Raw genomic sequence first — 288358 nt, 5'->3', positions numbered from 1 at the left:
GGGGGTCTTTACCCAAAGTCCACAACCCTCCAAACCCCCGGTCAGCAGAAAGAGCATTGCGCACCAGGGAATCTGAAAGACGCTGCTTTTCTTTGGAGGAGGGTGGGGGTGATCTACATGCGCATTGGTCCGCGCTCCTCCACTCACCCACCAATTTAAAGCACTGATCATGACGAATGAACACAGATGGAAAATTATGCGCTGCCACACAACTTTTCCCCCCCCTTTGTGTTTATGTTGTACAGCATCCGTAATGTGACATGAACAAAAAGCACTGGCCGACTCATTAGGTCTCAAAGGCCAGACATATTGGCTTTGTAGTGGTTGTTAAACTTTCTTGAGAGTAGGTCTATACAAAAAAGTAAATCTTTTGGCTAGCTTCGTAAAATTGACAAGTTTTGTATTTAATGAAATTTGTGAAATTTTGCAACATTTCGCATTCTGGTAATTTTTTATCCAAGAGAGATTGTTCACGTAGACCTTTTTTCATTGAGAGACACATTTTGACTGTTCAAGTCTCTGGCTGCATTGTAATTGGATTTATGTAGCGCTTACTATCCCTGACAATGGCTGAAACCCCATTCTGTTTCTTGGGCACATTAACCCCTTCCCGGCGGGGCTAATTCCCTGCGGGGTGGGGGGGGGGGTGGAGAGGGGCCACACGCGGTGCTCGTGACAAACTCAGCTCGTCATGCTGCACAGTGGAGCTGTGCTCACGACTCCGCCCACTCAGTGGAAAGCCCCACACAGGAGGGGAATTATCCCCGCATGGGCGTTCCGAAGCGGTTATGACAAGCTGAGCTCGTCAAGCTGCTCGCCACCCTGCTGTTGTAGAATAGTTTTTCCAGTGTCTCAGTTCCCATTGTGTTGAGGACACTTTATTTAATTGAATGCACAATTCATTAATGTGAGATAGTAAAACTGCATTATAATGCGTTGGCAGGCAGGTGATGTGCCTCGCAGGACTGTCGCCCAGAAACTCAATAATCATCACACAGTACCCTCGATTTGGCTGATGCGACTCAAATCCCTAGTCTTGGGGGCTAGAACAATAGGACTAACCCAGCCCAACGCAGTCTCTGACTTAACGATGACAACTGTTATCAAGGCATCAAGGGTATAATCATTTTTTATTTTAAGATATCGCTGCAAGAAAATGAAAAATTTGTTGTTCTGAATGCTAAGGGGGTCATTAAGATGGCAGGCGGATCGCCACCGCCCAGCCGGTGGTGGCGTTCCGCCCGCCATCACAACACAATTTACCCTCTGCCATATTACTATGGCGGCGGGGTACCGCGGTGGACGGAAAGTCCGTCTGCCACTTTTTCGCCGGTCGCCAATCCGCACGATTGCCGGCCGGGCGGAAAAAGCCCACAATATGGTGGTGGTGCCTTGCAGGCACCGCCATCCATATTTTGATGGCTGCTGTGGGTATGCCTTTCAATGGCAGAGACTACGGGAAATTACTTTGGGGCCTGTTGCAGGCCCCCAGAGGAGTGGGGGGCTGCACTGGGGGGTACCTATGATACCCCCTTCGTTGCCATGCACAAGGTGCCTGTCACGTTGTACATGGCAATGCACGACATGCCTCTTTGGCATTGCGGCGGATGCTGCTTACAGCACCGCCCACCGCAATGTCAAAGATGCGGGATGCGACCGCCAGCGTGGTGGTCACATCCTAATTGGCGGTGTGGGACCGCCGCACCCCTGGCAGCAGGTCCCAGCATCACTAGGGTGGTGGGCGGACTTTAGTCCTCCCGCCATCCTAATGGGGCCCTAAATGTTTGTGCATTATTCTTGATGAATATCCCCGTATTTAGCAGACCTTGGCGTGAAATTCCACTCCGCTCATAGAGTTTACAGAGATTTTCCCAAACTGTGCAGCGCACAGAGTTTGAAAAACTCAGCAGAGCAGAGTTTTTTCCTCGCTCACCAATGTTAAGTTGGCGAGCGCGAGCTAGGAAAATCTTACTCAAGATCACCTTCCGGCAAGATTTCTTAACGCGGGTGGTTGCGGATGGTCGCTACCGCTCACATTGAGAAACCTTCCATTCGCGTTGAGGAAGCTGCCGCTCAAGTAAAACATCTACTCGAGCGGCGTAAAGAAACAGCACCCTCTTGGTGACATTCGTGATGATTTTACAGACAAACACAAACACCCAGCACTAAATATCAGCGCGAATGTTGCAACATAACGTACTCCGCTGCTTGCGGAACTCCTCTAGGTTTTTTGATCACTTCACGGAGCTCCACATAGTGGAACTCCTCAAACTCCGTCGAGGCCTAATATTTAGCTAATAAATGGGCTAAATGCCTTGGCTTAAAATCCCAATTGAAAACAAGTTATTCCATGTGTGTCATTTGTTTTAGTACTGGATAAGACAGGCAAACACAGCAGGCTATAAGTGGTTATTGCCACCCTCCTAAGCATGCAGCCCCATAGGCAGTTGCATGCTACACACTTGATAATATGTTTCAACGCCCACCAATGGGGTAAGAAGGGCTATCCAACAGAAATGTACAATTAAAACTGTCCATGTCCATGCAGACAATCTGAAAACCCAAAATATGCTCTTCATGCAAATGTCAGGGAACTACCCAATAAAAAAAAACTGAATTCTAGAGTAATCTACTAGAATGTAACATGCTGCTATGAAATATTACTAGATTTGTCAATATCTCTTCGATATGTTTCAATTTGCTGATTGTAATCCTTGATCTCTGACTGAATGTGAGTCTCAATGTCATGTGCACTTTGTTTTGGGGAAGCCAAATTGCTGACCCAGCTTCATGCTTCAACACTACACTGAACACGCTTTCGAATATTGCATCCACTTTTGAAACTCTTGTCGTATCCATCGGAGCAACTGGTCAGAAGATACCTGCAAACAATCTGCTCTGATATGACCTGGGCATTGCCTCTTCTCTCACAACCTACACATTCAACGTACATCTCAGACTGACAGATCCAGGCAATAGTGGGCCTTTGTTGGACCCACAGTAGTGGCACATCCTGAATCTTTAGGAGGATGTTAAGGTCAGTAATGTTGCTCGGAAGCCGCTGAAAGTGGACTAACATAATCCATGTGTCAGACAAAACCACCAGATCACTGAAGTGGGCCAGCAGCTTGGCATCCCCAAAAGAAATGATGCATGACACAACACAACATAACATAACATAACATAGTATAACGTGACATAACATAGCATACCCAGTAGCGTGGCCAACGTGTCATTGACCCTAGTTCAAAGATGGAAATGGGTCCCTTAGTTGCCTTTTTTAACTGTAAAATACAGCAATAATCAGGGTTGTATGGGTCTCTCAGGCCTCTGGACCATAGTGCCACTGCACCTGCTGCACCAATGGATGCTAGGGCCCTTAACATAATATAAGTAACAAATTCTATTTGTATTTTTGATCATTTGCACAGGAACGTCTTTTATTGCACAGAATATTTACTATGTAGCTCATCGACTGCAACAGCAGGTTTTATACAAAACTATATAACATTTTATATTGATCTTATGGTGAAGAATTATGATGATTGATATTCTTACATTGCATTACACATAAGGAACGTAATAATTGTTACTACTAACATATAATAATCTATCAATACTAATGCAACTAGTAAGATAAATCTTAAAGGGATAGATTGCAGGGGCGTACTCACACTTATGGTTGCTCAGTGTATTAAAGATAGTGTCGTACTGGGTCAGGAAATATGCCTGGACACTAAAATAAATGCGGCGTCCATTAGCGAATCAGGTAGCCAAAAAAGTGGGCAGTGTTTGCAAATTGGGACAGTTTTGAAAATTGTAAAGACAAGCTATTTAGGTAGTGAGTGAGGTCAGAGTTGGCTTTAGGGTAGTGCGACCAGTTCAGCTGCACTGGGCACTGAACAGTGGTGGGGGCACTGCCCTCAGGGGGCGTGCTGTGTTTTGCAGAGTTCTTTGTGCGTCCAGCTGTGAGACCGCAATAAAAATGTCAAGATAACTCTTTTGATTAATATTGACTACAAAAATATTGACTATCTATACTCAAAAAAGGTAAGTACGAAAATATTGAAAAAATATATTGTTTACTATAATATAGTTGTATTAAATATCGATTTTTAAATATATATATGTACATTTTAAAAATTAAATATATTAAATGCTAACATTAATTTAATGGGAAAAAAATATTTAATATATTTTAACAAAAATAACAAATAAACGTACTTTCAAAAAGTTGAACGCATATATATATAGTTTTCCTTCCACTGTGCTGTCACTTGCACGAAATAAACGGCTCTTCTTAATGGGGTAACTCAAGATTTTTGTATATATATATATATATATATTTATATATATATATATATATATACAAAAACACCGTTCACCAGCCACCGCTCCTCGTTGTTGCGGGTGCGTCCTCTGCGCGCGGTGAAACGCGCCAATTAATTCCATAACTCTCGTCTCTCAATCCAAAAGAAACATTTCCAAAAGAGTGCACTCCTGAGCCATATATGATTTTCAAAGCGAAAGATAAAATTTATTCAGCCGTTTTACAGCAAAAATTGACAGACGCGTTTCAGCGTTGCCGCCTTCGTCAGTGTCAATGTGCACTTTACTCAACAGTGTTTAAATAAAAAAAGAGAATATTCATTTCATAGACCTAGAAAGTGTCCGTGTGAATCATAAAAAGCATAAAGGGACTTATGGTCGTCAGCCATCTTGGAATGGTGTTTTGAGGTTACATATACAACAATCATGTTACACCATATTTCACCAGTATTTACATGTGATCAATTCTCAATGCATATAACGGTTAGCATATGGACTTTCAACTTTGTAATTTCATCATTGCTGTGTGCTAAGCGTTGCATTATCATTCAATAATTTTTCATAATAGAATTCTATGACGATGATGTTATTTTATTCGCATTTTATGGCCCGTGCCTCACAATTGAGCCCTGAATGGGCTTATAGCTTAAGTGCAGCTGAATTATAATGTTTCAAAAGGGAACAGACTCTACAGTGTGAAATTCGACATGCAATTCGACCTTACAGTACATTTCAATGCATATTTTTACAGAAAGCGTTTTCTAATTGTCTCCAAAAAAAACAACAAATATGATCTGCGGGATTTAGCCTACATGAACCCACATTTCTTCCTCATTATTGAGTCCCATAGGTATCTTTGTTTGTAATTTGATAATGTACCTGGACTCAAGTGTGCGGAGTTTCCTTACATTGTCGCCCCCTCTTTCTGACTTGATAATCTGATCTAAACAGAAAAATTTTAGGAGGCTACTGTTGCTGTCATGTTTCTCCTCAAAGTGACGGGCTACAGGGTAATTATGGTCTTTATTGTTTATTGCCCGTAGATGTTCTAGGATTCTATTTTTGGTTGGTTTAATCGTGCTCCCTACATATTTTTTATTGCAAGGGCAGCTCAGGCAATATACGGTGTAATCTGAATTACAGTTCAATAATTTAGTAATTGGCACCTTCGCCTTTTTCCCTGGAACATGGTAGTCTTTAACTTTATGGCTAAACCTGCAGGCCTTACATTTCATGCAAGGAAAAAATCCAGTTATTATCGAGGATTTTGTCTTTTTTTGCTGATAGTGACTATTAACCAGATGATCTCCTACGGAATTACCTTTCCTGTATGTGATTAAAGGATGTTCTGTAACAATTTCCCTATAACATTGTCAGATTTTATGACCTTCCAGTTCTTATTTAAGATACTGTGGATTTCTGAAGATTTTTCTGTGTAGTTTGTTATTAATCTCACTTTTTGATCTGTCTTCTTGACTTTCTCTGTCAATAAGAGACTTCTTTCTGTATTTTTGCATTTTGCTTCTGCTTTCTTAATCAGGCCTGGGCTGTATCCTCTTTGTTGAAATCTTTGTTTAGCCTGAGATATTGCTAATTCAAAATCCGGTGTAGTGGAACAATTGCGTTTCATTCTTAAAAACTCGCCTATAGGAATGTTACTTATCACTCTCTTGGGGTGACAGCTTTCCGCATGGAGGATTGTGTTCCCCGCTGTTGTTTTTCTGTGTAGTGCGGTTTGAATCCCGTTTTTGTCAATGTATACCCTCAGGTCAAGGTAGATTACCTCTTTTTGGCTGATGCAACCCATGAATTTCAAATTTAGCTCATTTTGATTTAGAGCTGCCACGAATTGCTCAGCCTCGCTCTTCGGACCGCGCCACAAGATGAAGAGATCATCAATGTATCGCGTCCAAAGAGCGATATTTTCCATCCACCTCTCATTAGTGCCCGCCCAGGCCACGTGCTTCTTCCACCAGCCAACTAATAGATTCGCATAGCTGGGGGCGAAGCACGTGCCCATTGCAGTCCCCTGTTGTTGCACATATATTTGTCCTGAAAATAAGAAGATGTTATTATACAGACAGAATTTCGCTAGTTCCAATAGCATCTCATTGTGTTTTCGAAATTTCAAAGGTCTTGTATCTAAAAAAGATTTCATGGCAAAGAGTCCTTTTTCATGATCAATTGACGTATAAAGACTTGTTCTGTCTAATGTTATTAAAAGCCTATCTGGTTCCCAACCTATTCCTTCAATGAGGCACAAAAAGTCTTTAGTATCACGAAGATATGAGTTCAGATCTTTCACCATAGGTTGGATGAAGTGGTCACTATAGATTGAAGTGTTTTCCAATAGACTATTTTTGGAGGAGACGATAGGTCTCCCTGGAGGCCATACTTTGCTCTTATGTATTTTTGGCAGATGGTAAAATGTTGCCAGTTCAGGATAATCACATTTCAAAAAGCACCAATCATCCTGGTCTAGTGTTCCTTCATCTCTCCATTTATTGATTAATATTTCAAAGTTAGAGATACTTTCCAAAAATCTCAGTTTGTTGATTGGTAAATAATGTTCCTTTTTGTTCAACTGCGACAACGCCTCATCTTCATATTGTGTTTTGTTTAAAATTACTACATTTCCTCCTTTGCCACTTGGTTTGATGATCACAGAATCATCTTCCTTCAAAGTCTTTATTGCTTCCCATTGCTTTTTTGATAAGTTTTTTTCTGATTCCTTGAATTTCTTTGTTTTTAATCATTTCAAATCCTCTATGATTAATTCTTGAAAAGTATCAATTGCATCATAGGGTATATATATATATATTAACATCAAGCAGTTAATCTCGGCAGCCGCCGAGAACGCCATGACCCCGCCTCTTATGACGGCGGTCCGTGGTAAAGGGGGCAAACCTCTTAATTAATCCAAACAACACTGTGCACCTCTCCAGGAAACTGGAAAAACAGCCACCACGAACTCTCAAATGCACTAAAGCAGTATTTTATTTTGCAAATATACCGGCAAACTCACTCGACGCGTTTCGAGACCTGGGGGCACTATCGGAAATCGGGGCCACCCGCCCTAAGGGCGATGGTCCCGCACGCACCATTAGGATGTGCCTGCCACAGTGGCGGGCACATCCTGTATCTATAGTATTGTGGCGGGCGGAGCTTTCTGCTCCACCCGCCACAATACTAAAAATGCTTTGCATCATTTACATGATCAAAGCGGCAGGCATGTGCCACCCGCTTGGGCCTTCACTCTGGGGGCCCACAGGGGGCCCACAGAGTGAACACCGCCTGCCTTTCCGTGGCGGCATTAACGCTGCGGAAAGGCATTGCACTCTTGCCATTGTAATATGGCTGGCGGTGTCTCATAGACACCGCCACCATATTAATCATTTTCCGCCCGGCCGCAATGCGACCGGGGCGGAAAAGTGGCGGGTGATGTTTTGGTCCGCCGTGGTCCCCCCCGCCATTCAAATATGGCGGGGGGGAATACAGGGAAGGATGGTGGGCGGATTGCCCCCGCTAGGCTGGCAGTGGCTACCGCCAGCCTGGCGGGGGCAATCCGCCCGCCATCCTAATGGACCCCCTAGTCTCTTGGTCACGAGTGCCATCAGTGGGAATTCATTGGTTTAAATAAACATGTGATTCTTTAACAACAAACAATAAACAGTGAAGACAGACTTCTGTTTACAGGCATAATCCAAAGTGAAAGAGGTATTATTCCAAACTCCGTGATTAAATGGATTACAATCTTAAAAATACATTTAAGTCCTTATGTTTTTCCCGCATATCAATATTGCTTATGAACACAAATAATTGAATGATAATATTATTAGTTTAAAATCTCACTCATATCAAGGATGTCTCACACATTGGCCATCTCAAATAAATGTAAAACACAACCTATTCATTGCAGGAGTACAGGAATACCTTCAATATTGCCCACATGGGCTTTTTGAAAACTTTATCAGTTATGAACAGCAGTCAGTACAATCTGCTTAAAGCCTCCTGTTGTGCTGCTGACTGTGATCGGGATCTATACTCAGCCCGATATCTTAAATAACCTATTTAAATCATAACTTGCACAGGCTTTAAGCAGATTGTACTGACTGCTGTTCATAACTGTAAAGTTTTCAAAAAGCCCACTTGGGCAATATTGAAGGTATTCCTGTACTCCTGCTGTGAATAGGTTGTGTTTTACATATAACATAAACAGGCTTATTTTTATGTCGGGCGGAATTGCTTCTGCCTGTCTGCCTGTCTGCCTGACACCGACTCGGTCCTGGGAATCATCTCAATGCGACCGAACACTGTTTGGTCACATGCTTCCTGTCCTTAATGGGAGCTCATGTTACATCCATAAACTGGCCCTATCACAAGCTCCCATTGAGTTCATCCCTGCACCCCGTGGCAGGCGCCACAAGGTGCTTGCCACAAGGTGCAGGGAGCAACAGGGGGCACCATAAGGGCCCCCTCGGCCTCAAACCAGAGGCCGTGCACCACAGGGGCCCTGGTGGAGGGTCCCAAACACGCTTCCTGACATGGTTTTCATGTCGAACACGCTGACATGGAAACCATGTCGGAAAACGTGCATCGTAATCTCAAGGACAGAAAGGCCTGCCCTTGAGATTACTGGCTGGCTTTTGACTGACAGACGTTCTCTCCGAGCTAGTTGGAAGCCAGCCGGAATGACCGACCAGTTTACTTTCCTACCACCTCCATCATAATGAGGCGGTCTAAAAGTAAACCGAGCAGCCCATTATGATGAGGCCACTTTAATTAAAATTAAAAAGTAAACATCATAAATTTTTTACAATTTAATAAAAATGATTTAAAAAAAAAAAATACCTTATTACGATGTTGGACGGACGTCTGCCCAACACCGTATTGGTGCTGGAAACGACCGACCGTAGGTAGGTGGTTCCGATCACCTAATTACAATGCAAATGAACACGGTGCAGTCGCAAACTACCCTTTCTCTGTGGGAACTTGACCCTTGCCTGCCACACGGTGCAGAGATTTACGGGGGGACCATGGGTGCCCCCCAGGCCCCAAACCGGAGGCCACAGAGACTGGCTTTTCATGTCAGAAAACCCGACATGAAAATCCTGTGGGAAACGAACATCATAATCCCAACAGCGGAAATGCCGTCCTTAAGGGATACGTGCCGGTTCCGACCGGCCCACAGGCTCCTTGAGCCCGTCAGAAGCCAGCCAGAATGACCACCGGATTTCACTTCTGACCACCATCATTGCAATATGGCAGTCGAAAGTGAAACAGAAGATGTCAATCAGAAAGCCTCCAACCACAGGTCGGATGATTTCTGACCGACATCAAAATGAGAGTCTAAAATTATAAATATTCTTCTTCTAAATAAATAAAAACATAATTATATTAAAATTAAAATTAATACATATGCATTTTCCACTACTATTGAAACAAAAATGGACACATTCTTATACTAATAATGTATAAAATGTACTACTCCCACTTCACACAACACAGCAGTAATAAAATTGTTACATCACAGAAAAGTAAAATGTACTACTCTCACTACCATAAATACAAAATTAGATTAAATATTATATTGCAGAATACCAAAATGTACTATTACCACTACAATTAATACAACACTAGTGAAAATGTTTTTTCCAGAGAAATAAAATTTAACATTCCTACTCCAATAACTGCAACAGTAGGGAAAGAGTTGGCTTGCAGAGGGGTAAAATTGATTCCCACTCCAGTCACTGAAACAGTAGAGAAAGTGTTTGATTGCGAAGGGGTAACATGTAATATTCACACTCCAGTCAGTGCAACAGCAGGGAAAGCATTGGATTGCAGAAGGGTAACATTTTATATTCCCACTCCACTGAGTGCAACTGGAGGGAAAGTGTTTGATTACGGAGTGGTAAAATTTACTTGTCACACTCCAGTCAGTGCAACAATAGGGAAAGTGTTGAATTGTGGAAGGCTAAAAGGTACTATTCCCACTCCAGGAAAGTGTTGAATTGCGGAAGAAAAACAATTATTATTCCCACTGCAGTCAATACTACATTAAAAACAAACAAATTCTCTACAAATTATAAAATAATTTCAAACAGAGAATAATAGATTAAAATATAAATATTAAAAAAGCAAATATATTTCATATAAACATTTTTTTAAATAAATACATATGATAAATGAAAAAGAATATCATAAATAATTAGAAACAATATTACAAAGTATGTCCAAAAATAATTGTCGTATAAAAAATATTTTTAGTTAAACATTATTTACTAACAAAAATATTTTAAATCATACATTTTATTTTGTCTACCTCCCGCCATATATCCCTACAAAACTTACAACCAACACCTAGAACTTAACTTTCAAAGCTAATTATTTACACTATTAACATAAATATTTATAAAAAAACACTAAGGGGTCTATTACGATGGACAAAGTCCGCCCGCCATCGCCCCAGGAAATGGGACCGCCCACTATGTGTGTGGCAGTCCCGCATGTGCAATTAGGATGCGCCCGTCACACTGGCAGACGCATCACGCAATTTTTGCATTGCGCTGGGCGGTGCTGTCAGCAGCTCCCGCCACAATCCCAAAAAAGGCACTTGTGCATTAGCATGCACAACGTGGCAGGCACCACTCGGTGCCTGCCACGTCAGCCATGCAAATGCAGGGGGGTACCATAGGTATCCCCCATGTGCTCCCCCCAGCCTCCAACTGAGTAATCCACATGCCTTTCCATGGCGGCACCGCCGCCACGGAAAGATTGCTTCCCGCTGACATTGTAATATGGATGGTGGTGTGTAGCAGACACCGCCACCATATTCAACCGGTACCCCCCGCCATAATATGGCCGGGGGAAATGGGAGGCAGGCGGGGGATGATGTTGGGCGGATTGCCAGCACCATGCGGGCTGTGGCTATCCGCCCAACATCATAACTGACCCCTAAGTATCAATAATTAAAATGTAATTATTATTTAAATGAATAAATTTTAGTTTCCACAATATACCCCCACGCTCCTAAAATGGAGAACACACATTAATAAAAATATAAACATAATTAATTATAAATTAAATAATCATTATAACATTTTTTGTAAATATTTATTACTTACATTTGCTTCCAACCAGGGCCGGACTGGTAACGGAAACCGGCCCTGGCAAACTGCTAAGCCGGCCCCCCTGGGGCGGCTGAGGGGATGCGGCCGAGCTGTTTGCACTGGCTGGTTCGGGCCAATTGTGTTACCAGGGGCCGATATTGCAGGCCCAAGGTAACAAAAACGGCCCCCAGGGGCCGAAAACTGGCCCCCACCCTGGCTGCCCCTCAGGAAAATGCCCTGTGCCCGCTATGGCCAGTCCGGCCCTGCTTCCAACCCTATAACCATATGAACAACACTACCCACAACTAAAATTAATTATTTATATTAATTAACAATGAATTACAATTAAATTACTTGCAAACCCATACCCCTATAAACCCCACAACCCACATATAATATTTACATAAAAAACAATTATTTACATAAATAATTTAATAATGAATAATAATGAATAATCAATTATTCATTATTAAATAATTAAAATTAAATTAAATCCCGTCCTAAACCCCTATAAACCCCACAACCCACACATGAAATTTTAATTTTTAAAAATGAGTTACACTAGTAATATAATTAATTATGAATTAAATAATTATTACTAACCCACACCCTTTGTTACTAAAAATAACAAAAACAACTTAAAATAAATGTAATAACTACAATTGTTTTACAAATACATAAAAAAACATGAACAACAATTATACAAAAAAATTATATACATTGTAAATATATACCAAAATACATAACAATATTTAAAAATCAATATTATAAACAACTGTATTATGGTAATTGATATTAATAACCTTGATATTTTAAGGATCAATATTACTTCCTTCAAAATCGATATTCTTGACAACGATAATCTTGCTGACGATATTTCAATGTCACGATATTGTCGACTCGATATTTTTGCAAGTCGATATTTACAACCCAATACTTTGTCTCATCACCATTTCTGACTCACCTTAAGGTAGCTCAGAAATTAATATGCCTGCTTCAAAGAACAGATCTGTATTTTATGTGGATAGCTGAGTGGATTAGTAATTCCAACATTTACCAGAGCATGAAAACAAATGAAATGTATGTGAGAGAGGGACGCTGGTGAGATGAGGGACAGCTTTGCAGGTGGTAGTGAGGGAATCCAAGGCGGAGGTCATGAGCAGGGAGGACACCAAAAAAGATAATTCGCCAGGTGCCACTAGCGCTAAAGCAGGCCTGTGTAAGGTATTGGAGACTTGGCGGCACACTAGGATGGCAGGCGGACTTTGTCCGCCCGCCATTCCGTCGTACAAACGGACTGCCCACCATAAGGGCGGGTATCCGTGGCTGCCATTAGGATGTGCCCGCCACAGTGGCGGGCGCATCCTGCATTCCTAACATTGTGGCGGGCGGTGCACTCAGCACCGCCCGCCACAATGCCAGAAAGGCATGTTGTGCACTTCCATGCACAACATGGCAGGCACCACACTGCTCCCCCCCGCCCGGAGTCCCTAGGGGCCGGCAAAGGGCCCCCCAAGCAGACTCCGCATGCCTTTCTGTGGCGGCAATGCCGCCACGGAAAGGCATTTCAAACCCCACATCCTAATATGGCTGGCGGTGGGGGGCGTGGCTTAACCAAAATGGCCGGCTAAACGTATTTCAGCCCAGCTCCTGCCCTAACAAAATAAATCCTTTACTATTCTGGCACATTCAGCAAACAACACGGTGCTCCCGAGGTGAGAAGCCCCCCCAGACCTGAAAGGCAGCAGTTTGAGAATCACCGCTTCACCGGAGGAGGCAGGCAACCCGACGGCCGGCCGCGGACCTGCTCGCGCTGACGGCAAATGGCGGCCACCTCGACCTGAGGTCATCAGAGCCGGGAGTTCCACTGGCGCGGCACAGCATCCCTCGCTGAGGCTAGAGGTGCGGTGGGGGTGCCCAAGCAAGAAATGAAGTAACCAGAGCGTTGCGGTGCTCCTGAGGTGAGGAGCCCCCCCGGACCTGGTGGGGGCGGGGGACCCGACGGCCCGCCACAGACCTGCCCGCACTACCGGCAAAAGGCGGCCGCCCCGATCTGAGGTCGCGGGATCCAGGAGACCTGCCGGTGCGGCTGGGTGCCCCTCGCTGGGGCTTGGGGGGGGGGGGCGCGTGGCCCAGGCAGACAGCACAGCTGCCGGAGCGCTCCAGAGGCCTGCGGTGCGGCGGTGTCAGGTGCCGCCTTGGACCCTGCCGCGTAATCCCCGACATACGGAGCACTCCTCAGCCCCCAGGTACCATCAGAGGGGGAGAGGGGCTGGGGAGGGACCTGCAGACACTCAGGGGGGGTCTCTCCCCCCCGGTCCGGCGGCAAATTTGAACGGGGAGCACCGGTGAGGCGAACCGGCCTACCAGGAATGGCCCGGGGCCTCGTGGAGGTGCTGTGTGGACTGCCGCGATCCTCTGGGATCCCAGGAGGTAAACAATAAGCGGAGCGAAATGGGTGGCGGAGGCCGCGCAGTGACCCTGGCGACGGACCTAAAAGTAAGAGCGGCCAAGGCGGGGAGGCCCCGGTACCCACTGAGGGCCCTGCGGTCGGTCGTCTTGGGGTGTTCGAGGAGTCTGGGCTCCCTGGGGGTGTTTCCCCCCCCTCCCCCACGTCCTGATTGGGGCCCATGAACTTGGTTGGTGCACCTGCGGTGGAAAAGACTGGGCCGAGGGTGGATTCCGTGCAGTAACGCCGGAACGCGAGGAGAGGGCGGCCGCGATGGTGAGGCCCCCCATAACGGTCGCCGGGCCCTGGACCACTGAAAAGACGGCCGACGGAGGGGGTGACTACAGAGATCGGGCCCCCTCGGGGCAAACCTGATTTTCCCTCCCCCGCCCCTGTCCTGATTGGGGTCCAAGAGTGCTGCTCACGCTCCAGCGGTGGTGAGGACTGGGCGGCACCCCACAGGGAGAAGCCCGACGGACTACCCTCGGAGTACACAGTATTATGGGGAAGGACCGGCCGACAACGAGGGGTGCGCAGGCTAACAAGATCGTCCAGTATACAGTCCTGGGGCCCACTGCGGCGGAACGCCCTGGAATAGATCAGAGGATGGAGGCCCGCACTGAGGCGGTGGCACGAGACAAAGCAGATATCCTGGCGGCGATCCGCGACTCCAGGGTAGCACTAGAGAACAAGATGGATGGAATGGCTATGGACATCAACCACCTGTGCCTGGACCATAGAAAGGTGGCGGACAGGCTCACGACCACAGAGGGAGATCTAACGGTACTCCAAACCGAGGGCCAACAGTTAAAGGACACGATCGCAGCCCTCCAGGACCATACGGCCCGGTTAGAGGAACGGGCAGAGGATGCAGAAGGGCGGTCCCGGAGGAACAATCTCCGTTTTTTAGGTTTCCCGGAGCGGGCAGAACACCCGGCGGCAGACCTGTTTCTTGAGGACTGGATAGGCAAAGTCTTCCCGAACCTGCGCTTATCCAAGCTATTCACAATCGAGAGAGCCCATAGAACCCTGGGACCGCCACCGAAACCGGGCTCTCCACCTAGGGCCATAATAGCCCGGTTCTTTAATTTCAGGGACCGTGATCTGATTCTTCAACATATACGCAGGACTGGCCCAACCAGGTTCGAAAACCATGACATTCACATCTTCCCAGACTATACTAAGAAGGTACAGGACCTCCGAAATGACTTTTTGTTGGTCAAAAGACGATTGCGAGCCCACACCGTCAAGTACTGTCTGCTTTTCCCAGGCCGGCTCCGAGTGCAACACGATGATAGGACATACTTCTTCGACCTCCCTTCGGACGCGGAGGGGTGGATGGACGCACTGGTACTGGCGGGCCACGACCACACACAGGGGTGGCAGGAACAGCGACGACGAAGTGCACGACGGCAGAGCCAGCGACGCGGTGAGAGCAATCAACCCCCGAGGGCACAAGCCATCGCAGAAAGTGGACGCATCACGGTGGGACCGGATGACACCCTTCAGACGGAACTACCGGTGATCCCAACCCAGAACCAATTTTCCCCATTATGCCTGGTACAGGAAACCCAGTCGGACTCAGGGGGAGCAACGAGTCCAGCAGTTGAACATGCGCAGAACGATTGACTGGTACATCAGGTGATCCAAATGTAAGGCAGGGGGTTTTGGACTCTGTGAGTATTTTCCTATCTTAATCTGGAGGGGAGGCTGCAGTCTGACAGAGTGGCGCGGAGGCGATTTTATGAAGTGATGGGAGGGGAAGGATGGGGGGACGGGGGCGATAAACCTGTTCCTATACAGCGACTTTAATATTGTGCCAACTTCCACTTACGTGGCCTATTGTAGTGTGCCACAATGACCAGCTAGGCCTCGGCCGGGCAGGGCTGCGTGGTACCAGGCAGTCGGCTCAAGATCCAACTACAAGGGAAAGGGACACTTCAGTACTATTAAGTACACAATTATTGTGATAACCTTGTTTAATTCACTAATTTCAAGTTGAAGGGGGGATCTGAGGGAGGGTATTTCTTTGGGGCGGGGTTCGAGGTTTCCCGACCGGTTCCAGATTGGGAGATGCGATGCTACTGCCTGAGGGTGGGTGTTGCTGAAGTTTCATGTTGTAAGTTTGGGAGGAGTGCTACCGAGACCTTTTATGATCCTGTTTTCCAATGTCAGGGATGTTTACCTAACGGAGGGTCGAGTGCTCTGAAATGCCTAAAAGGTTCAACTACTATGGGGTCATGCCGTACTGTGGTAGGGGCTCAGAGGACCTCCCGCTGGGGGTCGTTCTGTCAAACACTCAGCTATCATGACAGGGGACGCATGTAGATATAAGCTCATCATATGGAATGTCAGAGGGCTCAATAATACGATCAAGCAAATCAGGGTGGCCACCTATCTTCGCCATTATAGTGTCAGTATTGCTTTCCTTCAGGAAATGCACCTCTGGGGGGACTGCCTTAAATATGTCCAGCGTAGGTGGTGGGGTCAGTTGCTACTTCTTACTCCGGGTTCGCCAGGGGGGCCCTTATTTGGGTAGCTCTGGGGGTCCCTTTTAAAGCTGTTCGCTCAAAGATAGACCCAGAGGGCAGATTTGTTATAGTGGTGGGCACTCTGGATGACCGTAATGTATGCCTGGTGAATGTGTATGCCCCCGAATGTGGATGATGGTGAGTTCTTAGGTCGAGTGTTGGGACAGTTGGATGTTGACCCTGACATGGAGCTCCTTATAGCTGGAGATTTTAATTGTGCACTGGATGGTGATTTAGATAGGTGCCCCCCCCAAACTAGACGCGAAGCCTACAATGAGAGAAGCACTGACCCAGATGCTCCATAGCTATGACCTGTTAGATGTTTGGAGGCATCGTAACCCGGTTAGGCGGGTATACTCGTGCTACACGCCTGCTGCCAACACCCACAGTAGACTGGACTATTTCTTCCTCCAGGGCATGGTCACCGGTCGGGTGGAGGACATTCACTCTTTGGCGCGCTACCTATCGGACCACTATCCACTTTTGCTTACATACCTGGTGGGTGGTCCCCGGCCCAAGGTCCCGCTCTGGAGGCTTAATATTGAGGCTTTAGCTGATCCCATATACAGGGAGGCTATCTTTCAAGGACTCGAGGTATATTTAGATGTGAACTGGGGGTCGGCCAGTACTAGGGCGATTGAATGGGACGCCATGAGGTGGTTGTTCAGGGTATTTGCGGGTCAAGCGGGTATTAGAAAGGGAGCTTAGGCGACACGAGGACTGTCTGGCAGAACTAGAGAGAAAATTCCCCACTGATAAGGAGCAAAGGCCGGAATGGACGGCCACACGACAACACCTAGGAGACACTTGGGCCTCCCTTGGCAAATTTAACAAGACTGCCAGTAGGAAACGTTGGTACACAAAGGGCGAACAGGGCTGGGAGATTACTGGCAGGTTTGATTCGAGCAGAAACTCAACCTCAACCGATTTTGGCGTTGAGAGATGACCTGGGCCAGTTAGTATACACTCAGCAGGCGATCAATGAGGTGTTCCGATCCCATCTATCTAGAACGTACTCGGAATCACAGCCCCTAGCGGGCATAGAGGACATGGAACTATATCTGGAGGGGGTACAACTACCAGGTATCGATGCTGAGAGTCAGAAGGACTTAGGTGGGCCACTCCGAGAGGAGGAAATACGTGCAGCGATAGCCCATCTACAGACGGCTAAACCCCCAGGGTTGGACGGCCTCGCAGCTGAACTCTATAAAGATTTCAATAACGTTTTGGTCCCGAAGCTCCTGGAGGTGGCATCGGAGGCATACGATCAGGGCTTGCTCCCGGACTCCATGCGTGCAGCAACGATAGTTATGATCCCCAAACCGGGGAAGGATCCCCTCCTCCCAGGATCCTATAGACCCATATCCATGTTAAATGTGGATTTAAAAATAATCAGTCAGGTCTTCGCCTATAGACTCCTTCAATATCTTCGACGCCTGGTCAATGATGAGCAATCTGGGTTTATTCCGGGCCGAAACACCTTGCGGAACATCTGCCGCTTGGCCCACGTTATGCAGACCTTGGAGGGTCAGGCTGGGCAGAGTACACTGGTTTTCCTGGACATCGAACAAGCATTTGATTCGGTTCGTTGGCCCTATTTATGGAAGGTGCTTTTAAAACTGGGATTGGTAGAAGGATTCGTAAGGTGGGTTTAACTGCTCTATACCAGACCGGTGGGGCAGATGTGTCTCGGATGAGATACCCATTTTGAGGGGTACTCGCCAGGGATGCCCTCTCTCACCCCTGCTCTTTGCCCTGGCAATGGAGCCGCTGGCATGTCACCTCCGTTCGGTACTTAGAGACCAGGACATTCGAGTAGGGGCAATGGAACATGGGGTGTCCCTATATGCGGATGACGCATTAATCTACCTACTTACTGCCGTTCCTGATGGCCGCACTAACGCAGTTTACAGCCGCCTCCGACTTGGCAGTCAACAAAGCAAAATCACAGTTGTATGCAATTGGGGAGCAGGCAGAGCGGGAAGGGGTTCAGAGCCCAGAAATGGGACTCCCGTGGGTGGATGACACATTGCGCTACCTGGGGGTATGGATAAGCCGAAATTCAGCCACTTTTTTCCAACATAACATGGGACGGATAATCCGAGGTCTAAAGGGAAGCATCGCCTTCTGGAACACCCTTAAGCTTTCCCTGATGGGAAAGATAGCTCTAATTAAAATGGTGATCCTCCCACGTTGTCTATACACTATGCAGCGGTCCTTCTATGAGATACCACATCGGGTTTTTCGAGAGCTGGACTCTCTCCTCGTCCTACTATTATGGAATGGGAAGAGATGCAGGGTGAGTTTGGAGGTCCTAAAACGCAGATGGGGAGCTGGTGGTTTAGAAGTTCCCGACCTCGAGATGTATTATTTTGCCTCACAACTACCACACGCGATCGCATGGCTGGATACGGACCCCTGGTGGGAACGATCCTTAATGGAGGGGACGTATGGAAATGAGCAACTGGGGACAATGCTTTGGCGGTTGGGGGGACAGCGGGATCATGCCCCCCACTGGCACGGTTGATGGCTGCAGTCTGGGATCAGGTGACTCAACGCCTCCTCCACAGCAAACCCTTTGCCCCGGACTTAGATCTGTGGCTATTGCCACCCTTTGCCCGGATTGCGCGGGTCATGTCCATAGATAAATGGACAGGGGCAGGGTGCCTGATGCTAGCGGACCTGTATCCGAATGACCAATTTATAACCTATCAGGAGGCAGTTACCTCCTTTGAGCTTGGCCCAGGACAATTCCTCCAATACGCAAAAATAGCGGCGACCGCGCGGCACCTTTGGCCAACATTCCCGGAGGTCCCGGCGCACACCCGTATACTGGTCACAATGTTGGCGATAGCAGGGGGTCGGAAGTTGGTAACTCATCTTTATAGGGCCTTAAGGGAGGATAAAAAATTGCGGCCCTTGACAATAGAGGACAGGTGGCAGCGGGCGTGTTCACAAGAGATCACTCCCCGTGAATGGGAAAAAATTCATGAAAGAGTGAGGAAAGTGTCAGTTAGCAACCGATTCAAATTAATTCAGTACAATATTATACATATGACCTACCTTTACCCTAGGCGCCTCCAGACCATAGACAACACCAGGGATGCGCACTGCCCGATATGCCGCAGCCCAATGGCAGACTTTGTGCATATGGTATGGGTGTGTCCAGTTCTCCAAACATACTGGGTGTCGGTCCTGGAGGTTTTGGTGAAGGTGTCGGGATGGGTAGTAGAGTTGGACCCCCGCCCCTGCCTCCTGGGCTTAATCCCTCGGGACCCCAAACGAAAGGTGAGCAGGCGGTTTTTGGCATTGGGCCTGGTTACGGCTCGACGCCGCATTGCAATACACTGGTTGTCCCCACAGGGTCCGATGCTGCAGAAATGGAAGACTGACTTGAGGGAATGGGCGCTAGCAGAAGAAGACCATATAAGAAGCACAAGGAGGGATGGGAAGCTGCCTGAGGTTCTCCAGGCCTGGGGGGTCATGATCCAAGAGCTGGTGGGATTGGATACCCCTCTGACGCAAAATAGCCCGGAACTGGTAGATTTGGGACGAGAAGAGATTCGACCCCAAGACATCCCGACACCAGGTGACCCACTATGAGGAACTAGGTGCAGAGACCTGATGTTAACAGTTTTTTTATTATTCCTGTTGAATCGAACGTAAGGAACACAGACCACATGGGGAGGGTTTAAATCTCGGCAGGGGGGGGATAGGGACAGGGTGAAGTTGAAGGTTAGGGTGGGGGGATGGGAGGGGGTTCAGGGAGTTTAATGGAGTTCAATAAAGCTTATGCGGCAGGCAACGACACAGTGACTACACAAGGGACTGTTGGGGACCATATTATCCTCATAACTATTATGCAATTGGCTGTATGATAATATTGCTGTGATGATTTTTTATGACAAGAGCACTTACAATGTAAGATTGTACCTTGTTGGATTTACTGTGCTGGAGCTGAAACCTGTAAAACTTGTTAAATAAAGTTTTAGAAAACAAATAAATAAATAAAATATGGCTGGCGGTGTCTTCCAGACACCGCCACCATATAGAACCCTTTTCCGCCCGGTCGACATGTCGACCAGGCGGTAAAGCGGTGGACGGTCTTTCCATCCTAATGGGGCCCTTAGACCTTTCAACTCACACAGTGACACACGATATTCTCTCCCTTCACACGGTCTCCCAGTAAAGACCCAATATCATACAGTGGCACAGAAGATGAGCAGGAAACGCCTTTACAGAGTGGTTTTCCAGCGCGTACTTGGATGCTCTGAATAGCCAATGTCTGTTGTGAGTGTGAAATCAGTACATTGGCGGCAGGGTTACAAGTTATTATTATTATTTTTTTTTTAATGGAGAGGTTCAGGGTCGGTTAACGTGCCTCCACTAAGCTCTGCCCGTCCAAAGCCCTACCACTCATCACACAGAATTACATTTTTTTATTAGTTGGCAGGTCTTGAGACTGCATGCATTTGTACGTGCTGCAGGCAATGTTTGTGGTAATATCAGAGAAATCAAATTGGCCCATAAACAGCCAGAAAACGGCCCACACAGTGACCTGTCAGACCAGCTCGTCTGCCCCTGCCAGATTGCCCTACAGAGCAGTCCGTCTTTGATTAAACAAACACCTGCAGGTCACAGTTCTGAATCCACGGCCCACTTTGTCTATCATCCTTTCACGATTGAAAGTTATCAGTCTTTGATATGGATTAAAATAATGTTAATCTCTGTGCCAAGGAGTGCCACATACATCTTACATTATCTTATTTCTTCCTTAACCAGCAGGCTCTGCCGCCACCCTAACAGACCCATGACCCATACTGACAAATACAAAATAAAAATATAAAATAGATTTAACCCGCGGGGGACAACTCAACAAGGAAGTGACCCATAGGTTGCCCTGCTGTCTGTCTCTTTACACAGACAGCAAAAGCAATTAAACTGTAGAGTCAGCTCGTCTCTGCCTGTTAAAGCGTAAGATGTTTCTCGTCGCCACTGCTGTACCCGCTGTAGGTCAAGTGCTCTGCGATCCAGCTCACGTGTTCATACATAATGATAGTTTGCTCAGTTGTCATAGGCAGTAACCATAGGTTTTCAGCTAAGAGTGCGAGGAGCCCTTCTGGAAATGCAAGCCCTAGACAGGAGTGGATGAACAGATTCTAAAGGAAGCCGCATATTTAACAGCTGTCCCGATTACAAGAAGCCTCGCCTTTGTTCCTCTTCTTGTGGGGGACATTCAATTACTGTCTCCCATCAATCAAGGAAATAAACCCCCAACCTGCCACAAGAGGGCTCAGGTCATGATTGAAGCCGGCACTGGAAAGTGCTTTAATCAAGTAATAATCACTCCAAATTACCTGCAGAAAAATCCCTGCAGCTACTTAGATTAAAGTGTCATCACTCAAAGAAATGGAGAGAGCCCTGAGATATCCACCTCTCAGCTTCCGCGCGTGAGAAGCGGCACCTGGAAATTGGATTCCAATAACGCGCTGCTGCTTTGTACTATACCCAGTCAAATGGACAGGCAGTGGCAAGGATTGGCAGGGCACTGGGGACCATTTCACATGTGGGCTTGACATAGCGGTGTTGATGGTGAGTTTGGGGCTTGGACTTCCCGGGGAGCAAGTCCCCCGATGATCAGTACATCGTGTGGTCCTGGCCAATTTACTTGCTCCTCTTGCTTCTTTAACTTTAGACCACTGAGCCATGTATTACTATAGTGTTCTTGGGCATCACATCTGATGGAGTTTGCAGATTGCCATTGGAAAAGATGCAAAAGATGCAAGTCTTCCTGCAATCAATGGACCTGCACCTCGACTTGAAGAAGGTTACACTCTATGACCTTCAGATTTTACTTGGATCCTTGAGTTTTCCCTAAGAATCATACCCACGGGTTATCCATTACCCATATCAATTGCGTGAGCTATGGCTGGGATGAAGGAGAAGCCACATCACACAAGGCCTACTGCAGACCTTAGGTAGGATTTGAGAATTTAGTGTACCTTACTACAGCAGATCAATAAATGAATGAATGAATGAATGTGAGACTTTTAGAGCGCAGACTTAGCCCAAACACGTCAAGGCGCTAAAACAGATCAACATGCAAGCAAAACCGATTCCCACTCAAACCCGTCTCTCAGGGAATAACCATGTCTTCAGAGCTTTATGAAAGATTGAGTGTACTCGTTACCCGGAGAGAAAGTCCGGGGGAGAGTTCCAAACATGGGCAGCCGCAAAGGAAAAGGCCCTCCCGCCCCATCTCATCTTTTTAACCCTAGGAACAACAATGAGGTTCTTTTTTGGTGACCTCAGGTTCCTGGAGGGCACATACTGTTGTGATATCAGCAGTGATATGACCTACATCTCCAGTCACTAACAACGTGATAGGTTAATTTACTGACTCTGCAGTAAGCCTTGGATTTGGGCCATGTCGGTGCAGAATGGGGCACAGATGAGCACGCTGATGTGTACAGCAAGTCGGGTGAGTGTAACTATAATGGGAAACAGTTTTAAAAAAGCAACGTCTTAACCATTAAGACGTTGCTTTTTTAAAACTGTTTCCCATTATAGTTGCACTCACCACGTTGACATGGCATTTTAGGGATAGGAGTGTGATATGTTTGTCGTACAACATGCTGTGGCTGAGGAGATAATTAGACAGATCCACCTTGCAGAACTGCTCCTCAGGTTGTTGGCGCAGCTGGTATTACTATGTCTGAAAGCAATTTTTTTATTTGATCACAGCACTATTCCGGGCATGTTGAATAATGCTGCTGAAGCATTTGTTCATTGTAATTTGCAGTAGTTCAGAAATGCTCTTTCTGGTGGACACTCTATCTAACTGCAGATTCCTCTCCTTTTAAATTGTCCCCAGGTCCCAGAATTGATCTGGAATTTTGTTATCCAGCAATTTCTCCCGTGTGCCAATAGGCGGTGCCATCAGACTTTGTGGCAGCCTCAGCCTGCCTCCATGGGTGATGGCTTGGAGATGTATATACATGTAACCTCTGAACGCTGACATCACATTAAATGAGAACTTTTCCATTCCCTTAGAAGCAGTGTCAGAAACAGATTCAAAACAGCAACAGTGTACGGAATTTAACATGGGGCTCATTAACACATTCAAGTCCACTCCACATCATGGCGTGAAGGATAAGTAGTGTGGAATCTGCGGTTAGATAGCATATTCACCAGAAAAACTTTACTGAAGATAAGTATCTTGGGTAGAGGAGTGGGCCTAACGGCTAGGGCGGTCGACCTCGAATCTGGGGAACTGGGATTGAGTCTCAAGACGCTGTACATCTTAATATTCTGGGCAAATCACTTAATCTCACCGTGCCTAACAAAAAATGCACTCTGATACCCAATTCGCATCAAGTTCGCTCTATAAAAAACTCTGTAAGATAAATGTAAAAAATAAAAATAAATTGTGTTCTTTCTAAGCACGGAGCCCTCATGTTTTGAAAGGATACCAAATCAGTCCCTCTCAAAAGGCGGAGGAGCAGGCTTCACACCAGGAAATCTTGCAGGACACAGCAAGCACAATGGCAGTCACCTTGGGCCTGAGAGTAAAGACAGTAATGGTTGGTGAAGGTATGAATGGACTCACATGTGGCAGTCTGGCTGAAAACCAGTCCAGAAGACCCTGGCTATAGTGGTGGCCTTAGCACAGATGGAAGGAGCACAAAGGCCCTCGGGAATCTCCACTTTGGCGAAAACATAGCTCATTTTAGTACAGGAAATGATCCATCTGGATGAGCTACATTTTTGGACTACCTTTCCCTGCGATCAAAGTAGAGGCGCTAAACAAAAGGTGCATGAGCGACAAATATGTAAGCCCTTTTTTTTACAGAGTTTTGTATAGCGCGGACTTGACCCGGTATCAGGTATCAGAGCACTTTACATCGCACCAGTAGCGTTACATGAGGACACATTCATTTTTGTTGGGCACAAGGAGATTAAGTAATTTTCCCAGAATCACTGGATGTTCAGTGCCATTCCCGAGACTCAAACCCGGTTCCCCAGATTCGAGGTCGACCACCCTAGCCATTAGGCCCACTCCTCTCCCCAAGGAAAACACATCACAACAGGTGACTTAAATAAGGAGGACTGATCAGGCAAACGCAAAAGGCCAACAGCTCCGACAAACATCCTTTAACTGTGCCCATGGCCAACCACAGAACAAACAGCATTATGTCCGAAAGCTTTGACTGAAGCAGATTGACCCAGAGGTCATCGCATAAGGGCACAGACTTGGCCAAGCATCACCAAATAGATTGATTTTCTGGACAGACTAACAGCCAAGATGACATATAGCATATCCTGAGTTAAGTCAAAAACACTTCAGGGTCTATTACAAAAGTCCGCCCGCCACCGTAACGGTACACGGATGTATGACATTACAACGCATGCTTTTACCACGCATGCTTTTACGTCGCAGTTTTTACAACGCATACCATTACAACGCATAGCGCTTTGAGGGGCTGGATAGTGAATAGTTTAATTTACTATTCCAACTCCAGTCCCCGTGGATAGTAGGGAAGGTGTTGGATAGTAAATTAAATCTATTCCCTATCCTAGAGCGCCCCCCCAGTGCAATGCGTTGTAATGGTTTGCGTTGTAAAAGTTGCGATGTAAAAGCACTGCGAGGTAAAAGTTGCGTAGTAAAGGATGTTTCCCCGGTACACGGGACCGACCGCCAGACGTGCGGCGGTCCCACTATGGCAATTAGGATGCGACTGCCACCCTAGCGGTTGCATCCCACATATTTTACATTGTGGCGGGCGGTGCTGTCAGCAGCACCCGCCGCAATGCAAAATTTAGATGTTGTGCATTGGCACCGTGTGTATGCCAATGAAGAGGGGTACCCCCCCAAGTGCATCCCCCGCGGGGGCTCACAATGGGCCCCCAATGCCAATCTCCGCATGCCTTTCCATGGAAAGGCAAGGCATCATAATATGGATTGCAGTGCCTGCAAGGCACTGCTACCATATTGAGGGCCTTTTCCTCCCGGCCGGCAATCCGACTGGCAGAAAAGTGGCGGACGGTCTTTCCGTCCGCCGCGGTACCCCCGCCATTCTAATATGGCAGGGGGTAAATCAGGCATGGATGGTGGGTGGCTTCCACCCACCATCCTAATAGACCCCTTAGGGGCCAATTACATTGTCGGGGAGAAAGCTTCCTCCCGACAGTCGGAATCTCCTCGACCGAGCCCTTCTGACCGACTCGGTCGGTTTCCATTCTGACCACCCGATTACCATGTTCGTGGTCGGAAAGTAAACTGCGCAGTCAAACAAATCGCTTCTGAGTGACAAGCGGAATATTCGTGTTGGTCGGAACCGCATTGTAGACCCCTATGGACAGTGTTTCCGTCCTCAGGATTACGGAGTCACTTTCCAAGAGCCTTTCCGCATCGGCCCTCGCAGGGTCCCCTTGCCCTCACGGCCTATGGTTGATGGACGAGGCAGTACCTAATGGAACCCCCTGTAAAACCCTGCATTGGGTTGCCTGAGACTGGTTGCAGGATTTACTGCAAACACATAGGAGGTTGTGTTATGGCTAGTTGTTGGGCAGAACACGAGCTCCCGTAGGGAACAATGAACTCATCATTATTATTTTTTTTACAGAGTTTTATATAGCGCGAACTTGACCAGAATCGGGTATCAGAGCACTTTACATAGCACCAGTTGCATTACATGAGGACACATTCATTATCATAATCCAATGGTTGGAACCGCCAGCCACAAGTCGGTCTGACCCGATTCCGAATTGGGCGGATGCATTCAGCCCGACATCGTAATTGGCCCCTATGTTGGCTCTGCTCAATCTTCACACATGGAGGTGTAGATTGCAGGGCTGGGATGAAGAACCCTTTACTCGTACAGGGCCAGAACCTCCTCCCAAGACGAAGACAGAGCAGAGGATGGGCTGAGCAGTTTACTGTACCAGAACCTCAGAGCCCAGTCCAGGACTATCAGGATGATCTGAGCCTGTTGCTTCCGCATCTTCGTCAGAACTCGGGAAGCAGTAGTAGAGGTGGGAATGCATAAAAGAAATTAAAGTCACACAAGAGGTGAAACTCGTCTTCCAAGGAGCCTAAGGTGGAAACTCTACTGAACTCACTGAAGGCAGAGGTTCCATTGCAGATGGGCCAACAGACATGGGCTAACCGCAGAATCCATGAGGCATGGAAGCAACATGACTCAGAACTGTCCGGGCTGGAACAGAGGAACAAGTCTGAAACATCAGGATCATATCCTGAATTCTTCCTTATGTATTTATTTAGCAGTTTGATATGACCAACTGGTATGGATGATCTTTACATGGAAACAACAAAACTGAAACAAAGGTTGTACATTGGGGAGAGGTGTGGCGCCATGGCCAGGGCGACTGAAGCTGGACGCTAGGGATCACGGTTCGATTCCCGGCTCCCGCGGCAGGGGTCTGCCCAGCACCATGCGACTCGGGGCAATAGCTCGCTTAATCTTCCCAACGGCCCCCAGATTCTTCAGACCCCTTCGGGGGTGATTTGTGCGCTATAAAAGTACTCGATTTACATTGAACAAGAATAGAACCAATGAGAGGAGGAAAAGGGGAAAGAATAGAGGGACTGTGAGAAGATGGGCTGCAGTAGAAGTATGAATGGGAAGAAGGAGAGGGACAGTAATAGGGTGTGGCAGTAACAAGAGAAGAGAGGAGAATAGTGTGAGGGAATAGATGTCATGGAAGATAGGGTGTGGGACCATAAGGGAAGGAGAGGATAGATATTTTCTGATGGAGTGTTTAGTGAATCCATGCAAATTAGAAATTAGAGAGGAGCTGAAAATGGGTTGATCCAGATGTCTGGAGGAGGTGAGTTATGGGAGGAAGACAGAGGCAGGGGCACAGAGAGAGAGGAGGTGGAAGTGGATGAGGAGATGGGGTCAATGATGAGACAGTCGAAAGGGACGGTAAGAGGGACAGGAGCTGGGAAGGAGAGGGAGACAGTGGGAGAGGGTGCAGGCAAGCAAGAGTGCAGCAAGGGGTGAGGAAACATGCAATGAAATGGCTAACTTCTTTCAGAGTAAAATACAATTAATATACAGTGATCTTTTAAACTTGGCTACGGCTCCTTCGGTTAGCAACACCAGAATCACAGAAGTATGTACAGGACACTGCAGGCTCTCATGCTTTAGGGCACTCACTCAAGATGAGGTTCAAAATCTCATGCTATCAATAAAATCGGGCTCCCCAAACGATCCCTGCTCTTCAGCCATATTTCAATTAGCCCCCAAGACGATTAGTATGCATCTTACTCCGCTTCTTAACCAAGTCTTAGAAACCGGGAAATATCCCAATGCTTGGAAAAAGGCCTGTATTAGGCCAATCGTCAAGAAACCAGCCCTCGACCCTTTAGAGTCTAAAAACTACCGGCCAATTTCCAGGCTGCAATAACAGCAAAAATACTGGAAAAAGCCATAAATAAGGAGCTGATTGAATATCTGGAAGAAAACACCCTACTGGACCCGACACAGCATGGTTTCAGGCCCTGTCATTCGACGGATACGGCCTTAATACTAGCCACTGAGGGGATTCGGAAGATAGTGGATGGCGGGGGTAGAGCGTCCTCGTCCTCTTAGATCTCTCAACTGCATTTGATACCGTGAATCACACGGTGCTGGGACAGCGGCTGGGAGATGTGGGAATAGAGGATACCGCTCTGACCCTCCTCTCCTCCTTCCTAGAAAATAGGGAACAGAACATCCATTGGGAGAATTTACAGTCTGAGGTCTTTCAGCTCCCATATGGCGTCCCACATGGATCTGCCTTGTCACCAACCCTCTTCAACATATGTGGCTAGGCTGGCTAATCTTATCAGGAAACATTGCTTTTCATTGATCATGTGTGCTGATGACCCTCAGTTGATGATATCAATATCCAAACAACCAAAATTGGTGGCTACTAGATTTCATGCATGTCTGAAAGACATCATGATCTGGATGAACCAAAATTTCTTGAAAATAAACACGGATAAAACTAAGGCCCTGGAGTTTGGAAAGGGACCTTCTTTGTGGAATAACAGCTAGTGGCCAACGGAGGCAGGAGTGTGTCCTTGCCCGGTTAGCAAGGTCAGGAACCTGGGCGTGATCTTCGATCACCAACTCAATCTCTCGGCCCAACTCAATCAGTTAACTTCCTCCTGTTCTTTCCTTCTAAAAACTTTGAGGAAAAGTTTCCCTTTCATTGCCTACAAACTTCAAAAGACCGTTCTAGTGGCACTATTTCTTTCCAAACTAGACTACTTCAACGTGCTCTTTGTGGGAATTGATAAGGTGCAGATGAGGAAGTTGCAATCCTTGCAAAATGCGGCAGCAAGATTGCTTATGAATATCCCCAAGGGTCGCCATACCTCGAATGCCATTAGAGCATTACATTGGCTTACGGTCCAGCAAAGAGACGATTTTAAGTTTTTTTGTCTGGTACACAAAGCACTCCATGGAGGCATTTCGGGGGAGATTCAAAAGCTGTTTTCCAGGTATGCTCCTCCTAGAACACTGAGATCATCTATGCAGGGGCTCATTGGTATCCCGAAGATTTGTAAGGCAAGATGGGGGGCTGCACCCTATCATACCATGCGGCCAAGCTCTGGAATCAGATACCGTCCACACTAGGGATGGGCGGAATTTGCGACATTCACTTATACAAATGATCCCAAAAATGTCAAAAATCTCCGCAAACACGCGGAAATATCGCGAAGATCTCGGAAGTTTTTTTCCCTGCCTGTTCGCGATATTTTCTGCGTGATCGCGTTGAAAAATGTCTCGCCAACTTGCCCATGCGGGCGCCATCTTGTTTTCACTTGTCCCGCCTGCTCGCGATGCTTATTTTCTGTTCGGGGTCTCGAATGACGTGCTCGCATACTCACGCGGGATAGCGCGACCGGCTACCAACAATCCAACATAGGAAAACTCGTTGGCGAACTCAGGGACGCTAGCGGGCGAGTGAGAACGCATTTTTAAAGAGCGAGCAAGAAAAACCTTCCGTTTCGCAGCAGATTTTGACATTTTCGCGCTCTCCGCGGAACGCGAAAATGTCAAATTATCGCAATTTCCGCGAGCGGAACGAAATTTACCGCCCAGGCCTAAGCCACACTGTGCCTTCAACCAAATCTTCGGATTTTTAGGAAGGAGCTGAAAACCTGTATTTTCACCACAAACTAAGGTCTTCCTTCGTTGCTCCCAGCTCCATGTATCACAGTCAGCACCAAGATGCCACGGCATTTGTGCACCTAATAAGTAACATCGCAACTCAACTCATCTCAACTAGGAAAATGGGGAGATGAGAGGGAGGTGGTGTTAGCACAGCCTGTGGTGATTCGCAGTAGGGATGGAAAAGATTTGAACTCCTGTGTATCCAGGATGGCCCTATAAAGGGAATACTCTGTACAGGTTGAAGATGGGATTTCAGCTCACTGTAAGATAATTCCAGTGAGGATAGAGGTAGGGAGTATTCCAAATGTGGGCCGTGCTGACACCTACCATTAGTAGCCAGTTGTCGAGGTATGAGAGCACATGTACCCCCAGCCTGCAAAGATGAGCCACAACTACCATCATGAGCTTCGTAAATACCTAGTGTACTGAGATGAAGGCGAAAGTCAGAAAGGTGAACTGGAAGTGTTTCAACTGCACAATAAAGTAAAGAAAACAACTGTGGTATTACAGGACAGGCATTTGAAAGTGTGTGTCCTGCAAGCTCAAGGATACCATCCAATGCTCCATGTGCAGAGCGTCAGTATCTTGAATTTGTCTTTCTAAAGCCCTTCAGGAACTTAGGATCCAAAATTTGACTGAGCCAGCCATCTTTCTTGGTGAATTTATTTATATTTTTATTTATATTTATCTATTTAGTGTTTTATAGAGCACGAACCAGACCCTTGAGGGTATCAGAGCGCTTTACAGTAGTATCAGGTGGGACACAGAACAAATGGGGGAGAAGAGCCCAGGGCTACGGAAACATATAAAAACAATACATGGTAAAACAAACAGTCATAATATCCGACTACTATAAGGGATAGGAGCAAAAACAATGCAACAAACTAGAAAAGCAGTCTCATCACCTTGAAGGATTGTTCAAAGTACAGGGTGGGTAACATAGGGGAAGGCAGCCAAGGAATAGTGCAGTGACGATAGGTAAAGTCAGGTTGAGGGGGTGATTGTAGCCTGAGCTTTAGGAGCGGAATTTGCCCATTAGGAAAGTTTTGGTTTCCTTTTTGAAGTGGGCTAGAGACGGTATTCTTCTAATGGCGGGTGGGAGTGAGTTCTATATTCTTGGGGCGGCCCCAGAGAAAGCCCGATTGTATGTTCTTTTTTTCTTGAAGCGTGCCGGTTGGAGCAAAAGGGCTCTGGCGGACCAGGAGTTTCTGATTCCTCCGGATAACACAAGTTTCTGTGCGGGAAAGGCAGGGGACTTGAAATAGAGAGCCCTGTGGGTGATGCAAGCCAGATTGAATTGGATTCTGGCCTCAAGAGGAAGCCAGTTCAGAGCTTTACTGTGGGGCGAGATGTGGTCAAACTTCCTAGAGCCAGCTAAAAGTCTGGCGGTGGCATTGAAGCAGGCTTTCAAGGGTGCCATAGAGATCTTGGGTAGGCCTGCGAGGGTGGATCAACCATATTCCAGTCGAGAGATGACTAAGGACTGGATAGCTGATTTAAGATCAGGAGGGTCGAGGAAAGGTTTCAAGTTTTGCAGGTAGTTCAGGTGAAATCTGGCGGTTTTGGCAATCACGTTGATATGACCCGCATGTTCAGATAGGGGATAAGGTTGTTCCTTGGGGGACTCTAACTGTAATCGGAGAGGAGTCGGATAGGTTGCCGTTGATCAGGACTCTCTGCGAGCGGTTCTGGAGGAAGGATCGGAACCAAGCCAGCACGGTGCCATTCAGGCCCATCCTAAGTTTGAGGCGATTCAGTAGAATTTCGTGGTTAACCGTGTCAAATGCCGAGGATGGGTCAAGGAGGATCAAGAGACAGGGTTTGCCTTGGCCATCACCTTGAAGGGCATCATCAAAAAGTGGAGGAGTGTGGCTTCCATGCTGTGCCCAGGTCTGAAACCAGATTGCAAGTCATCTAGAAGGTGGAAGTTGGAGATGTGTTGGCTTAGCTGTTGCTGTACACATTTTTCCAGCACTTTAGCTAGGAGAGGGATGTTAGAGATAGGTATGTAATTGTCAGGAGAGGCAGAATTTAAGTGGTTTTTTTTAGAATGAGGACCACCTGGCCGGCTTTGAGAGAGTCAGGAATCGATCCCTGTAGGAGAGAGGAGTTGATTATAGTCGTCCAAGAAGGGATGATAGCCTCAGAACAGAGGCAAGGCAGTTTGAAGGGAGAGGATCGTTGAAGTGATTGTTGGGGCTTAAGGAGGTAAGAGTTTTTGAGATCGAGTGTTCATCATAGACTTTGAAGTTGGAAGTTGAAATACTGAGAGTAACAGGTCTTTACCCTCTTTGCCTAGGGGGCTCTCTCTATTACCCCTTTGGGCAGCAATGAATGAACCTCTCCAGAAAGGATTGAGGCATGATCTTCTGAAGTCTGAACAATAACAGGAAGAAAAGGGGGACGTAACCCTTCTGAACAACCTTCACAACCTATTGGCCTGAAGTAATCACATTCTAGCCAGGTAGATAACAAGTATACTGCCCCTAATGAACATTGGAGGGAGAATCAGAGCACCTTGGCAGCTGTTGCAGCCGGTGATGAGAAAGAGGAGATCTGACCTTGCTGGTGGCCATGGCCTCTGCCTCCACCATGTCCTCATGAGCCTCAGAAAGGAGGGGCAGGATGTTGCCCTAGCCGGAAGGGCAAGACCCTAGGAATAGCCTTGACATTTTCAGTACTGTTGATGAAACTGGTGGCGAGTATTAGCAAGCTTCCCAGGGAGCGGGCTGTACCACAGCTATCTTTGAAAATCTGGAAGCCTGACGCAGTCCACAAACAGCTTGGAGCCATCAAACAGCATGTTCATAAGATATACTTGCCCTAGCCATGGGCAAAATCTAAATTAAAACAGTTTAATTGATGTAATTTGGGGAAATTTTCAGTACACTTATGCAAAATTTCAGAAATTATGTCATTACACCACATCGCGTAACTACATCACAGTACATGACAATATTATAGCACAGATACAATGAGAACAACCAGAATGCAAGTGGCTGTTCATAGTGATTGTATTTTTGTGCTATTTTTCATGGCAATAGTTTTTTGTGTTTTTTTGCTCTAGATCTACATCAAAGATTTAAATGAGAACACATAGCACTAAATGATGGATTTACATTTCCTGCAATTATGGGTAATTTCATGTAATTTTCCTAAAATTGTATGCACTAACGGCAAAGCAAATTACATGAAAGGAAAAATCCCTTTTGACAAATGTGTCAACATGCTTTGATTCCCTGTCAGGTGAGGCAATAGGTAAGGTATTCAGATTCACTTTGCTGGCTGTGCCCTGAACCACAACGTTCCCTGTTGTTGGGTACTGCATCAAAACGTCCCGGTCCCTAGGGATGGACCTGTGAAGTCTCACAATGGTGTGAGCCATTACTGATGGTGCACATGTTTTCAACCATGCCGCAATCAAGGCCTCCATCAAGACTTCAATTAAGTGCTAGGCTGCAAGACTTCTATAAGTTGATTTGTCTTTGGGCCTTGATACGACTACAGCAGTCCATTGGGCCGTCGTAGTTATGGTGGCGGTCCTCTCGCCATATTTTGACTTTGGCAGTTGGACCACCACAGAACCACGATCCCTGGTGGTCTTGCAGCGGGGTGAGGCTGGCAATATGCTGGTGGTGCCGTTGCGGTACCCCCAAGCATATTACTAGTTTCCTCACCACTAGTTTTCATGGTGGTGCGGCCGCCATGACAAGTGTGGCGGTAAGGAAATTAAGGGGGCCCTACAGGGCCCCCTGTTACCTGTGCACAAGGGATTCATGCAGGGGGGCACATGGTGTGCCCCACAATCTGCATGCACCCCCAGTACTTAACAGGCCTTGCCGTGCAGGAACATATGAGCCTTAGCACAGCACTGCCATGGGCCAGCTATCGCAGGACCACCTGACCTGGACTCCAGTCGGAATCTGGCGGCCTATCACAATAAGGGTTTGGCAGTCTTCGAGCAGGGCGCTGGCGTGGTGGGCTGCTCCACGACTGCCAAACTCATAATAAGGCCCTTAGTCTTCAAAGTAGGTAACTGTGGTTCCATTATCTCCACAGCTCTGTGGACCACTACCCCAAAAAAGGAGTTTCTTCAGTTGGAGGTCCAATAGGATGTCCAATTGAATTTCAAGGAATGTATCATTGGCTACTGCCATTCTGGAGGTTCAAATTCAGGCCAGCATCAATATAGCGAGAAGGCAGTAAGTTGTCCACCTCCTCATCATCATCATTATGAATTCAAAACTGACTCTTCCTTTTGAGCTGATACCAGTGCTGAACTGGCCGGAACCAGCATGGCTTTTGGCAAAAGTGTGGAGACATGTTTTTTTTAAAGTCCAGGTCTGTGGGGCCTTAATGGTCTCCAGAGTATCACAATGTTGTCTGATAAAGCTTCACCATAACCTCATTGAAGGATTCAACCTGCTACAATGAATGCCCAGCTGGAGAATGGAGTGGGGGTTTGACAATTCAGACGAGGTCAGGCACTTGGAGTGCTGATTGCTTGATCTCTCTTGGGAGCCAAAGAGGATAGAGGGAAGGTCTCTTCTGGATTTCTTATACTTGCACCACAACTTGTTATTTGATTTTGTCTTGGTCTTACCCAAGGATGTTGACTTGGATCTGGACCGATACTTGGATTAGGAGCACGCCAGAAACTTGGGGTGCAAGTGGCCTTGTTTCTTGTGCTTGGTGACACACAACTTTGCCTCCCTCTGATAGCCTTCAGGTGCATTAGGGATTATTTGTTGTATGATTTTGAATCATGTTTAGATTCGAAGCACCAGAGGCAAATATTGCGTGTTTCCGTAAGCAATATCTGTTTCCTGTAGGTTTAAGATAGTTTGAAGCCTATGGTCTTCAGTGGAGAGATTCACTGTCAAAGAAAACCTCTTACGGGATAATTAAACCACTGACAAAGTTTGGGAGCAAAGCTATGGATCAATGGAAAAAAGGGGAGTAGAAGAGGAACTGATATCAGCAGCCTGGAGCCTGTACAATGCCTGGAGCCTTCAATTCCGGAGTCGGGACAAAATACTTAGCTGTGGAGTCTGATGGTGTCACCTACAGGTGCATAGAAGCAATTACTGGAAAAAGGTTTCATACACAGTCTAGGGCCTGGGAAGAATTCAAAAGGTGAGAAATCTGTGATTAGAAGTATTGATCAGAAGAATTAATCCACTGACAGCAGAATTCATGATGAGGTTCCCGGAAGAACTATGTAGGCTTTGTGCTATGCTATCCCAGAGTTCATTACTACTTCTTTAGCATCCAAAATCTGCAGGCATATGACAAAGCTTTTTAGTTGTACAGAGAATTCATGAATACATTTGGAGGATGATAACACTTTCTCGTTGAACTGTTGAGTGTCACACATAAGGAAGTTGCATGCTTAAGGAAAGACAGACAATTATGTTAAGTGTCACTTGTCAGCAGTGGGACTTTTTCATCAAACTATTCGGGACTCCTCACCATACATCCTATTTTCTCATACTCAAAGTTTTGGTGGGTTTGCCCAGGTTGGAAAGTACAAAGAGGGATTCCAGGTGACACACTTTGGCCATTTATGGGGCCTTTCCTGATGGGAGCTAATGGGAAACCCAAGAATTATTGCACAAGAAGGATTCATAGGTACGATGTGATTCACAGCAGTTGGCCCACAGTCATAAATCAATCGTTCAAAGATTAATGAGTAGGCAAGGGGCAATCAAGTTATGAGAAGGCCCCAGAAGCTCCTGCTGCCTGGTCTGGTGCCTTAGATATTACATCTCAGGGGTTCCCCTGTAAAAAGGGCAAAAAGGTCAGCTCGATTACCCCCTTTTCAAGGTTTGCCCGGCGATAGCCGCCTCTCATACCATTCAATATTACCAAACAAAGAGGCAGGCGCTGGAGACGGGAAGGCAGGAAACAGGAGTTTATTCAGACGGAGCAGAACACGTCAAATCAGACAACAGGGTATCTTCTCAAGGTGCTCTAACCGCATCTCTGAGGCCTGGCCTCTTATACACAGGTTTATGGCTTTATTACATACATTGCATCCGTAATGTTTCTTTGAAGGCCAGAAAAGACATCCTCGGAATCCCCGGTCAAGGCCCGTTCCCACACACATCTACAGTAGAGTTCCCACCCCGATCTCAGCATGTGGTGGTTATCGCGCAGCTGGACATTCCGCTGGGAACGGGAAAGTGGGCGATCGGTCGGATCTGGAGGTGTGAGGGTATTGATTAACCCCCACTCCTTTGATGTGGGGTGAGTTCCTACTGTAGGGGCAATAAACTGCAGCTGCAAGGCTAGGTGGTGGCCTGGGAACGGTTCAGACAATGGACGAGGAGGGAGAGTGAGAGAGATGAAAGGAGTGTGAGGGTTCCGCACGGGATGTGGCTCTGAGGCAGGGTCGCGCTGGAGGTGCATTTATGGCCCAGGCAGGAGAGATCAGGGGCTACCAGAGCGCGGGGATGTTTGCGAGGCCGGAGAGGGAGGGGGAGAGACGCGCTGGCTATCAGCAGTGGGCAGAGAGGCCATGGCAATCAAAACGGCTGCTGCTTACGCGCACATATAGATCTGAAAAGGACAAGATGGCACCGATAATGTTTATGCCACAATCTAGATTTTAACAGTCCTCCCTTTTCAACATATCTAGCCAGCTTGTCAATTTATGTCTATCGTATTTCGATATCATACAAAGCTTTCATGCGTTCAGCTTCGAAGTTCGGAGTCTTAGGGCAAATACAGTTAGCAAATAGTGAACACAGAGGTGGCAAGCATTGAATACCCAGGCAGAGTCCACATATTACGGACGATTGGTATCAGTACGATCATGAACAACCTCCATCCCCAGTCCTTTACAGCACTCCAGAACCAACTCCCAAGCGACCATCCTTCTTGTTCCTGATGAACTTCTGAGGAGAGTCTGTGGAGGTGTTCAATGGCCTTGTAGACTGAGGGTGAATTGTCTGGTATGTAGGTACAACAGCTGGACCCGATGATACGACATGCTCCTCCACGGTCCGCCAGAACCACATCTAGAACAAGGCGGTTTTGAAGAGCCACCAGACGGACCGCCTGAAGCTCGGCTGTATTGTTTGTGAGGATACCAGCTGTAATGTTCATCGTTGTCTCGACTGCCTGGGATAAATGTCGAATGGCACGACTGTTGCCATCGGACCCCAAAGTGGAACAAGTCCTTTCATTGCATCCAAGAATTGTGCTCCAGTGGAGTCGGCCTGCTCAATGTCCTTTGCTCGTCTCTGTCGGTGATGGTTTGCCGGAGCCACATAGGTTGGAGGAAGGATGAAGGCAATGTAGCAGGTACCTCCCCAGCCCTTTGGGAGCCAGGTGTAGGCTTTTGTACCACAGACGAAGTACATGTTTGGAGAGGTACATAGTTTCGCTGGAAGTGGCATTGTCTCTGTAGCTCTCTTGCAAGAGGATCAGCCAAGCAAGGCAGGAGCCATGAACAGAGAAAGGTGAAGGAATGAAGGGGATGGAATGTCCGGTGGCATGTGGTATCAACCTGCAGATCCAGCAATTCGTGGCATTGGCAGCAAGGTTGTGTTGGTGCAGCAACTGTACGAAGGAGTTGTTCCAGAACTCCTTACGCCTTTCTTGTATTTGAGGTGAAAGAGAGACCAGGTAATGTTCTTTCATGGTGGTAGGCCGTGCAGTCGTTAGAAATGTCTTATGAGCCGATGCGTTCTCTTCCATGAGCCAGAAGGTAGTCATGAGGAGGAGGCAAAAGAGAAGAGCGATAAGAAGAGCAATAGTCTTTGAGCTGTGCAACCTGTCAGTTTTCGGGTTTCTGTAGTGCGTCTTCGGATGTCTGGTTGCTTCCATCATCTTCGTATCGGGCGCTTCCATCATCTTCAAGGTGCTCGGTAGTGGGCAGAACCACAAACTTCGTTGGGCTTCTCTCCTGGCAGCCTTAGTAGTGTTAGGCCACCGGTCTGAGAATTGTAACTTAGTCAGTGGTCTGCTTAGCCGAAGCTCCCTTCTTTCGTCGCAGGTTATACCCTTCTCTGGATGGCACAGTAGGATCAGGGAATTTCGCCAATTCGAGTGTCTCTGTTTCAGGGTAGCAGCTCAGGGATGGTCGGTCTTTGTTCAGGAGCTCTTCTTGGGTGGTCACGTCTTCGGTCGACGTCAGGGTCGGAGAGATTTTCTTGCAATGATGTGCATGAAGCCAACTTCGCTTCCCCTCCACTCGAAGGGCTGTTCGGGTGGTGATCAAGACTTGCCAGGGGCCCGTCCAGCGGGGTTCCAGACTCTTCTCCCGCTGGAAGTTCCGAATTAGGACGAAATCTCCAGGCTAGATGGTATGTCCGGGCCCCTGGAAGCATCGGGGATGGCCTGCAGCACCTGATGATAAATAACAGACAGTGTTTTAGTTAGGTTATGCAGATAGTCAGACATTAGGACGTCCGGGACGTCGTGAATAGATGTCGGTTTGGGTGCAGACCAGATACTCATGGGCCGGCTGAAAACGACCTCGTAAGGGGTCAAGTGGTGTTTGGTGGGGGTGGAACGCATTGACAGCAATGCCAGGGGAAGAGCGTCTGGCCATTTTAGTCCTATGGTAGCCACTATTTTCGCCAGTTTTAGTTTCAATGTGGCATTGTGCCGCTCGACCAGTCCAGCAGGTTGGGGGTGAAAAACTGCGTGGAATTTCTGTCGTACCCCCAGTCCTTTCAGGATAAGCTGGATAACCTCGGCTATGAGATGGGGGCCATTGTCATTCCATAAAATACGGCAAAGGCCGTAGCGAGGGAAGAACTCTTTCAGTAGTACTTTTGCAGTGGCAATGGCAGTGTTGTCACGCGTCGGGTAGGCTTCCACCCATTTGCTAAAAGCGCATACAACAACAAGTAAATACTTCAGTTCTTGACATCTCTCTAACTGAATATAGTCCATCTGTAGGACTTCAAATGGGTGGTTGGGGACCCCAAATCCTCCTCGGGGTACGACAGTTCCTTTCCCAGGGTTGTGTTGCAGACAGACTAGGCATTGTTGGACAAGACGTTTGGCTGAATCTGTAATTTTGTCGTTATGCCAAACTCGGGAGACAAGTTCAGCCATAGGGGCTGCTCCTATGTGTGCAGGGGAGTGAGCCATGGTCAGTATAGGGATCAAGTATGAATTGGGTAGCAACCATTTGTTCGTGTCTTTTGTCCGCCAGCAGCCTTCATCGTCTTTCAGTCCCACCCATGCCCATTCAGTCAATTTGTGTGGTGCACTTGCTATCTGGATGTCCCTAATGGTCTCCCTAGCGTCCTTCCATTTTTCTGTTTGTGACCTGGTCACGTATATGCGTGTTGTCGTCCTATTCTCTGCTGTCGTCCGGGCGGTGATGTCAGCCAGTGCATTCCCCTATCCGACGATATCTGTCACCCTTTTGTGTGCCTGACATTTGATCACAGCAAGTCGTTTGGGAAGGAGAACTGCTTCAGTCAGAGCGGAGACTAGATCTCCATGTAGGATGGGGGTGCCGTGTGAGGTCAGGAATCCCCTTTCCTTCCACAGGAGCCCAAAATGATGAACCACCCTGAAGGCATACTGGCTGTCCGTGTAAATGTTTGCTGTCGTCCCTGCTGCTAGGATACACGCTCGTGTGAGGGCAATCAGTTCTGCTGCCTGTGCAGATTTCTGTGTGATGCGGGCGGTGGTAATCTGAATGATGAGGGTGTTGTTACTAAAGCACTTAAAAAGCCACTGACATATAGCTCCCGTTTAAGGGCCAGATTAGGGGACATCAGTCGTCTTACCTGTCCTTTCTTTCTCAGCCAATTGAGTTCCATCATTTTATAGAAAGGAGAGGTAGTAATATGGCAAGATACGATCGTTTTGTTTCTGTCATTTTGTTCAAACACTGTCGTGTTCAAAGCCAATTATACATGTACCGGCGAGGTACAGTGTAGTCATTTATTCAAAAGGGAGCAAGGGAGCCCTCAGAGGGAGAGAGAGCGTTGTGCGCACCAAATAGGCTATTAGTACACGTACAGCATAAAGAGAGAGAGAGAGAAAAAAACGTGTATAATAATAAGCTATTCAGTGCACACACACATAGGACAGTACGGGTCAGTTTTACGTGTAAAAACACAAGCTGAGGGAAAGCATAAATTCCTAGTTTACGTACACACAAATACCAGATAGGGCGCGACAGTACATACATCAAGTACGAAAACCTAAGACAAGACACAGAGCTATTTTGGGCAAAAGGACTTTGTCATGCATGTTGCGCATTCTCAGTATTCCCTTTAATTCATTTTGGGGGTCGAGCTCTTTTTATTCTCCTTCCTTCCTAATAGTAGACAATTTTTTTTGGTTGGTAACCTCGTTTCAAAAATACTTACTCCTTTTAATTGATCGGACACTAGTCCAGTCGTGCTTGTACTCACGGTGGGGTCTTCCAACATCTAGCAAATGATGATGATAATGGGACAATTCCGATTTTTCCTATGAGGATGGAAGAAGAAGGGGTAAATCTAAACATGACAATATCCCTAATTTCTGGACTGAGGGGGATTTTGGATGAACCCCGACCCGGGGTACTCTTAACTTCTCTTATTTAGTCAGGACATAAATTGACTCACTGGTGCGCGTTATTACGGATATATATTTGGGGTATCGGTTGGGGTCGGGTTCGTTGCACTGCAATAACCCTTCAAGTTTCTGGTGTAGGCCACTCTCCCATTTACTAGCTCCAGAGAGAGAGTCGTCTCTAATTAAGGAATGTGCTATATTCTTATTCGTTTTTCACATGCAGGTACCATGTTCTGGCTTAATTTTCCTATCCCATTAACCGTTCGATCAACAACTCAGTCATACAAAAAGCATTCTTTTGTCAACCCAGACGTGCGCCACACATAAGCATTCATACGGCACAAATCAGGGCCCATGCGCACATTCATACCATACAAATTTTTTTTCTTTCTGCGTGGAACACGGTGCATTTTAGGTCTTCTCCATACTTCAGCTGAAATTCCGATATTAACCTGCAGAAAAAGAAAAGAGGGGGGGGCAGCCTTCAAAGCACATCAGCGCGCATAAACACGAAAATGTTTTTACCTACCACGTACCTGACTTATCTCTTTGGGATGCAGTGCCTCGCAGTAAAAAGAGGTCTGGTCTACTGTCCTATTCATAGAGATATCTAAATATCGGGATCCTTACCTATTGCTTATGCTGCAGGAATGTAAAATACGACAGATCCTGACTATTCTTTTCGCATTATTTCTGGGTACTATGTCTTTTTAATTTTTCATAATCAAAATTGCTTCATTTTACTTGCCCTTTATTTATTTGAGGATAGTAGCCTTTAATCGAAAACCTACCAATCTAAGTGATTGTTATGAGGCCAGTTCCATATATTTAAAAAAAACTTTATTTGTGAAGATGTCAGTATTCAAATACGGGCCTCCAACCATATAGGCCGGTCACGGAGCAGACGGAAAACACATGAGGTAAGGAGAGATTACACTGTAGTATAGAAGCACGTAAAGGACGAGCCATTTTAATTGAAAAACTAAACGCGACTAACGGTTGCAGGACCAGTGAAGGTTTATTTTATAGTTGGAAGTATAACAGGATCAGTTACAATAAAATCGTCCATACGCACACCATGTGCGAATATCATGAGTAACATTACTTCGAAGCTATAATAATACAATAATCAATAATGAATGAAAACCACATCAATAGGGTTGTCCGCATGCCCAGTCAGTACCCTTCCCCGCCCGCCGTGTGCAACATCAAGGCCTAAGCAACTAGAACGACATAAGGAGTTGCAAGTCCCGTCTATACTGGCGCCATTTTGGTCGAGGCCGGGCGGGTCCAGAGTATAGTCCAAATGCCTTCAATACCTAGCGGTCGGACCAGAACCCCTTTCGGCAGTTCAAAAAAATTCCGTTAACGCCAACAGAAAGGACAGGCGGCATGAACCGTGACTTAAAGGTGAGGAAGGCAGAATCTTCCCTACCGGGCCACGCTGAGGTCCCACCGGGACTGATCGAGTTGGTAGTCTGCAGTATCTCTTAGTAATTTAGGACAAAAGCCGGCGTTAGCATGAGAGCACCGCCATCTTGTGACAACGTCGTGGCCACTCCGGAGAGCGGGACAGCGGGCGTATCCCTCCGTCGATGCACTGAATCATCCTCCCTCACGGCACCAGATGAGGATAAGGCGGCGGTTACCTGGGGCAGAGGCACATCAACGGGGGATGGTCGAGCAACAGTGGCGGTCGCCCCCACCGGAAGCCCGCGGGAGTCGGGGGCCAACGACTTCCGTAGAATCTCTAAAGCTGAGAGAACGTTTTCAAGAGTGGGGTTCATGCCCGAGCAGGCAAGCATCCGAGTCCCATGGTAGTCCAGAGCCATCTTAGTGGACCAGGCCCAAATCCGGGGAGCCGGCCGCCATCTTTGACAGTCCCACAGCAGCCGCCCTTCACCACGGCCACCGGAGCGGGCTCCTCCCCGGTCAGCCAGCCATGGGGGGGGGGGGTCCGCAAGTGGAACGCGAATGGCAATCTTGGTGCAGGAGAGGAACCTCCACCTGGAGGGGGAGGGGGCCGTCCGCGCCGCCTCTCCGCGGGCGCCCCACGCCATCTCCTGGCGTAGATATACAAAATGGCTGAACCAGGCAACAAAGGGGGGAGCCATCAGCAGGGCATCCCCCGCACACAACTTGCTGGACACCACCTCTGGACGATCTGGGGACGGGCCTCGGCGCGTTGTGTTGCCTCCGGCTTATTCGCACAACGGTCCCTTTTGGTCAGCCTCCATCCTCCACCCCGGGCCGCCATCGATGCCACCTCGCCGGCTGATGACTGCAGGCAAGGCCCCGGTCTCCACGTGCCGGAGGCCTCATTTTCCGGACGAGCGTAGCTGTGGATCTGCTGCACTCCGGAGCCCCCAGGACGGATGGTAGGTATAAGTTTGTCGTTATTGGGCAGGGTGGGCGGCAGGATAGACATGTTTGGGCAGCGGGGTCGGCGGAGCCGAGCTAACTTGCGGCCATCGCGGTGTCGAGCTCGGCTCCTCCCACTAGTTTCATATTTCTCATGGAGGGCTGTTCCTAGTGTTTCTATTTTGGCGGGGTAGAAAAAGAGATCCCATCAGTGGCCTACTGACTTCGCTCGATTCCTTTTGTTTTTCCTAGCGATTTTTATGTCATAGTTCGTTGCAAAGATACAGCGGCTAATCCACATTTTATATACATGTCCTTTTTATTAGGGGTGCCCTCCGGTGGAGCCGGATGATCTACCTCTAATATACGGTCCGGGCTGAACCAACTACTGAACAATGGGGAGAAGATAGGCATGACGGGTTACAATGGGGACAAAAGTCTGCACTACCTACCCTTCACTACTTTGCGGAGACTAGGCAGAATATTTCTATTCTACAGTATGCGCAAATAGGGAATACCCAAAGAGAGAACTAATTCCAAACAGTCAATGTTCGGACAAACAATCAATGAAATGAGGGATAAAAATAGGCACGACGGATTACAACGGGGGCAAAAGCCTGCGTTACCTATCCTTCACTATCTGCAAAGACTAAACAGAGTATTGCGACTCTGTGCTTGTTTGCAAATAGAGAATGATCCAAAGAGAACCAATTCCAAAACAGTAAATGCTTGGATAACAATCAATCAAATGGAGAGGGAAGCAGGCACGACGGATTACAACGGGGGCAAAGGCCTGCGTTACCTACCCTTCACTATCTGCAAAGAGAGAATACTCCTATTCTTCCCTGTTTGCAGACAGAGAATCTCTCAGAAACAATCAAATGAGTAATACTAGTATTTTCAAACAATCAAACAATCAATTCGCAATTCGTCGTGTTACACGACCTTACCCGGACCGCATGGACAGTTTCTCATCTTCCGCTTCCAGCGCCTGATCGTCCTCTATTCTCCGTAATTGCCGTGGCACTCCTGATGGTTCCCAGTCAGGACCGTAGATCACTCGAGAGAGAGGTCTGCTCTGAACCGGTGAAGTTCGGATGATCGGCTGCCAGACGAGGGTCTATCGGGCAGGTGCACTTCCTGATCGTTGCAGTCGTTCACTCTGTCGTTGGGACCTCTCCCACTGAATCCACGTGTCGCTGATGGGCCCCACGTTTGGGACGCCAATTGTAAAAAGGGCAAAAAGGTCAGCTCGATTACCCCCTTTTCAAGGTTTGCCCGGCGATAGCCGCCTCTCATACCATTCAATATTACCAAACAAAGAGGCAGGCGCTGGAGACGGGAAGGCAGGAAACAGGAGTTTATTCCGACGGAGCAGAACACGTCAAATCAGACAACAGGGTATCTTCTCGAGGTGCTCTAACCGCATCTCTGAGGCCTGGCCTCTTATACACAGGTTTATGGCTTTATTACATACATTGCATCCGTAATGTTTCTTTGAAGGCCAGAAAAGACATCCTCGGAATCCCCGGTCCAGGCCCGTTCCCACACACATCTACAGTAGAGTTCCCTCCCCGATCTCAGCATGTGGTGGTTATCGCGCAGCTGGACATTCCGCTGGGAACGGGAAAGTGGGCGATCGGTCGGATCTGGAGGTGTGAGGGTATTGATTAACCCCCGCTCCTTTGATGTGGGGTGAGTTCCTACTGTAGGGGCAATAAACTGCAGCTGCAAGGCTAGATGGTGGCCTGGGAACGGTTCAGACAATGGACGAGGAGGGAGAGTTTATCAAAAAGGCCCGCTCGCGTGAGAGAGATGAAAGGAGTGTGAGGGTTCCGCACGGGATGTGGCTCTGAGGCAGGGTCGCGCTGGAGGTGCGTTTATGGCCCAGGCAGGAGAGATCGGGGGCTATCAGAGCGCGGGGGATGTTTGCGAGGCCGGAGAGGGAGGGGGAGAGACGCGCTGGCTATCAGCAGTGGGCAGAGAGGCCATGGCAATCAAAACGGCTGCTGCTTACGCGCACATATAGATCTGAAAAGGACAAGATGGCGCCGATAATGTTTATGCCACAATCTAGATTTTAACACCCCTGCCCTGTCACCAGTGTTATTTGTACAAAGGGACTGGTTGTGATATATGTGTTTTGGCTTTTTTCCAAGCCTTGACAATGGCAGGTATCAACCCATCACATTTTTCACCCCATTTCTTCCCATTAGGTGCAGAGACTGCTACAGTTGTGCGAGTTGGTTCCAGTCAAGAGTCTGGGTCTTTGATCTTCAGGAGCCTATAAATTCTACCTGCAGCCTGAACTGCAATACAGATTGCTGTCTGTTTTTTGATGTTCCCGTTCTCGCCTGTCTGTTGTAGTGGAACTTTGCAAACTGTGCATGAGTATTTGACCATTCATTCACCTTAACATGGTACAGAATTGTTTATTGAGTCACTGCCAACCTTTGTGGGAGCTCTCCTAATACGGGGTGAACGCAAAGAACCCGGTGTTCCCGGATCGTCTATGTGGCCGAACTGGACTTCCGACAAAGAAAAGGACTACACTGACTTGATCTGGTTAGCATGAGGAGTTGTTTTGGAATATTTTCTCTCCCGGGTATATCTAGGGTAGGGGCATGAAGCTGAGACAGCCAATGGAAAGGGTAAAGGCAACAGGCACGGATCTGGCTACGAATCAGCACTCTGGGACCTCGTTAGGATCATGGCTTAGGATTGTCCCCCCAAAAAAGTAGATTTGGATGCTTGCACCTGTATGTGAAGGCTGAAGATACTGCTATAATGTACCCCGTAGTGCTGTGTGTCTGGTTCACTCTTCTCCAGTGTTTTTTTTTTGTGATTACCAAAAATATAGGTAACATCTTTTGTGTCATTGATTCATTTAAGTGGGGAGGGGGACTGATGTAGGAGCTTCACTACACATATTTTAACTCTCTACCACATTTATTACATCTCTCTTATGACCTCACTACTCTTGCACCATCAGTGCCTGCATCAATATTAGTGTCTCTCTACTCCATCTCTTTACCGTAACTCTCTTTCATCACCACTCTATATCTCCCATCCATCTACTTCATCTCATTCTCAACCTCATCTCTCTCTTAACCTCGCCTCTCTCTAAGCCATCTCTCTTCCCTCATGTGTATCCCTGCTTCATTTCTCTCTTTAGCTCACCTCTCTTCCTCATTACCTAACCACTCTGTTTACAACCCCTATCCTTTTGCTTCTTCAGCTCTCTATCTCTAGCTCTCTCTACCTCTGCTTCCTTTAACTTACCTCTGTTTCACTACCTTACTCCTCCTCCATACTCCTTTCTCTCTACCACTCTCTCTCTAAATCTAACTTTTTATCTCAAAAACGTCTAACCCCTCCTTCTCTATTTCAGCTCACCTTCACCACAACACTTCCCACTCTCTTTTTACACTTTGCTGTACTTTATCTTTCTGTTTATACCTCTCTTTCTAAGTCTGTATCAACCTCACATATTTCTCTACTTTACCAATATCTCTCCATTTCACCTCTTTTCCCTGTACACCATATCCTTTATCTACATGTCTTGCCTCTCGCTGCCTTTTGCTCTCCCTTACTACTCTCTTTACCTGACATGTCTTTCTATAACAGTTCTTATGTTGCTACTCTTCCTAACTTGTTTTGTCTATATTACAACTTTGGCATAATTTTACAAGGTTTGCTTTACCACCCCTGGGTAACACAAGTGAACTTAGGGCCTCATTACGATGTCGTGCGGCGTTTCCTCTGCCCAAAATCGTCTGGGTCAACGGACCAACTGACACCCAGTTGGCGGTCCCTACCGACACCAGGTCGGCGTTCCCTGCCTTCCGACCAGCCGGAATACATGCTCTCATTGTAAAATAGGAGGTGCAGTTCATCCCTGCACCCTGTGGCAGGCACATCGAGGTGCCTGCCAAGGGGTGCAGGGATCAACAGGGGGCACCTCGCCCGCTCTGTCTCCAACCGGAGGCAATGCTCCCATGGGGGTCATGGGACCCTTGACCCTGTCACCAGGCAGGTCGCTCCCCTCACCGCCGCACAGCCCCCCGTGTGCCCTGTGCCCCACCGCTGCTGCCACTCGTATCTGGAGTGTGCCTCTTTTTAGGTTTGTGCCTGCTTCCTCCTCTGCCATTACTGTGTAATCTGTGCTGTTTTTACTGTTTTCTTGTATTTTTTGCTGCCTTGCCCCCTTTATTTGTGTCTCTCTTGTGCTTTCTGTGACCCCCGCTCGCCCGCTCACCCCTCCGTGTTTATCCGGCAGCTGCGCCCCTGCGGCCCACCGCCTGTATTCCCATTGGCCACCCCGCTCCCGCCTCCCAGCTGCTCCTCCCTCCCACATCCCCTCATATGGAGGCCGCGCAGCGGTAGAGAGAGAAACCTTGACCCTGTCACCAAGCAGGTCGCTCCCCTCACCGCCGCACAGCCCCCCTGTGTGCCCTGTACCCCCCGCTGCTGCCGCTCGTATCTGGAGTGTGCCTCTTTTTAGGTTTGTGCCTGCTTCCTCCTCTGCCATTACCGTGTAATCTGTGCTGTTGTTACTGTTTTCTTGTATTTTTTGCTGCCTTGCCCCCTTTATTTGTGTGCCCCTTGTGCCTTCTGTGACCCTGCTTGCCCGCTCACCCCTCTGTGTTTATCCTACCGCTGCGCCCCCTGTGGCCTGCCCCCCTGTATTCTTATTGTCCCAGCCACCCAGCTGCTCCTCCCTCCCACATCCCCTCATATGGAGGCCGTGCAGCGGCTGCACCGCTGGGGCTCCAAAGGCACACCTAAGGCAAGCCCGTCTGCGCCTGTCCGCACCTAGACAGCGCCCAGCACCAGGACCCCTGGACCCCGGAGATGCCACGACGCTCGACTGCACTACGACACCAGCACCCTCCACGCACTCAACCCCGACCGAGGACACACCTGCTACCGGGCAACTCCAAAGCGCACCCAAGGACCCTTCACCTGCCTGAAGTGCAAATTCACCAGTATCCGGCCAGCCAAACCGCCCACCAAGGAACCCCACTACCTCAGATGCATCCTCCTCAACACCTGCTCCGCCCGCAAACACGCCTCTGAGCTCTGGGACCTCCTAGACTCTACCTCCCCTGACCTGACGTCGCCTCCCTGATGGTGACCTGGCTGAACCCTGCCTCCACACCCGACATCGCTATTGCCATCCCGGAAGGATACAAGATCACACACAGGGACCGCACCAAAGGAACAGGAGGAAGAATCACCATCGTCCACAGGAACACCCTCAGAGTATCGACCAACACCGACGACACCCTCAGCACCGCCGAACACATGCACTTCTAGATCCACACTGATCTCAACACCACCCTCAGAGGAACCCTCATCTACAGACCCCCCCGGACCCTGACCACAGTTCAGCGACTCCATCGCCGACTTCGTCAGCACGCACGCCCTCGCCTCCACGGACTACATCCTCCTAGGAGACCTGAACTTTCATCTCGAGAACAACAACGACACCAACTCCACTTCCGTGCTCGACAACCTCACCAACCTCAGACTCACACAGCTCGTGACAACACCTACTCACACCGCTGGCCACACGCTCGACCCCATCTTCAACGCAAGTCCCCACGTCTCCTTCAACCACTGTACCGAACCCCACTGGACCAACCACCACTGCATCCACTTCACCTTCAGGAAGCCCACCAAGCACCACGCACCACCGCACCCAATTGCTGCCCCGGCGATGCTGGAGCAAAGTCATCGAGGACCAGCTCACCACCACCCTCGCCCAGAACCCACCCGCCGACTCCAACGACCCCGACACCGCCGCCCGCAACCTCAGACAATGGATCGACGACTGCGCCAGCACCCTTGCCCCGCTGAAGACACCCTCCAACAGCCACACCAGCAAGAAAGCCACATGGTTCACTGAAGACCTCCAGGCCTCCAAAAGAATATGCCGAAAACTGGAGAAGAACTGGCTCCGCGAACGATCACCGGACAGCTACACAGCCCACAAGAACGCCACCCGCAGTCATTACCAACTCATCAGAGATGCCAAGAGGGCCTCATTCAAGGACCGCCTAGACAACAATGCACACAATAGCATGGAGCTCTTCAACATTGTGAAGGAACTCTCCAACCCCAGCTCCAACGCCAACGACATCCCGCCTTCGCAAGACCTATGCGACTCACTGGCTACCTTCTTCCACCGCATGATCACCGACATCCACAACAGCTTCAACGCCACGATCGCCCCGATGACCACCGCCCCACCACCACCACACGCACCAACCCTCTATTCTTCTAGACAAGCGTCAACGACAAGGACACCCGCGAGATCATGAAGACCATCCACACCGGCTCACCTCTAGACCCATGCCCCCACCACATCTTCAACAAAGCCAGCGCATCCATCGCACCCCATCTCAGCAAGGCCATCAACATCTCCTTCAAGACAGCAACCTTTCCGGAAAGCTGGAAAGACGCCGAGATCAAAGCCTTACTCAAGAAACCAAAAGCGGACCCCAAGGACCTCAAGAACTTCCGGACCATCTCCCTGCTCCCATTTCCGGCTAAGGTCACCGAGAAAATCGTCAACAAACAGTTGACTATCTACCTCGAAGACAACAACATCCTGGACCCATCCCACGTCCGGGTCCCGCAGCAACCACAGCACTGAAACCGCACTCATCGTCGCCACAGATGACATCAGGACCCTGCTAGACAACGGAGAAACAGCGGCCCTCATCCTCCTGGACCTGTCAGCCGCCTTCGACACGGTCTGCCACTGCACCCTACGCACAAGCCTACACGACGCCAGAATCCGAGGGAAGGCCCTGGACTGGACCACATCCTTCCTCTCCGGCAGAACTCAGAGCGTCGGCCTCCCCCCCCTTCTACTCCAATGCCACCGAGATCATCTGCAGCGTACCCCAGGGCTTGTCTCTCAGCCCAATGCTGTTCAATATCTACATGGCACCCCTCGCCCACGTCGCCCGTCAACACGACCTCAACATCATCTCCTATGCCGACGACACCCAGCTGATCATCTCCCTCACCAAAGTCCCCCACACAGCCAAAACCAACCTCCACAAAGGAATGAAGGCCGTTGCCGACAGGATGAGGAACAGCCGACTGAAACTGAACTTGGACAAGACGGAGGTCCTCATCATTGGGTCCACCCCTTCGGGCTGGGACGACTCCTGGTGGCCGACCACACTGAGAACTGCTCCGACACCCACAGACCACGCACGCAACCTAGGGGTCATCCTCGACTCTACCCTCACCATGACTAAGCAGGTCAACACCCTCTCCTCCTCCTGCTTCAACATCCTCCGAATGCTACGTAGGATCTTTAAATGGATCCCCACTGAAACAAGAAGAACAGTCACCCAGGCCCTCGTCACCAGCAGGCTGGACTACGGTAACGCCCTCTATGCAGGAGCATCGGCCAAGCTCCTCAGATGGCTGCAACGCATCCAGAACACCTCGGCACGCCTGATGCTCAACATCCCCCGCTGCAGTCACATCACTCCCCACCTGAGAGACCTAACAAGAGGATAACCTTCAAGCTCCTCATCCACGCACACAAAGCCCTCCATGACACCGGCCCAGCGTACCACAACAGACGACTCAGCTTCTACACCCCCACCAGCAAGCTCCGCTCTGCCGACCTCGCCCTTGCCACTGTCCCCCGCATCCGAAGAACGACAGCCGGAGGCAGATCCTTCTCCCACCTCGGCGCCAAGATCTCTAAGACCCTCCCCACCAACCGACTGGCCTTCAGAAGACTACTCAAGACCTGGCTCTTCGATCAGTAGCAGCTCCCCCCCCCCAGCGCCTTGAGATCCTCACGGGTATGTAGCGCGCTCTACAAGTGTCCTGATTGATTGATTGGTTGATTGATCCTGTGGGCCCCCAAACTCGAGTTCCAATAGCCTTTCTGTGTCGGAAAGGTCGGCACAGAAAAGCTGCAGAAATCTAACATTGTAATCCCTTGGGCGGGAAATGCCGCCCTTGAGATTACTGACAGCATTCGCACTTGGGGATGGGCTCTCTGAGCCAGTCGGAAGCCAGTCGGAATGACCAGACAGATTCCTCTCTGACGGCCTTTATTTTAATTAGGCGGGTGGAAAGGAATCCGACCGGCACATTATGATGCTGTCGGGAAGTCTTCGAATGATGGTCGGAGTCTTTTCCGACAGCATCGTAATCGGGCCCTTAGTTCAATGCACCAGCGATGAATGTGGAAGACAGGTTAGTGCAGCAACACAAAACTCTATTCAGTGTATTATTGAAGTAGAGTTATTGCTTTTGGGTTACTAAAAATCCCTATGAGGGGATCAGGGACATCATGGTAACAGAAACAAATCTATTCAGTTGTTCACAATATCACACACACAAACACACACACAGCACTAAGAAGTATAGACACTTTAAAACAATTTATTATGACAGGAATAACCTGTTTCTTAGCACGTCTAAAACAACTACATGGTATATCATTAAAACAACAACAAGGAATGTTGTAAGCAACAAGAATAAAATGAACATGTTTAGAATGTCATCTAAAACCTAGCAACTTAAAACCTTCTTCTATGCACTACACTTACAGTTGGCAGTAGCAGCCTTCTTCCAGGAATCAGCTTTATTAGCACTGGCAGTATTTAGCATCTATGAAGTGTGTTGGCAGTAGGTGAGACCGTCTTCGGGCAGAATCTCAGGCGATAATCTGGTTGAAGGACCTCTCCCCACGAGTGGTCAAAAGGCAGTCCTTATCTACTAAATCTTATCAGAGATTGGAATTTCTGACAGAAGACAACACTATTTTGACTAGATGGCTGTACTTGTTCTCATTTAACCATGATGTGGTGTTTGGTAGACATTTGAACCAGAGTGATGTTTCATCAGGTGTTCTATCTATGTCATCAGTTGAACGACCTGACACTTTCACAGTTCTTAGTAAGATACGATCAGATGACATCAGCGTCAAAAGGCAAACAAGACAATGATTCCATGATTTAAAATAGCAACCTCCATGTTCTAAAATAGCGAAGACCATTGTCTAAAATGGAGAGGGGACCTAACTAAAATGGAGTCAGATGAGTCAGACCTTAGGGTCTTTACGTCACTTGGATTTCTTTCATGATTTGAATCTGTGTACACTTGTCTCAGTACTTCACCTCTCTGCCCATCTACCGCTATCTATCTCTGCCCTACCTCTCTCTAACTCACCACTCTTTCTACCTTACCTCTCTCTTCCTCACCCATCGTGTATCACACCCACCTCTCTTTCTTTACATTAGATTCTCCTTATCTCTAGTTCCCTACCTCACTCTAAAATCTTATCTGTCTCATTATTTTTCTCTATCTACGTCTTTCTCTTTCCACCTTTCTGTATCCTGTTTCTTGTCTTCCTACTTCAAGTTTACCTCTTTAACTTATTGATTTCTCTACTTCATCTGTATCTCTATCTGTTTCATCTCTCTTGGTACACCATACTCTGTTCATCTCTTGTTAACAACCCTTTCCTATTTGAGGTCACTTTCTAGACAGAGTGCAGTACACAAATAAAGAGTGAAAGGACAAAGTAGAGCCAAGGAAGAAATTATCTGATTTAATCCAATGGAATGCTAAAAAGCCATGAAGTACTGCTTTGATTTTTTATATTTGAAAAAATAATGTCAATGGTGAAGGAAAATGGGTTAGGGGTTACAAATATCTGCTAATAAAGCTACATTTTCAAGTGCTATTTACATTTACTACTCAGTGGCAGTTGTCACCGGGTAGTTATAGTTAGGGCCAAGTTTAAATAGGAAATAGGTTTTTTTTGTTTCCTTATAATTTTTGAGCAGTTTGAAGAATGTTACAAATCTGTCCAAAAAAATGTTCATCCACCTCATCTTCTTCCGGGAACGTTTTGGAATGATCCATCAAGTGTGGGCTGAAGAAAAAGGGGGTTCACAAAACATGTTTTCTCCATGCAACTTTTCATTGGAAAATTGAGCAACAATACCGCAGAATTGGCTGAATGGAATTTCACTACATTTGGAAGAAAGCTAGATCTTGGTCTGGAAAGGGTGCTTTTTGTTATTTGGTGCAAATCCATTCAGTAGTTTTTATGAAATTAAGGTTTAAAATATATGTATATCTAGGGAAGTGAAGCTTCCACAGATCCAACAGATTAAAATATAACATCTGGTTGGCTGCCTCCACATCAACAATGAAGTAGCAGCAACCATTTTAGTACTCTGGATCTCAGTCTCCTGTCCTGTAAAAAGAACTAAAAAAAACAGGTAGAGAGCAGGGTAGGGATACTCTGCCCCCAAAGCCCGAGGGGGGAGGGGAGGTTGTTATGTTTTAAATTATGACAGGCTGGGAAGGCACCTCCCGAAGCCTACTGAAGGCCCCACCCCATCATCAGGGGCCAATTTAATTGTTTTGTTCAGGGAAGGTGTTGGGCCTACTCCCTAAGCTTTTTGAAGGACCTGGGGACCACATTTCCAGGGGCCGAGTGCTCTTTCTTTCGTTGCCCGGGCCATAGTATGGGAGATGGCCATTACAACGCTGTCTTTACACCGCACTACCATTATGACGCGGTCATCACAACGCAAGTCGTTACAACGTCTTGCGCTGGATGGCGCTATACACTAAGGAATAGTATGATTTACTATTCCAACACCTTCCCTACTGTTACGTGGGCTGGAGTTGGAATAGTAAATCATACTATTCCTAAGTACAACGCCTACAGCGCAAGTCGTTGTAACGACTTGCGTTGTGATAACTGCGTTGTAATGGTAGCGCGGGGTAAACACCGCATCGTAATGACATACATCCCATAGTATGGCCTGTGGACCTCAAACCTGTGCATTTAAGCATGGCTTCCACCAGGGGGAACCAAATATTTCCTTTTAATCCCTGCTGGCGAGTGCAGGCCGGGAAGAATGTTTGCTCCCGCTGTGGGAGCAGAGTTAAAATTTGCTCACATAGGGTGGGAGCATGCTTGTCGCCAGCTTTTGTCAACATCCAGGATGAGTGCTGGCTGGGGAGCTATCAGTGGCCGCGGGACAGCTATTTCCACTACTGCAAAAAGCCAATTATATTGACAGGAGAAAACTGTAAAGAGAAAAATCTTAAATCTGACACTGGGATACCTAAGGAGCAGCTCAAACCAAGGTACATGCTAAGCTATGGCAGTATAGAAAGGTACCCTTGCACTTGAGCTAACCTCAGGCAGTTACAGTCAATACAAGGTCATATTAAATTACTCCTGGTAATGCATCTGTTGCATTCATGCTCTTTCCAGAGGCCAGTGCTGAAATTGCTGGTGCAACCCAAAGCACCACATCTGCATTCCTGCCATTAACTTTGAAGGGTATCATACCAGCCTGTCTGGAATAAGGGAGAAACACAGACTCGGGATTCACTTCTGTGGCTGGTTACCATAAAATATGGTAGAGCGATCCAGGAAAATTGTGCAGGGCCAGTCTAAGGTGGTGTGGTGTCAAGATCATCACTGGTGGAGGCCAAGTGGTAGAACATCCAGTTCATGAATAGGAAAGTGGTAACTCTGCCAGTTTGTGTTCGCTCCTTTGCTCTCACTCAGTTCTTTCACCGTGTATCCATCCCTCACCTTTGTTGTTTTGTTCCCTTCTCAGTTCCCTGACCATCATGGCTGACCCATGACCTGTTTTCTGGATCATGATTTGGTACTATTTGCTGACTGGTTGCCTGAACTTTGACTTGACTCTTGGATTGAAGTGAGTTTGCTGAACTGTTGCCTAAACTCTTCCTTGCCTATGGATTGATATTGATTGCTGTGTTTGATTTTCTTCTTGCTCCCTGATTTCCAGGTTTGCTATTGACCTGGGAGTCCACTGTTGCTTTTATAGGGTTCCTTCATTTGTAGCTTAGGTTCCCAGTGCTCTGTCATTACAGAGCTGGTAGGCATGTTTACCAGTGCCTTTCTTCCTCAGAATATTTTAAAGTTTATGCAACATAGTAAAACTTTGCTTGTTTTACTTACCTTTAGTATACATTTTGTGAATCCCCTAAAGTACAAGAGATATGTGGATGATGAGACCAAGCTATTCAGGCTGTCTTTTGTTACCCTCATTCCCATTCCCCTCCAGGGTTTAGTTCGGTTGTACACGCTGGCTTACACATGACCGGAGCTATGTTCTAGGAAGGGGGGTTGAATGTTTACAGACGGTGTCGACTAAAAGCTGCGAATCCTGACAAAGTTAAGACAGACTTCCAAGTTTTTTGCCAATTTGTGACACATCCTTTATGTTATCATCACCATGCATCGCAAAGCATATGTTTCAAAGCACAAAATATTTCACTTTGCACGACACACCTCCTTTTTGTGTTGTGCTGAGTTGCACAATTTTGTAACTTTAGGGCTAAATTTCTCTCCATGCCTTCTACCAGTGTTGGGACAGAATATTGAAAAAAATATATTGTGATACAAAAAAATTGTGTCAAGAATATTTCGACATCAAAAATATAATCGACAGGAATATTAAAGGTAAAAATTTAGTTTTCTAGTATTGTAAAAAGATCGATGTAGAAAATATCATTGTATGTAATGACTGTTTGCAATTCCTAACTATTATGTAATTTATTTTACTGTGTTTTATCATCTCTGTCTATATTGTCTATATCCCTGTTTAAATAACTCTTGATGGAGCACAGAGTGATGTGCCTCATTCAAGCACTCCAGACAATGTGCAAGGATTTTCAGCATTGTAAGCAAAAAAGCATTTCGCCTCCCGGAGTGCTCCCCCAATATTACAAAAGGACAGTTTTAAATCTTTCTTAGTAAGTTGGTGTTGCCTCTAGGAGGCACTCTGAGGTTGTATTCCAGAGTCATGCAACATTGTAGGAAAAAGATCTTCCTCTGCCTCTTACCCTTCCGATTTTAGGAATGACTGCGAGGTGGAGATTGGCCGAACGAAGGCATTTTCCAGGGCGGTAGGACCTAATGAGAGAACTGTTGATAGCAGTGCCATTTCCCCATAAGGCCTTATGGGCTATACACAGAGCCTTACATTTTACTCTTTCCAAAACAGGTAGCCAGTGGAGCGTCAGTGGAGCGTCTGCAGGGCCGGTTTGGCCGACTTATTGTTAGGCACCCCCAGCAATAGTCTAGCAGCGCAGTTCTGTGCGACTTGGAGCTTCCTTATAGTTGCTTTGGGTGCTTCTAAGTAGAGGGAGTTTCCATAGTCCAGGCACGATAGGACCAAGGCCTGTATCAGAGTCCTCCTAGCACTCATCGGAAGGAGGGAAAGAACCTTCCGAAGAAGTCTGATGGTGCCAAAACAGGAACCTGTTCCTCTCACTGCTTGGTCTTCGAACTTAACCTCTTGGATGTTCATGACGAGCTCAGCTCATTGTGAGCGACGGCGCTCCGGTGCTCATGACGAGCTGAGCTCGTCATGACCGCGCCCGCTCTGTGGAACGCTCGCACGCTGGGCTGATTCCCCTGCTGTGCTGAACGTTCCATTGGAACGGGCGCGGTCATGACAAGCTCAGCTCGTCATGAGCACCGGAGCGCCGTGGCTCATGACGAGCTGACCTCGTCATGAGCATGGGGGCGCTGTACGCGCCCCCCGCCCCCCAGCACAGCGGGGTAATCCCCCCTAGCTGCAAAGGGGTTAAGGGAGTTATCTAGCTTGATGCCCAGGCTTTTGATCTTGGTCTTTGGAGTTGGTGCAGGGCCCAGGCAGGTGGGCCATATCTGTTTGAGATCCATGCTAGAGGTATTGCCCAGAATCATTAATTCTGTATTTCCTCAGTTTAATTTGAGCCAGGAGAGCTCCATCCAGGAGGATTCTTTCTCCAGCCAGATTTCAAAGTCAGAGAGGAAGTTTCAGGGCCCATTGAGGGTGATTACTAGCTGCGTGTCATCTGCATAGGTTACGATTTTTATCCCATGTGGCAGGATGATGTCCACCAGTGGCCTCATGTACACATTAAACAACGTGGGGATCAGGGAAGATCCCTGTGGGACACCGCAGCTCATCGCTAGGCTTCTAGAAGTCGACTCCTCTGAGAAGACCTGAAAAGTTCTACTGTCTAGGTAGGATTGGATCCAGGTAATCACCTCACCTGAGACACCTCTCCTCCTGAGTCTCTCCAGTAGGATGTTAAAATTAACTGTATCAAAAGTTGAACTCAGGTATAGGAGGATAATGTCCACTGCCCCTCCTTGATCGAGGATCAACTTAGATTCCTCCACCACTGCGAGCAAGGATGTTTCAGTTCTGTGTTGAGGACAGAAGCCTGTTTGGGTGGAATGCAGGAGGTCGTGAGTTTCTAGAAGGTCAGCGAGGGTTGAGTTCACATGCTTTTCCAGGGTCTTGATGATCGCTGGAAGCGATGAATAGGTGGTGATAGTTACCTAGATCATCAGGGTTCAAGCTAGGTTTCTTTAGTAAAGCCTTTACCATGGCATGTTTCCATGGTGCAGGGACTAAACCAGTGGCAATAGACAGATTTACATTTTCTAGCATGTAGTGGAGTATCACATTTCCTGCTTTACGTAGAACGTGGGGTGCAGCTGGATCCAGGGGGGGGCCTGATTTTATTTGAGAAAGAATTTCTGACAGTTTAGCCAGATTCAAGGTTGGAAATTGTTTTAATATATGTTCTGGATGGAGAGGGAGTTTATCCATTAAAAGGAGGTCACTAGGGTGGGATGAGCTAGGAAAAGCAGTGTATATGTTTTTGATTTTTCCTAAAAAGAAGTATGGCAGTTTGTTACACCGCTCTGGGGAGGCCTCAGGGGATGATCTTGATCTCGGTAGCTCTAGGAGGTCCCTTCGTATGCGGGAAATTTCCCTGGGAGTTTTAGCCGCAGAGTTGCTTATCTATTCATAATAAGACGCCTGTGCAATTTTTATTTCAGTGTGATAATGCTTTATAGATTCTCTATATTTCTGTTTACTCAGGTCATTGTAGTCTTTTCTTTATTTCCTCTCCAGTCTTTTACACACCTGTTTAAGTAATCGTAGTTTGGGGGAGTACCACGGTGACAGTTTCTCTCTCACTTCGGAAAACAAAACAAGCAATGGCAAAGCCAGGACATCTGTTTAGCATTTTGGGGTCATTAGGATGGCGGGCGGACTTAGTCCGCCCGCCATCCTATCGGATTATGGGACCGCCTGCCATAAGGGCGGGGGGCCCATGGGGGGTATTAGGATGCGCCCGCCACAGTGGCGGGCGCATACTGCATTTTTAACAGTGTGGCGGGCGGTGCTCTCAGCACCGCCTGCCACAATGCTAAAAATGCATGTGATGCATTTGCATACACAAAGCGGCAGGCGTGGTGCCTACCGCATTGTGTATGCAAATGCAGGGGGGTACCACGGGACCCCCGATGTGCACTCCCTACCTCGTCTTGACCATAACGTGAAGACCGCCTGCCTTTCCGTGGCGGCAATAGGCATTCCCCAAAGTCCATACTAATATGGCTGGCAGTGTCTGATAGACACCGCCACCATATTAAACCTTTTCCGCCCCAAGGCGACGCGGGCGGAAAAGTGGCGGACGGTCTTTCCATCCGCCGGGGTCCCCCCGCCATAGTAATATGGCAGGGGGGAAATGCGTGGCGGGCGGGTGGCGGGCAGACAAGGATGTAGGGCGGATCGCCACCGCCCGCATGGCAGTGGCGATCCACCCGACATTCTAATGGGCCCCTTTGTGTCCAGACTAAAATAAAAACAAAACAAATAACAATGGCTTTTTGTATATACTGCACCTGTAAGATAAATAATGTAATGTTTAACGATAAAGTGAGCTTTTGAGATACAAAATAGGCAGGGACACCTTAAGGATTTGGGGGGCCTTGGCCCAAACGTATTTTGGGGGCCCCTTTTTGGAGCAGCTTTCAATTTGTGATCCAATTTCAGCCTTTTCATGTTGCCTTTGGTTAGGTCACTGACACTGCACAGGCATACTAGTCCAAACTCTAAACGTGTTTCAATTTAATATTCAGAGCTAGTGATATGTGTTTTCAATATTGTAATATAGCAGCAGCGCACTAATGTTACTGCAAATAATCTCTGTGAGCCACTGCCATTTCTCAAATGTGGGTCCTGTTTCAATCTAAAATGAACTTTTTTAATGGATGCTGCATGGTATTGAAAAACATAAACACAACATTTCTCTGCATAATGTATGTAAAAGACTCCTGCACATCATCCGTATTAGAAGTAAATTAAAAGAAAGTGGCATTTAAGACAACCTATGTTTAAGAATCATTCAAGGTCATCAGGGCTGGCCTTTGTGGAGAACAGAGCTGGATTTATCAGAGGGCCCACCTAAAAGGCTGGGGCCCTGGGACAGAGCCCACTTTGCCCATGCCTTAAAACGCCTCTGAAAATAGGCCCTTATGGTTTGCAATCCAAGCACGTCCTAGGAGGCGAATAGATTAATGAAAAAGCCAAAAGTATAAGATGAGAACAAATAACCTCTCTGGTTGGAATCAAACTCCATTCAATGTATACATTAAAGAATTGGTAACAATGGGTCATGCAGGCAGATGTTCTGTCAAGCCAGTCTCAAAACAACACACATTCCCACTTGTCCAACTCATTATTGAGGTTTCAAGAGTGTAATTATAATTAAGGCTCCTGGTTTTCCGTTTTTACAGAAAGCAATGTGTTTTCTGTCTGCATTTATTTTTGAAAGTGGATAAATACAGAAAATTGTGCCTCTTTTAAGTGATTCGTGCTGTCTTTCATGAAATATAAGCCAACAGCTGAGCAGATGGACATCATGAAAATAAAAAAAACAGGATGCAATTTCATTAAATAATGCCATGTGTCAACATACATTTGTGGTATAATGCTAATATTTACCAGTGGATGTTTTTGTTATATAATATTTGGCCGCTGAAATAGCTAAAACAGACAGACATCAAAGTATGAGTGGACGTCTATCAGTTAAATAAATATGGAAATGTACAGTTTTACCACTTCATTTATCTGCAAAACACAAAATAAATATGGATAAATACAGATAAAGTGGGCAAAAAATAAATATGGAAAAATACAGATGGAGGTGCTAAGAAAAATAATACCATAAAACCGGGAGCCTTAATTATAATACACAATGGTTTGTTAAAATAAAACAAATCTAGTTGCTCGGATAAAGTTTTAGCCATTGTGTGAACATAAAGTCCGAAGTATATTCTTATTTAAAGGAATTCATTTATTGATGAATCTTAGAAAAAAGAAATCCAAGACTTCAAATGGGTATTAATGTCCAAAGTAATTTATAGCCAAAGAAAATCCAAGGTTTCAAACATCAATTGGTGTCCAAACCAGACTAGAGACAAAGTAGATCAAAGCCAAGACATGCTTCGCGACAATTACAGTTACAGCATGTCACACAGATCTCAGAAATTTTTATAAGGAATTAATTGATGTGATGAATTATGAATCATATTGCAGTACAGGATTGTGACAAGATTATTGTTGTGGATATCTAAATGTTTTAACTTAATGATTGTTTTTTGTACTGCTCCCTTTAACTATCTCTTTGTCTTTTTATCTTTTGAATCTTCTTTTCTCTCCACTTTCTCTACCATTACAAAGCTTGTGGATTCAACGAAGTAACTGGATTTTTGTTCATTCTACGCTTTGAATTACAAATTAATAATGTATAATTTGTTAGAAATTGAAGCTCTGAATATGTGACATACTGTAACTATAACAGTCGCGAAGCACGAGTTGACTTTGATCTGCCCTGGCTCTAGTCTGGTTTGGACACCAATTGATGTTTGAAACTTTGGATTTTCTTTGGCTAAGAAGTACTATGGACATTCATTCCTGGATTTCTTTTCTCATAGAATCCTTATTAGTTGAATTTGTTCATGTGCTTGGAGTCTTGGATTTCTTTTTGTTAGAATCCTTAATAATTTAATTCCTTCACGTATTTGGGGTGAATGACTCAGTTGCCCCGAAACCTTGGTAGTCAAAGAAGGACGGGCTACCATTGCCGACTGGTGCTACATAAGCACTCTGGGGCTCCCTCAGCACAAGACGCCTGTGGGACATGACCGGGAGCATGCCCAGGTGAAGGCTCGAGCAAGAGGTAGCCTGTCTGTGCCAATCCACAGTCGTACAAGTTTGGGCCGGGCCACATTTCTTTCTTCTTCTCTTCCGGTCTTAGGCGTCTCAAGGCGCTATGGGTAAGCAATAAAATCCTGTGCATGTTGTTGACTGTGAATTTGGAAACACGCAAAAGCTTCTCAATTTTCTCATTTTTAGCATCAGCTGTGGGAGTACTGACTGTTGAAATAACATCTGTGGAGGAAGAGCTTAGAATTGGTGCAAGATTTAGAGATACAGGTACACTGGGTAGAGAGGATGCGGTGTGTTGGAGGGAGTGATAAAAGCTGTACTTTGTCAAGTGATAAATGCTTTGGGAGTAGCAGATACCTGTGTTGTTTTCATTCCAACCTGATGGCCTCATTGTTGGCAGGTCTGTAGGCTGAAGTTGAGCTCCTAGTAAAGAACGGTCTGGAAACTATCAGCTCTAGTTCGTCTACAATTGAAAAGGCTGGTGTGGGTCTGACAGACTCTCTTCCTCCACACTACTAACGTTCCTCCAGACCATAGCCTACAAGTACCTACAAACAGAATGAACTTGCCTCCAGAAGATACCACTTACATTTTTATTCTGGCAAATATACCACCACTGAAGGGTGGGACCTCTGAAAACACCCGGCAGTTAATTAACAAGGTTGTACATGGGTGCAATGGTTGGGTTGGTGGAGGTTTATTTTTATTTCATCATATTAATGTGGCGTGACAAGTTGATTGGATTGAGGGGAATGTACGACCTGTGAGAGGGATTGTGTTGAGATCAACTTTGATAAACCAAAGATTGCAAGTAGATCGCTTTCGCAGCTCTTATGTGCCAATAATTTTAACTCGTCTACAGTAACGCCAGGTGTCAGGGAAAAGTGATGGGGCAGTGTGTGTGGGGGGGGGGGCAAGAGAATAACAACATTAAAAAAAGGACTTACCCACTACATCACCGCTCTTATGCTCCTCTGGTTTCATGGCAGCACAGGCTGAGGCTCCCAGACACCCCCTCCACTCTCATGCTGAAGCATCAGGATTGGACTGAGCGTGCTGGATTTGCACTCCCATGGGGCCTTGAAGCCGGTACCTGCTGTCTCCAACCCAGCAATGCAGCTCGGGCGGCAGACATCTCAATGCACATGTCCTAAGGCGGCGGTCCAAACCATCATGCGCACTTGCAGCAGTACCCATCACTTACCCTCGTGCTTGTCATCATGATGACCCCACCCCTAAGACTCTGCCCTGTGAAGAAAAATTAAATTATAGTAAACCTGTTTTATTATCATTTAATTTTTCAAGTTTTGCATCTGCTGGAGGGGGGGCGGGGGAAAGGGGTGACACTCCTCTGCCATAACGGAAGAGCCACGCTGCTCTCGTCTATACAGATTTGGCCACTTGAGTTTTTCACCCCCTTAGAGAGCCCCAACATTCTGCACCCATCCTACATCGGCTCCACAGCTCTCTCACATGATCACAGTAAATTTTAACTTTCCTAGCATAAATACCTATATGAGCGCCTCAGTTCTCTGAGCAATAATGGCTGAGTGGATGAAAGGTCTCAAATACCTGCAATGCCCTAGAACTTGATGGAGGTGGTGGTGGTGTTACAGTAGAACCCAGTGTGGTTTCCAACACATTGGAGTTTTTAAGCTGAAATATTTCTGATTTAGGCACTAGGAAAAAATATAATTCATGGCTTAATTTCTTTTGTTGCTTCAGAATTATTCCTTTGCAGGAAATGTGGGTTGCTTGCAATGCTGTTTTTTGCAGAAAGGTTAGATCCTTTTTTCTCCATGAATTTGCTCTATGCCAGGTAGCGTGAAGATGGCCTCAGTATACTGGTATTGTGGTTTTGCTGAAACTTAATTGAAACTCATCCTTGTATCACTCTGGCTCGAGCCATTTGTTAGCTCATCCTGGGCTTCTCGCCCTCCGCCTGGGACGACTCCTGGTGGCCCCCGCCCTGGGCACCGCACCCAAACCGACGGACCACGCACGCAACCTGGGCTTCATCCTGGACTCCTCCCTCTCCATGACCAGACAAGTCAACGCCGTCTCCTCGTCATGCTTCAACATCCTACGCATGCTACGGAAGATCTTCTGGTGGATCCCCACCGAGACCAGGAAGACAGTCACCCAGGCACTCGTCACTAGCCGACTGGACTACGGCAACGCCCTCTACGCCGGAACCACCGCCAAGCTCCAGAAGAGACTCCAGCGGATCCAGAACGCCTCAGCCAGACTCATCCTCGACATCCCACGAAACAGCCACATCTCCGGACATCTAAGAGACCTGCACTGGCTCCCCGTCAACAAAAGAATCACCTTCCGTCTCCTCACCCACGCGCACAAAGCCCTACACGACCAAGGCCCGAGCTACCTCAACAACCAAATCAACTTCTACACTCCCAAGCGCCACCTCAGATCAACCAGCCACGCCCTCGCCGCCGTACCCCGCATCCGAAGAGCGACAACAGGAGGAAGGTCCTTCTCCTACCTGGCCGCCAAGACCTGGAACTCACTCCCGACCGACCTGCGCCTGACCCAAGACCACCTCTCCTTCAGGAAGAAGCTCAAGACCTGGCTGTTCGAGCAGTAACGGCACCCCCCCCCCCCCACCTAGCGCCTTGAGACCCTACGGGTGAGTAGTGCGCTCTATAAATGACCTGATTGATTGATTGATTGATTAGCAGAGCTACTAAGTTTCTTAAAGAGGGAAAGGCCCTTGTTGCGCAATCTCTATGATTCTAACTCAATACAGAGGAGCTGAGAGCATTTTCTAGATTTGAGGGCCTTCTTAGAGCATTTTGGAGAGGAGCTTAGTTATTTTACTCCTTTGGTACGCTTAGGCGACTTTAACTTACATCTATGTGAGAGGTGGAGCTGTGGACATGAGATCTGCTGGGATTGAGAAGCTGCTAACTACAATTTTGAATTAATTTAATTTGGTTTCCTCCTTGAATGAGATAGGCTCTGATCATACCCAATAGAGTATTGCCTGCCTTTATTGGGGGAAGGTCATCAATGGTTATTGATTATGGGGCATATTTATCAGTATGAGACACAGTGCAGCGCTGCAAGCCCCCTTGCTGTGCTGTACTGCATGACAGGAAAGGGCAGGAATGCTTCATATTTAACATAATAAAGCACATACCTGCTTTTCTCCAGCGCTGGCACACAATGTGCTGTCTAGCGCCAACATAGGTGCTCTTGCACCATGCTACAAGGGTGCCTTTATTGTAAGCAGTTTCAAAAAGGGGGTGGTGATGGACAGAGTATCTGAGTTAATCAGAACACTCCTACCCATTCAACAGATCAGGGCTTGATCCATCACCGTTTTTTAGCACCATCCCAGTTCAGAACCTGGCTATATGCAAATTAGTCTGTCCCTGGCCCAGTGCATCATGGGAACAGGGCAGACCAAACTACCAAGCCAATTCTTCACTGGAAAGGAAACAAGCTTCCGGGGACCGGTTTCTGGCATTACAGCCGTCTTCGGCCCGGCTTGCTTGAATCCTGATGGTGCAGTGAGCAAGGGACTCATGTCTGAGCATACCCTTCCACACTCATGGTGGCCAAAATAATTTCAAAAAGGGGCTGGTGATGGACAGAGTATCTGAGTTAATCAGAACACTCCTACCCAGTCAACAGATCAGGGCTTGATCCATCACCGTTTTTTAGCTCACTGCACCATCCCAGTTCAGAACCTGGCTATATGCAAATTAGTCTGTCCCTGGCCCAGTGCATCATGGGAACAGGGCAGATCAAACTACCAAGCCAATTCTTCACTGGAAAGGAAACAAGCTGCCGGGGACCGGTTTCTGGCATTACAGCCGTCTTCGGCCCGGCTTGCTTGAATCCTGATGGTGCAGTGAGCCAGTAAAGAATTGGCTTGGTAGTTTGGTCTGCCCTGTTCCCATGATGCACTGGGCCAGGGTCAGACTAATTTGCATGTAGCCAGGTTCTGAACTGGGATGGTGCAGTGAGCTAAAAAACGGTGATGGATCAAGCCCTGATCTTTTGACTGGGTAGGAGTGTTCTGCTTAATTCAGATACTCTGTCCATCACCACCCCCTTTTGAATCATTTTATTGTAAGCAGGATTGTTTTTGTACAGGATGGGGCCAACCCCTAAGGCATTTTCCTCTTTCAGGAAAATTGTGAATTTTTAACAGTTTTATCCATTTTATTGTATATATCTTACAGTGCTTTTAAGGTTTTCTTCATAAAGCCGAATAAGGGAGTTGAGTGATGCTCACGCAATAGATAAAACTTGATCCGAGCAACTAGAATTTGTTTGTTTTTATCAAACCATGGTGTACCATGATGAAACTTTCGAGACCTCAAGTCTGTCTCTGACTTCTTAAGTTTAAGCCATGCTATAGAGTGAAAAATTGAAACTGTGTGGTCTGGTTTTGCTCACCTTTGAGCCTGTATCTCTCAACCAGAAACCGTCCCTCTTCCTGTAATCGTGACTAGTGATGTGCGTAATTTGCTTTCACGTAATTATGAGTGAAATTTTGGGAAATCAGGGCCATATTATCAAGAAAGGGGGATACATTATCGCCGCTTTTATCGGCAGGAAACTGCAGCTAAAGCGGCGATAGTGGGCTTGATAATATGCCCTTGTTAATTCCCATAGAAGCCCAGGTTCTGGTATTAACTTGGGCTTCTATGGGAATTCTCAAGGGAATATTATCAAGCCCATTATCGCCGCTTTGGCGGCAGTTTCCTGCCGATAAAAGAGGCCATAATGTATTGCCCTTTTTTGATAATATGGCCCTCAGTTTTTGATGCCAGGATGTGTTTTGTGCTAAAAATAGCACGGAAGAACAATTGCCCCGAACAACAGCCACTCACGCTCAGCTTGTTGGCATGGCTCCTGCACGATAAATGTGCCTTCAGCAGCAGCGTCATCACGTGATGTAGTGTAATTTCAGAAATTTTGTGCAACAAGTATAATGTGAATTTTTAAAAATTATGTGAATTACACATGAACTGGAATTTCTACCAACCCAAATTATGACTTATTTATGTTTTGCTGCTTCGAGTTATTCAATGTTTATTATCATGCTGTAATGAAAAGTACATCTCAAACCTAGTAGTCACATTTTTAATGTATCCTGTCTTAGATGTCCACTAGTCATTAGAAAATGTCATGGAGAACGATGTATATAAGCATGCAGTCATAGTGCAGTTAGTTGCTCGGAAGTCCTTTGTTGTGCATTTAGATAATCAAACAATGGCAAATGCCTACCTTCAAAATGGCAGCTGAGAGACAGAGGTGAGTTTCTAGCGGGGGCGCATCCAAAAAAAGTAGAGAGGCTAATTGAATATTAGGTTTCAGAAGCAAACCCCCAGGGCATGGCTTTAGTAGCTTAACCAATCACAAAGTCAGGAATTGCATTTATTGCATCACATCAAATATTCTTTCCATGTAGCTTTGGCTTGTGGATGCCACCATCAAGGCTCACTAAAGCCAGACCTAAAACATGTCCTTTTTCCATAATCCAGAGAGCTTGAATGCAGAACAGTTAAATTCTTCTCCGGTTGGACAGAGTGGGGGTGGAAACCGAATCACAACTTAAAAGCTGCAGTTATTTGGAGTTTGCAGCTCCTTTGCGACTCTTGGTGTGATCCTGGACAAATTTGTGTAAAGATATATATTGTGGGCCTCATTTATGGGGCCTTGCGTCAGTTTTGCGCTTCCGATGTGTCACTTTTTGTGACGCATCAGCGACGTAAAACATGCCTCCTGTTGCATACTATTTACAAATCCTTAGATGCGTCACTTTGTAAACCCCTGCGCTACATTATACCTGCATCAGGTATGTATGTTTTGCGCTTACAGATACTTCAGAAATACTGCAAACAAACACTGGAGCTGAGAGGGAAAATGGATCTAGGTCGCCCTCCACTCGATAAGTCACAACAACAACAATGACCTAGACCCAAGGCAATAGATTATTTGTAAGACTTGGGTATCTCGTGTCACACTCTTTTATAACAACCACCCATTTCTTAATGTACAGGGTTGGGGATACACCAGTCAATAGCCCATCTTAAAAAGCCTGTCTCCTTCTATACAACAATACAACTACCCACACCAACATGTGCTGAAAAAATGTGAACCAGCACGATAGCACCTCACGGGCGCACCACCAATGGGACCCCTGGTAGGTACTCACCAGGACGGCCCTATTATCATCATTGGTGCTATCGCGCTTAACGGAAACGTGTCCAACCAAAAATAACTGTGTTAACAGTGATGGGTGCAGTGGAAACAGTACAGACAACACAAACAATTAGTGAAGTAACACCACATATATAACATAAAACCGCATAAAGCACGAACAGTCAACTTTATTCTTGTTCTTGTATGCTATATGCTAACAATTAAAAAAGTGAATGTGGCTTCCCAAGTCTTACAAAAAATCTATTGCCTTGGGTCTAGGTCATTGTTGTAGTTGTGACATCAGAAATACTGACGTATCTGTAACTAATTGCGACATGATGTGTCATACATTAAATATGACGCATCAGGCATGTCGCAAGGAGGGCGCACTGAGAAGTGTCGCATCGTTGCTTTCACGCAGCGATGCGTCATTTCTCATAAAGGAGGCCCTGTGTTTATTCAGTCGTGCAACAGGCATAGCAAAAAAAACTATACCGTCTAATGAAGAGTTTGTGTGCATCTCATGCTACCTCTCTTCAGTCGGATTTCTGAGCCTGTGAGATTCTTTTGCTGACATGCCTGACACGCCTGACATGTATGGTCCTTGTCACCTGAAGAATAGTTCTGCTGTGTGAGTCCTGAACTTCTAAATTCGGTGCAAGTAACATCTTTGTAACCTGACGGATTGTTTTTGCTGTGTGATGGATGCTTCACCCTATATGTTCTGGCTCACCTGAGAGATAGCTCTGCTGTGTGAGGCTTGAGTTTATCACATCATTTTTCTGAGCTATAATTCTGCTGTTCATATTCAGTGCACCCTGTGAGGGAGCTACACCTGCCCTTGGGGACATACCTGAATCTCATCAACAGAGGGGCAAATCCTATGACGTGTGCCCCATTCACACCGCCTGTGGAAGAGGCCCACTGCCAGGTTGCAAAGGACCCCTCCGGTCCCTCGATTTCTTTTCTAAAAACGCAAAGTGACATTTCCAATCACTCTGCTAGCAGGTTTGCTCCAGAGCTTTGGACAGAAGAGAATAGCACAACATGAGAAACTGCTGGAGTGCAACAGCAGAACAATTACCCAAAACAACACGGAATGCCATTAGCAGAAAAGCAATCAGGGCCTGAAATAGAATGCAATTTTTCAAATTTCCACTGGGAATGTTACTCTGAAAACTCACATTTCTTGGACAAGACTAATATTTCCACTTTTCGGGCATGAACTGTGAAGCATGTTGGCGGGGTGCCATATATCATAAGAAATTCACTTGTTCATATGCCTGGCTTGAGCTATACATAGAACACTGAATAGGCCTCTTAGGGGGTGTGCACAAAAGGGGGGATTTTTGCATCTGACAAGCTGAGAGGGTGAATTAATGTTTTCGTTGATGCTTTTTTTAGGTATCTAGGAAATGAAGCTCTTGATTTGAGATGGAGGTGATTTTCTAAGAAGAGAAACAAAACATCTAAAGAAATGGAGTTGGTGGAGCTCAGAAATTGATGTGTAAATGTGCCCATTTGGATGTGGCTTAACCTGAGGCATCTTGGACAAGTGGACTCGGTAAGAATCTATGCATGGATAGCTTATAAGGTTCAGTTTGTTTACATCTCAGATTTCCTTCTTTCGAGTCTGCTAAAGTGTGACATTTCAACCCCGTCTGTTTTTCACTAGTAGAATATAGCATTTCACCCCTTCTAAAGAGGTAAATTACGGAAATTATCAATTTTGTGTAATATATATTAAGGTGAAAAGCTGCTTTCAAAATAGCACAGATAATTCAAAGTGCACTGAAGGCATGGGTTTGCTTGGCAGCGGTGTAACAGGTACTCACCCTCACGCACACAGACAGTAATGTGAGCTGGTACACACATTGACCGAGGTACAATCACACATCAGCTTTTGAATTCTACAGTTTTCAGGTCCCATCAGAGACAGAACATGCACTGTCACTTGACAGACATATTGTTAGCTTAAATAGGGTTTTGAGACAATCTATTGCTTACCATTGGTTGGCTTCAACATCACTCTCATTTTGTTGATTCTCTTTGGTCAGCCAGTGATTTGGGTTCAATGAATTAATGCATTTAGCAATTAAAGCCAATCAAAAAGTGAAATGCGGACTGTACTAAATGCAGCCTTGTCTTCGATCCAGTCCTATTTCTAACATTTAAGATAAAGAGTGATGTAGTTGTAAAGTAACCTGTTTTTGCAAGTTAATGTGAACACTCCCATGTCACATTCACACAGTCAATAGCATTAGATGAAAGATAGATACTCCTCTGGGCTGAACCAAGACATGAATGACAAACTCTCAAGCCAATGGCAGGAAGAGGCTGATCAAAGAAAGGCAATGGTTGAAAGAGGCAGACCCAAAGCACACTCTGTATATATTGCAAGCAATAGGTATGTTTCTGAGATACAGTGTAAACCCAGACATGAAAATTTGGTCTTGACGAGTTTCAGTCTGAGTCATCAGGAGTTCATCTAGACCATTGTCCAATGGTCAGCCTCATGCCATTAAGTTAACCAAGCAGAACACAATCTATGTGTCATCTGCATAGTTCTGAAAATCAACCAGCAGCTGGAGGATGAGTTCAACATAGATATTGAAAAGAACTGCCAAAGGGCAGGATTCCTGAGGTTCTCCAGAATGAATAGTGTGGTTTCAGAGCATTCATTATAAATCACCACTCTTTTTCTCCTACTGGATAAAATAAAGTCCAACCACTTAAATGAAGACAGTGACACCTTCGGTGCATCAATTAGTGGCTGACAAATAAAAGAGTAAGAGTATTGCCGGATTGCGGTGGTACATAATGTAGCCTTAGAGCCCGACATAGAGGGCACTACCGGCCATTAAAGGCCCTCTACAGCATTAAAGGCCCGAGCCGAATGTAAGGGCCTTTAACAAGGGAGAGTGGCTTTACTGGCTGGTAGAGCCCTCTATGGAGGGCTCTAAGGCTATATGAACATTCCGCCCCTAGAGGGCAGAATGTTCGAATTAGCAAAATAAATGGATGAAATCCCCTCGGGCTCCATGAGGCCTTTGTTCACAGCAACAACTGTGAATAAACATTAGAATGTGGTTCTTTCTCCAAGCTTCTACCAATCATTAGTGGCCCGGAGCACTCCATTGTCTTCAATGGAGTGATCAACATTCCAATGTTCCTAATATCCTGTAGGGGAGACTAAACAGACATGAAGACATGTTGTCTCATTGCTCCTGTGCAAATGGAACCAACACTTGTTATCATTAAAAAATGACTGGATTCAACTTACTCCTGCAAGTGAATCTTAGCTGCCTTTCCCAAAATGTTCAGCAACACAGGGCTGATGTAAATAGGAAGAAAGTTTTTTGAGTCCAATATATCAAATGTTTTTTTTTTCTAAACAATAAGTATACACCCATTCCTTCAAGATGGAAGCACTCATTGTCTTATTATAGGAGGCATTATTAATGCCCATTTTATAGGATCCTCTGTAGTGAAGACAGGGCCCTGCGTGCATACATTACTATGTTAGCATAAGCATATTAGAAGTTTAAACACCATTTTGCCACTTTGCAGCTTTTGCACACGACACTACATGTAACTGTTTTTGTAAGTTAGACTGCTTGGGTTCCTCGCATAATAACGGTCTGTTTTTTACATCCCTATACTTACACCGCGACCTTAGTCAGTACACAGCGTGCAGAAGCCTTCAAGGTCACCATAACAATGTATGCTGTTATTCAGGCTGATTGCCCCCCCGCTCTAGACACAACACGCACACAGCTGCAACCAACTGAAATTCTAGTGGCTTTAGTATTGCACTCATGCATGATTGGGACACTTTGGAGAAAAAACCTTTTCCAGTGATAGAGAGCTTTGCTGATCCTGTGATGTGATTCACCTCTGCTGATCTTGGAGGTATGGGGTTCCCCATTCAAGCCTAAGAGGCCTTCTTTTATTATAAAACTTAGTTCCTAGCAGGGGAGAGTTGTTCACGAGGCGCTATATGACCCATTTCCACTATCATTATAACATGATTTCTCCCTTTGTGTTTTATGGAATTGTAACAATGCTGATCGTATTTTTTCTAATCATATGCCTGCTTATGTTAGCCAAAATACTGCATCTTAGAGCACGTTGTTAAAATAAACATTTTCAACTTTTCCGTGAGTCTGATTACTCACTTTGTGGACTGGTATGAGAGTAAAAACAAAAGAGTGTTCTTGATTCCCACCATTCCTGAGAGTACCCTAAGTTACATGTTCTGGGTTGTCTAATCATTGGTAGCTTTGCAATAGGACGGAGAGCTAATGAGACACTGATGCTAGTTGGTTAGGGGTTCTGGGTACTAAGGTGAGTTTCTGGTACACCACAAGTCACTGAGGTCCTGTTCCTACACAGAATCTCCGTAACACCTCGTTTGCCACCTTTAGCGATGTTGATCTCCCTGTAGAATATTAGGTTGCTAGATGACATCTTGGAGATTGTCTCTTCAAGTCACATAACATAGCTTGAGTTTCTTTTTCTGTTTAAGGAATACCTGCTGTAACCTGGGTGATTTTGTATTGAAATATTTGTGGCCATTATTGCATAATTATTTTGGTATTTAGAAGAGATTTTAAAAATTTATGGTTTTCTATATCTTCTAATTCTTGAAGTTAAGAGTGATAGAGTGCAGGGCCGGACTGAGAACCACAACCGGCCCTGGCGAAGTGCTCGGCCGCCCCCCTCCCCACTCAGGGGGGTTGGACGTGCCGCCGAGCTCTTTGCCAGGGCCGGTTTTCGGTGATTTTGGTACAGGGACGATGCAAAAAACAGCCCTGTGACAAAAACGGCCCCCGGGGGCCAAAACCGACCCCCACCCGTGCGGCGCACTGGGGGATTGCCGGGTGCCCGCTATGGCCAGTCCGCCCCTGATAGAGTGAGGGGCTTATCTGACCTGTGCTCAAAAGCTTTCCTCGTTCTCTTTTTCTGAGGCTCCTTTTCACAACTTTCAGACCTCCTTCAATTCTCTTTATGGCTTCTTGGGGTCCGTCATCCAGACTTTTACCGATCTTCTAACATTTTGGTTTTTAAAAATTAATTAAACCATAAATTGGACTTTTTGGGCTAATTTCACATGGATGACTTTAATGGTTCCTTTGCAACCATGAACTCAAATAGAATGGCATAGTGGCAGAAGACCCTTTGCGCTGAGCTTCCTGCTTGCCTTTGTCCACAGTGTTCAATAGTTAACTTTTCCAGAAGAGTGAGTTTTTTTAAAATTACGATAAGTGGTAGGATAAGCCTTTCAATGTTTGTAAGTACTGTATGTGGGAACCAATTAGAACAACAGCATTGGCAAATACCATGAATCTGCTTACATTTTGGGGTCCTGATTACAACATTTAAAAAAGTCTAATTCAGTGGAAAGAAAAACAAATCAAAAGCAATATTTTTTTATACAATGCATGTATAAAATAAAGAACGATGGGCCCTATTATGATGTAGTTCGGAAAGCCTCTGGCCGCAGGTTAGAGGCTTTCCGACCAACATCCCTGATTTGACTTCCGACCTCCTCATTACAATGTAGGCGGTCGGAATTGAAACCGGACGATCATTCCGCGTAGAGCGGCGGAGTTTCTTTTTCACTTCACAGAGTTTTGCGTATCGCAACTCCGTGAACTCTGCTCAGGGTTACCACTGACAGTCCTTCTTAATGGCAGGGGGCACCTCCCCAGCCTTCTTCAAAAGGGTGACTGTGGTACATTATTTGCAAATGAGTTTGTAACTGACTGTCCTGTCCCTTAGTTTTAAGGATGAAGCTAGACTGTGAGTAGAGTGATTAGAATGTGGCTCATTATGGGCATACATAGGCCTGTATGGGAGTGTTGTACCTGAATCTTTTGGATTTGACCTCATGTTCCCGGCTTTGAGGAGAATGGTACGGCTGTGGTGTGCAGACCTGTGCAGACTTGGAGCACTTCCACCCATAGTGTTACATTCTTGGCAGGCCACAGGAACTACATAGCAACAGGGCTTCAATGAGACCCTATGTGAAGACAGGCCTCACAAACTGACTCAGCATGAACAAAAATGTGTTACAGACTAAAATTTCCACATTAGTGGTGTCAGGAAGCCTGATTACCAGACTGCAGAAGATTGTGAAATGGGAAAGCTTCCGCATTCTGTTAAGGGAGACCAGGTGTATTTTTTTTCCTATTGCACTCAATTTGCAGGTGCCCCTCGGAAAAGGCTGTATGACTAACCCTTCTGGGGAACAACATTGACACAACTCTCTAAGACGAGTGTCTGCTCCCTCGTTATCAGCCGGGCCACCAGAATAGAAGACACCTGAGGTAATCCAGGAAGGGCTATACAAGCAAGTCATTAACCCATTCGAACCCACTGTGCTACATTGTAACATCAAACTATTGTGGTACTCTTAAAGTAGGTCATTGCTGATGGTCTTCTCAGGAAAGCCAGGTGGTTAATCAAAAAAAAATGTATAAGTTAATCAATGTTCAGTTTAGGCTTTTACAGGATGTAGTCTTCTTCAGGAAGTAAAGAGGTGTCCCTGTTTTTTAAGTCTGCATTGAATGGCAAACATGTTGACTATGTTGAGCAAAGGTTTGAGAGCTTCTCTGGTATTGAAAATTACATGATGTCATCTTTGTACAAGCTGGCCTCTATGAGTGAGGGAGATTGGCAAGGTCAACTACAGAGAGGAACGGCCAGCAGCGCAGTCCTTCTTCAGTCCTCTCTCTGGTACAGATATGATCTGAGGTCTGGGGGCAAGGCATGCCACTTTTATGCCCAGAGAGTGCCCACAGGGGAGGCAGCAGTTACTAACCAATGGGCTACCTGGGTCCCTTCTGTCTGATGACAACTTCCTGTGAAGTGTGGCATCTAGCTATCCCAGAAAGCCGTGTTCCACCCATCCTCAAGATGGCAGAATATATCTCTCTGCTTGTGCCTAACTGTGGGACACATGCCCACAGGAAAACAGGTCTGACCAGTGTTCTCCCCTCGATGTTCCTGACGCTCTCCTGTCTACCTAAACAAAGAAGCAGCAGCCGCTCATCATGTATGCGTGCCATTTGACCTTCAAAGGCGGCTTCCCCTTTGAAGCTCGCCTCTCTGGCCCACACCCCATTTGGCTGTCTGCTAGGGAGGTGTAGCAACTCTTTCATTGGCAGGCCCCAAAATATTCTCCCTCCTGGGAGTCATTCACTCCTCTTCCCAGGAAGGCAGAAGGCTGTCTCATGGCCAGCATATGCAAATGGCAACTGGAAAACTTGGACAACAGAGCAGCAACTTTCTAAAAGTTACAGTTACTTAAAAGTGACATTAAATTTCAACTTGGGCATCTAGTTGGGTTTCATGCATTTATTAATGTGATGTCTTGACGTACACTTTTTAGTAGTCCCCTGCAAAAGTTAGCACAGCTGAGTTGTCAGGATGTAATTCTGTACTTGCCAATGGGGCCACCAGCCTTTCCACAGTAAAAACAACAATTGGGTTTTTAGTTGTTAGAATACAATACATGTTCTACCTAATTATATACAGTACCCAGCCTTAGGACTCAAGAGACCTACTGTAGGGCTGACATATACATTAAAAATGGAGGCTTGGACATTGACATTAGTTAAATGGGAAAGTCAAGCTAGCAGTTTTAAAGTTGCCCTGCTAATATGGAATGGCAGATTGGGAGACATGTTTTCACATTGTCACATCCAGGGTGGCCAAAAAGTGCTGCCTCCCTGTTGTGACACTTTGACTAACAAGCCCGGGGTACCCCTGTTACTATATTTTAGGGACTTATAATTAAGTAAGTAAAATTATACCAATTGGGTAAAAGGCAATTAAACATATGCCTTTAAGGGTCAGGGCACTGGCACTGTGGTCTGGTTAGCAGGCCTCAGAGTACTCTGAGTCAAAATAAACTACAGCATTAGTCTAAATCATTAGGGGCAAATAGTCAAGGTGAACCTGCAAAATGCCTGTTTCCTAACAGCCAACTTGGAACCTTATTGTGTACACTTCCTAGACACAATGTGGCAGCCATCTTGGAATAGTTTAACAATATATTGCAATATTATTTTGATTACTATTCCTTATGGCCGCCTCACTTCCAGTCCATTTCATAAATCCCGTACTTGGTCATGGTGGGGAGGAGGATATCTCAGTAAGACAGATATTCTATTTTTTTTAAACATTTTTATTCATGACTGCAGCAGGATTACATGGCATTGTAAGCATTACATCAGTTCTCAGTCTTTTCTTATTTTCTTAACATGTACTGTCCGTGACATTAAAGGGAAGTCTAATCATTTAACTTCATGTGTTTCAAGATACCAGTCGTATTACAGTAGGTAGTGTATGTATTTACATTGCACTATCATCTTGCAATAAATGTACATCCTTCATTTACATCACAGTATCAACTTATAGTAACCCCACGTCCCACCCACGTCTATCCCACCCTCCCGTCTCCTAGCTTACCCATCATATACACACTTTTTATCTAGGTCCCTAGCTCATGACTGGTTTAGAGAAATGTCAATCAATAGCTGGCTAATCCGTGAACGTGGCGTGTACATCCGCAATCCCCATTTCCCATGTTTCGCCCCTTTCCAGGTATGGTCATGGGGCGTTTCCCAGAGAAGGCTCCATGGTTACACTCTCTAATTCCATCAGCATTCGCTCCCAATCTTGCGCCACAGGGTGTTTACGGTCCCCTTCTCCTCCCTTCGTAGGGTCACGCCCTCTGCCTTGCCCCACTTTAACAAATCAGAACACCAGACTTCAACACTCGGTGGTCTGGCTGATTTCCATCTCATAGTGATAACCCTAAGGGCCAACAGGAGTGCCAGATCCAAAAATGTCAGTTGTGCCATGTGGGGGTCTTGGGTCTCTTCCTGTTCCCTATCAGATAGGGTAGTGCCCCCTCCGGGATCTGCAGGGCTGTGATATCGTGCACTGTGCACCTGACCTTCCCCCAATAAGTGCATAGTCTCTGGCATGTCCACAACATATGCAGGATACCCACTTCATCCTGCTGATATCTGGGGCAGTTGTGGGAGGAAGAAGGGTATATCTTATGGAGTTTATGGGGAGTGAGATACGCTCTGTGCAGTATCATAGCCTGTATGAATTTAAATTTAACATTTCTGGATACTCTTCGGTGATGCTCTAGGACAATCTTCCATTCCCCATCTGTCATGGCTTCTCCCGTGTCCTCAACCCAAATGTCTCTGAGTGTGGTAAGGGGTAGTGCAACATGTTCTCGAATGCCCCCATAGAGCCATCGCACTAAGTGTCCTCCCATCCCCATATAGTATAGGAGGTGTACCAGTTCATGTTGTGTCGGTTTGTTGCGTTGTGGGGCCCATGTACGTCGGACATATTGACTCACTGAGGCATGCAGCAGGTACAAACGTACTGGGGCGCCCGTGGCCTGTGCAAAGGAGGCGTGATCCATCAGCGTGTCGTCCCCGAACAGGTCTCCCACTCTATCTACTCCCGCCTCCGTCCAGGGCCGTAACCTACGCTGTGTCAAGTTTCCTTGCGGTGTAGGGAGTCCCAACAAGGGGATGTTATCCGCATAAGGTGCGGTCCCGGCCGTGTACGTCAGTGCCCTTCGCCAGCATCGCAAAGCAGTGCGCAGCAGGGGGTGGCAGTCCCAGGGAATCTTGGCTGCAGGTAGCAAAAGGGAGTGTAATTCCCCGCGTGCCAGTCGGTCTTGTGTAAACGCAATTTCATGTAGGTCCCTACCCGACGCGCATCTTGCCAGCCACTGTAGCTGGCTTGCGTAGTAATAACCTCGTAGGTCCGGTACTCCCAGGCCACCCCGCCTGGTGAAGACAGATAGTCTAAATGCAGAGATACATCATGAAATAGAGTATTTGTGAAGTACAAGTGTGTGAAAGTTGTACAAAGTTGAAATCTTGGAAACCTTAGTCAGTTTCAAACAAATGCTTCTGCAGTGGGTGAATTATTCAACATGAATGGGGCTTTGCAGAAGACATTTCCTCCAAACCCTGTTAACTTGCAGATTCGTTTTTTTTCAAAAGATATGTTTTGCGTAGTTTTTATTCACAAAAACTTGATTTTTGTGGTACTGTTTACATGTTTTTTTAACATTTTCCAAGTTCTCAAAGTTGGCAAAGTTCTAAAGAACAGTTTCAGAAGATGACACAAGTTTGTCGACTTTGTACACCCGAGAAAGCAGGGCCTGTGGTGGAACCAAACACAGGCTCAGTTTGAGTACACTCAAGTTTCATATTCAGAACCATCATTCTTCAGCTATGTGTCAAAATTCCCTTGTCTGCTTTTTGTGATTCTCTATGGGGCATATGTATGAGAGGCTTGCGCCTCGTTTGCACCACACAAAGTGGTACATGTGCGACGCAAGCCTCTAAGTCAGATTTATGAAGCCACGCAAAGCAACATTGCGTGGCACTGAATGGGTTAAAGAATCTGGAGTTAGACAATGCAGCACAAATCACTGCGTTGCCTTACTCTGTGCAAGGGAGGTGTTCCATGGATGCTGCAGTGAGTGTTCTGAGGCACCTCCCATGGATTGCGATGCCATAGCGGATTTACCAAAACTGGTAAACCTGGGATTGTGCCAAAAAGATATACCTCGACAGGTGAGGTGTAAAGAGGAGAAAAATGTTTATTTCTCCTCTTTTTTTCCTTTTTCTATGTGAGCTGCATTCTGAAGGACACATAGACTGAGGTAAATGCCTCTTGGGGTTGTTTTTGTGCAAGAAGGTGCCCCTTCCTGCACAAACACAATCCTGCCTACAACACAGGGCCTGTGTTGGCACTAGGCTGGTACAAATGGCATCAGCGCAGGAGGAAAGGACAGGAATGCACCATATTGGATACCTGCCCCTCGCTTTTGATGCAGGGCAGAGCAACAAGCTAACTTGATGCGCTGTCCTGCATCCCAATTCCCATAAGCATGTGTGGTAACAGCCTTAAGGAAGTTCAACGGTGGTCATTTTGGAAGGTGTCAGGGAAAGGCGGCCATAATACGTGCTTGCTTTCAAAACAAAGGCAGTGCACTCTGGTGGAAGCGAGGCAGCGTGTCCTTGCAGGAACCCAGTAATCCGTGTGCTGCAGAAATTCACAGAGTCGTGGGTATTTGACTAATCAGCTTGAAAACGGCCTCGCAAATTAAAGAGTGTCTTTAAGTTCCTTACTTGATTGATGCAACACAGCTAGGTATTAATCAGTCTCTGTTGGAAAGCTGACTACACCCCGGGCCTTCCACTTAAGTAGGGCACCTGCGCGAGATAGTCGAGCGTGAAGGAAATGAGTGAAAAAAATGCACCCGTGTACAGTCCCTTGATTTCCAGCACAGTGTAGTGCGGATCAGCCGACAACAAGGTCGTTTATTCTCATGAAAGCAGGGCCAGACTGGCTGCAGCGGGCACCGGGCATTTCCCCGGTGGGCTGCCAGAGTTGAGGGCCTGTTTGGGCCCCTCTGGCCCGATTTCGTTATAGAACCATTTTTGCAGCAAAGCTGCAATATCGGCCGCTGAAACAATATTGGCCGAAACCGGCCGTGGCAAAAGCTCGGCCACACCCCCAACCCGTACCACCCCCCCCCTCCTCCCCACCTCCTCCGGGGCCGGCCGAGCACTTTGCCAGGGCCGGTTTTGGTTCCCAGTCCGGCCCTGTATGAAAGCAACTTTTTTCTGGAGAACTGAGGTTGGAGGCTGCCCTGTTCTGAACCAGCGCTTAGGGGGCACATATATCATTGAATTGCTTCACCCTAGCACCACGCAAGGGGGTGCAAGGGTGATGCAACTTGTAAGTCAGATTAATCAAGCCACGCAAAACCACCTTGCTTGGCCCTGAGTGGCTTGACTAATCACGAGTAACGCTACGCAGCACAAATCGCTGCATTGCATTACTCTGCCCCAGGGAGGCGTTCCATGGGTGGAGCAATGCATTGCATTACTCTGCCCCAGGGAGGCGTTCCATGGGTGGAGCGTGGGTGTTCCCATGTATCCACCCATTGATTCTGGCGCTTTTCCAGTTTTAGCATTACTGGCCGACCTGGTAATGCGTCAAAATGCTATGCATCCTCAGAACAGGCATAACAAGGAGAAGTATCTTTATTTTGCCCCATTTCTTCCTCTTTCTACATTTGCTGCATTCTGTAGCACACAAAGAAAGAGAAAATGCCTCAAATTAATGTTTTTGTGCAGGAAGGTGCTCCTTCCTGCATAAAAACAATCCTTCTTGCAACTTAGGCAACCTTTCACTACAGTGCAAGGATGCCTGCGTTGGATCTAGGAAGCACATTGTACGCCAGCGCAACGAAAGGACAGAAATGTGCTATATAATGTTAACTACAGCGCATTCCTGCCCTTTCATGCAGCACAGTGCGGTGACTTGCTGTGTTGAGTTGTGTGAATTCTTTGATAAATCTGCCACTAAGTTCCAGAGTCCAAAGTTTTGCTCAGAACACCCGGCTGGCGATATTGAAGGTTGGGATGCCACATATCAACGTTGCGTAGAGTCATTCCACCTCATGCCTCTATAATCCAGCACCAGACACCTCCTGCATCTTGCATCATGATCCCACTATTGGAGGTTATTTTTTAATCACTTCTTTCTCCTTTTGGCCCTTTTTAAAAATTTTCTCTTTCTTCCTCTTTCCCCCTTTTGTGTTTTTCTCTCTCTTGCCGTGACTCAAAGTCAGTTAAGGAAAAATAAGTTCAGGAGGGTCCTACATGTATGAAACAAAAAGTGGCCCTAACACAGTCCCATTTCCTAGAAATGTACAAACAATCTTTATGTAAAGCTGGTGGTCAAAAGATTACAAAACACAATAGGAACAAATAATGCTACAATGTCAAAGAATTAACAATAAATCAATTAACAATAACAAATCATAAGTTAAAAAAGCAAGGTATTCCATACAATACATGTGTGTGCCTGTTACATAAAAACATTCATTTAAGACTCATTCAAAATGTGTCTAGAAAAACTGTCCTGAAGAACGTGTTAATTACAATACCGAAACACTGCGTCAACAACTGTTTTTCCGAATATTTTTAAATTAATGTTTTTATGTAACATGCACACAAATGTATTGTATGGAATAAATTGCTTTTTTTTAACTTATGATTTGTTAGTCGGTACGGAAGCCTGGAGGTCTGAGGCAAGAGGCGGAACTATTGCGGAAGATAGGTGATCTGGGAAAAGAGCTGGACCTTATTCTAAAGAAAGGACAGGTGGGGCCATAGATGAAGCTGGTTCCGAAGATAGGAGGGCTGGGGCAATATGTCGGCCTCATTCGGAAGACTTGCGGACAGGGCAAGAGGCTGAATGCACCATCAAAAACCAAGAGTGCTGGGGCAATAGTTGGACCTGAATTGAAAGACTGGAGGCAGGTGTGTAGCGGACACCCCGCACCCCTACTGTGCGGGGGCAGTTATCCAGACATAAAGGGGGGACCCCTCAGCTTGTCAGCTCGAATGGATATTGTGAGGAGTCTCACTATTCCTTGCAGGGGGACCCCCTAAGATTTCCTTACGCCACTGTCTGGATGGATGGATCGATAGGTGAGCCTGGTAGGAAAGAGTGTAGTGCAGCAGCAAAAGGTGGGCGTAGTTTGGAATATGGGAAAGGAGATGGAGTTAGTCCAGAAGACTTGGGGGTATATTAGCAAGAACCTCGATAAAATTATCGCCGTTTTAGCAGCAGGAAACTGCCGCTAAAATGGTGATCATGAGCTTGCTAATATGCGTTATAGAAATCCAATAGAAGCCCAGGTTAGATGTCCTGCACATCTAACCTGGGCTTCTATTGGAATTCTATAACGCATATTAGCAAGGCCATTATCGCCGTTTTAGCGGCAGTTTTCTGCCGCTAAAACGGCAATAATTTAAACGAGGTTCTTGCTAATATGTCCCTTGGTGTCTGAGGCAATAGGTAGACCAAGTTTGGAAGCCTGAAGGACTGGGGCAAGAGTTGGGCCTGATTCCTAAGAAAAGAGGGATGGGGCAAGAGATAGGCTTTGTTCAGAAGACTGGAGGGCTGGGACAAGAGTTTGAGCAAGTTAGATAAACTGGAGTGCTGGGATAATAGATCGCCTGGTTCCGAAAATGTAGGATTGAAACAACAGGTGTCCCTGGTTCAGATGCCTGTAGGGCAGGGCAATACACAGACCTGATTCATAAGACAGGAGTGCTGGGGCAAAAGGTGGACCTGGTTCAGACTACTGAAGGGCAGGGTCCAGAAGTGGAGCAGGTTCGGAAGTATGGAGAACTGGGGTAATAGGTGGTTGGAAGACTACAGAGACTGCAGAGCTGGGGCAATAGGCAGAGCTGGTTCAGATGAGTTGGGACCTGGAACAATAGGTGCACATATTTTGGTAGCTATGGGACTGTGGCAAGAGGTGGACCTGAGTGGAAGGCTGCCAACTATACAACGCGTGCTTACAAGGTCAAACTCGTCGATTTGGAAATGTGGGCCACTTTTTCTAGCTGTCTGGTTCACTAATAGGGGGCATTCTTCATTTGGCACCTGGGACTATTTTCTGTCCAAGTCCAACCTTAGAGGAAGATAAAGAACATGCAATGATGGTGAGAACTGAAAGCCAGGGGCCAGGATGTGAAGAAAAGAGAAGAAATAGGCAAGACAAATGTTAGGGTGAAGGACAAGGCAAGGGAGGAAAAAGCTTCAAGAGTGTGGGGGCTGGAGGTGAAAGAGGCAGAGGTGGTGCTACTGAAAAGTTATTTCTATTGAATTTTGGAGTTAAATAACAGGTATACTTCACATAATGAGACACAAAACATCAACAATGTGCAGGTGAATTGGTAACATTTCGATGGAAAGTAGGGATGATTCCTCAAAAAACAGCGCTGGTGTCACATCCTGAACAATTGGGAGTGAAAACATTGAGCAGTTCTTTAAATGGGTAGGTACTGTCCGGTACTGAGTATCTGCACTTCTTTCATTTGAAAGGGAGAGTACTTAAACTTCTCAGCACTGCTGAATTACATTTAAGGAGAGAGTATCAGCACTTCCCAGGAACACATAGGTACTGTAAAGAGTGAGTACTTGCTCTTCTGTATTTCCATTAAGCACTGTCAAGAAGCAAAAGCTAAAAAATCCTATTTATATTGATAAGATGCCTCTTTAACTTCTGCTCTTCTTTTACTGACTTTATGGGCACTGAAAACAAAAATAGCAAGTGCAGTGAGGGGGTACAAAAGGTTAACCCAACAATATCAATAGTTACCTGTGTCACCCTAATTGTCAGCCATGCAGGCATTCTCTGCTCCTCAAAAATAAAAAGTGGAGAGTTACAGAACAACCAAGGGATAGTTCTCTATCTCTGGTAGCAGTGTGTCTTGTCGTGGTATGGGTCAAGAATGGGGCATTCTCCTCCTGGTAACAAGGGAAAGATTGCAGAGTGGCCATGGGTGATGTAGAGTGTTCCAGTGCTTAATTTATAAAAATAAAAATAAGTGCCAAAGCCTGTCTTGGGAGGCTACTGCAGCCTGCATCACCCATTGCCCCTGTTAGCTCTGCCATTGAAGGTACCAACACAACTACTAGCCATCGCACTCCTACAAGTGTGACAGTTTAGAGCATTCTAGGCCACCCAAAGCTATAATAATGGCATGAGTGTGCGGATGTGGCCAACTGCCGTGCAAGATGGCCGTAGCTTGAAAGAGCTCCGGCTGTTCGCCACCAATTTCCCCAAATATATCCATCTAAGCATGCACTAGTTGCTACGCTAGTAGCTCGGAGGAGTTCTGCTATAGCCTGGAGAGACAGGCAGGGTCCCAGCAGGCTTCGGCGTAACAGCCATCCCCAGTGACCCAGGAGTCCCTAACCCTACAAGACATTATGGCTGCGATACAAGGCATCAAGACAGCCCTGGAGGGCAAATTAGAATCTATAATAGCAGAAGTGACGCTAATGCACACAGATCTGCGAAATGTAGGGGCTCATGTTAAAGATGCAGAAGACTCCATAATTACACTCCAAATGGACTTGAAGACACTACAGGCTCAAGTCAGGGAACTGAGAGACACTGTCGCAGTACTAGAAACGAGGATGGAAGATGCTGAAGGGCGGTCATGCCTCAAAAACATCAGATTAATTGGTGTCCCGGAATGAGTGGAGGGTCTTTTGGTAGATCTTTGTGGAGGAGTTAATACTGAAGCACATGCAGCCCAGGGGACTTTCCAATTACTTTTCGGTGGAGCGGGCCCGCCATGTCCCGAAGGCCCCCCAGAGGTCAGGTGCCCCTCCGCGTCCCATCATTGCATCTATAACTATTGGGATCAGACGTTATCCTGCAAACAGTGCGGAGTGTGCCACTGGCCCAGTGTGACAACAGCACCATCACTTTCTTCCCAGACTTCACCTTATGTGTTAGGCAAAACCAGTGTTCCTACCTCGAGGTCAAAGAGGTCCTGAGGGACTGAGAACTAAAATATGCAATGCTTTGCCCAGCTAGGCTATGTGTGGTGGCAGAGGACAAGATGTGGTTCTTTGATACTCCAGAGGAAGTGTGGAGCTGGCTGAATGGCTGGAGACCTGTCCAAAACAAAAGAGCCTGGACGAGGAGATTCAAGTGAGGGGGCTATCTAAAGACCAACGAGATGCAAGTTGTGGTACGTGCGAAGATTGGAGATGAAGCAGAGCTAACGAAGGTGCGCCCTAGATGCCCCTAACCAGGAGACAGAAGCTTATATGTGCTGTTTGGTGAGTAGATAAATGTAGACCGGGGGGGGGGGCACCTGGAGAAGATGGACCTACTTGACTGGGCCTGAAGTGTGAAAATTCTGAAAAAGTATGGTGAAAATTCAGGGATTGGCTGAGTAAACACTGATACAGTGGCAACTATAACAGAATGATTAGAGGGGGGCGGAGGTGGAGTGTGGATCCAGGTTCACACTTCCCACATGTTAAGTTGCAAGACTTGGATCAAAGGCACACTGCATAGTTGGGGGAGTGGGCAGTTTGAAGTCCATTGTGCAGGGAGGCGGGGTGTAATAACAGGGGCTTGTGTATTTTACGTATGTGTGGGGATTGTGTTTCAAGCAGTGATGATGCTCTTTACAGTGTGCATGGTCCAGCTGAGAGGTGTTGCCTCTCCCTGCCTGGTCAGGGTGACAGTAGATTTGACTAGGGGCCCTCTAGGTGTCTTCCCTATGGGTAGGATGAATGGCTTCCAGGGGGTCAAAAAAAGTTTTAAACCCCTCTCTTGGAATGTTAATGGGTTGGGGGATAAAATAAAGAAAGGAGTGGTCCTGCAATATCTGAAGAGGCACTCTCCAGACATGGTCCTGCTTCAAGAGACGCACCTCCAGGGCACAACTTATGGTGCTATGAACAGATGGGCATACAAGATGGTGGCACACACGAGATACACAAGAGGTTCTAGAGGGGAGGGGATTATCTTGCGGACCTCGTTCATATTTATAATCCAGCAAGTCACTCACAACACACATGAGCGCTATGTGGCGGTCAACTTAAGGGTCAATAGGAGGGTCAGTTATTCAACATACTCTCACTTTACATACCCCTGAGACTACATGCCCAGTTCCTCCAGTATCTGGGGGCGTTGCTCCTTCACCTCCATGAGGGCCAAATGCTGCAAAGCGGCCCTCTCTAACGAAACTGACTGGGGGCCTGCTTGGCCATGGGAACAACACAGCGCGATTCTAGCAGACTTCTTTTGGCACTATGCCTTGCAGATGTGTGGAAGGCCCACAACCCTTAGGCACACCAATACACCTTCGATTCGGGGGCACCCAGCAGTCTGTCCCATACAGATTATGTTTTCACTTTGACCCATCAGCTCCCCAATTTCCATGAGTCTCACCATCTTGCCCGGGGCATCTCAGACCACTCCCCTGTGTGTGTGACCTATGGACGTTGATCTCCAGGCCAGTGTCATATGAGAAGGATTAGCCCCAGGTATCTTAAAATACCCAGTGTCTGAGCAAATTTTCAGGAATCCACAGACCAATATATTACTGAGAATGAGGGGATGGTCGACTCCGCCAGCATGCTATGGGAGGCATTCAAAACGGTTATTAAGGGTCAAGGTATCTTACTGGTGGTGGGTCACAGAATGGAAAAAAGATCTAACTTAGAAACTTTGGAGCGAGAGATCCTAAATTTAGAGGCCCTCCCAATCTCGGAGGCTAATGAGTCAGTACGGCACTGCCTGACCCTTAATGGATTGAATTTAAAAAGGTGGCTGATGAAGTGGCCAAGGTCCGGTACTGGGCAACGCAACACCGCCTCGATGAGGTTAGAGATAGAGTAGGTAAGCTTCTAGACAAACGTGAAATGGCGTTGTGATGGATATTCGAAGTGAAGAGGGTGAATTGTGCCCGGGTGCGCGATAGACAGGGAAAAGCAGCCACATTTGTGGAGTATTATGAGCATCTATACGTCCCATCCTCCACAGTCACCATTGAGGAGGCGAGGGAAATGCTGGCTGACTTCTGGGTACCAGGTCTCACAGTTGAAGACAGAGACCTTCTTGACCAAGAACCACAGACTTCTGCACATACTTGACCTGTATCGTAACTACTCTGGATACACCATCAATTTCGAGAAATTGCTAATATATACTCTGGGGAAACCCTCCGCATCTCCCTAGGAATTGCGCATTAAGGGTGGTCTCAGAGGGTTTCCGCTATCTGGGGATTTACATAACCAAAGATCTAAAAGTCTTTATGATCGCAATTTAGAAACCCACTGCAGTGCTTGAGAAGTGACGCTCAACACTGGAGAGCCCTGCCGCTGTACCTTTTGGGAAGGTCATCTCTTTTAAGATGATGGCCTTACCCCGCTTCCTCTCTGTCCTCCAAAACACCCTGCATCTGGAACTGCCCACGTATTTTCAGTTGGTGGACGCAGTGGTTCGTTCACTCCTCTGGGAGGGGTGATCCCCAGGCTCTCTCTCCCGAAATTGACCAGAAGCTGGTATGACATGGGATAGCACTCCCAGCAATCAAAAAATACAACTGGGCGGCCCAACTCACTGTTATGTTATGTTATGTTATGTTATAGGGATATTTATAATGCGCACTGCTAGTCGAGACTGTCCTGGCGCGGGGAAGGATTCTGAATTACAGCTGAGAATAGAAGCAGATGGTCTACCAGGTTTGTCTGAAAAGGTGAGTTTTCAGATTTTTTTTGAAATATGTAAGGTTGGTTGTGTATCTTAGGGGGTCGGGAACCACAGCTGGGCAGCCCTCACCACCAGGGATTTACCCCCTTGGCGAGCTCGCTTAAATCTAGGGGTAAATAAATGTCGCAGAGTGGCCGATCTTAATTGGCGGGCAGGGCAATAGAACGCAAATCTGTCTCTTAAGTAGGATGAACTGGGGCCATGTAGGGCTTTAAAGGCCAGTGTCAGGATCTTAAAGAGAACTCTAAGGGCCACCGGGAGCCAGTGTAGCTCTGAGAGTTGCTTACGGACACTGAGGCTCCTGGGAATGTTAAACAGGAGACGCACTGTCGCATTCTGGACCACCTGCAATTCATAAAGCAAAAAATCAGGTGCGCCAACGTATAGAGCGTTGGCGTAATCCAGCCGCGACAGGATAAGTGCCCTGGCCACTGTTTCTTTGGCCTCCTGGGGGAGGAGGGGAAAGTACTTCCGGAGAGTGGTAAGGGTCCCGTAGCATGTCCCAGCCAGTCGAGAAATTTGATCTCGAAAGCAGAGGTCGGCTCCAAACCAGATCCCTAAGTTCTTTGCAACCCCACTATTCTCCGAGGGGCAGGGTAATTCCTTGGGCCAGATAGATTCCTTAAAGGTTGCTGGAAAGTTCCCGTACAAAAGGATTTCTGTCTTCTCCTCATTACACTTAAGACAGGCCCGAGCCAGCCAGGCAAATACTGAAGTCAGACACTGCTGGACTCCTTCTGTACTAAGGTTGTTCTTGTCCCAAGTGAAGAGAAGTTGGGTGTCGTCGGCATAAGCCATTGTTTTAGCACCCAATTTCTCAGCAAGATAGACGAGGGGGGTCAGATAAACATTAAAAAGTAAAGGGCTCAAAGTCGACCCTTGTGGAACTCCTGTGTCAACCCTTCTGTTCGAGGAGCAGTAAGGGGGAAGCCAGATTTGCTGGGACCTGTCTGTGAGAAAGGACTTGACCCAGCCAAGAGCCGCGCCTGTGATGCCTATGTCCTCTAACCTAGAAAGGAGCTGGACGTGGGGAACCGTGTCAAACGTGGCAGAGAGGTCCAATAAAATTAGAGCCGCTCTGCCGCCCCCGTCCAGACACTCCCTTATGGCCTCGTGACCTCCACGAGCGCGGTTTCCGTGCTGAATGAGGAGCGGAATCCAGACTGGGCAGGATGTAGGGCCCCTGTGGATTCCACCAATTCATCCAGCTGTCGGAAAGCAGCCTTCTCACAGACCTTGGCTAGGGCCGAGAGTAGGGAGATGGGCCTGTAATTAGAGGTAATCTGAGGGTCTGCTGAAGGTTTTTTGATCAGTGGGAGGAGTTTAGCTTGTTTCCACTGGGACGGTACAATACTAGTCTGTAAAGACTCGTTGACCAAATCGGTTACTGTGGAGGCAATAGCCTCCGCCACACCACTCAAAACTCTAGCGGGACAGGGATCCGCAGGCGATCCCGATTTCAGCGCTTTAAGGATGATCAAGACATCCTCCTCCTCGACTATTTTAAAAGAGCTCAAAGTATCTTTCTGTTTATTTTCAATTAATGAAGCAGAAAGTTGAAGAGGGTCATCCTGAGCTCGAGTCCCCTGATTATTTATGGGGCAACCAGAGTCGATGGGCCTCAGGCTCTCTTGAATCTTCTCAATTTTTTCTATAAAAAAGCTGGACAGTTTCTCACACCAACCTTCAGATAAAGAGGCCGTCTGAGTTTCTGCCACTGGAGATGGCAAACTTTTTACAATCGAGAAGATTTCTCTACTGTTATTTTTGGCCTTTTGAATCCTGTCTGCATAGTAGTCTCCCTTTGCTTTCTTAATTGCAGCATAATAGTCTCTTTGCATCTCTCGGAGTCTCGCCTTGGCAAGTAGGCAGTACTCTTGCCTCCATACTCGTTCCTGCCCCTTACAACCTATTTTTAAGATTTTCCATATACCAAGGGGCAGCAGGAACGGCTCTAGGCCGTATTGGCCTTTTTGGCTGTGGAAGCAAGCTAACCGAGGACCTGATCCAAGTCGAGAAATTCTCTACCACTTCTTCTAAGTTACTGGCCTTGTCCGGAAGAGTGTGAGTCAAGGATGCGGCTAATGCTGGGATACTGATTTTCTGGGGAAAAGGGGCCTGCTGTTTTTTTGCTACGGAGCAAGTTTTATCAATCTTCCAGGTAAAACCTACCAAATAGTGGTCTGACCATATAGGTGGACGGGGGTGTCAAATATCATACTAAAATTAGTGTAGACAAGATCAAGACAATGTCCTCTAGTATGAGTAGCGACCTGATCCTGAGTCCTAAGATGCGCTAAAGCGCATAGTTCACCCAGGTCTCTAGTCCCCGGGGCTGTGGCCACATCCATATGGATATTAAAGTCCCCCACGAGCAGGAACCTGGGGAATCTCAACGCTCTCTGGGCTACCAGCTCCTCCAGAGATTTAATGAAGGAGCCTAGGGGGCCCGGAGGGTGATAGATCAGCAGGCCGCCCAAGGTGAACTGAGCCGACAGAGCAATCGGGAATTCCAATGCTTCCCCATCCTCTATAGCATCAGAATGTTCCATTATCAGTGACCATTTATCCCTATAAATCACCGCTAGTCCTCTGCCTTTGCCCGAGCTGCGATCTAACCTACTTATCTTATAACCCCTAGGTATCGCCAGCTCTATCGTAGGTGCACAGAAGGTGCGAAGCCACGTCTCTGTGACAAATAAGAGGTTGAGCGAGTTGTCGATTATCAATTCGCGGACCTCCTCTGTATGCTTAACGAGGGAACGTGCATTAATGAGGGCAGCACGAATTCTAGAGTCAGTGTCACCTTTATCCGGCGGGATCGGGGTGGAGAAGGATGTACCCAATTGAAAATGACATGCAGGGCATGACCCCTCAAAGTAATGATGGGCTTCCCTTGGTCTGTCATAGCGGCACTGGTTGAGGGATAGAAGTCGATCTCTACTATATTTGATGGGGGATTGTCCCTGGTGGTGCCCTAAACGAGCAGTGCCTCTGGCCCTGTGCGCTGCCGGGGCGCGGACGGGCGCAGACGGGCTTACCTTTGGCGCACCTTCGGCGCGCGCCATCGACGCACCCGCTGCGCCCGTCCTCTGCGCTCCCGGAAACACATTTGCTTTTTATGCCCTGCCTCCCAAAAAGCGCTAGACAGATAACTCCGGTCAGGCTTTAGGGACCACTCTGCCCAAAATGGCGCCTCGCCCTCCACTCAAACAGCACAGTCAGCTGCGGTGGACCGGGGCGAGGGAGGCCACAGGAGGAACTGAAATGTGCACCAAATGCAGTGAGAAATACGAGGATTAAAAGCGGTGCTCAAACATGGTAAGTGATGTTTTTTTATAAATGATGAATTAGGCGCCAGCATCTAAATCATGCGTGCGCACACTGAGTCGCCTGACAAGCTTGTTGCTGTAAATGGCGAGCTCAAAGATGGGAAATCCGCTCACACTGTCACAGAATCCCACCAACAAACCCCAGGTGCTGCCACCAACCTGAGCGTTCGCCCACTGTGGTCAATCGTTCGGTCCATTCACCCCCCCCCGATGAGCTGGGATACAGAATGGACAACCACAACATGCAACTTGGAGGCTATCTCAGGGTGACATATGGAAGAGGTAGGAGCGGCTCGTTCCCCGCCCGACTTCAGTCACATTACAGGTCTGACAGGAGACATTGGCGGCCATGGACTGGCGGAATAGAGTCACATGGGCGTCCCCATTGGGGGATTCCGTGAAACTGGGTCTATTAGCAAGGCAGCAGGGCTTCAAGAAGTGGTACTTGATAGGCATCTCGAGGGTGGGGGACTTATAGGTGGGGGAAGGTGCTTCCCTTGTCTGACCTACAGAGGGACTACCAACTGGTGAACTATGAAGCCTTCTGATATCTCCTTGTCAGTCAGGCGTTGAGGACAGGCCGGGACTGGCCATAGCGGGCACCGGGCAATCCCCCGGTGCGCCGTACGAGTGGGGGCCGGTTTTGGGCCCATAGGGGCTGTTTTTGTTACAGGGCCGTTTTTGCAGCATAGCTGCAAAATCGTCCCTGTACCAAAATCGGCCGAAAACCGGCCCCGTCAAAGAGCTCGGCGGCACTCCCAACCCCCCGAGTGGGGAGGGGGGGCCGGCCGAGCACTTTGCCGGGGCCGGTTTTGTTTCCCAGTCCGGCCCTGGTTGAGGGGAGCACTGCCAAAAGGGGAGGAGCTCCCGGAATCTTTCCCCCTGGAGGACAGATTGCTAGATGACTATATGGAGCAGAAGGCCATATACCTCAAATACTGCAAAATCCTTAATAGCCCCCTGGAACTCTTGTCCACCCTCCAGGAGCACTAAGAAAATGACCTCTAACATCTGGAGGAGGATGAATGGCTATGGCCTCCACTAAAGAGGTGGCCTTTAGATCCCGCTTTAAATTGATGCAGCTCAAAATTTAAATCAGAACATACTTCTCCTGTACTACATTAGTCAAAATGGGGAGGTCTGAGTTGGCGCTATGCCCTTAGGGGTGCAAGCAGGAGGGCACCTTTTCTCACATGATATGGGGATGCCCGACACTTCAGAACTATTGGGAAAGCGCACTGTCCGGTATTCAGAATGTATGCAATATTACCATGTCCAAATAGCCAAAATGGTGTCTTTTGAATATTTGGGAAGAGACAGAGCTCAATAGCAAAGAGCGCCTCTGTGTGACATTAGGATTTATGATCACCAAAAGAAACATAGCCAAAATGTTGAGGGCCGCATTGATCCCCCACACTGAGTGAGTGACGGATGGATATGGACTGTGCATGCTGTCAGAGAGGGCAGTCTACGAGAGCTGGGGGTCTCCCGATAAGTGAAACAAAGTATGGTGGGAGTGGAATGAATACCCAGGGATGATCTGCATGACAGTTGCATGTGAAAGGCCTACAAAACGCTCTGGGGGGGGGGGGGAGGGGTCCGACTGGTAGAAGAAGACCTAGAGGCGGGGTGAGGCTAAGATATGTAGTGAATGTAATTGTTGTCTTAATTTGCCCAAGATGGGACTACGGATCCAATGTCATGTCATGTAATGGATTGTCATCGCACTGCTATGTTTACTTTCTGTAATAAAAATATTTAAAAAAAATAAAATAATGGCATGAGTGGCAGGCATTGTTTTTTTAATGTATGTTGACTTATTAAACTCTGTTGTTGTGCTCATCTCAAATTAGACAGACATCGCCATCATGTGGTGGACTGTCGCTAGAGCCAGTGCTGACAATTTAGTGCCAGTGCCGAGCACCAGAAACCCCTGGCTCAAATTAAGCACTGGAGTGATCTGTTTTCACTAGAGAGTTATTGGAAGGGTTGAGTCATGGTTTGATCTAGGGAAATTCACGTTCGTCAAGTGGTGAAGGGAGCTTGTGGAGAAGAGTGTGCCCTTGGGTTATTTTGGACCTTCACAGCTACCCTTTGGGCCAACAGCAGCAGTGTGGTCCACCATCTTGTCCTTGGCTCGCTAGTGGCTGTGTTAACGAGCCCCGGCGAAGCTTAGAAGACAATGTACTTTCTCTGGTGACTGATGAAGCAAGGAGCTGCATTTGAGCTAGGATGTGATGTGACCCTCTCAATAGTTATTGACAGGCTGCTTATCATGGACAATCAGAGCACAATAAAGATGGGAGGTCAACCCACTAACTATTTAAAGATGAGTGATCAGGGGTGCACTGCTCTGGAAGGCAGGCTTCACAGGAGCTGCTGTGTAGATACATCAGATCTCTGACAAGAAGGAGTTGCAAAGGAGAGAATGAGAGTGGATTTGGAAATTGAATAAGGTGCAACAAACTGCACAAGAGGTCTCGCACAAGAATGTTAATGTTTGCAGCTGATGTTTTGTCACAGCCCAGATTTCAGTGCCTTGTTCCCTGCTGACCTTTATCCCTGAAATTGTCCACAGTATTGGTCTTTTGTTTGGCTGAGGGTCTGTCAAACATCTCTTAATTCCCTTTACACTTCTGCAGAGGGACCCATGTGCAGCTCGCTCAAATGATGTCTAAAGTGGCAAAGCGTTCAGCAGTGTGTCAAACAGTCAACACTCTGTCTATGAGATGTCTCTGATTGCTATTGAAATAGTGAATTCAGACTGAAAGCATCGTTAACAGTGGAAACTCAACTTTTTTAATGTATCTTATGGCAAGCAAAATTGCAATAGCAGTGCCTTGAAATACTTTCTAACGCATGTTATTCATGGAAAAATATTTTATAAGTATTATGAGTCTATAATATATGGGATAAAGTACCCCCTGCCATAAGTTATAAGGATATTGCAAGTCACCAAGGTATTCCATGACCATATAGAGGAACGAGGCCAAAGGCTGAAGTTCTTTATAAGGTTATGGAACTCCAAGGTGACTTGCAATATCCTTATTATGTATGGTGGTGTTTAGACATAATATCTGAAACATAAATATTGTGGGCCAAAATAGTGTGTCAAGAATACAGAGGACAAAAATATTGTGAAGGTAAGTTTCTATAGGTAAGCAACGTTTTACTGTATATAACTCCACATCTATGTACCTTGACCATATCTGTATGGTCAATGTACGTAGATGTGGAGTTACGAATAGTAAATCTATGCTTACCTATTTGCACTTACCTTCTTGATATTTTGGTCCTTGATATTTTTGGACACAATATTATGTCCACATAATATTTCTTTTTTTTTTTTTAAATTCAAATCATTTTTATTGAGAAAAAGAACAGAAATATAATACAATAAGGCTTCTAATACAGAGATTGAATCAAATGTGCCGCTCGACGACAATACAAAACTGAAAGAAAATCAAAGTCACAGTCGTCTGGTGATGCCCGGAACAGGTCTACATGTGGATAAGTACACAAAAGAAATAAAGAAAGAGATAAATAGAGAAAAGTAGTTACATGAAGATCAAGGCTATCAGCAATTAGGTCAGGCACCGGACTACGCAATGTACAGGCGCGCCATGGATAAATACAGCATTCAGTGGTACATCATCACGGGGGATCAAAATGAAATGAAGACATATCAAGTGATTTCCAGAGTCTCTTATTAGACGATCGCCAGGCAGCAGATTGCAACGCCGGATTATCCGCTCCCCTCAGAAACTAACTTCTGACGTGTTTTTCCATTTACATAAAATCACCTTACATGCCAGTGTAAGCATCAAGTCTAAAAGTTGGCGGTCCTGTGCATTTGGCAAGCGTGGTTCAAGAGCCCCCAATATGACATATACAAATTCCCTCACCGGGTGTAGATGAAAAACATGGTGTATGCAATCGAAGATCTTCCCCCAATATGTCTGTAGGGAGGGGCAGTGAAAGAGCATATGTGCTAGATCGCCATTCCCAGACTGGCAATTCCAGCAAGTGGGAGTTTCTCTCAAATGGCACTTGAAAAGTCTATCTGGGGTCCAGAACGTCCTTTTCAGTAACATGTATTTCGTCTGGGAGAGGATTGGCGATACCTTATTGGATAAAGCGGTTCTGTGGATTATGTCCCAGTCCAACGTAATACCTGTGGAATTGAACTCCGTTTCCCATTTGAGTTCAACTTGTCTGTGTGATTTCCTGGGCACAGGAAGTAGTAGCTTATATACTTTAGATACGAAGTGGCCGGCGGTCATGAGACGTGGTAAGTGGGTCACGAGCCAAGGTGTGCAAGGATTAAGACCACGAGCAGATATTATGGCTTTCAATTTCAAGAATTCGTAGTAGTCCATGGATGTTAAATCATGTGTTGTCTGCAGTGTAGAGAAAGGGAGGGGTTGCGTACCGTCATAAAGGTCTGTTACCATATTAATGCCTTTCTTGGACCAAGATTCCCAATATAGGGTTTTACTGTCAGAGTTAAAGTAAGGGTTCCTCCATAAGGTCATGAACGTGAACTTTCTGATTGTTAGGTTAGTTTTGTGGGCCTGGTCGAGTCTTAACAGAGCACGTCTGGTATTCAACATAATGTATTTGGAATGAGGCAGGTGAGATAGGTCCATGGTGAGCAGGGCCGGAAGTGGTGAGTGTGCATTGATAGATTTCTCAATAGTTAACCACATTGGGACATAAGAGGGGTTGTCGACCAGCCATTGCGCCCCCTGCTTGCAGAGGAACGCTGTCTGGTAGTTCCTAAAGGAGGGAAGGCCCAGGCCGCCCGTTTCTTTTGCTAGTTGCAGCTTTCTCAGTGATATCCTGGCTCTCTTACCCTGCCACAGGAAACCACCAAACAATTTGTCCACCTTAATTATGAAGTCATCAGTGAATGTCATAGGGAGCATGCTGGCCAGGTAATTTATCAACGGGGTGGCCATCATTTTAAGGGTTTCCGTCCTGCCCCACCAGGAAAGAAACTTGGGTGACCATCCATCCAGTAATGCGGATATCTTTTTAAGGGTTAACGTTTCATTGATTTTTAAAGTGGAGAGTAGATCTCTATCAAAATCCAGACCCAGATACTTAAAACAGTGCGGCTGCCAGGTGGGACCCGAGTCTCCAAGGATATCTCTACTGCCTATATGATTAAGTAGTTTAAACTCGGTCTTCTCTTGTCCTTGTTCAGTTTATACCCCGAGACCCGGGAGAACTCGTCGATAGTTGCCATGAGTGCGGGAATGGCCTCACCTGCTCTCTCTGACATTATTAGTACGTCATCCGCATACGCGGTGAGTTTTATATTACAATCCTGAAATGGGATACCAGCAATCGCGTTGTTATTCCTTATATGATAGAGAAATGGCTCGATTGCCAGCAAAAACAAAGAGGGCGATAGTGGGCACCCTTGTCTCGTCCCCTGCTGTAAGCGTAGCGAGGAGGAGAAAGAGCCACCTGCTCTAACCTTTGCCGTGGGACAGGAGTAAAGGGACATTACTAGTTTCGTGAATGTTACCCCCAGATTGAATTTATGTAAGACTGCTTCTATGAAGGCCCAGTCGACTTTGTCGAAAGCCTTTTCGGCGTCTAGGGTTATTGCCGCCATGGGTGTGTCTAGGAGTTTCGCTTTTTCCAGAACATGCGCTAATACCCTGGTGTTGTCGCTGGACAGTCTGTTTTTTAAGAACACTGCTTGCGAAGGATGAATTAGTTGAGGGAGTACTTGCTGGAGGCAAGCAGAGAGGATCATGGCTAAAATTTTACAATCGAGATTAATGAGGGAAATGGGCCTATAGTTTTTTGGGAGAGAAGGATCTTTACCATCTTTTGGGAGGACTGCAAATATGGCTTCAGACAATGTTCCTTTAACTTCCCCTGTGTCGTTTATTTCCCAAAAGAGGTGGTGGAGAGGTTCCACCAACAGAGAGGAAAAGGTTTTATAATATTTAGCCGTGAACCCATCGGGGCTGGGGGCCTTACCGCATTTTAACGATTTAATGGCCTGCTCTATCTCGGATGTCTCGATCAGTGCATTGAGGGTTAGTTGCTCTTCTGATGGGAGCCTTGGGAGGTCACATTCATTTAAATAGTCCTGAATCTTGTTCTCCTCTACCGAAACATTCTTGGCATATAAAGCTTCATAAAAGTCTTTAAATACCTCCGCTATTTTATCCGGTTCCGAATGGGCAACCCCTGAGGCATCTTAAATGATATTAATTGCGTTCTTCTGCACTTTAAATTTTAAGTATGCTGCCAGGCTCCTACCCGCTTTATTTGATTCGCAGAGTTTAAACCTCCGTCTCCTATCTAACCACACTCCAGCTCTTTCGCTCACTATTTTATGATATTCATACTTCTTGTTAGCCATTGCATTCACGTTGCGCCATCCCCGTCTCTCTGATGTCTGCTTTCTAGGTGCAATATTTCACGTTCTAAGGTTTCTAATTTTTTATTGTGATCCTTGTTCGTCGCTGAACGAATCCTAATGCACACCCCCCGAATAGTGCTTTTAAGGGCTTCCCACCGAATGACTTCGGAAGTATCTCCCCTCTTATTAAGGTCCAAATATGATTCAATGGCAGACTGTATAGCAGCCCGGTGTTGCTCCTTATTTCACATTGGTGAGTGATAGGGAGATGCATGAGTGGTCAGACATAACTCTTGGCTCTAGTGACGTATCATCTATTCTTGGTACCCCATTTTGTGTTATAAGAAGATAGTCGATCCGAGAATAAGAATCATGCGGGGAAGAATAGAATGTGTAGTCCCTGCTCGTGGGATTTTGTAGTCTCCACGAATCAACAAGATGGAAACGGCTGCATAACTTAATAAAGACTTTGTGGGATTTGTTTGGCCTAAAGGGGCATCGCGAATCTCTATCGAGGGTTGGGTCCATGGGGGGATTAAAGTCCCCAGCCACTAGGTGTACGGCTGAGTCTGGAATGGTTTCAATTTGTTTAGCTAGCTCCGTCCAGAATTTTAGGTCGCTACTGTTTGGGGCATAAATGTTGGTGACATGTGTTGTCTTTGGTTAGCCTAGCTGTAACCCACCATCCCTTATCATCTGCAGTGGTTGAGAGCAGTTCAACCTTTGATTTTTTCGCTATTAACACTAGCACCCCATTCTTCTTCCCCACTGCTTCAGCCCCCACAACCCGGAGTAGTATTTATTCCTTAACGTGTAAAACTGTTTAGCGTCAAGTTTAGTTTCTTGCAACAGGACAATATCCCCTTTCCGTCTGCGCAAATAGTCTAGTATCTTTTGTCTCTTGACAGGTTGGTTCAAGCCTTTTACATTCAGGGAAAGTATTTTTAATTTGTCCACAGTGGACACGCCAAGCGGTGTATTAATTGGGGAATGCACCATCTGGAAATATCACCATCATTACATAATTCACACGTCCCCTGGTTAGGCATACGTGTGCCAAGAGCCTCAACAACCCAAGCCACTGCTCAAGCCCACAATGGATCCCCAGGCCCCAAGCCGCTATTCGTGCCCACTGTGGTATGAATGCAACCCCTTGTGTATTGGAAGTGATGTACCCAAGAGTGTTGCCAAGCACAGCACCAGACCAGCCTAGATGGCAAATAGTCGCATCATTTTGTGAACATGACATGTAACTGTCGCTCACTATCAGAACAAAAAGTAAAAGAAGAAAAAGACACAATCCATACATACCCCCTCCCAACCCCTCTTTCCCCCCACCCTGCCCTCCCCAAAAGTAAGCAATGGGCAACGTGACTTGAGAAAAATCGCAGCATTTTCTTCCCGTGGTACCATAGCATCATTATATACATTGGAACTGTAGCATAAAGTAAACTTTGGTAACTATAACAAGAGATGCATACCAACATCATAATTTCAGACACATGAAAATTGAGGCAGAAGCCCCTCTATTTAACGAGCATGAGGCGAACTTTGTGCTTCGGGCCAGTGCCTCACTTTAACGTACCTATTCGGACAAACCGTTATCAGGAGCAAGCTTTATGTAACGAGTAACACAGTAATAGGACGGATCAATATGGTGTAGTGAGGCAAACTCGACACAAGGTATGTATAGGCAACAATATGTATATAACATGGTGACTATTACACCGATTTGACTAGTGAAGAGATGTCAGCAAACCACCAACAGGTACTCGGTAGATTATCAATAGCATCGTTATGCCATGTAAGGCACAGTACAATTGTCAACATTTATAAGTATAAGAAGACTTATCAATGACCAGTGCGTAACAGAATATGAGAGAATGTCATTAGTCAAACAGCTTGTAAGCAAGAATACTCATTTGTAGCCGGATGCAGAGGCCGCCATATTGCCAGGACCATTGGTGTCCATATCATGTTCCTCGGGCCCATCCAGCAACCTTTTGAGCTTTGTAGGGTCTGAGAATATATGCGGGGATCCCTGAATGATCACTCTGTATTTCGCTGGACCTATGAAACCATACTGATATCCCATTGACTTAAGCCGAGGACAAAGCGCTAGAAATGCCTTCCTTACATCTACCGTTTCCTTGCTGTAGTCCTGCGAAATATATATTTTGGCGTTTTTCCATAAAATGTGGTTGTGTTTCCGAACAAAGGCAAGGATCTGTTCCACGTGCTGATAACGTAATGGTTTGCAAACGATGGGTCTAGGGCCTTTCTGGGTGTTGGTAATCCTACCCGGCACTCTGTGAGCCCTGTCGAATTCCAAGGGTTGGTGGAAGGTCATGTTGGTGGCTTGTGCGAACCATGATTCTAGGAACAGCACACAGGAGCCCTGTGAAAATTCGGACCCCTCCGGTATGCCGAAAATACAGAGATTCCCCCTCCGATTTCTGTCCTCCAATTCGGCCAACCTCCTTGTTGTTTGGTCTGAGGCTATGGTTAGACATTTGAGAGCGCCACAGGTCTTGATTTCTGTATCCTCCAGTCGACTAATTCTTGATTCCGTTTCAGCCAGCCTTGCGTTGGTATCACGTATATCCTGTCTAATTGCCACCACCTCCTCCTCAGTCGATTTGGCCAAGTCTTTTACCTCGTCAAGCCTGCTTAGTATCATTTCTATTGCTTCATTAGTGTCTTTCTTGCCCTTGATGGGTGAGCCTGGGTTCGAGTGGTCAGATTTGACCCTTTTCAGGTTTTTTGCTTGATCCTTGTTCTCCATAATTACTGCTTTCAATCCTTAACGCCTACAAGTGGCACAGTTGAGCAACAATCACAGCAGGTACGTGAGGCAACGAGAACTGATTTATGTGCCAATTCCTTGATGGCGCTTAGATGAAGTACACGTGGATAGCCAGCCATCAGTGATTTAGAGGCAAGTTCACAGTCTATAGCAGAGCACCAGCGTGGCGTACTTACGCGAGGTGGGGACAGTTCAGAGTGTTGCAGGTACGGTGCAGTGGTTAGCGACCCTCAGAAAACATTCGCAGTGATTAATCAAGTGTGAGACATCTGGTTATTGTGGTCCCTGTCACTAGCCTTCATTTGTTTTAGGTCATCCCAGATGGAGTAATTGTCCGCTTCACAGAATCGGCATTGACAATATTGCAGAAGGTATTTGGATCCCTTATTAGAGGTGGGCACCCCTGATTGACGTTGGTACGCTCGCTCCTGCCTTCAGTTTATTGGGCTGGTTTACAGTGCACATTGGAGATAAATTGCAGTTTGCTCGCTCTGCTTATTATGAGAACTCGTGTCCGCCATTATATGGACGCTCCCCTCCCTCTATTGTAATCCAGATCAGATAGCGGTGTGTCACGCATGGACAACAACTGTGCAATGACACATAGCGGTGCGTCACGCATGGACAACAACTGTGCAATGACACATGGACACATGGACAACAACCGCGCAATGAACAGGACTTATGGTAGTGAAGCTGTGGCTTTAGTGGTGACGAGCCCTGATATGGTGTTCAAATGCGCGCGACCCAAATATTCATCAGGAGCCGCTAGGCCTTCGTATACATCCGGCGGATCACTGACATAATATCGACTTACCAAAATATCGAGGTAAAAATATAGAATGCCAAAATATTGATTTCCTATCTACAAACAGGTAAGTACAAAAATATTGACTCCAAAATATCGATAGGAAAAAATATAGACAGTCAAAATATCGATTTTTTAAAATATCTTAAAAGTAATTTTAAAATACTATAATAATAATTATAATTAATTTAAACATCCTTAAAATACTTAAATAAACTTAAAATTAATAAATAATTATTGTAATTAAAAAATATGGTGTGTATCACTTACAACGCAACTTTTACGTCGTAATGCTGTTACAACGCAGCTATTACAACGCAGGATCCATTACAACGCATGGCATTACAACGCATGGCATTACATCGCAGATGCTATTACAACGCATACCATTACATCGTAAGTATTGGTAAGTATATAATTTATTTTAATTTTATTTAATATTATATAAATGATTTAATTAATATTAATTATAAATAAAAATAAATAAAAATATTTATTTATGTTTTTAAATATTATAAATTAAATTTATTAATGTAAGTAATTTTTTAAATAAATATGAGTATAGGAGTATATGTATTGGTGTACTGAGGTTTTAGGGCAGGGTTTGGGTTTTGGGGTACAGGGGTGTTTTTAGGTTTCAGGTTTGGGTTTTGGGGTACAGGGGTGTTTTTAGGTTTCAGGGTAGGGTTTGGGTTTTGGGGTACAGGGGTGTTTTTAGGTTTCAGGGTAGGGTTTGTGTTTTGGGGTACAGGGCTGTTTTTAGGTTTCAGGTTTGGGTTTTGGGGTACAGGGGTGTTTTTAGGTTTCAGGGTAGGGTTTGGGTTTTGGGGTACAGGGGTGTTTTTAGGTTTCAGGGTAGGGTTTGTGTTTTGGGGTACAGGGGTGTTTTTAGGTTTCAGGGTAGGGTTTGGGTTTTGGGGTACAGGGGTGTTTTTAGGTTTCAGGGTAGGGTTTGGTTTTTGGGGTACAGGGGTGTTTTTAGGTTTCAGGGTAGGGTTTGGGTTTTGGGGTACAGGGGTGTTTTTAGGTTTCAGGGTAGGGTTTGGGTTTTGGGGTACAGGGGTGTTTTTAGGTTTCAGGGTAGGGTTTGGGTTTTGGGGTACAGGGGTGTTTTTAGGTTTCAGGGCAGGGTTTGGGTTTTGGGGTACAGGGGTGTTTTTAGGTTTCAGGGCAGGGTTTGGGTTTTGGGGTACAGGGGTGTTTTTAGGTTTAAGGGCAGGGTTTGGGTTTTGGGGTACAGGGGTGTTTTTAAGTTAAATAAAATTCATTATATTATATTAATTACATTTCTTAATTAAAATAATTGAATTAAATACATTATTTTAAATAATTTATTTTAATTACAATCAAAAAAATATTTAAATTAAATTAATTTAATTATATTAATTAAATAAAATAAATTACAATTTTTATTAAAAATAATTTAAATAAATAGATTTAAAATTATTAAATAAAAATAATTACTATTTTAAAAAGTATTTTAATTAAAATAATTTAATTAAATTAAAATAATTACATTTTTTTTAAAAAGGTATACTTACCTATACTTACGATGTAATGCCATGCGTTGTAATAGCATCTGCGATGTAATGCCATGCGTTGTAATGCCATGCGTTGTAATGGATCCTGCGTTGTAAAAATTGCGATGTAACGGTCTGCGTTGTAAAATAACGCGTTGTAACATCATAGATCCAAAAAATATATATATTTTTAAATATATATATATATATATATATATATATATATATATATATATATATATATATATACATATTATTAACAAAACATATACAATATTTTTTCCGTAGGATAGCGAGAGGTTTAAATTTACTATTCCCACTCCAGTGAGTGCAACAATAGGGAAAGCGTTGGATAGCGTAGGGGTTAAAAATTACCATTCCCACTCCACAGAGTGCAACAGTAGGGAAAGCGTTGGATAGCGTAGGGGTAAAAATTACTATTCCCACTCCAGGAAGTGCAACAGTAGGGAAAGCGTTGGATAGCGTAGGGGTAAAAATTACTATTCCCACTCCAAAGAGTGCAACAGTAGGGAAAGCGTTGGATAGCGTAGGGGTAAAAATTACTATTCCCACTCCAAAGAGTGCAACAGTAGGGAAAGCGTTGGCTAGCGTAGGGGTAAAAATTACTATTCCAACTCCAGCGAGTGCAACAGTAGGGAAAGCGTTGGATAGTGTATGGGTAAAAATTACTATTCCCACTCCAAAGAGTGCAACAGTAGGGAAAGCGTTGGATAGCGTAGGGGTAAAAATTACTATTCCCACTCCAGCGAGTGCAACAGTAGGGAAAGCGTTGGATACCGTAGAGGTACAAATTACTATTCCCACTCCAGCAAGTGCAACAGTAGGGAAAGTGTTGGATACCGTAGGGGTACAAATTACTATTCCCACTCCAGCGAGTGCAACAGTAGGGTAAGCGTTGGATAGCGTAGGGGTAAAAATTACTATTCCATCTCCAGCGAGTGCAACAGTAGGGAAAACGTTGGATAGCGTAGGGGTACAAATTACTATTCCCACTCCAAAGAGTGCAACATTAGGGAAAGCGTTGGATAGCGTAGGGGTAAAAATTACTATTCCAACTCCAGCGAGTGCAACAGTAGGGAAAGCATTGGATAGCGTAGGGGTAAAATTTACTATTCCCACTCCAGAGAGTGCAACAGTAGGGAAGGCGTTGGATAGCATAGGGGTAAAAATTACTATTCCCACTCCAGCAAGTGCAACAGTAGGGAAAGCGTTGGATAGCGTAGCGGTAAAAATTACTATTACCACTCCAGAGAGTGCAACAGTAGGGAAAGCGTTGGATAGCGTAGGGGTAAAAATTACTATTCCCACTCCAGCGAGTGCAACAGTAGGGAAAGCGTTGGATAGCATAAGGGTAAAAATTACTATTCCCACTCCAGCGAATGCAACAGTAGGCAAACCGTTGGATAGCGTAAGGTTAAATTTTAATATCCCCACTCTAGTGAAAATAAATTAATATAAATCACATAATTATAAATTAATCAATTAATAAATTTTAATGACCAATTAAGAATTAATTAATTAATTACCAATAAAAAATTATTTAACAATTTCTTTTAAATAAATACCAATTAATTAATTACCATGTTTAATTAATTATATTAAATTACTTCCCACCCTATTCCGCTATAAACCAACAACCTGCTGCTAAAAATCAAATATTATTATTCACATAATTATCAATTAATCAATTAATAAAAATGAAATATCAATTAACAAATAATTAATTACCAATTAATAATTAATTGACAATTTATTCAAAATAAATACCAATCGCTTAATTAATTAACATATTTAATTAATTATAATTAAATTACTTCCCACACTATTCCCCTATAAACCCACAACCCACTACAGAAAAAAATATATTATTCACATAATTGTCAATTAAACAATTAATTAAAAATAATGATCAATTAACAATAACTAGTTATCAATTAAAAATTAATTAGCAATTAATTCAAAATAATTACCAATTAATTTACATATTTAATTAATTATAATTAACTTACTTCCCACCCTATTCCCCTATAAACCCACAACCCGCTACAGAAAATAAATGACAATAATTTAAATATTTATCAATTAATCAATTAAAATTAATTACCAATTATATTTTAATTATTTACCAATTATTAATTAATTAACAATTAATTCTAAATAAATAACAATAAATAAATTAACATATTTAATTAATTATAATTAAATTACTTCCCATCCTATTCCCCTATAAACCCACAACCCGCTACAGAATTATATTACTCAAAAAATAAAAATTAATATTAACTTACCTAAAAATCGATATTTGTGTTGTCTATATTATGTCTAGTCGATATTATGTCCATTCTATTCGATATTAAAATTTTCTAGTCGATATTTTGGTAGTCTATATGATGTCTAGTCGATATTATGTCCATTCTATTCGATATTAAAATTTTCTAGTCGATATTTTGGTAGTCTATATTATGTCTCGTCGATATTATGTCTATTCTATATTTTTGACTCGATATTATGTCTAGTCGAAATTAAAAACTCGATATTTTGACTGGTTACCACATCCGGCGGCAAGTGTGTTGTACGAAGCCAGGCGCGTTCATGTGCGTTAGGTGCGTTAGGTGCAACTCAAGCCCAACCATCAGTTCTGGTGTAGTTACCTCTCAAAACCAGTCATTTGTTCACTTTCGTTCACTTTCGTGTGCTTTGTTTACTGTGCAAGCCCCGATTTCCGATTATAAAAGAGTTGCGTCCGCCATTTTGAAATGTTCCATGCGTGTTGTGTGCTCCACGCCAATCAGCCTACTGGTGGCGGATAGAAGGGCAAATGGTACTCACTCATGGGCCATGAAAGCCCAGATGCTTCCTACAACCACCGATGATCCTTAGCACACGAGGGCCATGCGTGGGCAGATCGCTTGATCCTCGTCAGGGGTCGGCTGAGGCCGCCGTGTGATTGGTCTCCCGCCGATGCCAGGCGCGGAGCCCTCGGGGTTATTCACGATTTGCGTCGCTCCTCTGCGCCTCTATGCCCTGTAAGACCGTTCATTATATTCCCCTCACATTCCGATCCACGAATTTAGTGACAGCGTTGGTTTTGGACCGACGTTAGATGTTCCAATCCCGTAAATGAGCCTTCGTCACAGGAGGAGAAAAGCACTAAGCCGCCATTTCTCTCGGCGTCCAAACCACACCCCCCCCCATAATATTTCTTTTTTTAAGTTCAAGAGAATTTTATTAAACAAGAAAAGGTGTCAGTACATTATATAAAGGTGATACAAAGATAGGAGTAATAATAGCCAAATAAAGCATTGCATCAATAGTAATAAGTAGAGTGGGCTGTGAAGAGACAAATGAGGCTGTACAATAAAAAGATAATAAAATAAACAATAATAAAACATGGTAAAAATTAAGTGCTTAGGAATGGTAAGGTCAATCAAGGGGGTTTAGAGACTTCTTGCTGAGTGGGAGGTAAGTGAAATGATCGCTTAGCACAAACATCAAAGTTTAGCGTTATAGGAAGCCACAGATTACTACGTTTTGTTGCCATGTGAGGAGGAAAAACAAAGGCAGTATCCAGTCTATGATTATGACAAACATAACATTGAATAATACCAACAACAAGAGAGAGAGGGAAGAGACACTCTCAGTCCCCCAGGTTCTATTTATAAACAACAGAAGAGTTTCTGCACAGGGAAAACAAGTATCCAGCACAGGATATCGAGAGAAGAAAGGAGTCGACCTAAGAAAAAGTCACTTAGGGACTTTTTAGGAAGCCCTCACTCACCACCCTGGGTGGTGACATGCTTCATCATCGGGCCCACCAGGAGAAGCTGAATGCCTCCCTGGTGTGCTGCAACGCCAGATTACTGCGGGGCTGGTTGTGTGACAGTAATGTGCAAAAAATTGTGAATTTAAAAATGCCAGCAGACTATACCTTGCAAAAACCTTTATTCAGTGGTTAGCTGGGCATAGGATAAAATCAATGTGTCGGGAAATTTACCAACTATTGTGTTGGGTGTTTTCCCCTTTAGAGTGGGGTCAACATGTTTCTGCCCTTATGTGTAAAGGTATTACGGGGCTTTCGTCAGGACCATGTAATCGTGTACCTCAGTGGTATGGACGCGCTAAGGCCCACCCTTGCCAGAGGACGTGAAAGTTAAAAGTAAAGTGTAAAAGGTTGTGCAAAAAAACAAACCAAAAAGTGGTGGTTCGCAAAAATTATGCGAAACCTGTGGTTTGTTAGTTAAAAGATCCACACTTCATGGGTCTCGGGAGGGGGGTGGTGGCGACAATGGCACACCGCCCGCAACGCCAAACACCCGCTCGGCACCTAGCGGTCTCCTCTGCCGGACCCCGTGGATCATAACATAACATTGTACCACCATGCTCTAAATGAGATATTTGTAAAAAATTTCCAATTAACAGTAATTTGTTGGAAGGCAACAGCTATCAGTAAGTCAATGATCTGAGCATTGAATGTAGTATGATCCCAGCAGGGAGAAAGACTCCCTAAAAAAATATGACTAAAAGAGAAGGGGATTTGAGTGTGAAAGATATCATTAATTTGGGACCAGATTTGTTTCCAGAAAGTATGAATGACAGTGCAAGAAAAAAGCATGTGGAATAGGGTTGCATTTGGTGAAGAGCAGGACCAACAGAGATCAGAGACTGAGGAGAACTTTTTACTCAACGTATGTGGTGTAAAAAGAAGTCTGTTATAAATAAAAATAAAAGTGTCTGTGTGAGAGTGGCAGCTCTAGAAGATTTGCGAAGTTTGGTCCATAATTTGTCCCAGAGAGAGATGGGCCAGGAAGTGGCAAAGTCACATTCCCATTGCTCCTCTACCTTAGATTTTGGCCGAGGCGAAGTTGTTGTGCGGAGAAATTTGTAAATAAGAGAGGCTTTAGATGAAGCAGATAACAAGGTTATGCCTAACAAAGTTGTGAGGTTGGGTTAGGGGATGCAAGGCGAGTATGAGAGTGTAAGAGACGGGTATAAGTGGATAAAACCGCTTCTTTAAGTATGAGGCATTTACGGGCAAAAGAAGCAGGAAGATTAAAAGACTGGCTGAGTGTTCGAAAAGGTAAGAAGGTAGCATTATAGAAAAGTTGGGAGACCCAAATTAATCCCCTTTGCCTCCAAGACTTCCAATAAAAGGGTATAGCATTGATAAGGAGACTCCTATTATGCCAAATGATAGTGATGAGAAAATCAGCAACCGTGGAGGGAGGGGTAGGAGAGGAAGATAAGAGTAATTTGGTAGTGAATCTATGTATAGGAGTGGATAATAACTGTGGTTTACGAGAAAAAGAAAGAAATTCAGCAAAAGTAAATGGGGAGAGTGAGAGACGTTCTACTGTAACCCATAAGGGGCAAGCATCATCAGGGCGTCACAGCCAAAAAGAAGCTTGCCGCAAAAGGAAAGCCTTGTGGTATGCTGGAAAGTCTGGAAAATTGACTCCGCCTTCTGATTTGGGACGTGTTAGCCTGAGAAGAGACATGCGAGGTTTTTTGCCCAGCCATAGAAAGGAAGAAAGAATGGTATTAATTTTCCTAAAAAACTTCGTGGGAATAGGGACTGGGATATTGGAGATAGTATAAAGAACGATAGGGGATAACATAATTTTAATGGTGTCAAGGCACCCCCACCATGAAAGATAGAGGGGATGCCACCGAATTGTGAGATCGGAAAGCTTCTGGATACATTTATTAAGACAAAGCGAGACTGTATCGACAGTGGAGGGGGTAACATGTAATCCCAAATATTTGATATGAGAGGGACTCCAAGTGAAGTTGGAAGCAGAAAAGTCAGGTTTGAAAGTAAATTTTGTTAAGGGTAAAATGTGGCATTTGTCATTATTCAATTTATATCCAGATATCTGTGAATATTCATGGACTTCAGCAAGGAAGGCAGGAATGGAGTCAGTAGGGTTGGATATAAAGAGCAGGATATCGTCTGCATAAGCAGCAAGTTTAATGTGGGATTGTGATGCCTGGAAACCATGTATGTTAGGATTTTGACGAAGCTTGGAGAGAAAGGGTTCTAAAGCTAAATTAAAGAGAAATGGGGATAAGGGACAACCTTGTCGAACCCCCCTGCCCAAATCAAAAAAAGAGGAGACTAAACCATTCGCACAGACCGCTGCTCTTGGATTGGAATAAAGGAAGGAAATTAAGGAAATAAATTTAGGACCAAAATCAAACCATTTGAGGGTAGAGAAAAGATAAGTCCATTCCATTCTGTCAAACGCTTTCTCTGCGTCTAATGCAATTGCCGCCAAAGAGTTTTGAAAGCGTGAGGATTTAGATAAAACATTGAATAAAAGTCTAGTATTATCAGTAATAAAGCGTCCCTTAACAAATCCAGATTGTTCAGGTCCCAGTAAGTCAGGCAGAAAGGGGTCAAACTGTGCAGCAAGTGATTTAGCATATATCTTATAATCAATGTTAACCAGGGAAATTGGTCTATAATTTTTACAGTATTGAGTGTCTTTCCCTTCTTTAGGTAAAATACAAATGTGAGCATCTGAAAAAGTACCCGGGTAACGAATGAATCTATGAGGGAATGTAATTTAGGTAGTAGCAATTTAGAAAAGTGAAGGTAGAATTCAACTGTGAACCCATCTGGTCCAGGGCTTTGTCTTTCTTGAGAAGTTGGAGGGCAGTGAGTAACTCTGGTTGGGATATGTCTGATTCCAAAGAGGTTAAGTCAATAGGAAAGTGGTGAGGTTGTTGGATAGTAGAGAAAAAATTAGAGAGAGAATGGGCAGTAGGTTGAGTCTCAGAGGAATAAAGGGTAGTGTAAAAATGGGAAAATTCATCTAAGATATCAATATCCTTATGTTTAAGAACAGAATTGTCATCAAAAACAGATTCAATATTCAACTTATTGTGTTTGATTTTCAAATAATTAGCCAAAATTTTCCCCGCTTTATTCTTCCCACCATAAAATTTCGAACTAGATTTCAACAGATATAAAGAAGCATCTTCTGTGGATTTTTTGTTAAATTTCATCTTGGCGTCAATAAGAGCTGTCAAACCTTCCTGTGAATGAGAGGTGTAATAGGAGTGTTTCAAACCCTTTATTTTTTGGAGAAGATCACTAGTGTACGCACGAGCAATCTTTCGTTTCTTAGCCACGTAACCAATGATGAAATCTCTAGCTGTGGCCTTGAATGCATCCCAAATAGTGTGTCTGGGGATAGAAGGGGTATCGTTAATGTAAAAAAATAATTTAAAAAATCAATAAAAGAGGCAGTAAATTTAGGATCCAAGAGCAGAGTATTATTAAAACGCCACCTCTTAGGCCCAGTAGTTTTAGGTAAGATATCAATGTTAATGGAGATGGGAGCGTGGTTGGATAATAAAGTAGGGCCAATTTCTGCGAGGGTGAGAGTCTGGGAAATGTGATGGGAAACAAAAATTTTATCAATTCGTGATTGTGAATGATGAGAAGGGGAATAAAAAGTAAACTCTTTAGTTGTCAGATTGCACAAACGCCAAGCATCAACAAGTTTATGCTGTGAAACTGCTTGAACAAAATGTTTATGCGGTTTGTTGGGAATGAAAGAAGCTTTGGAATGTCTATCCAAAAAAGGATCAAGAGGTTGATTACAGTCCCCTGCCATAATAAAGTTATCATCAATGAATTTTGTTATGCGGGTGGCCATCTCATGCCAAAAGGTAGGGTTGCCTCCTGTGGGAGCATACATATTTAGAAGAGAGAGTGGAACACCCCGCAAGGAAAGCTTGACATATAACCATCTACCATCAGAATCTGACTCAGTAGCCAACAAAGAGTGAGAAAGAGATTTACGAACTAGAATAACCACACCATTGCGTTTACCATCACCAGGAGCATAAAAGACTTCACGCACCCAACCTCTTTTAAGCTTGACAGATTCAGCTTCAGACAAGTGGGTTTCTTGCAAAAAAGCAAAGTCTACATTCAGTTTGGCTCGGTGAGTTAGAATTCGTTGTCTCTTAATGGGAGAGTTAAGACCTTTAACGTTCCATGAAACAATACGCACTGACATTAAAGGCAATAAAAAATATGAGAATGAATGATAGCAAAACAATAAGAGAAAGCCTCACGATGAATAAAATCGAAGAATGATGAAAAAAGGAAAAATAGAAATAGGAAAATAGAAAAGAAATGCGCATTAGAGGCCATCATTTAACCAGAAGAATAGGAGAGCTAGAGAAAAAAAAAAAAGGGAAAATGTTAATTGGACTAAAATAAAAAAAAAAAGATAATGAGCCATGTCTACAGCACCAAGAAAAATCAATAGATGAAGGAGAGCAATGAGGAGGAAGAGAGGATAAAAGAAGGAATGACACCTGACTGAAAAAGAAGTAGAATGGAACAGGAAAGGGAAAAGCAAAGACCAGTAAAAAGATAGAAGATAAAACATTGGAGAAAAAAAAACATACTTACAAACGAGGGAAGGTGGGGGATAATGACCAGGAACAAAACCAGGAGAAAAAGGGAGGGACGGGTGGAGCCACATCGGGCAAGGCAAGCTTCCAGGGCAGCGAAACGGACAACCGGGAGAACACCATGGATCGGGAGGTAAAATCTACAAATAACATGAGGAGAAAAAAAAAAGAAAAGTGATATCGTAAGGTGAGGGATGGGTGTAGAGAGATGGGCAAGAGTAACAAGTAAGCAAACAATGAAGAGGAAATATGAAGAAGAAAAACAGAATGACATCATATGTAGCACGTACAAACGTATAAATTCATGCAACAAGAACAATAAACATGAGAACGAAGCAACAATCAAAAACAGGATATGGAAAAAGGGTAAACACCGCAAAAATCATAAAAATAGAACCAAAAGGATCAAATTGTTCAAGGAGGGAGTGAGGAGGAGGGACCAGAAAGATTCATATCGTTCATTCCGCAGAAATTCAAGAAGCTTCTGAGGCGAGGAGGATCTTCATAGGTAGTCGTTTTGTTGTTGTATGTGACTTTAAAAAGACATGGATGAAAGAGCCCATATCTGGACCCAATGGAACGGAGGTCAGCTCGCATGTCTAGGAAAGCTTTGCGACGATTAGCAGTGGCCTTGGCGTAATCCTGCGCGAAGAATAAAGATGATCCTGACCAGGTAAGTCGAGAGAAGCTCTGGCTACCGACAAAACCTTCAGAAGATCTGTATATTCTAGGAAGTAAATGAAAACTCCTCTTGGTCTGGAGACATTTGAGGTGGAAGAGGAGGGACGACCCAGTCTGTGGGCACGTTGAATGATAAGCATTGTATCTTCTGGTAGGTGCAGGAGCTTTGGAAGGAACAACTTGAAAAAGGCAATGGAATCAGTCCCCTCGCAACCTTCCACCAGGCCGTAGATGTGCAAAATATTGCGTCGATTGCGATTTTCAAGGTCTTCCACGTGAGGCTGGAGGGAGGCGACCTGTGACGACAGATGAGAAACCTTGACAGAAGATTCCTGAAGAGAAGAAACCTCTTGCTCCACTGAGGTGACTCTTGCCTCCATTTGTGACCAATTATTCGTTAAGACTTGAAGTTTAGCGTTGGTTTCCTCCATAAAAGGACGAAGAGCCCTGATTTCCTCTAGTAAAAGCTCCGCAGACACCGGTGATAAGGGCTTGGGCGGAGAGGGAGGGTCTTTTTTCAGCCTCTTGGTAGACCCTTTCCCTGTGGCCGTGGCAGGCTCCATCGTTGAAAGCGTATCCGGAGAAGTAGGTAAATTAGAGGCTTCGTATTTGGCCAATGCGGAAAACAACTTTGAGTTTTTGACCAGGGAGCGTGCAGGAGTAACGGAGCCAGAGGACTGCTTATTTCTGCCCATAAAGTAAAGATGATGACGAAAGAATGAGCAGCCAAGGGCAAATAAACTTGAGGACAAATCCCACAGTTGTAAATTCCTAGAGAGGTCACAATAAAGGAGGCAAAATAGTCATTGTGTAGAAAAAGAGTATCGAGGAGAGGAACAAAAAATTGCACATCACAAAATGGCCGCCAGAGGTGAGGTGAAGAAAATGCCTGTAAGTGTCATGAAGGCACAGAAGCTGAAGAAATGATGCAGAAGATCATGAGGAGGGCCAAAAGAAAAAGAGAGTCATTGTCTGGTCACAGGAGCAGCAGAAAGATGAAATAGAGTCAAAAGGCAGCAGTCAGAAGAAACGCATCGCCGCGTAGCGTCAGGGAAATGCAAAAAAAGAAAAACAAAATGGCGGTCGCTGCCGAGAAAAGCCGCGACCGAACATACTCCGCAAAAATTAAGGGCAAAGCTGCCTCGAGCAACGTCGGAACAGGCGTTAGTCCATGCCCGCTACCTTCCGACAGGATGTCATGCCATGTATGTAGAGAAGCGGCGTCTCAATCCGCGGGTCCCGCCGGCGTCCTTGGAGCGCTCACCCCTGAGCCGCCATCTCCGTTCGGCGCCAAGCCACGCCCCCTTCACATAATATTTCTATTACTGATATTCTGTCAGGGATCCATGTATGCCAAGGGGTACTTTATTCCTTGTAATGCATGGTCACACCATCACCTTTGCCACAAACACTTAAATTCTAGATGTGTAGCTCTTTTATGTTAAAGAGAGAGCACTTTTGCAAACATGAAGACTAAAAATAAAATCTCTAGTGCGAAATTAAACTCATCAAACAAGCTGTTAGATATTTGTTGCAAAAAAATACTAGGATCAGTTCGATACAAGTCAGTTTTTAAAAATAATGAACAGTAGCTCGGAATGTGTAGAAAGATGCAGACAAACTCTAACTTTTCTATAATTAAGGAGTGCAAAAGATATACTTTGCCATATATATCTCCTTTTTACTTACAGCTAGATAAACAGAGCAGAAGAAAGAATACTAGAAAAGCCATGTATTGTTTTCATTCTTTTAACAGCTGCGTTTATTGTGCTCCATGACCGACCTGCCTTACCCCTCGGCTACTGGCTTTGGCAGCAGGCATTTTGACATCAGATCTGGACTGTAATAAGTTATTACAGTTGAGTTTTGATGTAATTTCTTTATAATCGGCAACTCGGTGCATCACAAGTCACCATTTATAAATAAACTACAGGCTGGTTTTTATACAGGGAGTACAAGTATTGTGACCTTATACCTCCAATTTCCTTTTACTATCAAGCGAGGCAAAAATATAAACATAACTTTTTCCTTATTATCCTCACTTAAAATTTAAATAATTCATTCAGATAGTCTTAACAAAGCTAATAACAAAGCAAGACAATTGTCAACCAACCAGTAACACATTCTCTTGGCTTCCAACTTGTACGTGACCTTTGGGACTTACCTCTGTCAGACTCTCCACAGTTAATGAATTGTCCCAAGCATGACACACTGTAGAATAAATCGCTTGCAGGCACTCTCCAGAAGAGAGACAGAAGATTTTGCCAAAAATCATCAGATTTGGCTGAGTGGGGAAGCTTGAATCCAGAGGCAGATCTGATGTCTTTAAGATCTAATTCACTAGAGTGGTCTTTGCTGTCTGTTGCCACCAAAAACAAATTGGGTGTTATGCCTGGTGTGAATAATGTCACAAGTACTGCAGAGATTATGAATTTGGGCACTGTATTCAGGGGGACCTGTTTCACCAATATATGTATGTCTTTAACAGATTTTAAAAAAGAAGGTATATCCTATTTGTGTTTGGCAGATTAATGTATCTGGGGTGCTGTTATCAATATTTAGAAATTTTAAGATGCTCTGAACTTCCCCATTCCCAGCTTTATAAAACACAGATTTCTAGCCACCAAATAACTGCTGGGTTAATAGTTCTAAATATTTTATTGATATTGAGTTTTATAATATAATAACCAGAAAAAAACTAAAACAGCAGAATAGTCATCCATTTAAGAAAATATCTGAAACCATAATAAATAAAATGCTTATCTATATTAGCATTTTATATAAACCTTCACTCATGAAACCTAAAACAGAAATAGGGCTACCTATATAGAAAAATCAAATACAGTTGTATTTTATTTAATATAATACCAAGTATTACTAAAAACATTAAGAATTAATGATGTGATAAAAGTGACATCTTATTATTAGTATTAAAAGAGAATCCAATTTCATTTCTCATATATATTATCCAATCCCACCAGGCATTTGAAGATTTATCATTAGCAGATTTCTAATTGATAGTAATGGATTTGATGACTAAATAAATTATTAAATCAAACAAAGTGAAGTTTTACCAAAAATGATTTCATATCTAATAAGATGATCAATATGAAAAAGTTGTGAGATTTTACATCACACATCAGATCAAATTATATAAATTAAAAAAAAAAATTGTGGCGAATTAGTCAAAGTCAAGAAGATTGGCATGAAAAGATAGATTGGTGTATAGGGCAAAAACTATGGATTTGCAATTAGTCCACAATTACATCAGACCGCATTTTATAAATAACAACAACAAAACTATAACAAACAAAGCATTAGAAAAGGCAGGAAGACGTTGTTTGCATTGCAAGGCCAAAAAACAACAGAAGACATTGTTATGCTAATTCTTTTTTTTTAATAGGGTCATCGAGTTAAACGTAATGTCTTTTTGGTTATATATAAGCAGTGCTTTAAATGGGCCGGTACTCACTGGTACTGAGTACCAGCACTTCTGATTTGTTTTGCTGTCAGTACCGGCACTTCTCTGTAGCCAGGGAGAGTACGGGTACCCTTATCCACGGCACGGCAGGCGCATGTTAGGTTTCTCCTCCATTGCAGGACAGATGTTGCTTTGCTTCCAAGGAGTTTGTAATGAACCGAGTTGTGAAGTAGCCTTTTGCAGAGCCCATTTGAATGTCCCCAAACCGCAGGGGTTTGAGAGGGCTTGAGTTACGTTGTGATTAACAGGACAGGATCTCTAGACAGACCCTGCACTGTCAAGCAGGTGCGCAGCGACCATTCCAGTGAAAGTGCCATCATGGCTTTCATTATGTGTAATGAGTTAATCTGTGTCATTGACACATTTCTCGTGTGCTTTAATATGTGCTGCAACTAGTACAAAAGTCATTATGTATGATCATATCTTGCCCTAGCCCCGCCCACATGCCACACCTTTATTTTTTTGAGTACCTGTACTTATTTTTTCCCATTTAAAGCACTGCATATAAGGTAACAAAAAAGGCTTATAACACTTTTTTATTCTACCTTTTCAACATGCTGCACAGCATCTACACTGCCCTACAACATACCTAAAATACATTGGCAAAGCCAATAGCTCTGGCTAAACACTTATAATCCCAAAGGCGAAACCTATTGGCTATGCCAGTGCTTGTTTAGCATCGTAAGCCAGAACCCCTCGTGTGCGCGTGCCTGCAAGCAGGGCTGGCCGGGTACCACTTAACAATGTAACAATCACAGGAGGCCAGGCTTGTATTGAAAGCCCCTGCGGGGCACTTTAAATGCCGCCGGCTGCAGGCTTCCAATCACAGCTGCAGCAGCGCACGTGCCCAGGGACCTGCAGTATGGAGGGCAGACGGCTGCTGTTGACCTAAAAAGCCGCAGCATCTGCCGGTGTTAAGAGGGGTTCTTGGCTGATTAGCAGGCGCTTCTCCCCTGATTAGCTCTGCCTTGATAATGAAGCGTCTTCTCAGTCCGCAGGAATTACTTCAAGCTGCGCCTGGAGAGGGATGCCGTCATCAATAAAACATTTAACATGCCGCAGCGCCAGCCTCTCACCTGCCACTCAAGTGTTTAAGTTCTGACTATCAAAAAGTAGAACACTGGTTTCCGGGAGGACGTCAAAGCGTGGAAAAACATAGAGGCATATTACCAACAACTAGCGATATTTATCGCTAAATGGGCTTAGCGAGTTTTTTTTTTTATCGCCAAGCATCGCCGGATATTATCGCAGAGATAATGTGCTATTAGCAACGTTTATCTCTAAAGCGATAACATTTCCGGCGATAGCGGCGAAATGCGTGAATATCGCTGAGAATACAGCGATATTAATGCATTATCGCCAATAGGGTCTTAGCCATAATATCCACCTCCCATTGGATATAATGGCTAAGAACTGGTCTGAGCAGACGTTAACTTTTGGAGATATTCGCGCTTTGCGCGAATATTTCCATTGCTACACCTGCGTTGATAATAGACGATAGCGATGTTAGCGACTGTTTTTAGTCGCTAACAGGTCGGGTACACCCACTTTGCATGTCATTAGCGATAAATATCGCTGACATGCAAAGCACCCCCGTAAACCGCTAACTATCACCTAAAAGCAGTTAGCGACAGCTTGCTAATAGGGCGCTGAAATTATCGCCGCTTAGCGGCCGAAAACGGACGCTAAGGCGGCGATAATTTCATTTCGCCAGACTTGATAATATGCCCCAAGGAACATTTGATGTCTTCCGAGTTTGCGATCACATCTTGGAGTCCAGGTCGATTCCAGAACATGTTTGTAATATTTCTTGTTCAGGAATGTTGATGAATCAACAAAGAAACATAACATTGGTTGTTTTTCGCGTTAAAAACATCTGCAGTGGAAAGCAAAAGAGTTTTAGCTGTTTCATAACTTGTCATTGTTTTTGTCCATTAGCTAATGCTGTCGGACCATTTCGTATACAATAATCAGGGCCATTAGAATTATGCGGCACGGGAGGACCAAATTTATGTGGCAGGGAGGATCAAATTTATGTGGCAGGGTTGAATGAATTTTTAACTAACTTTTGATCCACTTGAGCGAAAAAAGTCTTTTTTTTTTTAATCTGCAGATTAAGCAGCCGAGGGTGGATTATGTGGCAAATGTGGCAAGTCCATAATTATGCAGAAAACTCAGTAGCCGCAGAATCACATAATTTCAGTGGCTCTGACAAGAAAGTCCACTGATGATGTACAAGGTGGGTTGATCGTAGAGACAGAGCACTCCTCATTTTAGTTAACAAGAATAGTGTTTTCAGACATACTTACTGTTCACGCCCAGGTAGAGAGAATTCAAGTGGCTCAGAATCCTCGGAAAGGTGGAAAGAGGGCCTTCGCCTGACTAACACTACACCTACAAATTCCACAAGTTCAGAAACTATTTCCAACAGGGATTACCTCTTCTTGAAGGAACAAGGTGTTGCCCAGAGCTGGAAGAATGGGCGTGACAATACTGTTTGTTTGCTCACTTCATGCAAGAGGGTCAGGTTCTTCTTGGAACGATTGGAGGTTGCCCACTAAGCCCAGAGCAATCCGCAGTTCATTTTAAATTAAAGACACCGGAGCTCACAATACAATAGTTCCTTTCATCCTGCGTGCATTATGCACCATAGAGAGCAATGTAATCACACACGAAAGAGTTCCACAAAATTAGGTGTCACCGTACCTGTAGATCAATTTCAAATTAAAATTTTATTTCTTTACATAGCGCAGCAGCCGACACGTGTTTTGCCCTCCCGGGCTTCCTCAAGGCTCACTAATGTAGCAGTTATAACGTTATGCCTCCTATTAACATATCGCGTTGTCAAAATTCCCAATTAAAGTCACACGGACCAGAAATGCTATAATCTCATAATCCTCTTTTCATGTCTTTAATGCCAAAGCTAAAACTTGCACACTCTGTGTATAATATGCATTGTCCTTTCCAAATCTGTTTGGAGTTCCCGCAGGTTCCAAACGGCGTGTCCACACCACCACTAGCCGTGTTGCATGCCCTTTGATTATGTGACCGAATTATGTTGTGTCGGGGAAAATACCATGCCAAGGGGGTCTCAGAAGACAGGTTGAGGCATCCACAAGGCTGTAGCTACCAAAGAAGCAGATGTTTTGCTACTTGAGCTTGAAGGTGGTGGAGGAGGATAGAGTCTGCAGATGGATAGTGCCGGCCTTTGTATCCAACACATCAGAGGAGGACTTTAATTTTCAACAAGGCTTCAGGAGGTCATCGTGCAAACATAAGCTGGGAGTAGTGCCCACAAGCAGCATAAGCTGGGAGTAGTGACCACAATTCAATGAATGTGCATGTTGTTAGCCTTCTGTTGAGGTTTATTAGGCCTTATTAGTAGAATCACACCGAAGAGCCACGATAGTGGAAACCAGATCTTTGAGAGGTGTCCAGAGGTGGGCCGCGTGTTGCTGGGTGCAAGGGAGTAGAAGAAGATTTATGTGTTTGTAAACGACTATGGGGAATGTCAATTTTATACTGTATATTAGAACATTGGAATGTTGGGAGCTCGATTGAAGACAATGGAGTGCTCCCTGCTTCTACGAGCCAGTAAAGGCCCGCAGAGCAACATTCCAATGTTTGATAAAGGCCACTCGGAGCCTGAGGGGATTTAAATCCCCTCGAGCTTCGAGAGGCCTTTGTTTTATTTGTTAGAACATTCTGCCCTGTGGTGGCAGAATTTTCTAAGAGCCTTTGGCTCGGGCCTTTAACACGGGAGCGGCCCTTTAATATCCGGTATAGCCCGCTACGGCGGGCTATAAGGCTATACTATTGTAAAAACCTAAATGAGAAATTACATCTTTTTGACATGTTTTTCTCAGTTCTTTTGTTTCCTTTGGTCATCTGGTATTTTGCCAACTGCTGTAGCAACAGACTAACCAATAAAGCAGCCACATGTGCTCTTTTGTTTAAAGAAAGGCATTTGTGTTCATTAAATCGCATTAAATTCTGTCCTGTAACATTGCTGTCAGTGCACAGGTCCCCAGCATAGCTGCCAAGAGTACAGATATGGCAAACAGCAGTGAAAGATGTTTGTCCCAAACACTTTTTAATCATAATGTGTAGTTCTAGATTGTATATTTTCCTGGCAGCCACTGCTGCAGAGACGTACCCGCTGCTATATACAATCTAATATGACATTTAATTTGCAATTTCATAAACAAATGTACTGCACACAAGTACCCTGGGCTGAAAACTCCAGTGGAAAAATGAGATTCGAGACCTTGGGCAATAGAACATATGCCTCAATGAAAGCAGTGAATCATTAGGTTACAAGCAATAGTGTTTATCTTATTTTTATTTATATAATCTGTCCATACTTGTGCATCATGAACTATTGTTTGCAGAACAGCTCCAGCATTTGGTAGTCTACAGGCTTGCTGCCCATAGGGAGCTTGCCTGGCCACTGGCTTAACATGCAGGCGTTCTGAAAGACCTCCAGGGAAGAGAAAAGCAGTCACAAGAAAGGGGGATCATGCCCCACCAGTAGAACCTGGATGGATGTGAATGTAAAGGTCCCCAAAAATTGGAGATTAGAGGGGTGGGTCCCAAAACAACTCGAGGAAGGTGGTGGGTATTCCCTTTGATGCCTCTGACCATAGGGGATGTGTTAGGATTACTTCAGTTTAGGTTGTAAGAGAGGACCAAGTTTAACCAAAAGATAAGATCCTGGCTGGCTGGTCTTGGAGATAGCTGTATGGGGGGTCACATATGGCCTAAAGGAACAGAAAAGGGAGGGGGAGTGTGGGGATGCAGCCATGGAAAAATGAGAGGCAAAGCCATGAGGCCTCAGATAAAAGGATCCCAGATACAGTCAGTCAGAGAGCTTTATTTCGGTAAACATACCATAAAAAAGTCCAAACACAGATACACACATAAAATGACGATAAAAACTAATAATACAAATTTTAAGAATAATCAGAGGAAATTTCATATAGTCCATACATTCCAAGGTTAAAACATCGATTAAAAGACAAGAACAGCGGTATATAAGCATTACCTATGATATAATAGCTTGCAGTAGGTTACAACACTCCCCTAAAAATGGCCCTTAGCGCGGGGTGGAATCTTTCAACTTTAATATTGCACATCTCGTGTACCACATAGACAGAAGGAATCTAGCTGTGGCAAACACTATCAGGGGGGAGGTGTCATATTTAAGAATCCTAAAAACCTCCCGGTAATCCCTAAAGCCCCTAGCCCAGATACTTCACTGAGAGATCTGTGTACCTGAACAGGTATCCATGAACAGTATCTAGTGGGTCAGACTTCTAGAGTAGTCAACATCCATAGCACCAAGCGAGAGTTCCCTTGGTTACCCTGGACTGGACGGTTTGTTGCTCGGAGGAGAGTGACTATCTGCCCTAGGCTGACAGTAGATTGCATCCTTTGCAATGATTTGGAACATTTTATGCCAACATTTGTGAGCATTAAGAGCTCAGGCCATTCTCAGATCTTGGAGGGTTCTCACCCTGAGACTAGGGTGAAGAACTCTAGAGGAAAGTAAGAGGGATGAAATATTCTCAACAGTCAGTGGTGGTCAGGGGCCACACACCATAGGTTAATTATAGAGTGTAAAACCAAAGTATTAGCACACAGATAAAACTAGGGCTGAAGGAATTGTGGAGAGGTTAGAATCTAAAACATTTGAAAATAATGGAGATCTCTTCACAGCTGAGACAAGGGTTTGCAATTTGGTTTGTAGGCAAATGGAACTTTGAGACAGAATTGATGCCAGATCCGGTATAGAACAACACTGTCTCAAACGTAAAAGTGGAAAGAGATGGAGTTTCATTAAGGTTGTTTTAGTATCACCACTAATAGTAACAACTTCACTCTTTAAACAATAGTGGATACGGAAGTTTTTCAAGAGTCAGTACAACAACAAGGCATAATATGCTGAAGATCCTTCAGATGGTACAGGCAAGTTGATGTAATCACATTAACTTGCATGTCTAGAAAGTGATGCTCATCACCAAAGAATCCATGTTTTTCACTTTGTGGACAGTGTGGACTTGAACCAAGTTGGATGGGCTATAACCTCATCCCCTGACAGCTGACACACTGTCCTTTTATAACAGATTGATGCAGCTGGACTTCACGCGGTTAAACTCCAGCTAACATCCACATAGGGCACAATCCTAAGCAACTGAGATGAAATGTGGCTCTTCTCTGGGCCATGACCCATTAGTGAACACTAGTGCAAGGATGGATCCCCAACCCGAATAACTCACATTCAGTGTGATCACAAATTCTGGGTGGCAAATGAAAATGGCTCTGATATTTTAATCTTCCATCTTTTATACTCACCAACAAAGTTCGAACCACAGTGAAGCCTAATCAAAGTTTTTTTTGATTATTGCCAATTCTTATAGGCGTTTCGTTCATCAGTTTCCTGAAATCATAAGGCCAATCACCAAGTCAACACATAAGAGACCACTCTTTGTTTGGCCACAAGTGACTGATAAGGCTGTTTGTTTATTAAAGGATCACTTTTATATCGCTCCCATTTCACAGCACCCTAATACAGGGTATCCCTTTATTTCTACACAGATGCTTCCTATCATTCCATGGGCCTGGGCTAGGGGACAGTGTGAAATGTCAGAGAAATCCAGAAACCAGAAAGGTTCACCCAGTAGCATATTTTTCAATAATATTTTCACCAGCTAAGGTACATTATGCTATTATATGCAAGGAATTTATGGACAATAAGCGAGTTTTTGAAGATTGGAGACACTATTTGTTGGAGCCAAAAACATCTTAGAGATCTCGCTTGATCACTGGTATCTGAACTTTCTCAAATCAGCTATAGCACTGACCTCAAAAAAACTTAGATGAACTATTCTGATTATGATTTTGAATCAATGTACAGACCAGCTCCTAACTACTGTAAAGCTCATTACTCCGCAATCTCCAAGAAAACGTTGACCATTACTCCGCAATCTCCAAGAAAATGTTAACTCGACTCTGAACAAATGCCACCCAGATATACCCAAAAAATCTATACTGAGAGGAGCACGCGGAAGCTCAGCCGAACGAAAGGCCGGTGCATCCCCTCCGCAAAAAATCAATGGTCTTCCGACCCCAAATCAAGAATGGGACTGGATCGCAAAAAAAATTAACACCAGACAGTCCAGCCAATGACAATCTGTAGAGCAAATCACTATCCCCTTAAATACAAATCGGCCGCTAAAATTGTGTTCTTGGAACATAAACGGACTAGGAGCAAAAATCACCAATAAATATCTATTGTTATACTTTCAGCAGTATGACTTAATCTTGTTACAAGAAACCTGGTCAGCTGAACCGTTCCATCTTCAGGGCTTTAAAACATTCCACCTCCCAGCAAGGAGAACCTCAAAATTTGGACATGAGAAAGGTGGCTTAACGACATACACCTCGATACAAGCAATAAACTATGCAAAAGAACTGCCAAACAAAAACACTTCGGGAACTGAAAAAGGGATCACTGCAGTTCAGCTGGAAATATCAACATCGAGAACCAACAGAAAAGAACTAATCCTGGTCAACACCTATCTGCACCCAAAGGGGGAAAAAACAGAGCTACTGCCCTGGTGGCAGAACTGAACAAACTAATAACGGAAGCGGAAACTTCGAACCTTATTGTCTCAGGAGACTTCAACATGTTCCTTTCGAAGTCGTCAGGAAAGAATCATCCAATGGAAGATTATTTGCATGCCAGGGGGATCCTACCTCTGGAAGTGTGTCCATGGGGCAAACCAACAAACTTATCAAAAAGCCTAATGGAAGACTTAACAAATCTGGGCCTGATTTCGATAAATGGACGATCGCCGGGGGACCGCCCCCAAGCAGCAACTTTCCATAACTCGATATCCTCCTCGGCTATCGACTACACCTTTTTATCTTTCTCACTGTTCACATTAGTACAAGACTTTAAAATTGGCATATCCGACTGCAGCGACCACCTCCCGCAAGAAATGACACTGAGGGCACAAGGGACAGCGCTAACATTTCCAACAAATGGCCCAAAGTTATTGACCTCAGCAAAATGCAATAGAATCAAGTGCAATACTAGTGACCCTGATCGATTAGTGAAAGAAGCGAAGACGTGCTGGGAAAGTGTTGCAGCGCTAAACGACAACAAAATATTCGCCTGGGAGTCCTTTCTGAAATCCTTTGGCCTAAACAATACCAAGTTCAACCTCGCTAAAGAAACCGACGTACGGACAAGCCAAAAAATATCGCCCGCCCAACAAGTAACCTAAAAAATTATCCTCAGTCCTCTCTAACTCCCAACTTAAGGGCAATAAAAACACCCATTAACAGAACACTTCACGAGCTGCGGAAAGATGGGAGTGACAACAACTCAGTGACCAAATTGAGATCACTAAAATGTAAAAAGAACAAAATCCTGTGGCGAATCAAGCAGGAAGCCACCGAAAAAACTTGGGCGAAACTGCTCTATGGTTCAAAAAACAATAACAGTGCAAGATTCTGGAAAACTGTTAATAAAATAGACAATCCGAACGCCCCTGGAGTGAACTCACACATCACAAAGGTCACATGGGTAAATTATCTGTTTAAACACTTTAGCGACGAAGTGCCAGGCAAGGGCCACCGTAATCCAGAGTTCTGCCAGGCGATCGCGACGGCCCTAAAGCCTCCAGTTGAGGAGACCAACTTCCCAGGCTCGATTGAGCAGTTGAAGGGACGAATTGCGAAAGGACGGAAGGAGGGAGCCCCAGGCCCAAATGGAATCCCTCCCATCATCTATAAGCAAGATCCAACCTACTGGGCCGAACAACTGCTCCTGCTCTTCGTAGAAAACCGGAAGGCCGAACAATTTCCGTCCTCCTGGAAGGGTTCAATAATAGCACCAATCTACAAAAAAGGCAATAAGAACGTGGCAAAGAATTACAGCCTCATAGCCCTTATAGATCTAGACGGCAAATATTTTTCGGGGCTACTCTTGGAAGAACTAACCTCCTGGGCATCAAATAAAAAATTAATCCCTATCAATCAGACTGGATTCCAAAAAAATCTAGGGACCTCGACAAACATTCTAGCCCTCTCCCTGCTAATAGATGCTACAATCAAACACAAAAAAACATTATATGCGTGCTATATCGATTTCTCAGCCGCATTTGATAGCATTGACAGAGGGAAATTGTGGGCAAAACTCTCAAAGTGGGAGGTGGATCCCAAATTGCTGAATCTATTGATCTTACTGCATTCAGATACCTGGATCCAAATCAAACTGGGGGCCGGCAACTGTCTGTCAAAAGAAATTCCGACTACAAAAGGGTTGAAACAGGGGTGCGTCCTCGCACCGACCCTGTTCAACCTTTTCATGTCTGACCTTTCCAAAGATCTGGACAACTGCAACCATCATGCCCCAAAGTTAGGGGGTCTTACATTGTCCAACTTACTATTTGCGGACGATCTGATACTAATCAGCCACACCCCAGTAGGCCTGCAACACCTTATTAACACAACAAGCACATTTTCCGAAAATAGCGGCCTAAATATAAATACGGAAAAATCGAAAAAAGTGATGGTATTTAATCAAAAATCAAAAAAGCAAGCATTTCAATGGTCTCTGCACGACCTTAAAATGGAAACAGTTAAAGAATACAAATATCTTGGGATAATTTTTGACTCCAACGGCTCATTCCAGCGACAAGAAACATCAATAAAGAACAGAGGGATTTCACTGGCCATCGCTTTAAAAAGCATCAAAAACAAAATAGCAGGCCCAAACTTAATCCCCTTGCTGGACATATTTCGCGCAAAACTTCTACCATCAATAACATACGGGAGTGAATGCATGAGAGGGAGAGACGAGGGCACTTTAGATAACGTGGTCAGTAAAACACTCGGAATACTCTTTACACTCCCTCCGTACACTTCCCCAGCACAGTTAAGGCTGGAGTTCGGCTTACAGAAGCAGCAAATTGCACGCAAGGGCGCATACGCAAAATGTTGGCATAAAGTAAAGAACGCTGAGATAGACTCCCTGAATGCCCACCTTTGGAAAGAGCTGGAGACAAACATGGGCTCCCCTGCAATGGTTTACCTCCAAACAGCTATAAAGTCCGTTGCACTAAAAGACCTCTGGGACTCGAGTTGTTCACACAAATGCTTTAAGCGCCTGGTCAACAAATCTGTGAAAATAATTTCCATGGAAGAAGACAAAGCAGCACTAACCATGAGGTCCCACGGTTGGTTCGTGATCCAAGGCTATACCAGCACCTTACCTCCGTCATACCTCAGCACCTGCTTCTCAAGGAAGGCGAAGGAAGATTTTCTGCGGTTGAGGATGGGGGTAATTCCGTCAAAAGAACATCTCCCCCCATGGAAACGGCTGGAGTCCAACCCCAAGTGTAGGCTCTGCGACAATCCAAAGGAGGACGTTCTGCACTTGTTATGTAGCTTCAAAGCTCTAGACAGATCCCGAAGAGGCCAACTAACACAGCTCTGGAACCAAAGTGGTGTGCGAACTCGCAGACAAGCTCTGCTGATTAGCTTTAAGGGAGAAGATATCCAACTAGCCTGCAGACTAATGCGCTTCATGAAAACAGTTAACACGATCCAAAATCCAGCGGCTAGTGATTGAACTTGATTTAAAAAGATCTGCTTTCGCACTTTAAGATAATTCTCTTTTGATCACCAAAGACTCGAAAGGCTTTTTTATACAAATGTACTGTACTGTACCAGTTTGCACAGTTCTTTCTTCTTCATTTTTAACTTTTCTACTGCTTTTACCCGTTTTTGTAGAACTCTTGATCATGTATCTCCTTCATTTTTTTTAAAGAGTAATTGCAAAGATTTTTATTAATCGTGCAATAAAGTTTATTATGGTACTGTAAAGCTCATAGACTCAACTTGAAAATGAGAATAAGTTGAGAGATGATCCACCATTACTTTTGTGCTCTAATATGTCAAATAACCATTCTATTGCTTTCATTAATGAGGTATTGTTTTTGACAAACATACTTTTAGAAATCTGTAGGTAAGAAGGCATGTTTAAAGAAACAAGAAGATAGGCATGAAGAAGGGCTGGTGCATCCAGCAAAAACGATGGATTTGGTCATTAGTCCAGTTAAGACAGCTGGTTATTAAGCGATCTCATCATTCTTACGTTTCTGGACATCTTGGAACAGCAAAGACTTTGGTCAGGAGATATATTTGGAAGTCAAGTCTGTTTGTTTATGTGCAAACATGCTCCGTTTGTGTTCAGAGTAACGGTTCTCATTGTAAACACATGGCTTTATTGAGAGATTTGCCTGGTCCTACTTGACCTTGGCATATAGTGCAAATAGATTGCATTGTAGTGTTACTCAAAAGTCAATGTTGCACAATAAATCTGGCGGTTGTGTATCATTTGATGAAGATAGGGCATTTAATATATTTTACAGTTTTGCCCACTTCTAAAGAGATGGCTTAATATTTTGCACAGCATTCCAAAGGTTCTCATAACCTGCCTAAGTTCTCAATTAATTTTATGATTTGGTCTACTTTATGTAAAAAAAAACTATACATGTTGTAAAGTACTAACCTTGTAGTCAAGATCCAACAGAAGTCATACATACTTTCATACTTTGAAATATCCACTACAAAGCCAACACCGATATGATTTGCTAGTTGCCAGCAGAAATGGGAAAAGGAGAATGAAATAAGAGAAACAGACAAACTGGATCACACCATTATGACTAGTGTACTGCAGGACATAGACATAAATTAGTCTTAGAGGCTATCTTAAAGATAAACTATTAGTAACTATTAATTATGCAGTATCTTATCTACAGATATATATAGGCAACGATATACCTTAGAATCACACAATATCTCTGATTCTCTTGTGACGTGGAACATCTGATATTTCTGAAACTGAAAACATAGATAAGAGTTTAATGTCCTACATAGATTTTAACCTGACTTTGTATCACCTCTAATATAACTGTTGATATATTTAACTGTAGTTTAAGGCTTTGTGCACTTTCAACTTCAACTTTCAACATGTGTGTCATACAAATTACTGGCTAGGACTTCTTTAAACATAAATCAGTATTGTGTTACCTTTTTTAATACATAAATACCCCTATTGAATATTCAATGCCTTAGGCACAATATGCACTTGCCAAAAGTTATGAATGTCTTGACCTTCAGGATCCTGTCTGTTAACCCTTTGTAATACAGATGGAAATGAACTGAGAAATAATAGTTCTGAAATCCCTTTAAATTGTAGTCAATGTTTCCAGTTTAGCTGATGAGGTGTCATACAGCATAGTCTCTGAATATACATTTTCAAAGTCACTTCCTAATAGAATTGCATCCTCAGAATACTTCTCTGAAGATAGTGACAGGTTCCAAAACATGAGAAGTCTGTGGAAACAACTCTACTCCTGTGGTTGATTTCAAATAGCAAGATCTCAGTTGCAGTGACTGAATACCTAGGAAGGACGCCATGTTTCACAAGTACATTTATATTCAGCATCAAAGATGACCTCTGCTATTCCAAAACATGAGTGTTTGCAAATCAGAGGCAATATGGAACATAATGGTGCTGTCATGTAGCTCAGCCTCTAACAACGCAAAGCCCTTCTCCAAACACTCTGATGCTCCTTGTTCAGCTCTAGCCTTCCCTTCCTTTGACTGGTGCTAAAGTGAGTGCACTCAATCAATCAATCAGAGTATTTGTAGAGCGCACTACATACCCGTGAGGGTCTCAAGGCACTGAGGGGGGGTGGAGGGGTTGCTGCTACTGTTCGAAGAGCCAGGTCCTGAGGAGTCTTCTGAAGGTGAGAAGGTCTTGGGCCTGCCGTAGGTTGGTCGGGAGGGTGTTCCAGGTCTTGGCGGCGAGGTAGGAGAAAGATCTGCCGCCGGAGGTCGTTCGTTGGATGCGGGGGACGGTGGCGAGGGCGAGGCTGGCGGAGCGGAGCTGGCGGGTTGGGGCGTAGAAGCTGTCCACTCAAAGTATGACGTGTATGTACCTGAAAAGTACAGAAACGTAAGCCATAGTTCATGACATCTGAAGTCTGTCTGTCCACGAGCTGTCTTCCCAAATGGACACATAGGGGGTCAATAGGATGACGGGCGGAATTAGTCCGCCCGCCATCCTATCGGGACTCGGGACCGCCCGCCAAAAGGACGGGGGTTCCGTGGGTGGTATTAGGATGCGGCCGCCAAATTGGCGGCCGCATCCTGCATTCATAACAATAATAATTGTTATAATAATAATATAATAATAATAATTGTGGTGGGCGGTGCTCTCTGCACCGCCCGCCATAATGCCATAAATGCATGTATGCATTTGCATACACAATGCGGCAGGCACAGCGCGGTGCCCCCCTGTGCAAATGCAGGGTGGTACCACAGGTACCCCCGTGTGCAACCCCCACCCCTCCTTCACTCTGGGGGCCCGCAGGGGGCCCCCAAAGTGAAGACCGCAAGCCTTTCCGTGGCGGCATTGCTGCCACGGAACGGCATTAAAAAATGCCCATCATAATATGGCTGGCGGTGTCTGATAGACACCGCCACCATTTTATTCCTTTTCCGCCCCGGCCGCAAGGCGACCGGGGCGGAAAAGCGGCGGTCGGTATACTCATCCTGGGGAAAAACGTTGCCACCCAATATAATAGCAAAATCGTTTATGAATCTTATCTACTTAGTAGCATGCTGATGCCATTTTTCAAGGTTCAGGTTCCCCCGCTATAGTTCTTCTCCAAAAAAACTATATGCTAATTAGCCTGGGTGTGGCAATGCATGACCCCACAGACTTCTCACAAATCTTAAAATAAAAGGTTATGCTGATCAAAAATAATTTTGTTTTAGAATGCCTCCCTCATATCTATAATCAGTTGTGAACAGCTAAGGTATGAAGCAGGGCAGTCTTGAAAAACACTATTTGGCTTACAACCCAAATGTATGGCATATACTCATCAAATACATATCAACAGTGACCAGTCTATAATGGGATTGCCAAGCCAAACCAGTGACATAGGAAAACAGAAATGAATTGACATATTTGACAGGGTTTTTAGCAAGGCAAACAATGCTGGATAATATGGGCCGGCCCAGAGAAATAGTGTGTAGGTTATGTGTCTTCAGCAACAAATAAAATGTTGCTAATGTCAGTTTCAGATTCAAATGTGATAAATCTTAATCTTACAGGATTACTTTATCTACAACGTTCATCTGGAGTGTTTCTAATTTGGTAATAACTATTGGGGTGGAATCTTAACTGATATGATGATAACAGTCTTGATCTAAATCGCCCCCCAGAATTTTGAAGGTTGCCTTAGCAACTACGGGGAGGAGGAGGGACGACCCTGCTCTTGAATAGTATGGGCAGATCACTTGATCTCTCCCTGACTATCATAAATGAATTTGTCCTTAACTGGTTCTCATGAAAAGCGCCGGTGTTGATGATTAAGTTACGGTCTGAGCACCAGAATCCACCGGCTCAAATTAAGCGCTGCTAGAGGTGCAGTCACAGTATGGAGACACTACTCATGTGCCTGCTCCACTGCTACATCCATCGCTATTGTGTGTAGGCGCTGACGCTCCAGCGAGGCGCCTTGGCCAGACGGGTGCCAAGGAGAGCAAAGTAGTTTAGAAATGTATAGGGTGTTTATTTTATTTATTTGTTTATTTTATTTAATGAGTTTTACATAGCGCTGGCTAGACCCGAAGGTATCAGAGCGCTTTACATGAGGTTACACAAAATGACATCAGTTAACAGGTTACACAAGTTACTAGTAAAACATTTAAAGATCATAGAAGATGAGCTAAATAGAGCATAATTTGGTGAGTTCACATATCTGTTCATAGAAAGACTTGTCACTGGAGCTTCTCAAAGGCCCTGTTCCATCTGGGGACTTGTGGTGTTCATCTAGGGTTATAGTAATGACTATCACCGCTTCTAGATCCAGAGTATGTGCACGCCGTCCCGCCCTGCTCCCACATGGGCTCCTCTGAGCATGTGCAATGGTGTCATTTAATTTCACTGTTGCTTCTGGGTGGACTCAATGTGATATTCCTGACTAGACCTTGAGTAAGTACTACTGCAAGCTACATAATGACTGCATCTCAGCCGGTCCTGTGTGGCACCAGCTAGAGTCCTCTGGTCTCAGAACAAAGCCCGGGGAGCTCTGTAAAGTACTTTACACTTGTACCCTACTATATATCCGCAAGTGCGACTTCATGCTTAGATGAGTAGAGCACATCTCCATGCTCAGGGCTTTAAGTGTTCATGCCTCACACAGTCCACCCTATCTTTCCTACACAGGCCAATCCATAACAAGCAACATAAGCATCCATGTAAGTAGAAAGAGCACCAAGAAGCCCAGTCATGAATCACTACACAAATGTTATGAATACTTTAATACAATACAATCTGTGTGACACAAAATAGTCCCCAAAGGTCCACAAAACCACCACCAAACACTGGACCAATGGCCACATGCCTGACACAAAATGGAACAAACGTGCGATGTACGCAATACCAACTCACTACATCACTGCACATGGAAATTTGTGTGAACGAAAGTAGCACAACTACACACTGACACTGTCAACAATGTCATGACAGTAGATTCTGAGATAACTACACAGTAAATTCAAGGTGATCATTTTGAAATGATTTCCACAGTATTCCATTTTTTTACATATAAAGTGTTGGCATCAAATGAAATGGCATGGAAATTTCTAGTCCTAACGCAAGAAAGCGGTTATGTATGTGTGTATGTTTTTATAAGCCCTGTCACTGTTCCTAGCTCTGGACTTAGAGTGAGGGGTGCTGTGCACACAAGCCACACTTTGAAAAGGGTGCCTGTCTGTGGGAGGGGACTTTGCTTTAGCAATGTGGTTTAAAATGGTGATTTCTCCTCAGCACCAGTTCCAGGGTCATGGCACTGAGGCAGGAAGTGCGCCCCTGAATGGTTCAGTCAGAGTGGTGAAACAATGAGACATCAAGCAGAGGGGAAATAATCTAAGCCTCCCCTGTGGAGTAGGCGTCCAGGACCGCCCTGTAAGTCAAATACAAAAGCTTCATGAAAGGGTTTCAATGCTTTTGCATTTGACTAATGAGGGACATCTAGTAACAACTAGTGGAAAGGCAGCTTGATGTAAGAATGAATTCAATGATTTTGCATTTGACTTGTGAGGGACATCTAGTAACGACTAGTTGAAGTGCAGCTCTTTGTAGAATTATTTTGATATTGGATACTATAATAGTCACTGCCCACTGCTAATCTCGTCCCATAATGCTTTGCAGGGCCTTTTGTTGGGATTCTTTTTTGCCAATAACTGTGCTTGGGGTGGTCCTAAGAGGATGGGACCACCACCGAAGTTCAACAAGATGTGCTTTTTGTTTATGCTCTTTGTGTTCAAGGCATCTGCTTGGTCCTCCCCCTAGATTATGGTGGACCCCAAAATCATCACCTCTCTCATTGCCTAATATTTACATTCAAAATGTTCACTTTTATGAATTGGTTATATGCTTTTTAGCATGTACAATTGCTTTATCAAAGCATCTGAGGATGTTGTTGATTTAGCTGCTACGATACGTGATTAAGCACAGTTTTTGCACTATGCTACAAGCAATTTGCGGAGTGCGAACGCTCACGGTTAGTAGAAACACAGCTCTGGGAGGGCTATACGCAATTCACAACAACCTAAATGGGAGGGAGGGCTCTGGGATGTATACGGTGAGGGATCCTCATCCCATCCAGCCATAAGCATCCACAGGTGCATCATAGGCTTACAGGCACATAGGTGCTGCTGCGGAGAAATTATGCTTACAGAAGTACTACAGAAGCACTTCTCACGTACTAAAAAATGCAACTCACAAACCTACGGCCAGCGACCTCCACCTCTCCTCTTTGTTCTGTGCAGAGATCTCCGCCCACGCAGGTATACGTTTTATCAATAAACATGGAGGGGCCAGGAGGAGTGGTGGAAAAATGGGGAATATCTACTACTAAATGTGAGGAGATTAGAAGTATTTAAAGAGCAGTTTACATAATACATGCAAATCAAACCACACATCCCCGAAAGAGAAAACCACTCATGTTTATTAAGTACATATCCAAACTTACTAAAGCTCTGATAGTATCAAAACCGGTCTAGATATACTCCAGCCAGGCTGTGGAGTAAACCAAGCACTACACATGACTAGCCAGTCCCAGATAATGCAACACACTCCCAAAGAAAAAGATTGGAGGTAGGGAAATAAAAAAACATCCCATAGGAACTAATATTAAATAAATTACATTCTATTCACATCTTAAATAATAATATTTTATTCACAAAATTAAAATTATTATAATGAATTAGACTGACAACTTTTAACAAAATTTAATAAATATGAATTACAACTATAAATGTTAGGGTGGGTAATTTCTTAATATTGTTGTTTAAAGACAAATATTTTTAATTAAAGTAATATATTTACCTTCTTTTATTATTTACTACACATTTAGATTGATGAGCAAATGTGCTGTAATGGACAATGTGTTTTAATTTATTGGTTCTAGGATAATGATAAATATTTCAAATTAATTTACATTTATTTTATACCATTAAAATAATTGTACACATCTTTATGAAGAATAACACACTTTAATCCTTTTCCATACGGTTTTCGATCATAAGGTCTCCACCATGGTGAAAACAATCTCCACCAATATGTGTACATTTCGTAGTAGTACCTTTACACTCATAAATTCAGAAGTAGAAGGCTCTAACTCCTGATTTGAGAGAGTGGAGACATGGAAGTCTACAACCAAGGGTAAATCTCCACTAGGAAATGGTAAATCGAACAAATGTGTGGGGTTACACCTAGCTGTAGGTGTTCACACACCTCATAAGCAAATTATGCATGTGTATATTGCAAATTAGGTCCAGAATGTTATCTTAGAAAACCTTACAAAAGGTAGGTTTTTTTGGCCAGTATATATTAGGAATATTACATAGTACAGACAACAAAGGGTGGCATGTCTGAGCTTGAAAGTGGTTCACCTTTAATTTATGAAATAGGCTTCATAAAAGTCATTCATCAGCGGACAGTAAACATACCATAGCTAGGCATAACTCAAACTCATCATTGACGTAGATATTTTTGGGCAGGACCTCCTGATAACTCATCACTACAGACGCGTACATTTTGATTGCAGGCATAGACCCATAGAGTTTCAGACCACTGGCCAAGTTGTAGTTCGAGAAGCTTCTTGCCTCCTGAGCCTTTTTTCCTTTTGACTTCTCTCTCAGCCTGAAGCCTTTCGTTTTTTTAGCCGTTTATCCATTTTTCCTGCTTGTTTTTCCGCCGCTACTGCGCCTGCTGCCCCTCCCTCTTCTGCGTGCTCCTGCTCCCCCTCCCTGCTGTACCGCCTTCCCCGACCCACACTTAATGGCGTCTGCGACACGACCAGCGCCAGGGACAAGGGGTCTCTGACCTGCCAGCACTACAGCTCCTCAACCCTACACACAATCAACACCGGCTAGGACAACAACTGCAAGAATTCTTCACCTATCAAAACCCACGGACCTTTCACCTGCTGTCACTGTTGCCTCTCCTTTGCCTTCACCGGGACCCAGGACTCACCCCAACCCATCTGCCACAACTCCACTGCACCACAAACCCTGTAAAGCATCCTCCTTAACATCCTCTCCCTCGGGGAACATCGTTTACAATTAAACTTTTACAACGCAGGAATTACAACGAAAGTCGTTACAACGACTTTCGCTGGAGGGCGCTGTTGGATAGGGAATAGTTTAATTTTCTGTCCAACACCTTCCCTACTATCCATGGGGACTGGAGTTGGAATAGAAAAATAAACTATTCCACTATCCAGCGCCCCACCAACGCAAGTCGTTGTAACGACTTGCGTTGTAATACCTGCGTGGCAAAGGCATGCGTGGTAAAAGCATGCGTTGAAACGTCATACAACTTCTCCCTCTGCAGACACGCCGCAGAAATCTGGGATTTCCTTGACAGTACCTCCCCTGACGTCGCCTCTCATTACAGAAACCTGGACAAACATCGCCTCGGGACCTGACATTGCGATCACCATCCCCGAAGGATACAAGATCACCCAGTAGGACCGCCCTGGAGGAGGCATCGCCATGGCACACAAATCCAACCTCCAACTGAGCACCCACACCAACGGGCCCTCAGACCTGATGGAACACCTGCACTTCAAGATACAGACCAACTCGACCACAACCCTCCAAGGAACCCTCATTTACAGACCCATCGGACACTGTGCAGCTTTCGCTGACTCCGTCACCGACATCATCACCCCGCAAGCCATCACCACCACCAACTAAACCCTGCTAGGAGACCTCAGCTTCCACCTCAACAACCTCCAAGACCCTAACTCCTCATCCCTCTTGGGCAATCTCCTCAACATCGAACTCAAACAGATCATAAAAGAACCCACTCTCAACCCCATCCTCACAGCAGGAAACTCCAATGCCTTCAGCCACACCTCCGAAATCCCTTGGACAGACCATCATTGCGTAAGCTTCACCTTCAAAACCAACATCACCTGCAAACGCCCACACCAGCTCCAGCGCAGGAACTGAAAAAAGATCTTCAACGACCAGCTCACAGCTTCCCTCAGCAGCTCTGCTCCCACCGCCACGGACGACGACCCAACCACCGCTGCCCGAACCCTGCACACCTGGATCGCAGACTGCACCACACCATCGCCCCCCTCAAGAAAACCACCAACCCTCAGGCCAGGAGAGACACCTGGTTCTCCACAGAACTCCGAGAATGAAGACAAACCTGCACATGCCTCGAAAAGACATGGAGCAACTCCAAAACCTCAGCAGACCTCGACAACTTTAAAGCAGCCACCGCCGCCCACCACACCCTCATCAGATACACTAGGAAGAGAGCACCCCAGTACAGAATCTCTGCCCACACACACAACAGCAAAGAGCTCTTCAGCATCATCAAAGAGTTCACCCAACCCAACAGTGAGACAACCGAGATCCCCCACTCCCAGGACCTCAGTGACAGACTCAACGCCTTTTTCCACCACAAAATCAAGACCATCTATGACAACTTTGACGATGATGACAACATACACAAGGAACCCACACCCACCACCCCCTATCTCATGCAGCCTAAGCTAGACAGCTAGACCACCCTCACCATTGAAGGCACCCTGAAGACCGAAGTCAACCCACTCCTGGGCCACCATGGACCCCTATTCCCACCACGTCTACCACAGAGCCGCTGACATCATCGCCCGAGCTTCGTTGAATCATCAACCACTCTGTCAAGAACACCGCCTTCCCTGATGACTGGAAACACAGCAAGATCAAACCTCTCACCGACCTCAAAAACTACAGACAGATCTCCTTACTCCCGTACCCGGCGAAAATCATTGAAAAAGCAGTCACCAGCCAGCTCGCCTCCTTCATTAAAGAAGAAAACAACATCCTCAACTCCACCCAATCCAGCTTCAGGAAAAACACAGCACCGAAACCACCCTTCTCGCAGCAAAAGATGACATTCTCTCCCTCCTCGACAGAGGAGAGACTGTATTGAAGGCTGCGGACCTATCCGCAGCCTTCAATACAGTCTCTCACCGCACCCTAGCATGCAGACTACACAACGCAGAAATCCGGGACAAGGCCCTTGACTGGATCCGCTCATTCCTCTCTGGCAGGACACAGCAGGTCAGGCTCCCTTCCTTCCTCTCGGATTCCACACTGACCACCTGCAGAGTTCCCCAAGGATCCTCCATCAGCCCCACTCTGGTTAACGTCCACAAGGCCCCGCTCGCACTCATCGTCAGATCCCACGGACTCAACATTGTATACTATGCAGACAACACCCAACTCATCCTCTACCTAACCAACGAACCCAACACCTCCATACAAAACTTTCAAGAAGGAATGGAAACTGTCGCCAGGTGGATGAAGAACAGCTGCCTACAACTCAAAACTGACAAAACCAAAGTTCTCAGCACCCTGACGCCTGGACCGACCCTGATAGCCCCGCAACCTTGGGAACCCACCCTCCCCCACCGACCACACCCGCAACCTCTGAATCATCCTGGTCTCCGAACTCAAAATGGACTGTCAAATCAACACCATCTCTTCCTCCTGTTTTCATAACCTCCACCTCCTATGAAAGACCTTCAACTGGATTCCTCTCGAGCACAGGAAGACCGTCACCCACGCCCTCATCAGCAGCAGACTGGACTATGGCAACACACTCTACGTCGGGATCACCAAGAACCTCTCCGGCAAACTCAACAACATCCAGAACGCCTCTGCCAGACTAGTCCTCAACCTACCTCGCCACTGCCACATCACCCAACAGCTGCGGATACAACACTGGCTCCCCGTCGAGAAGATAATCACCTTCAAGCTTCTCACCCACGCCCACAACGCCCTCCACAACACCGGACCGGCATACCTGTACCATCACCTCTCATTCCACACACCCCAAAGATCCCTCCGCTCAGCCCAGCTCTCCCTTGCGACGGTGCCGCGCATGAAGAAGAACAGAACAGGAGGTCGCTCCTTCGCCTTCCTCGCAGCCAAGGCATGGAACACCCTCCCACTCCACCTCCGCCAGTCACTAACACTCTCCAAGTTCATGAAGGACCCCAAGACCTGGCTCTTTGACGAATAACCGCAAACGTCCAGGAGTCGCGCCCCCCATCAGCGCCTTGAGACCCTTTCGGGTGAGTAGTTGAGCTTCACCAACCCATTGATTGAGTGATTGATTGATTGATTGAGAAGCTTTCGACTGTTCCATCACTTGCACCTGAGCAGTTTTCTCGAGTGTGTGTTAAATTTCACTGTTACTTGTGAGCATTTGATATGCAAGGAGCGCAACCTATCTTTGATTTTCTTCCAAGTTCTCTGAAATTGTGCTTCACTGGTCACTCCTATGCATTTTATAAGTGAGTGCAAACCTTTCTTCACTTGGTCTCACAAGTCACTCATCAATAAACCAGTCATGTACAAAAGCAAATTTTGGGCTCAAGCGCATGGCCTGCTTAGCGTTTCCTCTCGAAGAACTAGGCAGACATGACACTTGCAAAGTCCAGATTTTCAACCCTAGTGAAACTTCGCTCACTTTCAATATTTTCATCGTTTTTACGAGAAATACCAGAAGTTTGCTAAAAAAAGATTTGCGGGTTTTCACACCCCTTCTTCTCTCCCTCCCAACTCCCCGGCTATCACATCTTAAATTAACATTTACCCTTGAGAAGTTTCCATTACTCCCCTCTTGAGTGCCCTTTCTTCGAGGCGTTGACAGGTGGTTTCCAAGTGAACAAGCGCAGACAGTGATACAACGCAGTACACCCCCTTCTTCCCGCCACGACAGCAGAGCCACATCCACGCTATTCACCTGCTCTTACCCCCGTGTGCTCCATCCGATGGATGTCACATGGCGTGAAACAGCTCTTCAGTGTGCTGCGGGGACAAAGAGGTAAAGACAGGCTTTCAAAGCCGGCGCAGCAGGTGCGAACGTGTGATCCTCTGCACTTACACCCATTCTCTCTCTTCCCTAATTAAAAGCACCGCCTCCTCCCACTAAAACAACTTCTTGTCTTTACTGCAGAAAGGATGAGAGCTCTCATTGTTTTCAGTGTCCTTAAAGCAAGATGATGTCCTGGAAACGGGTCTTAAAATGTGTTCTCGTCCAATTATAAGCACACCGAGCTAGGAGCAGGCTTTGAGGCAATGACAAGCTTGCAATGATCTAAAAGAAATGAAACACTCATCTGCTCTACAAAATTTTTTGGGAGCTTCCAGATTTCCCTTTTAAAGATAATCACCTTCACCTGAATGTTTCAATCATTGTAAATATTTGTATTTTTTTCAGCACCAGCAAGGGGGGCAGCTAGGGGGTAACTTCAGGGGGTGTTTGGGGGTGTTACAACCCCTAATAAATGTATTTTCAGTTAAATAGTTAGGTGCAGGTATAAGGAAAGTAAGGTGTCTCCTTATACCCAATTTCTCTTTTTCCTCTCCTTTCTCTATATTCCCTTCTCTTTTCCTTCTTTCCTTTAGCTTTACTTCTTTTTCCTTTCTTTTTTCGTTCTTTCTCTTTCTTTTTCTCTTTCTTTCACTCAATTCTATTTTCTTCCTATTAAGCAATACATCCTGATTTTTGCATTTGACTTATCTTTCTTTCTGATAATATTGTACTATAATATTTATGACTTTTATTGACATGATGGAAAAGACCTTACAGAATTAACTTAATATTTATTATTATTCATTGCACTAATGTATTGCTTTTTTTTCACTATATTTAACTTTTTATATGCTCTTTTAAACCTAATACAATATTAGAACAAAAAAAATAGTTAGATGCAGGTGCTTTCACTTGGGTATGATGAGGTGTCTGTTGGATTTCACCAGGAATGTTTACACACACACAGACAAAAACACCCACACACTCTCCCTCTCTCTGTTTTCAAAGTCTTCAAAAATGTTGGTTAGTTTAAAAAATATTGTTTTCTCTCGCCTAGTACCCCTGCCAGTCTGCGTTCCTCTGCCTTTCCACAGCTCCTTTAGCTTCTCACTTGCATTGTGCTTGTCCTATAATGTATTTTAACATTATATGCCAGAGTGATTGTTGGAAAATGTGAACCCCCCCGCCCCCCGAAACTTTCTGACCAAGCTATGCACCTTGGAGCAGCCCACAACAGTCGCTGTGACCCCTAAGCTCACCATATGTTATGTTAATTGTAGCTTATATAGCACGTAATCACCTGCAGGTCTCTAAGCGCTTAAAGAGAAAACTCAGGTAGCCATAAGAGTCGCAGGCATATGCAGAATTATACTGTAACCAATCCTTTTAAATCCTGTCATCTCTGACTCTGTGAACATGACTCTGGCCACACCCCAGAAACAGCAGCAATCAGCATCTTTGGGTGTGACCTGGCCCTGGAGTTCTCTTGCATTTCAGCTTTTTCTGCATGGAACAAACCACGCCCACTGGCTCGCCTCGGTCAATTCAGTCGTCTCATTGGAGGGTGGGTTGGGGACCTCCTTTGCCTCCCTTATTCATCGAGCTGCTGAGACAACTAACTTGATGCTCGACCCCATGGCCTCCTGAATTCAGGGAATATGTGATGTTACAACGCGATCAAAATGATCGCAGTATGTAACACATGCAAGACAATATAATCTTGGCATCTGGTCCTCAATTCGGGGAACATCCTTTACATCGCGTTGATTACACCGCGATGCATTTACAACGTTGCCATTACAACGTAAGTGGTTACAACGACTTGCACTGGAGGGCGCTGGACTTAGGAGTAGTAAGATTTACTATTCCAACACCAGTCTATGTACAGTAGGGAAGGTGTTGGAATAGTAAGTTATACTATTCCTTAGGTTACAGCGCCCTCCAGTGCAAGTCAATGTAACGCTTGCGTTGTAATGGCAGTGTTCTAAATGCATTGCGGTGTAATCACCGCGATGTAAAGGATGTTTCCCGAATTGAGGACCAGATGCCATGATTATATTGTCTTGCATGTGGCAGCTGCCGAGATGGACTCCCTATCCACCCCGCCTGACCTGCACTCAAGAGAAGGGATGTGGGGAGTGTGTGTCCTATCATATTTCTGAAGGTCTAGGTTGCACATTCGCTGGAGGGGCTCCACGGACATTGCTGCCCGCATACTGGAAGCTGCATCGCACTTTGCTTGAGACCGGCTGGCCGCTGAAGTGGCATGATGAGCTGGAACCAGTGTCACTGTGGGTGTTCATACAAGTCTTATCAGGCTGCACATTTACCAGATGGTCATGGGTCCTGAGGGACTCCAGAGAAACTGTGTGTGGGACCTCTGCCTTGAGCGGGGCTGCCTTTTATGATACCAGTACTGGTGAAGAGGTCTACGTCAAATCACAATCCTGCAATACTATACAGCAGTTTGGGAGCTAAATAGGAATTATCCACAGTATCTACCTCTTGACGAATATGTAACTAAAGGAAGAAGCCCCTCCATTCTGAATCATGAACCCAGATACACCCCTTAACACCTTCGCTGCGGCGGCTATTCCGCCGCAGCGCTAAGGGGGCGGGGGGGCCGCGCGGCACGCCCATGCTGGTGACGGAACCGCTCCGTCACCAGCCTCGGTTGAGCTGTGCTCATAACGGAGCGGTTCCGTCATGGCTCCACCCTCTCAATAGAACGCGCCGCGCAGGCATGTCGGGCGGGCGATGACGGAACTGCTCCGTCATCGCGGATAGTTACTCTCTCTGGATATTAGATGTAAACACATTTAGAAATTGGGCCAATGTTCCTGCAGGCAGTCAGAGACCTGGCTAAAGGGGGCATAAAAGAGCTGAAATTGGATCATAAATTCAAAGCTGTTCCAAACAGGGGCCCCCAAAATATGATAGGCCCAGGGCCCCCAAAATCATAATGTTGTCCCAGTTCAGATATCTGAGCCCCATGACCTGGAAAAGTCTGCCACTTGAGCTCCACAAACACTTCTTCACACTCTTTCCTGCAAACAGCCAAAACCGCAACATTTATGTTAGTTTTTCCCATCTCTGTCTTTCTTCTGCCCTAATGATGCTGTCAGGTGATACAATTCAATACATTAGTATATTATTTAGTAAATGCATTCATTCATTTTTGAACCCTTTGGATGCGTCGTATGGCCCCCGGCCGTCCAACGTTACAGGTGGCGTGTGCGTTGAACGGACGGGAGCCGTCCAAATTGCGCACACGTGAAATTTACCTGCACTGAGGGAAAATTTCACCTGCATCCAAAGAGTTAAATAGATATTAGGTTTATTCCATACATTATTCTACACATTATTTTAAATTTTGGTTTAGTAAACTGAATGAATCATATATTTGATGACCTTTAGTTAGAATATATGCCTCTTAACATTGTTGTGAGTTGGCCTGGGTACCTCACTCTCAATAGACATCACTGACTACTATTAGGGGCTGTTCAAGAAGGTGCACTATCAAAGAAGGCACTTGTTGCTGTGACTGGAGATCTGGGAAAAGGAAACCTTGAGGGCCAGATGTGTTAGTTAGGTAATAGCACCACTCACAGCTCAAACATTAGCAGCACATAGGTAATACCTTCCCTCAGTTCGCCCACCTCAGAAAAGTGGAAGGAAAGGACCGGTTTTGGGGAGGGCAATAGGGTTTGAATGGGGCACTTGTGATATTGATTGTGGAGAGCATCTGTAAGGATTTACCAACTTGGACTGTGAAGATGGAGAATGAATACTGCCATTGCCTCCATAACTAAGAGGGTCTGAAACGTGGAATGTACCTGTGCATTCACTTTCCTTGGTGAGGCCATCAACGTCAGGAGAAAAAAACATCAAATAGGTTAGAATACAGGGCGAGACCTTTGACGACTGCGTGAGTACAAGGCTCCCCTCGTTTACTCCTCCTTGGGGATATTGGTATGCCTGGGCGCGAATGTATGACATAATATCGACAGACAGAATATCTACATACAAAAATATCAACACAAAAATATCGAAATCAAAAATATCGAAATTATATCTACATATTGGTAAGTACAAAAATATCGAAAAAATAATATCGTTGTACAAAAATTTCGAAATTAAAAATATCGTTTTTTTAAATGTATTAATAATAATTTAAAATTAATTTAAAAATACATATAATTTTACAAATATTAACGCATGTTTTTACAACGCAGATACTTTTACAACGCATACCATTACAATGTAAGTATTGGTAAGTATATAATAATTTTTTAATGTAAATTAATTAAAATTAATATAATATAATTTAATTTAATTTAATTTAATTTAATTTAATTAATTTAATTTAAATTTAATTTTACTTTAATTTTTACACTGTACCCCTGTACCCCAAATACCCAAAACTGACCCTGAACCCTAAAAATACCCCTTTACCCAAAAACTGAAAACTGACCCTGAACCCTAAAAATACCCCTTTACCCAAAAACTAAAAACTGACCCTGAACCCTAAAAATACCCCTTTACCCAAAAACCAAAAACTGACCCTGAACCCTAAAAATACCCCTTTACCCAAAAACTAAAAACTGACCCTGTGCCCTAAAAATACCCCTTTACCCAAAAACTAAAAACTGACCCTGAACCCTAAAAATACCCCTTTACCCAAAAACTAAAAACTGACCCTGAACCCTAAAAATACCCCTTTACCCAAAAACTAAAAACTGACACTGAACCCTAAAAATACCCCTTTACCCAAAAACTAAAAACTGACCCTGAACCCTAAAAATACCCCTTGACCCAAAAACCCAAAACTATAACATTTTAAATATAATTATATACTTACCAATACTTACGTTGTAATGGTATGCGTTGTAAAGGTATCTGCGTTGTAAAAACATGCGTTGTAAATGCATGCGTTGTAATAGTTTTTGCGTTGTAAAAGTTTCGTTGTAATGGTAGTGCGTTGTAAAAGTTGTGTTGTAATGGTTGTTTCCCTATAAACACACAACCCACTATACATAAATAAATGAAATCATTTAATCACTTAATAATTATTAATTACCAATTAATTATTAATTAACAATATCAAAAATTAATAAATTAAAAATATTAACACATTAACTCTAATTAATTTAATTTACTACTTAATATTATTTCATTACAAATTAATTATTAATTAACAATAACACTAAATTAAATATATTAGGACAATAAATCTAATTAATGTAATTAACTAATTAACATTAATTAATTACCAATTAATTATTAATTAACAATAACAATACATTATATATCTTAGCACATTTAATCTAATTGATTTAATTAACTAATTAATATTAATTAATTACCAATTAATTATTAATTAACAATAACACTAAATTAAATATATTACCACATTAAATCTAATTAATGTAATTAACTAATTAGTTTCAATTAATTACAAATTAATTAATAACTAAAAAATATTTAAAAATATATATTAATTATTTAATTATTATTAAATTACTTCCCACCCTATTCCCCTATAAACCCACAACCCGCTCTAATACTAAAACGCAAAATGTTAACATAATTACTAATTTTCAAACATACATTTCTAAACATATTTAGCAAACATATAAACAACATAATAAAATACATAAAGAAAATTTGTGAAATGATGACCAGGTCAAAGGTAGGCGCACAACAAGGTTAAGGCAATCTGTATATACTCACTGTAAATTGTGCTACAAAGCAAAGAAAAGGAAGGTCACCACTCCTCCTTACAATACCAGAAGAAATCTTCCGGTTAGAACATACAAAATAATTCTCTGCTGAGCAAATTAAATGTATAGCAACCTCTTTCGTTGATTCAAAGTTATTACATAAATTGTCCGCAATACTGTCCAAAGTAATTGGATCTCAAAGTGTCCAAATACAAATCCAAGAAAGTAGATTCGTCTTATAACAACACCAGGGTACGTTGTTACAGCATCATTTCCATTTATTTCAGTTTTCAGGTATTCATCAATCAAAGGAAACAGCCTTCAGGTATTCATCAATCAAAAAAAAAAGCCAACACGTGTTTCGTCTGGCATTAGTATCATGCCATTCGACTTCTTCAGGGCTGCAAGCCAAGGGGACAATTGTATTTACAATTAAAATAAAACACATATTTTAAAGGAATCTAAGCTAAAGATAGAGTAATACAACCACGTGTAAGGTCATGTTCACAAAGATCCTTGTGACTCATTATGTTATCAGATCATAGATCACCCGAATAACACAGTGCATACCCTGGTGAGGAAAAAGCACATGGGAGGACCCAAATGTACCTAGCTTGTCATGATGTAGTAAAAATAAAGATATATTACCAGAATAAGTATTCTAAGATTTCCACTACTATAACCATAAGTAGGAACCTAAAAAACGAAAGGACACAATCCTCAGCCGTAAATATCATACTAGCGAATACCATCCGAAAAAGCAAGGGGGATTAAAGTCAAGTACTTACTCTAACAATCGTGAAGTCCAAAAATTAATTATTCCTCAATAGTACAAGGGTAATAAATGAATCCTTCTGTTACTGCCTGTAACAAAAAGAAGGGGAGACAAAGTCTCACTACAACCACTCGATTATGCATAATCAATCAAGTGAGCCACTATCACATCACTCACCTTAATTTAGTTGAATTCTCCAAACGAAGTAAGCTGAACCCAGTAAGTATAAATAACTTAGTCATATTAGTCGCGTTGTCCTCAATATCATGGACACCGATACGTAGAATACGTAGTTATTCTATGATAAATAAAAATGAAAGAAGAACATGTATTTCTTGTCTAACACGCCACAACAGCTAGTAGTCCTGGTATATCCCTCACGTAAACGCGCTGCTCACCTCCAGTATACAGCGAGTACGCCATCGAAATTTACACTCGGCAGTCCGTGTTCAATACGCGCGCCATTTTATAAATTCAAGAAACGGCGAATAAAGTTGGGCGCCATCTTGAAGTGGTCATAGTATAGTGAAAATATAATCAAAAAAGGGATAATCTTATCTCTATACACCGTTAACAAAACGAGTGATTAATTAATCTCGAAGTAAATGGATAACAAAATTAATAGTGTCAGTAATATAAGTACGTACTTTACAGAAAATGAATATCGTCATGTATTGAAAATATTAGGCTCAATATCCTATGAGTGTGGTACTACGAGCACCAAATATCCATAAATAAAAAAACGGTAGGAGAAGACCAGTTAGGTGTTGCTGATAAATACAAGGATCGAACCCTAACTACGGTGCTTGCAAGTATATTGCTCCAATCTGTAATGCTACTGCCGCCGTGCGTAATCCAGACATGCAAACTATCCTATATATAGTAACAGTATAGAGAAACCACTTGTAAGCGTTGTTTTCTCTACTTAACAAAGCTCAGGATTGTTCACTCTCGTCCAAAGGCTCCATCTCACGGCATATGTGGAAGTCAAAAATAAAATAAATACGTATCCATAAGTAAATGAGGGGAGAGAATAGTAATGACAGATCAGGGGATCAAAGGTGAGGCAAAAGGGACAGATAACTCTTGCATCAACAATATAAAGTATAGTAGTTACTCATTTTGGTTAAACAATTAATATAATATTAATACATTAAACTGTATCATGTCCTCTGTTGTCACTCATAAACATTAAAACAGTTTTCTGATATGCATACACAGTCTAAAGCAATAATATTTAAACAAATATTGCATTTAGGCAAATGAATCTTAAAGGTCAACAGTTCTTATATTGCATTCTGTACAATACTGTATGAATTAGCTCATTCGCCCAAGAAAAATTGAAGTTCAGGGTCTAAATTTAATCCTTCCTCAACTGCCCGCAGAGTCATAATCCATCTAGCTTCTCTGCGTCTTAATTTGAGAGTTCTATTCCCACCTCTTCTGTCTAAGCTAACGTGCTCAATTCCATGATATGCAAAATTGTGTTTGACAGAATCATCTCGATTTTGGATAGCATGGGAGGCAATTGGGTATCGTGTATCCCCATTCTTAAGAGCACGAAAGTGTTCCATCATTCGGTCTTTCAAACGTCTCACTGTGCTTCCAACGTAAATTTTACCACACGTACATGCTATTATGTAAATAACAAATGTGGTTTCACAATTGATAAATGTTTTGATTTTATGCGTGCCTGTATTGTTATATTCAAAGGACAAAATCTTCTTAACTGCCCATCTACAACAGTTACAAAAGCCACAATAGTGAAAGCCAACTGGTTTAGTACGTAGCCAATGTTCCGACTGTAAGGATTTAGTAATTTTGGGAGAACTTGGGCTCACCATGTTTGCAATTGTAGTACCTTTACGAAAAGTAATACTAGCCCTATCAGAAGGTAAGGTGCTATATCACCATCTGTTCTCAGTAAATGCCAATGTTTGTGTAAAATGGCATACAATTTATTACTCCCTGCTCCAAAATTGGTAATCATCCTCACTTTATTAGTATTAACCTCTCTGTGATCCCTAGGTTTAAGTGTATCCTCTCTCTTAAGTCTAGAGGCCCTATCGTATGCTTTCATGATCACTTTGTCTTTGTAGCCTCTGTTTTTAAATCTACAGGTCATGTCTCTAAGATTCTCTTTGAACTCACCATCATCCGAACAATTCCTCCTGGCTCTCAACATCTCACCAAAGGGAATTGCTTCAATTTGACTTTTAGGATGGCAGCTATCTGCATGAAGTAGTGCATTACAACTGGTTTCCTTCCGAAACATTCTACTGCATAGTTTGTCATTTTTCACAAATAATTCAATATCCAAAAAGGTAATATGTTTCTGATCAAAATGTGTTGTAAATTTCATATTTTGGTCGTTTGAATTAAGATATGAAAAGAAAAGATTCAATTCATCTGGGGTACCTCTCCAAATCAACAAACAATCATCAATAAACCTTCCCCAAAAGTATATGTGATCAATCCAGTTCTGGCCCTTAGGTCCCCAGATCCACTCCGCCTCTAAGCGACCCATGAAAAGGTTCGCGTAGGACGGAGCAAATCTGGAACCCATGGCAGTTCCAAGTCGCTGTCTATACCAAGTGTCTTCATACAAAAAGAAGTTATTTTCCAAAATTATTTTAGTCATTTCTAAAATCATCATTGTGTGATCTAGGTACTCAGCTGGTCTTAGGTTCAAAAAATGCTCCAAAGCCTGTAAACCTAGTTCGTGATCAATATTAGAATATAGGGAAACAACATCTAGGGTCACTAAGATCATATCAGATTCCCAATTCACATCATTCATAATATTCAAAATATGTTTTGAGTCTTCAATATGTGATGGAAGATTAACAACAAATGGTCTCAAGTATAAGTCTACAAATTGTGAGATTCTTTCTGTAGGTCCACCTATTCCGGATATTATCGGTCTACCTGGTGGTTTCTGACGGTTTTTATGTATTTTCGGCAAGGTATATAGGCATGGAGCCCTAGGACATTCTACTTTCAGATACAAATATTCTTCATGATCGAGTAAGGAACACTCATACCATTGCTTCAATTTCATATTATTCATAGTCTTAGTCATAGATAATGGGTTAGTTCTTATCTTTTCAGAAATACCTAGAATCACCAAGTTGCATGAAAATTTCTGAATCATAGTCTTTTTTGTCCATAACTACGATGTTGCCACCCTTGTCAGCCATACGTATTATGATATCAGGTTGCATTGATAGTTCTTTGAGAGCTAACCTTTCATCATGTTTCAAGTTACCTCTGATATGTCTATTCTGATTGTTCCTTTCTCTTCTAATCAACATGTCTATGTCAGCGGTCACGGATTTATAAAACGCATCAACCACATTTCCAGCTGACAGTTGCGGTGTCCATTTAGATTTAACCTTGAGTCCACTGGAGGAAGCATGGCCAGAACTAATCTTTAAGCCCCCCAAAAGTGAACTCACCGTTACCGGATCATCCTCATTTTCAGTCAGTGATAACAGGAGTTGGGTATCATAAATCTCTTGTATGGTAAGGTTACTAAGTTTAGGTTTACTAACCATTCTGGTATCGTGTGTATCTTGTTTGGAAAAGTGTTTCTTAAGTTTTAAAAGTCTTGCAAATTTATACAAATCAATTTTAACTGAAAACCAATCAATACACACAGTTGGACAATATCCCAAACCTTTCTTTAATACTGACACCATATTTTCTGATAGTACAGTTGATGAAAGGTTAACAATCTCAATTTCATTAGTATCTACATTCCCTTCCTCCAGGATCGTAGTCTCATTCCTGGTCTGCCTTCTTCTGCCTTTGCCTCTGCTCCCTCTCCTTGTCTTTCTGCCTGATTGTTGCCATATCTGCCCCCAGGTTCTCGGTTTCCCATTCTGATACGCCTGACCTCCTCTAAAAAAGGAGTTTGAATTGTATTGAGTATAGCACCAGTGTCAGTATTGTCCTCATTTTCACTAGAGGAAATGTTACTAGAAGAAGTGTTAAATTCAGAACTAGTTGGTGTTAATCCTCTCTTAGTAGTTTGCCCTTTAGCAATTAGGTGGTCAAATTTACGTGCAAATGTAAACACACGTTTGGAGAATTCAACTAAATTAAGGTGAGTGATGTGATAGTGGCTCACTTGATTGATTATGCATAATCGAGTGGTTGTAGTGAGACTTTGTTCTCCCCTTCTTTTTGTTACAGGCAGTAACAGAAGGATTCATTTATTACCCTTGTACTATTGAGGAATAATAAATTTTTGGACTTCACGATTGTTAGAGTAAGTACTTGACTTTAATCCCCCTTGCTTTTTCGGATGGTATTCGCTAGTATGATATTTACGGCTGAGGATTGTGTCCTTTCGTTTTTTAGGTTCCTACTTATGGTTATAATAGTGGAAATCTTAGAATACTTATTCTGGTAATATATCTTTATTTTTACTACATCATGACAAGCTTGGTACATTTGGGTCCTCCCATGTGCTTTTTCCTCACCAGGAACCTGGGGGCAGATATGGCAACAATCAGGCAGAAAGACAAGGAGAGGGAGCAGAGGCAAAGGCAGAAGAAGGCAGACCAGGAATGAGACTACGATCCTGGAGGAAGGGAATGTAGATACTAATGAAATTGAGATTGTTAACCTTTCATCAACTGTACTATCAGAAAATATGGTGTCAGTATTAAAGAAAGGTTTGGGATATTGTCCAACTGTGTGTATTGATTGGTTTTCAGTTAAAATTGATTTGTATAAATTTGCAAGACTTCTAAAACTTAAGAAACACTTTTCCAAACAAGATACACACGATACCAGAATGGTTAGTAAACCTAAACTTAGTAACCTTACCATACAAGAGATTTATGATACCCAACTCCTGTTATCACTGACTGAAAATGAGGATGATCCGGTAACGGTGAGTTCACTTTTGGGGGACTTAGAGATTAGTTCTGGCCATGCTTCCTCCAGTGGACTCAAGGTTAAATCTAAATGGACACCGCAACTGTCAGCTGGAAATGTGGTTGATGCGTTTTATAAATCCGTGACCGCTGACATAGACATGTTGATTAGAAGAGAAAAGAACAATCAGAATAGACATATCAGAGGTAACTTGAAACATGATGAAAGGTTAGCTCTCAAAGAACTATCAATGCAACCTGATATCATAATACGTATGGCTGACAAGGGTGGCAACATCGTAGTTATGGACAAAAAAGACTATGATTCAGAAATTTTCATGCAACTTGGTGATTCTAGGTATTATGAAAAGATAAGAACTAACCCATTGTCTATGAGTAAGACTATGATTAATATGAAATTGAAGCAATGGTATGAGTGTTCCTTACTCGATCATGAAGAATATTTGTATCTGAGAGTAGAATGTCCTAGGGCTCCATGCCTATATACCTTGCCGAAAATACATAAAAACCGTCAGAAACCACCAGGTAGACCGATAATATCCGGAATAGGTGGACCTACAGAAAGAATCTCACAATTTGTAGACTTATACTTGAGACCATTTGTTGTTAATCTTCCATCACATATTGAAGACTCAAAACATATTTTGAATATTATGAATGATGTGAATTGGGAATCTGATATGATCTTAGTGACCCTAGATGTCGTTTCCCTATATTCTAATATTGATCACGAACTAGGTTTACAGGCTTTGGAGCATTTTTTGAACCTAAGACCAGCTGAGTACCTAGATCACACAATGATGATTTTAGAAATGACTAAAATAATTTTGGAAAATAACTTCTTTTTGTATGAAGACACTTGGTACAGACAGCGACTTGGAACTGCCATGGGTTCCAGATTTGCTCCGTCCTTCGCAAACCTTTTCATGGGTCGCTTAGAGGCGGAGTGGATCTGGGGACCTAAGGGCCAGAACTGGATTGATCACATATACTTTTGGGGAAGGTTTATTGATGATTGTTTGTTGATTTGGAGAGATACCCCAGATGAATTGAATCTTTTCTTTTCATATCTTAATTCAAACGACCAAAATATGAAATTTACAACACATTTTGATCAGAAACATATTACCTTTTTGGATATTGAATTATTTGTGAAAAATGACAAACTATGCAGTAGAATGTTTCGGAAGGAAACCAGTTGTAATGCACTACTTCATGCAGATAGCTGCCATCCTAAAAGTCAAATTGAAGCAATTCCCTTTGGTGAGATGTTGAGAGCCAGGAGGAATTGTTCGGATGATGGTGAGTTCAAAGAGAATCTTAGAGACATGACCTGTAGATTTAAAAACAGAGGCTACAAAGACAAAGTGATCATGAAAGCATACGATAGGGCCTCTAGACTTAAGAGAGAGGATACACTTAAACCTAGGGATCACAGAGAGGTTAATACTAATAAAGTGAGGATGATTACCAATTTTGGAGCAGGGAGTAATAAATTGTATGCCATTTTACACAAACATTGGCATTTACTGAGAACAGATGGTGATATAGCACCTTACCTTTCTGATAGGGCTAGTATTACTTTTCGTAAAGGTACTACAATTGCAAACATGGTGAGCCCAAGTTATACCAAAATTACTAAATCCTTACAGTCGGAACATTGGCTACGTACTAAACCAGTTGGCTTTCACTATTGTGGCTTTTGTAACTGTTGTAGATGGGCCGTTAAGAAGATTTTGTCCTTTGAATATAACAATACAGGCATGCATAAAATCAAAACATTTATCAATTGTGAAACCACATTTGTTATTTACATAATAGCATGTACGTGTGGTAAAATTTACGTTGGAAGCACAGTGAGACGTTTGAAAGACCGAATGATGGAACACTTTCGTGCTCTTAAGAATGGGGATACACGATACCCAATTGCCTCCCATGCTATCCAAAATCGAGATGATTCTGTCAAACACAATTTTGCATATCATGGAATTGAGTACGTTAGTTTAGACAGAAGAGGTGGGAATAGAACTCTCAAATTAAGATGCAGAGAAGCTAGATGGATTATGACTCTGCGGGCAGTTGAGGAAGGATTAAATTTAGACCCTGAACTTCAATTTTTCTTGGGCGAATGAGCTAATTCATTCAGTATTGTACAGAATGCAATATAAGAACTGTTGACCTTTAAGATTCATTTGCCTAAATGCAATATTTGTTTAAATATTATTGCTTTAGACTGTGTATGCATATCAGAAAACTGTTTTAATGTTTATGAGTGACAACAGAGGACATGATACAGTTTAATGTATTAATATTATATTAATTGTTTAACCAAAATGAGTAACTACTATACTTTATATTGTTGATGCAAGAGTTATCTGTCCCTTTTGCCTCACCTTTGATCCCCTGATCTGTCATTACTATTCTCTCCCCTCATTTACTTATGGATACGTATTTATTTTATTTTTGACTTCCACATATGCCGTGAGATGGAGCCTTTGGACGAGAGTGAACAATCCTGAGCTTTGTTAAGTAGAGAAAACAACGCTTACAAGCGGTTTCTCTATACTGTTACTATATATAGGATAGTTTGCATGTCTGGATTACGCACGGCGGCAGTAGCATTACAGATTGGAGCAATATACTTGCAAGCACCGTAGTTAGGGTTCGATCCTTGTATTTATCAGCAACACCTAACTGGTCTTCTCCTACCGTTTTTTTATTTATGGATATTTGGTGCTCGTAGTACCACACTCATAGGATATTGAGCCTAATATTTTCAATACATGACGATATTCATTTTCTGTAAAGTACGTACTTATATTACTGACACTATTAATTTTGTTATCCATTTACGTCGAGATTAATTAATCACTCGTTTTGTTAACGGTGTATAGAGATAAGATTATCCCTTTTTTGATTATATTTTCACTATACTATGACCACTTCAAGATGGCGCCCAACTTTATTCGCCGTTTCTTGAATTTATAAAATGGCGCGCGTATTGAACACGGACTGCCGAGTGTATCTTTCGATGGCGTACTCGCTGTATACTGGAGGTGAGCAGCGCGTTGACGTGAGGGATATACCAGGACTACTAGCTGTTGTGGCGTGTTAGACAAGAAATACATGTTCTTCTTTCATTTTTATTTATCATAGAATAACTACGTAGTCTACGTATCGGTGTCCATGATATTGAGGACAACGCGACTAATATCACTAAGTTATTTATACTTACTGGGTTCAGCTTACTTCGTTTGGAGAATTCAACTAAATTAAGGTGAGTGATGTGATAGTGGCTCACTTGATTGATTATGCATAATCGAGTGGTTGTAGTGAGACTTTGTCTCCCCTTCTTTTTGTTACAGGCAGTAACAGAAGGATTCATTTATTACCCTTGTACTATTGAGGAATAATTAATTTTTGGACTTCACGATTGTTAGAGTAAGTACTTGACTTTAATCCCCCTTGCTTTTTCGGATGGTATTCGCTAGTATGATATTTACGGCTGAGGATTGTGTCCTTTCGTTTTTTAGGTTCCTACTTATGGTTATAGTAGTGGAAATCTTAGAATACTTATTCTGGTAATATATCTTTATTTTTACTACATCATGACAAGCTTGGTACATTTGGGTCCTCCCATGTGCTTTTTCCTCACCAGGGTATGCACTGTGTTATTCGGGTGATCTATGATCTGATAACATAATGAGTCACAAGGATCTTTGTGAACATGACCTTACACGTGGTTGTATTACTCTATCTTTAGCTTAGATTCCTTTAAAAAATGTGTTTTATTTTAATTGTAAATACAATTATCCCCTTGGCTTGCAGCCCTGAAGAAGTCGAATGGCATGATACTAATGCCAGACGAAACACGTGTTGGCTTTTTTCTTTGATTGATGAATACCTGAAGGCTGTTTCCTTTGATTGATGAATACCTGAAAACTGAAATAAATGGAAATGATGCTGTAACAACGTACCCTGGTGTTGTTATAAGACGAATCTACTTTCTTGGATTTGTATTTGGACACTTTGAGATCCAATTACTTTGGACAGTATTGCGGACAATTTATGTAATAACTTTGAATCAACGAAAGAGGTTGCTATACATTTAATTTGCTCAGCAGAGAATTATTTTGTATAATAAAATACCTAACACTAAACATCAAAATTTCGATATTACTAACATGCATACCTTAATCTCGATATTCTGTCTGTCGATATTATGGCACATCGATATACTATACCATCGATATTAAAACATCGATATTATTGTATATCGATATTTTAATTTCGATATTTTGTCTGCCTACCCCTGGGCGCAGTTCACGGAGTTCTGCGTGCCGAAAAAACTCCACCTTGCTATGCGGAGCACTGCAAGCAGCGAAGTGCCTTTGGCCATGAGGCTCGGCTTGGTTTTCAGCACCTGGTGTCTGTTCTGCACTGTGAAATCAACACAAACGGCACCATGTGTAGCGCAACAGGGCACTGCTTTTTTTTTGCCGCTCAAGTAGATTTTCTACCCAAGCAACAGCTTTCTCAATGTGAACGGAAGGTTTCTCAACGAGAACTGTCGCAACTGTCCTCGACCACACGGGTTGAGAAATCTGACCGCCCAGGTTGAGAAATCTGACCGCCCAGGTTGAGAATACTGACCGCCCGAGTTGAGAAATCTCACCAGGAGGTGGATTTTCTTCGCTCGTGCTCACCAACTTGACGTAGGCAAGCGCAAGCGAGGAACAATTTTGTTTCGGGGTGAGGTCAACCAGTATATTTCCTAAAAAAATTAATTCCAGGGTCCTGTGTTTGTTGACAAAAGAAATTGCCTTAGGGTTTCCCTAAAAGCCAAGTGATTATCGGTTTTTCTAACGTGACGAGGGAGATTGTTCCATAACCTTGGGGTCTAGACATGTAAGGGAGGACCCTCCACACTACCCCCAGCAGACTTGCGGAATCCAGGAGCAGCAACAGATGGCCTGACCAGACTCACCCATTAAAGAGAGAGCCAGTTTGCTCACTGGAGAAAAAAGTCTCTAATGGTGGAATCTACAAGATGGACAGCAGAGAGGTCCATTACTTCTATTTGAGGAGATAATGGCCCGGTCTTTGACACGCAATGTTGAGATGGCAGGACACTTTACAGCTCTGCGATGCTTCGACACAACTCTTGCTGTCTTTTCTTCCTTACTGCTCTCCCCTCCCCGCCTCTTTTCTTTTTCTAGCAGTATAAGGTAAAACATCACCTCATAAAGAAGCCTTTATATGCTTTTCAGCTGATCTCTGGGCAATGAGCGGCGATAAATTGCAAGTCGCGGCGCTTTATAGTTGGTTATATTTTGTCGCTTTCCCGTTTTGTCTCACTCCACACTGCAGCCATATAATTGCATTCAGAAAACAAGGTTCATATTTTATGTTCTCAATAATAACATGTCACTGCAGCGATTCAATCACAGCAGCCGGACGCACTGACACCAGGCAGAGCTGCAGGTTTGATGCAAGCGACGCGGCTCGTGCTTCTGGGAAACAACCAGGCCATGGACCGCCTTGAAGCACACATTTTCAGGTGCAAATATCTTCATGTCAAAAGAAAAACAAGCATTGACAAAGGCAATAGGTCTCACCTATGCAAGAGCCATTGGCGTTGCCAATGTGTTTTAGCCATGTTGTGAACCAGCATGACAGCTGTTCAGCACGGCTAAAAGTTAGTAGCGTAGAGGAAAGGGGCACGGAGTGGCATAGAGTGAAATAGCGAAGCGTGCAGTAGAGTGTTGTAGAGTGGAGTGGCATAGAGTGTTGTGTTTATGAGCGGCATATAATGGAGTCGCATAGAGTGACGTACAGTACTGTGATTGGAGTAGAGTGCACAAGCGTAGAGTGGAGTGGTGTAGAGTGAAGCGGTGTAGAGTGTAGCAGCATACAATGCAGTGCAATAGACTGTTTGATAGTAGAGTGCAGTGGCATAGGGTGCTGTAGAGTGGAATATAGTGCCAGAAAGTACAGTGGTGTGCTTCAGATTGCAGTGGCGAAGAGTGGAGTGATGCAGAGTAGGGTGGCGTAGTGTACAGTGGTGTAGGCTGCATTGGCATACAATGCAGTAGTGCAGAGTAGAGTGGCGTAGAGTTCAGTGGCATAGAGTGCAGTGTTGCATAGGAGAATGGTGTTGAGTAGAGTGGCTTAGAGTGCTGTGGCATTGAGTACAGTGGTGCATAGTAGAATGCAGTTACGTAGAGTGTGGTGGCATGGTGTGGAATAGAGTAGAGTGGGCTGGTGTAGAGTGAAATGGCATAGAGTGTTGCAGAGTATAGTGACATAGGGCCATATGTATCCATTTGCGATTCTCAAATAGCGATTTTTAAGAAATCTCTATTTGAGAATCGCAAATGCGTATGTATGTACAAAATCACTAAAATTCCTTAATTGCGATTAGCAAATTGCAAATCGCAATTAAGGAATACTTTCCCATTCATTTCTATGGGCCAGGAGGCCCATAGGAATGAATGGGAAGTTATTCTCAATTCTCAATTCTCAATTTGCGATTCGCAATTTGCTAATTGCAAATTGAGAATAATTTCAAGGGTGCTGGTGTGTCCAAAGGACACCCTGTTGCACCCCTGACATATGCATGGGTGCACATGTGGCACATACATGCCCTAAGGCCATGTATGTGCATCACAGGGCACTTTGAAAAATTCAAAAATGTGCATTTTTCAAGGAATTCGCAACTTACCACCAACTAGAAGTTGGTGGTAATTTGCGATTCCTTAAGGGCATATTGCTAATTTGTTTTGCTCGATACATTGTTTTTAAGGAATCGCAAAATTTCCGATTCCTTAAATGCAATTGCAAAATAAGGAATCGCAAATTTTTCGATTCCCTATTTTGCACCACATTTTGCTTAATACATTCCATTTTGCAAATTCGCGAATTTCGGCCTATGCGAATGCTAATTTGCTTGATACATATGGCCCATAGAGTCGCATAGATTAGAGTGGTGCATAGTAGAGTGCAGTGGTGAAGAGTGTAGTGGTGCAGAGAAGAGTGGCATAGAGTGTAGTGGCATAGAGTAGAGTAGAAGAGAGTAGAGTAGCAGACAGTGCAGTAGCCTAGATTGGTGCAGAGTGGAGTGGCATGGAGTGCAGTGGCATAGAGTGGAGTGATGCAGAGTGCAGTGGTGTAGAGTGTAGTGATACAGAGTACATTGGCATAGAGTATATTGGTATAGAGTGCAGAAGAGCAGAGTAGACTGGTGTAGAGATCAGTGATGGAGAGTGCAGTGTTGCAGAGTAGAGTGTCGTAGAGTTCAGTAGTGTAGAGTACGTTGGCGTAGCGTGCAGTGGTGCAGAGTTTGAGTGCATTGGTGTCGATTGCATTGGCATGGAATGATTGGCGTAGAGAAGAGCGGTTTAGAGTAGAGTGGCATACAGTGGCATACAGTGCAATGGCATAGAGTAGAGTGGTGCAGAGTAGAGTAGAGTGGGGTAGAGTGCAGTGGTATAGAATAAATATTTCACAATGGAGGGAAGTGACGTAGAGTGGAGTGGTGCAGGGTAGAGCGCAGTGGCATATAGTGTAGTAGAGCATAATGGTTTACTGTGCAGAATAGATTCGAGTGGTGTACAGTGGGTTGGCATAGAGTGCCGGGCTTTAGAGTTGAGTCTTACAGAGTAAAGTCCATTGGCATAGAGTGTATTGGAATAGAGTGCAGTGTTGCAGGGTGGCATAGAGTGGAATTGTGTAGAGTAGATTGGAGTGGCCTAGACTAGAGTGGTATAGAGTGAAGAGGCGAAGAGTGCAGTGGTGTAGAGTACAAATGCATTGAGCAGAGTAGAGAGGCGTAGAGTGAAGTGGTGTAAAGTGCAGTGGTGCAGAGTGGAGTAGAGTGCAGTGTCACAGACTGCAGTGACATGGAGTGGTGTGAAGTGGAGGGGTGCAGTATAGAATGCAGTGGTGGGGAATGGTGCAGAGTAGAGTGGAGTGGTGTAGGGTGAAGTTTGCTTGGTGTGGTAGCACTCTGCCATTACAGACAACACATTTTCAATTGAAATGACCATTACATTGGCACGGACATACAGTTTTACTAATAAAGCTATACAACACACATGATAATGTGTGGAAATGGCCTCACTTAGTGTATTGATTTATTTAGCTCATATTGAACTATTTGTTTCCAACACTCTTCAGAATTTATGAAAAATGTGCTTCCTTTGTGTGTTCATAATTGTGATATATCCTGAAATACTTGCACAGTTCATTTAAATGTTGTGTTCTAGGAAAAAAATACAGTTCCTTTCCCCAGTTTTCAGCAAGATTGTCACACAAATCACCCCACTTTGAAGTCCACGAGGGGAAAAAAGTAAACATCGAGCTCCCTCGAAGATAGGAGCCTGTCATTTGACCTCTGTCTTTGAATGCATGGCAAATGTGACAAGATAAGAACACGATTTACATGTCTGTTTACAGAAAGGACCAGGAAAAATGGGCAACCCTATATACCCTTGGAGGCTTGGGTAATACAAACTTATTATCAGGTAACAATGCCAACATGAGATTCTTTTAAACATAAGAAATCTCAAATAGTCTTCAAAATGAATTATTTTAAGCCCCTTTTGGTGGCTTCTAAGCACATTTCAAATGAAGTGGAGTGGTGCAGTGTAGAATGCAATGGTGGGGAATGGTGCAGAGTAGAGTGGAGTGGTGTAGAGTGGAGTTTGCGTGGTGTGGTAGCACACTGCCATTACAGACAACACATTTTGAATTGAAATGGCCATTACATTTGCACAGACATACAGTTTTACTAATAAAGCTATACAACACACAAATGATAATGTGTGGAAATGGCATCACCTAAAGTATTGATTTGTTTTGCTCATATTGAACCATTTGTTTCCAACACACTTCAGAATTTATGAAAAATGTGCTTCCTTTGTGTGTTCATAATTGTGATATATCCTGAAATACTTGCACCGTTCATTTAAATGTTGTGTTCTAGGAAAAACATACATTTCCTAACCCCAGTATTCAGCAAGATTGTCACAGAAATCCTCTCACTTTGTAGTCCATGAGGGGAAAAAGTAAACACCAAGCTCCCTCAAAGCCAGAGCCTGTCATTTGACCTCTGTCTTTGAATGGCAAATGTGACAAGATAAGAACCAGATTTGCATGCCTGTTTACAGAAAGGACCAGGAAAAATGGGCAACCCTATATACCCTTGGAGGCTTGGGTAACATGAACTTATTATCAGGTAAGAATGCCTACAAGAGATTCTTTTAAACGTAAAAAATCTTAAATAGTCTTCAACAATGAATTATTTTAAGCCCCTTTTGGTGGCTTCTAAGCACATTTAAAATGAATTATTTAACTTTAAAACGAATCTATTGCAAAACAAATGCACAAAAGAAATAAACAATATAAATCAGGTGTATACTTTTCAAAATACAAATTTATGTAAAAAACCGTGTTGTTTAAAAGGGTACAAAATACAATTCACATATAGACAAGAGTGACTGAGATAGAGATTTGACATTAATACTTTCTTATCTCATGAACACTTTTGTCATAACCCATTTCAAACATTAAAGAGCAGGCAAAACATCATTGATTATACAATGAACAATCCCTGAGATGATAGTTACAATGAAAATGGGTTAAATTGTCAATGTTTCGGTCTTTGCTGTGATAACATCTATAAGACCATCTTCAGGACGAATTGTTTCTTATGTGGTCTGAAGACCCTGGAAGCCTGAGATTATAATTTTCTGCTTAAATGCATGAAAACGATTCAACAAAGAAGCGAAGAATTAATTGTACTCCGAGATGCATATTGTGCAAGAGGTTTAAGTATCGAATTACATCCTGAGACGCTAGGACCTCCAGGTGGTGTAGTCGAATTCTTATGAATTTTGGGTAAATTATAAATTACGGGTACTGTGGTTGCCATGTTAATTAGAAAAGAAGTTTCTTTGTCACTGAGCCATCCTCCATCTAAGCCATTGCGGCTAAGTATGGGGATGGTTGCAGTTGATTCAGTTGTAGGATTTTTGTGAGTTTTTTGTAATGATCCACTATTGAGAGTTGTTTCAGCATCCCAGTTCTGTAGGAATCTTTATTCCAAAGGATATATCCCCACCTTTGTCTGCCGGCTTTATGATGGTTTCAGAAATAGTCTGCAAATTTTGTAAGCCTAAATGTTGGTCTTGTGAAAAATTGTATTTCACATAATGTGAGTCTTTAATAAGATTTTCCACCTCTGTTAAGATTGCATTCTCAAACGTCAAGACCTCTTTATAGACCATTGAGTTATGAGTAAAGAAGGTGGAGGGATTGTGTAGGCTTGTGACATCAGAGAATCTGCGGCCATTTTGCATCATCTGAGGCTGGTTTCATCTGGTACCGTAAAGGAAGGCGGTGTGCATGTATCATCCGGGTAGCTCGAGGCACTCGCCTTCAGATCTCTCTTTACTGAATATGCTTTTACTCTCTGTACTCTGCCTACTTCAGAATTTCTAGGTCTCACCATTTGCATGTGTCAGATGCTTAATTGGAGGCATAATTGGAGGGCGGGAGGGTGAGTGGGCACTATGGAGTGTGTGTTGCCAGGTCTGACTTCAAATGAAGGTTATACGGTAAGACATTGGCTGTTGCGCTGTGACTCAGCAGTTATTTCATGGTGTGACATTCAGCTGCTATAAAGTGACTCAGCAGTTATGCACTGAGAGATGCAGCAGTGAAATGTCTGTGGATAAAAATCTGATGCACAGCCTGACTCATCTACGTGTGTAAGTAAATAATAGATTTATTTCTTCAATTAAAAAATGGTTACGAAAATAGATCTGGAGCAAACAATGAACCTACGAGTGTGTGTGTGCTCGTGGTGAGCAGCTAGCTCACTCCTTGCTTCTGCCTCTAGCTAAGATTGTTCTGCACTCTGGATCACACCTACGGTTTAGGATAGCAAAAACCCTTATCCACTGAGGCAGCAGAGTCGTTGTCAGACACTTAGGGCATCATTAGGAGGTCGGCTGACTTTGTCCACCCGCCATCCTTTTGTGGAAAGAGACCGCCCGCCATTAGTGTGGCGGTCCTGTGGGGGTCATTAAGATGCGCCCGCCACACTCCTGGGCGCATCCTGCATTCTTGACATTGTGGCGGGCGGTGCTCTCAGCACCGCCCGCGGCTATGCCAAAAAGGCATGTCATGCATTTTCATGCACAAAGTGGTAGGCACCGCGCAGTGTCTGCCATGTTGTGCATGTAACTGCAGGGGGGTACCATAGGTACCCCCCTGTGCACCCCCCACACCCTGAACACCCTGGGGGCCCGCAACGGGCCCCCAAAGCCAAAACCGCCTGCCTTTCCATGGCAGAGTCTCCGCCATGGAAAGGCAGTTCACCCCCATGATGATAATATGGATGGCGGTGCCTGCAAGGCACCGCCACCACATTCCTGGGCTTTTCCGCCCGGTAGGCAAACAGGCGGATTGCCTACCGGCGGAAAACCGATGGAGGGTCTTCCTGTCTGCCGCCCCCCCGCCATCATAATGTGGCGGGGGGAAAAGTCATGCGGGCGGAGGAGTTTAGCGGGTGGATCGCCACCGCCATACGGGCGGTGGTGATCTCCCTGCTATCCTAATGACCCCCTTACTGTCATCCCCAGTTTTAGGGAGGTGACGATCTACTTTCATTTCCCTCTATGGCAGTGGTCTTCAAACCTCATAATGCTGACTCAATCCCCCTCCCCCAGTAAAGAAATAAATTAATTTGGCACCCCTCAGATTTTTCACAATTATTCGATTAAACTGGTAATGTTTAAATACGTCCCCGCTTATTTATACATGAGACATATCTAAACATTGCAGTTAAATTCTGTTCCCATTTTTCCAAGCTAGGATATAAACAACAAAATAAGCTGGTGATGGCCCTTTACAGAGTGGCTTACTGCCGCTCAATTTTCCCCACCACTTAAAACAAAGCACTGCTTTCAGCATAATGCTTTGTTTGATCAGAGCCTGGCGTCCACCCTGGGATCACTGCGGCCGGCCGCCCAGTTTGAAGACCTCTTCTCTACGGTGAGTATTGTATTGTATTGCAACATATTTCTAGTGCTTGCTACCTCTTTGTGGGGCACCATGGCACTTGCGTAAATGGGCAGCAAGCAATGCCCTGTGATTGGGAGTGTGTTGTCTTTGTTTTCTTCTCCAAAGTGGAAGTTTTCTTATGTTGTGTGTGACGACCACCGAGGTGCAGTCATAGTGTTATAAGGTGCAGCGATAACCAGTGTGGTGGATGAAGAGGTGTGAGAGATCGATGCTTACTTTATGGTTTCCATTAGGTTGATAACTTTGAGCAGCTCTGCAGGTCCTTCATGGCAGTTCTTATGATCATTGTCCCCCTAGTTGGCTACTTCACTGGGTTGTCTAATGTGTAATTTTCTTTAACTCCTTGTGTGCTCATGATGAGCTCAGCTCGTCATGAGGCACGGTGGCGCCGTGCTCATGATTAGCTGAGCTCGTCATGACCGCCGCGGTGCTCACACGCAGGGCTAATTCCCCTGCTGTGCTGAGCGTTCTGAAGAAACAGGCGTCGTCGTGATGAGCTCAGGGCCACCGTGCAGCGTGACGAGCTGAGCTCGTCACGAGCACCGCGGCGCCGCGCGCGGAACCCCTCCCCCCAGCCCTGTGGGGGAATTAGCCCCGCGGCGAAGGGGTTACGTTTTCTATAACCTGAGCAGTCATTGTTGGTGATTGAAATGGTAGGTTTAGTGTATCTGGAAGAGGTGGGGATCATCCTTCCCGATCCCACCTGAACTTCAGCCACGCCAGCCATAAAACCATAAACTCTTTTGGGAGACCATGGTTTGGGAATACCTCTTGGAAGGCATCACTGAGTGGGATTTGTGGTCTTTCAATAGGGTATAACTTAGCTTTCTTGGTAGAGGAAGCTTTTTTTTACTGGCTTTCTATACAGGATGAGAAAGGGTATTGACTTTACTTCTTCGTGTATGAAGCTCTGGACGGCAGAACAACCGAGTGGTTGAGAAGGTTGGGTTGACTATTATTTGGGTGGCTTTGTAACTCCAATGTGTACATCTTGATATAGTAGCCACTACTGCATGTCTTATAATTCGTGTTGAGTTTTGAAATATACAGTATAATTTGCAGAAACCGTTTGTCTATATTTAATGTCCTGTGGTTCATTTATTCCTCCCAATCCATTTTAAGGTAAACGTCCTTGGAGGTTGGGTATTCCATGATGTCAGAGGAGCAGATATCCATCACCTGGGGCTGTTAGTGGCACACCTGGACTCAGACGAAAAACACAGTTCTTTTTACTGCTATTGCTGCTCGTTGAAAAATAAAATGACATTTGCACTTCCAGCAATATGGTTTGCATTAGAGCCTTAAAGCAAAAACGATGAATATCCCCTTAACTAATGTAGATGAAGCAGCAGGGCCAAACAATATGTTTTGCAGACACACACTATGTGACTTGAAGTAAGCATGGATTAGCTTTGTGTGCATGGATCAGCTTCATGTGCATGGATCAGCTTCATGCGCATGGATCAGCTTCATGTGCATGGATCAGCTTCATGCGCATGGATCAGCTTCATGTGCATGGATCAGCTTCATGTACATGGATCAGCTTTCTGTGCATGGATCCGCTTCATGCGCATGGATCAGCTTCTTGTGCATGGATCAGCTTCATGTACATGGATAAGCTTTCTGTGCATGGATCCGCTTCATGCGCATGGATCAGCTTCTTGTGCATGGATCAGCTTCATGTACATGGATCAGTTTTCTGTGCATGGATCCGCTTCGTGTCACTGGTTCAGCTTCATGTGAATGGATCAGCTTTATGTGCAAGGATCAGCTTTGTGTGCATGGATCAGCTTTGTGCGCATGCATCAGCTTTGTGTGCATGGATCTGCTTTGTGTGCATGGATCTGCTTTGTGTGCATGGATCAGCTTCAAGCGCATGGATCAGCTTCAAGTGCATTGATCAGCTTCGTGCACATGGATCAGCTTTGTGCGCATGAAACAGCTTCAAGTGGATGCATCAGTAATAGCTTCATGTGCATGGATCAGCTTCATGTTCATTGATTAGCTTCATGCGCATGGATCAGCTTCATGTGCATGGATCAGCTTCGTCTGCATGGATCAGCTTTGTGCGCATGGATCAGCTTCTTGTGCATGGATCAGCTTCATGTGCAGGCATCAGCTTCCTGTGCATGGATTAACTTTGTGAGGATGGATCAGCTTTGTGTGCATGCACCAGCTTTGTGTGCATGGATATGTTTCATGTGCATTGATCAAGTTCATGTGAATAGATCAGCATCAGATTTGTGTGGATGGATATGCTTCATGTTCATGGATCAGCTTCAAGTGCATAGATCAGCTTTGAAAGCACGGAGCAGCTTCAAGTGTATGGATCAGCTTCATGTGCATGGACCAGCTTTGTGTGGATCAGCTTTGTCTGCAGGGATCAGCTTTGTGTGCATGGATGAGCTTCACGTTCATGGATCAGCATTGTGTGCATGCATTAGCTTCATGTGCATGGATCAGCTTTGTGTGCATGGATCAGCATCGTATGCATGGATCAGCGTTGTGCCCAAGGATCAGCTTTGTGTGCATGGATCAGCTTTGTGTATATAGATCAGCTTTGTGTGCATGGATCTGCTTCATGTGCATGGATCAGCTTTGTGTGCATGGATCAGCTTTGTGTGCATTGATCAGCTTTGTGTCCATGCATTGTGTGCATGCCTCAGCTTTGTGTGCACGGATCAGCTTTGTATTCATGGATCAGCTTCATGTGTATGGGTCAGCTTTGTGTGCATGGATCAGCTTTGTGTGCATGCATTGTGTGTATGCCTCAGCTTGTGTGCATGGATCAGCTTTGTGTGCATGTGTTGTGTGCATGCCTCAGCTTTGTGTGCATGCCTCAGCTTTGTGTGCATGGATCAGGTGCAGCTTTGTGCCCATGGATCAGCTTTGTGTGCATAGATCAGCTTTGTGTGCATGGATCAGCTTTGTGTGCATGGATCAGCTTCATGTGCATGGATCAGCTTTGTGTGCATGGATCAGCTTTGTGTGCATATATCAGCTTTGTGTCCATGCATTGTGTGCATGCCTCAGCTTTGTGTGCATGGATCAGCTTTGTGTGCATGGATCGGCTTCATGTGTATGGATCAGCTTTGTGTGCATGGATCAGCTTTGTGTGCATGCATTGTGTGTATGCCTCAGCTTTGTGTGCATGGATCAGCTTTGTGTGCATGCTTTGTGTGCATGCCTCAGCTTTGTGTGCATGCCTCAGCTTTGTGTGCATGGATCAGGTTCAGCTTTGTGTGCATGGATCAGCTTCTTGTGCATGGGTCAACTTCATGTGCATGGATCAGCTTTGTGTGCATGGATCAGCTTCACATTCATGGATTAGCTTCATGTGCATGTATCATCTTCATCTGATTGGATCAGCTTTGTGTGCATGGATCAGCTTCATGTGCATAGATCGGCTGCGTGTGCACGGATCAGCATTGTATGCATGGATCAGCGTTGTGAGCATGGATCAGCGTTGTGCCCATGGATCAGCTTTGTGTGCATGGATCAGCTTTGTGTGCATTGATCAGCTTTGCGTGCATGCATCAGCTTTGTGTGCATGGATCAGCTTCATGTTCATGGATCAGCGTTGTGTGCATGCATTAGCTTCATGTGCATGGATCAGCTTTGTGTGCATGGATCAGCTTTGTGTGCATGGATCAGCTTCATGTGCATGGATCAGCTTCACATTCATGGATTAGCTTCCTGTGCATGGATCAGCTTCATCTGAATGGATCAGCTTTGTGTGCATGGATCAGCTTCATGTGCATGGATCAGCTGCATGTGCACGGATCAGCATCGTATGCATGGATCAGTGTTGTGAGCATGGATCAGCGTTGTGCTCATGGATCAGCTTTGTGTGCATGGATCAGCTTCATGTGCATGGATCAGCTTTGTGTGCATGGATCAGCTTTGCGTGCATGCACCAGCTCTGTGTGCTTGGATCAGCTTCACGTTCATGGATCAGCGTTGTGTGCATGCATTAGCTTCATATGCATTGATCAGCTTTGTGTGCATGGATCAGCTTCATGTGCATGGATCAGCTGCGTGTGCCTGGATCAGCATTGTATGCATGGATCAGCATCGTATGCATGGATCAGCATCGTATGCATGGATCAGCGTTGTGCACATGGATCAGCTTTGTGTGCATGGATCACCTTCATGTGCATGGATCAATCAGCTTTGTATGCATGGATCAGCTTTGTGTGCATGGATCAGCTTTGTGTGCATGCATTGTGTGCATGCCTCAGCTTTGTGTGCATGGATCAGCTTTGTGTGCATGGATCAGCTTCATGTGCATGGATCACCTTTCTGTGCATGGATCAGCTTTGTGTGCATGCGTTGTGTGCATGCCTCAGATTTGTGTGCATGGATCAGCTTTGTGTGCATGCATTGTGTGCATGCCTCAGCTTTGTGTGCATGCCTCAGCTTTGTGTGCATGGATGAGCTTCAGCCTCATGTGTATGGATCAGCTTCATGTGCATGGATCAGCTTTGTGTGCGTGGATCAGCTTTGTGTGCATGGATCAGCTTCACATACATGGATTAGCTTCATGTGCATGGATCAGCTTAATCTGAATGGATCAGCTGTGTGTGCATGTATCAGCTTGATGTGCCTGGATCAGCTTCATGTGCATGGATCAGCTGCGTGTGCACGGATCAGCCTTGTATGCATGGATCAGCGTTGTGAGCATGGATCAGCGTTGTGCCCATTGATCAACTTTGTGTGCGTGGATCAGCTTTGTGTGCATGGATCAGCTTCACATACATGGATTAGCTTTATGTGCATGGATCAGCTTAATCTGAATGGATCAGCTGTGTGTGCATGTATCAGCTTGATGTGCATGGATCAGCTTCATGTGCATGGATCAGCTGCGTGTGCACGGATCAGCCTTGTATGCATGGATCAGCGCTGTGAGCATGGATCAGCGTTGTGCCCATTGATCAACTTTGTGTGCGTGGATCAGCTTTGTGTGCATGGATCAGCTTCACATACATGGATTAGCTTCATGTGCATGGATCAGCTTAATCTGAATGGATCAGCTGTGTGTGCATGTATCAGCTTGATGTGCATGGATCAGCTTCATGTGCATGGATCAGCTGCGTGTGCATGGATCAGCCTTGTATGCATGGATCAGCATTGTGAGCATGGATCAGCGTTGTGCCATTGATCAACTTTGTGTGCATGAATCAGCTTTGTGTGCATGGATCAGCTTCATGTGCATGGATCAGCTTTGTGTGCATGGATCAGCTTTGAGTGCATGCATCAGCTTTGGGTGCATGGATCAGCTTCACGTTAATGGGTCAGCATTGTGTGCAAGCATTAGCTTCATGTGACCCTCCTGACTCGCTCAGAGGCGGTTGCTCCCCTCACTCCCTGGCTCCTGGTATCGTAGCGCTATTACGCTCCCTGCTCATTGCTGCTAACAGCTGATTTGCGCATCACTCGCTTTGCTGGCATTGTCTCTGTTATTTAATTTATGCTTGCCTGTTAAATCGTAGCGCTGTTTTGCTGTGCTTGCCTGTTAAATCGTAGCGCTGTATTGCTGTAGCATTGATCTAATTGCTCGCACTGTTATTAAGAGCTGCCTGATACGATCTTTTGTAGTACATTGTATTTCACTGTACGCTTTGCTTTGGGAGTCATTTGTGCCCGATTGTGCCTCTGCCCATTTCTCTGAGACACCACAGACTGTGCCCCAATCGCGCCCTGTTTCGCTTTTGCTTTGCAGCCATTTTGTTGTTGTTGTGCCTCGTAGCCCGCCCTCCGCCCCTCTCCCGCCTCCCAGCTGCTCCTCCCTCCCGCAGTTAGTAGTATTGAGCGCCGTCTATCCCTGTGCTGTGACCCTCCTGACTCGCTCAGAGGCGGTCGCTCCCCTCACTCCCTGGCTCCTGGTATCGTAGCGCTATTACGCTCCCTGCTCATTGCTGCTAAAAGCTGATTTGCGCATCACTCGCTTTGCTGGCATTGTCTCTGTTATTTAATTTATGCTTGCCTGTTAAATCGTAGCGCTGTATTGCTGTGCTTGCCTGTTAAATTGTAGCGCTGTATTGCTGTAGCATTGATCTCATTGCTCGCACTGTTATTAAGAGCTGCCTGATACGATCTTTTGCAATACATTGTATTTCACTGTTCGCTTTGCTTTGGGAGTCATTTGTGTCCGATTGTGCCTCTGCCCATTTCTCTGAGACACCACAGACTGTGCCCCAATCTCGCCCTGTTTCGCTTTTGCTTTGCAGCCATTTTGTTGTTGTTGTGCCTCATAGCCCGTCCCTCCGCCCCGCTCCCGCCTCCCAGCTGCTCCTCCCTCGCCCCACCCCCCCCACTATCCACTTATGTCAGAACAGCTGACGCGCAGCGGACGCGCCCCATGCGCGCGGAAGGCGCGCCAAAGGTAAGCCCGTCTACGCCCGTCCGCGCCTGGACCGCGCCCAGCTCCATACCCCCTGGTCCACGCAAAATCAACTCCGCCCGCATAACGTACAACGCCGCTACCCTCTCTACACTTAACCCCGGCCGACTCCCAAACTGCTACCAAGCCGCCCCAGGACACACCCAGGGACCCTTCACCTGCCTCTCCTGCAAGTTCGCCTGCACTAAGACCCACAGCAAATCCACATACTCCAAACAGAGCTCCAACACCAACCACCTGAAGTGCATCCTGCTCAACACCCGCTCGGTCCACAGACACGCCATTGAACTTTGGAACCTACTAGACACCACATCACCGGACGTCCCCTTCCTTACAGAAACCTGGATGAACACCTCATCAACGCCCGACATGGCCATAGCCATCCCGGACAACTACAAAATCATCCGAAAGGACCGCACCAAGCGAACAGGAGGAGGAATCGCCATGGTCCACAAGAACACCATCCACATCACAACCAGCTCCGATGACAACCTCACAACCGCCGAACACCTTCACTTCCAGATCCACACCGACCCTAAGACCACACTCAGAGGCACCCTCATCTATAGGCCACCCGGACCCCGCACACAATTCAGCGAAGACATCACTGACATCATCAGCCCTCACGCCTCCCCTCTGAGGACTACATTCTACTGGGAGATCTCAACTTCCACCTAGAAAAGACCAACGACAGCAACACCACCACCCTCTTGGACAACCTCGCCAATCTCGGACTCAAACAACTTGTTGACACCCCCACCCACTTTGCCGGGCACACGCTCGACCCAATCTTCACCTCCAGCAAGCACATCTCCTTCAATCACACCACAGCTCTCCATTGGTCAGACCACAGCTGCGTTCACTTCAACTTCAAAAAGACTACGACCCAAACCACCCACAACCAATTCCACGGAGAAACTGGAACAAAAATACCTCTGACCAACTCTTCACATCGCTTCACCAAAACCCTCCTGCAAAATCATCGGACCCAAACCAAGCAGCCACCAACCTCACACAATGGATCACTCACAGCGCAGACGAATTAGCACCCTTGAAAAACCATCAAATCAAGCATGGCAGCAAAAAAGCCCCCTGGTTTAATGATGACCTTAAGAAATCCAAGAAGATCTGCCGCACCCTCGAGAAAGCATGGCGAAAAAACCCAACCTCTGACAACCTGGCCACCTTCAAGAACGCCACCCGCAAACACCACCAACTGATCCGATCCACCAAGAAATCATCATTCAAAGATCGACTCGACAACAACGCCCACAACAGCAAAGAACTATTCAACATCGTCAAAGAGTTCACCAACCCCACTGCCGGCACCAATGACATCACTCCCTCCCAAGACCTCTGCGACTCTCTAGCCTCGTTTTTCCACAACAAAATCGCTGACATACATAACAGCTTTGGAGACCAGTCCACCCCACCCACCTCCAAACTTGAACCCCCCCCAACAACTTTTGCGCCTGGAACCCAATCACCACCGAAGACACCATCCGCATGATGAACACCATTCACTCAGGATCACCAACCGACCCATGTCCCCACCACATTTTCAACACAGCAGACTCCATTATCGCACCCCATCTCCGAGACGTCATCAACTGCTCCCTTAACTCCGCTACCATCCCGGAAAGCTGGAAACATGCCGAACTCAGCGCCCTCTTGAAGAAACCTACAGCAGACCCCACTGAACTTAAGAACTACCGCCCCATTTCGCTCCTCCCATTCCCTGCCAAAGTCATTGAGAAAGCCGTCAACAGTCAACTCGCCGCCTTCCTCGAATCCAACAAATCCCTCGACCCTTCACAGTCCGGCTTCCGAGCCAAACACAGCACCGAGACCGCCCTCATCGCAGCAACAGACGACATTCCAACCCTACTGGACAACGGAGAAACAGCTGCCCTCATCCTACTTGACCTCTCCGCAGCCTTCGACACAGTCTGTCATAGCACCCTCATACAACGCCCCAGCAACGTCGGAATACAAGGAAAAGCATTGGACTGGATAATCTCATTCCTCTCCGGAAGAACCCAGAGAGTCCGCCTCCCCCCTTTCAGATCAGAGGCCACAGAAGTCATCTGCGGCGTACCCCAAGGATCTTCACTCAGTCCCACCCTCTTCAACGTCTACATGAGTCCCCTCGCATCCATTGCACGCCAACACAACCTCAACATTATCTCCTACGCAGAGGACACCCAGCTGATCCTCTCCCTCACCAAAGACCCAAACACCGCCAAAACCAACCTACACGAAGGGATGAAAGAAGTAGCCGAGTGGATGAAGAACAGCCGTCTAAAACTGAACTCGGACAAAACGGAAGTCCTCATCTTAGGATCGCCCCCCTCCGCCTGGGACGACTCATGGTGGCCACCAGCCCTGGGAACCGCACCCATACCAACGGACCACGCACGTAACCTGGGCTTCATCCTAGACTCCTCCCTCTCGATGACCAGACAAGTCAACGCCGTCTCATCATCATGCTTCAACATCCTACGAATGCTCAAAAAAATCTTCCGCTGGATCCCCACCGAAACAAGAAAGACAGTCACCCATGCACTGGTCACAAGTCGACTCAACTACGGAAACACCCTTTACGCCGGAACCACAGCCAAACTACAGAAAAAACTCCAACGCATCCAAAACGCCTCAGCCAGACTCATCCTTGACATTCCCCGCCAAGCTCACATTTCAGGTCACCTGAACGACCTCCACTGGCTCCCTGTCAACAAGAGAATAACGTTCCGCCTTCTCACCCACGCACACAAAGCCCTCTACGACCTAGGACCCGAATACCTCAACACGCGCCTGTCCTTTTACACCCCCACCCGCAAACTTCGATCGTCCAATCAAGCCCTCGCCACAATCCCACGCATCCAAAGATCCACCATGGGAGGAAAATTCTTCTCCTACTTAGCGGCCAAGACCTGGAATTCTCTCCCCACCCACCTCCGCCTCACACAGAACCACCTCTCCTTCAGAAAACAACTAAAAACTTGGATATTTGATAAGTAAAGCTCCCCCTCCCTCAAGCGCCTTGGGACCCTCTGGGTGAGTAGTGCGCTATACAAATTTAAACTTGACTTGACTTGACTTGATGTGCATTGATCAGCTTTATGTGCATGGATAAGCTTCATGGATAAGCTTCAGAAGCACACAATCCTGGCTGGCCGATAACCACCTCAAGCTCAATGCTATGAAAACTGAGTCCCTTCTGATCTCACCTCCCGCGAAAATCTCTACCACTCAAACCTGGCTTAAACACCTAACTTCACTCAATGTCAAACCGACCATAGTGGATTCAGCAAAATCTTTAGGCATAACACTTGACGCCAATCTCAATATGCAGCAGCATATAAGCAAGGCAACTATGGGAGCGAACTTCCAAATAAATACCTTGAGGAAACTTAAACCCTTCCTCCCAGCCGAGGACTTCCAAACTGCAGTACAAGCACTAATCGTCCCTCGCATAGACTACGGCAGCATCGCCCTCTGCGGGCTCCCCCTAACCACAACTGCACCCCTAAGAGCTTCACTTAACGCGGCAGCGAGACTCATCACTGGATCAAAAAAACACTCACATATCTCCCCTGACTTTAAATCCCTGAATTGGCTGCCTTTTGAAGCCTGAATACATCTGAAAATTGCCTGCTTGACGCACAAAGCTATACACCTGAACTCACCCGGCTACCTCACTCAAAAGCTGACAATTTCCGGCGGCTCCAGAACCAACAGAAGTACAAACAATCTTCTGCTGAAGCCTCGAAGATTCAGGAAGGAAAGAACTTACAAACGCTCCTTCTCAGGAATGGCGCCGAGGATCTGGAACTCACTCCCTCCTGAAACCAGGCTCATCCCCTCCACTTTTCTTTTTAAGAAGGAAGTTAAAGCTATCCTAATGGCTAAATACACTTGAACTACTACTTCTGATCTTCTAAGACTGTGCGTCGATCTGTATTACTTATTTGATCCCTTGCACATGTGTTTTACTTGTATTATCGACCCTACCCGATTGCTCATGCTCCCTCCTATTTGTACTACTTGCATTGACGACCTACCTCCCTAACTATGCTCCCTCATGTACCCACCCTACCCCTTACCCCCTTGCCTATGTAAAGCGCTCTGTTATCTGCAAAGATCTTGTTCGCGCTATATAAAACTTAAAAAAAATAAAAATAAATGTGCATGGATCAGCTGCATGTGCATGGATCAGCATCGTATGCATGGATCAGCTTTGTGTGCATGCATTGTGTGCATGGATCAGCATTGTATCCATGGATCAGCGTTGTGTGCATGGATCAGCTTTGTGTGCATGCATTGTGTGCATGCCTCAGCGTTGTGTGCATGGATCAGCTTTGTGTGCATGCATTGTGTGCATGCCTCAGCTTTGTGTACATGGATCAGCTGCGTGTGCATGGATCAGCATCGTATGCATGCATCAGCGTTGTGTGCATGGAACAGCTTTGTGTGCATGGATCAGCTTCATGTGCATGGATCATCTTTGGTGTGCATGGATCAGCTGTGTGTGCATGGATCAGCTGTGTGTGCATGCATTGTGTGCATGTTTGAGCTTTGTGTGCATGTTTGAGCTTTGTGTGCATGGATCAGCTTTGTGTGCATGGATCAGCTTTGTGTGCGTGGATCAGATTCGTGTACATGGATCAGCTTTGTGTGCATGCATTGTGTGCATGCTTGAGCTTTGTGTGCATGGGTCAGCTTTGTGTGCATGGATCAGCTTTGTGTGCATGGATCAGTTTTATTTGCAAGGATCAGCTTTGTGTGCATGAATCAGCTTCGTGTGCATGCCTCAGCTTCGTGTGCATGGATCAGCTTTGTGTGCATGGATCAGCTTTGTGTGCATGGATCAGCTTCATGTGATTCAAGCCTCAGTCCAGACAGGCATCTTAGAGGAAGCCCAAGACACCACTTAGAAGTCATCATTAATAAAGGGGTAGGTCTTATGTCAAACTTCGAACATGATTCAGCTGTACTTACCCTCCCACAGTACACAGTGTCATGTCAACACGTTTCTGTCATGCTAGATACAGCGAGGTCAGAGATCTAGAGAGTCACCAGCCTCTAAAGATGTGCACCTGGTAGCCAGGAGAAAGGAGTGGGCAAGGATAGAGAAGGGGTAATTGGGGACACACACGTGTGGAAGACTAGCTCCTGCATTGGTAGTCCACATGCACGGAGTCTCCAAATAAAGAAAAAGGTATGGAACTCTTGTGTGCCACTGAAGGGTCTGTGCAGCTGCCGCTCACACACAGCTAAAGCTATAAAGGATTCTGCCCATCAGACAATGGATGGCGATGAATGATGGAGGCTCTTGCTGTCAGTCACTGCCAGTGGGCGGGTCTATCCATGCCCACACAGGGGAGGATCACCATAGAGAGGCAGAGGGCCTCACTTCCTCCACCCGAGTGCCTCCTGGATGGTGTATTCAGGCTTGGGTGGTGGAATTGCGTACACCCAGGGCACAAGTCCTAAAAAAAGAAGTGGGGGGACGCTGTCACCGGAAGTGACGTCACGACAGGAAGTGACTTCACGAAAGGTGGCTTGCACCTTCGGGCTCATTACCTCCCCTCGTTCACCCCTTCGATGCGATTGCACCTGAGAAGCCAGCGCGGGAGCAGCGTGCTGTGAGCTCAGATCTCGTCCCAGAGAGGCCAAAGAGTGAAGTCCAGCTGTTTGGCAGGGGGGACGGCGTCCACCTGGTAAAATAAGTGGGGAAACGCCATCCACCCGCGTGGTTCCCTGACTCGAGCCCAGCGTCCCCCATCCACTTACGGTCCACCATTTCATGGTCAATTGGCATTGGCGAGTCTCTGCTGGCATTTAAGAGGTTCCAGGGCTTTCCTTTGACACCATAAAATGCACAAATGTTTCTTGCTTGGAGAAAATGGCTTGGCAAGAAATCGGTGTGCTTGGCCTTGTTTTCTATCCATAGCCCCCAAACTTTTTAATGTGGTCCCAGGTGGCGGATGTTTGTTACATAATTAGAACCATGAGGTCAAAATGTTGCCGTCTTTAACCCCTCCCATGCTTGTGACGGAACCACTCCGTCACGAGCCATGGGTGGGCTGTGCTCATGACGGAGTTGTTCCGTCATGCCGCGGCCGCTCCGCCCACGCGGCGCTGATTTCCCCGCCGGTGCGGGCGAATTAGTGAGTGGGCGGAGCCTTGATGGAACCACTCCGTCAAAAGCACAGTGCGCCCGTGGCTCGTGGCAGAGTGGTTCCGTCACAAGCATGGCGGCGTCACGTAACCCCCCCCCTCCGCCCCAGCGCGGCAGCGGAATTACCGCCGCGGCGAAGGGGTTAAAGCTACACCGTGGGTCCAGATTCAACCAAGAGACCATAGGAAGCAAAACACTTTAATAAAGCATTACTCATTTAAAAAGTATTTTCTCGTGAAATATAAAAGTAAATAAAACGGAAGTAAAACCATAAAATTCAAGTGTACCACTGGGATAATTGTGTCTTTTGTTCCACCTTCCAGGCGTTTATCGAGAGATTACTTACCTAGTATTGTTCTTATACTGGCTGCCACCTGAGAGGCCTGGAGTATATTAGGCAGCTCTTTTGCAGTGTCCTGCCCCTGATTTTTTCTGCTTTGGTGTTTTCGCCCTACGTGGCCTGCTTGATATTCCTCATCCTCCAAGACACAACCCTAGAACCTGGCAGGCCATTTGTTTATGTAAAGAAAGCAATCAGAGCTCGGCCCGTCCCTCCGGCCGGATCCCCTCCTTGGAAGGTCCGCGTGGCGGGCACTTCGTGTCCCATTCCTGGGCGCGCGCGCCTGCCTGGCATGGAGGTGGCGCTGCTGCTGTCACCACACATTACCTGCTCGTGTTTGCTCGAGATTAGCCGAGGCGCCTTGTCTGCCCGGGATAAATCTATTGGTACATACTGCACCCGGTAATGAGGGGGATGTTTGAAGGCACTACAAAGAGAATAAAAAAAGAGGCTCTTTGCACTAACGAGAGGTATATTAGCACCGCCGCGGGGCGCGCGTGTGTGCGCATTTATGGAAACGGAAGGGCGCACCCAGCAGGAGCAGAGGCCTCCATTTTGATTCAGTGTCGTCTAAAGTTCAGCATGGCTGCCGTGCAGGCGCTCGCTCTCGGCTGGCGCAGGCGCAACGCAAACAATGCATGATGGGCTCAGTCTGTGCCACGTGCTGAATCTAAACTCGACCACGAACCAGTTGTACCCAAAAGAAGACGACAAGGACCTTGTGCAGGAAGCACCGAGTTGCAAAGCACTTGGGGGCAGATTTACAAGCCCCTTGCGCCTCTATTACGCTGCTGTTGCGTCACTTTTGTGACGCAGCTGCGGCGCAATAGATGCGCCATGGTGCGGGGTATTTACAGCGTGACGCATCTGGGAGATGCGTCACGTTGTAAAACCCTGCGCCAGAAGGAGGCGTTCCGGTGCGGGGGGGGCGTTCCGGTGCAGGAACGCCTCCTGAAAGCAGCTGAGTGAAGTGACTTTGGGGCCAATGCGGCGTCAAAACCCTGCACCTGCTTGAAGCAGGCGTAAGGATTGACACAGCATTAACAAGATAGGGCCCCCCAGAGCTTTGCTGGAGCTGCGATGCGCTTGCGACGCAACACCAGCAATGCGACGCCTTTACGGAACAGATGAGTCACGCATCTGTGCCGTTTTTGCTTCATGGTGCGCGGGTGGCGGAGGCATGGCGCACAATAAGTGGCGCATCCCTGCTGATATGCAGGGATGCACCACTTATTGTAAATCTGCCCCTTGCTGTTTTGATGAGGGACTGCTTTGCGACATGGGATCATGTTGCAAAGGGCCTTAGTGGGATCATTCAGCAGTCCTCTGGATCACTGTGTGTTCTTGTGCCTGTAGCCCATGTTCACAAAGTGGGGGCTCACCATCACAGACTTTCAAATTGTAGTACCCACGAAAATTGTTTCTGGACCACATTTGTAGTACAGCATTCTTACATTCAATTGCAAATGGTTATGAAGGACAAAGACCCGTTTTACACTCCCGTTTCCTAAAATGTCATAATGGGTCATAAACTACACATTGTGACTCTCAAAGATGTAAACACATTTGCCAATTGTGATGTGCTTGTGATACACTGCAAACTTGATTTTTGCGGTTGCAAAGCCTCTCATGTTGTATTTGACACAAAAGGCTTAAGTGGGGCCTATGTGTGATTCAGTGCAGATGCAGAGTGTGTACTACATGGACGTTACCATCCCGTAGTCTGTGACTGATTAGTAAATTTTCAAACCCAGAGATTCAAGATCCTTGGTGTCTCTGTCCTCAACTGCTGTCTTCACCTGTATTTCATTCAGCACACAAACCACACAGGTGACAAGCCTGCTGCTACGGTTCTTATTGCTCACTGCCTGTGCAGTGTACTTAAGAGAGTGACCATCCCTATGATTGGCTGATGGGCCTTTATTTGTGAAGTGTTAAAGACTTTGATGAGCCAACAGCACACTTGCCTTGTGTGATATATTCATTGACTGCATGTGTTCTTCAAAAGGGTGTTGAAGTGTGTACAGAGCAGAACACCCTAGGATCTGAACCAAATGTGTGCAGAAATACAGCGAAGGCCTTTGGCTCCTGCAGTCTCTTTGACTGAAACATGTACACATTCTGTAACAGATTTTCAGACCATAACCCTTATCCTCATTCTGGAGATTGTTATTGAAACCTCAGCTCAGTCAATGTACATGTTGTCTTGCATTTCATATACAAGCTACTGCCTTTGTCTGAGGCAACAAAACCGACAACCAAACCCTTTGATGTAAGACATTCAACTACTTTGCCATCCATTTCCAATAAGAGGTTTTCAGCTTGTGGGATGTCTCAGTGGTTAGTGTAGCAAGTATATCAAAATAATGAACACTCTGCATTACTACACAACCAACAGCGATACCTTGTAACCCCAGGAGGAGCATAGGCATTATCAATAGCAGAACACAGAGCACTTGAGGAAGAGACATTTTATTCTGTATAAGGTTAACACTCAGATAAACCTGTGTTAGTCATGAATGAATTAAACCAGAAAGCCACTGAGTATTATATTCATACATTTCTACTTTGGTATATTATTCAAATGTATAATTTCTATTACAATAATCAATAAGTCACTTTTGGACTTGGCCCTTACCGTTCCCTTTTTATGCACATCAGACACCCCTATGGTAGGTCCAAGGTACCCCCTGGGCAGGGTGCAGTGTATGTGAAAGGTAGGACATGTACTAAGGTGTGTACCATGTCCTGACAGTGAAATTCTTGTTGTGTCCTGCGAGACACGTTCAAGTGTCTCGACCGGCACAGAGCTGGTAACCAGGGCACACTTGCACCCCCAAACGCATCCCTCACAGGCGTCACGAGTGACGTGATCCTGTCAATAAAAGGGCCCAGGTGCACGTGCTCGTGGCCAGTTGAATAACGATAGACACTGTGTCCGTGTCAGTCCTTGCATAAGCAAGTGGGCGTAGAGCCCACAACATAACAATACTCTCAATTTCTTTTTTCACTATTGCAAGGCCATCTTGCCCATAGGACAGAATGGGGAAGGCTGTGTAATATGTTTCCAGCCTATCTTCCCATAAGCTTAAGATGGAGAGGTGAAGTTTAGTATGCCTGAACTCACAATTCAATAACACATCTTTTTGTGAAGGTGGGTTTTGCATTGTGTGTTTAAAAACCCCTCTTTTACAAGTGGCTGGATTTTGTTGTGTTCTAACATTTTTGTGTGTCTCTGCCTGGTTGTGATTGACTGTCTGGATTTGAATGTGATAGGCTCTGGGAAATGTCTTGACCCAGAGGAGGAGGTGAGACCGCAACAGGCTGACCTGCATCTGGAGTGTAGGGGTTGGAGTAGCTCCTGGAGGTGACGAGGCCTGGACTGCTGCCATAAAACATATCCTGCTGATTGATCGAGGATCCAGACCCCCACTATCAAAGGAAGAAGGTGTCACTGGCAGGGAGACACCCAGAACCAGTTTGGGCAGGGGTCAGTGCCCCCTGAACACAAAGACTTCAAAGACATTTAGGGGTATAACTATGAGAGCTGAAACCCCTGAACGTTGGAATGGAACTGATCAAGACTGAAAAGGATTGAAACTACGTCGTGGTCAAGAGGAACCTCTGCCAAGGTCTTATTCTCCGTTCTTATATTCAAATTATTCATTACATAAGACACTTTTAGCACTTAGAAAGAGCCAAAATATTTTAAGCCCAAAGGAATCAGGCTTAAAGTATGTGGGCCAGTCTTCCCACATGGACCAAACACTCCAGCTGATGCACATCCTTAAAGAAGAGGAGGGTGGGAAAGGCATCTATAGCCTCGTGGGCACAACTTCTTTCAAACAGTGATGATGGGACAATTGTCAGAGTGGGAGTGCTGCCATCAATGTTACATCACTGAACTCATGGGGATTGGGAAAAATCCAAGCATCACACAAATAATAATTATAGAAAATGAGCCACAGATATTCAGCAAGAGAGTGGTAAGGGTCTGGTATGCAGCTGGCGGTGTGTTTGGGATCACACTGTCACAACTATATTAAAGCATGGTGTGATAGAACACTATCATTTATAGACAGCACATTTTCCATTGAAGTTGCCACTTATTCGTACAGACGATTCACTAATAAAACTATATAGACCACAAATGATAATGTGTGGAAATCAGGTTTGCAAATATTTGTCAATTACGTGACACCAAGTAATTGATTTGTTCAGGACCAATTAGCATCTTTGTTTACATTGCACTTTAAAAAGGATTTTTTTTAAACAAAAAACTTTTTTGTGTTTACATGACTACCAATACATTGTGAAATATTTGCACATTTTATTTATAGGTATTTACATTTTGTTTTGTGTTCTATGTTCTAAAAAGGTAAACTCTACAGTCTTTCATTTCACACCAGCAAAGTTGTCAAAGAGTTCACTTTTCAAAATCCTCTCGCTTTGCAGTCAAAGACAAGTAAAGGCCAAGCACCACATTAAGGGCCATATGTAGGTGGCTCAATACTGGTCGGTAACGGTGAAATTCGTTAAATTTCACCGTTACTGACCGGTATTTAGGCATTTGTGATGTTGGGAGGATTCGGTATTAAGGAATCGGTAAATACCGATTCCTTAATACCGATTCCTCATGGCCTTGCATTTAAGGTAATACCAATTCCTTAAATGCAATGTAGGTAGCACTGAAAACAGTGCCCCTCAGCCTTAAGGAATCGCTATTTACCACCAACTCCAAATAGTGATTTCCTTTCAAAACTAACTTCTGTGAATACCAAAAGTAGTAAGGTTAGCATTTTGTCTTAAGTTAGTTGTGTGAATCGGCCCCAACATTTCTAAGACATCCTGCGCTCACCACCATATTCCCGATCTTTCTGTCACCCTTATATTGTGCTGCTTTCAGTGCTCCCAGTATCTGTGACTCCTGAGTTCGACTTCGCAGCTCATCGGCCTTCTTGAGAGAATTTCATGAGGTAAATTTCCTTTACTTTGCATCCACCACAGTTTCCTGAATTCTCTTCAGACACTTTAGCCTGCACAGTGTGTGATAGAAAATGCTTTTGGGTAGTTAGATGTCCTGCTCTTGTAGAGTGGTGCTCCATACATCAGTAGATATTTTTCAGTTGAGCATGACACATCAGTTACTATCGGGTAATAGTAGGCAAACTATTCTTATTCAACAGCCATGAAGTAGTGACTTCTGCACTTTGAGAGTGAGACTTTTGGCAGTGGGCAATTCCATTCAATAACTTCTGAATTGCTGTGGTCCATGCAGAGTCTCACATAGTTTACCACAGAAAGCCACAAAACTTCCCATTTCAGGAAAAAAAGACACTCCAAGTTTCAGATTTTATGAAGTTTTGCAAAGTAAATAAAATCTATGGGGAGTTGTGAGTCATTAAACTATAAAGGTTGAGGTGCTTCACTAAACTCTTTTCTCTGTCACTCCAGTTATCCACCCTCTGTAGCATAAACCAGAAAGCTCACATCCCACTAGTTGACAGGGAGAGCCCCAGTCACAAGAGATGGTCATACTGCGGTAATATACCTTCGTTATTGAATATCATCCTGCAACCATCGAACCCGCAATGGTTTAGATTGAATAGTCATGGGCACCGTTGTAGGAAAGAAAATCGTTTGATTGCTTGGAAAGTTTTTCCAACAGTTCACTCTACATTATAGGGGATATTCACAAAGGGAGATAACAATTTTGACTAAATTACACATGTAATTTCCTCTTACACTTCAGAGTAACCTCAACTATTTTAGGCAATTTGCAAAATCCTACTGTAAATTTACCAAAATGTTTTAAGAGTAAATTACATGTGTAAAGTAACATGTGTAAATTACCCAAAAGTGTAAGTTACCTTTGAGAAAGGTGTCCCTGTGATTCTAATGGAAGCAGTCTGTGGTTTTAATTGACTTTTACCAGCAGGACTCTCAGATTTGCTGTGCATCATGTGTTTCCCATCAGTTCATGCGCATTACTACCTCTCTTGAGAGATGTCAAGTTTTGTACTCACTCTCATTAGGCACTTATTCCAGTCACACCCCAAGCACATCCAGAGAGGTTCCCTGGAGAGTCAAAGATATTCACTTTTCTTTAAATTCCTGGGATAAAACTTGTGCAAACCTGTGACCTTCCCAGGTAATCAAAGAAGGTGACATTTTTCTGTCACATCTCAGTGAAAATGCAGCCAATTGAGGTATTTTGTGGATTGAAATGAAGCTAACTGGATTATTCAATTGGTAAAGATAAATTATTCTTAGCTTTATAATTTTTTAGCTTTTCATGATCAGCTGTGGAAATTGTCTGATAGAAAGTCACATACTCTTTCTTCAGGGAATGAGTTGATACATTTAAAACAAGGCCATCAAGACCTACTGAGTTAGAGTACCACATTCAACCGATTAGTAGCTGAGACTATTGACCAGACGCGAAAAGAGTATACTTATTTTTTCAATGCTGCCAAACTGAATTGAAAGAGGTCTTGGCACGGATGGTTAATTCTTATACTAAGGGGTCGATTCCGATTCGGGAAACGAATCCGTACGACGATTCGTATTCGTAGCCGTTTCCGTACTAAATCGTAGTAATCAGTACGAATCGCGTAGTATGATCCGTTGGCTCGAAATACGTACGAATCGTCGCGAACCGTACGGAAGTCAAGGGTGAGTCCGTGCGACATAGACCCGCACAGTAAATCGTACGAATCGTAAACATGCCGTACGACCCGCCAAGTACGATCCGGACCGGGGAATGGGGACGCGATTCATACGGATATGTCGGGTATGAGCAATTCATACCCCCCAAGATAATACGTGTACGGTGCGTACACTCCCTGCGTACACCCCTTAAATTTAGGGGTACGGTGCTCATGCGATAGCGTAAATCTCCGTACAAATTGCTCATACCCGACGTATCCATATGAATCGCGTCCCCATTCCCCGGTCCGGATCGTACTTGGCGGGTCGTACGGCATGTTTACGACTCGTACGGTTTACTGTGCGGGTCTATGTCCTACGGACTCACTCTTGACTTTCGTATGGTTCGCGGCGATTCGTACGTATTTCGAGCCAACGGATCGTACTACGCGATTCATACAGATTACTACGATTCGTATGGAGACGGCTACGAATACGAATCGTCGTACGGATTCGTTTCCCGAATCGGAATCGACCCCTAAATGATCTCTATAGTTTCTTTGCTTCTAGAGATACTGCATTTTAACTACGCAGATGGACCCAGGCTCCAAGCCCAAGTTCCCTTATCCCACAATCATGCAGTTGCAATAATATAATTTATTAAACATTAGTGAATAAATTAGTGCTTTAACAAAATGGAAAGGGAGGCACTGGTATTTTCTTAAATGTATTACTTTATATTGAGCAGTAGTGAGAGCAATACGTGATACAGTGAAGGGCTGAAAACTACAACTAGAACTGTGGAGAAAAACAAGTTATAGTGAAGTAGATGGAATTAAGGGCCATATGTATCAAGCCTTTTGCGAATCGCAAACGGCCTTTTTGCATGTTTTGGGATGTATGAAACATTCCCAAAATAAGGAATCGCAAATATTTGCGATTCCTTATTTTGCCATAGCATTTAAGGAATCGCAATTTTGCGATTCCTTAAATGCTATGTATGTAGCTTTTTTGGGTTGCGAATTCTGGTTAAGAATTCGCAATTTACCACCAACTTGTAGTTGATGGTAACTTGCGAATTCTTCAAAAAATGCACAATTTGGCATTTTTGAAGGTGGCATGTGATGCACACACATGCCCATAGGGCATGTATGTGTGCCATATGCACACACATGTACATTTCAGGGGTGCAGCAGGGTGTCTTTGAGACACCCCTGCACCCTTGAAATAATTCTCAAATTGCGATTAGCAAATTGCAAATTCGCAATTTGAGAATTATTTCGCAATCATTCCTATGGGCCTCCTGGCCCATAGGAATGCATTGGAAATTATTCCTTAATTGCGAATTGCAAAATTCGAATTCGCAAATAAGGAAGATTAAGGAATCGCTAAAAAATAGCGATTTTCTTCATACATACCATTTTGCGATTCCTAAATAGCGATTCCTTAAAAATCGCTATTTAGGAATCGCAAAAGGGTTTGTTGATACATATGGCCCTACTTGAGGTGCAGGGTGCAAAAAAGGAAGTATACAACTTCTGATTCGAAGGAGTTCATCATAAAGACACAGAGCCATCAAGTCTTGGATTTCAGTGACTCAGTCAGTGATATGTGATTGAAGATAGGGGGAGAAGGTATGAAAGGCAAAGAAGATGTTGTCAGAGCTGAGGAGAGAGCAGAGAAGATGATGGTGACACACAGTAAGGCGATGTACAGAAAGAGAAAAATAGAGTGCCTAGAATTGATCCTTTAGGAACTCCAGTAGGTAGAGATACTGGTGAGGACCACTTAGATTCCGGCTTCACTGAGAGAAAGCGGTCATGAAGTTACACTGTGAACCAATAGTTTGGAGGAATTAAAGTAATGTGAAGTGATTCACAGTGTCAGATACTGCAGGCAGATCAAGCAGCATGGGAATAGATGATAGAGGATTGTGGTGAAAAAAGAAATGTAAGTTTGTGACATTGCAGAGTACAGTTTCAGTTGAGTGAAAGATATATAAACCAGGGTAGTTGGCGTTGGGAAGTTACCTAGACAAGACATATGTTGCGTGTCATTCTGGAGCACAGGAAGGTCAGCAGCGCGTTTCTTCAGTAGGGGTAGTAGTGCAGCAGATTTGATACAGTGATCTCCAGATAAAAAGTGAGGTTAGGCTGAAAAGTAATGCAACACTTGCCAAGTCAGTTTCCATATTGCCCTGGAAGCATCCTAGTGTTGACATTGCACTCAAGTTCATCATGCACCATTTCCAGCCAGATGACCACATTGATGTGGTGATACTACCTGCAAGTGGCCTGTTTCTGGTGAAGCACTGCTGTTTCCCTACTGGCAGAACTAGGGATCTCAGCTTCAACTTCTGGCCAGTTATATGTTTCGGCAGTGTTTGAGAGGCAAATAGTCCTGGATGGCGGCGGCAACGAGGCCACTATCACCGCCACTCTCAAGGACTGCACAGAAGTTTCAGTTTGAAAGAGAAGGGCCAGTATTTGCTCTCTGTGGATTAGCCTTGAAGGTCAGGCAGAAGCAGAACACAAATATGCATTAACCCATTCCTATTTTATTTGCTTGGCCCATTTTGGCCTTCAACTTCATCTCTTTAAATAGCGAGACAGCTCATAAAAGCTGAATCGGCTAGTCACTGGCCCAGGGTCAGGAGCTTGGGAGGACCAGAGCTGATCCATGCAAGTCTAAGAAAAGGAGTGTGTCTGGCTTAACAGCAGCGGACCCAGCACAATATAATCTTTCCTGAGCAGGCTCCTCACGCACACAATGGCGCGTCAGACAATAGCATCAAAGCCGCTTCTTCCCGGTCCCACGGTGGCACCAGATAGCGGGGTTCCTTGCCAGCGGCTCAGGAATTGGACCAGCGGGCAGCCATTTCGGAGGTTCGAAATTGAAAATGGAAATGAGAGCACAGATCAATAGTGACAGCACTGGCGGGCATGGGGTACTCAGCAGCAGTTCTGCAGAACCCCCCCAGTCACTAAAACTATTTATTAAATCAGACTGTTCTACTGTTTTTTTAATTTTTTATTCTCGAATATGCAAGAATGCTCTTAGTTAAGAGATTGCCAAGCATAGAACTGTGTCTTTAAGGTATGTTTTCGTGCATTTAATATCATTTTTATATTAAGACGAAAATAGTATTACCGCATCATGAGAAACCTTATTGGCACTTTAATGCAGAAGAAATACACTCAAATTAGTAACACAAAAGTTGGTGAAGACCTAGTGATCTCGATTGCTACATGTTATTCCCCACTTCTAAATTTGAGATAATATTAGAAATTACATTTTCAGTAATTCAGTAACCAAAGATGTGGTACCAATGCAAATTATTCACATTTATACATGTCTGTGTACTTTAAAATCAACGGAATTTAGTATTGTTACTTTAGATAAAGTAGCACACGTTGAGGTGTTTATAGTAAGACTGAGCAAAATTGTTAATACTTCATTTACTATTCACAAAAGAAAACTTAAGCAAAATGTGAGAAAAATGTGACCAATGGGTAAAGACCGCTGACCTAAAGCCCATCTATATATGTATATCATATATTCATTTAAAAAAAAAAAAGAAAATAATAGTCTAGGAAGACAAAGCTGTCTCAAAGGCCATATACCTAAGCAAATGACAAAGAGAGAAATGGCACAGGGTATGTGCCATGGACTCTTCTTAATTCCCCATTACTTACTATAAGACTATCATCAGGGGCCCAAGCACACAATAACATGGCTGCTACTAATATATACACTAGGGTATTTCTGGTCACTTCTTATTACTTTATGGGTCTCTAACCTTTTCCATGCTGATGACGGAACTGCTCCGTCATCAGCCGCGGTGGCGCTGTGCTGATGACGGAGCGGTTCCGTCATGGCTCACCCGACGCGACTTCGCGGCGCGTTCTATCGAGCGGGTGGGGCCATGACGGAACCGCTCCGTCATGAGCACAGCTCAACCGAGGCTGGTGACGGAGCAGTTCCGTCACCAGCATGGGAGCGCCGCGCGCCCCCCCCCGCCCACTTAGCGCTGCGGCGGAATAGCCGGCGCAGCGAAGGTGCTAAATGAACCTGTTAAAGGATTTCTTTTTACTTGTACGGGTTATCCCATCTGCCAAAATATGAATCCTAATATATCCCCTGGGATTTATATTTTGGCAAACGGGATATCCATCCCCGTTGTGACGGAGTAACCCGTCCGCCGAGATCTAAATCAGACCCTTTGTAACAATCTCAACAAGAAAATGTTACTTTACTATTTTATTAACCATCTTTTATCTGCATTTAAGGGTTTAACAGACCCTTTGTAACAATCTCAACAAGAAAATGTTACTTTACTATTTTATTAACCATCTTTTATCTGCATTTAAGGGTTTAACAGACCCTTTGTAACAATCTCAACAAGAAAATGTTACTTTACTATTTTATTAACCATCTTTTATCTGCATTTAAGGGTTTAACAGACCCTTTGTAACAATCTCAACAAGAAAATGTTACTTTACTATTTTATTAACCATCTTTTATCTGCATTTAAGGGTTTAACTTTCCCCATAATCAGCAATTTGCATTTTGTTAAGATACCAAAGCAACCATTTTTGCATTCTTCACGTGTACATCAACTCAGCTGCACATTAAAGTGCAAAATATTCATAGCACTTGAGGCAAATTGTACATTGACACAAATAGCAGCCTTAAAGGGCGCAGTGCACTTCAACCACAGAAAGATGAGGATGATTAAAATCAACATTTCTCTCTGCTCCTGCATTGGTATTTTACGCTCATGGAGCATTCTAACGCCACCTCAGAAGCTTGTTTGGCATTACAGCATCTTCCTTTGAAGGATGGTGATTTCCTGACAGTGGTTTCCTGACTTGTACAGAACTGAGGCAGAAACATGGTCTGTGGAGTTGTTTATGTCAGGTTATGAATTTTATTGATCGCAGAAGTGCGGCAATCCGCTAAAATGGTTCACACCAAAATATTTTTTTTAAATTGGATAATTGGGGTTATCCTTCCCCCTTTTTCTACATCCGGAACCCTAAGTAATAAAAAGTAAAGCATCTTTAAAGTTGCCTCTGCTAAATGTACTTGGCTTTCCTTTGGGAATTTTAAGGTAAAAATGTGCATTGTATTCACAATGGCTATTGAGTGTTGCATTCATAGCCAATTCATGGTGACATAATGCATATTTAGTACTCCACCACTATGTTTTCAAAAATAATAAAGAAATGTACAAAAATGGAACTAGTATTAGGAGCACTTCATGGGCAAACTACTGATTTGACTAAAATAGGGACCCTCCTTGCACCATTCCTGGTGCCAGATGTAAGAAGGGTTTTTGTGGTCATAAAGTGTCAGATTCACAGGATCACGCCATTTGCAACTGCAAAAAGGCATTTTCATATGTAAGAAAAACAAATTATGATTCAGTAATACGTTAACAAATTTCAATTTGTGTTTGCAACTACAAACTGAATGGGTGTTTGGAAGAGGAAGTGTTGAGAGCCTCTCTTCCAAATACAAAATCAGAATGCTCTGTATTAATGTTTTGTGACCGAAATCCAGTTGCAAAGCATTTAGTTTTACCGACTAAAAAGGACCCTTTCACCTTGGTGAACATGTTGACTAAGCAGAGGTCCCATGAACGGTAAACAGTCAAAATATCGACTACAAAATATCGAATGGACATAATATCGAGTTTAAAATATAGAATGGACAAAATATCGAATGGACAGAATATAGACATCAAAAATATCGTTTTTAAGGTAAGTAATGTAATATCAAATGTTAAAAATATAGAAAGTTAAAATATCGAAGTATATAATATAGGTTATTAAAATTATCGAATTTTTAATAATATTGAGTTTTTTATAGTGTTTTTATGTTATTGTATGTGTGAAAAGTGTGTATTTATGTTATAATTTATTTTAATTAATTAATTGTGTTTTTTTAATTTTTGCGTAATTTAATTCTGTAGCGGGTTGTAGGTTTATAGGGCACAGCTTTCCAAACTTTTCATGTTGGTGACACACTTTCTTGACATGCATCATTTTGTGACACGGTAAAGGAGTGTAGCAAGCGTAGCAAGCGATCCTGATGCACCTAAGGAGGTTCGGGGGGGGGGGTCCCAACGTTCAGATGTTACAGGTGAGGTGCAGTCTAGTAAGGACTAAATCAGGTTACCCTTTTGCAAATACTTGTTTCTAAAGCTAAGATTTCAGGTAAAAATCACCAGCCTCCAAGATCAGCACAGACTTCTAGCTGTGCCTCTTACTTATTTTTGTTTCGAAATATTTTATTTGCATTGTATAAACACGAACCAAAAGTCTAATACAGAAAAGTTTAACAAGTACTGCAGAGGTGAATGGCCAGCAAAAATAGCAGAGGCTGCTGAAATGAGACCAACCAGCATACCGACTGGTAAGGCCTCAGACAAGCACGTGTGACGCCCAGCCAGACAGAGAAGGAGAAAACAAAAGGTGGAGGAGCCAGAGGTCTGTGGACTTGGCAAATGGGACTGGGCTGCAGAGAAAGCTCTGGGATTTGTCTCCTGCTCTTTAATGACAGCCCTGTAGGTATTTAAACATCCCCTATTAGCATTTATAAAGAAAAAAAACGCAGGAGCATCACCATCAGCCGCAGTTTAAAGGCTCCAGTGAAGAATTTACTGAATGCAGTGGAATCCGTAGTAGTGCGCTGATTGTAGAGGGAACCATGGTTTATTTTATTTATTTATATGAAAAGTTTTTTATAGTACTGGCTAGACCCGAAGGTATCTGAGCGCTTTACATGAGGAAGAACATAGTTTCGGAACATAGTTACAAAGTTACATCAGTTGCTGAAGCATAATTACATGAGTTATGTGCATGCATACTGTTCTACTGTAGTACTACTTTACATGCTATGAAATACAATTAGTGAATCAAGCCTACACACTACTTCAAAGGGAATTTGAACATAACTACAATAATACAATGCCACTGTTGGGACCTAACTGCTGCGGTTTTAAATAGACCATATTTCAGGGAGACCTGAATATCACTATAATCCCACACTATTTCTACACACAAGGAAGCACCATAACCAAGAGTTTAAAATGTTAGTGAGCATCATTAGAAAAAAATGTACACTTAAGAAAGGCCACTGCTCGGAAGGTCTATTTATAAACTTTTCAAGTTTAAAATAAAGTGAATATTTGCCAGTGGTGAGAAGACCAATAGGGAGGCTTTATGCTTCGTGAGCAAAAAATACATACAAACTTATAGATGGGTTACATTAAATAACGGATGTTTTCACCCAAGAGGTTCTAAGTAATAAACACTGAGAGGAGAGCTCAAGTAACTATATTATCTTTGAGCCCTCCATAGAGAAAAACATCTCCTTTATTCACATTATGCATCAACAATTGTGAACAGGCTTTTCGTACTGTGGCAGTATGAACACAGGAATAAACACGGCCTGCAGAAGGCAAGTTTAAGCTCAAGGACTGAATATTAAGTTTGTAATACTAAGTTTTCAGCATTGGAAAACAAGTTTGTTTTCAAACTGTAACTTAACTGCTGTGAATAACAGCATTCTGAAAAAACATTATCACGACAGTGGTAGGTACTAGGACGCATATGCAACAATGAACGTTACCATCAACTATTCCTATTACAAGCTTAAATAAAAAAACACAGATTTGAAATTCTACGCAGAGAAAAGAAGTCCCTTTACTTTGCACGGCAAGACATTTTGTAAGATGCCTGAAGGGCTAGGCACAAGGAAAATAGCATCAAGCACAGGCACCACCACCACAACGCCCTTAATTTAGATGTCAGAAGTCCCGTGGCAGAACATTAAGTACTGGCTCCTACAAACAGCAAATGCCGGTGCAAATTAAGGACTGAATCGTTCCTGTAAAAAAGTTTCATTTTCTTTTTTTTTATTATTTTGTGAAGAGTAGTTGGTTTTCTGGATTATTACAGGGACTTTTGCATCATTCAGCGACACACCCAAACATGGCAGGCGACACAGTACTGTGTCCCGACACAGAGTTTGGAAAGCTCTGTTATAGGGGAATAGGGTGGGAAGTAATTTAATTATAATTAATTAAATATGTAAATGTATTTATTGGTATTATTTTTTAATTATTTGTTAATTAATTTATATTTGGTAATTAATTAAATTTTAATTGGCAATTAAATTGAATTAATTGATTAATTGCTAATTATGTTAATTTTACTAATTTATTTTCTGTAGCGGGTTGTGGGTGTATAGGGGAATAGGGTGGGAAGTAATTTAATTATAATTAATAAAATATGTACATTTATTTATTGGTATTCATTTTTAATTAATTGTTAATTAATTTATATTTGGTCATTAAGTAAGTTTTAATAGGCAATTAATTTTAATTAATTGATGAATTGCTAATTATGTTAATTTTACTAATTTATTTTCTGTAGCGGGTTGTGGGTTTATTGGGGAATTGGGTGGGAAGAAATTTATTTATAATTAATTACATATGTAAAATTATTTATTGGTATTTATTTAGAATTAATTGTTAATTAATTTTTTATGGGTAATTAAATTTGAATTGCCAATTAATTTTATTTAATTGATTAATTGCTAATTATGTTAATGTTACTAATTTATTTTCTGTATCGGGTTGTGGGTTTATAGGGGAATAGGGTGGGAAGTAATTTATTTATAATTAATTAAATGAATTAATTACTTAATTGTATTTAATTAGAATTAATTGTTAATTAATTTTTAAAAGTTAAATTATTAATTGTTAATTTGTAAATAATTTTTATTAATAGGTAATTATTTTAATAATTAATTTTAATTAGTAATTTTAATTGATTAATTATTATATTATATTAAATTGGTAATTACTTTTAATTAATTTTTTATAGATATTAATTTATATTTTTTTAAATAATGTATGAAGTATTTACTTTCCCTACTGTTGCACTCACTGGAGTGGGAATAGTAATTTTTACCCCTATGCTATCCAACGCTTTCCTCACTGTTGCAGCCACTGGAGTGAGAATAGTAATTTTTACCCCTACGCTATCCAACGCTTTCCCTACTGTTGCACTCACTGGAGTGGGAATAGTAATTTTAACCCCAACGCTATCCAACGCTTTCCCTACTGTTGCAGTATTTGGAGTGGGAATAGTAATTTTTACCCCTACGCTATCCAACGCTTTCCCTACTGTTGCACTCTTCGGAGTTGGAATAGTAATTTTTACCCCTACGCTATCCAACGCTTTCCCTACTGTTGCACTCACTGGAGTGGGAATAGTAATTTTAACCCCTACGCTATCCAACGCTTTCCCTACTGTTGCATCCACTGGAGTGGGAATAGTAATTTTAACCCCTACGCTATCCAATGCTTTCCCTACTGTTGCACTATTTGGAGTGGGAATAGTAATATTTACCCCTACGCTATCCAGCGCTTTCCCTACTGTTGCACTCTTTGGAGTTGGAATAGTAAGTTTTACCTCTACGCTATCCAACGCTTTCCCTACTGTTGCACTCACTGGAGTGAGAATAGTAATTTTTACCCCTACGCTATCCAACGCTTTCCCCACTGTTGCACCCACTGGAGTGGGAATAGTAATTGTTACCTCTACGCTATCCAACGCTTTCCCTACTGTTGCACTGACTGGAGTGAGAATAGTAATTTTTACCCCTACGCTATCCAACGCTTCCCCTACTGTTGCACCCACTGGAGTGGGAATAGTAATTTTTACCCCTACGCTATCCAACGCTTTCCCTACTGTTGCACTCTTTGGAGTGGGAATAGTAATTTTAACCCCTACGCTATCCAATGCTTTCCCTACTGTTGCACTCTTTGGAGTTGGAATAGTAATTTTTACCTCTACGCTATCCAACGCTTTCCCTACTGTTGCACTCACTGGAGTGAGAATAGTAATTTTTACCCCTACGCTATCCAACGCTTTCCCCACTGTTGCACTCACTGGAGTGGGAATAGTAATTTTTACCCCTACCCTATCCAACGCTTTCCCTACTGTTGCACCCACTGCAGTGGGAATAGTAATTTTTACCCCTACGCTATCCAACGCTTTCCCTACTGTTGCACTCTTTGGAGTGGGAATAGTAATTTTTACACTTCTGCTATTGTACGGTAATAATATTGGATAATATTTAATTATATTATGTTACTATATATATATGTTTTAACAAATATTATTGTAAACATTTTTTTTATAACTTTCATTAATTATTTAATTCTTATAAGTTAATGTAACTATTTTTAAGTATATTTTAGTAATTAATGGTTAATAATAATTTAATTTAACACTGTTTTTAATAAAGTCAATATTTTAATAAACTATATTTTTGTAAACGATATTTTGTACTCGATATTTTTGTACTTACCTGTTTGTAGATACAAACTCGATATTCTGTCTGTCGATATTTTGTCAACGATATTTTTGCTATTCAATATTATGTCCCTCGATATTATGTCAGTGATCCCCATGAACCACTATCTAAACTAAAAAAATTAGATTAACTTTTATTTTTTAAATGCATTCTGTTCATTTTCAAGGAAAACAAGCTGCATTTAAAAAAAAAATGTGATTGCTTTATTTGAAATCAATTACAGACATGGTGATCTGCTGATGTTGACCTCAGCAGGCCACCATCCATGTGATGGCAGTCATTTATAGTGGGTTGAAATTTGCAACGTAATATTCATGAGGTAGGTCAATTGCAACCCATTGCAAATTGGGTTATTGTGAACTGAGCTATTGAAACATACAAAAACTGAATGAATTCAGTAAAGGTTGGTGTGTAGTTTGTGATGACTTTTATCGGCTCTTCTTCTTTGTGTATCCGGTCCGTTGTTCACAATTCACTTCTGGAGAGCCACTGTGTGTTGCAATGGTAAGGGAACAGCATACAGAAATGCATTCCTCCTTGTAAGGGAATGCACAAAGGCATCACAACTGCTACTGCCGAGTAAAAGTATTGAAGAACTTATTATAAGGTCCCCAGTAATGTTGATTCAGCCAGTTACAGGAGTTACTCACACCAGTCAGGATTACAAGACCCGAGGTAACGCCATAGATTTACACAGAGACCCTACCTGCTGAAAGCTGCTGGCATCTGGGGAAAATTTGAGGGAATGAGGAATAACCAGTGGGATCAAAGGAGATTTAAAGACTTATCAAGTAGTTGTTGAATTGCAGGGAATGCAAGGGGGTCCTACGCATAATGCTCGGTAACTTCCCCCTCAGAATTAATGCGGGCTGGGACGAAATACGGGTGAGAAAATCAGGGACCTCACAATAAGGCCATGCATGGATACCAACTTCCAATTTTGGATAGCTTCCCCTATGTATGCACAAACCGGTAGCTTCAGGGTGCAAGGGATTGGGTTTGGGGAAGGAAACGATGCAGTCCTTTAAATGGACATATTCTCCCTGACTTCTTTTCACAATGTGACATTCTCTGCCCCCCAAAGCACAAGGCTCGCAATATCGATACACTGTAAAAAGAGCATGCTGCTTTGCGTTGCCTGACTCTATTGCTTCACTCGATACAGTGCGCAACAAGGTCGCTAACGATTTCCGCCCCAGTAATATAGATGAGGTGGGCCGTGTGCGCATCCTGGCGGATGGTGCCCGCCCTCGCAGAGGTTTTGTAGAGCTGCAATGCTGGCCCCCAGTGGAAGTGAGGGTCGCTCCCCCAGGGTACTTTGTGCAATACTGGAAGGGCAAGGTGAGGGGTTAGGGCTAGTTAGGGGAAGAGGCGGGTGTTAGGTAAGGCTATAAAGGTGTCAGGAGAGGAGCATCCAGCCTCTTTCTGGCACCCAGCACCACCGGGAGGGAAGTGTGGAAAAGTTTGTCTGCCCACCCACCCTACATGTTGTAGGAGGTAGGGTACAGTTGTAAGACCAGTTACAGTGTTCCCATTTTGGGACAGGTTGCAGGGCATAGGTGTTGCTTTGGAGGGGTGGTGGGTCACATACTGGTGGATCCACCCCTCAGGGGGTGCGAGGCGCACAGGTGACTGATGGCGGTGCACAGTATGCAATGAGCAACAAAGGAAAAGCAAGGGAGGATGTTTGAAGGACAAGTGAAGGAGAGAGTGGGTATATGGAATGAGGTCAGAGAGTGAAAGGGGGATTAGTGAAACAGAGGAGATGGTGTTGGCGAATGGCGAAGGGAGAATGAAACTGTATGGTTTATGTCAAGAGCTATAGTTGGAATTATTTAATGTTTAATTAAGTTTTAAGATGTAGCAAACTTGTCCTAATAAAATGGCCTTTTACGCTTCAAGTAACAGTGTGGAGTGTGGTTATTGCACGAAAGGACATTTGATGTAAACTTCCCTTGATGTACGAAGAATTCAAGGAGGCCTTGGTGTAAATTTGGGCATAAAAAAAGAATGCGCCCCTTGCCCACAATTTCCCTTTTCTATGCCTAAAAGCATTTGACCTTCACGGGTCAGGGGCACGTGGCTTTGACAGCTGGAAGGATCTTTGCATTTGGTCCTGGATACTCGAAGTGAGATTCTGCCCGCAGCACTTCCCTGGATCACACGCATGGAGACCAAAGCCCCCGAATAAATGTCAGATCTCTTCCCCGGGGTCTCTCTCTCTGCTCCCAGAACCGCCAGACTGGCTCTGGCTCGTCTGCGGGGAAAGATCAAAAATAGACTACGAACGTAAACTAAAGGCTAAATTTGCTGGAGGGGAAAAGCCCTTTCATTTACTAATGTATTCGTTATGTTCTCTAAATGGCATCAGAAGCAGAGTTTCAAAGATGCATAATTTATTTTAGATAGCACTTGTCAGGCAAACACTGCTAAGGACCTGTGAAACATCTGTGGGCTTTTCATCAAATGTCTCACAAAGGGACTCAACAGATTGAGCGGAATGTACAGTATTGTTCTGTTCCTTCACAGACAAATCACTCATTGGAGCCACTGTCAAGCCAACAATCACCCACGCTCACACAATACCCAGCGTCCATAAACACGGCACGTGGCGATGACTTGAGGATGGCCTGGAGCCAATTACTCTCCGTGTCCCATTACTTCCGGGCAGAGCTGAAGCGCCTGTTTCTGGAATATATGACGATAGTATGATTTACTATTCCAACTCCAGTCTACGTACAGTAGGGATGGTGTTGGAATAGTATATCATACTGGACCATATCTAGGTAATGTTTGTTTTGCGATTCTCAAATTGCGATTTTTTGGGAATCGCAATTAGAGAATCGCAAAACGAAATGTAGGTAGGATTGGCAATTTTTTGGGCGAATCCCAATTATTCCTTATTTGCGAATCGCAAATTGCAATTCGCAAATAAGGAATACCTTCTCATTCAGTCCTATGGGCTAGAAGGCCCATAGAAATGAATGGGAAGACATTCTCAATTTGCGATTCTCTATTAGAGAATCGCATATTGAGAATGCAATTACAGGGTTGTAAGGGTGTCAATAGGACACCCTTTTGCACCCCAGAAATTGACATGTGTGCACATGTGGCCAACATGCATGCCCTACGGGCATGTATGTGACCCACATGGCACTTTGAAAAATACCAAAAAGTGCATTTTTCAAAGAAATCGCAGAATACCACCAACCTGAAGCCAAAAGTCGCACAACTTGGGAGCTTCCTACATTGCATTTAAGGAATCGCAATAGCAAAATAACGAATCGCAAATTTTGCGATTCCTTATTTTGCATGTGGGTTTTTGTGTGCTACATAGCACACTGCCCTAATTGTGATCGCAAATGCTGAAATTCTGAGAATTTCAGCATTTGAGAGCGCAATTAGGCTTCCTACATATGGCCCAATATTCCTTACGTTAGAGCGCCATCTACTGCAAGTCATTGTAATGACTTTCGTTGTAATACCTGCGTTGTAAAGGTATTGCGGTGTAAACATTGCGATGTAACCAACGCTTACCCTGTTTTGCCCCTCCATGACATACATAGGCTTGCTGTCCATTTCCACCTCCTCCTATGCAATTGGTTTGGTGTTACCAGGAAGTAACTGAAGGACAATAAAAGGCTGCCAGGTTGGGGACCGCAGCTTGCCCACTCCCCTGGGAAAAAAAAGCCCAGCGGCGGAGTCTGGGGATTATTGGAATGTTAGCATGATGCCGCACATGCACCTGCATAAAAATATATATATTTTATGGAAGAGGGAAATATAGTATCAGAGACACACTAAATAACATAGGGAAGCCAAATTACTTATACCTCAATGTGCAATGATTACATTGATTTCTCAATGTACAACCAAAGCATAAAATGTATAGGTAAATTACAGAAAGACAAACACATTTTTTTTAAAACGTAGTGGCTTTCTTTGATCTATATTTCTTCACATAGACCATATATTTAATGTGAACTATATTATTAACAAACATTATTCTTTAGCATTGCTAGTACATTTTGATTTGCATCACTTGCAAGGCATTATCACCCATTCGGAGCACACAGGTTATTTTTTATTCAAACACATTTTTCATATGTTGACAATAATGTCTGCAAAATCTTGCTTTAAAATAGGATTTTTTTGTATTTAATTGTTTTATTTTATTCTGAGGAGTATACGTTGCACTGCTGCTATCTTGAGAGCTAAGAGTTAATGCCTCAGGTCACAGCCCAAGCTGCAGAAAGTAAACAGTGCCCATCACAGCACTCATTAATTTCTGTTCTTGCATTGCCTCTGGTGCCCATAAGGCATGGGGTCGCAAAGGCAATGCCAGGGGTCACAAGGAGCAAGCCGGGGTCACAGCTGCAATCCCTGGAGACCCCTCAATGACATCCATGGGCACCTGACCATAAGATTTGAAGGTGGAGTCTGAAGAGCATTATCAGTCAAATGTACCCTGAGCTGTAGGTTGTCTTCTGCCCCTGGCCATAAAAGGATGAAGGGAGGTTTGAAGAACATTAACAGGCCACTATGCCTTGGAATGTTGGTTATTATTTGATCTTAGTTAATAGGCCACCGTGGTCCATGGTCCTTCCCCACTGCTTCTCCATTGCCTGTCGCTGGAAGAGTCTGGAGGCCATAGAAGTCTTTCACTGCAGCTTGGCTAAAACCTGGCTCCAGCCCAGAAATGATGCTAGCTGTTCCACAAGGTTATCAAATAAAACATATAAACTGTAAGGGAAAACAAGCCAGAGGACTTGCCTGTATCTTTAGAAAAAACTGATCTTTAAGTAGCTACAGTTCACCATCTTTAAAGGGGCAGACGTTCTTGTTCACTCTATAGCTGCCTACCTAAAAAGTCCCTTTAAATGTATTAATATATATAGTCCTCCCAGCCCGAAAATTGATTTTGTCTCATCTTGGTTTACTTGTTCGAAGTGGTAGCACCTTACCTAAAAAAACAATAAGTTAGTGATATTAGGTGACTTCAACATTCATATTAATGATGAACAAGACAAGGATGCTCAAAGTTTTATACTTTTAAAAAATGATGTGAATATCGAAATGATACCTATAGGGCCATCATTATCTGGATTTGGCTCTAAGCCACAAACGTATTACCATTACCAGTTTTAAGAAGACCAGGCACGGCCAGCACAGATAAGAGTGGTGGGGCCAGGTGAGGGGGGATTTCGACAGACGATGACAAGGGAAAATCACATAAATAAATAATTTGTCCTCATCGTCCGGCGAAATACCCCCTTACCCGGCGCCACCACCTCCCACCGCTCTTACCTGCACGGGCCATGGCTGGGTAAATCCCCTGCGATGATAGCCGTACGTAACTCCTCCCTCAGGTCGGGAATTTACCACAAAGTGGGAAATCAGTGGCCGTCAATTCTCTTTTGGAGAATCCTTCCGCTGCCCCTAATGCATTTTCCAATTACCACCCTTTCTCACTTGTCTCTATAGACACGAAATTGACATAGACATTACTCAACAAACAACTAGCTGAGTTTGTGGAATCAAATCAGTTATTTGCATACCGCCCTGTCGGATGTATGACGGTACAACGCGTGCTTTCACAACGTGTACCGTTACCACGCAGGTTTTACGACTTGCGTTGGGGGGGGTGGATAGTGAATAGTTTAATTTACTATTCCAACTCCAATCCCCGTGGATAGTAGGGAAGGTGTTGGATAGTAAATTAAACTATTCCCTATCCTACAGCGCCCTCCAGCGCAAGTCGTTGTAACGACTTACGTTGTAAAACCTGCGTGGTAATGGTACCGCGTTGTGAAAGTTTCGTTATAAAGGATGTTTCCCCTCCCTGTCAAGCTTTAGAAGAGGATTAAGTACCAAAAGTACCAAGATTTCCTAGTCAAAGTAATTGACAATACCAGAACCTTTGGGGACAAGGGATGAATGGTAGCATTGGTCTTATTAGACCTTTATGTCACTCTTAGCTCGATTGCTCACCCCATTCCATTCTGGTCCCCATGTGCCTTGGTGGGTTAGGAGATGGTAGAATGACAAACAATGTCCTGGTTTGGCTCTCTTCATTCCTTTTTTTATATTTCAAAATATTTTTTTTAAATTTTACAGGCAAGTAAATTCGCTTTACCGTTACGGGGTACCAGTCAAGCTTGGTTGGTGTTGCCATGGTTACAGGTAGTTGTTGTACATGTTTGACTGCATCCCTTTACAATGTCTTGCTAGAAGATTAGGACAGATGAAGGAAAGAGAGAGAGAGTAGAGGAGAAAGGGGGGAGATAGGTTACAAGAAGAGTAGTATAGCGATGTAAAATGAGGAAGTTTGACAAAGTTTGGAGATCGTATTTTGAGTAATTATGGACTAATGTATTATTGTTAATGACCACCTGTGTAGCTTTTCAGCAGATACTCTGAATTTATTTTGTTTTCGTATTTTTGATTGTTATATTGTATCTGTATCCATTTCGTACATCATCATGACCCAAAGAACTTCAATAAAAATCTTATAAAAAAAAAAAAAGAGCCTGTTCTGGGTTTATAGCATTTTGTTTTGTGGGCAGCCGTCCCACCCAAGTGAAATCATGGGGGTTCATAGGAGTCCAGGTACACGTCAAGCGATTTCCATATCCCCCTAGTAGCTGGTTTCCATGGTGAGTTTTGCAGTGCTGTGCTGTCTGCGCCCCTGAGGTACGTTATCCAATTGATACACCCTTTGTATGATGTCTTAGTTGTATCCATCCAGTTGGACAGTACCATTTTCACCACCGCAGTCAGTAGGAGGTCCAGCAGATCCCTGTCATGTTGTGATGCAAAAAGACCAGAACACAAATGGTGGCTGTGGCCTAATATATGTCTTGCCAGAAACAGATCATAACAGGAGCCCCGCAAGGCTCATTGCTAAGCCCTAGTTCTCTGTGTCTGCTGTGTGTGCCTTGTATGTGTGTGAGCATGTATGTAATCTTGCACGGCAGACCCTTCTGTGGTACCGTTCTCTGTGTCTGTTGTGTGTGCCTTGCATGTGTGTGCACATGTGTGGGACCTTCCACTCCTGATGCTTCTGTGGTACAATTCACTGAGTATGTTGTGTGTACCTTGTATGTGCACATGTGGGATCTTACACTGCAGACCCATCTGTGGTACCATACTGTGTGTCTGTTGTGTGTGCCTTGCATGTGTGTGTGTGAGAGCACTTGTGGGATCTTGCACCGCAGATGCTTCAGTGGTACCATTCACTGTGTATGTTGTATGTGCCTTGTATGTGTGTGAACAAATATGGGATCCTGCATTGCAGACTCTTCTGTGGTGCCATTCTGTTTGACTGTTGTGTGTGTCTTGTATGTGTGTGCACATGTGTGGGACCTTGCACCCCTGATGCTTCTGTGGTATAATTCACTGAGTATGTTGTGTGTGCCTTGTATGTGTGTGTGCACCTGTGGGATCCATCTTACACTGCAGACCCTTCTGTGGTACCATTCTGTGTGTCTGTTGTATGTGCCTTGCATGTGTGTGTGTGAGCACTTGTGGGATCTTGCACCGCAGATGCTTCAGTGGTACCATTAATTGTGAATGTTGTGTGTGCCTTGTATGTGTGTGTGCACGTGTGGGATCTTGCACCGCAGACCCTTTTGTGATATCATCCCTATAAGTAATGTCTTCAAATCTATTCCCTGCTTGGACACCCTTCTCTCTTTTTTCTCTCTTGTGTTTTGGTTAAGTTTCACACATTTTACTTCACTTGCTCCTGTTTCACTTTCTGCTCCTTTTCACTCAAATTCTTATCCTGGGTTTCCCGTGACCTCGGGTCATTATTCACTGTGAATTCCTGTCTCGTTTGATTAATGACTCGTTTATTGATTTGGCCCAGCCTCACAACTCTCTTATTTCTCTGAAATTCTTATCCTCTTTGGGTCTTCTCGTACTAATTTCTCATTTACTATGGTATTGATTTTTACAAGCTATGTAAACAACACCAATAAATCCGCAGACCAGGACTGACTCACTGACATGAAATGAGATGGATTCACTTTCCAACTTTGAAAAACAAAAAAGTGCTGGACTCAGCACTTGTATTTAATCTCGAGGTCTGGTAATTTCTCTGTTTTGCATTCCAGCCCATCTTTTTTAGCTCATTATGAATCTCCAGACAGTGACCAGCAAAAGCAAATCAGCCTTGCAGTGGCTCCAACAGGAAGAGGGTCTCAAGCAACCCCAGGCACAATTAGGGCAGCAAAAAGGAAATAGCAAAGCTATTGGTTATATATACCATCCCTGAGTGCATCATTTATATCACAGAATGTATTTATGTCGTTTTTTATAGCGCTTTAAAAGTATTTATGAACAGGGTTGCAGATATATGTTTTATAGATGTGAAAGTTGGAAGGGAAAATTGTTGAAGCAGAAAGTAATTGGTGGACTTGAACCATTTTTAAAAATATTTATCTGTTGTTAAGTTGTTAGGATGCTAAATTGGGATGTCACATTTTGAGTCAGGGAATACTATGTCATGCTGCAATATGTTCTAGTTGTGTTGTCCTGTTATTTTAGGTGTCAGTGTTATAGGTTAATTTATGTTATGGTATAATAATGTTGTGTTATGCTATTGTTTTGATTGTGTGCTATGTACTTGCAGTGCCTGAGAAATGAAACTGTTATTATTGCTGTTTTAAATTACATCTTAAGTTCCCTGAGACTACGAACTAAAAATGTTAGGGTCCTATTTACGAGAAATTAACGCAGCACGGAGCCACACGTCATTTTGCTGTGCCGTGCTGCATTAGTATAGACGCACAGGGATGCAACATATTTAAAACAATATGTTGCATCTTTGTGCTTTTCCCTCCACTGGTGGACAAACTGCTGCCATGCGCCGGCGCAGCACCCTTGCACCATGGTGCAAGGATCCCTGCATCGTGGGGAGATTGTTTTTGTGCAGGAAGGGGCAGGTTTCCTGCAGAAAACCAATAAATTAAGGTGATTTCCTCTTCCAATGTTGTAGAATGCAGCTCACATTGAAAGAGTAAAAAAGCGAGGAGAAATTAAAAAAATGTCCTTGTTGCACCATGCTACGCCACCCCTAGGGTGGTATAGCATTCTGGCAGGTTCACGATTGCTTGTAAATCTGGAAATGCATCATTGGACATGGGTGTTCAATAGGAACAACCAGAGCAAGACCCAGGTCACGCCTCTAAACATGCAAAGTGTTGAGTGAAAAGGGGTAATATTTATAAGCACACGTTTAGCGCACTTTGCCACCCCAGTTCAGACACAGCTATATGCAAATCAGCCTTCACCCTGTGCCTCATGGGAACAGTCCAGTCTGAACTGCCAAGCTTTGTCTTCCCTGGACTGGAAACAAGCATCCTGGGACCGGTTTCAGGGTAACACCCCTCATCAGCCAGGCTAGCTTGAATCCAGGGGCAAAGTGAGCAAGGGACCCATATCTGGGCATACCCTGCCAACTTAGAGTGAACAAAGCAAACACAAGGAAATGATGGACGGAGTGCTGAAACTTTTCAAACATTCACCCCCAGTAATAGATCTAAATAGAATCCATCATCATTCTTTAGCTCACTTCCCCACCCTAGTTCAAACACAGCTATATGCAAATCAGTCTTGACCCTGTGCCTCATGGGAACAGCCCAGCCCGAACTTCCAAGCTGTGTCTTCCCTGGACCGGTAACAAGCATCCTGGGACCTGTTTCAGGGTCACACCCCTCATCATCCAGGCTAGCTTGAATCCAGTGGTAAAGTGAGCAAGGGACCCACGTCTGGGCATACCTTGCCAACGTAGGGTGAACAAAGCAAATCAAAGATTGGAATTTCTAACATAAGAGGACGTCAATTCAGATTACATTATTTTGACTATATGTCTGGACTTTGGGCCCAATTCACAAAAGTAAACTGAGAAGAAAGTCTAACTTTACGACTTTCTGTATTCACAAAGGGCATTTAGGAGTAGTAAAACTAGACTTTTGCCTCAGTTTAACCTAAGTTTTGATCTTAAGCCTAACTGAGACAAACTTAAGTTAAATTGAAACAAAAGTCTAACTTTACTACTCATAAATGCTCTTTGTGAATACCGAAAGTCGTAAAGTTAGAAATTATAGATATAGCTACATATATATATATAGATATATGGATATGCATATTACACAGTCGCACTGCCAATTTGTTGTTATAGTTAGGTCAGATTTTCCATAGGAGGAGCGTTTTTTGTTTTGCTAATAACTGTTTAACGAATCTTCATGAAACTTTTGAAAAAAGTCATCGATTTCAGCTCCTGCCTGGAAACTTTCAGGGTGATCCGACAAGCAGGGGCTGAAAAAACATAGCGAACCCTAAACACGTTTTACCTTTGCAATTTGCCATAGAAAGTTTGCAAAGTGATACAGAAAAAACAGGTGTACAGGATTGCAGCAAATTTGATAGTAAATATAGATTTTTTTTTAAAAGCATGCTTTTTGTGATTTGGTCTAAATTTGTTCCACTGTTTTTGAGACATTAAAGGTAGATGATTGATATCATGATACTCTAGCAGTACTCTAAAATAAAAAAATGAACCATTTTGACTGGCCAAGATGGCTTTTTTACTTGCCAGTCCTTTTGGAACGGCGGGACTGGTCCCACGGTACCACGCAATCTGATTAGCTTGCTGCAGCAGCAGAAATTTTGCAACCACCATTTCAGGTATCGGCAACTGTCCTGAGAATTAAAAAAAAATAAACAACATACAAGATGGAACACTATGGGTACCCTGACACCATGGTCCTTTTCTTGGGGTCCCAGAGACCACTGTGGGGGCATAAGAAAATATTGTACCCCACACACCACGCACCTCTTGCAGGACCTTTCTTGGTCCTCCCGTGAGTTCCTGTGGGCCAATGCAAGCATTGAAGAGTAAAGTTTGCAGTACCACTTGTGTAATGAGGACCACTAATTATTATTTTTTTTTTATGGAAAATGGTGTTGTTTAACCAACTGTGAGATTTTAGCCACCCAAGTAGGGTTGGGCACAGGTCAGGTCTTGTGGCTAATCCCACAGCCAAAGGCTGTGTGTAGTAGGCTGAATGGTAGTTCATGGGGCATTGGGTGTAGGGCCTGGCCGCAGCTAATACTATCTTACTTTACATTAAAAAAAAGAAATTCATTAAAAAACAAGGGTTAAAGTGAAATGATAGTTAGGTAAGGTGATAAGATTTTAACTTATGTTTGAAAAACCCTAGAAATGTACTAGGAAAAAAAAGGTTAAATTAAATGACGTGATAGTTAGGTGTGAAGTTGTGAACCCCTGAAAGCTAACGTAGCTTTCAGCAGCATGAGATGTTGGATCCTAAAAAATAACTAGGGTTTATGCTTTTTATAAATTAGGCACTGTTGGCAAGGACCTCTGTGGATTGTTGTTTCAGGAGCAACTCAGCCTGAGTGTTGTGGTCACCATGGAATTGCCTTCTTTGATATATCTACTAAAATGCTTTTGCTTTGTTTTCCTCCAAGTCAATAGTCCAGACCATACTTCCCCACTCCAAAAAATTCATGACTCACACTTGCTATGTGCAAACATTCCTGAATCTCTTGAGATTCCTCTGAACAGTTGCTCACCTGACAACATTCTGCCTCCCTCACACTCTCTTATTTTGTTGTGTACCCTACTGTCCACATTAATTTGCAGGATGTTTCTCATTGACTAATTTTATTTGGTGGATGTCTAATTTCTGTATGTGCATCCTCGAATTGCTAATTTTTCTACGATTTGTGTGTTTACAGTCCGAAATTGCAAATGTTTCACTAATTTGGTGTTTTCGAAATGAATATTTATGTTTACCCATGGTAATTAATGTAGGACAATCCCTTTTATAAGAAAGATTATATTTAGGTATGATCATTGCACCCACATGATTTATTTATTTGTTCTAATCTCTCTGCTAATACTTGGAGGAAATGTTACTGTACTGTGAAACAAGCAGAGGCATAGAGGGTATTTGTAGTCTGAGACCCAACAAATAAATGTATTCTTGGCTTGGTAGTTCTATCTGGGAGCCCTGAATTTGCTCTGATATGTCTGTGTCAGTTTTTCTCATCATGTGCTAAGAATAAAAGACAAAACATTACTGATAGGGCGAAATGTCCTTGGTTGCACCATGATGGGCATCAAGCAGGTGCGCAGGGCATTAACAGGGTGAACTCGCCCGATTATGATGAATGCTCTGCTATTAAAGCTCCATGTTTCTCTATGCAGGAAGCAACCTGCCTGCACTTTAAACAGGGGTTAGATATCCCCCTGCAGGCAGGTACAGTGAGTGGCTGCACCTGCCTGTAGGATTATGTCTGGGAGGTCCATGGGACACCTTTTCCCCCATCCAGAGAGCTTTCCTCAGGGGGTTCACTGATAGTGCACCGCCTTTTAGTGCGGTTTTGTATGGGCGCCTCCTAAACGCAAGGTTGTCTGTGTGCTCAAATCCATGATACTGTGCGGGTGCACATGCAAAGTGATTCCCTAATTTGCAGGGGGCCACACCCTCATGCAATGATGGGATGCCCCCTGAAGATAGCCCTGGTGCTACATATGTGCCAGAGCTATCAGTATTGCAGAAGGGGCTTCACAGGTGTCTTCAGCCCCTTTTGTAATAACATGGGATGGGGCAGAAAAAGGGGGTGGTGTACACACCCATTGCACCCCAGGGCACTATCTGTAATATGGTCTATGGTGGCTGAATTGCAAAATGTGAAATCACTTAACCTGGAACCAATACCAGCTTCCCTGACTGTCCACACTGTGTGCTCCTAGGAAAACATTTCATTTCACAGATGCTTCTTTTTCATTATTATAGCCTTATAGCCCGCCGTAGAGGGCTATACCGGCTATTAAAGGCCCTCTCCAGCGTTAAAGGCCCCGAGCCGAAGGCGAGGGCCTTTAACAAGGGAGAGGGACTTTAATAGCGGTATAGCCCATCTACGAAGGGCTATAAGGCTATTAGAACATTCTGTCACTAGAGGACAGAATGTTCTAACAAAAAAAACAAAGCCTTTTGGAAGCGTGAGGGGATTGGAATCCCCTCAGGCTCCCTGAAGCCTTTGTTCACGGCCAGAGCTGTGAACAAAGAAACATTGGAATGTTGGAGCTCCAGGCTTATACCAGCCATTAGAAGCCCAGAGCACTCCATTGTTTTCAATGGAGCTCCCAACATTCCAATGTTCTAATATAACATATGAGTGTACTTTTAAGTACTTGAATTTGGGTTGCATGCTGTACAAACACCTCATATTTGATTTATTAGACTGTAATTTTATTCCAGCTATAATAAGAATCTAGGCCACGTTTAGTGTTTACATGATTACTAAGTAAAGTTCAGTAATGGCATTATTGTTGGGGGGGGGAGCCATTAGTGTTTCTAAATTCATGTTTAAAAACGATCACTTTTAATGATTGTCTGTCTGTGCAGGAATATAATCTGATGTATTAAGGCGAAACACTACAGCATGTTAAAAAAATAAATGTTTAATAGTTTTGAAAAGACTGTATCATATTTTTATATTATGTTTGTTGCATGATATACATGCCAAAACTTTTCATGACTTGGCTCATACACTGATTTAAAGTGAAATTATGCCCTTGACTTGGCTCGCCGTATTAATAGCTGAGTGGCCCATCTCTATTTGCAACTCAGGCTTAGTACATGGGGCTGTCAGTTACTGGATTACATTATTTATTAAAGGCAAGGATTGGAAACTTGGCACTCTGCATACATGCACCGATTTGACAACTCTACCATCCAGGTTTCTTGTCGCAAAGACGAAGAAAAGTGTGTGCAGTAAAAATACACTTGAAATAAGTGATCCAAGGGCAGAGACTCAAGGCTGCTGTGTTGTACATGACCGTAGTCATGAGTACACAAGGGGAACTACCATCCCTAGGTAGGATGCGCAGGGACAAAGATTCAGGGGTGCGATGCCTCCCAAATGCATTCTTGCCTTGGTAGTTGGGTCTGGTGGCCCAGAATCAGTTCTGCTTTGTCTGTGTTGGTTTTTCCCATTATTCTCATTTCACTAGGAGTTTTCAACTTGTCCATTTTTGGAGTGGAAACTTCAATATATATAGTGACTGCTTTACCAAAAAATAGTAAATCTGCACCCAAAGAAGTACTCCTTGAATGAGTGCAGATGTACTGCTCTGTGGCATTCACAAACATTGGCAGAAGTATGCTTGGAAAGGTATGCCATTCTCAGACATACTACTGGCAATCAGACACTCAATTCAATTCAATTCAAGAATCTTTATTCGGTGAATAAAAAACACCATAAAAGCACATTTATATACACAAATAACAGATAAAACATTATTAAATACTGGTTTAAGATCCTTGTACATAATTGATACAATAAAAGGATTTGCCAACATAAGGGCCCAATAAATACAAATTCACAATTTTTCATTCATCTCCGCTTGTCTGTCTTAAACGAATAGCAACTTTAATAAAATTCAGAATGCTACATAGAGTTAATGGGTCAGAGGCTTTTAACAGAAATACTAGGGCATCCCTGGCGTGTTCCAGTCGCGCTTTTTTTAAAATATTTACAAGGAATCTACGCCTGGGCATGGAAAAATAGGGACAAAGCAAAACAAAGTGAAGGGTATCCTGCGGAGACCGATTGTCGCAGCCGCAGGGACCCTTCTGCTCAATAGATGAGGTAAACCCTGCAGGTATAGCCAGAATAAAGGGGAGCAGATTCAGTCTGAGACGGCACATTAAAAATCTGTCCTGTGCATTATCAGACACTCAAAAGGTGGTGGGATGAATGCTTACATATAGTCTAACCAGTGGCATTTGCTTGGGGTAGCATCCCTGCCCATTGTTTTTTCAACCACAATGCCATGCTAGACAGAGATCCACCTAAAGCAAATCAGTACTGACCCTGTTCCTTATAAATACAGTCCATCTGGAACCATAGTCATCTCACCTCTCCACCCTTCCGGCACTGCTTTTTTAGTTGGGAAATGTGAGATGGCTAGCCCCTTGACACCTCTTACCGGTGGGAGGTCACAGGTGCCATACTTGTGACCCCTCTTATCGGTGGTAAGTCACAGGTGCTATTCTTATGGCACTGCTTACTGGTGCTCACAGGTGCTAGTCACATGACACCTTTCACTGGTGGGAGGTCAAAGGTGCCATCCTTGTGATACCTCTTACCAAAGGGAGGACACAGGTGCAATCTTTCTGACCCCTCTTATCAGGAGGATGTTACAGGTGCTATCTTTCTGACCCCTCTTATCAGGAGGATGTCACAAGTGCTATCCTTGTGACCCCTCTTATCAGGAGGATGTCATAGGTGCTATCCTTGTGACACTGCTTACTGGTGCTCACAGGTGCTATTCACTTGACACGTTTCACTGGTGGGAGGTCACAGGTGCTATCCTTTTGACCCCTCTGATCGGTGGGATGTCACAGGTGCTATCCTTGTGACACTGCTTACTGATGATCACAGATGCTATTCACATGACACCTTTCACCGGTGGGAGTTCACAGGTGCCATCCTTGTGATCCCTCTTACCAGTAATTTGTAATTTGTGGTGGTATTTATAGAGCGCAACGGTCGCTCCGGAAGGAGCATCTTGGCGCTGACATTTCCCGGTAGAGGATCATATCAAGTAGTGGGGGGAAAAGGAGTTATATGGCGGCTTTGATGTAATCATCCTTAAGGGTGAAAATCCAGGTTTTGAGCAATTTTCTGAAGGGTTTTTCGTGGGTTATGAATCTTAGGTTTTTGGGCAAGAGGTTCCAGGCTTTAGAGGCCAAGTGGTGTAGGGTTTTGCCACCTTTTGTCTTCAGATTGAACTTGGCTGGGAGGATGAGGTTGTCGTGGGAGGAACGTAGAGATCTAGACGGGTGGTAATGGGGGAAACGTTTGGTAAGGTATCGTGGGCCGGAGCTATTGAAAGCCCGGAAGGCGACAAGCAGCATTTTGAAAAATATTCTCTTATGAAGGGGGAGCCAGTGCAGAGATTTTAAGGCGGCGGAGATGGACGATTTTCTGGGCAGCTTTAAGACGAGTCGGGCTGCGGTATGGAGGACACTTTGGAGTTTGTTGAGTGTGGACTTTTTGGCTCCTGCGAGGAGACCATTACAATAATCCAAGCGTGAGATTATTAGGGCTACCGTTACCGTTTTTCTGGAGTCAAGAGGTAGAAAGTCGAAGAATTTTTTCAAGGACTTGATGATACCGAAACAACGGCCCGCTACGGTCCTGACGTGGTGGTCAAAGGAGAGATCACTGTCAAACAGGATGCCGAGGTTCCTTGCAGTGGTTACGGCCTTGGGAGGGGCAACGGATTTTTCTGGCCACCAGAGGGCTGGGCAGAAGGTGGTATTTTTTCCCATGGTGAGGATCTCAGTTTTGCTGGAGTTACATTTGAGGTGGTTTAAGTCCATACATTGGAAGACCGCTGTCAAGCACTTTTTGAGGTTGAGCTCTGCATTCGTGGAGTTCTTCTCCAAAGGTACAATGAGTTGGGTGTCATCGGCATACGATGTTACAGGTATGCCGAAGGACTCGATGAGGGATATGAGAGGGATGAGGTAAACATTGAAGAGGAGAGGGCTTAAGATGGAACCCTGGGGGACCCCCGAGGAGACTCTCTTCTCGTTGGAGTGAAAGGGACCGAGAGCGATGGTTTGGGATCTGTTGGTTAAAAAGGATTTTATCCAGGCTAGGGCCACATCGGAAATCCCTATGTCTGCCAGTCTGTTGAGCAGGATGGTATGAGAGATGGTGTCGAACGCTGCAGTAAGGTCTAAAAGGATGAGGACGACGTTCATTTTCTGGTCTTGGAGCATTTTAATTGAGTCAGTGAGCTCGATCAAAGCCGTTTCGGTGGAGTGATTGGGGCGAAAGCCAGATTGTTGGGGATGTAATATATTGTGAGCTTCAAGATATTGCTTGAGTTCCATGTATACCATATGCTCTGTAATTTTGCCTAAGGCAGGAAGAAGTGAGATTGGCCGAAGGTTGGTTAAATCTGCTGGGGGTTTGTTAGCTTTCTTCGTCAGGGGTTTCACTATTCCCTGTTTCCACAAGCGAGGGACACAGCCCGTGCTTAGAGAGGAATTGACAATTTTATTGATTATTGGGTTTACCACATCAATGAGTTGGTGCAAAATTTTTGGGGGACAGGGGTCGGAGGGTGACCCGGATTTGCAAGCCAAGATAGCCTCTCTGGTTAGGTCTAGGGTAACCGGCGAGAATTTTTTTAGAGTAAATTCAGGGGGTGTATTTGGAGGGTGACTCCGTGAGAATTGGCTAGTTAGGGTGGGTGAAAAATCCTTTTGAATAGCGTCAATTTTTTCCTCAAAGTAATCAGCTATTTTGTTGCATAGCTCTTGGGATGGGGGTATTTCAGTTTGTAGGGTTTTGGGCTGGGTGAATGATTTCACTATGGAAAAAAGTGTTTTTTGTTTTTGGTTGGAGTCATTGATGGCTTTGATGTAGAAAGATTTTTTAGCTGATTTTATGTTGGAGTGGTAGTCTTTCCTTAGTTGGATGTATGATAGACGGTCAGCAGTATCATACGTTCTGTGCCACTTACGTTCGGCCTTTCTGCAGGAAAGACGTGACGTGGCTACGTCGGGACTAAACCAGGGGGGATTAGATTTGAATTTATTGTCTGATCTGCGGGAGCGATTGGGGGGAGTCCGTGCACTGACTTCTTGAGTGATCCATCCGTGGAAGAGGTTAGCGTCGGAATCGGTGTCTCCGGTGAGGATGGGGACATGAGATTGAGGGATAGGGTCGAGTTCGAAAGCTTCTTGTATTTTTTTCCAGTTTACGGAGTTGTCAGGGTGGGAGTTGGGTTTGCTGGACGGAAGTGGGTGGGAGGTTTTAATGTGGAAAGGAATCAGGCAGTGATCCGTCCAAATTTGAGGGACCGGGGGAAGGGTTGTGAGGGAAGGAAGGTTGGAGCACACACCGTCAAGTGTATGTCCAAGGGCGTGGGTGGGCAAAGACACATTTTGCTGAAGGTTAAAAATGTCTAGAGTCTGTAAGAAGTTTATGGCCTGTTGATCAGAATTGGATTCCAGTGGGAGGTCACAGGTGCTATCCCCATGACACCTCTAACTGGGGATCACAGGTGCTATCCTTGTGACACCTGTAAGAGGTGGGAGGTCACAGGCACTATCCTTGTGACACCTGTAAGAGGAGGGAGGTCACAGGTGCTATTCACATGACCCCTCTTATCGGTGGGAAGTCACAGGTGCTAACCTTCTGACCCCTCTCATCAGTGGGAAGTCACAAGTGCTATACTCGTGATACCTCTTACCGGTGATCACAGGTGTTATACTTCTGACACCTCTTAATGGTGATCACAGGTGCTATCCTTGTGGCACCTCCTAGCGGCACGGCCAGGTGCTCCCCTCTCACCGGTGGTGACAGGTGCTATACTTCTGAGACATTTAACCGGTGATCACAGGTGCTATCCTTCTCACACCTTTTACTGGTGATCAAAGGTGCTAACCTCATGAACCCTCTCACCAGTGATGACAGGTGCTATCCTTGTGACACTTCTTACCGATGATCACAGGTGCTATCCTCATAAGAACTCTTATCAGCAATTACAGGTGCTATCCTTCTGACACCTCTTACTGGTGATCACAGCTGCTAACCTTCTGAGACGCATTACCGGTGATCACAGGTGCTATCCTTTGGAGACCTTTTACCGGTGATGGCAGGCACTATGCTCGTGACCTCTCTCACCAGTGATGACAGGTGCCATCCTTGTGACACTTCTTACCTGTGACCACAGGTGCTATCCTTGTGACACTTCTTACTGGTGATCACAATTGCTGTCCTTGTGACACTTCTTACCTGTGATCACAGGTGCTATCCTCATGACACCTCTTACTGGTGATCAAATGTGGTATCCTCATGAACCTTCTTATCGGTGATGACAGGTGCCATCCTTCTGACACTTCTTACTGGCGATCACAGGTCCTATCCTTGTGACACTTCTTACCAGATATCACAGGTGCTATCCTCATGACACCTGTTACCGGTGATCACAGGTGCTATCCTTGTAGCACCTCTTACAGGTGTACAAAGATGGTATTCTCATGACCCCTCTAATCGATGATGACAGGTGCCATGCTTGTGACAATTCTTACCGGTGATCACAGGTGCTATCCTTGTGACACTTCTTCCCGGTGATCACAGGTGCAATCCTTCTGACACCCCTTACTGGTGTTCAGAGGTGGCATCCTTGTGACATCTCTTACCGGTGATCACAGGTGCTATCCTTGGGACACTTCTTACCGGTGGGAAGTCACAGGTGCTATCCTTGTGACACTTCTTACCGGTGATCAAAGGTGCTATCCTTGTGACAATTCTTACTGGTGATCACAGGTGCTATCCTTGTGACACCTCGTACTGGTGATCAGAGGTGCTATCCTCGTGACACTTCTTACCAGTGATCACAGGTTATATCCTTGTGACACTTCTTACCGGTGGAAGGTCACAGGTGCTATACTTGTGGCACCTCTTTACGGTAATCACAGGTGCTCTCCTTCTGACACCTCCTACTGGTGATCAAAGGTGGTATCCTCATGACCCTTCTCACCGGTGATGACAGGTGCCATCCTTCTGACACTTCTTACTGGTGATCACAGGTGCTATCCTTGTGACACTTCTTACCGGTGATCACAGGTGCTTGATCACAGGTGCTATCCTCATGGCCCTTCTCATCGGTGATGACAGGTGCGATCCTTGTGACACTTCTTACCGGTGATCACAGGTGCTATCCTTGTGACACTTCTTACCAGTGTTCACAGGTGCTATCCTTCTGACACCTCTTACAGGTGATCAAAGGTGGTATTCTCATGACCCATCTAATCGATGATGACAGGTGCCATCCTTGTGACACTTCTTACCGGTGATCACAGGTGCTATCCTTCTGACACCTCTTACTGGTGTTCAAAGGTGGCATCCTCATGACCCTTTTCACTGGTGATCACAGGTGCTATCCTTGTGACACCTCTTACTGGTGTGCAAAGGTGGCATCCTCCTGACCCTTCTCACCGGTGATCACAGGTGCTATCCTTGTGACACTTCTTACTGGTGATCACAGGTGCTATCCTTCTGACACCTCTTACTGGTGTTCAAAGGTGGCATCCTCATGACCCTTCTCACCGGTGATCACAGGTTCTATACTTGTGACACTTCTTACCTGTGATCACAGGTGCTATCCTTATGACACCTCTTACTGGTGATCACATGTGCTATCCTTGGGACTCTTCTTACCGGTGGGAGGTCATAGGTGCTATCCTTGTGACACTTCTTACCGGTGATCACAGGTGCTATCTTTCTGACACCTCTTACCGGTGATCACAGGTGCTATCCTTGTGAAACTTCTTACTGGTGATCACATGTGCTATCCTTGTGACACCTGTTACCGGTGATCCCAGGTGCAATCTTTGTGACACTTCTTAATGGTGATCACAGGTGCTATCCTTGTGACACCTCGTACCGGTGATCACATGTGATATCCTTGTGGCACCTCTTACCGGTGATCACAGGTTCTATCCTTCTGACACTTCTTACTGGTGATCACAGGTTCTATCCTTGTGACACTTCTTACCGGTGAGAGGTCAGAGGTGCTGTCCTTGTGACACTTCTGACCAGTGATCACAGGTGCTATCCTTGTGATGTACTGTGGTTTATGGGCCTCTTTTAGCGTGCATGTTAAGTTAGCATGGCTTTTTAGAAGTTTAAACGCCGTTTTACCTTTTGCTGCTTTGCACACTACACTGCTTAGATGTGTTTGCAACGTTAGCGTTCACGAAGGTCTATACATGAGAAAAGGTTTGTTTTTTGACATCTCTAGACATACACCGTGCCCCCAGTCTGTACAGTGAGTGCTGAGCCATCAAGGTTATCATAACATGTGAGCCTGTTTATCGGCGTGTCAGTGTGGAAGGGCGAGATTTTGATCGATACCTTATCACTATTGATCTAAACCCCGATCTGGTCGACTGAACCTTTGTTGCCTGTCATTGAAGGAAGAAAGTGCCTCTGCTACCAAGTTAGTACACCCAATAAAGGACCCCGCTCCAAAAGATCACAAACAACTTCTAGCTTTCAAAAGTTTATTGTAAGGATAGGATAAGCTGCAAATACAGGCATCTCAGAATGAGATTCACGAGATACACAGGTCCAACTACATACATGTGCTCTCTGAAAGCCCTCAGACGAGCAACGGAAATTACCAGCACAAGTTCTAAGAATAATAAAGCTATCAGCATTGACGCATATCTCTCCTTCATTTAAGTTGGAGGAAAACACACAGGTTAGGCTGTCCCTACCCTGCTCTAGATGGTATCCCTACTTAACCAAGTCTCAACCTAACAAAAAGTGTCAGCAGTGAATGACCCCCAAGGGAAGTCACTCACTCTTAGTCTCTTGGTGAAAACCTATAGTTCTCCAGTCATGACCCCTCTCTGCCTACCCATCCGCTCTCTAAAGGGTCCTCAGGCATCTGCTCTCTCTCCCCCCAGGGGTGCTGTCCCTAATACAAAACAGTCAACAACATTTGAGACGCCCCTCATGAGACGCCCCTCACGTGGTGTAGCTTCTGGCTTTTTCCATGCTGCTTTGTATTGGGCCTCATACGTTGGAGTTGACCTTGCTTCTCAGACTCTTCTCCGGCCCGCTGATACCCCTTAAACATTCCAGAACCCTCCTCCATGTCTGGGCCGTCTACTGAACAGACCTCTATTCATATTATTTATAATCGGATCCTCCCTTCTCCCTTGCAGACAGACATCTGCAGCCAAGAACCCAACTCTCATAGACTTCCAAAAAGGTTCGCAACATTTCTCGGCCCAGACATGTACGTGTAAATCAATGTTAAAACATTTCAGGCCTACAGCATTTCTCATAATAATTATAGCATTCAACTTCTTCATTAATTAAAGCATGTTAATACTCTTATTCTATTATTCAGTAAACACATCTATAAATCATGGCCCATTAATGCAATGACCAAAACATTAGTTCAATCTATGTCGTGAAAAGAAACACCTTCTAGCTCTGGCCCTGAGGCCTACCACATTCTGCGTTTAACCACATGCCATCTTACATTTTAGCAGCTACACGACATGGATTCAGGAATAATCACATCTAATAAAATCATATAGTGTCACACATTTCTATATTAGTTCCACTTCTACTTAAATCTCTACTTTAGCTATACATTCAGAATATAATTGCAGATACTACTAACACTCATGGCATTTCTCCTCATGATTTGTGCTTACTACAGGTAAGTGTGATGCACTCATACATTTAGGTCAGTTTGCGCTCTCTCAGTTCCCCCCTTTGATGACCTCTCGGGGTCATCACTAACATTTAAACTGCAGTTATTGCTAGCATAACTTGTCTCTGCGCTTCCAGAGCCCTCAGACTCCTGTACTGATTATCTTGTATGGCAGCCAATCTCTGCAGCTGCTCTCTTTGGGCCCTTTCTGACCTTCTTGCTCTGTACCATTTGAATACCCTCACCAATCCCCACAATATAATCCCACAGATCAATATTATGATGATAGGTTTTAGTATATACCACACAAAGCTTTTGCCTAAGGTGGAGATCCACCCTCCAACTTTACTCATTCCGTGGCCCACCTTTTCCCAGACATTTTCTCTACTCAAGTCTTCGATCTCCTTGTGAATATCAGTTATGTTCCTAATAACTTTCTCAAGGGGCTTCGAATTGTCTGGAATGTAAGTACAACATTCCTGGACCTTCAAAGCCTTACAGACTCCGCCCTCTTTTGCTAGTAGGACGTCTAACGCAAGACGGTTCTGAAGAACCATAGCCCTTATCGATTGCATCTCTCCCTCTACCAGCATTAAGGACTGAGCAGTGCTGGCAGACAACCTGTCGACGACAGTTGCCAGTCGTCTAATTTTAACATCATTAAGGATTAGTCCCAAAAGAGGGAACATAGCTCCAAAGACATCTCCAACCATTTCTGCATCTCTTATATCTCTCCTTCCCCTCGATGATGCCTTGCCCTCGATGATCTCTAAGTCTTGTGCATGATATATTTTGGGGAAGACAATTGCTAGGTAACATGATCCATACCAGTTGTCAGGTAGTCTCACGTAGGCATTTCTTCCACATACAAAATACACATTTGGAATCACTTGCATTCCCTTCAGGAAATCCTTAGTATAGTACTCTATATTGAAAGCATGTTCACAGCTGACTTCTCCCACGTATACATTTTCATAATACGTTTTGGCTCGGTGAAGACATAGCTTTCCTCTCTGCGTCTTATCTAAAGCTATTGGACCACTACTACCCTTTCTCTTGTGTGCCTTCTCTTCCTCGGTCCAATCTGTTTTCCATTGTCCTGATTTTTTCAAAATCTTTTGTCTCCTGTAACGATCATCCACCTGCCCTATGAACTTCTTCTCGACTTCTGACACTTTGCATGTCAGGTTATTTCTACGGGCATGTGAAGTATCTAAGGTAATCCAAGGAATGAAGAACTTGGCCAATCTGTCTTCACTCTTCCAGTAGTCCCATTTGTTCATCTGCTTATAATTTGGGACTTCTGGCAACACTGAATCATAGTTGGAGAAATAGTATTCAAAACTATCTCTCTCATAAAATATACTAAGCAATAAGCTACATGTAATGCCATATGTCAGCGGGAGGTGATGATATCTAATGCCTTCATCTACAGACGCCGGCAACTGCATGCAGACGTAACAGTCCTTAACCTCCATGGCATCCACGTATTCATATAAGAGTTTAGCATAAGCATTTGACCTAAAGTCTCCTTGGGACTCATCTACGTGTAACCTGCGGGCTTCTGCAGCTAATAACGCTTTCTCTTGAGTGTTTTCCCTTTTCTCACCAGCAACAGTGGGTGTAAGCGTTTCTACAGATTTCACATCAGTTACCTTCGCCTCTTCCTCATGTCCCTTTACATAAGAAATTGTTACCACTAAAGCTATTAATATTATCACTCCTACTATTAGTGTACCTATTATACATTTAGCTCTGCGGTTCTGGGTGCCGGCTTCCATTTCGTCAGACAATATGGCTCTCTCTTATCTTGGCACAAAGTTCCTTCCTTCACGTTCCTTTACAGTCTCTTTTTACTCCTTTTGTCTTTAGAATCCACACAACTGGAAGCTGACAACCTTCTTCGCAAAAGTCCTTTTAACAGTTCAATAAAGACAACCCTAGCCCTTCTCCATCAACTCAAGGGAAGTTCCCTAATATTCTCTGCTTCCTGGGCGCTAGGTAATCTTCTTTTTTTTTCTGCTCGCTTTATTTACAAAGTCCTTTAAGCATCTACTATCAAGTTTGTGCCTGCAGCTTCGATAGCAAAGTTCAGTATTTCCAAACGAAGATTGTGCTCTTCATGGGCTGTTATCGTTGTACCAAAGTCGGGGAATTGCAATTCTGAAAGAAACATGTGTTTTAACTTGCTGAGGCGGGGAGGTCTGGGAAGCATGAATGTTAGTGACCCTTCTTGTTCGACTCCGGGTACCAACAGTCGTATTTCCACGGTGACGATGGGCTCAGAACTGGACACCACCACCGCTCGAATCCTCCCTGTCTCCTGTTTCAAAGACATTTGTCGCCAGATATGTCCACTCAGGTGTGGAGTATCTTCTGCTAGGCACACGCACTCTTCTTGACCTTCTTCGGTCCGGTGCTTCAGCGCCCTGAGCACCTTCTTCCGGGTCTGAGTCTTCTGATATCGGAGGAAGGGTTATCTCTGGAGTTGACCTCAGGCTAGAGCTCCTTCTTTGCGGCCAATTAGCTTCTCCACGTGCCCTTCTACTCCTTCTTCTTCTTGTCTGTTCTCGCTCTCTGTCAGACCTGTCAGTGTCTGACTCGTACTCCCAGCTACTTTCTCCTTCTGTAGCGTCGTCTGTTTCGCTGTTGTACTGACCGTCCTCAGCTTGGTCAGACTCGTTCCCTGCTTCCGCTGGCACCTCTACAGCTTGGCTAGCCCCCTCTATGGCTTCTCGGTCCTCTGCTGGACATCTATCCGAGAGAGGAGCTGTTTCTTCCCGAGGTGCTGGAACCCTTCGCGTATGTGACGCGTGGATCCAATTGGGCAGGCCTCCCACCTTCACAGCCGTATTCGCGATCAGGATGATCTGGAAAGGCCCACGCCAACGAACATCCAAGCAGCTTCTTCTCACATGTTTTTTCACCAGGACCCAGTCCCCAGGGTACAGGTCATGGCACGGGCCCTGGCACGATGGAACCTCGGCAGCCTGCACCTGAAGGGACACAGAATGAATGGCGTCAGACAGCCCCTTACAATAGTCCAGGATCATATCATCTGTGATATTTAACAGTGCAGTAGTTGGGACAGATGGCAGCCTCATTGCTCTCCCCATTAACACCTCATGTGGTGACAACCCCGTTCTTCTGTCTGGGGTACTACGAAGGCTCATGAGGACCAATGGCAGGGCGTCAGGCCAACTCAGGGTCGTTGAGGAGCACACTTTTGCAATTCGGGCTTTGATCGTGCCATTGATCTGCTCCACAATTCCTGAGGCTTCTGGTCGGTAACTGCAATGCAATTTCTGATCTATGTTCAGAGCCGCACAAATCATCTTCACAAGCTCGCTGTTGAAATGCGTTCCCCTATCTGATTCCAAAGAGGCCGGCACCCCGAAGCGCGGAATGAGTTCCCTAAGCAGTAACTTAGCCACTGTGAGGGTGTCGCACCTACGTGTAGGGTATGCCTCAACCCATCTGGAGAATACACAAACAACCACCAGGACATAGCGGAGGCGGTTGCACCTCGGCATTTCAATGAAATCTATCTGCATTCGATTGAATGGACCTCCAGACCTTCCTATGTGGCTTAGTGCAACTGGTGTTCTTTTCCCTACGTTCAGCTGCTGACAGGTCACACAACGCTGGCACACTGCTTCTGCTGCTATTCTAAACTTAGGATTGTACCAAGTCTGTCTAAACACTCTCAGCATAGCGTCTCTCCCTAGGTGTACGGGACCATGTATGTGTCTGGCCATTGGGCTCACCATCTCATTGGGCAACACTGCTCTGCCATCTGCTGAGACCCAAAAATGGGACTCACCCACTACACATCCTGCCTTTTCCCATGTTTCTTTTTCAAAATCAGGAGCATTTTCTTGCATGTTTGCCAGTTCGTCCCAAGTATCAACAGTTTCCAATATCATGGCTAATTCAGTCCTTACATTTATTCCACCCACTTCCACCTCTGTGAAAGAGTACCCTTGTTCCGCGCAATACCGCGCGACTTCGTCGGCATATCTATTGCCTTTCGAGACGAAGTCCTCATTTCTGGTATGTGCGGTGCACTTTACAACTGCAATACCTGCTGGACATTGCAACGCCTCTAACAACAGGCGCACAAACTCTCCATTGCGAATGGGAGAGCCTGAAGAGGTCATGAACCCTCTTTGAGACCATAACTGCCCGTAATCATGAACCACCCCATAACCATATTGGCTGTCGGTGTATATGGTGACTCGAATTTGATTGCTTGCCAAGCAAGCACGTGTCAAGGCAATAATCTCGGCTACCTGAGCGGAGTGTACTCCTTCCAGGCACCCAGCTTCTACAACTCCAGTGATTGTACAAACAGCGTAAGCTGCTCTCAACTGCCCAACTTCGTCTCTTACACATGAGCCATCGACAAAGAAAATTTCATCTGGGTCGGTCAGTGGCTCATCTACGATGTCGGGTCTGGGTTTGGTGCATAGTTCAGTCACATCGAGGCAGTCATGGTCTGTACATTCATCATCATCCTCGATATCATTTGGGAGTGGCATCAAGGTGGCAGGGTTCAAAACAGAGCATCTCTTGAGGGTCACATTCTCTGCAGCAAGAATAACTTGCTCATAGCGCGTGAGCCTGCTGTTGGTCAGATGCTGTGTTTTGGTCCTGGTCATCAACAGTTCAACAGAATGGGGCACGCACACCTCTAACGGGTGCCCCATGACGATATTTTCACATCTCTCAATGCTGACACCCGTTGCAGCAACGGATTTGAGACATCCGGGCAACGCTGCGGCTACTGGGTCTAAAGTAGCCGAGAAATAAGCAACTGGTCTACGGGCATTCCCATGGATTTGGACTAACACAGACAACGCGCAACCTTCTCTCTCACAACAGTAAAGCAAAAATGGTTTATTGTAATCAGGCATTCCCAATGCCGGAGCACGACACAGGTCCTCTCGCAGCTGTAGGAATGCCATCAAACAGTCTTTGTCCCATGGTACCGGATCGCTCACCTCCTTATGCGTCAGTTTTTGCAAGGGCTTTGCTTTCAGTGAAAAGTTCGCGATCCACTGTCGGCAATAACCCACCATCCCTAAGAACATCCTGACCTCTCTCTGTGTCTTAGGCGCATTCATTTTCATGATCGCCTCTATCCTGTCTGGTGACACCTTTCGTTTGCCTTTCTCTATTCTGTGTCCCAAGTACTGCACTTCTGTCAGGCAGTACTGCAACTTTCCCGGGGACACCTTGTGCCCATTGGCAGCTAGGTGATTTAACAAAGCAATGGAGTCCTCCCTGCAAGCTTCTTCTGTTTCTGACGCCACGAGGAGGTCGTCTATGTACTGGACCAGAACTGACTTCTGGGGCAGCACTAGACTTTCAAGATTTTTCTTCAAAAGCTGGTTAAAGATCGATGGGCTCTCTGTATACCCCTGAGGAATACGACACCATGTTAGGACGCGACCTTCCAGCTTAAATGCGAAAAGAAAATGGCTTTCTTCGTCCAGAGGGATCGAAAAGAAAGCCTGACAAAGATCAATCACAGTGAACCACTCAGCTTGGAATGGAATCTGAAACAGTATCACTGATGGATTCGGTACCACTGGACAACACGAAACGACTATGTTATTAATCTTTCGAAGGTCCTGTACTATCCGGAATTTCCCATTTGGTTTCTGCAGACCCATAATCGGGGAGTTGCATGGACTACCCACGATTTCTTTCAGTATTCCCTGTTTAATCATGGACTCGATCACGGGCTTTATGCCTGCAATCGTTTCTGGAGTCAATTTATATTGGGGTGTTCTTGGGAACTCAGCATGCGGTTTCACTACAATTTTCACTGGGTCCACCCCTTTGACCAATCCAATCTCTTCCCCAGTGAAGTCCCATACTTCTGGTGCTACTGTCTCTCTCAAGTCCCAGGGGAGCTCATCTACTGTCAAAGTAGGGTACAGCTCCACGCATATTCTTGAGTTTGCAACTTTGAAGTCTGCGTCATCATCATTGGTCAATACCTCCACTCCCTGAGGTGTACAGTATATTGTACAATTCAATTTACACAGCAGGTCTCTGCCTAGCAGACACACAGGACTTGAATCGCAAACCACAAACTGGTGCTCATCGCTGTACTTCCCTATTTTCACCTGTACCGGTTCTGTCAATTGGCTGGTTATTCTCCTGTTTGCGACCCCCACCACTTGTATGGTCTCTCCAGACATGGGCAGGTCTGGAACTGCAGCTGATCTGATCGTGGATCTAGTGGCTCCTGTGTCCACCAGAAATGTCGTGGGGCACCCTGCTACTTCTGCTTCGACATAGGGTCCCCTCTGGTCCACCTCCAAGGCTGCCCCGAGGGTGCAGTCTTCTCTTTCCACTCTCTGTCCGGTTAATGGGTCCACATAATAGCACTCTTCTCCTTCTACAAACAGGGGCATCTGTCTATAGGTCTTACCCATATTCCCTACTCGGGGAGGTTGCGGGAACTGGGCTCGGGGAGGAGCCCCCCCCCCTTTGAGCACCTTTCCCTGGTATGGCGTCACCCCTCTCGTAGGCGCTCTCTGGACCTCTTCCTCCTCTTCCTCTTGTTCTCCTATCTCTACATTGTAGGGACACTCGCGTTTCCAATGCCCCACCTCGTTACACTGGTGGCACCTAGTCGTTTTCTTCAAGGCAGCTATGTCTATTCTGGGTCTAAAGGTGGAACTCTCCTCATTGCCCTTGTTCTGACTGTACTGCTTCTTTCCTCCTGTACCTGTTCCTTGCTGCTGTTGCTGCTGTCCCCCCTTCCCTGCTGCCTGCATCTGTACCACCATCAATTTTTCTTTTAGTTTCTTAGCCTTGGAGTCTATCTCATCACAGCAGTACCTGGCATATCTCAGTATTTCGTCTAGGGGTCTATTTTGCCAACAAATCAAGTGTTGCTGAATCATTAAACTAATATCCGGTCTCAGTCCCAGGACGAACTTGGACACAAATTGCCCTATGTCTTTTGGATCCATTACATCCAAGCCGCTATACTGTTTAAACGCCTTCAGCAATCTCTCATAATATTCGTGGACTGTCTCTTTGGGTTCCTGTCTGGTTCGGTCTATTTTGACCCAATCTATGTCTTGCATTGGCACTTTCTCTTTCAGCCAAGTCATCACTCTCTCGAATTTTGCCATCACAATCTCGGACGGCCCATTAGTCTTAGCATCTCTCTCTGGCTCCGTTGTGGGCCACTCAGCGCTAACCTTGCATGCTGTCCACAGATCTCCTGGCACTACAATGTCAAACAGCGTGTTCAGATCTATCCATAGGACCTTTGAGATTTTTACAAATCTCTCAACTTGCTTGTACCACTCCACTGGGCTTTCCCGCAATTTGGGGAAGGAGGTGGTAAAAGCAGCTAAATCTCCCCTACTCCAAGGGACATGTACATAATTCCCATTTGCGACTTCACGCAAAGGGTATGCTTCTATTCCCTGCAGCCTTCCTGGTGTCGTACCAAGCGTGCTTCTCCTGGCGGTCCCTTTCTTGGACCACCTCTCTTCCCACTTATCTAGTGCCCTCCATGTCCTTATTCCAGTGATCAGTTCCCTTATGTGCGTTTTCAGCCCGATCGTTCTCCTCTCATCTAGGTCTCGATCTGTATAATGTAGCCTGTGGTTACCCTGTAATGCTTTGGTTCTTGACAGGTCCACCATATATTTGCCTGCTAGTTCGACTAACTTCTCATGGATTGCTCTCGCTTTTCGAGTGATGTCCTTTGCCATATACAGTATTTCATCCTGCTCATACATTTCCATTCTTTCTAAAGGCAGGGTACCATCTACCATGTCATCCAGGTCTGACCTTAAGCTGGCGACATCGAGTCTCTTAGCTTTTATCTCAGCTCGCAATATGTCTTTCGAAGGGGGCTCACTGGTCTCCCTACCATCCCAACTCCGAGCTCTACGTTTGGGCTCGGGAGAGTTAATGAGTGCTCTCCCTTGCTCCCATCTCTCCAGGTCCCATGCTCGGCCATCCGATCTTGGAAGGTGATGGAACACGGGCCTGTTACCCCCACTCTCTCCTGCTTCTCTCCTTTCACCGTACGCCTCTCTGTTATTTTCCCTCTGGTCGCTACTCTCCCTTTGCCTAGTATCGCTCAGTATCCGATACGATCCTTCCTGGTTCCCCATATTCCCTGGGCTGCGCTCATTTCCGTCATCACAGGGACTATGGTGCGACCTCTCACAACTCCCATTCTGTTCTCTGGTGCCGGGCACACAGTGTGGACACTTAAAGCTGTTTCTGTACTCTTGCGCTCTCCTCTCCCCTTCACTGAGTATTGGGCACGCCACCCCTCCACTCCCGGGGCCCCCGTTTTCCAGGTCTGTTCTATCCCCACTCCGGGCCCAATGGGTGACTCCCCTACTATCTCTCTCTCTCCAGTCCCACTCCGGGCTGCTCTCCCCAGCCCCGCAGTGAGTCCGAGCTCGGCTGTCCTGACTTTCCCTTTCAGCTTCTGCAGCTATGATGCTCTTATGAGCCTCCACTGCCTCATCCCACTTCTTCATGTACTCATTTAGCTCTTGAAAGGATTTTCGTCCAGATCCCCTCAGATCCACTGGCCATCTAGGGCCCCCAGGGTCCCCTCCTGGATCCCCTGCTGTGTGCATCGGGGTGCTCCACTCTCTGGGTATCGGCATCTGACTTGGGGAATTAATCGTATCGTTCCTCCTTGCCGTCTCTGCTCTTTCTCCGTCCTTCCGTACCCGTTCTTCCCCTCTTGCTCTCTCTGGGTCATATATCGATACTATAGGACCTATGGTAACAGGTACCTGTAGTGCAGCTGGTAATCCGTAGGATGTGGCGCACTCCGTTTCCGGCGCTCTTTGTACCACAAACCTCCCGACTACCTGCTGCACCTGACTAGGCTGGGACAGCTCTTTCTTTGCCTCAGGATCCCACTCTGAACTGGGAAGCGGTCCATGCTCTCCTGCATTGCCCCCCTTTTCTCTTTCACTATGCTCGACCTCTCCCCCTGCTCTATTATACGGGGGTGGCCTGTCTGTCAATAATCTGTTTATCAGGCTGTCCTCTGTTTCGCTCTCATCATCTTCTTCTAGGGGGCTTTTATTTCCGGGCACCTCTAACACTGGGTACAGTTTATTTACTTCCATGTTATGCACTCTCCATCTTTTAGCATCCGCATCCCACCTGGCATCCTGCACTGCCCTTACCGATCGTTTCACCCTTTCTTGTCGTCTGTTCATATTTTTTTCATGCGCTGCCCTAATCCATGCATCAAGGGCTTCAAACTGGGTCGGTCTAGGCAAGGGTCTCATTGAGGTCATGACTGATTTTAATCGATGTAACACCTCTAATCTGAACGTCCCGTACTTCGGGAACGTCAGTTCCTCATTTCCTTCCGTAATCTTACTCCACTCTGATATCCAAAGGATCGTATGCAGCCCAACATTCACTGCCATGTAACGAGCCGGCGTACCCTCCGGCGGGGCTTCTTCCCCTTCATCCGATCCCCGCTTCTCTTTTTTAAACGCCGCTCTCAACCATTTAAAACACTTCATAATTATGCGCACAATATCCAGCCTCGCTACTCTGTTTACTTCCTGATGACAATCCACCAATCCTGTCGCGGCTTTGCTAACTTGGCCTATCGCAGCGCGGTCTTTCTCCGGTCGGCCAATCACAGAGCGACACTTTCTGACGTTTTTGCTAGCTGGCCTATCACAGCGCGGTCTTTCTCCGGTCAGCCAATCACTGCGCGACACTTCCTGACGTCACTTTTCTCCGCTTCGCAGCAGCACCCCTCCTTTCTCAACTCGTCTCCCGGTCATGCATGCGTCCCATTCATACACCGAAAAATGACTACTTCCGACCAAGCGGTCACTTCCCTCGACTGTACGTCCACAGTCTATATGTAATTGTCAACACAACTGACGAAATGTCTATCGTCTCTCTGATAGGTTGCTTACACACACAGTAACCTCTGACCAGCGTCCGTTACTCACGCACTCACTCTTACGTTCCCCCTATCTCGGTCTTTCGGGTGATCAATGGTACCTCATGACCCCCTTCACACTATTTGACAATTACTCTGGGTGTCCGATACACCCGAACCACTTAAGCTCTCCTTGAACTTAAGATTTCCACCGGTTGCGCGCGCTCACAACCTGTTCCACAGTCACTCTACAGACATTCAACTCCGCCAGACATTACAACATAGATACAATACAAAAACACCGCAATCTAACACGCATGACCCTTTATACTCACTCTCGACCGATACTGCTGCTTTTTCTGTCTCACGTCATCCGGATCTTCTTCAGCGGGCGGTTCTTCCGATCATCGATTTCTAGGGGCCTTGGGGTAAGCTAACCTGGCCTAGGTCACCGTCCTCAAGAAGGCAACCATCCTCTATAGCTACCAACTGGAAGGGCGAGATTTTGATCGATACCTTATCACTATTGATCTAAACCCCGATCTGGTCGACTGAACCTTTGTTGCCTGTCATTGAAGGAAGAAAGTGCCTCTGCTACCAAGTTAGTACACCCAATAAAGGACCCCGCTCCAAAAGATCACAAACAACTTCTAGCTTTCAAAAGTTTATTGTAAGGATAGGATAAGCTGCAAATACAGGCATCTCAGAATGAGATTCACGAGATACACAGGTCCAACTACATACATGTGCTCTCTGAAAGCCCTCAGACGAGCAACGGAAATTACCAGCACAAGTTCTAAGAATAATAAAGCTATCAGCATTGACGCATATCTCTCCTTCATTTAAGTTGGAGGAAAACACACAGGTTAGGCTGTCCCTACCCTGCTCTAGATGGTATCCCTACTTAACCAAGTCTCAACCTAACAAAAAGTGTCAGCAGTGAATGACCCCCAAGGGAAGTCACTCACTCTTAGTCTCTTGGTGAAAACCTATAGTTCTCCAGTCATGACCCCTCTCTGCCTACCCATCCGCTCTCTAAAGGGTCCTCAGGCATCTGCTCTCTCTCCCCCCAGGGGTGCTGTCCCTAATACAAAACAGTCAACAACATTTGAGACGCCCCTCATGAGACGCCCCTCACGTGGTGTAGCTTCTGGCTTTTTCCATGCTGCTTTGTATTGGGCCTCATACGTTGGAGTTGACCTTGCTTCTCAGACTCTTCTCCGGCCCGCTGATACCCCTTAAACATTCCAGAACCCTCCTCCATGTCTGGGCCGTCTACTGAACAGACCTCTATTCATATTATTTATAATCGGATCCTCCCTTCTCCCTTGCAGACAGACATCTGCAGCCAAGAACCCAACTCTCATAGACTTCCAAAAAGGTTCGCAACATTTCTCGGCCCAGACATGTACGTGTAAATCAATGTTAAAACATTTCAGGCCTACAGCATTTCTCATAATAATTATAGCATTCAACTTCTTCATTAATTAAAGCATGTTAATACTCTTATTCTATTATTCAGTAAACACATCTATAAATCATGGCCCATTAATGCAATGACCAAAACATTAGTTCAATCTATGTCGTGAAAAGAAACACCTTCTAGCTCTGGCCCTGAGGCCTACCACATTCTGCGTTTAACCACATGCCATCTTACATTTTAGCAGCTACACGACATGGATTCAGGAATAATCACATCTAATAAAATCATATAGTGTCACACATTTCTATATTAGTTCCACTTCTACTTAAATCTCTACTTTAGCTATACATTCAGAATATAATTGCAGATACTACTAACACTCATGGCATTTCTCCTCATGATTTGTGCTTACTACAGGTAAGTGTGATGCACTCATACATTTAGGTCAGTTTGCGCTCTCTCAAGTGTAACACATTCTAGACACACCATTTTGGCAACTGCAGCCCGGGTAGGATCCTGGCGCCTTTATCATAGCACACTTGCCATAATTTCACAAACTTGAAAGATTCCAGGGATGCAGAGACTTGCCGATCCAGATGTAATTTACACTTACTGAGCTGACAGGTAATGGGGTCCCCCAAAACAAGCTCAAGAGACCTTCTATAGTTTTATAATACAAAGTTCCTATATAGGGAGGGTGTTTAAACTAGGCGCTATATCACCTGTTTGCACTATCATTGTAATATGATTCCTCCTTTTGTATTGTATGGAGTTGTAACCATGCGGACCATATTATTTTTAATCATATGTCTGCTTATGTTGACTAAAATACTGCGCATGAGATCACGCCGTTAAAATAAATATTTTAACCTTACCGTGTCTCTTTTTACTCCTGTTGTGGACTGGTATGAAAGTATAACAAAAGAGTGTTCTCACTTCCCACCATTCCTGAGATGGTACTAAGTCGCATGTTCTAGGTTGTCTAATCATTGGTTACTTTGCTATAGGACAAAGAGCTAATGTGACACTGATGCTAGCTGGTTGGGGTTTTCTAGGTACTGAGGTGAGTTTCTGGTACACCACAATTCACTAATGTCCTAGGTCTCTGTGCACAGTTCTGTGTAAGACCAGAAATACTTGCAACAGTGACACTGTGATCACAGGTGCTATCCTTGTGACACTTCTTACTGGTGATCACAGGTGCTATCCTTGTGACACTTCTTACCGGTGGGAGGTCACAGGTGCTATCCTTGTGACACTTCTTACCGGTGGTAGGTCACAGGTGCTATCCTTGTGACACTTCTCACCGGTGATCACAGGTGCTATCCTAGTGACACCTCTTACCAGTGATCACAGGTGCTAGCCTTGTGACACTTCTTACCGGTGGGAGGTCACAGGTGCTATCCTTGTGACACTTCTCACCGGTGATCACAGGTTCTATACTTGTGACACTTCTTACCTGTGATCACAGGTGCTATCCTTGTGACACTTCTTACTGGTGATCACAGGTGCTATCCTTGTGACACTTCTTACTGGTGATCACAGGTGCTATCCTTGTGACACTTCTAACTGGTGATCACAGGTTCTATACTTGTGACACTTCTTACCTGTGACCACAGGTGCTATCCTTGTGACACTTCTCACCGGTGATCACAGGTGCTATCCATGTGACACTTCTTACTGGTGATCACAGGTGCTATCCTCATGACACCTGTTACCGGAGATCACAGGTGCTATCCCTGTGCCGCCTCTTAACAGTGATCACAGGTGCTATCCTCATGACATTTCTCACCAGGGATCACAGGAATGTGCAACCCACTCATTCACAAACATGAAGTGGTCACAGGGAGGCAGGGAATTCGTTTTTAACTACCCTTCGGATGTCTGATAATTTCACTGATGGGGAGAATGTCAGAATTTGACCGACTACACAGGTGTAAGAACAAACATGCATTGTGCACCGGCAATAACATTATTTGGCACCTCTGTTTGTCCTCGACACAACCCACGAGAAACGCTAGTGGCGTTCACGGGGGGTTTGCAGAGCCAGTTTCCACTTCTATTAGACTGAGTCAACCCTGTGTGTACTAAAGTTAGTGACTCACATTAAATCTATGCTAAAATACTGCAATTTAACACTAAACAGCTTCAGAAGGCAATGTACCGGATTGCCATTATTTATAATTGCATGCACTTTCTTTAAAAATAGTTGTCTAAACATTAATGCCAATAAATATTCCTGTGCGTAGTTGCTTTGTATAATTGCACATTGTAGGGTGGTACTGTACTGTTTTGTGTCTAAACATCTACAAGGCTTATTTTGTGGCACGATTCTGGTAATTAGATTTTTTTTTCATATTAAGAAAACACTTAAACTAAGTTCAATGAATGTTTGTAATGGAAAAGTTAGTTATTAGCGATGCTAAGCGGACACATGCAATTGTCACTGTTTGATGTAAATAGGCCGTCTTGCAAAGCCTGGCACTCGCAAACAAATAATTTCCCTAGACAGGTAAGATAACTGGTGGAGAAAATTACAGGCCTCCAACAATCAAAACATTTCTGTTTGCACAATTTTGTTCGGATTTTAGGGAGGGCATTTGCTGAAGCCTGTATGAAAAACAATTATCTGACTTGGAAGTGCATTTGGGAAACAGCCACGCCCCCTTTTAAAAGCCTTCTTTCTACAACGCAATCTGCCGAGCAATGGGGGCCGCGCGTTCATTTTAAATGTTTACAGAGACTGCTGTTTGCTGAGAAGTGGCAAACAGCTGCTATATGTTCTACGAGGCACACATCAATAAACAAGCATTGGCAATCCAAGTGGGGAGAGGATGTAGCCTTACAGCTAGAGCGGTCAACCTCCAAGATGGGGGAACCGGGTTCGTGTCTCGGCAACTACGCTCAACATCCTGTGATTCTGGGCAAATCACTCAGGGCCAGATGTAGGTAATCCCAATTTACCTATTCTTAAATACCGAATTTTACCGATTTGGTATTTAAGAATAGGATAAATGGGATGTAGATACATTTTGGTAAAAATTACCGAATCGGTAAGATTCGGTAATTAAGAATCGGTATTTACCAATTCGGTAATTCCTATTCATTCCTATAGGCATTGAGGCCATAAATAACGAATTGGTGGTAAATAACGAATCCTTAAAGCACATGAGCACTCTTAAAAGTGCTCCCTACATGCCATTTACCGATTCGGTAAATACCGAATCGGTAAATAATGATTCGGAATATACCGAATCGGTAAATACCGATTCAGTATTTACCGAATCATCCCCTGCATAAGAAATGGCTCAATACCAGTTGGTAAGCCTGAAATTGACTGAATTTCGGGTTTAACGAACAGTAATGGGCCACTTACATCAGGCCCTAAATCTCCCCGTGCCTAACAAAATGAATGTGTTCATGGGTAACAAAACTGGTGCTCATGTAAAGCGCTCTGATACCTGGTATCTTCGGGTCTAGTTTGCGCTATATAAAACTATAAATAAAAGAAAATGATCCAAATTAGCCAGGCGTTAATGTACTAACATATGCAAACATAACCACGCTCACATATTCATAGATTATCAATGCCGTGTCTCAATGGAACCTATACCTTCTATGGCCCTGATTAATAAAGATAAACTGACATTTTGGTGTAAGTTTACGATTTTTTTTCGATATTTTCGAACTACGGGCCTCATTTACAACCCTGCTTGCGCAGCCGATGCGTCACTTTTTTTTATGCACTTGCGTCGTAGTGTGCCTGCTCATATTTCCTAGGCCACATAAAGTCACCCTGCTTGACTTTCATGGCCTTATAAATATGGGCCCCTTTCACGTATTACTCTACGTGAAAGAGGCGTATTGCTGTGGGTGCTCCCACGCATCATCCATGGAACGTGATACATTCCCAGTTTTACAAGGTTTGGTAAAGCTGCGAATGCGCCAGAATCCTTCGCCTCCTATGGGGAGGCGTAGGAGTGGCACAACGAAGAGAAATACTTTTATTTTTATTCGTTTTTTCTTCTTTCTCTGCATGCTCCAATTTGCAGCATGTATAGAAAGAGGAAAATGCCATCAATTATGTTTTTTGTGCAGGAAGGAGTCCCTTCCTGCACAAAAACCATCATGCCCAAAACGCAGGGAGTCCATAGTGGGAGCGGAGAACTCCGCACATAAAACTCAGCGCATGAAAAGATAGGCCTGTCCTGTAAGTTTTGATTAACTGAACAATAAAAAAAACGTCACTATCATTTTAGTTGCGGAATCCCTGCACGTTTTGTAGAATGTTTTTTAAAAATTCCATGATGCTGATTTTAAAAGATATGGGTTTTAATCAATGTAAGCCAGCCTTAGTCTGTTTGCAAAGGCTTTAATTATTAGTTGTGTGTAGCAGGGTTTGCCAATTTTTAAAGGCTTCAATCCGCTACAGCAAGTCTTTGCTGCTTTAACAGGATGATGTTTTAAGAATCAATTTTGTTACTTATATTGTCTTTGTATTTTATAATGTATTATGAAATGTATGCTTTGTGCTTTCATGATTATTGTGTTAATAATCGGATAAAGCATTTAAAAGAAAGAAAGAAGTCAGTAGTCCACAACTTGTTCAAGAACAGTCAGTAATGGATCCAACGTTTTCATGAAGTTGATAGAATTATTGAGACTATAAATTGAATTCCTGAAGATATCTGCTGGGGATTTTAATTTTGTGATGTCAGCGAAGTTCAACGAGAAAGCATGATACTAAACTGATGAAACTATTAAAAGACATGTTCTCACGGTTTATTGTGGTTGATCTCTGGAGTTCAACACTTGACATACGCTCCTCTTACTCGCGACGCGTGGTTATTATTATGGGCTTGACTACATTTTATTAGAAGGCAATTAAGTAATTTATGTATGTAGATTCAGAATACCTGAGTTGTACAGTTTTGGATAATTCCATTGTTAAACACATGGATGAGAAATAGGCCTGAGCATAATTTTAATTATGCTGGCAAAATTCATATAGTTTCTAAATTTTATGTAACGTGAAATTTGTGAACTTTCTCTACCTTTCCCATTACACAATTCTGCAAATTTTTCTGCAGATGTAAAGTTCATTTTACCAGAAAACGTTCCACAGAAAAAACCTATTCTTGAGGACCTACAGACAGCTTCCAGCCAGGGCTTTATTTGACCAAGGCTACCAACAGATGATCTTTGAATAACTTATCAGCTGGTTCTGCGTTCTTCAACATCCAAAAGTGGGATGCTATGAAAGTGTTGCTACGAGGTGACTGTTTCAGTTACGCACATGGAGTTTCTATGCAATAACAAAAAATTATACAGAAAAAAAACATGCAATTGTACACCTGGTACGATATTACACATAGTGCCTTGGGTCTCAACAGGCATGTGCGCCTGCTTTTGGGCACCCTCGGGGCACTATGGAATTGCAGAAGGGACCAGAGCTGCGTGTACTGCCTTTCTGTAATAATGATAGTTGTGGCAGACACATAACACCAGCACTATCATCAGAGGGCTTTCCCTCAATTGTATGGGGGTGTGGCTCCATGTAAATGATGGATTCACTTTGCCTCTGGGCCCGTTCCATGTTACAGATGAGGTTGCAGAGGCACACATGTTCTTATGAGGTGCACTAAAAGTGCGTCACGTAAAGGTGGTGCTCTGCCAGTGTGCCCCCTGAGCTCACCCTGTGGTGGAGGGAAAGTGGGTCCCATGAACCCCACAGACAGCCCCGTGCAGCCCAATGCAGTCATGCAATGCACCTGTCTGCAAGAGGATCTCACTCCTATCTTCAAAGTGCAGGGGAGTTGATGCCCCCACAGAGAAACCTGTAAACCAGGAAACAGCCCTCACTCATTAAATGTGCTGCCCCCGGTGCAGCACAATGTTTGTGGATGCCCTGAGGGCAGCACATTCATCATTATAGTGCTCACTACTTAAAGGTGCGCCATGGCGCAAACAGGGAAAGTGTACCTTATTTGAAATATGGTCCTGGAAAGGGGAAATAATACAATTGCTGTCTCCTAATAGGGAACTTCTTGATCTGAAGTGCATGTGTGGATGTATTTTTATATAGATCTTATATACAGTGACTCCCAGTAGAGAAATATAAATCAGAGAGGAACCTATCTTGGCTTTTAGAGAAGGAAGAGCACCATGAGAATGTATTGCAAGAAATGGATGTACAAGACCAGCTACAATGCCCTCAGGAGGCGAGAAATAGACTCTTCAAGGGTGGGTGAGTGAAGCTTGTCTTACTGCTACCATTGTCGCAGTGCCAATCCGGAGCATGTAAGAAGCTTGCACCACTGCTACACATTCTGAACATTTTCATTTTTGAGGAAAGCTTGCACGGCAGCTTCCGATAATGTACCAGTGCTGCATTTATAAGGAGGTGTGTAAGCTGCTGTCACTACTCTAATTATTATGTGTGTGAAGCTTGCACCACTGCTGCACATTCTGTACATTTTCATTGTTTGAGTAAAGCTTGCATTGCTGCTGTTTATAATATGTGTAAGCTACTGACACTGCTGTAACTATTATATGTGTGGGAAGCTTGCACCACTGCTGCACATTCTGTAAATTTTAATTGTTTGAGTAAAGCTTGCACCACTGCTTCCAATAATGTACTTGTGCTGGTTTTATGAGGAAGTGTGTACACTGCTGTCACTATTGTAACTATTATGTGTGTGTGAAGCTTGCACCACTGCTGCACATTCTGTACATTTTCATTGTTTGAGTAAAGCTTGCATTGCTGCTCTTGATAATGTGTGTACGCTGCTGACACTATTGTAACTATTATGTGTGTGAAGCTTGCACCACTGCTGCACATTCTGTACATGTTCATTGTTTGAGTGAAGCTTGCATTGCTGCTGTTTATAATGTGTGTAAGCTACTGACACTATTGTAACTATTATATGTGTGGGAAGCTTGCACCACTGCTGCACATTCTGTACATTTCCATTGTTTGAGTAATGCTTGCACCACTGCTTTCGATAATGTACTAGTGTCTCATTTATAAGGAAGTGTGTAGGCTGCTGTCACTATTGTAACTATTATGTGTGTGTGATCTTGCACCACTGTTGCACATTGTGTACATTTTCATTGTTTGAGTAAAGCTTGCATTGCTGCTTTTGATAATGTGTGTAAGCTGCTGACACTACTGTAACTAGTATGTATGTGAAGCTTGCACTACTTCTGTACATTTACATTGTTTGAGTAAAGCTTGCACCACTGTTTCCGATAATGTCTTTGTCACTTTGGTTTTTCACGATTACTGCTCCTTTGCAGACCTAATTTGGTTGAATAATTTTCTTATGTTTCACTTTTTGGCTCTGAGCTTGATGCTCTTAGTTCTCTGTGGTGGTTTTTACTTTTTTCACTCTTTTTTCCACTTTAATTTTCTTTTTCTTTTTTGCGCTCCTTTTTTCCACTTTTTACTTGTCACTGGGGTTCTGATTCTTGTATTTCCTTGGGTGTACGCATGTTAGAATCGTTGGCTCTACGGTGTGCTCCAAGTTCAAGTTCAAGTTCAGGCATTTGTATAGCGCGCTACTCACCCAGAGGGTCTCAAGGCGCTTGGGGAGAGGGTTCATTATTTGTCGAATAGCCAGGTTTTAAGTTCTTTTCTGAAGGTGATGTGGTTTTGAGGAAGGCGGAGGTGAGTGGGGAGTGAGTTCCAGGTCTTGGCAGCCAGGAAGGAGAAGGATCTGCCGCCCATTGTGGATTTTCGGATGCGCGGGACTGCGGCGAGGGCTTGATTGGACGATCTAAGTTGGCGGGTGGGTTTGTAGAAGGACAGTCGAGTGCTGAGGCATTCGGGTCCTTGATTGTAGAGGGCCTTGTGTGCGTGGGTGAGAAGACGGAACGTAATTCTTTTGTTGACGGGAAGCCAGTGGAGGTCTTTTAGGTGTCCGGTGATGTGATCTTGGCGAGGGACGTCTAATATGAGTCTTGCTGATGCGTTTTGGATGCGTTGGAGTTTTTTCTGTAATTTTGCTGTGATTCCTGCGTATAATGTATTACCATATTCCAGTCGACTTGTGACCAGTGCGTGGGTGACGGTCTTTCTTGTCTCGAGGGGGATCCAGCGGAAGATCTTTTTGAGAATGCGAAGTACGTTGAAGCAGGAGGATGAGACTGCGTTGACTTGTCTGGACATCGAGAGAGAGGAGTCTAGGATGAAGCCAAGGTTACGTGCATGGTCTGTGGGTGTAGGTGCTGTGCCCAGAGCGGAAGGCCACCAAGAGTCGTCCCAGGCCGATGGGGAGGAACCTAGGATGAGCACCTCCGTTTTGTCAGAGTTGAGTTTTAGGCGGCTGTGTTTCATCCATTCGGCTACTTCTTTCATGCCTTCGTGCAGATTGGCTTTGGCGGTGTTGGGGTCTTTGGTGAGGGAAAGGATCAGCTGGGTGTCGTCAGCATAGGAGATGATGTTAATGTTATGATGACGCGCGATGGATGCGAGTGGGCTCATGTAGACATTGAAGAGGGTGGGACTGAGTGAGGATCCTTGTGGGACTCCACAGATGACTTCAGTGGCCTCTGAGTTGAATGGGGGAAGTCGGACTCTCTGAGTTCTCCCAGCTAGGAACGAGGTGATCCAGTCCAAGGCTTTGCCTTGAATGCCGATGTTGCTGAGGCGTTGTATGAGGGTGCTGTGGCAGACTGTGTCGAAAGCAGCTGAGAGGTCGAGTAGAATGAGGGCCACTGTTTCTCCGTTGTCCAGTAGATTTCGGATGTCGTCTGTTGCTGCAATGAGGGCGGTTTCGGTGCTGTGTTTGGCCCAAAATCCGGACTGAGAGGGGTCGAGGGAGTTGTTGGATTCAAGGGAGGCGGCGAGCTGTCTGTTGACGGCTTTCTCAATGACTTTGGCCGGGAATGGGAGGAGGGATATGGGTCGGTAGTTTTTAAGTTCAGAGGGGTCTGCTGTGGGTTTCTTCAGAAGGGCGCTGAGTTCGGCATGTTTCCAGCTTTCTGGGAAGGTGGCAGAGTTGAACGAACAGTCGATGACATCACGGAGATGGGGTGCGATGATGGAGTCGGCTTTGTTGAAGATGTGGTGGGGGCAGGGGTCGGTTGGCGAGCCAGAGTGGGTTGAGTTCATTACGCGGATGGTGTCTTCAGAGGTGATTGGGTTCCAGGCGCTAAGGATGTTGGTTGGTGGAGTAGGATCTGAGGGAGGTGGGGAGTGTTGATCGCTGGGAGTATTCTCGAAGCTGTTGTGGATGTCGGCAATTTTGTTGTAGAAGAAGGAGGATAACGCATCGCAGAGGACTTGGGAGGGAGTGATGTCGTTGGATGCTGCGGTGGGGTTGGTGAATTCTCTGACGATGTTGAAAAGTTCCTTGCTCTTGTGAGTGTTGTTGTCGAGACGATCCTTGAATGCTGATTTCTTGGCTGAGCGTATCAGTTGATGGTGTTTGCGGGTGGCTGCCTTGAGGGTGGCCATGTTGTCATTAGATGGGTTTTTTCTCCATGTTTTCTCCAGGGTGCGGCATAGCTTCTTGGATTTTTTTAGGTCATCAGTGAACCAGGGAGCCTTTTTGCTTGCTGATTTGATCTGGTGCTTTTTCAGGGGTGCTAATTCTTCAGCACTGTGTGTGATCCATTGTTTGAGATTGGTGGCCGCTTGGTTAGGATCCAATGAGAGGGTGGGAGGGTTTTGGTAGAGTGAAGCGAGGAGTTGGTCGGAGTTGATTTTGTTCCAATTTCTCCGAGGAATAGGTTGTGGGCGGTTGTGGGTCAGGGTGGTTTTGTAGCTGAAGTGTACACAGCTGTGGTCCGTCCAGTGGAGAGCTGTGGTGCGGTCAAAGGAGATGTGCTTGCTGGAAGTGAAGATAGGGTCGAGCATGTGTCCGGATATATGGGTGGGGGTATCAACAAGTTGTTTGAGTCCGAGGTTGTTCAGGTTGTCCAGAAGGCTGGTGGTGTTGCTGTCGTGTTTGTTTTCAAGGTGGTAATTGAGGTCTCCTAACAGAATGTAGTTCTTGGAGGCGAGGGGATGTGGGGTGATGAATTCTGTGATGTCATCGCTGAATTGAGTGCGGGTGCCTGGAGGTCTGTAAATGAGGGTGCCTCTGAGTGTGGTCCTAGGGTCGGTGTGGATCTGAAAGTGGAGATGTTCGGTGGTTGTAAGATTGTCGTCGGAGCTAGTCGTGATTTTGATGGTGTTCCTATGAATGATGGCGATGCCTCCTCCTGTCTGAATGGTGCGGTCTTTACGGATAATCTTGTACGAGTCTGGTATGGCTATGGCGATGTCAGGCGCTGAAGATGTGTTCATCCATGTTTCTGTGAGGAAGGCGATGTCCGGTGACGCAGAGTCGAGTAGGTCCCAGAGTTCAGTTGCGTGTCTGTGGACTGAGCGGGTGTTAAGCAGGATGCACTTCAGGTGGTTAGAGTCGGAGCTGTGTGTGGAGGAAGTGGGTTTGTTGAGGGTCCTGAAGCAGGTGAACTTGCAAGAGAGGCAGGCGAAAGGGCCGTGGGTACGACCTGGGGTGGCTTCGCAGCATTGTGGTGCGCGTCCGGGGTTGAGGGCGAGGAGAGTTGCGGCATCATATGTGACTCTAGTGGGTTGGGAACGGCGGGACCAAGGGGACAGGCGCTGGGCGCGGTCCAGGTGCGGACGGGCGCAGACGGGCTTACCTTTGGCGCACCTTCGGCGCGCATGGGGCGCTTCCGCTGCGCGTAAACGCTGCGCGCGGGAGCATCTGTCATATATGGATGGTGGAGTGGGCGGGGGCGAGGGAGGGTCAGCTGGGAGGCGGGATCTAGGTGCAGGGAGGGTCTGGGACGGGCCAAGGGTTCACAACAAAATGGCTGTAAAGTCAACAAATGCTCCAACAACAAGAGCACTATCAATAAGGAAGCGCTATGGGGGAAATATTCTATCACGGCTGCAGTTGTAGAGCGCTGCCTAAATCAACACCACAAAGCGCTATAAACAGTCTAATCTCGAAGCGCACCACAATTAAAGCGCTAGCGTTATGAAATGCAAGGCAAGTAGCGTTATCGAGCGCTGCACAGATAGATTACAATTAAGAGTTGCAGTTGCACAAATCAGCATAAAAGTCACGAGCGCTGCACAGAATGATTTTAAATAAGAGTTGCTGTGGCACAAATAAGCATACGATACCACCAAGAGGGGGAGGTGAGGGGAGCGACCGTTTCTGCGTGGAGCAGGATGGTCACCTGGTCAGGATGCTCCTGTTTCTTTTTCGTCTGTTGTCACTGGGATTGGTTAGCCTTGGCTTTCTTCTTTGCTATTTTAGTTGTTTTTCTATATATACTTCAGTCAGCAATTATTGTCTTTATTGTATATTCTAGCCCTGATGAAGTCTGTGTGCATATACTGCTAAATAGACGAAACACGTGTTGGCTAGGACTCATAAGGATGCTGTTTTGAACATTAAAGAAGAAGATAAACACTCATGTGGACTGTAATGTCTCTTTTGGACTTATAATTTGCATGATACACTGTTCAATTTGCTCGGGATACAACGTGTGTATATTTGTTGATGTGGATCTCTACATCTAATGGTGACGGTTTGATAGACGTCATCTTTATCCCTAGAAGCAGCCTTATATGTTCCAAAATTACATATGACAATTGAGCGCAAGCTTATACCCTACTATCTACCGTTGTTTTTGCTTTGTTTCCGATAATGTACCTGTGCTATGTGTGTTTGGAAGTGTGTAAGCTGCTGTCACTATTGTAACTATTATGTGTGTGTGAAGCTTGCACCACTGCTGCACATTGTGTACATTTTCATTGTTTGAGTGAAGCTTGCATTGCTGCTTTTGATAATGTGTTTAAGCTGCTGACACTACTGTAACTATTATGTGTGTGGGAAGCTTGCACTAGTGTCACACATGATGTAAATAATATTCTGAAAGTCTTAGGGGCACTTGAGAAAGCCTTTAGCCATGGTATGCCAAAAGTCAATGGTTGTTGAGAAAAGTATTCAAAATGCTGTCTCTAATTTTTCGCTTCAAGGCAGATGTGCAACCTCCTATTTACTTATTCAGAGTCTAAACATTTTTCACTTCACTACAAAGGACAAATGACAGGAGCACCTTTTCCCCACTTCCCTTACAAAGGAGTGTTTGGCTCTTATCACCGACTTGCATTTTCAGTGATATTGATCGATGCACCACGTCCCACAATAACAAGTTATTGAATATTGATATGAGTCCAGTACACACGGACTCCATGTGGTATACATGGGCATGAATATGATGTTTCACAATTCAAGGCTTTTTTCCTGGGTGTCACAGATACATATTGAAATGTGGGTCCCCAACAAAGTACATGTGCAATGTAAAGAACCATATACACGATACTACTGTTTGTTCATACAATTGTCTTTCCAGCCATGAGGAAGTCATGGGTATTATTCCCAGAGGACGAAACACGTGTTGGCTTGAACATCAAAGAAGGAACATAAAAAATCACAAGAAGCCGAACAGCGTTTTTGATTACCTATGATGCAACTAGCAATAAGATAACTGGATATACAAGTGCGCGGGTTTAGTGTTAATATTCTGTATGTCTTAGGGACACTTGAGAAAACCTTTAGCCATGGTAAGCCAAAAGTCAATGGTTGTTGAAAAATGTACTCAAAATGTATTGTATTGTATTGTATCGTATTGTATAACAGACTTATAACGCTCATTATCACCCCACGGGTATCCTGGCGCTGAAGTTAGCTCTCCGGTAAGTAAGTAAAATGCTGTCTCTCTCCCAATGAGGGTGGTTAAACTGTTTGCAGCAAATACCTGGATGACATAATCCAAATTCAACGTATAGGAAGCGTTGTAATCATCAGCCAATATCTTCACAATTAGGCGAGAAACAGAAACAACACGCCACTGATTATTTGTTCGGAGAAGCAGATCCTTTAAAAGCCAATAAAAGGATTTCTTGATGAAATATTTACAACACACTCTGAATTATGCATTTTATTGATTTTTTTCTTGCTGTACATAATCGTTTTCCAAAGATGAAAATCGTAGCCAAATGCAGCATTGAGCGAGTCCTTTGTTCTTTTTGGACTCCAGCTTCTGTTCAATAAAGCGTTTTGTTGGCCTATCTGGGCGGTTGCATGGCACTGCGGGTGCCAATCAGTGTTCAAATACTAGTCACGTGACGTGTTTGATATTATTGAGACACACGCCGGAAGTTCGTAGTATGTGACCTCTAAATATTAAAGAAGCATCTGCTGCTGTAGCAGGAGAAGCAGAGCTGGGAACCGAGAGAGTGTATAGACAGTGCTTATTTTTATTTTTTTTGCAGAGTTTTATATAGCGCGAACTAGACCCGAACCGAATCAGGTACCAGAGCGCTTTACATAGCACCAGTTACGTTACATGAGGACGGACACACATTCATTTTAGTCACGGGGAGATTAAGTGATTTGCCCAGAATCACAGGAGGTTTTTGGCGTCGTTACCGAGACTCGAACCCAGATCCCCAGGTCCGAGGTCGAGCGCCCTAGCCGTTAGGCCAGCTCCTCTCCCCTAATTAATCCTCTGATTAATTTGTAAAAAATAAAAGTAAGTGCCAGGGCCCTTCTCAGGAGGCCACTGAAGTGTGTGCCACACATTGCCCCGGTAACTGCTGCCAGTGACAGTACCAACACAACTACTAACTATTGCACTCCTACAAGTGTGACAATTCAGACTGTCTCACGCCACCCAAAGCCATCAAAACGGCAAGGGTGGTATATATTATTCATTTCCAATGCATATTGTAGTATTAAACACTGTTGTTGTGCATGTCTCAAAACTAGACAAACACCGCCACCATGTGGGGGACTGTCATTAGTTCTCATGTTGAGAATTATGTGTCCGTGCCAAGCACTGGAAAACACCGGCTCAAATTAAGCACTGTATAGCTAGATATACAGATTAAAGCTCAGAGAAAGGATAAGAAATGATAGTGTGTCTCAGCGCAGGATTCACACCTTGGCAGACTGGCTGTGCCTTTTTTACAGACGTTTATTTTTGCTTAAAAATAATCTTTGGGGTGGATACAGATGAAAACTTGGCAACTGTGTAAGGTCCCACAAACAAACAAGGGCATCAGTTTTCACCCTTTTCTGCATCATGGCACACTCCTGCCCATCACTAAAGCTACAAGTGCAGATAATTCATTAACTTGGCACAATGTCTGCCTTCATATTTGAACATTTTTAATGTCAAATTCCACCAACCTGTTTCTATAAATCAGGATGTGAACTTTATTTTTGCAAAATGGTTCCTTTGGTCGTCTAAGTTAGACCTAGTGGCCAAAATGCTTTGTGGATGGTCACAGAACCTCTGCCCTGCATGCAGTCAGTCTAGACGTATGTGCACTGGGCTGCTGGTTGCAATATTCTTGCAGAAGCAGAACTGGTGGATAAAATCTACTGAATTTAAAAGGCTTGCACTAAAAAAACAATTTCTTTTCTATATAATGCTGCACAAAATATTCGATTTTATCTTTTGTAAGTTGTGTAAGACAATATGTTTCCCTTTGTGATATCAATATTTACATTGACAATAAAAGATTGATACTTTACATATTATTGGTTACTACTTTCCAGCTTTTCTATTCAAGAATGGAGATTCTGTTATTGGACATGTCACCTCAGCTAGTCTATATTTCCAGAGTTCTCCCTTACTACTGATTCGCTTTCATTATGATTCATAGAAAATCCAGTTCTCGAGTTGCTGAAATTATGGGACCGACTATACGTTTCACTAAGTTATATTAGTGTTCTGTTATCCAATGTTATTTATTCAGAGGTAGGCAGCTATGATCCTTCTGTGTCCCCTCATTCACTGACATAACATAACATATATTTGAAAAGCGCAAGCTCACCCATAGGTATGTTGGTGCTGAATAACAGATGTTTCTTGTTACTCAACTCAATGGTACTCATTTTATTGACCTCAGAAGGATGAAAGGTTGAGTGGACCCGCCAGGATTTGAAGCTGTGACCATAAGGTCGAACACAGGCCCCAGCAGTGGAAACATTAGTCCACTGAGCCACCAGTCCCTCCAGTGACTCCTAACTAAAGAGAGATTGCATTTCACCACCTCTTGCCCTGTCAATGGGAGGTTACACAGCTTCACACCAAGATATCTTGCCAGGTTATTTGTTCCCTGTGCCCATCCTGAAGCCACAGGTCAGCAAATCTAAACTTATTCTCCACACCTCTTTCCTGTGTTGGATGGTCTGTCCACCGCAGGGCATCTCATCGAAGGAGACATTTCCACTCCAGCTTGGTTGACCACCACACTCCAGGTCACTATGCACACTGCCTCCAGTCCTGAACTTTTCACCGACTTATCGGTTATTTCAGGTGTGTTAAACTAATTAGTTTAATGGAAACAAAGCAAGAGTTAAACACCCAGAAAGCATTTAAGGCCACATGTATCAAAAAAGCATTTTGCGATAACCAAATATCAATTTTTAGCAAAGCGCTATTTGGAAATCGCAAAATGCTATGTATGAAGAAATCTCCAAATATTTTGCGATTCCCTAATATTACCCAATAGCGATTTGGTAAATAGCGGATCGCTCTGGTAATATTACTCTATTCGTTCCTATGTGCTGAAAGGCCCATAGGAGCAAATATTTTTGCATTAGCTAATTTGCGATTACCTAATTGGTGATCCCAAATTAGCTAATACAAAGCCAAGAGTGCCGGGGGCCTAAGGCCACCACCCCGAAGCACCCCCAAAAAATAAAATGTGCACATGTAAAGCGCACACATGCCCTAGGCCCTACATGGTACTTTGAAAAAGGCAGCTTTGTGCATTTTTTAAAGTTTGCACATGGCTACCATCGACCAATGCATTTTCCTAAATGTACAGTTTGCATTTAGGAAATTCTTCATACATGAGCCAAGGGAATTGAAATTTGTGATTCCCAATTTGTAGTCGCAATTTTAGGTAATCACAAATTTTGCGATAACCTAAAATTGTGACCACAAAGCCTTTCATACATCATGAAAGGCTATTTTTGCATTTGCAAAATCGCACCATTTGTGTATTCAAAAAACTTTCATACATGTGATCACATGAAAGATCTGGTCTGGAAAAACTGTCCGCAATGACATGGAAGGAGGTGGGTACCCTTCCTCCAGATCAGTCTGGGAGAGGACTTTCTCAGCTTTAGTAGGAGGCCTGTGCCAATAATCCTGTCCTATTTACTATGTTACTGCATTACTCGAGAAATATCTTTGGCCCTCTCAGTCAAACTCCTAACACAGCTGTTATCTATTTCACCCTGGGACTTGCATCAAACCTAAGCTGTTCTCCCCACTACAGGGTTTAGAAATCTATAATCCTTACATGTGGAAAGGATTCCTACGGACAGACTTCATCTTTCAGCTGGACTATTCACTGGGGCCCTGTGGCTACCAAGACTCTTTGCTCTCATTATGTATGCTTGCCCTTAAACAAATGGATGCTGTCATATGCTGGACTGTAAAATCAGAATATATAAATAAATAAATAGATGAATGAATATTGAACGCCATAAAATGGGAAGGTAACGTGAAACTAGAAGGCTGCCAATAAGTCAGTCATTGAGTGAAACACAAATTCACTGGTTACTTTTTTTACCTTTGCAATCTTTGCAGTTGTCGTGCTGTGTCTGCGTCATGGAGAAGTTACTGTTCAGAAGAACAACAATAAAGTAATGTAGAACTCTTCAGTTATTATTGAGCGAGTCTCTTGTAACTAACCCTGGGTGGTGAACTCCGCTTAGCTCACGGAGTTTTCCGCACTCCGCGGAGCTCGTGGAGTTATGAAAAACTTCACTCTGCGTGGCGGAGAAGAGTTTTTTCCTCACTCGCGTTCGTCAACGCAAGCGAGGAAAATCAACCTCCCAGCAAGATTTTTCCTTGTTCGCTATCGTCAACATCAAGTCGGCAAGCGCGAGCGTGGAAAATAAACATCTCGGCGAGATTTCTCAACATGGGGTGGTCAGGTTTCTCATTGCGAGTTGTCGCATATCCTCGCGACCGCTCGCGTTGAGAAACTGCTTGTTTGCATTGAGAAAGCTGCAGCTTGAGTAAAAATCTACTTGAGCGGCAGAAAAGGAAAGAAGGGACCGCTTGCCTTGTACAAGGTGCAGTTTGCAATGATTGCACAGTGCGGACATTCATTTGGCACTGTGCAATCACCACGAAGGTCATTTTTCTATGGAATTCCGCCGCTTGCGTCGCTCCACGTAGTGCGACAAAGTTTTTTTGCCACTTCGCGGAGTTCCGCGTAGTGCAACTCTGCGAACTACGCCCAGGGTTACTTGTAACCTCATTGCCCTCCTAATGTCTCTCTGCTAATGCAACAGTAATGTCTCCAACATGAGACGAGCACAACACTTCTCATCAAACTTGACGTTAGTGAACTAGTGAGGTAACGTCCAATTTCGTATTCACTTGTGAAGTGATGTTATGTTATGTTATGTTATGTTATGTTTGGTTGTATAGCGCCGAACTCACTTGGGAGAGTATCTTAGTAAATAGAGAATAACTTTGGCACCCAGATGGTCAATAGTATAAAGCAGTGGTTAATTTGTAAAATAATAAGTGCCGGGGCTCTCGTCAGGAGGCAGCTTGCACCAGTCCATTTCTCCTATTAGCGCCAACAACAACAGAACCAACTAATAACCATTAAAAAGTGAGAAAAGCATGTGGCATAATGGCCAGAACTGCTGACTTTTGAGCTGGGGGGCCAGGTTTGAGTCCCAGCATCTGCTCAACATCTTGTGATTCAGGGCAAAGCACTTACAGCCAGATTCATCAAACTAAAATCTGCTCGCAAAGGGCCAGATTCTGAGAATCTGGCCCTTTGCGAGCGCTATTTTTGCATTTGGGATTCATCATCCTGTTGAAAATTAGTACGTTTTGGTGAACATTATCTGCGCCATCTTGCCTCTTCCCCTGATGCCACACTTTTGTCGTGCGCGCCCGCCATTTTAAGATGCCCCGATCAGAACAAACCCTTTTGCATGCCGCTGGCCCCTGACATAGCCCTTTGCCTTCGCTAAGCCTGCACGCTGACCACCCCCTGCTTGCACCTGCCTTGAGTCATAAACCCCTCTTCGGCGCTGCTCTGCCCCAGGCCCTCATCCTGTTCCCAGCGCGACACCTCCCTGCTTTCCTTTCATGATCTCCGGCCCTTAGATGCAAACCCCCTTTTTCCCCGTGTGCCCGTTTTGTCCTCCCCGTTCCCAAGCCGACACCCAGCTCTGCCGATACCATCCTTGCCCCTCCCCGTACAATAGAAAGCTTCCCCCATCAAAGAATCCCCGGGTTGATCAAAGCCCCCACCCCATGAGACCCGATCAAACCCCCCACATTCCGTGAATCGGCGGATTATCCAGCTGCGCGATGCTCATCACCTGTTGTGACTAGGGTGGGGACTTCAACTGTAAATGTGTATGGGAACGGGCCCAAAGGGGAGTTCCGAGAATGTCTTTTCCGTACATCAAAGCTTTAACATGTATGTGTAATCTACAATAAAGTCATAAATGTGTGTATAAGAGGCCAGGCCTCAGAAATACAGTTAGAGCACCTCAGAACGATACCTTCTGTCCGTTTCGTTGTGTTCTCCTCCGGAGAGAATAAAAAAACCTTGTTTCCTGCTTTCCAGTCTCCAGCGCCTGCCTCTTCATTTGATTTAATAACTAGAGGGTCACAGAGGCAATACCGCCGGGCAAATATCGATTGTCCCCGACCCGACTCAGGTTTTTACAATTGGCGTCCCAAGCGTGGGGCCCATCAGCGACTCGTGGATCCAGTGGGAGAGGTCCCGACGACAGAGTGAACGACTGCAACGATCGGGAGAGCTCTTGCCTAATAGACCCTCGTCTGGCAGCCGATCATCCGAACTTCACTAGTTCCGAACAGACCTCTCTCGAGTGATCTACGGTCCTGACTGGGAACCATCAGGAGTGCCGTGAGAAATACGAGAAAAAGAGGACGATCGGGCGCTGGATTCGGAAGACAAGAAACTGTCCACATGGTCCGGGTAAGGTCGTGTTGCCACGACAAGTTGCGAAAAAATTTGTTTGATTGCTTGATTGTTCAAAAATACTAGTATTGCTCGTTTTATTTTTATTTTTTTTATTTTGGAGATTCACTGTCTGCAAACGGAGAAACAACAGGCTCTCTCTCTTTGCAAGCAGTGGAGGATAGGTAGGGTAGCAGCCGTGCTTGTTTTCTTTCTCCCCCACTTAATAATTGCTTGAAACTGAACTGTTGTTCGCAAAAATATTGTTTCCTGGAGATTCCCTGTCTGCAAACAGGGAAGTGACCACCCTTTTTGCAGATAGTGAAAAGGGTAGGTAACGCAGATCTTTGCGGACCTACTCATTCTCCCCATTGTTATTTATTGGTCTTTTGGTTTTTTGGTCCATGAGGTATTCACTGCCTGCAAACAACGTAGAATAGAAATATTCTGTCTAGTCTTTGCACCTAGTGATAAGATAGGCAGTGCTGACTTTTTTAGTCCCTCGTTACGAGCCGTCATGTCTGTCTTCTCCCCACTGATAAATAGCCTGTTTAGCCCGGACCGGGTGTTAGAGGTGGACCATATAGCTCCACTAGAAGGCACCCCTAATAAGGACATGTTCATAAACTATGGGTTAGTCACCATAGCTTATAATAAATTATGGCACAGGTATACCGAAGAGAGTCAAGACAAACAGTGGCCACTGGCAGGATCCTTTGACCTTGATAAAATAGAAACGTTAGAAATAGCCCTTCGAAATAATAAGACAACGCCAATTATGCTCGACAGTCTCGGTATGTGGCGCAGAGAGGCTACGAAACGACAGAGAAAAGACGAGGACAAACCAAGTAGAGAAATATACCGACAGGACAACCCCAGGACACCGCTACCCACAACTTATCCCCCGACACTATGCAAAGGACGACCAGACTTAGGGTCAGACCAATGCGCTTTTTGTAGGTATGTCGGACACTGGAAAGCCCAATGCCCGACTCTACTGAGCGTGAGTAAAGGCAAAGGGCCGACAAGAACGACAGACCGACAGTACGAGAAAAGGCGCGAGACAAAGAAGAACCCGACTTACATAGACAGACCAGACAGAACTACCACGTTTGATTATGCCCGATGGCACAGATTTCGCCAGGAAAATCTCAGCGGCATGCTCAAGTTCTCCTAGGTCGGGCAATGTCAAGACGGGAACCCAGCCTCGTTTAAAATTCACAGACGGAAAGAGATAATTATGACCAATAACTGTTTTTTATATTTGTCTTGGGTCTTTGTATGTCGTACTTGTACTGTCCCCCGTCTGAGTTTGTGTGTATGTAATGTACAAATCTGCGTCATCCCTCTACACGTGTTTCCGTGTTACTCGACCTCTGTTAGCAGAAACTTAGCATAAAAGCAACCTGGAAAGAAAGAAATGGTAAAACAAAATCCGTAGACCATTAATGAACTTGAACTTTTAATTTAACACAACAAACAAGGAATAATAACGATAAACTGTAGAAAATGAAAGTCAAACAGAACATTCGCCCCCCCCCCATTCTGGAACCTTCCAAAGTAGGGCAGGGTTACGGCTACGCCCAACCAACGGCAACCCATATAAGGCGAGCCCGGCCGCCAACTCTTGGTCAGGAAATCTTAACGTATGGGGGAGCCGGAGGAGAGGCAGGAGCCCGCAGCCTGGGCATTTGCAGGTAGTCCCGCCACATGTCTCCTTGGCCGGCCGCAACGGGCCTGGAAAGACTAAGGTAGTCCCGCCACATGTCCAGAGGAGAACGAGGCACCTCTTCCTTTTCTCTTCCGTCACAGCCGCAGCAGTCCTGGACGGCGGGATGTACTGCACGTACCTCCACAACAATTTGTCCAAGTTGGGCTGGGAGGGAGAGGCGACGCGGACGAGCCTCTCCCACCTCCACCGATAGGAGGTTTCCCAGCCCCTGGCCCGACGCCGAACACCCCCAGTCAGGCGATGGTGCCAATACTTCCACAGCACCGAACGTACAATGGTGGCACCCCAGTACTTGCGCAGCACCGAACGTACAATGGTGGCACCCCAGTACTTGCGCAGCACCGAACGTACAATGGTGGCACTTGGGGAACACCGGATGTGGAGAGACCTTCATGCGGGGCGATGAAAAGGAGCGGCATGGAGTGCACCGGGAGAAGGAGACGATGTGAACGAGTCTCCCTCGCCCCCCCAGGTGGGGGCATCACAGCTGCACCCCAGCTGAACGTCCCGCTTACACAAAACAGGGACCTCTTCCTTTCACTCCGAAGGATCTCTTCCATTCTTGCAAACTCGACGAGAGTGGCCCCTGTGGGGCCTCAAAATGGCGTCTGGATCCGCTGGAAGGCGGGCCCCGGCCACTAGAGTAACTTTGGCCAGCCATATAACTCGAACATTTGTCCCATGGAGCACGAGCCCCCATCTCCGACAGCATCTCCGCAGCCTTGAAGATCATACAAAGGTCCCCGGCGGAACCTTCGGCCTTTGCAGGTTTCCGGTAAGGGACGGCTGCCTTGATCGCCAACGAAACAAACATGACATTGCCACACCTTCTGTTAGCGTGAATTCTAGAACTGCCGAAAAGGACTCTGGTCCAAACTGCCAGTAATGGAAACATTTCCCCCTGATGCTGCTTCCGGACTGTGCCGGCCCCGCCCAAAATGGCGCTGGTATCAATCGGAACTTACGAACACCTCGTGGTGTTCCTTCGCACTAATATAAACTTGATGTTCTGAGATTTTATATGATCCTTTGTACACTTGGCTAGAAAAGACAAGGAGAACTCACACGACGAACAGTATGAAAGGATCCCCGTTACAAATGTTGATTACAAATGTACAATGTATTATATTTTTATAACTGATGTAAACCTCATTTACGACGCTCACGTACGGTATGCATATAGGAAAATAAATGCCCCCGAACCCCCAACCAATTAATAGACGTTTTAGTTACTTACAAATGAACGAGTAAAACTTTCCGATGTTTTTATTGCTGCAAGCGAAACCCCCCACTGTATGCACTTTAGCCATTGCCACGACCGGCCAAATACGACCGCACCCTCATAATCCATATGCTGAAATGATTTTGCAAAATAAAGTCTTTGAAACTATGGACGGGTATTGCATGCTTTATTTTAAAAAAAATGTGGGATCGGTGGGAAAGTTTTTTTCTGTGCACCCTACTCTGCTCTCTCTTTAAGGTTAAAGGAAGATGGTTACCCAGCCCTGGAGGACGGATCGGATCAACAACACGACACTCCGCCTTCAAAGTACGCAACTGACCCATGAACTCTCGCGTAGAGGAAGACCTTGACTTCCAAGGATGGGTAAAACGAACGGTGTAAATGAGGGAATGTAAAAGGAGGGAGAAATAAAATAATGTAAATATTATAAAGTACCACGTTCCAAAGTATCAGGGGCCCAAGAACCGAAGAACCTTAGAACGCCACAGCGTTGAAAGAGGTTTAAGGACCCCGATAGTGAGATACATCCTTTTGACTAGATACCTCGCACTAGGCACCTCTGGTTTCCTTTTTACGTTTCCCCGCACACGACCTATATGAACACACTACCCCCCCCCCTCGACTCCAGAAACCATATCCCCAGGGACCCTGCCCCGAGGAGGAAAGACGAGTAAGAGGTAAGTAAAGGACTTATGAATCCATGTATTTGAATGTGCGCGAATGCTGTCTCCCACCCCCCCCCCTTTTTTTTCCTCCCTCTGCAGGTTACATCAGAGATTACAGCCGAGGTGTGGCGAAGATCCGAAACCTTGCCATGTCTAATGCACGAAACGGACTAGCGCCGCAAGGTGGCGTCTAAGCATGCCTGCAGACTACTCACGTACCGAACAAACCCGAAAAATTAGCACAACCCTGATACAAAGTGATCACCCTTAAACCAGACCGGACGAATGAACCCATGTCACGTATGATGCGAAACTATGAGGGAATGTGTGTGTGTGACTGAGGCGTCGACCCAACTGGTCGAAGGACCGAGAATGCGAAAAGTGCGACAAAATGGTACCTCCTTTCTTCTTTCCTTCTTCTCAAGGCGCGTCCCCTCTACCCTGTCTAATGCTCAAACTGCATGATTACAAGATCCTAACGCAGACCCGCGAATGCCCTTTACTGTGTAATGCACTAAATAGCCTTTCTTGAATACACTGCCACCCTCTCTGTTGCACGTGTACTATTTAGCCTGCCGTTGCACTCTCTCTCTCTCTCTCTCTCTCTCTCTCTCTCTCTCTCTCTCTCTCTCTCTCTCTCTCTCTCTCTCTCTCTCACTCTCTCTCTCTCTCTCTCTCTCTCTCTCTCTCTCTCTCTCTCTCTCTCTCTCTATTTCTGCACTCCCACTCTTCCGAGTGGTTAGCCCCGAAATTGGCAGACTGCCACCCCTAGCACCCCACCTAATTGGCCTCAAATACCGTCAGTATTTGCACAAAAACTTGTCTTTAATACAATCACCCTGAGACCGCGTCGTTACCTCTCCTTTTCCGCTAGAAGTCAATGAACCCAGGTGGGGCCGTAAGGGAAAGGACAGGTAAGACGACAGAGGTTCCCTAATCTGACCCGAAATAGGGGAACTACATGTCAACGGCTCCTATAGTATAAAACAAGAACCTCAGAATACGCGACCCTCCCCTCCCCGAATTGTCGCAATACCCAAGCCAAAAAAAAAAATGATCACCCCCGTTACCTCCCCTGTATATGTCCCTGGTTGTTTCCCATAAAACCCCTGTCCTTCCTGATTAAGTAATCGGGCTGAAAAAGGTTACGTAGGATCCAGAATGATGTTTTACAAGGTTAACAGATTAGCCCAAGGTAAAGAAATAACCGAAATGAACCCCGTAGTAGTTTAAAAGCAGGATGCATCTATAGAAAGGAGATGTTTTAGTCATGTTCGCCTCTCAGCGAAATACCTGTGTAGTACCATGTTGATGACTCACAGTACCCTTTGTAAATGTAAAACTCTAGAGAACAGCATATCTTCGCCAGGTTCGTCTCACGAAGGTGGGTCACCATCAGATGAACTGTCGTGAACTAATTATGAAGGAAAGTCATAAGTAAATCCAACAGGCCCGTCACCGGTCATTTCATATGCCAGTTGTGAGAACGAGCATTTTCATTCTTTGCCTGGAGCTGGGAGAGAAATAGACTTTTTTGATTATCTCCAACTGCAAATTTTCTAAAGACTGTCTTTTCAAACTTGTTTAAGGGTACTGCTGTTGGAGGAGAGAAGGACCGGATGTGGGAGCACGAGGCCTGACTGCAGACTAAGGAACACCCGCGACATTAGCCAAGGCGAGACCACGACAGAAAAGAGCTGCAGGACGAGGCACTGTTTTCGACAGCATGAAAAGAAAGGGTCGACCTGATGCCCCTGCTCGACGTCCAGTGCCTGTCGACAAGTCCCCGCTCTCTGAATTCTGTCACACGCCCGCCTATTTGAAGTCTCTCGTTCCCCTAGTTTGTTCCCAATTTGGCCTTGCTCCATCCCCCTTTTTTTTCCTCTGACCTACCCTATGGACTGTTTTGAACGCTCTTCTTCCATCGGAACTTTCTGACAATCACCTCAAAGGACACAGGGCGAAAAGGACCTTACCGACCAGAAACGCGAGGAAAGGGTCGTGCCCTGCAACGCAGAACTTAGAACAGAGCTGGACTCGTAGCTCCACCGCCGGTGCTCAACAGCACCAACGAAAGACCACAAAGAACAATGAGAACTCGTAAAACTTCGAACATTTGACATCCACAATCACCGTTTTTTTGCTATGCCTCATTTCTCTCCCAGCCGCCATTGTATTGATCCTGCTCCAATCCGAATCTGAAATATGTAATAACCTGCCAGTTCACGTTATGATATGTACTTGCTGCTCGCTACAGAACCGTTTTTGTATTACATTCCTATGACTTTCCTGCTGAACAAGTTTATCAAAGTTTATCAAATAGGCCCACCTCCTAAAAACTAGAAATCTCAAAATGTATTGTTTACAATTTTTTCATCTAGGGTTCCTACCGTTTTCCTTCTCATGCCCACCACAATAGACCCGAGTAGAAAATGAACCAGCAAGATGTCTTGAATATGTTAAAGGGAGGACTGTTGAAAATTAGTACGTTTTGGTGAACATTATCTGCGCCATCTTGCCTCTTCCCCTGATGCCACACTTTTGTCGTGCGCGCCCGCCATTTTAAGATGCCCCGATCAGAACAAACCCTTTTGCATGCCGCTGGCCCCTGACATAGCCCTTTGCCTTCGCTAAGCCTGCACGCTGACCACCCCCTGCTTGCACCTGCCTTGAGTCATAAACCCCTCTTCGGCGCTGCTCTGCCCCAGGCCCTCATCCTGTTCCCAGCGCGACACCTCCCTGCTTTCCTTTCATGATCTCCGGCCCTTAGATGCAAACCCCCTTTTTCCCCGTGTGCCCGTTTTGTCCTCCCCGTTCCCAAGCCGACACCCAGCTCTGCCGATACCATCCTTGCCCCTCCCCGTACAATAGAAAGCTTCCCCCATCAAAGAATCCCCGGGTTGATCAAAGCCCCCACCCCATGAGACCCGATCAAACCCCCCACATTCCGTGAATCGGCGGATTATCCAGCTGCGCGATGCTCATCACCTGTTGTGACTAGGGTGGGGACTTCAACTGTAAATGTGTATGGGAACGGGCCCAAAGGGGAGTTCCGAGAATGTCTTTTCCGTACATCAAAGCTTTAACATGTATGTGTAATCTACAATAAAGTCATAAATGTGTGTATAAGAGGCCAGGCCTCAGAAATACAGTTAGAGCACCTCAGAACGATACCTTCTGTCCGTTTCGTTGTGTTCTCCTCCGGAGAGAATAAAAAAACCTTGTTTCCTGCTTTCCAGTCTCCAGCGCCTGCCTCTTCATTTGATTTAATAACTAGAGGGTCACAGAGGCAATACCGCCGGGCAAATATCGATTGTCCCCGACCCGACTCAGGTTTTTACAATCCCAAATGCAAAAAATCACAATTCTAGAAATCGCTAAATTGCGATTAATTGCATTTAAGGAATCTCAATTTGAGATTCCTTAAATGCAATTCATGAACCATTTTAAAATTGCGAATTCGCAATCTGGGGCTGCTATTTACAGCGAAATCTAACTACGTGGTAAATAGCAAAAACTTTGAAAAATGCACTAAAGTGCATTTTTCAAAGTTTCATTTTGCACACACACATGCCCAAAGGGCATGTGTGTGCGCAACATATGTGCACACATCAATTTCAGGGGTGCAACAGGGTGTCCTTTGGACACCCCTGCACCCTTGAAATCGCAATCTCAATTTGCGAATCGCTAATTGCGATTAGCAAATTGAGATTGTCTTCCCATTCATTCCTATGGGCCTCTAGGCCCATGGGAATGAATGGGGAGATATTCCTTAATTGCGACTCGCAATTTGCGAGTCGCAATTAAGGAATTATTAGAAATTGCTATTTTTTAAGTGATTTCTTGATGAATAGCATTTTGCTATTCCTTACTAGCGAATCAGTATTTTTCCCTATTAAGGAATAGCAAAATGTGTTCTTAATGAATCTGGGGGTTAATCTCCCTGTAAATGAATGGATCCATAACTGGTAGTTATAGAAAGCACCGGTGTTGAGGATTATGTGCCGGTGCTGAACAACGGAAACCACTGGTTCAAATTAAACACTGGTCTAAAGGTCCTTGCATGTCACATCAGGATAATTTTATTTCTCAAAAGATTATAAAGAGTTACTATAGAGGATATTCAATGCCCAGGAGTTTGATATAGCACTTACACCAACAGCTGTTTTGATGTCCAAAACTGCAATGGACAGAGCTCGGCTTATTAAATTCACAGTCTAAGAAATCCAAGTATGTCGGCTGTCTCTTCTGACTCCAGTCCCCAGCACCTCCATCAGAGTGAATTTGACTGGAGAGAAATTTCACTAAAAGGTGGCAAGTAAATAACATACATTTTCCATTATTTTGCCACTAAAAAGGTAAGTTGCAGAGAATGGTGTACAATTGATGAAGGAGCTGGCAGACCAGTGGATAGAAAATATTCTGTACTATTTGGCTAGTGGCTGAACAAATATACAAGGACTCTGAGAATGTGTCCAGAGTCCAGCTAAGTAGAAGAGATTCTGCACTATTTGACAGTCAGAGAAACAACACTATTTACCTGGCAGCCCGTTCAGTGAAGTAGACTTGGTGTTTTTTATCCAGCAGCCATGGACAAGTGAAGTTTCTATATTTATGTCACTGTTCGGAAAAGAGAACATATTCTCTGCAGTTTTGCCAATAAACAGGTAAGTAGTGCAGCTTATTTACTAATTCTCTTACCCACCTGTCAACTAGTACAGAATATATGCTATGTAGCTAGCTCATGGTTAAACAGAAATCTGTTTGCCATTTTCCTGGCTATTTTCAAAATAGTATATCATCTCTGCTGTTTATCCTGCAGCCAGGCAACTATTACATCTTTTTCACTATCTAACCGGCCACCACACTAATCGTTAAAGGTCATATTATCAAGCACGGAGTTAAAAGTATCGCCGCTTTAGCGGCAGAAAACTGATGCTAAAGCGGCGATAATGGGCTTGATAATATGCCCTTGAGAATTCCAATAGAAGGCCATGTTGACACCAAAACATGCAGGGCTGGACTGGAAACCACAACCGGCCCTGGCAAAGTCCTCGATCGGCCCCCTCCCCACTCAGGGGGTTTGGAGTTCCACCGGGCTCTTTGCTGGGGCCGGTTTTCGGCCGTTTTTGTTACAGGGCCGATTTTGCAGCTATGCTGCAAAAACGGCCCTGTAACAAAAACAGCCCCCAGGGGCCCAAAAACGGCCCCCACCCATACGGCGCACCAGGGGATTGCCCGGTACCCGCTATGGCCAGTCGGCCCTGAAAACATGGGCTTCTATGGGAATTCACAAGGGCATATTATCAAGCCCATTATCGCTGCTTTAGCGTCAGTTTTATGCTGCTAAAATGGCGATAATTTTAACTCCGTTTCTTGATAATATGCCCCTACATTTTCTGGTCGTTTGTTCAGCCTCCAGCCAAGTAGTGCGATATCTCTGCTATTTTAATTGCCTGCCAGGTAAATAGTGAACGTTTTTTGCTATTTGCATATCTGCCAGTAAAATAGTGCTGAACCTTTGCTATTTAGCTAGCTCGTGGGTTAAGCGCCTCTGATGTTTGCCCGGCAGCAAGATAAATAGTCAATAATCTCTACAATTTCTTCAGCAGCCAGGAAAATTGAGAAGTTTCTCCTATATTTGTGTGGGATCTGGCCAGAGACCTACTCAGTTTCATTTAACCAGCAGTGAGATAAGTAGAGAAGTCTCTTTCCTACCTGACAGTGGGCTGGGAAAATAGCATATAATCTGATAGCGTCAGTCTGACAATTTTGTCGTGAAGTTTCCTTGCTCTTTACTCAATCCCTGGCCAAATATTAAAAAAGATCTCTGCTATTTAGAGAGCGATCAGATAAACGTTGCAGGTCTGCCATCTGCATGGCCACAAGTCAAATAATGCATTATTTTTGGTATTAGGGCATTGGGCTTCTAAACAGCAGAGAAACTAGACTAACCAACTAGTGGGTGACTAAACTGCAACTGCAAAAGGATTTAAGCATGTGGCATGGATCAGTAGTGTCAGCACAAACACAGTTCTGCCTCACAAACAAGGTTTTTGATCACAATAATGTATATGTTGTAAATAGCCTCTTCTCCATAGACATCACAGTATTATGCTACTGATTTCAGACTTATTGGTATTATTTTTATTGAGAATAAAAGATTGGGTTGTTCACAGCCTGTTTCACACCAAGGAGCTGCCATACTAGCATTGTCTATCAGGGGGAGTCGGTCAAATTCTAATCGGGTAAGGACAGAAAATCACCCAAGGTCAGACTGGTCTATAGGCAGGGCCACTGAAATTAAATGGCAGGGAAGGACCACATTAAGCTTTGAGGGTTGAGTAAATTATGCAGCAAGAAAAGGCAAATTATGTGTCATTTTTACACAGTTTAACAATATCTGGACAAAGGTTTACATCTTTATTACCTGCCTAACACTCAAATACAAAAAGAGCAGTTGATGAACAGAATCAGAATAATGTCATACATCCACCCCTGTACAGAGATCTGGGCCTAAATCCTTCGTTTTTTTGCTCACCATGCCATTCCAGTTTGGACCCAACCATATGCAAATCAGTCTTGACCCTGCGTCCCATGGGAACAGTCCAGCCCGAACTGCCAAGCCAGGTCCTCCCTGAGTGGAAACAAGCATCCTAGGACCGGTTTCAGGCTTTCAGTCCTCATCAGCCAGGATAGCTTGACTTCAGTGGCATGGAAAGCACGGGACCCATGTCTGGGCATACCCGACCCACTTGGGGTGACAATTCCAAAAAGAACAGTTGATTGCCAGAATGCAGAACAATGTCATACATTCACCCCAATACAGAGATCTGGGCATAAATCAATTGTTTTTTTGCTCACCATGACATTCCAGTTTGGACCCAGCCATTCGCAAATCAGTCTTGACCATGCCCCCAATGGGAACAGTCCAGCCCAAACTGCCAGGCGAGGTCCTCTCTGGACTGGAAACAAGCATCCTAGGCAGGTTTCGGGCTTTCAGCCCTCATCAGCTAGACTAGCTTGACTCCAGTGGCATGGAGAGCAAGGGACCCACGTCTGGGCATACCCATCCCACTCGGGGTGACAATTGCAAAAAGAACAGCAGATAGACAGAATGCAGAACAATGTCATACATTCACCCCAGTACAGAGATCTGGGCCTAAATCCATCGTTTTTTGCTCACCATGCCATTCCAGTTTGGACCCATCCATATGCAAATCAGTCTTGACCCTACGCCCACTGGGAACAGTCCATCCCGAACTGCCAGGCCATGTCCTCCCTGGATTGGAAACAAGCATCCTAGGACCGGTGGTGGGATTTCAGCCCTCATCAGCCAGGATAGCTTGACTCCATTGGCATGGAGAGCACAGGACCCGCGTCTGGGCATACCCGTCCCATTCTGGGTGACAAATGCCAACAGAACTGTTGATGGAAAGAATGCAGAACAATGTCATACATTCACCCCAGTATGATTGTAGGGTGAATGTATGATTTATTCAGCATTCTGTCCATCATATATTTGCGTAGCACTTTTGACCCTAAGTGGGATGGGTATGCCCAGACGTGGGTCCCTTGCTCACTGTGCCATTGGATTCAAGCTAGCCTGGCTGATGAAGGGTAATATCCAGAAACCAGTTTCAGGATGCTTGTTTCTGGTCCAGGAAGGACCTGGCTTGGCAGTTCGGTCTGGACTGTCCCCATGAGGCACAGGGTCAAGACTGATTTGCATATGGCTGGGTCTAAACTGGGGTGGCGAAGTGAGCAAAAGAATGATGGATTTAACCCAGATCTCTTGACCGGGGGTGAATGTGTGATTTATTCAGCATTCCTTCCATCATTTGTTTGCGTAGCACTTAACACTCAAATACTGTACCTAGCAATGGAAAGGGGTCCAGTCAACTTTTACAAAAGGCATTGTACTGTGTGGCAATTCGTATTGCCGCATCTGTAGTAACGTTGGATCTGTTTGAGCTAGAATTTTTTTATCTGTACGTTATTCAGTAGATGTTGGATTATGCAGAAAATTAATAATTGTGAGTAAATCATCACAGCTGCATAATTAGGGTGACCAGGCATCCCGGATTTGCCCAAAAAATCCCGGGTTTTCACTAGCTGTCCCGACAGATTCCAGCAATTTTGGCTCATGTCCCGGTTTTTAAAGGGTTCGACAGAAACAAGTGAGAGGCACTGAACTCCTTTTTTACTTGCGGTATCCATACAATGTGTAGTAGGGATTATTTTATCATTATTATTCACAATAATAATAACAACTAAACAACAAGAAAACCACAGCAACAATAATAATAATAATGATAAATAATGATTGTTCCCATTATTACTATTACTATTGTTGTTGTTATTATTGATTTTGTCATTGTCTTTATTATAATTTCTATTGCTGCAATATCATTCTTATTCTTATTAATCTTATTATGTTTCTCATTATTATTATAGTTATTAATATTATTATTATTATTATATATATTATTATTACCATTATTATTAGTATTATATTACCATTATTATTATCATTATATTTATCATTATATTTATTATTATTATTATTATTATTATTATTATTATTATTATTATTACCATTATAATTACCATTTCTATTATTATTATTATGTTATCACTATTAGTATTAATATTGATCGTATTGCTATTATAAATATGATAATTACTATTAAAAATATTACTATGTTGATCATTATTACTCCTACTATTATTATTGTTACTATCATTGATATTGTTAAGGTTGCTGTAATTGTTATTGTCATTGTCTCTATTATCCCTTTCCCTGCTGCCGTCGGCCATTGGCTGTCGCGAGCACTCCCTCCCCTGTGCTGCGCACGACCAACGGCCGACGCGGCCCCGCCCACCCTTTAGAACGCCCGCCCCGGTTAAGGCGTTAAAATGGCTATTGTAATATCATTATTATTATTATTAATTTTATTATTATTCACGTTTCTTCATTTTAGCTGTTATTACTGTTGTTATTAATTAATTAAATCCCTCCTCATCCTTTAGCGGGTTGCCGCAAGCCCTTTTGGTTCCATTACCCTTTTGACGAAGCACGATTCAGACCAGGAGACGCCCCGTCTGGATGCCAAAGTGCTATAGTGCTGTTTCCCTACGCGGTGAATTTAAAATAATATTGACTGAGAGAATCTCTCTGGTACAATTCACTTTTCTTTTTGTGCACATCAAGGGTGTTTTAGAAAAAATGATCATTGCATCGTTTAAAAAGTTTAACAAAACCTTGGAAACACTTTGTGCTCACGAGTCACAAACTTCAAATGCAAAACTACTTAAATTCTGCAGTCACTTTTTTTTCCACTCATGAAAGTGCCATTATTTAGAACTTGTGAGGCTTTGGGGAATTGGGCATAGCCATCCTGATGTATTTTAATAACTGTGCAGAGACAAAAGCAATTATGCTGGGTGCACTGAGTAAGCAGGATGACAATTTGATAGGTATCTGAAGGTTTTCCTGTCTACTTGGCGAATCAATTTTTCATAGGCCAGTGCTCTGATTAAACTCCCCAATGGAATGCGCTGAAATTCTGATCTTCAGCACGATTACCAAACTGCTTGCTTTTAATTTGACTTTTTGTTTACCTGTCTCCTCCCCTGTCGGGGTTTTATATGTATTCCATAAGAACAAATTGGAAAAAAGCCCACCTACATTCGGAGATAACATAACATTTGTGGGGGAGCTTAAATAACATCTATTCGATTATATTACTAATCTTTTGTTCAGGTGGCAAATTCCCAACACGCAGGGGCAAATTCAACTCGAACTAATGGGGGCAGGGGAGGGGCAAACAGGTCAACCACTGTAGGTGGGACTAACACTTCAAACAATGGGGCGGAGCTATCCTTACAGCCAATACAAGAAGTCAGAGTGAAAAATTGCACATTTAAAGCATATTGGTCAAACCTGATGGGACAACATTAAATATGCTTTAGAGGATTTGACAATGTTTACAGTCTACTGACTTAGGGGGTTATTATGATGGTGGAAGGACCGCCACCGCCAGCTGGGCGGTGGCGATCCGTCCGCCATCAAACGTGGATTGACCGCCCACCCGATTAGGATGGTGGGCGGATCCACACTGCGACCATGGCAAAGACCGTCCGCCACAGAACCGCCACAGGCAATGGGACTGATGCATAAAATGGAGGCGGTGCCTAGCAGGCACACTCAACCATATTATGATGGAAGCTGTGATCCAGGCTTTCCATGACGGTGAAACCTTCACCTAAAGGCTGGCGAGGTTCTTTTCGGGGGCCTCTTGCAGGCCCCCAATGTGTTGGAGGGAGGTGTATGTGCACTGGGGGTTACCCATGGTACCCTCCTACATTTCAGTGTACCAAGTGGCAGGCAACATGTGGTGCCTGCCACGTAGTCCACGGAAATGCACAACATGGTCATTTAACACCACGGCGGTGCTGCAGTCAGCAGCACCCACTGCAATGGTAAAAAGCAAGATGCGACCACCATGGTGGCGGTTGCATCCTAATTTGGTGTGCGGAACCGCCGCATGTATTCCAGATGGTACGGTCACCACCACAATGGCGGACGGACTCCAGTCCGCCCGCCATTGTTATCGACCCCTAATATCTTTAAAAAGAGCAATGAGTGATTTGACAACCAAAAAGCCCCTTCTACTGATTTCATTACAAACAACTTAAAACCAGTTTTTGGCAAGGTATTAGAAGATGAAAGACCTCGTTGACAATTATCTGAACATTTCTTCTGTTGAATGACAATGAACTCATGAAATATTTTTTATTGGCTTTTCAGTAAGGCCATCCTGTATGACTGTTGACCAATGGTACATTTTGACGCTGGTCATCCCACTGTTGCAGCAAATGCTTATTTGAGGCCGCACACTTGCAGATCCCAGAATATTGAGCCTACTGGGATAGCCTGATTTTGAGATGTGTGACTAGCAAGTCTCAGCATTGATTCCGAATGTTTCCTACAATCCCCTTGAAATTGAAAACGTGAGTGCCAATCCGAAGGCAATATTAACACCTGTTATTCACTCAGGCTGCAAACTTCTCTATTTTAAATCAAAATAAAATAGTTGTAAGCACCCCATGTTGAGCCGGCCCAATATAAATTGCTTCCACGAGGCCTAAAGAAAAGGCATAAAAGGCAGTTGCCTTAAAGTAACCATGCAAAAACTGGTGTTTTATCAGAAACAAGCAACCATTTATTATTTAGAAAGAACATTAAAACCTGGGTTTTCTCTCACTAATTTCTGATTTTCATTTCTTTTTAACCTACGTCCGGGTCTCCGGGAGAGCTTGGTCTGGGGCTCTAGTGCCTTGATGTCTTAGGGTATTTGTGTGCTTTAAAATGTCCTATTTTTTTAGGATGCAAGTGTTACTTCAAGCTCCAGAACATAGAATGTGTGGCTGATATGCAATGTCTTGCAAACAGCTCACACCAAAAGAAATCCTACCTCTTTATAGCATACTTATAATAACAATAATTCTGTTCTGAAGCCTGCAGCACATTAAGGGCCTTATTACGATGTTGGGCGGACTTGCGTCTGCACGACACCATATCAGTATGGGAACCGTCCGACCATTGGTCGGCGGTTCGCATACCTAATTGCAATGCTACCTCATATGGTGCAGTTGCAAACTCCCGTTTCCCTATAGGGGCTTGTGCTGCGGCCGTAAATCTCATGGTGCCTGCCACCCTGTGCAGGGATTCACAGGGGGGCACCTTGGCATCGAACCGGAGGCCGCATGGTGAAGGGGTCCCTGCTAGGGGCAATCAATATCGCTTTCCGACAAGCTTTCCATGTCAGAAAGCCCGACATAGAAAGCCTGTCAGAAACCGACATCATAATCCCAACTGCAGAAACAGCATCCAATAATATTACGTGCTGGTCTCCGACTGGCCGGCGGGGTCCTTGAGCCCATCGGAATCCAGACGGAATGACTGGGCGGTTTCAGGTCGACTGCCTGCATTGCAATACGGCGGTCAAAACCGAAACCGCGATGAGGCTCGGAAAGCCTCCGACCACCGAGCTTCATCGTAATTGGGCCCCTAAGTGTCAAATCAATTTTGTTTTTTAAATCCTGTAGGCTCATTGTGCATCATAAAATGCAACATGTGTTACAAATTGCTCCATAAATCCTTTGGGCAGAATGACCTTATTTCCCTAAATGTCTATACTAATTAATGCTATTAGCCTGTCCTGGGTGCAGAAATGGGCAACCTTGAAGGGGCACAAGAGAGACATCAGACAGACAACATGGTTATCAGTTTGTGATTGTAACACTGGAATGAGTAGTGTATACAGTATAGTTTTCATTGTGAAATGCTGTTGAGGTAGGACACAGTGATGCAATGCTTCTCCAGAGGAACACTGGTGTACATGCTCTTCATAGACATAATCTCAAACCAAATTAACACAAGGCACATATTAAAGCCAATTTTACATCTCTCTTACTAAGTACTCCTAGCAGCTGACCATAGAGGTGTTTGCTTTAGGTGGCAGAGGTGTGCCTCTGGCCGTGCGGCACAGGTAAGTGTGACCCACTTGTGGGACACCCCCGCGCCGCACGGCCACCAGCTGCTGCGTGTGCCCCTCCGCTGTGCGCTGCCTCGCTGCCTGTTTTGACTGCATTTGTGCTTGCTTTGGTTTCTCTTGTCTTTGCCCTTGTTTTGCGCTACTTGTAATTTGTGCTTGTATTTTTTCTCCCCTAGTCTTTTTGGCCCGTGTTTAGCGTCTTTTTTCTGGAATTTGTGCCTGTTTCGCCGTCCCCTGTCCTGTTTCCCGCCTCCCTCGCCGCCCCCGCTTCCCGCCACCACTTGCGACCCCGCCCCTTTTTTCCTTGTGTTCCCTCCCCGCTCCCGCCTCCCAGCTGACCCGCCCACCCGCGCACTTCGCCTTAAATGGCGACCGTGCGCACGCGCAGCGTTGACGCGCAGCGGGCGCGCCGATTGTGCGCCGAAGGCGCGCCAAAGGTAAGCCCGTCTGCGCCCGTCCGCGCCTGGACCGCGCCCAGCGCCAGGACCCCTGGCCCCCACCGACGGAAGCCGACCCGACGAACCTACAGCGCCGCCGACCTCATCGCACTCAACACCGGCCACATCCCAGGATGTCACCGAGCCGCCCCGAAGCACACCCACGGACCCTTCAGCTGCCATGCCTGCAAGTTCTCCTGCATCCGGACCTTCCCTGCACCCGCCAAGCCGAACTCCAGCAGCACCCACCTCAAGTGTATCCTGCTCAACACCCGCTCCGTCCACAGACACGCCGTAGAACTCTGGAACCTGCTCGACACCACCACCCCCGACGTTGCCTTCATCACCGAGACCTGGATGAACGCCTCCTCAGCCCCAGACATCGCCATCGCCATCCCAGAGGGCTACAAGATCACCCGGAGGGACCGAAACGCCAACCAGACGGGAGGAGGCATCGCCATCATCCACAGAGACATCATCCGCATCACTACCAACACCGATGACACCCTCACCACCGCTGAACACCTGCACTTCCAGATCCACACCAACCCGAAGACCACCCTCAGAGGCACCCTGATCTACCGACCCCCGGGACCACGCACACGATTCAGCGAGGACATCGCCGACTTCGTCAGCCCGCACGCTCTCCCCTCCGCCGACTACATCCTCCTGGGGCACCTCAACTTCCACCTGGAGAACAACAACGACCGCAACACCATCAGCCTGCTCGACAACCTCGACAACCTCGGACTCAAGCAACTGGTGACCACCCCCACCCACCTCGCCGGACACACACTCGACGCCGTCTTCTCATCCAGCAAAGACGTCACCTTCAGCCACGCAACAGGACTCCACTGGACGGACCACAGCTGCGTCCACTTCACCTTCAGAAGAACGACGATCCACCACCACCAGCAACAGGTTGCTCGAAGAAGCTGGAACAAGATCACAGCCGACCAGCTCACCACTTCCCTGAGCCAGCACCCTCCCGCCAACTCAGCGAACCCCAGCCAGGCCGCCGACAACCTCACGAAATGGATCAACGACTGCGCGGACGAACTCGCCCCTCTGAGAACCCCACCCAGCAGATCCTGCAGCAGAAAAACACCATGGTTCACCGACGAACTCAAGAGCTCCAAGAAGAACTGTCGAGCCCTCGAGAAAGCCTGGAGAAGGGAACCAACGACGGACAACATGACCACCCTCAAGCTCACCACCCGGAAACACCACCAACTGATCCGCGCCACCAAGAAAAATGCATACAAGGACCGGCTGGACAACAACGCACACAACTGCAAGGAACTCTTCAACATCGTGAAAGAGCTATCCAACCCCAACGCCGGAAACAATGACATCACCCCGTCGCAAGAACTCTGCAACTCCCTCGCGTCCTACTTCCACAACAAGATCACGGACATACACAACAGCTTCAACAACCAACCAACGCAAGCCACAACCGCAACGACGCCACCCACCACCACCCTCCGCACCTGGACCCCGATCAGCACCGAAGACACCATCCGCACCATGAACTCCATCCATTCCGGATCTCCGACTGACCCCTGCCCTCACCACGTCTTCAACAAAGCCGACGCTGTCCTCGCACCCCACCTGCGGGACATCATCAACACCTCCTTCGACTCCGCCACCTTCCCTGAGAGCGCTCTCCTCAAGAAACCCACAGCAGACCCCACCGACCTCAAGAACTACCGTCCCATCTCGCTCCTCCCGTTCCCGGCCAAAGTCATCGAGAAGACCGTCAACAAACAGCTGGCCACCTTCCTCGAGACGAATGGATCCCTCGACCCCTCACAGTCCGGCTTCCGAGCGAACCACAGCACCGAGACCGCCCTCATCGCCGCCACCGACGACCTTCGAACTCTGATGGACAACGGAGAAACAGCGGCCCTCATCCTCCTGGACCTCTCCGCGGCTTTCGACACTGTCTGCCACCGCACCCTAATACAGCGCCTCAGCAACATCGGAATCCAGGAGAAGGCACTGGAATGGATCACCTCCTTCCTCGACGGAAGAACACAAAGAGTCCGCCTACCACCGTACAAGTCAGAGGCCACCGAAGTCATCTGCGGCGTCCCTCAAGGATCCTCACTGAGCCCCACCCTCTTCAACGTCTACATGAGCCCCCTCGCGGCCATCGCACGCCAACACAACCTCAACATAATCTCCTACGCCGACGACACCCAGCTGATCCTCTCCCTGACCAACGACCCCGCCACCGCCAGAGCCAACCTGCACGAAGGGATGAGAGACGTGGCCGAATGGATGACGACCAGCCGCCTGAAACTGAACTCAGACAAGACGGAGGTCCTCATCCTGGGCTCCACGCCCTCCGCCTGGGACGACTCCTGGTGGCCCCCCGCCCTGGGCACCGCACCCAAACCGACGGACCACGCACGCAACCTGGGCTTCATCCTGGACTCCTCCCTCTCCATGACCAGACAAGTCAACGCCGTCTCCTCGTCATGCTTCAACATCCTGCGCATGCTACGTAAGATCTTCCGGTGGATCCCCACCGAGACGAGGAAGACGGTCACCCAAGCCCTCGTCACCAGCCGACTGGACTACGGCAACGCCCTCTACGCCGGAACCACTGCAAAACTCCAGAAGAGACTCCAGCGGATCCAGAACGCCTCGGCGAGACTCATCCTCGACATCCCCCGACGCAGCCACATCTCCGGACACCTGAGAGATCTGCACTGGCTCCCGGTCAACAAGAGAATCACCTTCCGACTCCTCACCCACGCACACAAAGCCCTACACGACCAAGGCCCGAGCTACCTCAACAACCGGATCAACTTCTACACTCCCAAGCGCCTCCTCAGATCAACCAACCACGCCCTCGCCGCCGTCCCCCGCATCCGAAGAGCGACAACAGGAGGAAGATCCTTCTCCCACCTGGCCGCCAAGACCTGGAACTCACTTCCGACCAATCTGCGCCTGACCCAAGACCACCTCTCCTTCAGGAAGAAGCTCAAGACCTGGCTGTTCGAGCAGTAGCGGCACCCCCCCCCCCTCCCAGCGCCTTGAGACCCTACGGGTGAGTAGTGCGCTCTACAAATGACCTGATTGATTGATTGATTGATATAAATTATAAGTTCAGACATCACATAGCTGAGCTATCTCACAGTCTACTCATAGGTCAGGTGCCAACACCTGAGCTTTGCTTCAGGTGGCAATGCTCCATCAACATGATTCCTTCTTGATTTCTTCAAAAATTGCTAATGGTCCCGTGTTTAGTGCTCAAGGACACCCACAAAATGCATTGAAAACCTATTCATGCAAGATATGAGCCGAGTTGCTACTTGCAAAGTGTGGCTCACCGGTTAGAGGAGGCAGTCCCTAATGCAGAGGTCAGACCCGGGACCAGGGTTCAATCCCCGACGCGGCAGGGTCTTGAGCTCAAAATGTCCATGGACCCGATAATTCTCGCCTCGGTGCCTACTCGAATCACGGGTTCACACTCTGCAACTCTGGGTAATAGAGTGCTTAATCTCCACTACTGCCCCACCGCAATGGGAGGCCTGGTCTTCACCTTGGGGATGCCAGGAGGGGTAATCTTGCAGGGAAAGGCTAGGACGGGTTCCCAAAGCAAGCGCCTTGAGACCTTACGGTGAAAAGGTGCTATATAAGAATTTATGATTTACGATTTATGAAAGTGTAACCATCACCCTAAGTGTGAACTGACTAACAACATCAAAAAAGATATGAAGATAATCAATAAAATATATAAATTGTAAGAGCTTCCCTCAGCATGGAATGGTCCTCTATTTTGCACAGTCCAAGACAAGTGCATTTCAAACAGAGGATGCAGCAAAGGAGAAGGAGCATCCCTCTCTACACACCAAGCATTTCTAAATCATGGGGCTGATAGCAGGAGGGAAGATCTAAAATGAGCAGCGTGGCCCTGTTTCATGATAGGCTCTGTCGGGAAATTGGAGTGATTTATAATGGATCCATCTAGAAACTGGCTAGCAGTGCATCTTATGGCAATCCTACCAGAACCTAGGAGATTTCTTGAAATTCATGAGACCTCACGCTGTCACATTCTGAGCACCGTGAAGCTTGTAAATAGCTGACTCTGGAAGACCAACCTAGCAAGCATAGTTCAATCTAGAAATGATGGTAGCATTAACAACACAAGCTTTCAAGTGGCACGGAAACAAAAGATTTTGTAGATGTGGTGGGAAGTGATAAACAGGCTTGTCATCCCTGTTAACCTATCCCTAGAAACTTTAATTATTCCAACAAGGATTATTAGATTCTAACAACCCACCACTACAGTGCAATTATGAGTTAAATCCCAAAGAATGGGGAATTACTTGGCGGACCTGGATTTACCAGGTGGTGTTCCGAATGGTAATCTCTTTTCTGTGGGGTTTAACATACATATTTAGCACCTGCTCTAAATAGGTGGTAAATGGTGCAGCATGCTGTGGTAAACGTATATTGTAAGGCGAGGTTGAAGGGAAGGGATAAGAAGGGTAAGGAAGGAGTGGAGAATGTAGACTGCAAGGGGCAGCATGTAATGCTCACTATGTGCCTTGTTTGAGGTTTTGTCTGAACTGGGGTGGCAGAGTGGGCTAAAGAATGGTGATGGATTAAACCCAGATCTGTTGACTGGGTGTGAGTGTTTGATTGGTTCAGATGCTTCGTCCATCACAACCCCCTTTTGTAACACTTGTTTGAGGTTTTGAGCAGGAGTCACAGAAAGGGTCTGGGTTGCAATTCAGGCTTTACTCACAGTGATTTTACCTGATGTATTTTCCAGTCTGTAAAATTTGGTTAGATGTTTCCCCACCCAGTAAATCCATGTGCAGGAAAACTGGACCTCTTATAATTGCGTGGAATTGAATTCCACATGAATTTTCTGCTCAACACAGTTCCCAATTAGGGCCCATGTCTTTTATGGGCAACTTGCAAGAGTGCTGGCCATTCAGAGATAACGCAACACCAGGAGGTACAAGAAGCACCTAAAAAACAAACAAAGGTTCCTCTACCTGTAAATGGCTTTCGGATGCAGCAGTGTTTCTTATACTGTGTGTAATACAGAGGTCTGTGAGCCGACAAATTAACACATTGAGCTGAGTCAAAGCCGAACAGAGCTGAGGGTTTGGCTTGTCTCTAAGAGCTGGTGTGTGAACCGAGCCCTGAAAATGTTTGGCATGTAATTTGTGCAACAAGCATCATGTAAAAATATGATGAGGTCTCTTCAAAATTATATCTATATCTATATCTCTCTATATATATATATATATATATATTCACAGAAAAAAACATAGGTTTCAGGGATGTTATAGTTAGCTGGACATTTCACTCGAACAAAACCATAGAAATTCCTCTGTTATAGTTAGTTCTGCTAATTATAACTCGAGCGCCTGCAATACACTGCTGATGATGTCACATATTACATCATTCATGACATGATAAGTGACATCACTGATGCCATCTCAAATGACATCACTGATGACATCATCCAGTGAATGTGGTTTGTTTGACATTTAAATATGTATTATATATATATATATATACACCAATCTGTATTGAACATTGAGTGGATATATAAATGTCTGAATGGAGGATTTAGTAGCTGTCTGCCTGTCTGCTTAAGTGAGTAATTATAAATGTCTCACTAAATACATGGGTTAGTAACTAAACCATGTGAATGTGTGCATCATTGTCTCTGTTGTTGTATAACCTGCTGCATCAGTTGGTCACTAACTACATGAGTGTCTATATTAGTTATTGATTAGTTGGCTGAGTAGTTGTATGGGAGTGTGTGTGTGGTTGGGTGGGGGGTGTAACTCTATGAGTGGTTGATTGACTAGGTGTATGAGTTTAAGAGTGCATGTGGAAACAGTTGTTTGGGTGACTGAGTGTGTTTATTTGTGTGTTGGTGAGCGAATATATGTCTCAGTGGTACATCTCCAACAAAGTACATAAATAAAAGGCATTGTATGTGAGAGTTGGTGTATATACATAAGTATACGTAAGAGTCAGTGATTGTGGGAGTGACTGTATGGATGAGTGTATAATTGTAATAGTGATAACTATGAGTTACTATCTGTATGAATAAATGGGGTGTGTGTATAACCGTGTAGGTGCACTAAACACGGGACCATTAGCAACTGTGTAGGTGAGTAAATGTAAGTGTGATTGATTCCTTTCATGAGTGAGTAGGATGACTGCATAACCGACTAGGATGACTGCTGATGTGTCAATCTCTATATAGGTGTATGAGTGCATTTGATAGTGTTCTATTGATCAGTGACTGCATGTATAAGTGATTCTGTGGGTGAATGGGTACTTGTATGTGTAGACTTAGGAATCAGTGAGTGGGTATGTAGTAACTGGTATTGGTGTGTCAATGGTTTCAAATATGGTACTCTGTATTTTACAGTGAGTGATCAAAGGTTATACTAGCGTGTGATGAGGTTATCAGATTGTCAGGTGGATGATGTCATCAGTGATGTCATCAGTGATGTCATTTGAGATGTCATCAGTGATGTCATCAGTAATGTCACTGACCATGTCATGAATGATGTAATATGTGACATCATCAGCAGTGAATTGCGGGCGTGCGAGTTATAGTTTGTATGGTTTTGTATGAGTGAAATGTCCAGCTAGCTATAACACCCCTGAAACCTATGTTTTTTTCAGTGAATTTCTAAGGTTTTTTAAATGCTAATTTTTTAACTATAACATCCCTGAAATCTATGTTTTTTTTCAGTAAATTTCAAAGGTTTTTTAAATGCTAATTTCTAACTATAACACGTCTGAAACCTTTGGTTTTTTCCGTGAATTTCAAAGGTTTTTTAAATGCTAATTTCTAACTATAACGTGCCTGAAACCTATGGTTTATAAAGTGAATTTCAAAGGTTTTTTTAAATACTAGTTTCTAACTATGTCTACAGAGGTAGGACATGTGATGAAAGAAGAAACAACACACAGAAAGAAGCTAAAGAAATGCAGAAAGAAGCAACAGAAGTCCAGAAAGACGAAGAAAAGTGCAGGAAGAAGCAAGACATGTGCAGAAAGAACCAACAGAGGAGCAGAAAGAAGCCTTGTTGCAAAATCATCCTGTGCCCACAACTTTTTCAGATGGGTACTGGTGGTAACTGACTCTGACTAACCAGGCCTAGAGCCAGTGCTATGCTAAAAGACACTTAGAATACAGTGAAAACACCTACATACACTAGGGAACACTAGGCGTTGGGTTACCCCAGTGATTACCATGGCCTCCTCTGTATGGCCCTAGTACATAATAGGGCAGGAGGATTACAACTGCCTCTTAAAACGTGCTACGGGGCGTGTTTGCACAGTGGTGAAGGAAGGGGGGGCCTGAGGTGACATGTGTGCAAACACACCCTGTGGCAGTTTTAAGTTGGGAGATTAGGTCCCCTTGAATCCTGACGGCCCCTGGGGTCCAACTAGCCAACCAGGTACCTCCAGTAAGCTCTACAGAGCTGCGTTGCAGAGAGGTGTAAAAAGGGGCGTGGCCTGGCCTACCTTTTGGCAACGCAGCACAGTGGCGCTTACTGAAGGTACTTGGTGGGGTTGTTGGTCCCCAGGGACCCTCAGGATTGAAGATAAATTAATTCCCCAATTTAAAACACACCACAGGGCGTGTTTGCACACATGTCACCTCAGGCCCGCCCCCTCCCTTCACCACTGTGCAAACGCGCCCCTTGGCTCATTTTAAGTTGGGGGATTAAGTCCCCTTGAATGCTGAGGGTCCCTGAGGTCCAACTAGCCCACCAGGTACCTCCAGTAAACGCCACAGAGCAGCGTTGCAGTGAGTTGTAAAAAGTTGCATGACCTAGACCGCATCTCTACAACGCAGTGCAGTGGCGCTTACTGGAAGCACCTGGTGGGCTAGTTGGCCCCCAAGGGCCCTCAGGATTGAAAGGGAATTAATTCCCCAACTTTAAACACGCCACAGGGCGTGTTTGTACACAGGGCACCTCAGGTCCCTCCCCCTCCCTTCCCCACTGTGCAAACACACCCCGGGGCACATTTCAAGTTGAGGGATAAAGTCCCCTTTAATCCTGAGGGCCCCTGGGGGCCAAGAAGCCTACCAGGTGTGGGATCACTCGGGCCAGATACGGAAGGGGGGACATTTTTTATAACACCTCGCAGGGCAATAGGGCCGGAAATGCATAGAATTACACATCATAGGCATACAGGCTTAGACATAGACTTTAATCTTAGGGGGAATTGACGAAACCACGGAAGGCTCTGTCATGGAACACCTAGAAAAGATACTTACGAATGAGCAATACCACACTGTCACTGACCACAATCTTGTTCCTAACGGTTATTTTGTTTGTTTGAATGGTTATAAAACTGGGAAATCAAAAACCATTATTCGCTGGCGGACTGCTTTACATGCCACGACCTGTGACTAAATAGACTGCAATTCTCGGCATTTTGTTAATTATATCTTCGAAATGTATATGATGTAACACTGTAAGTTTGACAAAAACAAAAAGGAACAGAACAAAGTGTATAGCGGCCAGCCCACTGGGTTGTAGGCATTCCGCTGTGTAACTGAAAGATGTAATAAAAGTTTTTGATCCCAAAAAAAAAAAAAAGAAGCCTACCAGGTACCACAGAGCTACGTTGCAGAGAGGTGTAAGCAGGGGCATGGCCTGGACCACCTCTCTGCAACGCAGCACAGTGGCACTTACTGGAAGCACCTGCTGGGATTATTAATTTGCAGTACTGAACAGATGCCTGGCTACAGCTTTTGTTCTAGATAATTCTTACAACCAGGTTACAATCCGTTGAATTGGTGGTTGCCTTCTATGGACAGTGCCCTGAAGAAGTCCTATGTAAAAAGGATGCAACACTGAGTTGTTATTAAAGATGGATGTTACTGATTTGCTGTGATGATCATTCTTCTTAGGTAGGAATATTGAGCACTACTATAGTGGATAATAACACCTTTTACTTACAGTGCTTAGAAATGGCAAATACTGAAGTACAAGGCACTGAATGTTCGATTTGCAGGAATCCCAAGACATCTTGGCCTTAATTCAGAAACATACCTTTTTAATGAATAACTAAGCAGTGCACTTCTAAAGAATTCACAGGTTCTCCTGCACAAACATCTAGGGTCTGTTTCCCTTGCTCCTTCATAATCTTGCCCCCTCAATTCTTCCAACCTTGTCCACTTGTGATGAATAGAGGTGACGTGGTACTGTTTAACAGTGCCTGCCGCATGCCTTTTACTTTAGGTTTGTGGGACTTTTGTTTGTAGGATCATTCATTTTCAATTACTCAGGAACCAGTCTATGCTACAAAGGTTCCAGTTCATGGACAGCTGCTGTTTAGACGTGGGCTCTCCACGGTGGCTTGTGTCTGCAACTTGTTGTATTGTTTCCTTGCCACTGGCAGTTAAAAGAATGTTGTTATCATAAAACTTAATGGCACACATTTTATTCACCTATGAAAGAAGGGTAGAGCGTTCACTGTCGTTTTCAAACATGAGCTACACGAGATATAGACACAGATGTCTGCAACAGTGTCTCAACCCTTTGCTTTCCAAAGAATCACCTCCACAGGATGAGAGATGGATGCTAGATGGGCTGGTACAGGCTACCAAAGGAGACTAAAGACTTAATCTTGATATAAAAAACAGACCCATCCAATTTCAAATGGATCCAGTGCCCACAAGAGCGGTTGTGTTACTAAAAGCCCCCAGCTCATGGACTCATTAAAACAGCCTTGGTGCATTCCTTGTGATGTGTACAGATGATGGGCATCAGTACATACAATAAACACTTAGGAACCATGAAGGCACTCAGGTTTCAGATAAGATGTTTGGTTATGCATTATACAAAGGTACCTTGATGGCACTCAGGTTCCAGAGAAGATGTTTGGTTATGCATTATACAAAGGTACCTTGATGGCACTCAGGTTCCAGAGAAGATGTTTGGTTATGCAATATAGAAAGGAACCCTGGTGGCACTCAGGTTTCAGATAAGATGTTTGGTTATGCATTATACAAAGGAATCCTGGTGGGACTCAGGTTTCAGATAAGATGTTTCGGTATGCATTATACAAAGGTACCTTGATGGCACTCAGGTTCCAAAGAAGATGTTTGGTTATGCAATATAGAAAGGAACCCTGGTGGCACTCAGGTTCCAGAGAAGATGTTTGGTTATGCAATATACAAAGGAACCCTGGTGGCACTCAGATTTCAGATAAGATCTTTGGTTATGCATTAAACAAAGGAACCTTGGTGTCACTCAGGTGTCAGATAAGATGTTTGGTTATGCATTATACAAGGGAACCCTGGTGGCACTCAGGTTCCAGAGAAGATGTTTGGTATGCAATATACAGAGGAACCCTGGTGGCACTCAGGTTCCAGAGAAGATGTTTGGTTATGCAATATACAAAGGAACCCTGGTGGCACTCAGATTCCAGAGAAGATGGTTGGTTATTGTTAGACCTGGCACCATTGGTGTGGGTCTCCGTTCCATTTTTGCTGTTGCCTCGTGTGTTTTTGCTGGTGTTAGATGCTTTGGGCACTGTGCCACTGCTCTCTAGTGCCACAGTGCAAGTGCTCCCTTACTGTAAATGAATGTTTTAATTGGTGATTCCATGATTGACTATTTGGTTTACTTCTCAGACCCTAGTACAGTGCACCAGGAGTGCACAGGGCTTGTAATCCAAATGCTGCTAGTGGGCTTGCAGCACTGGTTGTGCCACCCACAGGAGCTGCTTTGTAAAATGTGTCTAAAGTCTGCCATTGCAGAGCCTGCATGCAGTCTGGTACTGATGGAGCAAGGATTCGCACATTACGCGACTTGCTTGAATTCATGAACCTCGAATAACATATAATAAATTAATCCAATACGTTTGTCTTACTAATTTTCCCTTATTCTGACATTTGGGGTGTCCTAGTGACGCTTGCCTATGTGTTTATTAACATTAATACGCTTGCTAATGAAAATGGCCGCTGCTTGGCGGGAAATGTTTCTGCGCATGCGTTGGTCACACTCACGTGACGTAACGCACTTGCAGTTCTGGTGGGAAAGGTTTGCTCATGCGCAATACTGCTAAAATGGCCGCTTTGTCTCCTCATATGCTCGGTGCTTGCAAAGCTGCTGTTGCAAAGTTGTTTGTTCCGCATTAACCCTAATGCTATAGATATTATAAAGTAAGGGGTATAGAGTAGCTATTCATGGTATACAGTGTATTCATTTATTTCTATGTTTTAATTTGTTTTCGCTTACTTTTCATGTACCACGATCTTGAGGGTTTGGGGAACACTCGTGAATCCATATTGGGATGCCTTTCTGCGCATGACAGTCTTCTGCCGGTAGCATTGAATGGCTGCCAAACAGGGGTCGCGGCCAAAACGTGCCTGGGAAGATGCACCTTCACCCAGCCGAAGAAGCTGAAATGTCTTGTAATTGAAACAAATGTATTTCTTTCTATTGTATTCTGTAGAATAGGTAATGGGAACCCCAAAATCAATAGGCGGTCCCAGAGTATGCAAAACTAGGCTTGTAGAAATAGAATATGATTGGTGTGTTGACCTATCCTACTTGAGGACCAATCGAAATTGGGGATTCTGACACTTGCAACATTTGTGGGGTGGTACACTGACCCGAAAACCGTATAACTAGCATAGGTTTAGCTAGAGAAATTGTCCGACTTGTCTGAATAGCTGACCTGTCACTGACCCAACGCACTCAATAGGTGACTGATACAGAGCGCTGCGGAGCACTCTGTCCGTAATTTCCATAGACTCACAGGGTTTTGCTAAAGAAACCCTAAGTGCTGGCGGAGCACTTTTGCTGGGGAATTTCGCTAACCCAATCGGGGTTCTGGCTGATAGCTGCAGAGAGGGTGGAGCGCAGGCGTTGCTTCCAAACTGCGGGTGCTGGTCGTGCCTTGGTGGTCCTGTCCTGATCCTAATCTGGGTTTCCTGTCCTGTCCTGGGGTGTCCATTCTGCACCTGCTGTCCTGTCGATGACTGTCCTTCCTTGGGGTCCCTCCCGTTCTTAACTGACCTGTGGCCAGGGTTGGTCTTCACACCATTCTAGGTAAATATAGTGCTAACACTCTATACTGCACCATTCTATTTTCCTATCTTTTGCTTTAATAAAGACAATCCTTTGCATATATTGAAATTCCATGCTTTTTGCAAACTACTAAATGAAAAGTCATACATTTATTTTCCTTAGCATGTTCCTATGTTACCTTTCCTTTAAGCACAATTCTCCATATCTTTCATGAAAGTAGATGTGTGTTCTATTTTTTCTCTATTTAGCTAACTGAAGTAATGTTTCTAGAATTATAGCGTGTTCCATTTTTACCCTCCCTATAGATGTATAGGATTTCCAATTCTCACCCAACTTTGAAGTATTTCGTTATAGTGAAATTCTAGTATGTGCCTAATCTGCCTCATCTATAGTTATTCATTCTTAAATTCCTGATTAGCATGTTCCCTGTTCTTACCTTTCTGTAGACTCATAAATGGTTAGCTTAATTTGTTTCCTTTATGGATATGTGCTCTTTATTATCTTGGTTATAGATTGTTTATTGATTGTAAACTTAATGCTTTCCGAATCTGAAATCTAGATAAAATCTTCAAAACTTCCCCGTAGTCTGTGGTCTTTATGAAAATACAGAAGAATATAAAGTTGGTATTGTGTTGCCTGCTTTTCTTTTACAGCTAGCTCCCTGATCCGTTGTGATCATAGGTACCCGTAACAGTGGATTGGTAAGTCGGGTACAGATGAAATAAATAGGAAGGAACCAGGGTTACTGGTAGTAGAGTGTAAGGTCACCTGATTAATGTTATGGTAAATTGAAGTTTATGGGCCCGCTGCGTGTATGGTAAAATTATTGGTTGGGTGACCTGCGCGCTCTATCAGTACTGTCATGCTGACTGGGCAAGTGCACTCACTTGCCAGTCCCTAAATTTTCTTTTTCTTCATGTCAGACACCCTTATGGGAGGCCCAAGGGCAGGGTGCATTGTAAGTAAAAGGTAGGACATGCCCTGGAGTGTGTGGCATGTCCTATTGTGAACTACAGCCATTTTCGTTTTTCACTATTGCAAGGCTACCTGTTCTCCATAGGCCAGAATGGGCTGTTGGATTATTACATGTTTAGAATCTTAACTGACTCAGAGAACATGGTCGAAATTCGAGTTTAGTATGCCTGAACTCAGAATGATAAAATACATCTTTTAGTGAAGTTGGTTTTAACATTCTGTGTTTGAAAATACCATTTTAGAAAGTAGGTATTTTCTTGTCTAACTATCCAAAGCCTGCCTCTGCTAGGTTGTGTTTTCCTTGTCTGGAGTTTGAGTGACAGGGCTGGGGGATTCCAGGAGACATGGTGAGTCCGCCCAGTGGTGAATAGAGAGATCTGAATCTAGATGGGTGGGAGGAGTTGCACCTGGGAGCTGAATAGGGCTGTGCCTGCCTCCCACAATGCTGGCTCCACCTCCTGTGGGGCGTCTGATGGTTCTGCCCTGCACTGTGGAAGGAAAGTAGGAGTCTTGTACACAGAGTGCTTCAGAACTGGTTTGAACTGTGCAAAGGCCCCTCTGCCCACAGAGGACAAAGGATTTTAGGGTATAAATATTGGGACCCTGATCCCAAGAAATTAGATCACTTTTGGACTACAAGAAGAAACCTTTGCTAAGGAGAGGAACCTGAAGAAACTGAGGAGAGACTATCCCTAAGCTGAAGTACTTCTTGGGGGATTGGCCTACAGTGGTTGCCTTGATGCCAAAGAAAGGAGAAAGAACTTTGTGTGCTTTACTTTCAACTTGTGAAGGATCTCCAAGGGCTTGGAACAGAGCTTGCCTCCTGCTGAAGTCTCAGGGACAACAGACTTCCCCAACCCATCCTGCCAATAGTCTTGCTGAAGTGCCTGCAGCTGTGCCAGACTTTGTGGGGGATTTGCGTGTCACAAGGAGCTGGCAGCGCAACTCAAGATCAAGAAGCGTGTCGCAGTACTGCCGCTTCATTTCACGAAGCACCCCGCATCACCGGAGAAGAGGATCGACGTCGCATCACATGCCACCACATCTCCGAGAAGCGTGTTGCAGGGCCTGTTGCGGCTCATCGCCGGAGAATAGTGTCGACGTCGCAGCAGATGCCGCCGCACCACCAGGAAGAGTGTCGCAGGGCTGTAGCGACTCGCATCGTTGTGGAAGCAACTCGCATCGCCAGGAGAGAGGATTGGCGTCGCCGTGCCCCCGCATCACTGGGAAGCTTGTCGCAGGGCCGATCGCGGCTCGCATCGAGTAAAGTATCTCGCATCGCCGAAGAAGTGGACCGACGTCACCGCAGATGCCACCGCATCACCAGGAAGCATGTCGCATCAAGGAGAGAGCGTCATCTTTATTTCTTTGCACCCGAACTTCCCCACATTTCCATCGCTGCAACATTGCTTGTTGTGGAAGCGCAACGCATCGTGAGGTACATTGACGCAAAGTGTTGCATCTTAAGAACTGAACTTAAGCTAAACTATCATTTTAATGTAACAGTACTGTGGATTTTTGTTGTTTGTGGTCTTGTGATAAGTCTATATAAAGAGTACTTATTTTTTATATAAACCTTGTGTGGTGTCCATTTGTAGTGTTGTCACTGGGTTACTGGATGTGGTCACAAATGCTTTACACACTGCCTCTGAGATAAGCCTGTCTGCTCGTACCAAGCTACCAAGGAGGTGAGCAGGGGTTATTTTAGGAGTGTACTCCCTAACCCTGACTAGAGGCAAGGGTCCCTATTTGTCACAGGTACCTACCTGTGCCAACTAGAGACCCCCAAATCTAACAGTTATGCAATATACAAAGGAACCCTGCTGGCACTCAGGTTTCAGATAAGATGTTTGTTTATGCATTATACAAAGGAACCTTGGTGTCACTCAGGTGTCAGATAAGATGTTTTGTTATGCATTATACAAGGGAACCCTGGTGGCACTCAGGTTCCAGAGAAGATGTTTGGTTATGCAATATACAAAGGAACCCTGTTGGCACTCAAATTCCAGAGAAGATGTTTGGTTATTGTTAGACCTGGCACCATTGGCGTGGGTCTCCTTTCCATTTTTGCTGTTGCTTCATGTGTTTTTGCTGGTGTTAGATGCTTTGGGCACTGTGCCACTGCTCTCCAGTGCCACAGTGCAAGTGCTCCCTACTGTAAATGAATGTTTTAATTGGTGATTCCATGATTGACTATTTGGTTTACTTGTCAGACCCTAGTACAGTGCACCAGGAGTGCCCAGGGCTTGTAATCCAAATGCTGCTAGTGGGGTTGCAGCACTGGTTGTGCCACCCACAGGAGCCGCGTTGTAAAATGTGTCTAAAGTCTGCCATTGCGGAGCCTGCGTGCAGTCTGGTACTGTCATGCTGACTGGGCAAGTGCACTCACTTGCCAGTCCCTAAATTTCCCTTTTCTTCGAGTCAGACACCCCTATGGTCGCCCAAGGGAAGGGTGCATTGTAAGTAAAAGGTAGGATATGCCCTGGTGTGTGTGGCATGTCCTAATAGTGAACTACAGCCCTTTTCGTTTTTCACTATTGCGAGGCTACCTGTTCTCCATAGGCCAGAATGGGCGTTGGATTATTACATGTTTATAATCCTAACTGACTCAGAGAACATGGTCGAAATTCGAGTTTAGTATGCCTGAACTCAGAATGATAAAATACATCTTTTAGTGAAGTTGGTTTTAACGTTCTGTGTTTGAAAATACCACTTTTAGAAAGTAGGTATTTTCTTGTCTAACTATCCAAAGCCTGCCTCTGCTAGGTTGTGTTTTCCTTGTCTGGAGTTTGAGTGACAGGGCTGGGGGATTCCAGGAGACACGGTGAGTCCGCCCAGTGGTGAATAGAGAGATCTGCATCTAGATGGGTGGGAGGAGTTGCACCTGGGAGCTGAATAGGGCTGTGCCTGCCTCCCACAATGCTGGCTCGACCTCCTGTGGGGCGTCTGATGGTTCTGCCCTGCACTGTGGAAGGAAAGAAGGAGTCATGTACACAGAGTGCTTCAGAACTGGTTTGAACTGGGCAAAGGCCCCTCTGCCCACAGAGGACAAAGGATTTTGGGGTATAAATATTGGGACCCTGATCCCAAGAAATTAGATCATTTTTGGACTACAAGAAGAAACCTTTGATGAGGAGAGCAACCTGAAGAAACTGAGTAGAGACTATCCCTAAGCTGAGGTGCTTCTTGGGGGATTGGCCTACAGTGGTTGCCTTGCTGCCAAAGAAAGGAGAAGGAACTTTGTGTGCTTTACTTTCAACTTGTGAAGGATCTCCAAGGGTTTGGAACAGAGCTTGCCTCCTGCTGAAGTCTCAGGGACAACAGACTTCCCCAACCCATCTCCCCAATAGTCTTGCTGAAGTGCCTGCAGCTGTGCCAAACTTTGTGGGGGATTTGCGTGTCACAAGGAGCTGGCAGCGCGACTCAAGATCAAGAAGCGTGTCGCAGAACTGCCGCTTCACAACACGAAGCACCCCGCATCACCGAAGAAGAGGATCGACATTGCATCACATGCCACCACATCTCCGAGAAGCGTGTCGCAGGGCCTGTTGCCGATCATCGCCGGAGAAGAGGATCGACGTCGCAGCAGATGCCGCCGCATCACCAGGAAGATTGTCGCAGGGCCTGTAGCGACTCGCATCGTTGTGGAAGCAACTCGCATCGCCAGGAGAGAGGATCGGCATCGCCGTGCCGCCGCATCACTGGGAAGCTTGTCGCAGGGCCGGTCGCGGCTGGCATCAAGTAAAGTATCTTGCATCGCCGGAGAAGTGGACCGACGTCGCCGCAGACGCCACTGCATCACCGCATCACCATGAAGCATGTCGCATCCAGGAGAGAGCGTCATCTTTAGTTCTTTGCACCCGAGCTTCCCCGCATTTCCATCGCTGCAACATTGCTTGTTGTGGAAGCGCAACGCATCGTAAGGTACAGTGACGCAAAGTGTTGTATGTTAAGAACCGAACTGAACTTAAGCTAAACTACCATTTTAATGTAACAGTACTGTGGATTTTTGTTGTTTGTGGTCTTGTGATAAGTCTATATAAAGAGTACTTCTTTTTTATATAAACCTTGTGTGGTGTCCATTTGTAGTGTTGTCACTGGGTTACTGTATGTGGTCACAAATGCTTTACGCACTGCCTCTGAGATAAGCCTGTCTGCTCGTACCAAGCTACCAAGGAGGTGAGCAGGGGTTATTTTAGGAGTTTACTCCCTTACCCTGACTAGAGGCAAGGGTCCCTATTTGTCACAGGTACCTACCTGTGCCAACTAGAGACCCCCAAATCTAACAGTTATGCAATATACAAAGGAACCCTGGTGGCACTCAGGTTTCAGATAAGATCTTTGGTTATGCATTATACAAAGGAACCTTGGTGTCACTCAGGTGTCAGATAAGATGTTTGGTTATGCATTATACAAGGGAACCCTGTTGGCACTCAGGTTCCACAGAAGATGTTTGGTATGCAATATACAAAGGAACCCTGGTGGCACTCAGGTTCCACAGAAGATGTTTGGTTATGCAATATACAAAGGAACCCTGGTGGCACTCAGATTCCAGAGAAGATGTTTGGTTATTGTTAGACTTGGCACCATTGGCGTGGGTCTCCGTTCCATTTTTGCTATTGCCTCATGTGTTTTTGCTGGTGTTAGATGCTTTGGGCACTGTGCCACTGCTCTCCAGTGCCACAGTGCAAGTTCTCCCTACTGTAAATGAATGTTTTAATTGGTGATTCCGTGATTGACTATTTGGTTTACTTGTCAGACCCTAGTACAGTGCACCAGGAGTGCCCAGGGCTTGTAATCCAAATGCTGCTAGTGGGCTTGCTTATTTCAAAGAACAGTGGTCCCTAGTAGTTCAGGGATCTTAAAAATGATAGACATACGCTCAATAGTAAGTATGACCTTTGTCCAGCCGGACAGGATTTTTAATTTAAGTAAGTTGGAAAAAATAACACAAGGATTTTTTACACAGTGGGTACAACCAGTAACCCACAAAGGACAAGACACAACAAGGGAATTTTGGCTAAAACGAACGAGGCGGTCTGTGTACTAGTAATTCAGTGAACAGACGTAAATACATTTTACAGCACCATTGTATTCATTTTCCACAATTCCTGTACATATGATGCTAGTTTGTCGACGACGTTTCGATGCCTAGACTGAGATAATTGGCATCATCTTCAGGACAGAGAAATATATTATGTTTGTCTTGGAATTAATTGACATTTTAGCCTTTTAGGACAGTTTTACTTCTAGTCCAAGCGCTGTATTTTAGGGGAGGAATGGTGTCCAGTATTCTAAGACGTCGAGCGGGATGCATCTAGATGGGTGGGAGGAGTTGCACCTGGGAGCTGAATAGGGCTGTGCCCGCCTCCCACAATGCTGGCTCCACCTCCTGTGGGGCGTCTGATGGTTCTGCCCTGCACTGTGGAAGGAAAGAAGGAGTCATGTACACAGAGTGCTTCAGAACTGGTTTGAACTGGGCAAAGGCCGCTCTGCCCACAGAGGACAAAGGATTTTGGGGTATAAATATTGGGACCCTATAAATATTGGGACCGTGATCCTAAGAAATTAGATCACTTTTGGACTACAAGAAGAAACCTTTGCAGAGGAGATGAACCTGAAGAAACTGAGGAGAGACTATCCCTAAGCTGAAGTGCTTCTTGGGGGATCGGCCTACAGTGGTTGCCTTACTGCCAAAGAAAGGAGAAAGAACTTTGTGTGCTTTACTTTCAACTTGTGAAGGATCTCCAAGGGCTTGGAACAGAGCTTGCCTCCTGCTGAAGTCTCAGGGACAACAGACTTCCCCAGCCCATCTCCCCAATAGTCTTGCTGAAGTGCCTGCAGCTGTGCCAGACTTTGTGGGGGATTTGCGTGTCACAAGGAGCTGGCAGCGCGACTCAAGATCAAGAAGCGTGTCGCAGAACTGCCGCTTCACAACACGAAGCGCCCCGCGTTACCGGAGAAGAGGATCGACGTCGCATCACATGCCCAGCATCTCCAAGAAGCATGTCGCAGGGCCTGTTGCGGCTCATCGCCGGAGAAGAGGATCGACGTCGCAGCAGATGCCGCCGCATCACCAGGAACAGTGTCGCAGGGCCTGTAGCGACTCGCATCGTTGTGGAAGCAACTCGCATCACCAGGAGAGAGGATCGGCGTCGCCGTGCCGTCGCATCACTGGAAAGCTTGTCGCAGGGCCGATCGCGGCTCGCATCGATGTAAAGTATCTCGCATCGCCGGAGAAGTGGACCGATGTCGCCGCAGACGCCACCGCAGCACCAGGAAGCATGTCGCATCAAGGAGAGAGCGTTAACTTTATTCCTTTGCACCCGAACTTCCCCGCATTTCCATCGCTTCAACATTGCTTGTTGTGGAAGCGCAACGCATCGTCTGAATTAGGCACTGAATCTTCAACAGATTCAGTGCCTAATTCAGACGATATAGAGAAATATGTTGAAGATCATATAGAAGATACTCAGAGAATCTCAGAAATAGATGCACTGTCTGACGATATAACAATGGCTGAACTACATCAAGCTATAGCCTTACTTCCTGTAGGAAAGGCAGCAGGCGAGGATTCCATTCCCTTAGAAATATACAAATTATGTTTAAAAGAATTAGAGCAATTACTTTTGAAAGTTATTCAATCTGTTGGCATAAATGGGAAAACACCCAGATCTTGGAATAGGGCAAAAATAATATTTTTTTTAAAGAAAGATAAGCCGAAAGAAGAAAGAGGATCATACCGCCCTATCTCCCTAATAAACACAGATGCAAAGATCTTTGCCAAAATCCTAGCATTGAGACCAGCCCCTATTATGCCCCTAATCGTCAACTCACAACAACATGGTTTTATAATGGGGAGAGACACTACCACGCACGTTAACACGGCTATAACAGCACTTGACGTTGCAGAGACTGAATCCACCCCACTCGGCATGATTCTGCTAGATGCTGAAAAAGCTTTTGACCGAGTGGGGTGGGACTTTCTCTGGTGTGTACTGTCTAGAATGGGTTTTAGGGGGCAAATTCTACGGAATATACAAGCACTGTATGACAATCCAATAGCCTTTACCAGCTATGGGGGGCTGACGTCTTCAGATTTTTCAATTCAACGTGGAACACGTCAGGGTTGCCCCCTATCACCTCTTTTATTTGCCCTCTCTTTGGAACCTTTTTTGTCAGCTCTGTACTCTCAAACTCAGATCGTACCTTTCAGATCTGGCCCGCAAGAGCTAAAAATAACAGCGTACGCTGACGATATCGCAGTCTATACAGAGGATATTGTTGAAGCACTGAAGGGAATAGTTGTAGAGGCTGGGAAATATGGGAAGGTGGCAGGCTATAAACTCAACCTACAAAAAACACAAGTTATTGCTAATTACACTCCAGCTGTGCCAGTACAAGAGATTTGCAACATAGCTACATATTTAGGAGTTAAAATAACGGCCAAATTGCAGGAAATTAATAACATAAACTATAATGCATTAACTAAATCTATTAGTTTACTATTAAAAAAATGGCATAGACTACCTTTGAATCTAATTGGTAGAATTAATTTAATAAAGATGAAGATACTGCCTAAATATCTCTACCTATTCCGATCTATTCCATTGTCGTTAAACAACCAATTTTTTAAAAAAAATCGATGGCATATTTAGTAGCTTTATTTAGGGGTACAAAAAATCGAGAAGATCACTGAACCTCTTAAAAAATAATACGAACGAAGGAGGACTTAACTTCCCCGATCTTAAACTATATTTTTGGTCTTCTTTTGTCACTCGTCTTTGCTCTCTACTAATTGAGGGAGGTGCTTTGTTTTTCCATTCTTTAATGCTGAAATCCGATTCTAATATGTTTTTATTTAGAACCAACGATCCCAACTATCACAAAAGGGTCAGGTTTAAGACGGCAAAAGATATAATTAGGATTTGGAGCAATATTCTTTCTTTTGGTAAAACCAGCTTCTTTCACTTAAAGCTTCCTCTATGGGGCAATCCGGGACTCCCATGTATTTTTAATGATAATGTTACATCTGGTTTGCTTAGGTCAGGAATTACTGTTCTAGGGGATTTATACGGCACACAAGGATTCTTAGATTTTAATACTCTTAAATTGCTTTATAATTTGCCTGAGAATATGAGATACAAACATTTACAGTTACATGACTATTTGATTAACAAAAAACAAATCTTAGAGGTTTCTGAATGCGACATTTGGACCTGCTTATACTCTTCAAAAAATAAATCTGTGATAAGTGATGCATATAGAACTTTTAGCGACTTTAGAACAAATGATTGTATTAAACTAGCAGGCAAATGGAGCAGAATACTGGGCTTAAATATAACACCAAAACAGATTGAGCGTTCTTTAACAAACATAAATAAAAGTGTACGGTCATCTAGCCTAAGACTCCAACAATTCAGAACAACTTGCTTGTTATATTATACTCCGGAAAGAATTTCCAAATGGTTACCTAATAACATCTATAGTGATCGTACAAAATGCCCCAAATGCTCTACTGAAGCGGCCAATCTGACACATATGTTGTTTTCTTGCCCCAATCTCAAGAATTTTTGGCGCGATATACAAAATGTTTTAAAAATGAAAAAGATTCAGTTACCTATATTTACGGCTACTTCTGTTTTGCTAGACCTATATCCTGTTCCTCCCTCACAGCCCGCTCTAGCGACGGTACTTATGTCATGCGCTAAGCTAACCCTGGCTAGAGCATGGATCAGCCCAGAAACACCAACGGTTTGGAACTGGTGGGCATTGGTGAGTGAAATACACTCAATGGAATTAGCTCTAGCAAATATTAGGGGAATACGCGCAATAAGAAAACATGAAAAAAATTGGGGATCTTTTATGGAATGACCCAGGTATTTTTTTGTATAATATAATTGGTATGCTTTATTGAAAGAATCATTAATGTTCTTTACTCCTTTCCCCCCCTTCTTTTTTTCTTCCCCATTTTTTTTTTTTGTTTTTTTTTGGCTCTTCATTTATTTATTTTTTATACCCAATGGTCTACTTGCTTTATTATATGATATGCGATATAATTTATGTACGCAAAATCATGGAATAATGCTATATGATATTACCTATGTATGTATACTCATGTATTGATGAATTTTTTCTTTTTTTTGTCAGCCTGACAATAAAAAACAATAAAAAAAAAAAAAAGGAAGCGCAACGCATCGTAAGGTACATTGACGCAAAGTGTTGCATCTTAAGAACTGAACTGAACTTAAGCTAAACTACCATTTTAATGTAACAATACTGTGGATTTTTGTTGTTTGTGGTCTTGTGATAAGTCTATATAAAGAGTACTTATTTTTTATATAAACCTTGTGTGGTGTCCATTTGTAGTGTTGTCACTGGGTTACTGGATGTAGTCACAAATGCTTTACACACTGCCTCTGAGATAAGCCTGTCTGCTCGTACCTAGCTACCAAGGAGGTGAGCAGGGGTTATTTTAGGAGTGTACTCCCTTACCCTGACTAGAGGCAAGGGTCCCTATTTGTCACAGGTACCTACCTGTGCCAACTACAGACCCCCAAATCTAACAGTTATGCAATATACAAAGGAACCCTGGTGGCACTCAGGTTTCAGATAATATGTTTGGTTATGCATTTTTATACAAAGGAACCCTGGTGGCACTTAGGTTTCAGATAAGATGTTTGGTTATGCAATATACAAAGGTACCCTGGTGGCACTCAGGTTTCAGATAAGTTGGTTGGTTATGCAATCTACAAAGGAACCCTGATGGCACTCAGGTTTCACATAAGTTGCTTGGTAGATGTTGAAATCCCTGGAGAAGACCAGCAGGATCATTTTCCAGTCCTTATGTTTGAGTCTTGTGTTTCTACCATCCTTTTGCACTCCAAGTAGTGCATTCTGTGTGATGTCTATTGCTGATGGGTGTTAGTATATTTAATAAACAAAGGGTACTTAGGAACCCTGAAGGCACTCAGGTTCCAGGTAAGATCAGCAGGACCATTTTCCACTCCATTTGTTTAGGTCCTGCTTTTCCTTCTGCACTCCAAGAAGTGCTAATGTCAGAGAGTGGCAAGGACCATAACATAAAGCAGACCCACCTCAGTCAAACCGATCAAGACTCAGAGAGCACAGTCTCTACCACTCTGTCTGACCCATATGCTCCACTAAGACCGCTTCCTCTGAAATCATTGACATCACTAGGAACCTCGCACATGAACAAAAGCAACGGCCATAGGTTTTGAGATTTGGCCCACACAGCCTCCACATCCCCATGTACTACAGCCCTGGAGCTAGAACTTCTTCTCTCTCTTGGGGACGCGGGCTTGACCCATGAATCACAGGTGCATTATTTTGCCCTTGTTTGGCCCTCTTTGAGAATTGCCCAGCATGAGCATAAAATCAATTGTATGGCACTCTTTCAAATTATTTATTGTTTGACCGTCTATATCATAAAGCTTACCCCATTGATGGACATTTGCCTCTTGCACCCTTATGCTGGAAAACATATGTTAAGAGACGTTGGCCCGCCTTGCAATTATTTTGAGTTGCAACAGATGAGTCTGGGTTATGAGTTGGTCATTAAATTCCGACCCATGCATTAATCCCTGCTTAAGCATAGGTTGGAATTACTAGTTTGGTCTCATTGAACACATTCACTAAATTTGGGCAGATCAATCCTGCTGAATTTTGACAGGTTGAAGCATGCAGTATTTACTGTATCAAGCGTATTTAGGTGCGTTAAACATCAAGATATGCATGTTACTCCCCAGAAACCCGTAATAGGTGCTATTTTATCTCACCCAATAAAAAATAACCCACTGGTATAGTTACTTGCCAAGTGTGCTAATTAGCACCTATACTCGTAATCAGGCCCTTGGTGGGTGCTTAAAACTGGCAGCTTTCCTGCTTGGATCCCATAGACCAGCTTCCCAGTGGAAAATTAACTCAATTGTCTCTATCTTCAGGGTGGAGAAGATTGCGACTTCTATCGTGATCAATAATTTGACATTGGTTAATATCCATTGCCAATCAAAAGTGTCTTTAAGTATTACAACATGCATGCTGTGGCTTGTACAGCTTCAGGATTGTCATCCACATGTCCCACTGGCCCCACAATCTCCTCGGTCTGACCGGTGCATGACCTGGAGCCACCATCCTTTTTGTAAACTTCTTTTCACTTTTTAAGTTTCTGAGAATGAGAAGAAAGAATACCCTAGATTGTAAGAGCTACACCCTCCGAATTTCTACTTTTAATGCCAAGGTCCATGCAACATTCATCTTCAAAGCGGCAGATCATTAACCAAGCAAGATAATAATACCACCTACCCTCTCAACAAACGACAGTACTCGTCATGAGCCTTATGGAACCAAACCAGTAGGTATCTGACGTATTCATGAGCATCCACAGATTCTCTGTGGATGAGTAGTGCTGCATCTCAAAATGTCCCGCAGCATCTTCCAGAGTGTGTTTTAAAAGTTGAGATGCCCCACAGTGGTTTACTAGACATGGATGGCAGGTCCCTACTCAGTTCTGGTGAGAAAGGGCACAAAAGTAGAGCCCTTTGCACTGCCGGTGCGTCACTTTTTATGATGCTCTGGAGCTGCAGAGTGCAGACCCATTTCTAAAAGCCACACAAAGCCACTTTGTTTGGCTTTTCATGGCCTCGTAGGTATGGTGTGAAGGCAAAGCAGCGCAATCGCTGCGTTGCCTTACACTACGTATGGGATGCATTCCATGGGTTTTGCGGTGGATGTGCCCATGCAACACCCATGGGTTTTGGCACATTCCCAGATTACAAGGATCTGTAAACCTAGGAATGCCTCCGCAGAGCAGTAGTAACGAGAAGAAATATGTTTATTTTGCTTTGTTTTTCCTCTTGCTAAGTGTGCTGCACTGTACGCCTCCGCAGGGCAGTAGTAACGAGAAGAAATATGTTTATTTTGCTTTATTTTTTCCTCTTTCTATGTGTGCTGCATTGCGCACCTTCAAGGATTGTTTTTGTGCAGGAAGGTGTCCCTCCCTACACAAAAACAATCCTCCTAACCATCGCTCAAGGGTGCCTGCATTGGCACTAAGCGCAATATTGTGCACTGGCGCTGGCTGAGAATACAGGAATCCACAGTATCACGTATATACGGTGCATTCCTGTCCTTTCAATTTGGCAAAGACTTGCGGTGCTGCTCTGTGCCAAAACATTGTAAATGAGCCTCTTATTCTTCATCCAAGCTACTGTCCCCAGTAACCACAGAAGAGGCCCCTGTCTTGGCTCAGGAGAACAGTCAGATTTGATGGCTGCAGTCGTATTGTGCATTTGTGCATTCGGATGGGGGATCACAACAAAGAGATCGGCATGGCTGTAGCCGCCAGATCTCACTCCAGCACATGGTTCAACGCTTTTTCTGTAGTATATTTATGTATATATATATATATAATGGCGGAGGTGCGGGGTCTAGCACAATAAATATATAGCACCTTTAATTCTGGGTCCGCTGTCGTCTTTTGGATGAATACCTGACGAATTCTACTGCAATAAACCTATTTTGGTTTTACTTACTGCGAGTGCTGGTTTGTAGACCTTGGTTTGGCAGAGGAGCTGAGACTATATGTATATGTATATATAGATATATATTACCTACTGGCGGTCGCCAGTAGGTATATATAGTTAGGATTTTTTCTCTATGGGATTTTTGAAAATTCTATGTCTAATAACTTTGGCGTTTGTGGACGGAATTGGCTGAAAGTTTCAGGAAAATGGCACATTTGGTTTCTGAGCAGCCCTTAAAAATTTGGGGGGGGTTCGTCAAGGGGGGGCCGAGAAAAAAGGGGGGTCCCAAAACATGTTTTTAACATTGAGTTTTCCATAGGGCGGTTGGCCTCACTTTTAGCCCGAACGGCTGAATGGATTTGCACGAAACTTGGCAAAATTGTAGGGACTGGTAGCCCGATGTGCCTTTGCTAGGTCTCAATATATGTGCTCCAGTGGATTTTGAGAAATTAACGTTCAAAAAAAGATATATATCTGTAACAGCGGACCGGGCAGCGCTCCGGTTCGCGGACTTTTCGCGGTACGGAGCTTTGTGAAGCGAAGCTGATTGGTTCTCCGGCGTCTGTGAACATTCCAAACAGTCCGTAGCGGCCGCCATCTTGTCTCTCGGTAGGATCGAGAGACAAGAGGAGGCCAAAGCGAAGGGGCAAATGACCATAAGGGGGCATAGTAGATCCTCGCTGACCCCCTAGGTTTGATGTGGAGGTTTTAAAAGGGCCCCGCGGGGCAAAAAAAAAAATAATAATAATAATCGAACGGCTGAATGGATTTGCACGAAACTTGGTAAAATATTAGGGACTGGTAGCCCGATGTGCCTTTGCTAGGTCTCAATATATGTGCTCCAGTGGATTTTGAGAAATTAACGTTCAAAAAAAGATATATATCTGTAACAGCGCTCCGCTTCGCGTAACGGAGGTTTGCGAAGCTGATTGGTTCTCCGGCGTCTGTAAACATTGCAAACAGTCCGTAGCGGCCGCCATCTTGTCTCTCGGTAGGATCGAGAGACAAGAGGAGGCCAAAGCGAAGGGGCAAATGACCATAAGGGGGCATAGTAGATCCTCCTTGACCTCTTAGGTTTGATGTGGAGGTTTTAAAAGGGCCCCGCGGGGCAAAAAAAAAAATAATAATAATAATCGAACGGCTGAATGGATTTGCACGAAACTTGGCAAAATTGTAGGGACTGGTAGCTCGATGTGCCTTTGCTAGGTCTCAATATATGTGCTTCAGTGGATTTTGAGAAATTAACGTTCAAAAACAAGATATATATCTGTAACAGCGCTCCGCGGAGATAAAATTATATCTGTATTACCTAGCTGTTGCTAACACCAGTTAGCTACGGCTAGTAGGAGATAGCGACCATCTTGGGCCCCACTTTGCATGTGAGTGATATTTATCACTAATGACATGCAAGGTGGGCATGCCAAGATGTTAGCGACTGGAAACAGTCGCTAACATCGCTATCTCCTATTATCAACTTTTGGAAATATTCGCGATAAGCGCGAATATCTCCAAAAGCTAGCACCTGCCCTGAGCAGTTCTTAGCCATGTTATCCAATGGGAGGTGGATAACATGGCTAAGAGCATTAGCTCGGTAATGCATGAATATCGCTGAGTTTTCAGCGATATTCATGCATTGCGGTCGTTTTTTATCGTATTTGCGATAAACCTTGATAATAGCAAGGTTTATCTGCGATAATTTCTGACGATGCTTAGCGGTAAAAAAATCGTTGCTAAGCATCGTTAGGGATAAATATCGCTTAACTTTGGTAATATGCCCCAACGTCTGTTAACGTTCGATTCGAAGGAAATCAGGAAGTGTTGAAAAACATTGTCTGCGCCATCTTGCCTTTTTTCAAATGCCACACTTTTGTCGTGCACGGCAGTCATTTTAGATACCTTGACCAGACCCACTCTGTGCACGCTGTCGATCCTTAGCATGGCTCCCCACCCTCGCAAGCATCTCCCCCAAGCAGTGGTCACCCCCGCTCTCTGTCTTATGCATGGGTAATAAACCACCCCCCATCTGGGCTGCTCTTCCCTGAGAATCACACCCTGTGCCCGCCCGACACCTCCCTTTCGCCCTATTCACTACCGCACCCTCTGACACTCCTTTTCCTCTGTGTCCGATTGTCCAGGCCGGTCCCAGGGTATCAGCTAGCCCTGCAGATGTAGTTTATGGCCCCAGCTGTAAAGAATCACCCCTCTTCATGGGTGACGTTAATTCGAACTTTCAATAGTACAGTAATCAATAACACATCAGAACTTAATATCAATAGGGATGTCGAAATATTCAATCAATTCTCGTCCCCGCCCGCCATGTGCTTCAAAACTGCATACGTATCTCGTGATTTCAAGGTTCTGCAACCAGTACACAACAAGGAGTTACGAGTCCCATTTATTCCGGCGCCATTTTGGGCGAGGACGGGCAGGTCCAGGATATAGTCAAAATGTCTCTACCAACCATCGACTATGATGATGTTCATATGCTGTATTTATTAGAGTAACACTCATCTGTCCACATGAAATTAATTTGCCACAATCTAAACATGTCATTTTAATCTTTCCAAAGTTCTTCTAAATATTTGGGACCGTTTCCCTTGCCTCTGATGCTGTCAGTGCCACTTCTTTGATGAATGTACTAGCAGGTCAGGGGTTCTCCTCCAAATCTCTCTTTTATGCAGCACTATAATTAATTGGTGCCACCTCTCCATATGACGATGCATGGTATAGTTACCATAACTATATTTTTTTTCGGTTCCTCTGGAGAGTTCATCGTGGCAGATGAAGCGTGTAACGTACCGGGCATTTACCTTTTTTTGCATGTACAGGAAAGGAAAAAAAAATCGAGCGTCCGAGTTCTAAGGTGTCCCAGGGCCATTTTAGTGGACCAGGCCCAAATCCAAAGAACAGGCCGCCATTTTGAGAGTCCTGTTGCAGCCGCCTGTCGCTGTAGCATCAAGAGCAGCCGAAACTCAGCTGAATGGCAACTGAAACGGTAAAGGGGCGCCCCACTACAGCAGACGAGCCTCCACCTAGGAAGGCCTGTTCACGCCGCCTCCCCCCCCCCCCTTCGGGCACCCCACGCCGTTATTCGGAGCAGTATTGTAGGATGGCCACACCAGTGCGGCAACTTGCTAGACATCACCTCGGTGGTAACCGAATCTCAGCGCCTTGTGGTGTCTTCTATTCAGAAAAAATTGTTATGCTGCCTTCGACCTATTCGCCGCAAGTGCGCACGCAACTCAGCTGCATAGCTTGCTAGACACCACCTCGGTGCTAACCGAATCTCAGCGCCTTGTGGTCTCTTCTATTCCAAAAATATTGTTGCGCTGCCTTTGGCCCCATTCGCACATCGGTCCGCTACTGCCGCCATCTCACAGGCCAACGGGGCGCCCCACGCCGACTTTCAGCATTGTAGGATGGCCACACCAGTGCACCTTACTAGACACCACCTCGGTGCCATCCGGATCTTGGAATCTCAGCGCCTTGTGGTGTCTTCTATTCAGAAAATATTGTTGCGCTGCCTTTGGCCCCATTCGCACATCGGTCCGCTACTGACGCCATCTCACAGGCTAATGGAGCGCCCCACGCCGAGTTTCAGCATTGTAGGATGGCCACACCAGTACAGCAACTTGCTAAACATCACCTCGGTGCCATCCGGATCTTGGCATCTCAGCGCCTTGTGGTGTCTTCTAGTCAGAAAATATTGTTGCGCTGCCTTTGGCCCCATTCGCACATCGGTCCGCTACTGACACCATCTCACAGGCCAACAGGGCGCCCCACACCGACTTTTACCATTGTAGGATGGCCACACCAGTGCCACAACTTGCTAGACACCACCTCGGTGCCATCCGGATCTTGGCATCTCAGCGCCTTGTGGTGTCTTCTATTCAGAAAATATTCTTGCGCTACCTTTGCCCCATTCACACATCGGTCCGCTACTGACGCCATCTCACAGGCTAATGGGGCGCCCCACGCCGAGTTTCAGCATTGTAGGATGACCACACCAGTACAGCAACGTGCTAGACATCACCTCGGTGCCATCAGGATCTCGGCGCCCCACTGCAGATGAAGTGCCTCTCAACTATGAAACCACCACGGTGACATCCGGATCTTGGCGCCTTGTGC

The sequence above is a fragment of the Lissotriton helveticus genome, chromosome 10 (assembly GCF_964261635.1).
Source record: "Lissotriton helveticus chromosome 10, aLisHel1.1, whole genome shotgun sequence".
In the NCBI taxonomy this organism is placed as follows: Eukaryota; Metazoa; Chordata; class Amphibia; order Caudata; family Salamandridae; genus Lissotriton; species Lissotriton helveticus.
Note: the sequence above shows the minus strand (reverse complement) of the source record.